Raw genomic sequence first — 225,452 nt, 5'->3', positions numbered from 1 at the left:
GAGAACTCTTAAGCAGGGGAGTAATGATGTTTATATCTCTGTTGCTTTTAAGGTTTTTCCCTTTGTATTGTATTATTTCACTACAGTGTGTCCAGATGTAGTTTTCTTTTTATTTGGCATGCTTGGGATTTTTTGTGCTCTCCACATTTCCATTTTATGTCTTTTATTCAATTTTTGGAAATGCTGTTATCATCTCTCTAACCCTGGGAGGGGCTGTTCCTCTCTGGTCAGCAAGACCCCAACATTTTAAAGCATCAACATAGAAGCTAAATAATGTGGTCCCTGCAACATAATTTTTCCCCCAAAATTGAGGTTATATTATATATCAACAGTTTGCCTTTTTTACATGACAAAAAGGTGAACATCTCTTCACCATGAGGGATATTGATCTACCTGTTGTTTTTTCTAAAGATTTCTTTATGCATACAAGAACTGAGGTACAGGCCAGAGGTGTGGGGGGTCAGAGACAGTGTGGGGAACAGAACAGGCAGATTGACTGAAATACACTGTTGAGAGGAGCAGCGGGAGAGGCAGGAGAGGTCTGCTGTGCCATGTGGGTTACCTTAAAGTGGAATTTTGAAACCCTGGCCTGGTTTCGAACTCCTGCTGCAGTGGCTACTTACAGCTTCATAGTGCTGAGACTTAACCCCTTACGCTACCAGGAAGGCCTGATCTACCTATTTTTTTTTTTCAAAAAGTGACATTCTCCTGTATGTATTAAAAAAGAAAATGGGGCCTCCCTGGTAGCCTAGGGGTTAAGTCTCAGTGCTATCACTGCTGTGGCCTGAGTTTTGATCCTGTTAGGGAGCTAATCATCTCACCCCTTTGGACCTCTGGCCTATACCCCAATTCTTCTATGCAACAAGAAAAAAAAGAGAAAATGACCAGCCTCAAATGGAAGAACTTATGCCAAAGGTCACTGAGACTTAATATCAAACCTAACTGCCGCTGCCCTGTGCTTTCAACCTTCTCCAGGAATGTAGTCCTTTCAGTCAATGTGAGGTCACTAATGAGGTAATCTGAATAATAATCCCATGTCTTTCCCTAAGGGGAAATCTTTTTTTGTTTGTCCCATCCTCTCTCTAGATATAAGTCTTCTTTTTTATAATTTCTTGTAGCACCTTTCCACTATCTATGATGCTGCCCAGTTTATGAATCATTTAAAAAAGCCAATTAGATCTTTAAAATTGTGTGGATTTTTTATATTTAATAATATATAGATAAACTTATTTAACCATTCTACAATTTATGAACCTGTAACTTGCTTCCAATTTTTCATGAATGAAATAGTAATGAAAACATTTATGTATTTCTTTTTTTGTATGAGTGTTTAGTTTTGTGATACTTAAAGTGGAATTTCTGAACCTGGGGTTTACATATTACAAATTTTTAATTTAACAAATTAAACACATTCTAATTAGTCACAATTAAACTTTAGTAAAAGGGGTGGGAAGAGCATAAGAGACTATGGTGATTGTTCACATGTGACTTGGTGGTGGGAATTTTGGGGGGACTACATTTGAGAGGAGAAATCAAACATTGTACAAAAATGAACAATGATGTAAAATATATATATATATATTTTTAACTTTTTTTTTAAAGGTTTGTTTTTTTTTAAAGATTTATTTATTTATTTATACAAGTACTGGGTACAGTCAGAAACGTGGGAGGGTGAGAGAATTCACCAGAGCTAGAGCAGGGAACAGAACAGGCAGACTGATGAAGTACACTGCTGAGGGGGGCAGCGGGCAGCAGGAGAGGTCTGTGCACCATGTGGGACCCTCGCCGGTGGCTGGGGATCGAACCTGCAGTGCAGAGGCTGCGGGCAGCTTCGCAGCCCAGCGCTCAACCGCTGCGCCACCAGGGGAGGCCCTATATATATATTTTTTTAAAAAGGTAATATTTAAAAAAAATTTAGTTATTTCCCAAAAAGTGAAACAATTTACATTCTCACCAGTAGTGTAAAGAGTTGGACCTTTTTTTCATACTTTCCATAATATGGGTTTTTATTAGTGTTTTAACTTTTAAGTCAATTTGGGGAGAAAATGTTGTCAATCACTCAGAATGTGAACAAATGCGAAAATACTGTATATAGACAAAGAGAATTCAAGGCAAAAGAATTTTAAAGACAAACTGATTTTTTATAAAGATTTACTTATTGCTGCATACAACAGCTGGGGTGTGGGCCAGAGGTGCGGGGGTAAGAGGATTCACCAGAGACAGAGTGGGGAGCAGAACAGGCAGATCTACTGAAATAAACTGCTGAGAGGAGCATCAGGTGAGACAGGAAAGGTCTGCTGCACCACGTAGGTTAGCTTTTTGGTGTGGGATCGAACTCATGCTGCAGTGGCTGTCAATAGCTTGAGTGCTACGACTTTAACTCCTGCGCCACCAGGGAAGCCCCAAAGTGACATTTTATTTTGATGTCACCCTCTACTAAGAAAATAAAACAGCCATAACCTTTCATGTCTTATAATTATATCACCAATAGCAATTCATATGGTTCAATCTCTTAAACTGTGTAGCTTCAAAACAATGCAAAGATTCAGAGATACAAAGATAAATTACTAGACAGTTACTTACTATAGAAATATTCAAAATATTTCTTTCAAAGATCAAGAAGAATAATAAGGATAAAGGGGCCTTGAATAGCACAATTAACAATATATTGACCTGCTCAATATATATAAATAAAGAGAGTATAAATTTCTCAGCAAATTCCTATGGACTACCCACCAGCATACATAAGCATTTTAGATTAATTGAAAAGGTGCATTGTCTCGGAATAACAACTGACAACAATTTGGGTTACATCTCGAGGAAAAAGTGTCCCTAGTAGGAGTAAACAAGTCATGGCTGAGTGTTTCAATCAAGTCTCACAGAGAAAAACTAGTCAAAGGATGAGAAATTTGGTCTTTGTGTGACTGTAACGGGGACCCTAGAGCCCTGATCCATCTCAGAAGCCCCTGGATCCCCCTGTCTTGTCAGCACTCTTCTGTTTCTGGGTTAAGAGGCTCAGGTTTCTCAGAACTGGCTTGAGAAACACAGCTTCTTAATCCAACAGAGTAAGAAGGCTTAGAATGTGGGACCAGATGGACTGAGCCCTGAAGAAGCTGTCTTTGGGAGCTGGGCCTGGCTGTGAGGGAGACACCCCAACAATGCAATCTCTCCCTGCCACCCTCCTGGAGGGACTAATCTGACTAAGGTCAAGGGGAGTCTGTGGTTGTGAGGTGGAGCCCTGACCCCACCAGTATTGTGGATGTCCTGGTCACCTTTCTGGGAGCAAACATACCTGACTAAGGCTGTGCTTTATTTATTGGACTTGTCAGTCTGAAAGAAGTCAGGTTAGTGGGAAATCCCTCAGCCAGCTCTGAAGATAGGCTAGGGATTGTGCCTGTGTGTTAAAGAGGTTGTGCCTCCTGTGTCTCATAGTAAAAAATACCAGAGAAGGCAAGAATGAGCTTTCTAGCCTGAAGTGCAGAAATGGGTGAGGCCATAAGGGCAACAAACTTAGTTTCCACGCAGGAAATATACACAGGTTTGGTGTGGTGACAGAGGCCAGAGAAACCCTCTTTGTTAGCTCATTGACTTGCCCGGGAGGGTCTTGGCTGTGTGTATTTCAAGTTCTTCACATATGGGTGATGAATATTCCTTCTACTTCTTTGGTTTACTTAGTGGGTAGGTAAAAATTTACCTGCATTTTTAAAAATAATATTGTAAGATGGGGATGATGCCCAGTCAAACCCTAGAAAGAGTCTCACCCTTGTGGGTAGATATCTAGGTACCTGAGGGTATCCTTAGCTGGGATCCTGACTGGAGAATCAGCTAGTCTTTACTAAAGGCGCTGACTCAACAGTCTGAAGCTACAACAAGCTAATTTTTCAGGTCTGAGCTTAGGAAGTTTTAAACTTGAGAATCAGTTTGCTTTTCCTTTTTATTCATTTTTCTTAGTGACTTTCAGAACATTCTGTTAGTCTGTAGATATGTGACATTCTTTCCTGAAGGCAGCCCTATGTGATACCTATTTAGTCAGAGTCATTTCCTACTTCCTTTTATGTACAAATTTTTGAACAGTAGTTTATGATTTTTCTTTATAAAAGTTATAAATGTTATAATATAATTATATACATATATAATATATAAATGAAAAATAAGTTTCTCGGGCCTCCCCTGGTGGTGCAGGTGGTTGAGCACAGTGCTATGAAGCTGCTGCCTCTGCAGCACCAGTTCGATCCCAGCTGGCTGGTGAGGGTCCCACATGGCGCAGTAGACCTCTCCTGTCTTGCCCGCTGCTCCCCTCAGCAGTGTATTTCAGTCAGTCTGCCTGTTCTGTTCCCCACTCGGTCTCTGGTGAATACTCTCACCCTCCCGCACCTCTGGCCTGTACCCTGGTTCTTGTATAAATAAATAAATAAATCTTTAAAAAAAAGAAAAACAAGTTTCTCATCCAACCCCATTCTTCAGAGGTAATAACTATTAATAGATCATTGTAGGGCCTCCCCGGTGGCGCAGCGGTTGAGCGCTGGGTTGCAAAGCTGCCCGCGGCCTCTGCAGTGCCGGTTCGATCCCCGGCTGCTCCCCGGCCACCGGAGGAGGGTCCCACATGGCGCGCAGACCTCTCCTGCCGCCCGCTGCTCCCCTCAGCAGTGTACTTCGGTCCTTCTGCCTGTTCTGCTCCCCGCTCTGGCTCTGGTGAGTTCTCTCACCCTCCCGCGCTTCTGACTGTACCCAGTGCATGTCTAAACAACAAATAAATAAATAAATAAATAAAGCATGCCTCTATAAAAAAAAAAATAGTGAGGGGAGAGCTACATCAAACAATGGCCAAATACATATATATTTAAAAAAAAATAGATCATTGTGTACTCTTTGATTATATACTTATTTATGTATTTTTATATCAGTGAAATATTAAACATACAAGTCTGCAATTTGCTTTTCCTCATGTAATAATATATCTTGGGAATATTCTCATATTACATATCACCTTGTCTTGTTCTTTGTTCATGACTAGATGCTGTTCCGATATTTTTTATGTACTATGAAATATTGTGTTAATTTTTTACTGATAAGTAATTATGGTGATTTTATTTGGGGGAGGAGATTTCTGGGAGAGTCTTTTAAGAATTTTCCACCTCAGTGATTTTCATGACAATAACACACATTTGCAAAGTATTCCTCATATGGAACCTCATTTGATTCTCAAAACTAGCCTGTGATGGAGTTGCCATGGCCCTTACATAACAGAGAAACAGACAAGGCGATGGAGGTCCAAGCAGGGGTCAAATGTTCCTTGGCTGTCACAGATGGGTGCCCCCTCATCTTCCACACGATACATGACAGCACATTCTACTTGTCCTCGGTGACCCAGAGTTACTAACAACTGGATGTGTCACCTGAGGTGACATTTCATTTCTTGCCCTCCTAGAGGAGGTTTCAAATCGTTTATTGGCCACTTCAAGTTATTACTTCCTCATTCTACAGCACTGTCATTTTCTACCTCCAATGACATTTTTATGGGGTAGATGATTAGCAAGGTCTTTTTCTGCAAACATATTTTGATTTATAAATTTACGAGAAACAAGGTATCTGAAGGACAAGAGAGAACTTATTTAATAATCATCTTTGACCCAGCTGTAATCAGTATTCATTCCATTGGCTTATGATTATTTTAGCTTGAGCTGCTATAAAAAGAATACCATAGACTGGGTGGCTTAAACAACATATTTATTTCTCACAGTTCCAAAGGCCTTCAAGATCAGGTGTTAACAGATTTGATGCCCCTGCACCTCTGGACTGCACCCCTGTTCTTGTATGCATAAAGAAATAAAAATGAATCTTTTATTGTTTGTGCATAGAAGAGCTGGGGCATAGGGCAGAGGTGCCAAGGTCAGGGGTGAGAGGATTCACCAGAGACAGAGTGAGGAGCAGAACAGGCAGATCTACTGAAATACACTGCTGAGGGGAACAGCGGGCAAGACAGACGAGGTCTGCTGTGCCATGTGGGTATCTCCCTAGCCGGCTGGGGATCAAACTCATGCTGCAGTGGCTGCGAATAGCTTCATAGTGCTGCAACTTAACCCCTTGCACCATCAGGGAGGCCCATAAAATTAAATCTTTTTTTTTTTTAAAAAAAGTCAATCAATTTAAGCAAAGTGAGTCTTTCATTTGATATGCAAAGGAAAAGGTAACTTTTTGACAATCTCCAATACAGGCACCTTCACAAATAGAGGGAGGGATGTGGGGTGGAGTGAAGAAAGGGATAACTATAGAAATGGGATCTACTCTTGACATTAAGTGTCTGCGCCTCCCACTGCTTCCTGAGAAGGGCTAGAGAAGGATTCATCTTTGTTGTGTGAAAATAAATATGGGGCCTCCCTGGTGGCACAAGGGGTTAAGCACAGCACTATGGAGCTATCTGTAGCCACTGCAGCACAAGTTCAATCCCCAGCCAGGGAGATACCCACATGGTGCAGCAGACCTCTCCTTTCTCAACTGCTGTTCCCCTCAGCAGTGTGTTTCAGGTCAATCTGCCTGTTCTGTTCCCCACTCTCTCTGGTGAATCCTCTCACCCTCATATCTCTGTCCTGTACCACAGTTCTTGGATGTATAAATAAATAAATATAAAAAAAATAAATATGGCATACAGTTTATTCAATCAGTACTTATTGAATCTCTTCTATAACTCAGACACTGTGCCAAGTCCGGGGGGTTAAAATGATGAATTTGTTCCTCTCCCAGTTTTCACTCTCAAGGAAATCACTGTCCAATGATAGAGAAAAACAAGATGGAAAACTCTTACATAAAGCATTTCAGTGATGGAGATGTGAGCAGAATACTTAGGAACTCAGAGAAGGAACATGTCAAGCTGACTTCCTTAGAGAGTCTTAAAGAATGAATAAAGCCAGCCATGTTCAGATGAGTGGGATGGAAGTACATTCCAGGTAAGAGCAAAAACACAAAGGTCAGGGTGCTCAAAAAGCAGAATTTGAAGGAAGGAAAGAAGATAAATGAGACGGGAGGAAGAGGAGTCCGATTTGTGACACATAAATTCTGAGGCACCCCAGTGAAAGTTTAGCAGGAAACGGGATATATGGGACTAATATTTAGAGATGGCCTGGGATGAAGGTAAAGATATGAGAGTGAAAGAGATTGCTGAAAATGTCAAGTGTTGACTAAATCATCCAGGGATGATTTGTGTAGAGTGAAGAGAGCTGACATTTATGACTAGAATACAAGTAAAATCCAACATATAAGGGATGGATAGAGAAAAAAGAGAAAGAAATAGCAGAGTGGTGGGCCAAATACAAGAGAATTGCATCATGAGAGCTGTGGAGTATAGTTTAAATCAAGACATAACTCAGAAGGAGAAAGACAAATATTGGATGGTGTCACATGTGCAATATAGAGAAATAAACAAATGGTCAAATCAAGCCAAATCAATAACAAACTCTAGAAACGACTGTCAATCATCAGCTACTGCAGGGCAGTAGCGGGCAGAGTGAGGAGGGAGCACACTGGACTGGGGTGGAGGACTCTGGGGGTCTTGGTGGTAGAGTCTTCAGTAACAACACCTAAAGGGGATGGTCCTACACCACTAATTCAGATACAATGTTGTAAACTAATGTTCCCTTGTGAAAAAAAAATTAAAAAATAAAATGTTAGGGTATGAAAATATAAAAAAATAAATCAAGATATAACATATGGTGAAGTATGACCTTACTGTCTTGGCAAAGTAAGGACTGAATGATGAGGGACTGAAGATACCAGTTTTTAACAATAATGCAGATGAAAAAGATTGATTATAAGAGAAATTAACGAGAAAATATGTAGTATACTCTTAAGAGAAATCTGGATGTGAGAAAAAGAGATTGGGTTATTGTGAGAGGGATATAGGGAATCACAGGATGATGAGGATGAGGATGATGAAGAATTTCTTTGAGAAGAGACTTCTGTAAGTTTCTAGATTGGATAGGAAAACCAACATAAAGGTTGAAAACATAACAGAGTTGGGAGGTGACCAATAGAGGGAATTTTCAGGGCCCTGGAATTTCTCAGAATTCCCACACTGAGCCTAGAGGCCAGGGAGGTGCTCTCACACCACAGTCTCACCTTGTTATGACATGGGAGACAAAGTGTATAAATAGCTGGGTCCACCTGAACTACCTACCTGCCTGAATTGCTCTATTGCAGATTACCCCAACCTTTCCCCAGGCAAGCAATTCACTCTTCCATGCACCTGCTGCCTTCATCTTGCAGAAATATTGCACTGACACTATGGGAAGTGGCATCTCAACCCAACATCAGTTTGCTTTCCAGAATGCAGAGAAAGGTATGTACTTCCAATCTCCCATACTAGCTGTGGGTATCCCAAAGCCTACATTGCACAGGGAGGGGCTTCCCTGGGTAGATGAAGAGAACTGTTCCATTTCTGCTCAGGCTGACTCTTGAAAATAGTTTTTCCTTCTTGTGAATTGACAACCAGAATGCTCAACTGATAATCTTAGGGGTGGTGAATTATATTTCAGAACTCATATATACTTAAGTAGTCCATGTTGTCCATTGGGGTTTCTCACAAACTGTGCATGCACAAGTGAATGAAATAAGGTTGGGCAAAAAGAGGGTGAGAGAGCATTTCAGGTATAGAGGTATAACCTGTACAGACCATCATGTCCAATTTATATTCAGGAGCACAGTATTTTTACTTAACAACTTATTATATGTTGTCTCTTCTTTATTAAAAATATTTTTCCCTAATGACATTAATATGGTATTTTTATTTTGTCTTACAAGGTATAAATAATATTTTCAGATTAATAATCACAACAATATTATAAATCTTATGGCAATAAGATTTACATATTATAAACAGTCTCATTACTGAAAACTCTTTAAATTTCTTTAGTACTTTTTACCCTTCAGGTATATCCACTAGAGATGTGCAAAGAAATTACTGAATTTTCAAGTCATGTGAAATAATTCCTTTTTTTCTGGTTATGCCACCAACTTACACTAGGTTAGATTTACTAGTTTGCCTTTTGCTTCTTAGATTCTATTTTTTCATTTTGATTTCAATTCATTTTGTAATTTTGTAAGTCATTTCTACAAGTCTTGTCGCAATTCTCTATTGCTGTATAACAAATTATCCCAGAATTTTATTCTCCTTGTGATTTTATCATGTTCATCATACTTTGCAAAGGACCCAGTCAGGTAGTTTGTCTGTAATGCTCTGGGGGGGTTCCCCTTCTAAATCAGCTCTTCAGTCAATCTGGTGCCTTGATGCCCTTGGCCTCTCTCTCCATGTGACTGCCTTGTTTACGTGCAGTTTTAACAGCCTGGTGTACTTGGAACTTGCACCCTAGGGTTTAGTCTGCACAACGCTGGCGCAAGAGTTGCCCAAGAAGTCTGGGTTGTGCTCTTGGGAAGGGGGATGGTGTAGAGGATTTTAAACTATCCTGAACTTCACAGTGCCCAAACTAATTAAAGGTTTGGGAGGGAGGGGCTTCCCTGGTGGCCCAAGGGATTAAGTCTCAGCACTATGAAACTAACTGCAATCACTGCAGCATGAGTTTGATCCCTGGCCAGGGAGGTGACCACATAGCATATCAGCTCTCTCCTGTCTCGCCTGCTGCTCCCCTCAGCAGTGTACTTCGGTCCTTCTGCCTGCTCTGGCTCTGGTGAATTCTCTCACCCTCCCGCGCTTCTGACTGTACCCAGTGCTTGTATAAATAAACAAATAAACAAACAAACAAACAAACAAATAAATAACTCTTAAAAAAAAAAAGATTTAAAAGTACATTTAGAAACTATCAGGTGTCAACAGCCAAAACACACCCATTTATTCCAAATGACTCATGTCAGTCTGGCCATCAGTGTTTTCCTGACGAGTAACAATTAGGTAGAATCTGGATTTTGCTAGAAAATTTACTTCATTTGTGTACAAATGCTCTAGAAAATCCTGAAATTACCTTAGTCTGTAAATTATCCAGTTGTACTTTCCAAGACCACCTCTGGGGCTCTGGGGATACATTGCATGAGAGATATTTTTGCCAGTCACAGGACATCCACCTGCTTTGGGGACAAATATCTAGGAGCCTGGATTATTGGCACTGCCTGAGCCCTGGGTAGGATCAGAGCTTCTTCCAGAACAGCTCCCTTTTGGTCTGTTTTACTTGTTGAGCTTTCACATAAGATTTATTTTTAATAAATAAAGTGGATATGTACTTGCCAACTGATATTCACATACTCACACTCATTTTGTGAGTAATAAAAAGTCTGGAACTTCAGGAGTTTAAATTATAAATCTATACTGAGTATGGATTGCATGGGAATTTATCTTAATTCAAATATTTTCATCTTCTTCATCTTCTTCCTTCTGTTTTTCCTCTTCCTGTATTCATAAGAATGAATATCTGGGGCCTCCCTGGTGGCGCAGGGATTGATGTCTCAGCGCTATCAAGCAACCGACAGCCACCCTATTACCTGAATTCCATCCCCCGCCAGGGAGATGACCCACATGTCACAGCAGACCTCTCCTGTCCCACCCACTGCTCCCCTCAGCAGTGTGCTTCATTAGCTCCACCTGTTCTGCTGCCTACTCTGGTGAATCCTCTCACCCCACCCCACACCACTGGCCTACACCCCAGTGTAGTTTTTAGAGAAAATAACATCCCTTGGTCTCTCTCCAGGTGGTAGATATACTGTGGAGTGACCCCATGGCTCAGGAGGGCTGCAAAGCCAACACCGTTCGTGGGGGAGGCTGTTATTTTGGACCTAATGTGACAGAACAGTTGCTGCAGAAATATAACCTGCAATTCATGATCCGCTCACATGAGTGCAAACCTGAAGGCTATGAATTCTGCCACAGTCGAAAGGTGGGTTCTCTGCCTTAGCACTCGGGTGGTCCTTCCGGCGCTCCCAGGCTGCAGGTGTGAAGTCTCCCGGCTTCTCACTGTCAGCTCTATCTTGTGTTGTCCACTTGCTCAGAGCAACTAGTCTGTTATCTTCCATCTTTATATTCTCTTCAACTTAGAAGTCAAAATTTGATTGAGACCACTGCTCATCAATACCCTCAGAGGAGAATAAAGGGGAGATGTGACCCCATTTATTTTTTATGTATTTTATTTTATTTTTATCTTAGATCTGTTAATTTTTAGATAGTATTTGATTTCTCCCCTCAGGTTTAGTCCCACCACCATCGCACCCGTGATCCGTCACCACAGTCCTTTGCACTCTTTCCTCTCATGTTTTGACCTGTCTCCTTCCCCCTCCTCTGCTGTATGCCTCAGATCTATTGTCAGCTTGAGGTGTGGTCCCATTTAATGAGAGGAAATATGGCCCAGTGTTTTCCCAGCCATGTCTTTATTTGTTGTAACCTTGCTCATTGTCACCTGTCCCAAACAGCACTACAGGTGACAGGATTTATACACTCTGCCCACCAGGCAGGGATTCTGGATTGTTTATCTTCTCAGGAATGGAATTAAAGCCCTCACTAATTTTGGGGGCTTCTCCAGGTCCTATAATGCCAGCTTAGCTAATGCTACCAGGATGAGTGCTTTCCCAGGAATTCTGACTGTCCAGGAGAATAACAGGTTTCTGTGTGGGAAAACAAAGGCTTGAGATTAACTAATATAAGAAATAATCGATTACATGGCTATGCAAGTTCTATATTACAGTACTTCTGAGAATCTTTTATTTCCCACATTCATTGTAAATCTCTGAGACACACATTGAGCATTTCAAAATGTAGAATGATAAAAACATTCTCCCAGAGCGTCTCAGAAGGCTCTGCCTCTGTCAGAAACTGCTGCGAGGCCCACACCAGCTTGACTACCTGGCTTGCCCATGATGACCATCCCAGTTGATCACACCCAGCTTGCCTATAAGTTGGAGCAAATGAAGTGCTTTCTATGACTCCTCCTTTTACTTGGGATAAAAATGTGATGGATACATGTTGTGAATTCCTGTCAGAATTTAGAATTTTTATTACTTGGGTCCCAAATCATGTCTATTAGCATGAATAACTTAAAGCAACAACTACAACCCCCTATAGATGAGGTCAAAGAGAAACAGCAGCCCCAGGAATTGGGTTGGTTTCTTCAGGATTGCAGGTGAGCTCTTCAGTGACCCTGAATGTCTGTTTCTCTTCTGTTTTGATTTAGGTGTTAACCATCTTTTCTGCCTCCAACTACTATGAAGTTGGCAGTAACAAAGGTGCCTATGTCACACTGGGGCCAGCCCTGACCTCGCACATCGTGCAGTATCAAGTCAATAAGGCCACCCACATGCTAATCATGTGGCAGAGGCAAGACTTTTCAGTGAATGATTTTTAGAAAAACTGAAGTCCAGTGTTTTTAGAGCTTTTGAAGTGTTAGGTGTCTACTTTTATTCAAACTCTGAGATTTTAGCATTTAGTTCTGTCAGTGGTAAGGTCTAGAATAGACATTTTAGCAGAGGTCTTGTCCTTCTCCCCACATTATGAAATCCCTATCTACCTACCCATTATTAATAAAAGTATTACATTTACTCCCTACAGAAATTATTCTCAGTGGGTGCATCTTGAGTAAAGCCCATGGATCAGACCCCTAAGTCTTTCTGTGTCACTCTTCTATTTTATCTCATCCTGAGATTTGTGTTTTAGGATTTGTGTTACTTATAACTATAACCAAATCTGGAGATTTGGTGAACGGATTTGTTTACAATGCCCCTTTCTACCTGGGAAAGAAGCATTTACTATTACTTAAGTGGCATCTGCTGAGATGATTCTGAGTTCTAACCTTAGGTGACAGCTGACTGTACACGAAATGTTATTATAAAGAATGTATATGCAGGGCCTCCCTGGTGGCACAGATGTTTGAGTGCAGCGCTGTGAAGCTGTCCACAGCCTCTGCAGCATGGGTTCCAGTCCAGTTGGCCACGGAGATACGCACATGGCGCAGCAGACCAGTCCTGTCTCACCCACTGCTCTCCTCAGCAGTGAGTTTCAGTCAGTCTGCTTGTTCTGTTCCCTGCTCTGTCTCTGGTGAATCCTCTCACCCTCCCACACATCTCATCTGTATCCCAGTTCTTGTATGCTTGAATAAATAAATCTTTTTTAAAAAAAGAATGTGTGTGTGTATATATATATATATATATATATTCATAGTCTCACAACAAATTTATGAAACACATCACATTACTAGTATCAGTTTTATAGATGAAATCTTAAAGGAACAGGGGCTAAATTATCTAGCCCATGGTTTCAAAGCAAATAAGCAGTGAAAGAAAGATTTGACCTGGGTAGTCTTACTTCAGAACTCACTCACTTGATGATGTAGTACTGCCTGTCACTAAGAAGACAGATGGTCCCAGAGGATGCTAATAAATGTTTTGTTACTATAGAAGAAACTTCTTTAATTAGTAGGTGAACTAAATTAGAAATCAAACAAAGTTAGGATAAATCCAGTGAAAATATTTAACATCTGCCTATATGAGTGCTACAAAAGTGTATTATTATTATTTTTTAAAGATTTATTTATTTATTTATTTATTTATTTATTTATTTATTTATTTATTTATTTATACAAGAGCCGGGGTACAGGCCATATGTGCGGGAGGGTGAGAGGATCCACCAGAGACAGAGCAGGGAACAGAACAGGCAGACTGACAAAATGCACTGGTGAGGGGAGCAGCGGGCGGCAGAAGAGGTCTGCTTGCCATGTGGGACCCTCGCCGGCAGGCTGGGATTGAACTGACGCTGCAGAGGCTGCGGACAGCTTCACAGAGCAACGCTTAACCACCTGCGCCACCAGGGGAGGCCCAAAAATGTATTATTTTTAATCACAGTTGAGTAATTGAATATTTAAGAGTTGATAAATACTCAACTCATTATAAAATCAAGGCTAATATCACTCAAAATAGGTATTATGTGAAAAATTTGAACCACCAATTAATAGCCATACCTACCATGCAACAGAATCAATGAAGTTTGATTAAAAAAAAAAAAAATCAGGGCCTCCCCGGTGGCGCAGCGGTTGGGTTGCGAAGCTGCCCGCAGCCTATGCGGCGCTTGTTCGATCCCCGGCTGCTCCCCGGTCACTGGAGGAGGGTCCCACATGGTGCGCAGACCTCTCCTGCTGCCCACTGCTCCCCTCAGCAGTGTACTTCAGTCCTTCTGCCTGCTCTGCTCCCCGCTCTGGCTCTGGTGAATTCTCTCACCCTCCCGCGCTTCTGACTGTACCCAGTGCTTGTATGTATAAACAAACAAACAAAACAAACAAATAAATAAATCTTAAAAAAAAAAAAACTTAAAAGAAAAAAAAAATCAACCATTGAGCCTTACCCTATCCGTACCAAATTAGAGTCTCCGGGGTGGGCTTTAGGCACTAGGAATGCCATGATTCTATAATTTTGGTGTAGTCATTACAAAAGGAATCACTGTGAAGGATCCTATAAATAACATTTTAAAAAAGATAATTAAAGAGCACCTAGTTCTGAAATATTCACTGATTGCATTAAAGTAAGTATAGTATCACCTAATTAACCCCAAAGACACTTGTCCACTAACTTCAACTATGTGCTTTCTATGTGCCGGGCTTTACATAAACTTACTTATTTAATTTTCAAAATGATCCTATAAAGCAGGTAACATTTTCATCCCTATTTTGCAGATGGGGAATTTGAGATACAACATAATTACAAAACTTTGCCACACAAGTGGTCTTTCTCCACAGCTTTTGTTCTAACCATTGTCTGACACAGGGAGGACAGCAGCACCCCAGACTATCCTATTTGCACACAGCAGGAAAGGTGGAGAAGCAGTGGGGAGAAATTAGAGAAGGATTCTTTCTCCAGAAACAGTTCTTGGGCAACTGAGATGTGAAAAAAAGAGAGAAGAAATGTAACACAAACCCGTGACTCCTTCTATACCAATTTTTTAAAAATGTTCCTTTTTTGTCCCAAGATTAGCAGGGTAGAGGAATCAGCTCTGAGAGCTCTGCGGAAAAAGTTATTTGCTCATTCTTCAGATCTTCTCAGTGAATTTGAGAGACTCGATGCAGAGAAAACTGGTAAGAACAGTCAAGGGACATATTCATAGAAGGAAGCTAGTCAAAAAATCTTTGTCTCACAATGGTTAGTGACTAAATATTGGTTGAATGAACAAATGACTTTTGTTCATGAGACATTAGACAACCCCTGTGATGACTCCTTCTGATGGGGTTTTGTAGCGTGCGGGGTCCTTGTGTAACAGGGTGGTCCCCAGGAAAGGGGGAGGTTCCCTGCCCCACCCAAGGGAGGGTGGAGCTGAGCAGGAAGAGGAGAAGCTGAAGAAGAGACTGAGGAAGGAAGCAGGATGGAGCCAGGAGACCTGGAGGAGGCGCATGGAGCCTAGAGACACGTGAAGAAACTGTGCTTGTCTTTTGGTCGTGGACTGGGTGACACAGATGTGGGTGAGACCAATGGGGAGGTGACAATGGCAGCTTTTATTTTGATGTTGATTTTGCTCTTTTCCTTCCGGCCTTGTCTGGTTATTTCTGACCTTTTTCTGTGGGTCCCCACTGGAAGATGCTTTAGACTTGTGGCAGGCTTTGGGGCCTTGCTCTGGGCCAATCCCATATGGATGGACTTTTACCCATGAGGGGACGGGTAACTTTGGTTGCTTCATTTAGAAACTAGACTCTTTGCCTTACCTGTATTGTTTCCTAGTTTTATTAAAGTTCCTTTTCATTAAAGTCTCCTATGTTTTGTGTTGATGCGGCGGATGGCAGAACCCATTTAGAATAGGCAGGTTTGCGGGGCTTGGGCTGCCCCTCTCCCTGTCCTATAACACTTGGGTTCACACTGGGAAAGGTATTGTAACAGGGTGGTCCCCAGGAAAGGGGGAGGTTCCAGGTTTCCTGCCCCACCCAAGGGAGGGTGGAGCTGGGCAGGGAGAGAAGACCCTGCAGAGGAGACTGAGGAAGGAAGAAGGATGGAGCCAGAAGGAGACCTGGAGGAGGTGCATGGAGCAGAGAGACACATGAAGAAACTATGCTTGCCTTTTGGTCGTGGACTGGGTGACACAGATGTGGGTGAGAGACCCGTGGGGAGGTGACAATGACAGTTTTTGTCTTGATGTTGATTTTGCTTTTTTCCCTCCAGACTTGTCTGCTTGTTTCTGATCCTTTTCTGTAGGTCCCCACAGGAAGATGCCTTAGACTTGTGGCAGGCTTTGGGGCCTTGCTCTGGGCCAATCCCATTTGGATGGAGTTTTACCCTCGAGGGGACGGGTAACTTTGGGTGCTTCATTTAGAAACTAGATTCTTTGTCTTTTCTGTATTGTTTCCTAAGTGCATTAAAGTTCCTTTAATGTTCCTTTTGTGTTGATGCGATGCAGCAGATGGCAAAACCCTTTTAGAGCGGGATCTGCCCTGTAACAGATTCATCAGAACTCTTGTTTCGGCCGCAAGTTTCTCCACGAGACAGAGACGTTAGTCATATTTAAAGAACAGGCTTATTAGGGAAAGGGAAAGGGACAGTTTTTGCTGAGAAAGGCCTGCATGGTCACAGGCGGGCGCCCTTGAGGAGAGCTGCCTCCGCTGAGAGAGGTCAGTGAGGAGAAGTCCCGGCATGGTACAGGTCACGGGCAGGCAGGAGGCTTCTGCTCTGCAGAAGGAGAAAGTTGGTGAAAAGAGAAACCTGAATAGTGACAGGCAGGCAGTGGGAGTGCTGCCCCGAGCCTATACAGAGACTGCAGGACATAGTCCTTTTCTCTTAGGGAGGGCTCACTCCTCCGTGGAGTGGCCTGCTTGTTGCTGATGTTGGGTAACAGGCTAAACTAGAAAGGGATCAGAGAGAGATTCCAGGGTGGGCCCAATCTCCATATCTTTACCCTCAGGCCTGTGCTCCATGCCCCCTAGCAGTCTGATCCTGCTTGGGTCTCCTGCCTTGTGATAAATGTGCTGGTGCCTAAGGGTCACGACCTCTGCAGCTGGGTTAATGGTCATGTTATTCCCCTCGACTCCCACCTCCTTGTGTGAGTCAGGGTTTAGTCTTGTGAGGCCTCCTTTCCAGTTTTTCTATTCTTGTCCTCTATCACTTCCATTTTTTAAAATTTATTTATTTTAACATTTATCATTTTTAAAAAAAATTTTAGACAGTATTTACTTCCCCCCCACCCCCTCATATTGAGTCCCATAGAATTTCCTTCCCCAAGGCACCCGTGCACCATCACTTCCCCTGTGCTTCTCCCTCCCTCCCTCTGATCCCTCTCCCTCCTTCTCCCCTACAGTAAGTCTCTGGTTTATAATTGTCTATTTTTGCTTTGTTGTGTTTTGTACTGTTATTATTATTTTTTATACTGATATCTTATTTGGTTCCCCTATATTCCTGTTATAAGTGAAACCATCCGATGTTTTTCTTTTTCCTTCTGGCTTATTTCACTGAGCATAATTCCTTCTAGCTCTATCCACGTTGCTGTGAATGGCATGAGTTTATCTTTTTTGATTGCTGAATAATATTCCATTGTGCATATATGCCACATCTTCTTGATCCAGTCATCTATTTTTGGGCATTTGGGTTGTTTCCAGGTTTTACCTATTGTAAATAGTGCTGCAATAAACATAGGGTTACAGGTGCTCTTTTGAATCACTGTTTTTGTGTCCTTTGGGTAGATCCCTAGTAGTGGAATTGCCGGATCGTATGGTAGCTCCATTTTTAGTAGACTGAGGAACCTCCAGATAACTTCTTCCATTTTATTCAACTTATTATCCCAGCTATGTTTTATAAAATTTTAAATTCCCAGCTTTTAACAGAATATGAACTGGGCTAAATATAGTTGGAGATGGTGAAAAAAAATGCAGTGAAGAGGAGGGTGATAAGATCAGAACTAAGCAGGGCCTCCCTGGTGGTGCAGCGGTTGAGCGCTGGGTTGCGAAGCTGCCCGCAGCCTCTGTGGCGCTGGTTCAATCCCCGGCTGCTCCCCGGCCACCGGAGGAGGGTCCCACATGGCGCGCACACCTCTCCTGCCGCCTGCTGCTCCCCTCAGCAGTGTACTTCGGTTCTTCTGCCTGCTCTGCTCCCCTCTCTGGCTCTGGTGAATTCTCTCACCCTCCCGCGCTTCTGATTGTACCCAGTGCTTGTATAAATAAATAAATAAATCTTTAAAGAAAAAAAAAGATCAGAACTAAGCAAAAAACAATAGATGGGGCAGTTTGTTAGTATATATCCAAGATCAGCAAAAGACCAAAGATTTGGCCTTTTGTAGTTAAGTCTGTGCTTATCTGTTATGTATTCTACTATCTGAGTTAGAGATTTTATTTTTTTCTCACCTCAGTGAAGTGTCTAATGGATCTTCATTAGATATTGCAGTATTAAAAATCACAGTAGTGGGCCTCCCCAGTGGCACAGCGGTTGAGTGCTGGGCTGCGAAGCTGCCAGAAGCCTCTGCAGCGCCACTTAAGTCACCAGCGAGGATCCCACATGGCGCGCAGACCTCTCCTGCCGTGCCCGCTGCTCCCCTCAGCAGTGTACTTCAGTCCTTCTGCCTGTTCCGCTCCCCACTCTGGCTCTGGTGAATTCTCTCACCCTCCCACGCTTCTGACTGTACCCAGTGCTTGTATAAATAAATAAATAAATAAATCTTTAAAAAACAAAAAAAATCACAGTAGTTGTCATAAATTCACGGCAATATCTTTTCATACACATACAACTAACACTATATATGTGTAATGTTTTATGCTATGATTTACAGGAATATGGCATGATTCCAGTAGTCTTACCAGAATTAACAAATAAAAATGGAATGACTAATTAAATTTAAATTACAGAGAGACAACAAATTATTTTTTGATATAAGCATTTAATAAGTATGCAGTATTTGTGACATACTTATTCTTTAGGGCTGTATGAAATTCCAGTTTAACTGGGCATCCTGCATTTTAATTGGCAACCCTGGTATCTAGACAAGTCTTTTGTGACCATTATATAAATATAGTGACCGTGCCCATTCTTACTATTACCTGTAGATAGTAAGAAGAATGTCAGGATAAAAATGTTCTCTTGGGCCGGAAACTATAAAGTGACAAGTCAATAAGCAGCTCTTGCCTGCAGGGCTGATTAGCCTGAGCGACTGGGCAGCAGCTGTGGAGTCTGTGTTGCGTCTTGGCCTGCCATGGCGGATGCTGAGGCCGCAGCTGGTGAGCAACTCAGCAGACAGCTGACTGGAGTACAGGTCCTGACTGGAGGACTTGGCCAAGGGACAACTGAGCCATGAGGTAAATGTGTGAAAACAGTGGGTTAGGCAACATTGTGCACCAAGAAGTCCCTTATGGGGAACTTTTTTTTTTTGAAGATTTATTTATTTATGCATACAAGCCAGAGGTGGGGGTGGGGGTGAGAGGATTCAACAGAGACAGAGTGGGGAACAGAACAGCAGATTGACTGCAATGCACAACTGAGGGAAGCAGTAGGCAAGACAGGAGAGGTCTGCTGCCCATGTGGGTCACCTCCCTGGCCAGGGATTGAACTCATACTGCAGTGGCTGCAGATAGCTTCATAGTGCTGTGACTTAACCCCTTGCGCCACCAGGGAGGCCCCTATAGGGAACTTTGAACGAGAAACAATCAGCTATTGAGAACCCAAAAGGGAATAGGAAAGAAAAAGAGGGAACAATTTCTTTGCACTATTACCTGTGGTAATAGTGGTAGACTATTACCACTATTACCACAAAGTCAAATAGACTTTGTGGTAAATGATTTACATATGTTGCCTGAGTTTATCCTCAAAACCACCCTGAGATATAGGTATTATCTGCAGCATTCTGCCTATGACGACATTGCTGCACAGAGCATAAGTAACCTGCCTGAAATTATAGAGCTTCAAAGGCATACAACCTAGTTATCAATATGTCTGACTTCCTTGAACCATGCTGCTTCCCTCATTAAAAAAAACTATTTTTTCAAAGAATACTTGTCGAATGTATAATGTATGTGAGGCTTTGGGCTATGAACTTTAAAAAAAACAACTTAATCGCAATATGATTCACATACCGTATAATTAATCCATTTGATGTGTAGAGTTCAGTGGTTCTTAGTGTATTGGCAGATATGTGCAACCATCACCATGGTCAATTTAAAGATCATTTTCTTCATGGGCCAGGTACTTCTTAAACCATTTGTTTATTTGGTAGGTGTAAGTGGGTTGGAGGTTTGAAGGGATGGTAAAAACATTTTCAGGTTTTTTTCAAGAGTATCTTATTGTCAGGGTGGATTGTGTATTAATTATTTATTAGGACAAGCCTAAAGGTAAGGTATGAAAAGGAAAATGAATTTTTTTCTTGCAGAATATACAGTCAAATTTGCTGGAAACACTATCAAAATTGATCCAACTTGGAGAATATTTTTAGGATCATAGGCCTGATCATTGGGTTAAGGGCACCCATTATCCTATCACTTCTGACATATAGCAAGTATTTCACTACCCTTTAGTCTCCTCTATGATTTTTTAGTTCTCTTCTCAAGCACTTTGGTAGAAATGGGATAGAAATGCTTATAAATGGCAGAAACCAGGACAGTACTTGAGCAATATGAGCAGTTGTTAGATGGATTGGGTGGAGGAAACAAATTGGGTTCTTTTTGTAGGAAGAATAATTATTAGATATAATTATTCACTGTATCCTTTACAGTTCTATCAAAGTCACAAAATAATTAGGAATACCTAGAACAGAAAGGTTTTTGCAATCTTGCTTCCAAAATAGTTTTACAAAATATTTTATGTAGATGTTCAAGAAGTTTCCAAAAATGTATAGGGAAGTGTACTCTCACACTCTACTCCCAGTGGATAAAATACTACTGAACATTAGTACATCTTTTTTTTTTTTTTAGATATAATTCACATACCCGTTGACTCATTTAAAATATTCAGTTCAGTGGTTTAGTGTAGTCACAGTATTTTTTTTCACATTTTATTTAAATTTTATTTTTTATATTCCCCATACAATTACAACCCCCTTATTTTGACCCCAAGCCCTCTTTTCCCCGCCCCCCACCCCCTATAGAGTGTCTCTGGTTCATAGTTGTTTGTTCATTTTGATATTTTCTTTCTTATAGTTATTCTTTTTCCTGGTCCCTTTTTTAAGTTTTCTAGGTTCCTGCTATGAATGAGACCATCCAATATTTTTCTTTTTCTTTCTGGCTTATTTTGCTGAGCATGATCCCTTCCAGCTCCATCCATGTTACTGCAAATTGCATGTATTTATCTTTTTTGATTGCTGAGTAATATTCCATGGTATATATGTACCACATCTTCTTGATCCAGTCATCTATTTTTGGGCATTTGGGTTGTTTCCAAAGCTTAGCTATTGTAAATAGTGCTGCTATAAACATAGGGGTGCAGGTGCCCTTTGGAATTACTGTTTCTGTGTCCTTTGGGTAAATACCCAGGAGTGGAATTGTTGGATCATATGGAAGCTCTATGTTTAGTAGGTCAAGAAATCTCCACACAGCTCTCCATAGTGGTGGGACCAGTTTACACTCCCGCCAATAGTGCAGGAGAGTTCCTTTTTCTCCACAACCTCGCCAACATTTGTTGTTGCTAGTTTTTTTTAATAAGTGCCATTTTCACTGGTGTAAGATGGTATCTCATTGTAGTTTTGATTTGCATTTCCCTGATTACAAGTGATGTTGAACATGTTTTCATATGCCTGTTGGCCATTTGCATTTCCTCTTCAGAGAAGTTTCTTTTTAGCTCTTCTGCCCATTTTTTGACTGGATTATTTTCTTTGTTGTTGTTGAGTCTCATCAGTCCTTTGTAGATTTTTGTGATCAGTCCTTTATCATTAGTGTTGTGTGCAAAAATGTTCTCCCAGTCGGTGGGGTTTCTCTTTGTTTTGGTTATTGTCTCTTTTGCTGTGCAGATCTTTGCCTTCACTATCACTGCTTTGGGTGATGTGTCTGTAAAGAAGTCACAGTATTTTTGATAACCACCATCATTATCTAATTTTGGAACATTTTCATACCCTAAGAAGAAACTCGTGTTCATAACAGTCACTGTTCATTCCCTGTCCCTTCTCCACCTGCCCCCCGCAGCCATAATCTGCTTGCTGTCTCTATGGATTTGCCTATTCTGAACATTTCATATAAATGGAATCATATGGTGTGTGGCCTTTGTTGTCTGGCTTCTTTCACTTAGCATAATGTTTTCAAGGTTCATCCATATTGTAACTTATTAGTTCTTTATTCCTTGTTATAGTGGATCCTTATCAATTCTGTGGATATACCACATTTTGTTTATCCATTCACTAGTTTACAGGCATTTTGGATTGTTTCCACATTTTGGCTATTATGAATACTGCTGCTATGAACATTCATCTCCAACTTTTGGTGTGAACATATGTTTTCAATTCTCTGTACTATATTCTTAGGTGTGCCATTGCTGGATCACATGGCAAAACACTGCCAACCTGTTTTTCACAGTGTCTATAACATTTTATATTTTTACCAACAATGTATGAGGTTTCCAGTTTCTGCAAGTTTCTCACCAGCACATTATTTTCTTTCTCTTAAAAATAGCCACCCTACTGAGTGTGAGTATCTCATTATGGTTTTGATTTATATTTCTTTAATAACTAGTGATTTTGAGCATCTTTTATGTGCTGATTGAAATTTGCATATCTTCTTAGGAGAAACGTCTATCCAAATCCTTTACCTATCTTTTAATCAGGTTATTTGTTCTTTTTTTTCCTGAAAAATTGACATTTGACATCACATTATCAGGGGTTATTTGTCCCTTAATTGTTGAGTTGTGAAATTTCTTTATATGTTCTGGGTACTATAGCTTCACCAAATAAATGATTTGTAAATATTTTCTTTGTTTTCATGGGTTGTCTTTTCAGTTTCTTGGTAGTATCTTTTGATTAACAGAAGCTCTTATTTTAAAAATTTCAATTTTTCTTTTTTGTTTTGTTGTTTGTGCTTGTGATACCATATCTAAAGAACCATCATGTAATCCAAGGTCATGAAGACTTCCTGTTTTCTTGTATGAGTTTTATAGATTTAGGTCTTAGAGTTAAGTCTGATCCATTTTGACTGAATTTTTGTTTATAGTGCCAGTAGAAATCTAGCTTCATTCTTTCACATGTGGATTCTAGTTGTCCCCTACCATCTGTTGAAAAACTATTTTTCACCATTGAGTGGTCTTGGAGTCCTTGTAGAAAATCAATTGATCATAAGTGTATGGGTTCAAAGTTGTTTTTATAAGCAGAATAAATTAGTATATTCTTGGAATGACTATTCAGGGTACCTTAACACTTTGGTTTGAATAATTGTTTTAAGGTCTAGCCTGTGCATTATAGGACATTTAGCAGCATCCTTGACCTTTATCTCCTAGATGCCTGTAACACCCTACTTCCACCCTAGTTGTAACATTCAAAAATGTCTTCAGATATTGCCAAATATTCTCAAGAGGGACAAAGCAAAAGTTGTTCCCAGTTGAGAGCCAATTGTGATCTACTAGTTTTGTGGGACTCTTGGTAGTTTAAACTAGATAGCAGGTCTTGGGTGTTTTTGTATGATTCCGAAAAGGAACCATATGTCCTAAAGAGGAAATGAACACTGGAAACTAAACTGACTCACGGAGATTACTTCCTCTCTCTGGTAAGGGCTCATATCCCTGGACGAGTTCGGGCAGACCCGGAAGCTCTTTCGCCCTCATATGAACATTGACATCACAGATGACTGCATCTGTGGCCTGGCTCGGAGCATTGACTTCAGTAAAGATGGCCACATCGCCATCACTGAGTTCCTGGAGGCTTTCCGCCTCATGGAGAAATTGGCTCAGAGAGCGGTGCCTCAGATTCCCTTCAAGTCATAAGATCTAGTGACAGTGTGTGCAGCAGGCCAGATGCCTACAAGGATAGCCTGCTCTCCATTGCATGAGGTGCCTCATAAACAATGTCATGCTCATCACTGGCATTGATCCTTTAATGTGTGCAACTTTATGCTGAGAATTTGCTTTTCAATATGTATCAGAATCACCTATTTGGGATGGCATGTATATGTGAGTGCTTTAAAACATAATAGGTGCCCTATACCCATCTTAGAATTTTCACAAAGTAGAACATGGTTATAAGTATTTTATTTATTTTTTTACTCTTTTTTAATATTTTATTTTATATAATTCTTACATCATTTTTCATTTTTGCACAATGTATGCATTTTCATTTTGGTTATATTCCCCATACAATTGCACCCCCCTTTATTATGACCCTAATCCTTCCTCTCCCCGGGTCCTCCGCCCTGCCGCCATAGTGTGTCTCTAGTTATAAGTATTTTAAATCCTAAAGTCTACTCCAGTTAAAAACCACTATTAATTCAATCCTCCTGACTTACTGTTTTTTAAAAATGTTTTATTGGTAAAGGAGTATCATAAAAAATTGTTTGTACCATAACCCAAACATGGATTTCATTCGTTGTTTATTTTTTTTGCATTATAACTATAGTGTTTATATAATTTAATGTTCTGCTTTTAAAAAATATGTTCACATCTAATTATAAACTCTTCTGTTACTACATAGTCTTCATGATTACAGTATGACTTCATGATTTCCTTTTAAACAGATACACTATAATCTATTCAGCCATTCCTCAATTGTTAAACGTGTATATTATTTCTAGTTTTTCATTATTATAAATAACTATGGTTAAAAACTTTGTATATATACCTTGCTTTACAAAATTTTTTTAAGTTCTACATTTTCTTAGAATGAAATTCCAGGAATAGTATTATTTTGTCAAGGGTATTGTATTTTTCTCTAAAAAGGTTTACTATAAGGAATTGGCTCTCTTGACTATAAAACCGAGAAATCTCAAGAACTGCATCCAGCTAGCTGGAGACTTGGAGAGTTGATGATGTGGTTCCAGTCTGAGTTGGATGGCCTGAGAACCAGGAGCGCTGATGGTTTAAGTTCCAATCTGAGTTTGATGCCAAAGGCAGGAGAATACAGTGTCCCAGTTTGAAGACTGTCAGGCAGAGAGATAAAATTCTTTCTTACTTAGTCTTTATTTTATTCAACCCTTCAACAAATTGGATGACAGTCTGTTTTACTCAATTTACTGATTCCAGGATTATCCAGAAATACCCTCACAGATGTAATCAGAAATAATGTTTAACCAAACAGCTGGGTGTCCTGTGACCAAGTTGACACATTATTTTTTTTAATTATGCCAAGCTTCATTTTTTTCCTTTATATATATAATATATATATATATATATATACACACACATCATCATTTATTTTTGTACAATGTATGCTTTCTCCTCTCAGGTATAGTTACCATAAAATTCCCACCACCAATTCACCCATGAATCATCACCATAATCCCTTGTGCTCTTCTCTACCATGTTTTGATCCCTCTACCACACACTCCCTTGCAGAATGTCTCTGATTTATAGTTGCCTTCTAACTTTATTTATTTATTATTATTGGTTTTTTTTTTTTTTAAAGTAATTTTTTTTTAAAGATTTATTTATTTATTTATACAAGCACTGGGCACAGTCAGAAGCGCGGGAGGGTGAGAGGATTCACCAGAGTCAGAGCAGGGAGCAGAACAGGCAGACTGATGAAATACACTGCTGAGGGGAGCAGCGGGCAGCAGGAGAGGTCTGTGCGCATGTGGGACCCTCCTCCGGTGGCCGGGGAGCAGCCGGGGATCGAACCAGCACTGCAGAGGCTACGGCAGCTTTGCAACCCAGCGCTCAACCGCTGCACCACCAGGGAGGCCCATTATTGGGTTTTTTTTCCTGATCCCATATTTGGTTCCCTTATGTTCCTCCTATAAGTGAAACCATCCGATATTTTTCTTTTTCCTTTTGTCTTATTTCACTGAGCATAATCCCTTCCAACTCTATCCATGTTTCTGTGAATGGCATGAGTTTATCTTTTTTAATTGCTGAATAGTATTCCATTGTGTATATATACCACATCTTCTTGATCCAGTCATCTATTTTTGGGCATTTGTGTTGTTTCCATAGCTTACATATTGCAAATACTGCTGTAATAAACATGGGGTGCAGGTATCCTTTTGAATTAATGTTTGCTCTTCTGGACTGAGAATAAACTATCATGAATTTACAAGTTTTGTGTGCAATCATTTCTAGTTTTTGCTAAATGTGAACAACTGAGCTCCATGCTATTTTATTAGTGGACGCAAGCACAGGTTAGGTTCTCTATGGATCCAGGCAGAGGGTAAAGAAGAGTACTGGTGGGTCTCCCCAGTGGCGCAGCGGTTGAGCGCTGGGTTGTGAAGCTGCTCCCCGCTCTGGCTCAGGTGAATCCTCTCACCCTCCCATGCTTCTGACTGTATCCAGTGCTTATATAAATAAATAAATATTAAAAAAAAAAAAAACCACGAGGCAGTATTTAAAAAAAAAAGAAGAAGAAGAAGAAGAGTCCTGGAGCCCTCAATGGCATTTCCAGGCTTTTAGTGATCTTTCTAAGCCACTTGTAGTGCGGCAACCGGGCACCAGCAGGCAGAGGGGCAGGCCTCCTAGCCCTCCACGAATCTTTACTCTGGGCTCTCTCTGGTGTAGACTCACAGTCTCTTCCTCTCATGGCTGTTCACCCCTGCACTGACCTCTGCCACACCCTTATAGGCACAGCCTCTCAGCTCAGGTGTGGCCTTCCACATGCCCACACCATACTCCAGGTGTCCATTGGGCATGCGTACCCCGAGCCCACGCTGCCAAGCGCTTTCTGCATTCAAGGCTGCAGATGACAGACACAAGGCCAACAGTGTAAAAGCCTGAGCAATCTTCATTTACCCTACACTACCTCTCCTATCTCATTTCATTTGTAACATAAGAAAATTGAGGTCCAAAAAGGTAATTGGCTATGATTTGGTTAATGACACAGTCAGGAACTGGATCCATGACCACTGGCTCCACCTGCTGTTCTTTCCAGCTTTTCCAGGACCCTATCATCTGTTTGGTTTGACTATAAGCAATTCCTGCATCCCCTGCTCCCTTGACTTGTGTGGCAAACACACCATACAGTGACTATCAACACCACTGACTCCCCATTTCCCCATATCCACGCCTTTGTGTGATCCCCTCCCTATGAATGCAGACAGGACCTTCAACTGGCTTCTACCCAATAGAATATGGTAAAGGGGATGAGGGTGTTACTCCTGTGATTATATCACATTGTATAAAATTCCATGTTAGTAGACTGGAGCAGGAGATTCTTGATGTCTTGGTGAAATAAGTAGCTATGTTGAGGGATACAAACCTGGTAAGAATTTTGGGCAATCTGTAGGATTTAAAGATGGTTTCCAATGATTGGCTACAAAAAGTGAGGGCATCAAGATGATGTGGTACATATACACAATGGAATATTACTCAGCAATCAAAAAAGATAAACACATGCAGTTTGCAGCAACATGGATGGAGCTAGAAGGGATCATGCTCAGCGAAATAAGTCAGAAAGAAAAAGAAAAATACCGGATGGTCTCACTCTTAGCAGGAATCTAGAAAACCTAAATAAGGGACCAGGAAAAAGACTAATTAATACAAAGTAAAAATCAAAATCAACAAGCAACTATAAACCAGAGACACACTATAGGGGTGGGGGCGGGAGAGGAAGGATTAGGGTCAAAATAAGGGGGGGTGCAATTGTATGGGGAATATAACAAAATGAAAATGCATACATTGTGCAAAAATGAAAAATGATGTTAGAATTATATAAAATAAAATACTAAAACAAAACAAAACAAAAAGTGAGGGACTCTGTCATACAGCTACAAGGAGATAAATTTTGCAACAACTGGAGTTGGGGCTCCAGCCGGGGCAGTTGGGGCTCTTGTACTGTGAGTGGCCAGTGAGAGGCTGTGAGAAGCTTGGAAGCAGATTCTTCTAGGTATAGCTGAGCCTTCAGATGAGAAGCAGCCTGGCCAGCCCAGAAAAGCTATGCCCAGAATTCTGACCCACAAAAATTGAGTTGATATGTATGTTCTAAACCCCTAAGTTTATGATCATTTGTTCCACAGCACAGAAGATGAACATATTTTGGTTCTGGAAGACTTTATTTTCTTATACCAACCGCTACTCCAGAAATGTCCATCATCGAGTGTTGTCAGGTTTCCTCCTCATCTGTGTGCCATCCCACCTTCACCGCCAGGTCTAGGGCCTAAGTTACAAGCTTACCTGATTTTAGATGGTGGCTGGTGAGAAAACAGGTCAGAAAATGTGGGGCCGAGAACAAGTATTTATCACGAGGCAGCCGGAGATACACAGGTAGCAACAGTGGCAGTGTCTGGAGCCCCAGGGGGCTAAATGTGAACAACTGAGCTTGTAGCAGTTGCCTTGTGCCCTGTGAGCAGCCAGTGAGAGGCTGTGAGAAGCCCCCTCCAGAGAAGCCCACAAAAGCCTATTAGCTCTTGGGGCCTCCCTGGTGACACAAGGGGTTAAGCCTCAGCACTACGAAGCAATCTGTAGCCACTGCAGCATGAATTCGAGCCCTAGCCTGCCAGGGAGCTACCCACATGGCGCAGCAGACCTCTCCTGACTGGCCCGCTGTTCCCCTTAGTGTATTTCAGCCAGTCTGCCCCTTCTGCTCCCCACTCTGTCTCTGGTGAATCCTCTCACCCCCACCTCTGGCCTATACCCCAGCTCTTGTATGCATAAATAAATAAATCTTAAAAAATAAAAACCTATTTAGCTCTTATGTGATTTATCAACAAAACAACACAGGCCAAGTTTAGGCCTAGTTTATAGAGATATATTATTTCCTGCTCTCTGTTCATGTAGACTACATCTCAAGGCTACATGTTATCTACTCGGCCACCTGTGCTGGAAGGTCATGGTGAAAAACACTCTAAGAAAACTATGTTTTCCAAGGATCCCTACAAGTACAACCCAGTCAAGTGTTAAGATATTTTATTAAATACAGATGACTCATGTGTTTATCTTATTCTTAGTTATTGAGAGGTGACTAGTTACACTAGTGAATTTGTGTTTGTAACCTTCTGACATATGTTGTGCTGACAGCTCAAATTCACAAATAACTTCCCCAACTTTGTTGTGATCAAAGGTAGACAAGTATTTTGAGGCTTCCAAAGAACAACTCCGAGACAATGAGTTAGAGCCCTGGATTCACTCTTATATAGGGAAATACTACGGAGAGCAGTCCATGAAGACTGTCTCTCTCCAACCAAAGGCAAACGTGGAGATTACAGAGCAGAAAGTCACAAAGTTTCACAGAGTAAAGGGATAGTCAGTATAAAAAGAACTGGGCTCGACACTTGGGATTAGCTGGTTGAGTAGAGCTTAGTGGGTAAGATTCTTTCACCCCGAGTTCCTTTCTCAAGTCTAGCTAGCACAGTCACAAATTCACATCTGGCTGCTCTGCTATCTAACCAGCTTCTGGGAGGCAGTTGCTCTGGTTCCTTCTTCTGGTGCCCTCACTGCCGGCCTATACCCTCAGGCTCCAAGTCCTGGGTACGCCCCACACACAGTCAAGGCGGAGCAAATGTCTCTCATTAGTTAGCACAGTGAATTAATAGGGGGTTGGTTTCAAGGGAGTTTTAATTGAAAAGAAGTTTAAAAATTGTGTTTAGGAAGAAGGAGCAAAATTACACCTCTAATTCAGTGATTTAACCTTAACTGCTAATTAAAATCATCTAGGGAGATTATAAAACAGTCTGCCTGCAGCCCCACTCCAGACCAATTAAATCAAAATCTTTGAGTGAGAGGCCGTGTTATCAGTAGAGGTTCATGCTCCCCAGGTGATTCTAGTGCACACCCAGTGTGAGTACTGCTGATTTAATTAGTTTACTCTGCAATAGTAAAGGCTGATTGGTAAGACTTTAAATGCCACTTGACTGATATAACTGCAGATATGAAAGGCTAATTCAGAGTCAAACATTTTTGGATTAGATGAATAATCCAAATACCCCCCCAAATATCAAAAACCTCCCAAATAGTCTAACAAGAAAGTCTGATGTGGGGTCTGGCTTGGAGCTGGGGCCTCTAGCAGCTCCTTGGGGCAATTTTACGGTTGTCCCGGCAGTCCAGGGCATGGCCAGGGATGCAGGCTTTGGGGAACTCACCCTGATGCGCCTCAGGCCTTTCTTCTGGCTTGTGGGCCATCAGGGGCTGGGTCCCCCTGCTGAGAAGACAAGGGGGCAGCTTCAGGTTCAGCATCAAGAGCAGGGAGTAGCCTGGATCACACCGTGGAAGGTCTGCAGATGTGGCACAAGGCTCTAGCATGAGCTGGTCTTCCACCCCAGTAAAGTTTTGGGTGAAATTTTGGAAACAAATCTAATTGCCAAAATTAACCTTTGAAGTTTTTCTTATGCTCATGAGATAATTTTGTAATTAAAAAACAACACCCAAAATACATATCTTAAACCAAATCATAGCTTGATGTCTCCCTTAAAAAGAGCCATTACATCTCAATAATTTCTTGAGGGCCTCCCGTGGTAGCACAGCGGTTGAGCGTTGGGCTGCGCAGCTGCCCGAGCCTCTGCAGCGCCGGTTCGATCCCCGGCTGCCGGGTGAGGGTCCCACATGGCGCACAGACCTCTCCTGCCGCCCGCTGCTCCCCTCAGCAATGTACTTCATTCCTCCTGCCTGTTCTGCTCCCCGCTCTGGCTCTGGTGAATTCTTGCACCCTCCCGCGCTTCTGACTACCCAGTGCTTGTATAAATAAATAAATAAATAAATCTTTAAAAAAATAATTTCTTGAGGCACTAGATGTCACTCTAAGCAAATGCTCTGATGCCTTATCACTGACCAGGTGGAAATGTGGAAGTTACCTGGCAAAAGGGAAGGGAAGCCATGCCCCTTAATTCTGGGCTGTGCATTTACGTGTTAACTTCCCAGCCTGGACACCTAATTTTGTTTCCAAAATTTCTAAATTCATGCAGAACTTTCCTGAAATTAGGAAAGAGCTTTGGGGGGGGGGGGGGGAATCCAAACCGTTTTAAAGCTTCTGTATCTACCTACTAAATATTAAGAGCTACAGGGGCCCAAGGAATGCGTGAATCAGACAGGAGTTTGTAGTCAGAAAAATCCAGATTGGGGACTCTGCAGGACAAATACCTGATTTCTTCAACAAATAATTTACAAAGAGAAAATAGGAAGAGTCAAAGTAGAAAACTTTAGATTAAAAGAGGTTTAGGAGAGGGCCTCCCCGGTGGCGCAGCGGTTGAGCACCGGGTTTGCGAAGCTGCTTGAGGCCTCTGTGCCGGTTTGATCCCTGGCTGCTCCCCGGGCACCGGAGGAGGGTCCCACAAGGCGCGCAGACCTCTCCTGCCGCCCGCTGCTCCCCTCAGCAGTGCACTAAGTTCCTTCTGCCTGTTCTGCCCCCCGCTCTGGCTCTGGTGAATTCTCTCACCCTCCCGCGCTTCTGACTGTACCCAGTGCTTGTATAAATAAATAAATAAATCTTTTTTTTTTTTAAAAAAAGAGGTTTAGGAGATATATCAAGCAGTTGCAATGTATGGAATTTATTTGGATTCCTAATCAAAGACTTTCTTAGGAAGAAAAGGCCCTCAGAGAGGTGTGACTACTGATTAAATAATAATAGCATTAAGGAATTACTGCTAATTTTAAGGTACAATAATGAAATGATATTGTAATCATTTTGTTTTTAAGTCCTTAGAGAAACATTGAAATATTGGGCTGTCAGAAAGTCATGACACATCTTTGCTTGAAAAGCATAGAAAAAAAATACATCGTGACTTTCCAACAACCCAATATTTACTGGGATTTGTCTCAAAATGGGGAGCAGAGGGTGAAGTCACAGATGAAATGATGGTGGATGAAATGGATGTATGGATGAAATCATGCTGATTCTTGTGGATCATTGCTAAAACTAGGTGATGACTGCCTGAGGGTTAATTATATTTTTTACTCTTTTTGGTTTGAGTTTTTCTATAATAAACATTGTTTAAACTTAGACATTGTTGAGGTGGGAGAAAATAAATGACCTACTTGCCAAAGGAACTGGTCAAATGCTCTTTCTCAGGGAAAAATTGATGCTAAATAAGAATGACTGAGAGCATTAAGCTTTTTACTGGACAAGAGTTAATTATAGTCCATTTATAAGTTTTGGACTAGGGGAAAAAAATCATCTAATCTCTAAGTCTAATTTCCTCAGCTCTAATATGGGCATCACACAAATTATTTTCCTGGGAAGTCATGAGACTTAAATAAAAACATGTAAAACTATTTTGAAATCCACAAAGTACAGCCCAAGTGTTAACAGTCATTTTTTTTTGTGATAACTCTAGTCCATTTACTCACACATATTCCAAAAAACATTTATAAAGTGTCAGATCTTCTGTTAGACCCTGGGCATACAAATGTGATAGGACACTAGCTCTGTTTTGCATAATTCAGTGTTTCTCAACCTTGCACACCTTTAAAAATACCAGTACCTGGACTTCATCCCAAACCAATTAAATCAGAGTCTCCATGTTTAGGTTTTCCTTTTTTAATTTTTTAACACTCACAAGCTATTGATTCTCTTGTGCAGCCAGGGTGGAGAAGCATTTGTCTAAATGATCTTTGTTCAGTGAGTCATTTTAAGCAATCATTTAGAAGACTGTCTTGGTTCATGCAGTTTTTAAGCAAATTTTATTGACCCCAGACACTTCTAGGTATTCACTCCCTGGAAGGACAGGCCTTGTCCAGCTGCACACCTATATTGTCTGATGGCCACATCTGCTCACACGAAAGTCAGGCAATTCCAGGTATTTCCCATGGAATTTTTTTCATTGTGTTTTTCCTTATAGGGGATTTGTCATTTCCAAAATGTTTGAGTATCGTAAACTTCTAGTTTCAGATATGAGCAGCGGAGACCAGGAAGTTTCTGAGTCACATTCCAGGTCAGACATTCTGGAGTCTACCCCTGAGTCATGCTGAGCCCCGAAACCATGGGGTTTGAGGTGGGATAGAGTGCGCCTAGCCACACTGTTTAGCTGGCACATAATTCCACACAGCAGCTTCCTGTTTTGGGCTTCCTGTTTGTTTCAGATGGGTCTGAAAAGAGAGAAATAGGATCAGTTGCTATGCCTAAAAAAGGGAAGAAAATCTTGATTAAGAGTATAAAGTTGGGCTTCCCCAGTGGCGCAGCAGTTGAGCACTGGGTTGCGAAGCTGCCCATCAGCCTCTGCAGCGCCAGTTCGATCCCCGGCTGCTCCCCGGACACCAGAGGAGGGTCCCACATGGCGCAACAGACCTCTCCTGCCGCCCGCTGCTCCCCTCAGCAGTGTGCTTCTGTCCTTCTGCCTGCTCTGCTCCCCGGTCTGGCTCTGGTGAATCCTCTCACCCTCCTGTGCTTCTGACTGTATCTCACCCTCCCATGCTTGTTTAAAATAAATAAATAAATCTTAAAAAAAAAAAAAGAGAGAGAATAAAGTTTCTCGAAAGACAAAATAATGCTGTGAAAGCTGAGTCCCTGATTCTCCAAGTCTCTGCTAAATGCATAAGTTGTGCAAAGCTGAAAAAATATTTATTTGCAGGGCCTCCCTGATGGCGCAGAGGTTAAAGACAGCACTATCAAGCTATCAGCAGCCACTGCAGTGCCAGTTCAACCCCTGGCCAGCCAGGAAGTGACCCACATGGGGCACCAGACCTCTCCTGTCTCACCTGCTGCTCCCCTCAGCAGTGTATTTCAGTGCATTTGCCTGTTCTGCTCCCCACTCTCTCTGGTGAATCCTTTTACCCCCCCGTACCTCTGACTTACACCCCAGTTCTTGTATACATAAACAAATCTTTTAAAAATATGTTTATTTGCATAGGATCTTATTTTATTCCTCACCTCTGTCTATCTGGGCATCTTTTTTCCTCAGCACATCCTGAAATATAAGCATCTAAATGGATCTTTCCAGGCATTGGGGGAGGACAACTCATATTCAGAATCTCAGATGCCAAGAGATGCCCCAGAGCTACCCCTACCAGCTGTGCATCCTTGAGTGAATTTCTTAACTGTTTCCCTATCTGTAAGGTGGGGTTCATGACAGTACCTGCATCATAAGGTTGCTGGAAGGATTAAATGAGATAATGCTTAAAAGTAATAAAGAACCTTTAGCACAGTGTCCATCATAAACTATGAATGAGTTTACCTCAGGGTCTGCCACTGGAACCCCTAGACCAGTGCTCCCTAAACCTTTATATACATGTGAATCACCTGTGATCTTGTTTAAAAGCACAGAGTATAGTGTTTTAGTTTGAGAGAATGAGGAAGTTCTAGAGATGGAGCAGTGAGTTTGCACAGCAATGTGAATATACTTAATGCTACTAAATATACTTTGAAAAAGTTTAAAAACGGTTAATTTTATATTACATACATTCTACTACAATTAATTCACCCCTTTAAAAAAAAAAAAAAAAAAGAGCTCTCGGCCTTAGCGCCATCTTCCCGGAAGCCTCCGCGCCATGAGAGCCAAGTGAAGGAAGAAGCGAATGCGCAGGCTGAAGCGCAAAAGAAGAAAGATGAGGCAGAGGTCCAAGTAAACTAGTAACACCCATGAAGCCACAGAAACAGAAATAAGGAAAGCCGGAGGCCAGGGACGCTGGTACAAATTGTTGGACTGCATGCTACTGTCTAGAACTTTGTCTCAGTGAATCTAGAACATCCATCACCATCTGGTCGCTGCGAACACCTTTGAGAGACCCACCGTGCTCGTACCAAAACAGTCCCTTTTGGTCCTTTGCCCTGGACCTGTGACATTCTGGACTAGTTCTGTTCTCAGTTGGCTGAATGTAACACATGTACAATCAACCATCCCTTCTGCTGTCTTGGCTGAAGAAAAAAAATTAACAAAAAAATAAATAAATAAATAAATAAATAAATAAATAAAAATTAAAAAAAAAAAAGAAAAAGCATATTCTATCTCATTTCTAGCCAGCTCCTGGGTGAGACCAAAGATACTGTTGAAGACTACACTTTGCATAGCAAGGTCCAACAGATAATGAATCACCACCATCAAATTTGTATCACACTTTCCAGTTGATAGATGGCATTTATTGCCCCTGTGTCTGTGATCCCACAGTAACCACAAAACAACCAGTGCAATTCTTCCTCTCTCGCAGCTCTTAATCTTGGTAGTAACCCCTTTATCAAACTGGGCTATCTTCATATCTCTATAGAGTCAGATCTAACTCAAGTGCCTCTGCACATTTTTCTGTTTTGATTCCTCGTTTTTTTTTAGGCCAAATCTCTCAAAAAAAATTCTTACCCCATCAATTAAGGCCTTAACTTCTACGTTTGTGTTCATTGTTCTGGCTAAAGATGGGCAGGATCCTCTAGCCTAAATAGGAAGCATTTGCTTCACCCATTGGATGCTTGCCTTCCTCCCAATTTGGTGGGAGCATTTCAAGCATTTCCTGTTTTTACCATCTCACTGAGGACACGTTAAAAACTGTCATGTCTGTTGAGTGTGAGACAAGTCAGCACTTGGAATTCTAGTCTTCTTTGTTTGGTTGTCACCGCTACCTACCAGCAATGAAACAGCTGGGAGCTCTCTACTAGAGTGTGAGCTGCACGATCAATGCCCCCCTCCCCCCAAATAAACAAGAGTTCTCCCAGTGTGGCCTACTTAAGCTAGAAAGCGATTATCCTTCCCAAGAGAGCTACAAATATGGCCCTAATTAGTGCATTTGCCAACAGCTGCTGCTTCCTGTCCCAGAAGTTCATGGCAAGTTTAGACTTTGGGATGTCACTGCATATCAGAGTAATTTGCAGTAATCCTGCAGCGATGTAACCTTTTCCTGAGCATTTGGGAACAAGTATAAGATCACTGAGACATCCTTATTCAAAAGAGTAAAACAGTGGTCTTGTCAGCTTTTCTATTCCTAGAAGTAACCATGGGGCAGAGGCCAATGTACCCCCACAAATAGGACACCCTAGCACCACCAGCAGGGGTCTCAGGGGGTCTCAAGTTTCAAAAGGAAGGAGGCAGAACAGGGACCCCAAGGTTCAAGTGCCTTACATCAGTGGTTTTCCGCAAGAGCATCACTTGGGAAGGTGAGGGCCTGAAGTACTGATGCTTGGGCCCATCCCAGATCAATTGAATCAGAATGTCCAGGGCTGGGACCAGGCCATCAAGAGTTGTTTTTTAAAAGTAAGTCTATTTATATGTAGATATACATTTGTTAAAATAACAATTTATTGAAATATATTTAACAATCAATAAAGTTCATCCGTTTAAAGTGCATAATTCAGAGGTTTTAGTGTATTTACAGAATAGTGTGTCATCACCACTATCTAATTCCACAACTTTTTAACCACCCCAAAAGTAAATCCCATACTCATTTAGCAGTCACTCCCATTCCTGACTCTCCCTGACCCTGGCAACTACTAATCTATTTTCTGTCTCTATGACTGTCTTTTCTGGGCATTTAATATAAATGGAATCATACAATATGTGGCTATTTGTGTCTGACTCCTTGATTCACTCTTGACTTTCTTTTTTTTTTTTTAAAGACTTATTTATTCATGCATGCAAGAACCGGGGTACAGGCCAGATGTGCAGGAAGGTGAGAGGATTCACCAGAGACAGAGCGGGGAACAGAACAGGCAGACTGACTGAAATACACTGCTGAGGGGAGCAGCGGGTGAGCCAGGAGATTTCTGCCACGCCATGTGGGTATCTCCCTAGCTGGGAATCTAACCGGCACTGCAGAGGATGTGGACAGCTTCACAGCGCTGCGTTCAACCACCTGCGCCACTAGGCGCGCACTTATTTTCAAAGTGCAAAGTGAATTGGCACTTCATTCCCCTTCTTTGCTGAGTAATATTCCACTGTGTGGTTAAACCACATTTTGTTGACCCATTCATCAGATGATGCACATTTAGAATGCTTTCCCTTCTTAGTTATTATAAATAATGCTGCTATGAACATTTGCTTACCAGTTTTTATGTAGATACATGAGTGAAATTGTGGATTATAGCTCTTTTCCCTATGTTCCAAAATGTCTGAGGACCATGTTGATTTATAAGATGAAATGAATTTTGTTCAAAAATTAAGTGCTTTTATCTTTTTACTTAGAAGAGAATCTAGATGAGCAAGGTAGAACAGATTCTTGATTTAGTCATGTGTCCTAAGCTCCAGAAAACCGATCTTTGTGTGAGCCTCATCAAGTAAGCATCCAGGGGTTTATAAAACCAATTTAAATCCACTCAGAAAACACAAGAAAATGACAACCACCCAAGTATTCTGCGCTTCTCTTGATGGATTCTCAAAGTGTTGGCAGGACAAAATTTTAATTGTCTAAGATCTCTCTGCACTGATTATGTCATGCCTGCCTTTCTGAGGACGTAGAGAAAAAGTCCTCTCATTGTTGCATTGTCCTAACCAGGTTAGTCAGCAACCCCACTCTCACCCCTAGGTTTAGTCTGCTTCCACACTGCTAAGGGATGGAGGGCACCAGACATTTTCTCTTTGCTCTAATCTGTCCTCCTACTTTAACTGAATGAGTCTTGGTGCCTCTGAATGAACTAAACAGGACATTGTTGCTCAAATGCTCCCTTATATATACTTTGCTCTACTTACACATGTTTCTTTGCATGCTTGCTTAGAAGTAATGAGACTCCATTAACAAAGTCAAAAAATGACTCACAAAAATTGCAACATAGATAAATCTTCCACTAACAGGCAAGAAAAAGATATATAACTCAGTTTTAAAAATGGGCATCAAAAACATTGATAGAAAAGATAGGATAGAGAGAGACTGGCAGGGGAAAGAGAGATGTGATAAAGCAAAAATAGTTGACTTGATAATATAATCTGGGTGGTGACTATGAATGTTTATTGTAAAATTCTTTCAGCTTTGCTGTCTTTCAAATATTTCATAATAAAATATTGAGGTGTGGAGGAATTGGATAAAGGTCTCCAAGAGGTTCAAACTTGGAGTTACAATTCCAGGGGATGTCATGTACAACACAATGACTGCAGTTAACAGGCCATGTGTATACTGAAAGTTAAGAGAGTAGATTGTATAAGATCACATCATAGGAAAACAACATTTTTTTCTTCTGGGGGTATCTTCATGAGATGATAGATGCTAACTGAACCTATTGTGCTAATTATTTCACAATACATGAAAGTCAAGTCATTATGCTGTACCCCTTAAACTGATACAGTGCTTGCTACATGTCAATTACATCTCAATAAAAATGGGAAAATACTATGTATACTTTTCCCCATTTGATTTTTTTCATTTAAAATTATAATCATCAATTCACAGTAGTGTCTACAGGTAACTCCACCTTTCTTTCTCTCTCCATAACTAAATAAGTTGTAATAGGAAGTTTAACTTAAAATTTGTACAAAACAAAAATAATTGGGAGGAGGGGGATCAACTTAAGAGACAAGAATCACACTATAATGCTTTAACTGCCTCTGAGTAAAATGCTATGAAAGGAACCTGACTTGACAAAGTGCTGCACTGGCTGAGCTGTTAGTGTCCCACAGTTGATGCTATTAAAGACTGAATACCCAGGCTCTGGTGAAAATACTGCAGACACTGGATTGATCTGTCTGGACCAGAAAAGTGATGTGCACCATCTATGCAGCATAGATCGGGAGTGTACAGTACTTCTTTTGAAGAAAATGGATATTTATCCTTTCAAATACACTGGAGCAGGAGATGAATGCATTTTTGTGCAAGAAGGGAAGAATTTCCAGCTTCCTCTGACACTGAGTTAGCTCAGACTAAGATTTTGAGTTAAGGGACACTCTGGAGGTTTTCTCTGTGGGAGATGGAGACAACATAGGCAGTGGCTGAACTTTGCTAGCACACAGGAGGGCTGTCTTCTAGACTAGTGCTCCCCCACTTACCCACGTTAAAAGCCTGTTTCCCCCACTGACTGATATGCGGGAAGGCTTTCTCTGTATATACATGATTCATGCACAGTTCAATGCATTTATTTTAAGTATTTTTAAATCGAAACTCCCAAGGTGTATTTCCCAACCAAACTACTAACACACTATGGATTTTTCTAGTTGTTGCAATTATGTGTCCTCATTGTTCATTGGCAAAACCCTAGTGTCTCCTCAAAGAATTTTTCATGTCTCATAAATAACCACAAAGATGTGTTATAATAAGAGACAAAGCTCTTAACCCAGTGAAGTATTAGGTGTTGACCTGCAAGGGAAACTCCTGTCCAATTCCTATGTAAATGAGGGTTATCAGAACTCATTTTTTAAATATGACACATCAGAATCTATCTATATATATACATATATCTTTATATCATCAAGGTCATCTAGAAGCGAGACTTCAGAGGAAACCTTGATGATATTGGGTATTTCATTTTTCCTGTTGTACAGGTAATTGCCTTTCAGTTATAAATAATATATATTTTTAAAGATACAGACATCCAGGAAGCTTGAAAATTAAAGAATTCCATTTAATTTATTGTCATTTTATTTTACAGTCATGGCATGTATTTTTATTTGATTATTTACGCATTATCTTATATACTCATGTAGATTTTTTTTTTAAAGATTTATTTATTTATTTATACAAGCACTGGGTACAGTCAGAAGCACGGGAGGGTCAGAGAATTCACCAGAGCCAGGAACAGAACAGGCAGACTGACAAAATACACTGCTGAGGGGAGCAATGGGTGCAGCAGGAGAGGTCTGTGTGCCGTGTGGGACCCTTGCCGGAGGCCGGAGATGGAACCTGCGCTGCAGAGGCTGTGAGCAGCTTCGCAGCCCAGAGCTCAACGGCTGCGCCACCAGGGGAGGCCCCTCATGTAGATTTTAAATCTTACTTCGATATTTGTTCTACATCAGGGCTTTAAAATAGTGATTGAGAAAAAATTGTGTAAGAGGAACAATAACACATTCTACATAAATCAGCCTTTTTTTGTTATTCTGCAAATGTAGAATCCTCTTTTTCTCCTCCATACTTTTAGCAATATGTGTAGGAAAAATAACGGGAATATCAATAGTAATGAGAGGAACGTGATGAGGTAAGCCTTCAGGATAGGAATAATATTTACATAAACTTGATCCTTTTGAAATTTCTCTTCCTATTTCAAATACTGTTTAACCTTGAAGAAGGGTTTTTTAATCAGTTGCTGGCAATTTTGTTCACAATTTGTTTGCTTATAGCATTTCACAGATCTAAGATAATTGGTTATGCGTTAATATTTTCTGCTTATTGGTTTTTAAATTGCACTTACAGCCCTCTTTGTAAAAGTATTTCAAGTGAAAGTTAATTTTTATAATAAAAATTTACCACAAATAACTCTTACGAAAATGAATCAATATGCTCTTGATGAAAAATTTTAGTATTCTGCTTATGGGGAAATATAGCATTTATGTTTATTTTCAAAGTGCTTCATTTTTTCTTTATGCACAAAACAACAAAAAAGGGCAGTTAAAAATGTTTTTATTTTTTTACATTGTCATTTTTGAACAGTATTTGATTTCTACCCTCAGGTGTCACCCCTATAGCTCTCCCACCACCACATCACCCGTGATCCATCACCACAGTCCCTCGAGCTCGTCTCTCCCCTCTTTTGACCCCCCTCCCACCCCCTCCGCTATTGTATGCCTCAGATCATGGTCAGCTTGCCAGTTTTGTCTTTTTCCTGACCCAAAAAGGGCATTTTGTATATCATTTTGTATATCATTTATCATTTTGTATATCATTATTAACACTTTGGAATTTTTCTTGTTTTCATGAAAAACGATAAAAATTGAAATAAAAATTGTCATGGTACAGTAGAAAATAAAACTCTTGTACCTTTGAGGATTTACCAATACATCAAATGAATTATCTACATCTTAATATATGGGTATAGACAGGACAAATAATCATATCTACCTGGCAAAGTCTTTGTAAGAATCAAATGAAATAATAAATATTTGAAGGACTGTTCCTTAGTGAGTTATTTATAGAATAGACCAATGTGTTTTTTTAATTTACTGGGAAAATATTCCTAATAAACATTAAATATTTTATACTGTACTTGAACGCATGTATGTGTGCGTGGGTAAGTGTGATATGGATCCTGAATTGGGGCACACCGTCTAAGGTATTTGAAGCGTGATCTATGTTCCAATTATTTAATATCCTCCAAAATCTTTTATTCATCCTTTGTTACCCAATGACATGAATTTTAGCCAAGCTCTTGAAGAACATGCTTGATCCAGTGTCATGCTATAGAAATAGAAAAGGGCTCTATTCTAATAGTTTCCAAGTTAAGAAATAATGCTCTCCTTTTACTTGCAGATAGAGTGGAAAGATGAAAGTGGTGTTTCTGATTGCTTTTCTCTTGGTGACAGCTCATTGCACACTGGTAAGCAACCTCTTAATGTCCATTTCTGCAGGTCAGCCTTGGTGCATATTCCAAACACTTGGTTATCTCAATCTTCAAAGGAAAAAAAATCCATTATTGGAGTCACAGCCACAGTCTCCATTCATTTTAAGTTTCTTTGAAGCTGAAAGTAGTTACTTAAACCTGTTTTTAAAAACCCTGTTAGAAAAGTAAGAGGTTTGACTCAAGTGCAGTGGGAAGCTGATTCTCAATTTTAGCTGCACTTGAAATTGCTTGGGAATCTTTGAAAAGTCCTGATGTCTGGTTCCCACTTCCACCCTACCCCCCAAATTTGACTCAATTAGCTTGTGCTGGGCGGGACCCCTTGCACCCAGAATTTTACTTTATTGTATTTTAATTATTTTTTATTAATTGTTTTACATCAGTGTTCATTTTTAAACAATATTTGCTTCCCCCCCCCACCCCCTCAGGTGTAGTCCCCATAATTTCCTTCACCAATGCACCCGTGCACCATCACCTCAGTCCCCTGTGCTCCTCCCTCCCTCCCTCTGATCCTCTCCCTCCTCCCCTGCAGTATGTCTCTGGTTTATAATTGTCCGTTTTTGCTTTGTTGTGTTTTGTACTGTTATTATTTTTTTACACTAATGTCTTATTTGTTTCCGCTATATTCCTGCTGTAAGTGAAACCATCCGATATTTTTCTTTTTCCTTCTGGCTTATTTCACTGAGCATAATTCCTTCTAGCTCCATCCACGTTGCTGTGAATGGCATGAGTTTATCTTTTTTGATTGCTGAATAACATTCCATTGTGTATATATATGCCACATCTTGACCCAGTCATCTATTTTTGGGCATTTGGGTTGTTTCCAGGTTTTACCTATTATAAATAGTGCTGCAATATACATCGGGGTACAGGTGTTCTTTTGAATCAATGTTTTTGTGTCCTTTGAGTAGATCCTTAGGAGTGGAATTGCCAGGTCATATGGAAGCTCCATTTTTAGTAGACTGAGGAACCTCCAGACAGCTTTCCATAGTGGATGGACAAGTTTGCACTCCCACCAGAGTGTAGGAGAGTTCCTTTTTCACCACATTCTCGCCAACATTTGCTGTTTTGTTGCTTGTTTTTTTGATATCACACCCAGAATTTTATAAGCTCTCAGGTTACTGTTCCTCTGCGAGCCAGGGTTGAGAAGCACTGATTGAGCAAGTGCTACTTACAGGGGAGCTGCCATTGCTCTGGAATAGCCCTGGATGAACTTTGAAACAAGTAGCCCAGAGATGGTAGGTTAAGCAAGACTACAGCTCAAGTGATTGTTGTGAACAAGAAAACAGTGAGAAGGCTGAGAGTATTATGTGAGATAATATTCCTAGCATGACGAAGGGTTAGTGCATAGGCGAGATCATTCACTCACTCTATAAACAAATTTTTCTATATTTACAAGAGACAGGTAATAGTGTTAGGTGTCAGGATTATATAAATAACAAAACACTGTCCCTGTCTTCAAGGAATTCAGTGTAAATTTCCTAATTCATTATTACCATTAGTATCATTAGTATTCATTTCCTCAGTTTGCTAATATGCCTCTTAATTTTCACAGGCACGAAAATTTCATTCTGGAGTTTACCATCATCATTTCTTTTACTGGAAGGTAATTATGTTTTCTTAAAAAACCTAAATTAGAAATGTTTGCTGCTTCTAGAAAGAAAATATTTGATATTTTCAAAAAGTAGTATTTTCTGCAACGTAAAGTATGATTATAAGATTTCCTCTAAGGTAAAAATGAAAAATAGAAGGTAGAAATAGGAAATAGTCTGGTTGGCATAGCTACAAATTAATTCTGCAGTTCCTGCCAGCTGGGAGAATCATCTCAGAGATACAGACCACTACAAGCCTCTGAAATACAGCCAGACAAGCCCCGGGCCTCCTCTTGTCTGGCTGAACAATACCCTTCTCAAGATACAGTTTAGAAAATTGTCTTTTGCAAAGAAGGGGATAACTTAAATCATGAGGTTTCTTTTACCAGTTTTGCATCATCTGGTTTTAACAGATGCCAATTTACTACATACAGCCCATGAATATTTTCTTTTTAGAATTTTATTATGTTTCTACTTTTCAGAGTCGATCAAAGAATGACCCCACTACCTCCTCACTTTGTAAAGTTGTTAAATACATTCATTTTAATACCCAAAGTTCCTCATAAAAAGTTACATGCATTAATTCCTTTTAAAGGACATTAATGACAGATTTCCAGGGTTTTTTTTGCCAAGCAAATGCAGAGATACATTTATACCAATTGCAGTAATAATCTTTAGCTTAGATTTTTATCTAAGGATTGTGACTTCTTTACGGATTGTGGCTGTGTTGTGTCTTCCAGAAGATGGCAGAAGTAGCTTTCAAAGCTCAGGTTTCTCTCCAAGAAAGCCTCCAAAGCAGTCAGCTCTCTGCTCCACCTTGGCTCTGGACTGTCTTTCTTTTGGTAGTCTAAATTAAAAGGCAGAGAGAAATCAGTTTCTAGGTCTTTGGGTTGTGTTTTCAACAGATTTAATATCTGGAAAACTTTTATAATGGTACTTATCTTGGCAATCTCCCAACTCTCTTCTATTTTATATGATTGTCCAATTTACATTTTTACTAATCACAAGCATTAAAGCAATTTTTGCAATTTTTCCTTAGAAATATCTTATTTTCTTCAGAGCATTAAAAAAAAATCTACTTGAACCAAAACAAAGTTTTCTAACAGTTAAAATGTCATGTAATTGTTTTTTTTTTTTCCTTTGCAGCAATGCCAGAAATTATTGAATATCTGTGTAAGTTTTCTTTCTTGATTTTTCTATCATTATAAAGACTTGAAAAAGGAGTGGAATTTCTAGAAAACAAAGGGAAAGATGTAGGCAATGTGGAATCACGTTGGAGAATTTTGTTGTCATATACTGGTTCCTTTTCCATTTATATCTTTTTTATTTTTAATTTGTTTTTTAATCTTAAAATCAGTTAATAGCCACCAAGTATTGAGTTATGTTGAGTATTCATTAAGATTCAAAACCAAAGCAGACATTTTGAAATCACGCTTCATTAGAGAAAACTGAAAGCCACTCATCTTGGCTGACTTTTAGATGTATGCCTCCTCCGTGAAAGAATATCCAGGAATCAACAAGTAACCTAATTGTGCTCCAACAAACAAAATTGTTTTAAATTTTCCCGTTAACATGAAGGCAACATAGTACTAATGATTAAGGCTGCCTGGGCTTGAATCTGCTAATACTTTATACCTGTAACCTAACAACTTAATGGTGCCTCAGCTTCCTTGTATGTATAATGGTCAAAATAATACTTGCTCTAAGTATTCTAAGTTTTTCATGAGTGAGTCATGTAAAGCACTTCTAATATTGCACCACATAATTATTGCTATTAAATGTTAACTCTTGGTTAAAATAAAAAAAGGTATTTTAGTTTCCAACTTATCACAAACTCTGTTGTTTTCTCAGCCCTGTTCCATGAAAGGTCAGAGCAATTCAGAACAAGCAAGTAACTCACAAAGGACAGGGTGCTTTAAACAATTTATTTTTAAGCAGTGGGCTTCGAAGGCAAGTTCCTGATACTTAAAATACAGTTATTTAATTTATGATACAATTATGAGAAATCAGCTTTCCCAAGCTTAACTGTAAGGCAACAGATAACCTTTCGTTTATTAATCTTTTTTTTTTCCAGAGTGATTTAGAGGAACAATTTTCAAATTAGGATAGATGTTTTATAAATAATACTGTTGCCGATCTGCTGGGTCTTGTGCTCTAGCGATTGAGGAATAATCACTGACAAACCGGACTGAAGATTAGCAAGTTCAGGTTTATTGCAAGGACTCCTGTCAACAGGAGGGGGTCCCAAGGAGGACCCTATTGCTAGGGGGTTGGTTTCCTTTTTACAGGGGCTTTTTGGGACTCCCCACTGCTCTCAAAATCCCCCAGGGGCTTTTTTCTACTGTGGGGTGCTTTCCCACTGCCCTGCTTTGCCTTATGGCCCCCTTTATGTTACTCAGAGGTATGAAGTGATCACAGGCGTTGTTCCTTCCCCCACCTCTCCTGTGGCTGTCAGCCTTTGCCCCTTAGGCACCCCAACCCCCGCCCCCTTCAATACCTGGCAGTTTCCTAACCAATTGAGTATATTCTTTGTTGGACAACAAACCGCCTCCCACATCTTTCAGCAAGAGAAATAAAACACTAAATTTAGTAGTAAAGTCACCTTTCCCCAATGAATTAGGATATAATTAAAAGATATTTTTAAAATATTTTCTGGAGGAGGGGACACTAGTCTACTCAATTAAAAGAAACATTTTTATTGTCCAAAGGGCTTTTTTTATAATTAAATTTATTTATTTCCTTACATCATTGTTAATTTTTGGACAGTGTTTGATTTCTCCCCTCAGGTGTAGTCCCTGTAGTTCTTCCACCAACGCAGCATCCACGATCCGTCACCACAGTCCTTGGTGTTCATCCCTCTCCTGTCTTCTTTTTTTTTTTAAAGATTTATTTATTTATTTATTCATTCATTCATTCATTTATTCATTCATTCGTTTGTTTGTTTGTTTATACAAGCACTGGGTACAATTAGAAGCGCGGGAGGGTGAGAGAATTCACCAGAGCCAGAGCGGGGAGCAGAGCAGAGCAGAGCAGGCAGAAGGACCGAAGTACACTGCTGAGGGGAGCAGCGGGCGGCAGCTGGGAATCGAGCCGGCGCTGCAGAGGCTGCGGGCAGCTTCGCAACCCAGCGCTCAACTGCTGCGCCACCGGGGAGGCCCACTCCCCTGTCTTGACCCCTCTCTCATCCCCTCTCCTGTTTGCCTCCGATCTATAGTCAGCCTGTAAGTTTTGGCTTTTTCCTGACCCTTTGGTCATTTTCCCTATAGTCTACCCATAAAAGAAACCATCTGATATTTTTCTTTTTCCTTCAGAGAGCTATTTTTTCTCCCCCGGCACCTATCACAACATTCATTCATAGGACCGCAAGTTCTTTTCCATCAATTCTTACTTTCCATCACTTCTCCAAGTGGAGTAGGCTGACATTTCACTTGAATTGAATCCCTTTCCCTCCGACTTCCTTTTTTCTGATCATTTTCTTCCACATGATTCAGGAAGGTATCTCAGCTCTTTTAGAGTGCTTAATATATTCAATCATTACGTTGCTTGGCAAAAATCCTGCTCTTGTTTGTTTACAACAATGCTAACTGATGTTGGTACACATTGTAAACTCTTCCAGTGATGCCATAGTAACACTTGTGGGGCTGTTCCTGTTTGAACAATGCCCATCCCTGTGATATCTATAATACACCTTCCTCATGGATTTGAATGTATGTGGCCAAAGGAACAACTCCATATCTTCTAAAAGGCCTACAGAACAGACCATGGGAGTCTCTCTTCCTTCCCTTTGGGTTGGTCATTTTGTTGATTTCCTGGAAGATGGTGGTTCCAGCTTAAATGTCTAGATCATTTTCAAAATAGAACTTCAAATTTTTATTTGTGTGAATTATATGTTCCACATATAATGAAATTGCTAATTAATAGAAGAACCGAAACTTATGAATCTCTCTGGAAAGCATTACCACTACTTGAAAAGTAATTGATATCACTTAAACTTTTCATTACATGTTTCCTACTAAAAATATCTGAGAAGGAAATTATTTAAGAAAGAGAACATTTACTTTCAATCTATATAATTTTTATTTTAAAAATATTTCTATAGTTAATCTTTACATTTCTGATTTTCAGAAGTCCTGCCATAACCTATAGTGTTTATTTATCTTGCTTGGAATATATGGTATTTCTTGACTCATTCATTGTTTTAAGAAAATTATTAGCCATTATTGGTTCAAAGATGACCTCTGTACTATTCCCTTTGTACTCGTCTTAAACTTTAAGGACACTTTCACCCTTTACAGGGAGTCTCATATGTCTCTTATGTGCTTTTCAGTATTTTTTTCATCATTTTGTTTTGCTCTGCTTCAGTCTGAATACTTTCTTCTGATCTTTCATTTCACTAATTCTGTGTATAGGTGTATTCAATCTGGTATTAAACCAATTTATTGAATTCTTCATTCCAGTTACATTTTTCATTTCTAAAGTATCTATTTGATGCCAAGTTTACAGTCTCACCTTTAAATTTCTTGAGCATTTTAAACATAGTGATTTTAGAGTCAGAGTCTGATCACTCCACTTCTTGACTCTCCCTGGGATCTGCTTCTGTTTTCGGCTTTTTTCCTTTTATTTTCACCTGAGTCTTATTCTGGCTTCTTCACGCACTTTGGATCCTTATTTTAAGCCTGTTTGTTTTCAGTTGAGTGGTGAACATTGTTTTTGTGAATTGCCAAGAAAATTTAGGTTCTGGATGAAGCTGTCTTCCTCCAGAGAGGATTTACTTCTGATTTTCTTGGATCTGAGACTTCAGGCACAACATTCACAGACTAGATTATTCCAACTGGAGACTGAGATGATTAGAGCAAGTCCCCATTCACTCTCACTTTCAGAATAAAGTCACTGGGTCCAAACCATAAGCCTGAAAAAATACCAGGTCCCCTTGTCTCTGGCAGTTCCTGAACTTAAATATTTCTCCCATACCTGCAGGTTTCTCTAAAACGCTGTTCTACTTTTCAGTCATACTTTTGGAATTGCCAGTTGCCTTGAGAATTAAATGCATCCCTGGGATTCTTGCCATATCTGTAATCTTGAGTCCATAAAGACTCATTTTCTTACAACTCTGTTATCTAACAGATGCTTAAAATTTTTTTGTCCAACTCTTCTAGTTGTTCTCCCTTGGAGAATTAGCTGGAACAACAGGCTGGACAGAGAACATTTGATTTCTTTTGTAAAGATCAGATAAAAATGTGAAATTTCATTGATTAACTGTCATGAGCAAAAAATGGTATTAGTTGAAAATGCTTCCCTCCTTACCAATATAAATTTTTAAAAAATGACTATGCAAGAAATAGCTCTGTGATAATTCTATATTGCATATTTATAAATGTGTTTTTGTCTTGATTTTTCTTTTACCAGAGGAAACTACCAATGAACAGAAGAATTACCACAGCCCCCACACAACCATTTCCACCAATAACAGAAACTACTCCCTTCTACCCTGAACCATCATTCCCTCTCACCCCAAACAACCGGGGAGATTATGATCCTTGATGATCTGAAGGCTCATCACAGCCAAACATAGCTTCTTCTGCCTCCATATGTTATCCAAACACCACAGCTAAAATCAGACATTATCTTGCTGTACTTTGTACCATAGTGTGTTCTATTCAGTATTCTGGATAAAATAACAATGCTTCAATAAAAATGTTTATATGCTATATTATTTCCAAGTAGATTTTTACTTTCCATCATTATTGGCATTTTAAAGAGGGAGCAGGAAAATGAACAGAGGAATTTAGGAAATAGGATCCTTTTATGTCTGGGAAGTCATATGCCAGCTAGGACTCACTCTAGAGTGAGGGAAGAGTGGAAACATAATATAGGGGAGGTGCATGCAGGATGTCGTCGCTGCTGAACTTGGGAAAGTTGTGAGTGATGGAAGGATTCTGTCCCCAATCTACATCCAAGTCCTTGGAGAGACTACTGGGATGTTTCCAGCAAGAGGAATGGGTATTTTGACCTTTTAATTGGGACAGAACTTTATGAAGCCATGGGGAAACATACTTAAAATTTCATTTTGTCTTATTTGAGAGACAAAGTTACAAGTCCCTCCATAATTTGTCTATACAGACATACAAAGCAAAAAGAACAAGAAATGTTACAGACATTACTCATTCTCCATCTCTCCAAACATGTCATTTATTTTCCAGGAAGATTATTAACCTTTGAACTTCTTAATTAAGAACAGTGATCACCATCTATAGTTCTTTGTTCCTCCGTGAAAAAGTCTCTCTGTGGCACTCAAGGGAGACTCTTACAACAGGGTCACAACTAGAAGTCAAAAAGAATGGAGCTCCCCTAGGAAATGACCTATTTTATAGAATCCAAAGTCTTAAACTTGGAAAGGACCTTAAAGGCCATTGATTCCCTGAAGTACAGCTCTGTGGCAGAGGGGTAGGCTCAGCCAGGCAGGCCCTCCTGAGCACAGCTGGGTGAAAAGTTTCTCCAGCTGTGGGGCAGGGAGCAGAAGTGGCCACGGGCAGGCCATTAGGCCCTGTTGCACCCTGGCTGTGTGCTGAACACCCCAAGCACTACTCAGATTTCCCCAACTTCCCCTGCTACCAAGTCCTCTCTACAGATGTGTACTGGATACAAGTTTGCTTTCTAGAAAGTGCTAGACTAACTGCCCTTGCAGTTTGTGTAAGTGAACACTTTCTGCTACATTTCTATGTGCCTACCAAGCAGAATATTAAAACTGTGTTTTCCTGGCATTTGTGAGAAGAAACACAGGAAACCAGAATAAAACAGACAGGCAAAATTTCGTATGTTACTAGTCTACAGGTCTTGGTTGTTTGTTTGGAGGGTTTTCCCAGTGGTTAGGAGTTTGGGTACCAGTACCCTAGATTCTGGTCTCACCCAGCTCCTCAAAGGCACCCTTCCCTCTAGCTTCTGTATAATTATGTATGAGGAGGGATGGTATGGTTGACTGCAAAGACAGGAGTAAGCAATTCTCTCAACAACAAATCCTGAAAACAGACTGTCCTTCCCTATCTGATGTCATGTTTTGGAAGGCCTCCTGTCTAGAACACTCACAAAGCTACAGAATTCTTTACCAGGGCATTTTGTGGGGTTAAGCGAATGTCTTGAGAGAGTGGCCTGCTTACTGATAGACTCTTCTGCTTGTCTCGGAATACTCCTGTGGCAGCAGGTAAGCCTTGAGGGGTCTGAGAGGAAATGCCTACCTCTGATTTGACTGATCTTGGGCTTAGTGAGCTTTCAGGTGGCAGGTGGAGCTGGAGCTATTGCTGGTGGATGTGGCAGCATGAGCCGGTGTGTGTACCCTGGGTGCTGATGTATTGTGTGGGCATTCAGGCTCAAAATTGTTTGCTAACAATATACATGGTAATAAAACAAAAACAAAAGTGAGACCAATTATTTTGTGGCGGACAGAAACTAGACTGGTGATGACCACAGTGTAGTATACATGGATGTCAAATACAAAGGCATACACCTGGAACTTATATAAAACTAACAGAGACAGCGATGGACCAGACTGTGAGGCAGGCACCCCTGTTGATAAGCCCTGAGGGTTCCCAGGTTTCCAGGTCTTTCTCCCTTGAGGTTTCCTTAAGCTGCTTCACTGAAGGGAAACAACAGTGACAGAGCAAAGTTTGTGGCTGGAAAAGATTTTTTTTATATTTCTTTGTTGTCTCAAACATCTTAAGTCATTATTTTCTTTATCTGGACCTCCAGAAGAGTGTGTAGTTGAATAGAATACCTGAAGAACAAAAACAATCACATACTTAAGTCTATCTTAAAAAAGGGCTTCAAAGAATCAAAGGAACAATTTACTCAAATTGTTTACTGTATCTGTTAAATGAAATCTCTTAAATGGACTATGAAGTCCTTTACATCCAGACCTTTGTTTTATTTATGTCTATATATTTATATCGATCTGGTGCTCAACTCAGAGCAACTGGGCAAGGTGACAACAATAAAAGTTAAAACACACAGAGGGCAGCCTGCGTCCAAGCTCTATTTTATTTATTTATTTATTTATTTTTTAATTATGAAGATTTGTTTTTTTAAGATTGATTTATTTATTTATACACGCATTGCGTACAGTCAGAAACGCGGGAGGGTGAAAGAATTCACCAGAGCCAGAGCGGGGAGCAGAGCAGGCAGAAGGACCGAAGTACACTGCTGAGGGGAGCAGCGGGCGGCAGGAGAGGTCTGCACGCCATGTGGGACCCTCCTCCGGTGGCCGGGGAGCAGCCGGGGATCGAACCGGTGCTGCAGAGGCCGCGGCCAGCTTCGCAACCCAGCGCTCAACCGCTGCGCCACCAGGGAGGCCCACCAAGCTCTATTTTAAATGTTTGCTATGCTCACATTCAACTGTCACCATCACCCTTAAAATAACTCTTAAAGTCACCCCCATTTTATAAATGAAGAGAATGAGACACAAGGATAGTCATTAACTTCTACGCAAGTGGAAAATGCCGGATTCAATCCCAGGCGGCCTGGCTCCCAGTCTGCTCCAGCAGCACCCCCCCGCCCCCACCCTCTTGCTCCCATGGTACACAGTTGGTCAGATAAAGGAAGGACTGGGAGAGGAGGTTATTGTCCAGGTATAGTCCTGTGCATGTGAATTCATATACTAAGAAGCTTCATTTGTGCTTTTAGCGCCTCAGCATGGTCCAGTGTGTGAGTTTGCTGGTGTTTCTCCCTGGAGTCCTTACATTTCAGACGGTGAGTCATGCTGATCCCTTCCCACCTCTCCCCTTCCAGGGCTTCTGGATTTCCCCATGGGAAAGTCTGCGTTCAGCACTTCATTCCAGGATGTCCGTGGGGAGGCAATGCTTTGGGGACACCACACAGTCTAAGGACACAGTGAGGCACCAGGCTTTCTGACATGCCCCTTGCACCGTCTGCACCTCCTTGGGAGTCATTGCACTCTGAGGACCCGTGACGCCCTGAGGTTCTGTCTCCACATGTTCATTTTGCACTAACAAGCAGACCCTCTAGAAATCCAGGTCCCAGGATTCTGGACTATTGCCTAGTGGGAAGGTAATTTTTTCATAAAGTAATTTATTTTCTTACATCGTTGTTAATTTGGGGATATTATTTGACTTCTCCCCTCAGGTGTCATCCCCATAGTTTCTCCCACCACTGAGCACATGTGAGCGATCACCACAGTCCCTTGTGCTCTTCCCTCCCCTATTTTGACCCCTCTCCCGTCCCCTCCCCTGCTCTGTGGTCAGCATAAGGACCAGTCAGTTATTAACCACTTTCTATGTGAGAAATACACAGAAGTCCTGCTCAGGCCAACCCCTCACTGGCTGTCTCAGCCCCTGTTGTGCCCAAGGTCAGCAGACTCGGCGAGCATAGCCTCCAAGAACCCAAAGGCAGCTGATACAAACACAAAAGGGAGTTTATTTCAGACTCAAGTCCGGGTTCACAGCACCTACCAATGCAGTGGCAGATACCGAGAGCCCGAACAAAGGAAGCAGGGGTCTTTTAATAAGGTTAAATTATGCTGGCAGTTACTCATTGGCTACAAGGATGAGTTCTCCAACTTTGCCAGGCTATCATTCTAAGCTGACTGGCCAGGCCAAGATGCAGCTCCAACCTGCAGCTCCAATTACAGCAAGTTCGCCCTCATTGGTGACCAGAGAGTAAGGGTGGAGTGAGGGTCCAAACTATCTCTGGAATGCAGTCTTTTCCCGGGACAGCAAGACCTGCAAGACCTGAAATTCTAAAATGGCAGTTACACACAAAATGACAAAGCAATGGCTAAGAATACTTATGCTTGGTTCCACACCCCCACATCAGACACTCCCTCCTGGGCTCTGGCCAGCATCTCAGCACCCTCAAAAGTCACCTTCCTCACTCTTAACATTGTCTAAAGTGGGGTATCTCTGAAGTGTGTGGCAGATGGAGTTTCTGCAAAAGATCACCTTCCTCCAGGTTTGTAAGGAAGAAGAAGGGAGAAAGACAGGGAGGGAGGAGAAAACAGGGGCAGCCATGTGGGTGGAGCATCCCCTGGTGCTGGCTTGCTAGGCTCCCGGGGCAAGGCCACACAGTAATTACTGTTACCCTCCACCCACCCACAATCCCCATAATCCAGAAAACATCACACTTCATTGTAACTTTTAATTGTGCGATCTTTCCAATGTCTTGTTCTTGATGCAAACAAAGCACCAGAGTCTGTAAGTATTTGCCATTTACAATACTGGGTATGTTGCAGTTAAGAGATAAAAAATGAATTATAGACATGCAATATATACATGTCCTGCCCCTTTTCCCCTCCTTTTTAAAAACTGTAAGTCTTTAAAATGGCATCCTGTTCTGTTTCCACCTGTGAAACAAGTTATAGTCTTTCCTCTAGGAAAAAGAGCTCTCAGGTCCTTATTTGTGGTTCTGTTTCATTTTCTTCTTTCCCACAAGCACAGACACTTTTGTTCCTGCTTTAAATTGCTTCTAGCTACCAGGGCATTCTTGGGAAAACAGTTTTTGGGGTGTTGATTGCCTGTGGTTGCAACTGGGACCCCTGAGTGAAAATGTAATCATAGCCTCGTAGAACATTAACGTAGGAAAGAAACTGAAATAATATTTTCAATCTTTCTGCTACCAAAGACTCTGTCTATTTGTTTGTTTGTTTGTTTGTTTGTTTGTTTATTGCTTTTTAGCTACAATCAACTCTTTTCCCAGAGGTTTCATATTTTAAGAATCCTATCTACCAACTGCATTTTGACTATTAATTTCATTTAGTTTTTGGCATTCTTCTTAATCAAATAATCTCTTACCTTATGTCATGCTCTCAATTTGTGAAAAATGTCATGTAGCTTTCATTGTACAAATCCTTTACTTCTGGGGAAGGGTAAATTCCTAGGTGTTGAATTACTTACGAAGTGATTGTGAATGGATTATAAAAGTTTCTTCATGTTCATGGAAGGAGAATCAGAAATAAAAGAAAGATAAAGAGCATCTATAATATCACGATGTGCTGGGGCACTACCCTCTAAGATTTCTATGCATTTTTGTTAACTCTTGGTTTGGTATTTTTTTTCTTTAGAAGGCAAAAAATAAAACTGAGATCTAAATTGAATTCTGACTTTATCTTTGAAGTCTCTCTCCCAATTGGAGTTTCTTCCACAGTGTCCTATGTCTGCCAGCAAAGCAGAAATGTTGTAGGATAATTTTATTTCATAGCCACTTTTTAATAGCTTAATACCTTATTTTTTGACATTAATTGTACTCAACTATAAGAAGCCAAAGTCATGAAAGTCAGTTATTTTAGTAGACCCTTGTCATTTAAAAACAGTATGGTGAAAACAAAGGGAGGGATGGTACCAATTTTCTTAATGTAATTAAAATAGAATGTGTTTTCCTACACATTTTTGTCTTTGTAATTTAAATAGCAAATTGAATATGCTGTTTGCTATGTGATTCTTGTAATGGTGCCTGGCTTAAACAATGCAATTTTCATCTGCAGCTGTAGCCACTGTGTACTGTTAAGAAATTAGCACTTATGAGGATATTTGTATATATATACATCTATACATATATATATATATATTTTTTTACATTGTTGTTCATTTTTGTACAATGTTTGATTTCTCCTCTCAGGTGTAATCCCCATAAAATCACCACCACCAAGATATCCATAAACCATCACCACAGCCCTTTGTACTCTCCTCCCCCCCCCCCCCCCCCGTTTTGACCCCTCTCCCTCCCTGTTGCCTGCTGAATGTCTCTGACTTATAGTTTGCTTATTAGTTTTGTCTTTTTTTTCCCCTGATCCCTCATTTGGTTCCCCTGTATTCCTTCTGTAAGTGAAACCATCCGATATTTTTTTTTTAGGATATTTGGCAAGAACAAATTCCTTTAATTCTATTTTATCCACACAGTGAATTTGTACCAGTAGGCTGTTAGAACTATTCAAGGATTGCAACCACTAATTCAGAGTTTTTACTTGAAGAACAGGGTATTAAAAGTATAAGATTGACTATAGACTGGGTAGCAGGAATTTATTTCTCAGTGTTCTGGAGGCTGAACAGCCTAAGATCAAGGTACTAGCAAAACTGTTCATGGGAGGGCCCTCCTCCTGGTTTGCAGAAGATCCTCTAGTATCTCACAGAAGAGCATGAGGGGGAGCAATCTCTCTGGTGGCTGTTCTTATAAGGCAGCAGCCCCATTCATGTAGGTTCTTCATTTCTTCCAAAATCCTGATTTCTAATACTTCCACATGGGGTTCGGGGCCTACGGCTTCACTACAGGCAGGCGCCCCACACCCTATGGAGGTGTGCATTGTTTACAAATAATGAAAATAATAATAATGCAAATAATAATGCAAATAAAAAGTTTTATTTGTTTACAAATGAAACAAATAATGCATTGTTTACAAATGGAACGTAGGTTCTATGTGGAGCAAATCTATCAGTACCATTTTTCCAAGGGCATGTGCTCACTTCATGTCTTTATGTCACATTTTATTAAGGTATGCACATTGGTTTTTGCTTAGGCATAGTGCTATTGCACACTTAATAGATGACAGTATTGTGTAATATAACTTTTATATGCACTTGAAAAGCAAACATTTTGTGTGTGACTCAAGTTATGGTGATAATCACTTTATTGTGATGGTCTAAACTGAATCCACAGCATCTCCAAGGTCTGTCTGCCTATGAATCTTAGGGGACCACACATACTCAGTTCATAACAGCTTAGTTATGACTTCAGGAACAAAGGACTCTGGGCTTCCTGTGTATTTTCTTCATAGGGTTGGTATCAGAAATGAAGCATCTACATTTCAACTGCTACTTTGATAATATTACATTCACAGTGATGCTTTTTATTTATAACTGTTTGTTTTCATGAGTTGCTTTTGGTATCAATTATTCACTGAAATTCATCCAACAGACTGAAAATCTTCTGGAACATTACAAAATGTCTCAAAGATCCTCATTGTGAAGACTTAAGTGGATATCTATGAAATTCAAAAAAAGAAATTTTAACCAATATATAGGCAAAAAAGTGTCTGTATTGGAAGGGAGAAGATAAAAAATAAAGTCAAAACTTGGCTTGCTCCCCAGGGTCTGGCTAGGGATGTGTGTTGGGAGGGGGGTTTCTGGTTATTTTGTGCATGGGCTTCTAGAGCACCTCGGGCTGTTTCTGAGGTCTGAGAAGAGGAGGGAACTGGGAAGAGAAGGCCAAGGTTGGCCCTGGTACCAGAGCTGAAGGATGGAGGAAGACAGTATGTGGGCCATAGCAGTGGTGAGCAGGAGGGATATGACTGAGACAGCCTCTGGTTCTTGACCCTTGACCTGCTCCAGTTCTGAGGGTTTCCTAGTTTATCCAAGACATTCCTTACCAAAGCCACTAACTTAGAGCAGTTATTTTTAAGTCACTGTCTCTCAAGTTTGGAGTGATATGTAGCCTTTTGAAAAGGAGAAACAGACTGAAAGAAAAAGGAAATTCTGAGACTATTTTTCCGTTTGTAGGAAGGTTTGTCAGATGAGAGCAGTGACAGCAGTCCTGGGTACAGGAAACACTACTACGTATTTCGGATGCTGGTAAGTGGCTAGCATATTATCTTTGCTGAAGAATAAAACTATTAGGTTACTTTAGATCAGAGTTTCCTCATAGCAGCACCATTGACTCTTGGGGCCTGATAATTCCATGTTATTTGGCTGCCCCGTGCATAGTAGGATGTTTAGCAGCATCCCTGACCTGCCCCCTCCAGATGCCCACTTTGTTCCTCCACATGTGACAGCCAGCAGTGTCTCCACACATTACCAAATGCCCTTGCAAGGAGGGGATGGGGGGGCCACAGTTTCTCCCAGTTTAGAATCCTTGCTTTAGACTATTTACCAGAGAGGTCCATATTTGAATTATAGAGACTAAGTACAGCTGAGGGACTGATAAAATTTAAGAGTGTTTGGATTCTTCAAATCTCTGTGAACAGAACCTGAATAGAAATTTTTTGAATTCAGTGAGAACAAAGTTTATTTTTGTTGTTTCCATTTATTCTTTTCTCATATTAGAAAATTTCAGTATTGGGATAAGTTTAGAAGATACAACGTTGAAACTAAATGTTTGAATTGTAATATCATGCTGATGGAAATCTTAAGACTAAAATATCACCTACAAGTTGGTGACTTATTAATGACTAGGATGCTTATAGACTCCAGCTTTTGCCCCAGAAGCTCAGTGGCTACCTTAGTCTGAGCCAACAGGACTTTGCCTTCATATTTGCTTGTGACAATTAATTCAAATGGGAACTGGTAATGATAAACAAGTCAATAGAGAGAAGAAATGTTATTAAAAATATTAGGCCAGGGCCTCCCTGGTGGTCCAGGGGGTTAAAACGCAACCTATGAAGCTATCCACAGCCACTTCAGTACGAGTTTGATCCCAGGCCAGGAAGCTACCCACATGGCACAGCAGACTTCTCCTAACTCACCCGCTGCTCCCCTCAGCAGTGTATTTCAGTGAATCTGCCTGTTCTGTTCCCCACTCTGTTTCTGGTGAATCCTCTCACCTTTTCACCTCTGGTCTGTACCCCAGTTCCTATACGCATAAATAAATAAATCTTTTTAAAAAATTAGGCCAAATGAAAGAACTACATAGGGGTATAATATAGCTTGGTTGTAACCAAAAGACTTCTCTGTCAAAAATGTCCTATTCTATGTCATATTGATAATAAAGAAAAAACAAAGCAAAACAAAAGAATGAAAAATATCTCGCCATCTTAACTGTTGAGCCAAAGCACCAGCATGGAAACTACTCAGATGGTGGCTGGTAGGAACCGGGATCCAGCAGGAGTCTGGGAGACTTTAGGACTTTTTTACTTGGCTATATTGAGATGGACCCATCCCAATGACTTATTTCCTCTCGCTCTAAGTTTGTATCTGAAAAGACATATAGCATTCAAAATGTAGGCAAATCAGGCAAAATCCAAAAACATTTCTTAATTTAACCCAAGTTCAATCACACCTATCTCTAGCTTGCTACCCCTGCTTCAGATTCCTCCTTTATTTAATCTTCTGCAGAAGTCATACGTATGTGTGCCCTGCCCCTAAAGGCCTCCCAGATCAAAACTCAGTCAATTAGCAAGGAACCACCTGTGCATTCCAGCAGGAAGTGCTTTCTCTAACTTGGTCTCTCTGTCCTTCTCTTTACAGCCAATTCAAAGATTGAAAGGGAAACCAGAAAATGCTTTTGAGAGGAAGGCAGCTGATTTGCTGGCAGATTTGTGGCCTTCCAGCGTTTTTGGAGCACGAGATCTTAGACCCTCAGAGAGCATGTTGGCACACATCCAGCCTCAGCGGGTGTCTGCTGTTCCTAGACAAAGCCCATCCACTCAGGCTCCTCCTGTTTTGGGGAGCACAGCTCTGCGTGGCCCTGCTTTTACCCTCTCCACCCGGTCCAAAATAACAGAGAGAAATAGTGGGGCCTCTGTCCCTGGGAACCTGGGGACCTATTATGATATGTCAGCCAAGTTTTCCCTGACACCCCAAGTTCTGACTACTGCAGGTGTTCCCACAAAGGAAGAATTCTATAGTACCAGCCCTCCCACCTTCTCTACCTCTAAAGAGCCCCGAGGAGATGTGTAAGCTAAAGTACTCAGTTTCAGGCCTTCCCTGGTGGCACAGGCAGTTGAGCGCCGTGCTATGAAGCTGTCTGCAGCCTCTGCAGCGCCGGTTCCATCCCCGGCTGGCCAGCGAGGGTTCCACATGGCCCGGCAGACCTCTCCTATCTCACCTGCTGCTCCCCTCAGCAGTGTATTTCAGTCAATCTGTCTGTTCTGTTCCCCACTCTGTCTCTGGTGGATCCTCTCACCTTCATGCACATCTAGCCTGTACCCCCATTCTTGTATAAATAAATAAATAAACCTTAAAAAATAATTTAAAGTACTCAGTTTCCCCTTCTTTTGTGAGACTTAGATCCTGTGTTGCTGTCTGGGTTTGGAGAGCAAACTTCCAGGGAATTGTTCAGAGTCAGATGGTCCCAGTGCTTTGGTTTCAGGCCTGGGGATGTATCCTGTTCTCCTATGTGTTATGAAGGAATACACTTTGAGCACCAACTCCTCTAGAAATGGATTTCCTGTATAAGAAGTTTTACAGAAAAGGAAAGTGATATTAGCACTCTGAGAAAGTTTCTCACTCTTATCTAGAAATAAAACAACTCCTAAATCATCTCTGAACTATCCAAGGTTAATAAAAATGAATTTCAGGCAAAATGCAAAGCCATAGAATTTTTCTCTGTTGCCCTGCATTATCTTCATTTTGTTTACTTATTTTTGCACATTATTCCTCTCCTTGGGATTGATTAATTCATCTCTACCAAATTTTTGGTCAATTACAATTTTAATTCCTACAGTACTCTTCAAGCTATTGAGATCTATCAAACCTGGTGTCTTTGGTTTTTAACACTGTGGTCTCCAGAGTGAGAGAGTTAGTCCAGAGTCTAACAAATCACTCTAAACTGGAAAATCCTTAGAGGAAATAGCTCAGAAAGGGACTGTATTAGCAGTAAAACTAAAAAACAAAACAAAACAAAACAAAAAACCAGTTTTCTTTCACAGTTAATCAAATAGATTCTTCAAGTGGAAACAGCTATATTGACAGTGTCTTCATAGGATGAATCAGTAAAAATGATAAGAGCAGAGTGAGCATAAATTAAAAACTAAAACTAGAGCCAACTAGGCAGATGACTGCTATTCAAATGCTTCAGCAACTACTCAGTTTAACTATAGTACAACTGATGGAGATTTACTGGAGGGTTTTAATGGTGTCTTTTGTGTGGCAGTTGAACTGAAGAACTTGGAGCTGACTCTGCCGGAGGAAGCTGACTGACTTAAAGAAACAGAAGTTGATCTACCCTTCAAGTTAAAACCATCCTGTTTAGACAAGGTTGACAGGATAAATAGCATATGACTTGGTAGGAACCTCTCTATGTCCTGGTTGAACAAATACTGAAATTAGAAGAATGATGTTAAGCACAGCAAAAGTGAGGGTTTGCTTATTAAAGGTTAACATGAGAACAAGTGATATTTTATAGGTTTACAGCAAGGGTGTGCTGGCAAATATTTAACAACTAACTGGGAGTATGAAGTCCTGATTTGTAGTTGTTGCCATGGCACCACTGCACGTGGAGTTGGAAAGAGCTGTAGAGAAGCACCCCATATTACCATTGTGTTCCCTCCATGCAGATAGACGTGATGGGCGCACATATCCTCAAGAACATAGGTAGTGGGCCTTCCCTGGTGGCGCAGGCGGTTGAGCGCAGCTCTGTGAAGCTGTCTGCAGCCTCTGCAGCATGGGTTCCATCCTGGCCGGCTGGTGAGGGTCCCACATGGCACAGCAGACCTCTCCTGTCTCGCCCGCTACTCCCCTCAGCAGTGTATTTCATCAGTCTGCCTGTTCTGTTCCCTGCTCTGTCTCTGGTGAATCCTCTCGCCCTCCGGCGCATCTGGCCTGTACCCCGGTTCTTGTATGCATAAATAAATAAATCTTTTTAAAAAAAAAAGAGCATAGGTAGTAAAAAAACTATGGTAAAATAATTAGGAAGTGAGGAGTTTTGCATATTTATAATCTTCACTTTTAACATTATTTAATTGTAAATTTTTATAATTTAACTTTTAATAATGCCTGTGTTTAAACACCAATTCACAAAATCCCTAAAAAGTTAACCCGTTTCAGCACGTCATCAGGCATGGAAATTAAATCAGAAGATACAAAAAAACAGACAGGTCACTGCTGCAGTACCAGAATGAGTATATTATATTTCTAGACATAGCACCAAAACATTCCGTTGTAAATTGAAAGAAGTTGAAATCCTGGTGATTGCAATTGCAGGGAACCACAGGGACTTTTCCATGCTGTACTGCATATGGGAAAGCATATATATTAGTAAAGATTCCAGAAGAAGGCGCCTCCCTGGGGGAACAGGGGTTAAAGTGTTAAAACTATCAGCAACCACTGCAGCACAAGTTAGGTCCCCCGCCAGGGAGCTACCCACATGGCACAGCAGACCTCTCCTGTCTCGCCTGCCGCTCCCCTCAGCAGTGCATTTCAGTGAATCTGCCTGTTCTGCTCCCCACTCTGTCTCTTGTGAATCCTCTCACCACCCACATCTCTGGCCTACACTCCAGCTCTTGTATGCATAAATAAATAAATCTTAAAAAAAAAAAAAGTGCAGCTGGGAAAAAAAAACAGAGCAAACTGAGCGGTATAATGTGGCTCTTCTGCCTTGGAATAATCCTTTGTATTTCAGAGTCTCTTAGACATCACAAAGCTCTTGTAGTAGGAAACAAAATTTAGAAATGTAAGTGAATTTGCTTGCTTTACAGATTTGCTGATTTTCAAGGGAGATTTGAAAGAAGAAAACATTTCAAAATCATAAGGAAAGGAGTGAGGGAAACAAAATTTCACTTTCTTATTCCTTGCAATTTTCTACTTGGAAAAAAATGGGTTAGCATTTGAAACAGATCAGGATACGCTACCCAGAATTATGCCGCTTTGGAATAAAGATTATTTTGAGCTGGAGGTAATTGAGAATCAACAGCTACAGGAATAGTTCTCTGCCTTTCCTTATCTGCCTAAAAGCAGGACATACATCTCCCTTTGTGAAGGTGTCCCCCAACTATAGGAGGAGGAGAAGAGCGCTCTTATCATCAGAGAGCTGACACTGAGAGGAGTTTGCAGACTTTACTGAAATAGCTCTTATCTTCCATTTGTTCTCTCATATATTTCCTAGTCACTTCCCACAATTTGTCATCCAACTTGAGCCCTAAGTTCCCTTTCCTTTCTTAGAATGGTATACAAGCCCCCAAATCTAGCCATTTTAAGCTTAAGTTCTCTGTGAACCCCTGTGTACATTTCAAAAAATTAATTAATTTGTATTCCTGCTCTATGTGTGAGATAGCTCCCTAGCCGGGGATAGGGCTCAGGCCGTGGCAGTGATAGCACTGAGACATAACCCCTAGGCCATCAGGGAGGCCATTTTTAATTTAGTTTTTGACCCTCTGTATTGCTTCTCTATAGTCCACATAAAAGTAAAATCATCTGATTTGCCCTCCTTCTGGAATTTTTTACTTAGCATAATCCCCTCCAGTTTCACCTATGTTGTCACAAATGGCAAGATTCATCTTTTCTTATAGCTGCATAGTATTCCATTGTGTATATATACCACAACTTTCAAATTTAGTCATTTCTCCCTGGGCACTTAGGTTGTTCCCATAATTTGGGTTTGTAAATAGTGCTGCGATGAATATAGAAGTGCATTTATTCCTTCACATTAATGTTTTTGCACACTTTGGATTGATACCTGGAGTGGGGTCGTTGACTCATGTAGTGGTTCTATTTTTAATATCTTGAGAAACCTCCACATTGTTTTCCAAACAGGCTGAATCAGTCTACATTTTTTACCACCTTCACCAACTTTTATTTTATTTCTCTTAAATAAAAAAAAGCTTAAAATTTTGTTTTCCCATGCATGAGGATATTGAATTATGTCAATAACCCACTAGATGACTAGAATAAAACAATTCTTCCTTTTAAGAATTAGGGAAAGTGAAATGTTTATGCTAAAAACTGAAATATTTTCAAACAGATAAAAGATCTTCTTTTGGAAATTGCAGTAAGTAGCTGTTATGCTTTTGACCAATTGACAATTACTCTGATCTATCTAGTTATCCATTTGTAGGGAAAATTAAATATGGGGTTTAACACAACATTTGCTGTTTAACTTAACCCCTCTACCAATCATACGCTCCCTTCTCCCCTGCCTCTCTACCCTTAACTCCCAGCTTATTTTGAAAACATTTGACAAATTAAGGCTATTAGGATTAAAGGAAACAAAAGTATGTAGCAGCATTTGATCTCCAGCTCCAGGTATCCGTGCCTTTGTCTAAATCCCTCCTGAATGCGAGCAGGACCTAACTTGCTTCTAACCAACATGGCAAGGTGATAGATGTCATCCTGTGATTATTTCCTGTAAGACCCAGTCTTGTTGGCTGATTGGGGCTAGAGGTTATCCTGACTTGAGGAAGTGACTGAGCATGATGACGTAGCCCATGAGCTAAAGAACTGGGGATGACCACTCCTTGCAGAGGGAGGACTTTGGCCTACTGTCAGCAAGAGATTGATGTTTTTGGTCTGGAACTCGGTTCTATAAAGAATGCAACAAAAAACCTGAATGAGATTTGGAAGCCAACTCTCCACAATACAGCCTGGTCGAAACCTTGAGTACAGCCTTGTGACAAAGAATAGCGGACCTAGTTAAGCTGTGCCCTGACCCCTGACCCACAGAAGCCGTGAAACAATGTTTTAAGTCACATTTGTGGTAATTTGTAATGCAGTATTCACACCTAAGTATTTATTTAGCTCATCCTACTTTTATTTTTTAATATTTTATTTATTTTTTTTACAGAATTGTTCATTTTTAGTGTTCATTTTTAAACAATATTTGCTTCTCCCCACCCCCTCAGGTGCAGTCCCCATAGAGTTTCCTTCACCAATGCACCCGTGCACCATCACCTCAGTCCCCTGTGCTCCTCCCTTCCTCCCTCCCATCCCTCTCCCTCCTCCTCCCCTGCAGGATGTCTCTGACTTATAATAGTCTGTTTTTGCTTCATTGTGTTTTGTACTGTTATTTTTTTTACACTGATGTCTTATTTGTTTCCCCTATATTCATCCTCTAAGTGAAACCATCCGATATTTTTGTTTTTCCTTCTGACTTATTTCACTGAGCATAATTCTTTCTAGCTCCATCCATGTTGCTGCTAATGGCATGAGTTTATCTTTTTGATTGCTGAGTAATATTCCATTGTGTATATATGCCACATCTTCTTGATCCAGTCATCTATTTTTGGGTATTTGGGTTGTTTCCAGCTTTTACCTATTATAAACAGTGCTGCAATAAACATAGTCACTCTACTCTTCACTGCTGCAAAAAAAAAGTTGCCTTTTTTTTTAATGCAAACTTACTTTAGGTAAAGAACATAAGAATGAAAGAGAATCTGAAAATTCACCCCATGCACACCACAGCAAGAGCCTTGCATTTTACCTTCTCTATGAAACAAGGCAAAAAGTTCTTTCACTACGGTATTATGGGGCATGAATTGTCACAGAGAAGTCAAAGAACTTCAAGAGGCACAAAATGTCAAGCTTTGCCACTATGGCTATCACACTAAATTCAGAGGATAGTATGTTTATTTAAACAAACCTAGAACAAAAACCCAGAGGTGGAAAGAAACTAGCAAACCAGGTATCAGAAACTTCTATCTTCACATTCTCCTAAGTGAGAAAATATAATTACAAAGTGGTTCAGTTTTGTCATGAGCAAAATCAAAAGTAATGTATAATTATAGCAATGTTAACATGTAACGCTTTCTCAAAATAAAACTAGTCACAACTGCTTAGAGTGTTTATGGGAAAAACCTATGTCTAGACAAACTGAGTTAATTTGCAGGAAGGGATATCATATTTTAAGACAGGTATGTGCCACACCTTACTCGCTTAATTTTCATTTTGAAAGATTATAGAAAAATCCTGAAGTTTCTGAGATGTAGACTGCAAGAATAACTTCTCTTTGGAGGTACTGCCAGGGAAGTTAATTCACTAATCCACAAGGAAGGGGAAACTTGATAAAATAAGTCGCATTTAAGAAAATCTTTCAAATAATATATAATTATAAGCTAATATTTTCTTCAGATACTTATCTATTTAGTTAGCAGGACAAATTTCTCAAAAAGCAAGTTTAATTGAGTTCAACAGGATAGAGCTAGTTTGCATCAATAAAAGGTGTTTCACTAAAGCAGTTTTGAAAAGTATTTTCATTTTCCAGTACAGTAGGAAAATAGTCTAAAATCATAGCTTTCTTAGTTTTTCTCTTAATTCCACCAGTCAGAGTTGCTCTGGGGTAAATTAATCTTCTTGTTCATTTAATACTATCACTCCTTCCTCATCTTTTAGATTGAATGCTCAGAGTTCTTAGTTGTCTTCTCTATAGTCACTCCCTAGAAGAATTTATCCTGCCGGATGGATTTAAATACTATCTATACACTATTTTCCAGTCTAATGAGCTCCAAATTTCTATCTCTACCTGCCTAGTGAACCTATCTACTTGTATGTCTACCTGAGTCTCAGATTTAACAAGCCTACATCAGCTCTAGATCAGCACACCAAACCTACTCCTGACTTCTCTTGCTCCCCTATTCCTGACACATGGCAACTTAAGAACAAGTGTTCTCAGTTCTGTGCTGTGAGGCTGTCCACAGCCTCTGCAGCACAGGTTCAATGCCTGGTTGGCCAGGGAGATACCCACATGGCACGGCAGACCTCTCCTGCCTTGCCTGCTGCTCCCCTCCACAGGGTCTTCGGTTGTCTGCCTGTTCTGCTCCCCACTCCATCTCTGGTAATTCTCTCACCGTCCCCTGCCTCTGGTCTGTACCCCAGCTCTTGTATAAATCTTTTTCTTTAAAAAAAGTGTTCTCAGCTCTGCCTGTAAAGTATCTCCCAAATCCTACTCTAGACACCATCATCCCTATAATGTATTCTGACCACCATCTGTTTTTTTTTTTTAATTTATTTATTTATACAAGAACCGGGGTACAGGCCAGATGCGCGGGAGGGTGAGAGGATTCACCAGAGACAGAGAGGGGAACAGAACAGGCAGACAAAATACACTAAGGAGAGCAGCGGGCGAGACAGGAGAGGTCTGCCGCACCATGTGGGACCCTCGCCGGCTAGCTGGGATCGAACCGGTGCTACAGAGGCTGCGAACAGCTTCACAATGCTGTGCTCAACCGCCTGCACTACCAGGGGAGGCCCTCCATCTGTTTTTAGATGACACCAATAGCCTCTTATCTAGCCTCCTCCCCATAGACAATTGTTGACAAAGCAGGTAATCTATGAAACAGAAATCAAATGTAATCACTACTCTGGTTTCCTAGTAAACTCAGAATAAAATGCAAGTATCTTTCCAGAAGCTATACAGCACTTATTACTTTATGCACTTTACTGTCATTTACTCCTTCTGGAACACAATATAGGGGATGTCTGTTTCATTCACTGCTATAATCCCCAATGCATATGGCAGTACTCAGCACATTATACACCCACTACATATATACTATATACCTATATTAGGAAGCACCAGAAACAATCCAGGCAAAAAACTACAGGCATGATAGGAAGATGTTCATTTGGCTCCAGCCTGGACTGTGCCACTTACCTCGTGTATTCTCAACTCCACGCCAGCCTGAGGGACTGAGTCTCTGCAAACTATACTAATTTTGTAGCTGTTCCTCTCAAGTCTTTTGGCATTCCCTATCTATGGAAATCTTATTCTGACTCATTGATTTTTCTTTATTTTTTAACCATTAGCCTGAAATTCAGTCATTAATCAGTTGCTCAATATGTGGGGTGAACTCTAGGGAAACTTCACATAATCTGAGTTGGTTGAGTAAGTCATACAGGCCTCCTTGGATAGCCAGGCCACACCTCAGGGCCTTGGCAAGAGCAAGGTTTGGGTAGGAAGGGAGCAGGCAAGGGCACGGTGTGGCATGCACCGGGGCTCAGTAACAGCTGTTTCAAGGTAAGTGAAAATCCTCCCTTCCGGTGCCCCTAAGTAGATTGCTCAAACTGTGATTGACCCCAGAAGGCAGATAATACACATTATCTCTCAGCCCTGTTGTCTTGCCTTTAAGTAAGCCTATTTCTTTAAATGGAAATCATTGCTAAGAATGCCAAAGCTCAATTTAGAACAACTAAACCTTCCTACAACCTCTTCCGCTGCTGCAGCTGCTCCAATTACCCCTCCAACCTAACAGGACCTTAACATTTGTTTTGAAAGATAAGATTGTGTCTATTTAGCTAGAGTAATGTACTCATAAGAATTCCCATTACCATTTTCACTTGTCTTATCTTTTATTTTTTTTTTTTTTTTTTTTTTTTTTTTTTAACTTTTTTTTTTTTTAATAGAGGCATGCTTATTTATTTATTTGTTTGTTTGTTTTGTTTATACATGCACTGGGTACAGTCAGAAGCGCGGGAGGGTGAGAGAATTCACCAGAGCCAGAGCGGGGAGCAGAGCAGGCAGAAGGACCGAAGGACACTGCTGAGGGGAGCAGCGGGCGGCAGGAGAGGACTGCGCGCCATGTGGGACCCTCCTCCGGTGGCTGGGGAGCAGCCGGGGATCGAACAGGCGCCGCAGAGGCTGCGGGCAGGTTCGCAACCCAGCGCTCAACCGCTGCGCCACCGGGGAGGCCCTGTCTTATCTTTTATTAAGAATAAAACACTTTCCTCAAAATCTAAAAAAGGGAATCATGACCAGGAATTAAGTGAACAGAATATCTATTTTTTATTATGAAAACATTAAATTTTGACACATTGCTTCATTTGTTTTTTAAAAATCTATTATCTGACTTAAACCTATTCAGCAAAAATGCCAATAAATTATATAAATCTTAGTTTGGGTCTTTTTAAAACTAGGAACACAGTATGTCTTATGATAATTAAACAATACTAAATCTGAGTTGTGTGAGCTGTTAACTTATAGCATGTTTTAGACGTTTAGCTTAAAATAAAACCAAAACCAATCATATGCTAATATGCGTTGCCAAAGTTTCTCAGAAACACCCTCCCGTCACTGTGTCAAGTATCCTGTTTCTTCACTGAGGTACAGAACACAGCCTTATCAGGTGCGTCAAGGCATTCATTCCATACTGTCCTGCCTGCTCAGCTTCAGTGTCACAATGGATAGAGGGCTGATTATCTTTACAACCCATGCCACGTTTCCTTGAAGTAAAACCTTTTCTTTCAAAGGAAATCATTAACTAGGAACTCTGATACTCAATTTAGAAACAATGATTCCAACAACACAAAAATCAAATATTTAAGTAAGTACTTAGAGTCACAGATTCTGAGAAGTGAAAATAATAGACAAATACAGAACTTATGTAAACAACCAATGAACTAAGGCAAATAGCATTGCCACCACATGCTTTAAAATGGTATGTTGGTGTCTCACGCTCTTTGCAAATTTTATTTGGGGGCAGTTCAGAAGAATTTAAATAAAAGAAATGTGTTCTGCATAAAGTTATAGTGTTTTCAACATGGGTGGCATCATTAAAAAAATACATCAATAGTCTTATTAGAGAATGTTTTCCACTTGGTTTCTAAATCTTTATTTTCTGTGGAGGCAAACCAAAACACTGTCTTAAGACTCCATCTTCCAAGTTATAGTATAATCTCTTTCATTCCTAGAGGTTTTAAAGTTAGATATGATCTGGGATCTTGTCATCATCGTCATCCTCATCATCGTCATCATCCTGGTCTCCAGATTCAAGTTCATCCTCTTCTTCTACCTAAGGCAAAGGAAAACATTCAACGTTATGAAGATTTGTTCACTTCACATTTAGCACATAATGATATATATTCTGTTGATAAATTCTTTGATTCCAGTTACTATTGAAAGTTACAAGACATCTGATTTAAGGCTCAAGACTCCCTGTCATTTTCAATATGACATGAGATACATAGATTAATTAACTGATGGATGGTTATATGCAAACCTGAACCAGACATGGCAAAAGAGAATGGCACACTTGGATGGTGAGAGTGCTGTTACCACAATACCACAGCTTTAATCAAATCAATTCATTTTCTATACTCAAAGCCCAAAACACAACTGCTAACAAGAGGTGGAAATGGCGCCTAATCTATTTCTTAGGTCAAATCACTGAACAATGTGAAACTAGTACAGGTGATACCACATTCATTTACCCACAGATCTGTGCTTGTAATGTAGATATAGGCACAACATTTCCATGCTACAGTACAATTTTATAAAGTATGTGAAAAAGAAACATGTCACTTTTGGAAACATTCAATCTTACTGGATGACCAAGTTCCTTGAGTTTATTCTTCAATGAAATTATTTTCTGATCCTGATCAGCCAACAGCACCAAGAGATCATCCTGTTCTTTTTTAGAGTCTGTAACATCCACCTCTAGCTTGTTTTTCTCATTTTGTAAAATGGCAATGGTACTCTTAGATGAATCCAGCTGCTCTTTAATAGCAGTTCTTTCCTCAGAGAGAGCTTTAATTTCATTCTAGGAAAAGAAAGGTGAAAATCACTCATCTGAAATTAGCATTCTCTCCTAGGGTTTTTACAAATAGGTTATGTGTATGATACAGGCTGTACTTGTCCAATCTGAGGCATTTGGGAGTGTGGTTGGGGGGAATAGGAAGTTTAACACACACCACACACCCAGTTAACAAGAGAATTTATGTTTGGAGCTAACATCAAAGACAGTTAATATGAAAAACAGTTTTAGCTAGCTATGTCTCAAAAAAATCCTAAGACAATTCCATTTCAGATAAGAGGAAAAAGTAAAGATAGAAAACATATTATGTCATTATAATAATGCCGACAATCTTGCTGGTCAGTGTCAGAATCAGAACTCAAAACTTAAGTTAAAAAATATTTTAATCCCAATTTCATAGATATAATTAAATGGGAAGAAATAACAGCTTCAAATAAAATACATACTTAACAATTTGACACAATTCAAAAAGTTAAATTACACATTTATCTTCTTTTAACTTTTCTCATCATTTATTTTTTACTGTTATTCCATTTCATTCTTCACGTTATTTATTCTGATGTCTGTCAGGATTTCTGCTGTCTGATTCTCTCAGCCTTGAGGAAAGCTTACATGTGGCTTATATATTTGCCAAATCTGTACTTCTTGTTTCTATTGTCATTAGAGATTAAAAATACACTTTTACATTTTGCAGTATATTCACATTTTACATTTCTGACACCATTTTGTGAAACGGCATTTAAAAATCTTAATTTGTAACATCTTTAGTCATCAAAACAGAATGGAAATGGTTGACATAGAATTACACTCCGTAAGCTTTCTTTATGAATCTAAGAATTTGAGAGATTCAATGAAATAAAATCAAATTTCCTAGAGTTAATTTCCTAGAATATGCAATAATTAAAGAGTTTCGCTAAAAAACAACCTTTAATTCTTGAGTCTCTTGTAATAATGCTGACAGTCTTCCTTCTACATCAGTTTTTGCAGCTGTTTCAGTTTCACTCTCTCCTTGTACAGGAACTGATTTTGCCTGAAGGAAGAAGTTGGCAAAAAATGTTTCCTTAAAGTTATAAGCAATCAATATGAAATCCCAAAGGTGATGTGCTTTAATTTTTTTGTTGTTTTGAAATTTTATTTCCAAAATCAGAAAATATAACTCTTTATGTATTAACATGCAAGAAAGTACCCTCCCAGGAAAGATGAGCTGCCCCTACAGTAAGAAGGAGACTGAGTCAGGAGTGGGGAGGCATTAGGTCTCAGTAGAGTGCGAGGAAGGCTGTTAAACTGCCCTGCGATCAGACCAGGAGGGTAATCAATGAAACAGTTCTAACTTTGCTATAATATGCCATGTAAACAGCACAGAATATTTTTCAAAGTACTTTTCCTCATAAAATTACTGTAAGTTAAGTACACATTATTATCTGAGAGGAAAGGTGGAAGGGAAATTGAGGTGAATACCATTAATTAGTGAAATATTTATATTTTCTTAAATACTGTAGGAGGTATACTAAATCACAGCTTTCTGTGTTTTCCCTGAGAAGTGGGGTGTTGATGTTACAAACCAAAACATATAGAAGTATCTTCAGAAATGGCAGAGGTTAGAGTTTTGTTAAGCAACACCTAAATTGCCTCAAAGAGATTTTTGGTGGAAATATGGATGTTAAAGGTGATTTTGCTAGGGCCTTATAAAAAAAGGAGGAGCATATTTGCAGAGAAAGTTTTTGAGAATACATATATCATTATGAACAGAATATTGGTAGAAATATATATTTTAAAAGTGGTTTGTGTGACTATGGAGAGCTGTGTGGAGATTTCTGGACCTACTAAACATAGAGCTTCCATAGGATCCAGCAATCCCACTCCTAGGTATTTACCCAAAGGACACAGAAACATCAATTCCAAAGAACACCTGCACCCCTATGTTTACAGCAGCACTGTTTACAATAGCTAAGCTTTGGAAACAACGCAAATGCCCAAAAATAGATGACTGGATCAAGAAGATGTGGTACATATACACCATGGAATATTACTCAGCATTCAAAAAAGATAAAGACATGCAATTTGCAGCAACATGAATGGCGCTGGAAGGGATCATGCTCAGCGAAATAAGCCAGAAAGAAAAAGAAAAATACCGGATGGTCTCACTCATAGCAGGAATCTAGAAAACTTAATTAAGGGACCAGGAAAATGAATAACTATAAGAAAGTGAAAATCAAAATCAACAAAAAACTATGAACCAGAGACACTTTTTGGGGGGTGGGGGGCGGAGGGGGAGGGATTGGGGTCAAAATGGGGGGATTGCAATTGTATGGGGAATATAAAAATAAAATTTATTATTAAAAAAAAAAGTGGTTTGTGTGAGTTCTGAGATGGAAATAAGCAACATATTAGTAGAAACTGGAGGAAAGGATTTTTCTTATAAACTTGCAAAGAACTTGGCTGAATTGTGTTCTAGTGTTTTGTGGAAAGGAAAACTCGTAAGTAATAACTTGACAAGTAGCTAAGGAGATCTCTAAGCAAAGTGTTAAAGAGCATCAGAAACTGAAGATTTAGAAATTTCTCAGTCTATCCCTATCATAATAATGGCAAAATAATAATAATAATGTTCTGGTTTGGCTGGACCACCAATTGAAAGGTTACTCATGTCACTTATGGGGTAATCAACCATCTCAAAGGAAGCAAGACTGGAGATCTGGTGATTAGGAAAGGATACACTTCTTGTCTGATAGCTTGGACCTCTGTGAAATGCATGGAATGCCAACAAGGTTCTTGACAATTTTATATCAGCAAAAAATCTGTCAGCTAGGATCGGAGGGGGCTGAGATGGGATGAAATACAAAATACCAGCAAAACGAACCATGAAACAAATGAATAAGCTGATTTGGTGAGACTGACTGTAAATGGCTACCATTGATGCCAAGAAACCTGTGTGACTAGAACTAGTTAAATAGAAGGTACTTTGTGGAAAGTCTTCTTCTTTTACATAGTCACTCAAAAATAAGATATTAACTTTGTGTGCACAACCCTTCGGAGGAGAAAAAATAATAAACTTACAAATGCCTCTGTTTTTTGTAACAACTCGTGCTTTTCAATCTGTAGCTTGGTGATCTCCGCAGATTGTGAGTTTAATTGAGACTTTAATATTGTCAGCTCCTAAAAGACAAAAATAGCTGAGTTGTAACAATGAATAGCATTAACTGCATCAAAGAAATGTCTATTTACAGGAAGAAATAAAAATAAACTTTTTTTTTTAACCTTACCCTTTAAAATCACAACTCCCAAGTTTAAAAATCTAACTCTAAGGAACTATTCTTAAACTTCAAAGTGAACAAGATGATGAATTAAATACATTAATTTACTGCTGCTTTCTCCTGAGATCTGCTGTAAAAATAAAATGAAGGGAGAGAAGGAGGAAGACAATCACAAGGACAAACAATAAAAGAAAAGAACAATAAAACTGGGCAATTCCAGAAAGTAAATGACAGTGGCAACCAACTCAACATACCTGAGAAAGTGGAAACCTAACTGACTTACAATGGCATCACTCCCAAAAGGCTGGGGAACTGTGCCACCAGGTATTTCTGAAAGTGTTGGAGAAGAGTGGAATGAAAATAACAGGGCTGGCTGACAGTATAATTACAGAATATACATGTCCATGTCATCATCCTGGTGGAAGACTATAGGCTCATTATTTGGAAAAAGCAATATAGCAATATAGCATCAAACATAGATGAAAACAGTAGTACTGTTTGGGGGCCTCCCTGGTGGTGCAAGGGGTTGAATCTTTGCACTATAAAGCTACTGGCAGCCACTGCAGCACAAGTTCGATCCCTGGCCAGGGAGTGGAACCACATGTCGCAGCAGACTTCTCAGACTTCTGTCTTGCCCGCTGCTCCCCTCAGCAGTGTATTTCAGTCAACCTGCCTGTTGTGCTTCCCATTCTGTCTTTGGTGATTCCTTTCATCCCCCCACCACACACTTTTGTTGTACACCCCAGTTCTTGCATGCATAAATAAATCTTAAAAAAAAAAAACAAAAAAAAAAACTGTAGTACTGTAGTGAAAACGGGGAAATTAACTTAAAGTTTACACGTTATTAAAGCTGAAACTTCCAACTACCTTGCTATCTCTTTCCAAAAAATATACAGGAAAAGAAAAACAATTATAACGGTGGTTTCAACCAGGGGTGATCCCTCCCATAGCATTTGGCAATCCTGGAGACACTCGTAAGTGGAGACATTGGGTAAGTAGTGGGATGCTGTCCTGCAGGAAGCTCTTTTCTTTTCCTGTTAAAACTTTTCATCATGTACACGAGGCTTTTTTGATTGTTTTGTCTTTCCAGTTATCAGAATGATATACATAGGGATTGAGATTATGGACCATTTCATTTTCTTCTTCATACAGTATTTAATGATATTTGTAAAAACAAAACTCACATTTAAAATATTTTTAAACAATCAAAAATTTGTAAAAGAAAATAAACTGCAAAAGTAAAAGAAAAAGCAATTTTCTTTTATAAAAAGATCAAAAGTTTTACTGGGAGACCCAAGATATAAAAATTTTACTTGAGATTTACAAACTAAGATTACGTTAACAACTTAATTCCCTTTAATTTTAATTCTAATGTAGGCTCACTTAATAAAACCCAAAAGACATATTAATCTTCCTCACAAGAACAGAACACGTGGAAAATGTATTAGAGATTTGTAAATCCTTAACAATTGAGATTAAAAAAAAAAAAAAAAAAGCTTGGTTGTATGTACTTAACCCAGAATCTATTCTGGGGCACAGAGACAATGAAGCAAGACACAGTTTCTCTGAATATAGTCTTTCCTCTCAGGTCAGCCATGTCAGTGAGCTGGGGCTAATTGGCTAGTAAGGGAGAAGGAGATCAGTCCTAGGTTCATTAGAAATGTACTGTCTTTTTTAAAGAAATATATATTCTTTTTATAAGAAAGGAATAACAGAGGAGATGGATGGAAGAAAAAAAAAGAAAAGAAAAAAGACTATTTAGGAATATACTAATATACGATCTGGTACTCTTCTAGAGGCATCTACTTGAGTGAGAAATATAGCAGTTTATCCCTTTCCCAATTCTAAAAAGCAACATTATTCCTGGAAAGAATGGTTTAAATATCTAACACATTCAGCCAAGCAATTTCACAGTCAATAGTATATAAAAATTAGGAATAAAATCTATATCTTCATAGGTTAGCTTATGATTATTTAAATTTTCCTAAATTGGTCATTCACTGATAATCTACAAATAATCTGGGTGAGATTTGTTAAAAAGAACACCACTGAACACAATAAAAAGCACAGTGTCACTTCTATGTAATAAAAAAACTCAAGATTTTCAAATGGGGCCTCCCTGGTGGCGCAAGGGGTTAAGCACCACACTATGAAGCAATCCGGAGTTCGATCTCCGGCTGGCCCGGGAGAATCCCACATGGCGAGGCAGACCTCTCCTGTCTCTCCTGCTGCTCCCCTCAGCAGTGTATTTCAGTCAATCTGCCTGTTCTGTGCCCCACTCTGTGTCTGGTGGATCCTCTCACCCCCACCCCGCATCTCTGGCCTGTACCCCAGCTCTTGTATGCATAAATAAATCTTAAAAAAAAAAAAAAATTCAAATGGCTGCCTTCACTATCAAATTTTACCCCAGACAAAGTAGTTCTAGGTTAATAGAACCAGGGCTATTACTCTTTTATAATCAAAATAAGACAAAAATAGAACTTGTTCAAGCTGGCAAATTACCTGTTCCAATTTTGCAACTTGTTCAGGATATCTAGTTGAAGCTATTACTGAAGATGGTTCACTCATGTCAGGTGACGTTTGGGAAGATTTCTACAGATAGTATAGAAACAAGCCATGAAATTCAGGCAAAAGAAATGGGAAAAGCCCAAAGTAGAACTTCTTTTATGAAAAAATTTCACATTGACATTTTAATTTTTATACCCAAGACACAATTTCAGCACAGAACATACTGTCTACAACTTTCCATAGTGAACGCATTTATACTTACACGAAGTAATTCACTGGATCTAAGCACTTACCTGAAGTCATGTGGAAAAAGCATCAAGGCAGGTATTTATTGAGTAATTTCCATGTATTTTACAGAATATCTCATTTAATTCTTACAACAATGAAAGAGAAAACTAAGTTTCTTTAACTCAATTAGCTAGGAAGAACCACTAAAGCTTTATTTATTTATTTTTAATTTTATTTTTATATTCCCCATACAATTACAACCCCCTTATTTTGACCCCAATGTCTCCTTCCCCTCCCCCACCCCCCAAAGAGTGTCTGTGGTTCATAGTTGTTTGTTCATTTTGATATTTTCTTTCTATAGTTATTCTTTTTCCTAGTCCCTTATTTAAGCTTTCTAGATTCCTGCTATGAGTGAGACCATCTGGTATTTTTTTCTTTCTGGTTTATTTCGCTGAGCATGATCCCTTCCAGCTCCATTCATGTTGCTGCAAATTGCATGTCTTTATCTTTTTTGAATGCTGAGTAATATTCCATGGTGTATATGTACCACATCTTCTTGATCCAGTCATCTATTTTTGGGCATTTGGGCTGTTTCCAAAGCTTAGCTATTGTAAATAGTGCTGCTGTAAACATAGGGGTGCAGGTGCTCTTTAGAATTGATGTTTCTGTGTCCTTTGGGTAAATACCTAGGAGTGGGATTGCTGGATCATAAGGAAGATCTATGTTTAGTAGGTCAAGAAATCCCCACACAGCTCTCCATAGTGGTTGGACTAGTTTGCACTCCCACCAACAGTGCAGGAGAGTTCCTTTTTCTCCACAACCTCGCCAACATTTGTTGTTGCTAGTTTTTTTAATATGTGCCATTCTCACTGGTGTGAGATGGTATCTCATTGTAGTTTTGATTTGCATTTCCCTGATTACAAGTGATGTTGAACATTTTTTCAAATGCCTGTTGGCCATTTGCATTTCCTCTTCGGAGAAGTTTCTTTTTAGCTCTTGTGCCCATTTTTTGACTGGATTATTTTCTTTGTTTTTGTTGAGTCTCATCAGCCCTTTGCAGATTTTTGTGATCAGTCCTTTATCATTAGTGTTGGGTGCAAAAATGTTCTCCCAGTTGGTGGGGTTTCTCTTTGTTTTTGTTATTGTCTCTTTTGCTGGGCAGAATCTCTTTAATTTGATGTAGTCCCAGCTGTTGATCTTTTTTTAAAAAAAAGATTTATTTATTTATTTATACAAGCACTGAGTACAGTCAGAAGTGCGGGAGGGTGAGAGAATTCACCAGAGCCAGAGCGGGGAGCAGAATAGGCAGACTGGCGAAGATGTACACTGCTGAGGGGAGCAGCGGGTGCAGCAGGAGAGGTCTGTCGCGCCATGTGGGACCCTCGCCGGTGGCCAGGGATCGAACCTGCGCTGCAGAGGCTTCGGGCAGCTTCACAGCCCAGCGCTCAACCGCTGGGCCACCAGGGGGACCCCCCCTTTTTAAAAATATTTATTTATTTATACAATCACTGGGTACAGTCAGAAGCACAGGAAGGTGAGAGCATTCACCAGAGCCAGAGCAGTGAGCAGAACAGGCAGAAGGACTGAAGTACACTGCTGAGGGGAGCAGTGGGAGGCAGGAGAGGTCTGCGCGCCATGAGGGACCCTCGCCTGGCAGGCGGCCGGGGATCAAACTGGCACTGGAGAGGCTGCTGGCAGCTTCACAACCCAGTGCTCAACCTCTGCACCACTGGGGAGGCCCCCAGCTATTTATCTTTGCCTTCACTATCCCTGCTTTGGGTGATGTGTCTGTAAAGATGTCTTTGATGTGCATATCATGTAGTGTTTCGCCTATATTTCCTTCTATGTATTTTATGGTCTCAGGTCTTATGTCTAGTTCTTTAATCCATTTTGATTTGGTTTTTGTGTATGGTGTGAGGTAGTAGTCAAGCTTCATTCTTTTGCATGTAGCGACCCAGTTTTCCCAGCACCATTTATTAAACAAACTTTCTTTGCTCCAATGCATAGTCTTTGCTCCTTTGTCAAAGATTAGTGGACCATAAATCTGTGGGTTTATTTCTGGATTTTCTATTCGATTCCATTGGTCTGTGTGTCTATTCTTGTTCCAATACCATGCAGTTTTGATGATTATGGCTTTGTAGTATAGTTTGAAGTCTGGGAGTGTGATGCCTCCATTCCCTTCTTTTTTTCAGGAGAGCTTTGGCTATTTGGGGTTTTTGGTGATTCCATATGAATGTCATCAATAATTGTTCTATTTCTTTGAAGAATGACATTGAAATTTTGATTGGAATAGCATTGAATCTGTAAATTGCTTTTGGTAGGATGGCCATTTTAATAATGTTTATTCTTCCAATCCATGAGCAGGGGATGTCTTTCCATTTCTTTGTGTCTTCTTCTATTTCTTTTAACAGTGTTTTATAGTTTTCTTTGTATAGGTCCTTTACCTCCTTTGTTAGATTTATGCCCAAGTATTTGATTTTTTTTGTTTCAATAATAAAAGGGATGGTTTTTTTGATTTCTTCTTCTTCAGATTTATTGTTTGTATATAGGAAGGCTACTGACTTTTGCATGTTGATTTTGTATCCTGCCACTTTACTGAACTGATTGATTAGCTGAATTAGTTTTTCTGTGGAGTTATTGGGGTTCTCTATGTATATTATCATATCACCTGCAAATAGTGATAGTTTGACTTCTTTTCCTATTTGGATTCCTTACCACTGACTTTAAACAGTCTGATACCATATCTCATATTCTAAAACCTTAATATGATTTTTAGATCAAAGGATCCAGCAAAATGAACAAGTAATAAGAATTACATTTTCCTATTTAAAAATTTTTTAATATGTACTTACCAAATTTTCAATTAAATGGTCTTTTTCAGCCAGCTGATTTTGTAAAAGCTCCTGGCTACTTTTTAATTCTTCTATCTCTTCTCGTAATCTACCAATTTCTTCTGGCTGAATGCCATTCATCTGAGCCCCATCATTGTAAGAACCTTGATGCTGATGGTCTTTTCCTATTAGACAGACAAAAAGTTTGAAAAGCCATGATGAAACTTATGTTTTGAATTTTTTGAATTAGAAGATTCAAATATAAAAAATACAGAATTTCCTTAGCTCAACTGCTTTGGCTGCAATTTTGTAAACACGTTTGCAAAACAGTGTATTGATAAAAACAGTAAATGGTAATATTTTTAGGATTTAGAACTTCTGGGGTGAAAACAGCATAATCTTATTAAGACTAAACGGATTGCTTTGGTACCTATGATCAAGAATTACAGTAATTTCACTTTAACTCTGTCAATTAATACGAGAAAATAAAATCCTTTAGAAATTGTCACAGGGCCTCCAGAATGGTGCACGGGTTAAAGACAGTGCTATCAAACTATAGCTAGCCACGGCAGCACAAGTTCGATGCCCTGCCCCTCTGCATTCCAGGGAGCTGATCCACATGGCACAGCAGACCTCTTCAGCCTCACCCGCTGCTCCCCTCAGCAGTGTATTTCAGTGGATCTGCCTGTTCTGCTCCCCACTCTCTTTGATGAACCTTCTCACTCCCCCCAACTCTGGTCTACACTCCAGTTCTTGTATGCATAAATAAATAAATCTTTAAAAAAATAAAAATAAAAATTGTCACAAAGGAATGGCCTTCTATATGAAGTAAAATAATTGATGAATTATTGTCATAAAGGAAGCAAAAGATTGTTTCCTGAAAATTTTAGTGACCTTCATATAAATAAACTAACATTCCTATCATAAGTATTTGATATATTTATGATATATTTATAAGCATCTGAGCTTTTACCAAGTGCCAGGCACCGAACTTGAATTTTACACATTAATGTTTCACTTCAATCGCAGATGACATTTTGTAGATAAGGAAATGGAAGGGTTAGACTGGTCATTCTAAACTGGCTATACATTAGAACCCCTGAGGAGTTTGTTATTACTGATGCCAGCATCCAACCCCAACTGATTAAATCAGAAACTCCAGTGGGGTCTCACTATTGTTTTTTAAAAATACATCTCAGGAGGGCCTCCCCGGTGGCGCAGCGATTGAGCGCTGGGCTGCGAAGCGCTGGTTCCATCCCCGGCTGCCAGCGAGGGTCCTACATGGTGCGCAGACCTCTTCTGCTGCACCCGCTGCTTCCCTCAGCAGTGTGTTTCATCAGTCTGCCTGTTCTGTTCCCCGCTCTGGCTCTGGTGAATTCTCTCACCCTCCTGTGCTTCTGACTATACACAGTGCTTGTATAAATAAATGAATAAATCATTAAAAAAAACACATCTCAGGAGATTCTAATGTGCTGACAAGGTTAAGAATAACTAGGCTGAATGAGATAAACAGGTAGCAAGGATCTTAGACTAGAAAATCTAATTTACATATTCAATGATTAATTTACATAACCATTAATTTAAGGTTGGAGAAAGATTCCATGGGAACAATCGGACTTTGTCCAGGTCTTGGGAATACTACAATAGTGACAGCTTGCTACACTTACCTAGTTGTACTTTAAGAAGATTATACTGATCCTTGTGTTGTTGAATCTGAGCTACTTGCTGTGTTACTGCTGTCTGGAGCTGTTCATTTTGACATTGTAATGAAGAAATCTGCTGTTTTAATTCTTCAAGTTGTAGATCCTGTGATACAAAACATAACTCAAGTGTTTTAAATTCATACTAATTAACATTAAGGACAAATTAAAAAATAAGACTGTTTTGGGTCAGATGTTAAAATACTTGACATTTCCAAAATCATTCCATAATTAAGTAGTAATACACTAATGTGCATAAAGGCCAATTAACATGCAGCAGACTTCAAATAAGGACCCGTTAATAAAGGATTATGACACAGCTTTGCAATGACACATTGCAATCACAGGCAGTGGAATTTGGGGCTTGGGGTGGACATTAGGATGGGTGGACCATAACTCCATTTTATGGTCCATTAAGTCATTTAAGAAATTTACCCGAAACTATTTTAAAAACTTAGTAAATGTACATATACATATGCATCTACATACTTTTAATATTAAAAGAAGATCATTAACAGAACATTTAAAAGACTGAAAAAAGAGCTTCCAACTCTCACTACCGTAATATAGCTAGTTATAATTTGAACTACTTTTTTTACTCCTATTTTCTTCAATCCAAGGTTTAAAAACTTGTCATAATCAACCTATGTATAATTTTATAAATTATTTCATAACTTATATGCTCACTATCTAATCAGTAAATGCAATATAATTTATATTCAAAAGCAGTACTGAGGTTGCTTTTCATTTTTCTAAATGGCAAATGCTACAATAAAATTGTGGTTCATATAATTGTTTTCCTGAATTTTGAAGAATTTCCTTAGGATGGATTCTCAAACGCCATTTTAAAGAGTGAAACTCTTTAAAATTAACATTTCTAAGAAGAGTTCACTATAGTGATGGTGTCAAACCTCTCTTTCCTTCTTCCAAATTAACCATATTCATCAGCCCCCACTATAGGCAATAATATCACATTACAAGTACTTGTGTACTATGGCTCCAACGATATTACATTTTACCATTAGGGAATAACTGCATATTTATACCAAGATACAGATGGAAAATCCTATAAACCACAGGTAGTTTAATGATTCAAATTGGATCATTCAAAGATGACTGTAATTTACTGATTTGCTTGTAAACTGAAAAATTTAGATTAAATGCTAAAAACACCACTATATTTCTTTCTTTCTTATAACCTCAATCTCAACAATAGAGATTATGGGGAAGAGAAGAACCTATGGGCAGTTCTCATTTAGAAGGCTCTATTCACACTCTTACTTGACACATTGCCTCAAATCAGTAAAGGGAGGCAAGCAGTTGAGGAAAGGAGGTATAACCTGCCCCATGTGGATACCACTAGTGTGTGTGTTTTTTTTTAATGAAACTGAAATTTTAATTACATCAATAATCTCATTTCCCAGATAATACTGCAGCATTTTCCAGGATTCTAATCAAGGTTACACAATGGGAATTAAATGAGAGGGGAGAAAATTCCAGAAACACATGTTGAAGGAATGTAATGGAAGGTTTAGGATGTTTAACACAATGCCAATATGGAGTTTCACTGTAAGTGCATCATTCTGAAAATACAATTTCAATAGAAATCATCATTGTCCACTCTAAAAAATCAATTCCTTACACCATTTATCTAACTCATTATCACCTATTCAGTTGTGCAAGACAGAAATCTAAGGATGATATGTGACCCTTTCTGTTCCTTCATACTGGAATGCACTCATCACAAGTTCTGCCAGTTTTATCTTCTTTGGTTTCCATACTTCTCAGGTTCTGACTCCTCTACACCATAGTATGAGAGTCCCAGTAGTACATATGTACTGGAATTCTGTTTCATCAGTTACTGAGTGATACTGGACAAGTTTAAGTTCCCTAAGCCTCAAATTCCTCATTTATTCTAAATTGAATATAAAAATTGCTTTGTAGGTATGTTGTGAAAATTAAATGAGATAGCATTTAAAAATGTGCTTAGTGGGCCTCCCCTGGTGGTGCAGGCGGTTGAGTGCAGTGCTGTGAAGCTGTCAGCAGCCTCTGCAGCGCGGGTTCGATCCCAGTCTGCCGGCAAGATACCCACATGGTGCAACAGATCTCTCCTGTCTCGCCCGCTGCTTCCCTCAGCAGTGTATTTCAGTCAGTCTGCCTGTTCTGTTCCCTGCTCTGTCTCTGGTGAATCCTCTCACCCTCCTGCACAGCTGGCCTGTACACTGGTTCTTGTATGCATGAATAAATAAATCTTTAAAAAAAAAAACGTGCTTAGTGAACACTTACAACTGAGTAAACAAAAACTAGCAGCTGGGCCTCCCCAGTGGCCCAGCGATTGAGCGCTGGGTTGCGAAGCTGCCCGCAGCCTCTGAGGCACCAGTTCGATCCCCGGGTGCTCCCCGGCCACTGGAGGAGGGTCCCGCATGGCGTGCAGACCTCTCCTGCTGCCCGCTGCTCCCCTCAGCAGTGTACTTCGGTCCTTCTGCCTGCTCTGCACCCTGCTCTGGCTCTTGTGAATCTCTCACCCTCCCGCGCTTCTGACTGTACCCAGTGCTTGTATAAATAAATAAATAAATCTTTAAAAAAAAAAAAAAAAACCTAGCAGCTATCAACAGCAGTCATCATCAGTTTCCCAATTTCTATCTCCAGTCCACCACAACTATGTTCTTAGGCTCCCTTCCTCTGGCCTTGTTTCTTATACTTCCCCTTTGTATAGCTACCAAGTATTTTATGAACATGCAGTGACACCTCCTGTCTCTCTTCCCTATCTCTTCTTTTGTGCAGCTGACTCCTAGGCACCCTTAGAAAACTAACTTGTATTTTTTCTAAATCCCTGTTCCTACACTAAATTAGGTACCTCTTAGTGCTGCTATATAACTTCTATTATTTATATCACTAAACTTAGTGTTATGTGTTAGAATAATCTATGTACAGTTTGTTTGAGAGTGTGATATGGGGACATGTATGATTTATATTTTTATCCACAACACCATGCATAATATGAAGCTCTGAGTTATTAAATACTCAGATGCTTTTGAGTCATTTAGGAAAACAAGTTTTGCTCTTTGTATCCTTCTGCACTTGAAGTACCAGAAAAAATTCTCTAAAGTAGGGAAGCATTTATTAGTATATCAGAGTGTATATAATTCATCAGTACATGCCTGCTCTCGAATCATATTTTTGTAGTGAGTCACAATGCTGTCATGCTGTTCTAATGTTTTCTTCACCTCCTCTTCTTCTTTATCTTCTTCACTTGACTTATAAATAGCCTTAGTGATCACACCTGTAAAAGAAAGTTTATTTAAAATTTGTTTAGGGCCTCCCCGGTGGCGCAGCAGTTGAGCGCTGGGTTGCGAAGCTGCCTGCAGCCTCTGCAGCGCCAGTTCGATCCCCGGCTGCTCCCCGGCCACTGGAGGAGGGTCCCGCATGGCGCACAGACCTCTCCTGCCGCCCGCTGCTCCCCTCAGCGGTGTGCTTCGGTTCTTCTGTCTGCTCTGCTCCCCACTCTGGCTCCGGTGAATTCTCTCACCCTCCCGCGGTTCTGACTGTACCCAGTGCTAGTATAAATATATAAATAAATAAAAACAAACAAAAAAAAAAAACAAGAGTTCTCCTTAAAAAAAATAAATAAATAAATAAAATTTGTTTAAACTTTTAAATATTTCAAATGTTTTTTTTTTTTTTTTAAAGATTTATTTATTTATTTATACAAGCACTGGGTACAGTCAGAAGCGCGGGAGGGTGAGAGAATTCACCAGAGCCAGAGCGGGGAGCAGAGCAGGCAGAAGGACGGAAGTACACTGCTGAGGGGAGCAGCGGGCGGCAGGAGAGGTCTGCACGCCATGTGGGACCCTCCTCTGGTGGCCTGGGAGCAGCTGGGAATCAAACTGGTGCTGCAGAGGCTGCGGGCACCTTCACAACCCAGCGCTCAACCGCTGAGCCACCGCCACCGGGGAGGCCCATTAGCAATATTTTTGAATGCCATATGGGCTATAAAGCAAGAGGTAGGAAAAAAAAACCCTACTTTTAGGCTTATCAAATAAGCAGTATATGTTCAGAATATACATACATAATACAATCGTGGATACTTTCTAATGATTATCAATATAAACTTTCTAATCTTACCTTCAAGTTCTTTTACTAGCTTCGTAAACTCATGATCAAATATCATACATTCTGGAGTGGGAAAATTTGGCTGGGGTTTCTGGGATGCTCTGGAATACAACTCATGTTTGCTAATAAATCCCAGTTTCTCTATGAAATTCTCTTTGCCAATCCTCTTCTCTATTAGTTGTTTAAGTTTCTCTCTACAGAAATAAGCATATTGAGATATTTAAAATAAAAAAAAAGTCATAACAGAACATAAAGGTTGGTCTACGTTGTACTTCAGTAAAATATGTTAGCATTATCTCTTGATAGCATTAGCAAGTTATTTTATGATAGCATTTTCCCGACTTACTTCATGTAGCTCTCAAGTGAGTTATCATTGAAGTAAATTGAAATGCCCAATAGAAGGGCACATAAACCTTGAACCAATTGTTCTTCTTCTCCAAGATTTTCTGCAATTTGTCCTGTAAGCTGAAATCTTTGTTAAGGAGATTAATGATTTATAATATCTAGAGTACTTTGTTTTACAATTTGAATTTGATATATCCTTTATGTAAGAGTTCCATATACAGCCCACACAAGCATAAAACAATCAATGAAGCACACACACACACACACACACACACACACACCATCTTAAGCAACCATCATTACCACTTGAACACTTTAAAAAGTTGTAACACAGATAAGCAGAATTTTAAAAAAATACTTACATGTATCTTACTAAAACATAAAGGATACAAATGGAACATTGGCTGAATTGTGAAGAAAATGTGTTACCGCAATAGGACAATTGCTCAGCCAGGTACAAAGCAACATTAATAATCCAACTCTTGTCTGTATTTTGCTTCCCTGTAAATAGATAAGTTGGCAGAAATATCTTTCCATTCATTTTATTTTTTCTCCACAGTTAAAGTTGCCCTAATACTCTTTCCATTTGTATAAAATGAATTTTAACATCTTATAAAAGAAGTGCCAAAAATCCAGATTTAAAAAAAAAATTGACCAGAGAATGCACTCTTGCATCTTCCACAGGCTATATTTCCCAAAGTGAATGGAGAGCAAGAAACCAGAATTGGCTCGGGCCTCCCCCGTGGCGCAGCAGTTGAGCGCTGGGTTGCAAAGCTGCCCGCAGCCTCTGCAGCGCTGGTTTGACCCCCCGCTGCTCCCTGGCCACTGGAGGAGGGTCCCACATGGCGCGCAGACCTCTCCTACCGCCCGCTGCTCCCCTCAGCAGTGTACTTCCGTCCTTCTGCCTGCTCTGCTCCCCGCTCTGGCTCTGGTGAATTCTCTCACCCTCCCGCGCTTCTGACTGTACCCAGTGCTTGTATAAATAAATAAATCTTAAAATATATATATATATTAAAAAAAAAAAGAAATCAGAATTGGCTCACATTCGTAAGCACCTGCTAGGGAATCTAAAATACTAGTCATAAAAAAACTGATGTGCCAAGAAATTTATGATGAGAAACTTAAAAAAAATTATCAATCCTAAGACACTTTATTCTAGTATGATAAATTTGCCTGGTTTCAGCCAGAATTTTAAAAGTAAGTTTTGATAGGAGGTTAAATACTACCTTCTTCAAAAAACATCAAAAAAAGTACAAAGAAATAATCTCCTGAATTATATGGTCAACTTTCATTAGACAATATATTATCTAACAAGAAAAAAAAAGTATTAAAAATTTATAGATAATATACCAGATAATAAGAAATCACAAGCACAATAAAGCAAAAAAGGTCTGGTTAAATTAGCTAATTGATGTAAACCACTAACTGTATTGCTGCAAAGTACAGTAAAGCAATACTGAAAACTAGCATGTCCATCAAAATTTTGTTTTCTAAATTTTAAATGCCTATATTTTGATACTATAACCTGTATCTTTGTTTCAGATAAAATTTGTTTAAAACAAAATAATGAAAACTAGCACAGTAAAGCATCACTTTAGGGCAATTTCAGAAAATATCCAAATTATAATTATTCAAAAATCAAGGCAAGACTTTCAAGTAACCATCACTAGATTTTGAAAACTTTTGATCATCCAGTCTGTACTAATTTTGTGAAGCTTGATAGTAATATTTTGGCCTTTCTATAAGCTGTTTTCAAGCATATTTAACATTGAATTAAATAATTTGAAGTCAGACCTCTTCAAATTATTTGCCAAGTAAGCATTAATTAGTATGAATTCAGTTTTCAGATGAAGCATTATTTTTTTCTTTCCTTGCCCTATATCATCACTATCCTATAATTTATCTTCCTGTTGCCACATAAATTGAAAAGTTAAAAAAGTTATTCTCAACTGACTGCTATAGAAAGTTTACAATTAATTACTCAAGCTATAAATGCAAATGATTTGCTAATTTCCCCTGTTTATATATAATAAGTCTGCTATTATTCTTTAGAATACCATTTGCAATATAACTACAGTATCTATAACAAGGACATTCTATCAAATCATTGGCTGATGACTGGATAAACAAAAATTTATATACATTCAAATTTGAACCTTCTAGAAGTATACCCTTGGAGTCTAACTGAAGGGTAAGAGCAAAGCCAAACACAGCTAGTTAGAACTAATTTTAAGGTAGACCAGCACATCTCATTGCTATAGTAAAATAGCAATAAAAGAAGATAATCTAAAACAAAAGTCTGAAAAAAATCTGAACCAAAACACCAAGTCAAAAGACAAGTAACATCAGGAAAAAGAAAATATTAGTAACTCATTACAGAAAAAAGCTAAATTTTCTAATGTACCATGAGTTCTTATAAAACAAGAAATGATTAACTATCCTAAAGGAAAATGGGCAGATGGCATGAAACTGAAGAAAGGAGAGCTGATGGAAAAATTTCAAATGGTGTGTAAGCATATAAAGCTACTCAACCTTTAAGTAAGAGAAATGTAAATTAAAACTCACTGAGGTAACATTTGTCACTTCTCAACAGATTGGCAAAAATACAAAGTCAGACAACATGCTGTTAGTGAGGCTTCGTGGAAACTCAATCAGGTACACTGCAATCCTATTTCATTTTGCTAGTGGAAGTACAAATTGGTATGAGGTAAAAAAAAAACCAAGGTGCAGAACAATGCATATGTTTAAAAGCACTCTAAGTGTCTATTCAGCATTTCTGCCCATCTTTTGATTGTTTTCTTTTGAAGACTACAGAAGAAATGAGTAAGAGGATGTGGGACACTAAGGTAGATACTGTATACCTTTTAATATAATTGATTTCTAAATCATATATTACCCATTTCAAAACAAAACATTTTTTTAAAGGACTGAAGTTTTAATTCCAAGAATGGCAGTATGGTATCAGTGAAATCAATTAGAAGAACCAAACCTTTTATTGTCCTACCTTCAATAAATTCAATATGCTAACGTGGGCCCCAATTTCATCATTTAGTAAACAGAGACAGATTAAATGATCTCAAAAACAGAGGTTAAGAAGATAGGCTCTAATGTCAGATTATGAGTATTTATTTTCTGAGTCTACACTTCAACATCCATGAAAATGGAGGCAGGGCCTCCCTGGTGGTTAAGACGCAACCTATGAAGCAATTGGCAGCCTCTGCAGCATGAGTTCGACTCCCTGGCCGGCCAGGGAGAAACCCACATGGCGCAGCAAACCTCTCCTGTCTCGCCCGCTGCTCCCCTCAGCAATGCATTTCAGTCAGTCTGCCTGTTCTGTTCCCCACTCTGTCTTTGGTGAATCCTCTCACCCCCCTACACCTCTGGTTTGTACCCCAGCTCTTTTATGCATAAATAAATCTTTAAGAAAAAAAAAAAGAAACCGGAGGCAATTTAGTTAACTTCTCCTCCTCCTTAAATTGGGATAATAGTTAATACCCATGCCACAGGGTTGTGTAGTGGGCTAAATGGGTTCATGCATCTAAAGAACTTAGATCAGAATATGGCACACAATAAGTGCTCTACAAATGTTATCAACTATTATCCCTCCTAGCTCTACAATCCTATGACTATACCTGCTAGCAGATATAATGTCCTAAATATAAAACAGATGTCAGAATAAAATTGGAACTGGGAAAGGAAAAAAAGCAATTACATAATTGTGATTTTTTTTTTTTAATTTCAATGAACTACAAGCCATCCTTGCTGTGTTGCACTAGCAGAAATCCATGTATACCAGAAACGTGCAAAGTGAGGACTGTGTAATTTTTGTGCAGACTGCATTATCCATGAAACCATAATGTACAATAGAGAAAGATGGGAGAAAATTACGTGTACAAAAATAAGAAGATAATTAACCTATGGCATAATTGTTCGGTAAAATATTATGCAATAATATAAAGTGATATTGATTTTGAGTTTAATAATGTGGAAAAAAATTAAAATAAAAAACAGACTACAAAATGTAACCTAATGTATGATCATTGCTATGTAAATAAATAGTTTAGGGAAAAAAAGGAAAAAAGACAGGTTTTACCAATGTCTTTCGGTGGTAGAACAAAGGGCATTATTCTCTTCTAATTTCTATTTTTCTAACATTTGCAAAAATGACAAGAAAAATAATCTATTAGCCAGTGTAAAATTGCTACAGTATTTTTCCATAATGTCAAGAAAAAAAATGTTAAGAATAAGACCCATCCAGCAACATCCTGATCAAGTTAGAAATTGGGCATAGAAACCACAGATTTTATGGGATAAAAGAGATCCATAAACAAAACAATTGAAGCTGACTTGCTTGTAATGAAAGTTATTATGTTGCCCTAGTTACATTTTCTAAATAAAAATTCCTCTAAGTCTTACCTTATGCATTTCAAGTGTAGTATTTTTGTATTGTTTATTAAAAAAAATAAAACCTAATATTTTAAAATTTTAGTACTAAAATGTGGTTCTACAGTATTATAATAAGATTTATTTTCTAGAGGTGGCCTCTGGGATAGGAAATTAATAGGAAAGGGGTATGATGGAACTATCTGAGAGTATTAATGTCTACATTTTGTTTTAGGTGGTGGTTACACAGATATATTTAACCATAAAAATCATCAGATTGAACACTTAAGGTCTGTGTAGCTACAGCTGCCAAGTATGTCTTTATGTCAATTATTAACATGTTAAACTATGCTCACACATGAATGATACAATTCTTAACAAGAACTCAATTACCACCCACACTGCACAACTGAGCACATGCCCAAATAAGGATATTAAGGTACCCTTTTTTTCACCAAACATTCCACGAAACAAAAACAAATCCAAACCAAACACAAATAACAATCTCACCAACACATATCAAACACTAATCCCCATGGTTACTGCAGCATATGTGTTACATCCAGCATACTCTATAACATTTAATTTAAAAATCTTTCAAATTACAAAATTGTATTTGCTACTGAACATTTTCAGTAATCTTAACAATATAAAACTCATCACATTCTTTCATGCACAGATTAATTAAAGAAACAATTATCAACCCTAAATTTTATTACCTCTGAAATGGTTTCAGGGGAAATAAAGGAGCAGATTGGGTGAAAAAAACACAAACCCCACCAAAAAACCAGAACCAAAGAATTCCAGAAAGTGCAAGCATCCCCAAAGGAAGCACAAGTATAGCTTCAGATATTCATAGTTCTTAGTAACACCACTACAATATCCCATGGGAAAAATTGGAGAGCCACTTACAATAGAGATAAACTTGCTGATACACACAGGTGTGAGTAGAATATAACTTCAAACAAGCAGTTAAAAAACCAAACAGCAAAACCCAAGACAAAGAAAAGGCCTTGCTTTGAGAGAGAAAGGCCTTGCTTTAAGAGAGAAATGCCTAAGCTTAAACAAGTAATACATACCCGTCTGTCGATCTTATCACCCTGCAAATTATACATTAGAAATTATTCAAAAATTTTACTACTACTTTACAAAGATTTAAATCTAGAAAAAATTCCCTCAAATACAGTCTTTCTATAAAGCCATGTCAATAATTTTGGACTGGACAATTGCAATTATTTAGTGTATAAAAATGCACATACATTTTAGAAAAGACATTTTTATAGCACTGTGACTACTTAGAATGGGAAGATACAACTATTTTTTAAGGATTTTCATCATGCCTAAATGGGAATTACAATGATAGAATGAAGTCTGTGGTAATAATGGTCAGACAGTTAATTACTGTTTGGCTTACAAAAAGTTGTTTTCTACATATAATAACATAAGAATATCAAGTGTTAAGTAAGGATATGATATGACTATTTGGGGTAATTTTTAAAAATCATTAAAAGATAAATGATAAAGATAAAATAAAATTTCAAAGTAAACTGATTTTAAACAACAAAAGTTTTCAACTCCTTTTTCACTATAGTTAACTTTTAAGCTTTCATTTATAACTACCTATGGATGACACAGATGTTTGTTTAAAAGCTCACAATAAAACCATTCAATGAATGTGGCAAACAAAAATTAAGGGCAAGGCATGCTATCACGGGGAGGGTATAGGATAAAATTCCAGTGGATTAAACAATGTTAGCTTTATCCACACTTTTACTCTCTTTGAGTGGTTCTGAATGTTGCTAACTTTTGTACTTTTGCTAAAGCACGAACTTGAATTCTAAATAGCAAATCTAGCATACAAGAGCAAATCATCTAACAGTATCTGACATTCCTAAAAGCTAGCAGCCACATTATAATGAAGTTTTGTTGTTTTCATTATTTTAGTCATGTTTTTCTACATCTTACTAGGTAAACTACAAGGCTAAGGGACTTGAAGATTTGTAAGCTCACAAACATCAAGGATATATGTCTAACTATATAAGGAACAGACTAGTATTCTATCTTTTTTTTTTTCTGAAGGGAGTATCAGTTGCTCTAGGAAGATAAAGAGGGATACATAGCTATGGACCACTTTATTCTATTTCCTCTCCTAAACTGTCCTGAATTTAGATACTAATCAGAAAGGAAAAAATGACATGTAAGAACATTGGGGAAGATGAAAAACAAAACAAGCAAACAAACCAAAAAACCTCAGGCCCTAGGCATGTGTTTTCATCATGACATAGAACTTGTTAGCTATTTGGCAAACCATTCTTATAAGAATATTTATTTTCTCTCCACAAAAGTGTTTCTGGTTACAATGAACCAATGATCAGATAAGTCCTTGCCTCTTTCCTTTTCCTCTGCATCTACTAAGGGCATCCTTAAGTCTTTATATCACTGATAGCGAAATGTACAGTTGTAACTTTTATCCCCCTTAGAGAAGTTTCACCCTCTACTTTACCTGTGAGAGGATGTTGGTGCACTGTTGCAATAAAGAAACAGGAGGGTTGCCAATACTTGTAGCAAGTTGAACTCTGAGCAACTGTTCTTTCTGGGTAGCATTTTCTTGCAAAGCATGAGCAAGGGCCACAGCAGCACACCAGTTTGAAAGTGAATCAGTAGAAAACAAACCTCCGCATAACAGCTGACCAGCTGAGACTGAATTACCTGTTGCTACAAAGAGGTAAGTATGTCAATACAAAAATTAATTATGCTGTTTTCCATACATGCCGAATTAGTATGAAACGCTATTAAAAACTTGTTAATCATTTTCAAAAGATCTTGGAAGATAATTAACAGAACAAAGATAAATCAGGATGCTTAGGCATCAAATTGATGATGGATGTAAATATTCTAGAAAACTATTAATTAAAAACTACATTTTTAAAACAAATTCAAGGAAGTGTCACATTTTAACTATTCCCTTACATCCAGGGACTTATCATTTATTTTACACTGTAGCATTAAAAGCTTAAAAGACAATAATTTACTTTTTAAAACAAATCAGAATTATTTACCATCAATGGTGGAAGGCAGCAGCGTTGACACAATTTCTCCTTGTCCTTTCTGGTTTTTATATAAGAAACACTGGAAACAATAGAGAACTGCACAGCGCAATACAAATGGCTGCCTTTCATTAACCATGGACATAAGAAGCACTACAATTGCTGGTCTGTCGCATTAAAAAGAAAAGAACAAAAAGGAACATTGCAACTTAAGTACACACATCAATAACTAGTCACTTTTGTTGACTGAAAAACTATCCAAAACAGGGCTTCCCTGGTGGATCAAGGGTTAAGACGCAACTTATGAAGCTATTCGCAGCCACTGCAGCACAAGTTCAATCCCTGGCTAGGGAGCTACCCACATGGTGCAGCAGACCTCTCCTGACTCACCCGCTGCTTCCCTCAGCAGTGAATTTCAGTCAGTCTGCCTGTTCTGTTCCCCACTTTATCTCTGGTGAATCCTCTCACCCCCCACACCGCTGGCCTGTACCCCAGTTCTTGTATGCATAAATAAATCTTAAAAAAAAACAAAACAAAACCAAAACACAGGATAGCTAAGGACAGGTGAGAGAAGTGCAAAGATTGGTCTACTTATGCCTCATAGCTAGGAAGCAGAAGAGGAGTAATCTGAGCCCAAATGCGTAAGTTCCAAAGACTACAAACTCTCTTAAAAATACCAATATATTTATCTTGTTAGGCAATTTCTAGCTTCAAAACACACAAACTTCTTAATAGAGTAAGATGTGTTAACGAGATTGCTAAAAAACCAAAGCAAATTATTATTTCCTCAAAGGAATCTCAATATTTCCCTTTTCCTACCTTGGTGGGCTTGAAGGTGCATTTACAGAAGCAAAATAATCTTGGTTTACTTGGCAGCCTCGAATGACTTCTGATACAGTATTAATGGTCTGTTCAGGAAGAGGAAAAAAAGGAAATTTAGAGAAAGTAAGTCAAGAAAGGAAAGACATTTTCAGAAAAAGAAAATGGCACATGATTTTTGACCGTACATGTCAAAGTTGAGAAAACAAAAATTCAGTTATAGCATTATAGTCTTGTAACACTTTCTCAGTATAACATTTTAAAACATTAAAGATCTGTAATTACAAATACCACCGAAAAATGACACTCAAAATCTCAAAAAATTAAAAGTAATAATATCTTCTAAGAATATTTTCCTACAAAACAAGAAAAGGATGCTTTAAAATAAAATCAGAGAATAGGTAAAACATAACAAATTAAAAATTCAATTTAAGGGCCTCCCCGGTGGCACAGCGGTTGAGCGCCGGGTTGCGAAGCTGCCCGCAGCCTCTGCAGCGCCAGTTCGATCCCCAGCCGCTGGCAAGGGTCCCACATGGCGCAACAGACCTCTCTTGCCGTGCCCTCTGCTCCCCTCAGCAGTGTATTTCGTCAGTCTGCCTGTTCTGCTCCCCACACTGGCTCTGGTGGATTCTCTCACCCTCCCGCGCTTCTGACTGTACCCAGTGCTTGTATAAATAAATAAATAAATCTTTTAAAAAAAAATTCAATTTAAGAATGAAGTTGAAAATACAAGATAATAGAACAAAAAGACAAAACAGGTGTAGAAAGTCCAACAATATATTAATAGAGTTGCAGAAAGAGAAAAGAGGAAATTACCAAGGAATACCAAAACTCAGAACTGAAGGACATATATCTTCAATGTCAAAGGTCACAATGAACGCCAAAACTAGTTGGATAAGTTAAAAAAAAAAAAAAAGGTCTGCAGTACAAGAAATCACCAGCAAATTTCAGAAAACTAGAAATAAAAATTTTCAAAATTTCTGGAGAAAAAGCAGGTTACACAAAAAAGATTCAGATTCAAAATGTCTTTAGACTTATCATGAGCAACAATGGACTAATGTTCGGAAACTAGAAGTTAATGATTTCCAGCTCTGATTTCTCTATCTAGCTAAACATTTAATTAACTCTTGCATAACTTTTAATGGTAAAGGAATGTTATGCAAGAACTAAAAACAATTAAATAATTCTCTTGAAATTTACCATTTCCCAGAAGTAAAGTAAACAATGATGGCTCAAAGAGTTGGAGAAAAGACTGGAACTCCAGATAACCAAGGAATACAAGTCAAGGGATGCTAAAAGGAAATCCTAGGTGGATGGTGAATGGCAGTTCCAGTACAAAAAGATGTGGGGCAGAAACAGAGAATAATGAGTCCACACTGGGGCAGGAGGATGGAGAACTACCAGAAAAAGGTCTGGCATGGGGAACAATGTGTTAAGCCTATGGTAATATTAGTATGTATATTAACAGATATAAAGAAAATGTAGAGTGAAGAAACGTAAAATGAAGAAAGAACACTGGTATGACTCAGGAAAGAGAAAGGGATGCTTTCTCTATATATTGATTATAGCTATATATTGATTCAAATATATATTACTAGTGACAGGAAGAAGTAAAGTGGTAAGGTTACATAGGGGGGAAGTGATCTTCAAGTAGGGAGGGGTGAGGCTAAAGACAACTGCTTTTGCATATAAGTTTTATTATTACCTGAGTTTTTAATTTGCCTTAATGTGAGAAAATGGGGAAAAAATTTAAAGTAAACTTTTCCTTAAAATAAGTTTTTTAAAAAATAGGTAGGAATGATATACATCAGGGAGAGTTACCTACTACTTTAAAAATAAGTGTGACTACTCAAGACTCAAGTCTTACTTAACTAAATCTCATTGTTCTCAAAATTAAAAACATATCACACTGTGCACTGCTATTTAATATAACACACTTAATGAAAAATCTTCAAAGTTTTAACATTATTGATATACTATTAAACTTGAGAAATAAGCATATATTTGAATTGGAACTGATACTGTCATTATGCTAATTATATTTTAATAAGATAGTAACAGATTTACATATAAGAATGGCTATTACTTTTTTTCCTTCAGTTAATAACTAATTCTTCCTAGGATTCCTGATTTCAACTTCCACAGAGTAGCTTCTTGGTGCATTTGGTTTACCTCAGTCAGGATATCAGCAGGAACTCCAGTAGCCATTAGGATAGTACAAAGCTGCTGCAATAAGCCACACTGGAACATAGCTTTCTGGCAGCTACTAGTAGCACCAGGAGGATTGGTGGGAGATACCAGTACGCGAACAAGCTGTGAAAGAGAGTGAAAATATAATTTGTCTTTTAAAAAGTTGAGGGCTTTAGAGTAATTTTGATTTATATGAATAAGAACATCTAAGCGAAGAATTCCTTCATCTGCTCAGTTAGATCTATATGTCTGTCTATATGTTTTCATGATCCATGGCAGTACTCCATTCTAGTACATATTACATTATATTATTTGCTTAAGTCTGTTTCCTTTAGATGACTGTGAACTCCAAAAAGTAGAAACTGCCTTAGTTATTTTTATATCAAAAATAACAAGCACAGGGCCTCCCCTGGTGGCACAGCGGTTGAGCGCTGGGTTGTGAGGCTGCCCTCAGCCTCTGCAGCACCAGTTCGATGCCTGGCCACCGGCGAAGGTCCCACAAAAAAACAATAACAACAACAACAACAACAACAAGCACAGTATTTGTAAATTAGCCCAATAAATGAGTGAATAAGTAAGTAAAAGTGCAGTAGATTTCTTATCAAAGTAAGAATGAATGACCTAATTATAGAGCAGATCTTAAAATACAATGGCCTGAGGTTTGATAAATTCTCCTTAAAATTGAAATATTTAAAGAGAAGTTAAAACTAACAACTGGAGACATGGGAGAAGATTTACACATTAAGCAAGGAGTTGTCCTCACTGATTGTTAACGGTAATGAAATTCCTAAGATTCTATGCTCTTATGATTAGTCTGAACTTGAACATAAACTTACAGAAATAGGAAAAATGTCATCTCATACATTACCTGCCATTTTATAGTAAATATACAGAAGTAATCAATGACAAAGTAAACTAAATTGTTTTAGTAAACAAACAATTTTATGACTATAGTTGTGTATATCATAGAGACTTCACTATGAAAGGAGGCTTTTTTATTGGGGAGAGCTAAAGAAAATAATTAAATGGATGTGAAAAGAGGTATTTTTGTTAGCAAATGAAAAGGTAACCAACAATCACTAGATTTTGGGAAAGATCTCAACCAGTAATTGGTGAGTAATGAACAGAATAGTTAGACATATCTAAACAGACATTCTCAAAGAAGGGTCATCACCAAAGAGAGGCCTTAGGTATGATTACACACTGGTTGCTGTCTTTGGACCTTTGTAGTTAGACATTCATAGATTTTGTTTTTAATTAATTCACCTCTTAGACTTCATTAAAAAAAATTTAAAGCAAATATTAGTAAAGCTTCTATGAAAATTCTTATTAAAAAATAAAGTGAATACCTAGCTATATGTAATTTCTCCCATATTTCTATATGCATCTCTAGTTGATGAATTTAAAAAAAAAAGATGCCATTATCACACCTAACAAAAATCAACAATAACCCCTTAATAATATCAAATAACAGCTGGGTATCATTATTGATGATGGAAATAAAGAAAAACATTTGCCAAATTCCTGGATGACAGAGAAGTAGAAAGGATGGCTGAGGAAAGAATATTTATTTTAAGGATAAGAGAATAAGGGAAAATCTAACAACATTCAAATATATAAAAGATCATATGGAATAAACTTGCATTTTTCCAGAAAGCAAAACTAGGAGAAGTTTGTAGAGCAAGTCAAGTACCTAACAATGAAATTACTTCTCTTATAAAGTAATGTGCTGAGAGGCAGTAGCATTATCTTTCCAAAAAAAAATGACACAGCAAGGATTCTTAGAGGGAGAGGAGATACAATTAGTTAGAATACTAATAATCTAGGAGAAAAATCAGAATGTCTGTGAATAAAAAACTTACAAAATACTTTCACAAATTCAATTTCCAAAATTTGAATTAATCGCCAAGAAGATCAGTTTTAACTTTCAGTAGCTTAGAATTCAATCATGATAATAGCTGTGATGATGAAGACTTTTGATTGGGATATAGCTATCCAAATATATCACGTGTGATATATTTTCATTTGATATATAATAGAGAACCTGAAATACAAGCAACCCTAACTAGGGTTATGAAGAAAGAGCACTCTGATAGGTTGAAAGCATAAGATAACCTGTGGCCAGTAAAGTCATAAATGCATCAAAGCAGAGGATATATTAAAGTGAATTAAACTCACTTTATTTTCAAGTTTCTGTTTTTTAAGATTAGAATCTAGTAAGTTCATTGACTTCTTAAAAGACTACTTAGTGAACAGAACATTATTTTTCTGTTTGCATGCAGCAATTTATTCTAAAATTTTGGGGGTAAAATAGCACTTTCTTTTTTAAACAGTGACATTTCAAATATAATTCTTTTTTTTTTTAATAGAGGCATGTTTTATTTATTTATTATTTTTTTTTGTTTTGTTTGGTTTTTGTTTATACATGCACTGGGTACAGTCAGAAGCGCGGGAGGGTGAGAGAATTCACCAGAGTCAGAGCGGGGAGCAGAGCAGGCAGAAGGACCGAAGTACACTGCTGAGGGGAGCAGCGGGTGGCAGGAGAGGTCTGCGCGCCATGTGGGACCCTCCTCCAGTGGCCGGGGAGCAGCCGGGGATCGAACCGGCACCACAGAGGCCGCGGGCAGCTTCACAACCCAGCGCTCAACCGCTGCGCCACCGGGGAGGCCCTCAAATATAATTCTTTACACATTACCTTAAGGTATAAAACATGAGCAGGCTCTTCAAGCAGTTTGAATTTTCACTATTTGATAGGAAATACATAAATTTTGCACATGATGAGGTCTTTTCACTCTTACTAATAGCATTTTGAAAATTACTTTTCTTGATAAATTTCCTTTATTAAGAAAGTAGTATTGAGCGAAGGTATCAAGCTTACCACTGAGACATTATTTACAAAACATAAAAAACAAAGTCTTAAAATGTGTAACACTGACTCATAAAAACAGAAATGATAAAGCTGGGGTATAAATACAAAGTTTTTGTTCATGTTCCCCTATAAATTATTTTCCTAACAGATTTTAGGCATTTTCTAAATATATGTAATTTACTATCCAAACTCGAACACTTCTGAGGTGAAAGAGGATGCTAGTTGTCATTACAAAATGACATTACAAAAAATATTGTCTGGCAAATGGAGGCCTATGGTCATTCTATTAGCAATCAGCTGCATGGCAGAAAGCAGGGAACAAAACTCAGACTCTAGTTACTAGACAAGGTAGCCACTTAGTTTTGCCAAACACAACCTCAGAGATGCAGGCACAATTCAGAAACATTCAGAGACCCATAAGAATCACTAGAGTAAGTTAGGAGGCTGGTGTAAAATTAGCAGCTTTGAAAAGGAGAATTCAATAAAGGAGGAACGAAACACAGTAATTCAAAGAACTTCATAATTTTCTTTGATACGAAAAACATTTGGAACCACTCTTCTCACTTTTAATATACATGACTATTACGTGTTCATAAAACTTAAGTAAAATTATAGGTGATTCATTAATTGAATCTGAATAGGACTTAGACTACGAATCTTTGGGGGCAGAGAAATTGTCACTCATTTCCAAGCGTTCTATATCTGGATCTCAGTAAATATTTTATAAATTTATTTGTTGAACTTAATATTCTGAATATTAAAATTTATATTAGAGCCTTAAATGAAGAGAGATTTCAAATCTAATTTATTATTCCCTAATGTAAAGCCATTAGAAAAACTTGTTTCAATTTGCTTTGTAATACCCCAATATGGCAAGAAGGGAATTAAGATGAAACAAAATTGCCATATGTTGGTAATTACTAAAATTGAGTGAGAGGTGTTGTGTATGATCTATCTCTGTGTATTTCTATCTTTGGTTATAGCTATAAATCTCCATATTAAAAGTTTCCATCTGAAATCAACTGAATATACTGGATTTATCAAACACAAGTAACTTTCTTTAATTTATGTCAAAATTCCTTTTTTCTAAGATTTATTTTATTTATGCATACAAGAACTGGGGTTTAGGCCAGAGATACAGGGGTGGGGGCATGAGAGGATTCATAAGAGACAGAGTGGGGAACAAAACAGGTGGATCTACAGAAATACATTGCTGAGGGGAGCAGTGGGACACACCAGGGAAGTCTGCTGCGCCATGTGGGTTAGCTCCCAGGCCAAGGATTAGGCCGCAGTGGCTGGCAATAACTTGATAGCGCTGAGATTGTAACCCCCGCGCCATTAGGGAGGGCCTATGTCAAAATTCTTAACACACTTATGTCTAAGGACAGTATACCTGTAGCATTAGGTGCAGATTGGTCACTTTCTGTGCAGACCAGCCAGAATTTTCATCTCCCACTTCAAACCAAGGTTTCATACGTTGAATATATGAGCCTTCTTTAAAAAAATTTTGATTTGAATTGTTGTTTTTTAATAAGTTTTGAAGCAAAATCAGACAATCTTCTACCACTATACCTGGGGAAAGAAAGTAAAGTAAGTGTTAAGGCTAATAAAACCTGAAGAAAAATTTAATTCCCATTTAAAAAATAATACTCTTTTGATGCTCAGCATCTCTTCAATATGGCAAGAGAGCCTATTCTGACCACACTTGCAAGCTCCGTTTCAAGTCTCCCAATCACCTCTTTGACTTCAATTGTTCAAATATCTGCTCAGTAACTCATATTATATCTTCAAATCTCAAATTAAACATCATTTCTTTAGGATTGATTAGCAAGACTCAATGATGAGGATAGGATCACCTGCTACATACGAACAGCAGTCTATTCCTTTTGTTATTATTTAGTCACTGTCTTCTCTCGATTATAATTTATAAAGACAGGAACTTGTGAATGCCCTCTTAGTTCTGTACCCTTGCAGACAAGATACAAGGTGTACACAAAGCAATTACTACCAAATATTTGTCAAATGAATCAATTTTATCTCATGTAATCTCTAAGAAGCACCTGACATTGTTATCTGTATGTCTTTTCCTTGAAACTTCCTTTTCATGTTCCTAAAATACAGCTAATCTCTCCTGGTGTTCTTTGCAGATCTCTGGCAGATCCTCAGGTTATTGTTCATTGTTCTTGTTTTCTATTATTTCACCCTATCTCCTCTTCTTTGCTTCCAATGCACTCTCTAGAATAGTCTCTTCACACTACAGCTTCAATTGTTATCATAGCTAAAGCTTCCCAACTGATCACCATTTTATCAGTGCTAGTTTAATCAATGTTTAGTTTGATCTACAGAGCATATGACTGATGGGGGATGCTCATAGAAGCAGGCTCCACTAGCATACCAATACTTTGGCTCCTACTAGCTGAGTTGTATAATAATCAGTTGCTTTATTATTATTAATGACCAGTTTTTTGAGCAGCTTTAGGTTTACAGAAAAACCTAGCCAAAAAAAGAGGGGCATTTCCATATACTCTCACAGTTTCTCCTATTATTGCCATTGAGCATTAGTGTGGTACATTTGTTATAACTAATGAATAAATGCTGATACATTATTAAACTACATAGTTTATATTAAGATTCACCCAATGTGTTGTTCAGTTCTGGGTTCTCATTTATCTAGCATTACAGTATCATGCTCTAAAAATTACCTGTGCTCTTCTTTCCTCTCAAACCTGAATCCCTGACAACCACTGATCTTTTCACTTTCTCTACACAGTTTTGTCTTTTTTTTTTCCCACAAGTCACCTAGCTGTAGTCTGTATGAAGCCTTTTCAGACCAGCTTATTTAATTTAGCAATATATATATAAGGTTCCTCTCTCTTTTTGTAGCTTGGTAACTTTTTATTGTTGAATAATATTCCACTATATGGATATACCATAATTTGTATATCTATTTACCTACCCAAAGGTTGCTTCCAGCTTTTGGAAATTATGCATAAAGCTGGTATACACTTTCATGTGCAAGTTTTTCTGTGGATATAAGTTTATCACTTATTTTGGTAAATACTAAGGAGCATAATCTTTGGATCACACAGTAAGAACATATTCAGCTTGGTAAGAAACTGTCAAACTGTCTTCCAAAATGGTTGTTGCATTTCACATTCCCACCAGTAACAAATCAGAGGCTCCTATGGTTCCACATCTTTACCAGTTTTTGGTGGTATCAGTATTCTGGATTTTCACTATTCTAATAGTATGGAGTAATTGCTTTAATTTGTATTTCCCTAATGACATTTGTTGAGTATCTTTCCATATGCTATTTGCCATCTGCATATCTTCATCAGTGAGGTTTAAGTTCACATCTTTTGCCCATATTTCAATTGGGTTGTTTGTTTACTTATTGTTAAGTTTTATTAGTTCTTTGTATATTTTGGTTACAAATTACTTTTCAGATCTGTGTTTTGCAAATATTTTCTCCCAGTATATGGTTTATCTTTCTACTCTCTGAACAGTATCTTTTACAGAGACATTTTCAACCTTAATGAAGTCTCACATCAGTTTTCTCTTCCATGTATCATACTTTTGGTATTATATATAAGAATAAGATATTTTTGCCTGCCAAAATATAAGCATGACAAACAAAGCTATTTTTATGAAAAAAAAGTTTAAGTTTTTGACAAAACTCAAAGAAAGCAAGTCATTAAGAACAGATGTTGCTATGTATGGGCAATGCATGTCTAAAAAATGAGGAAAGTAATTATAAAAACCCAGAAATATCTGTACTCCATTTTAAAGAAATCTAAATGCAAATTCTACATGATATGATGGATGCAAAAAAGATGTTGAAAAACTCTTAAGCAGTACAACCATATTAAAAGAAAAAAATTCTGGCCCTAAGTCAAAAAACTAGTACATAAATGAGTATCTTTAAAAAAAAAGGAAGAAAAAAAGAGTATATTTAAAAAAAAGTTGTTACATATAACTTGAAACAAAATGCTTAAGGTACACATTGTAAATGTGAAACATGTGTATCCTTACCTCATGAGGAGGAACCACTATAATTATCTCTTTTTTTAAATATATCTTTTTAAGATTTATTTATTTATACCAGAACTGGGCTACAGGCCAGAGGTGCAGGAGGGTGAGAGAATTCACCAGAGACAGAGTAGAGAACAGAACAGGCAGACAGACGGAAGACACTATTGAGGGGCGAGACAGGAGAGGTCTGCCGCACCATGTGGGACCCTCGCCAGCAGGTTGGGATCCAACCAGTGCTGCAGAGGTTGCGGACAGCTTCACAGCGCTGCACTCAACTGCCTGCGCCATCAGGGGAGGCCCTATACTAAAGATTTTAATTAGTGCAATAAGACAAAAAAGAAAAGTGGTTTAAAAATTGAAAAGGGGCCTCCCTGGTGGCACAAGGGGTTAAGCACCGCACTATGAAGCAATCCACAGCATCTGCAGCACAAGTTCGATCCCCGGCTGGCCAGGGAGAAACTACATGGCAAGGCAGACCTCTACTATCTCCTCACCCACTCCTCCCCTCAGCAGTGTATTTCAGTCAATGATTGTATTAAATATATAAATTTTAATAGCAACACTATAAATACACTAGAAGATAACTGAAACATGTTTAATCAACAAAATATTAGTATTAAAATTGCCCAATAATCAACTAAAAAAGGAGAAACAATCTTATACTAAAATGGGCAAGTAGGTAATTCAAGTGGGGTAAAAGACAAAAACCGGTTGTGAATAAAACCACAAAAAGACGCTCATCTCATTACTTTAACAAATGAAATAAAATCACAATGAGATACCATCTCACACTAGCCTTGGTAGATCTATAGCCCGAGTTTGCACTGCCTGAGTGATCCAGGAAATCTCAAGTTCAGAATCTGGATCATAGAATAAGTCGTAATCAGGAGTAAACTGCACTCCCAGAACATGGCAAAAGCAAAGATGCTTTCTCTGAAAGAAATCACCTTCATCCTAGATTTCAAATTCCTATAAAAAATTGTTACATACACTACAATACACAAAGATAACCATACACACAGAAAATACTAAACCATGTTTAAGAAGCAGCAGAGAAAAAGTACCAGGCTCATAAAAAATTAAAAATTTGGATTATCAGGTACTATGAAATAATTGCTTTATATATTCAAAGAAATAAGGTAAGTGAAAATATTTGTAGAGAACTGGACATTATAAAAAATTACATAGCAAAGAACCAAAAGAACTTTTAGAAGATAAATCTAAAAACTCAGTGGATACATTTAATAGCTGATGAATATAGATAGAGAACTGTTAAAAGAGAAAAACAGTTCAGAAGGGATAATCCAGAATAAAGCTTAGAAAGGCAAAAAGAGGAAAAGACAGAAGAGAAAGCAGGATGACAGGATCAAAGCAGATGAAGAATTTAATCTGAGTTTAGAAAGATAGGAGAAAAATGTAGCAAAATAGTATTTGAAAAGCTATAGCAGAGATTTTTTCCAGAACTGATGAAAGTCTATCAATCTAGATTTCAGAAATCTAGCAAATATCAAACAGGATAAAAAGAAATCCATACTCAACACACTAAAGTGAAAGAAAAGAACATATGGTATCAGTTCTAGTTTCTCCTCCCAGTTGCATTCCTCAGAAGTCAACACTTTAGAAAATACAAAAGTAATCTCTTTAAATCAATCTTTTCATACTATACCTCCATCACTGTTCCCCTCCTCTGTAATAATATCCAGTAGTCTCTCAAAAGCATTTTCAAAAGCAACAATTTTCTGGATTGCTCCATTGCTTCTTGTTAATGCCTGCAGTAGTAAGACACCCTTATGGAAAAGAAAGATAATGTTTAGTGGAGTACAACTTTTACAAGATATTATAAAGTTACTTTAAAAACCAGAATTTTAAAAACATGGCAGGAATGTCACAAGTCCATCTTTTTCACTTTACTGATAGAGAAAACAAGAGCAGAGAAATTGAACAGTTTGTGTTCCTAAGACGAAAGGGACAGGACCAATTTTCACTGTACAATATAAATATACAAAATTCTTTCATATTCATGTAATCACCACATGGCTTTCACTGTGCCTAAAGTTGAGCATGATTATCTCTGTCTCAGTAATGCTTTATACTTGCTTCATAGTAGTATTAATAGGAAATTATGAATCCAATAATATAAATCAAACACCATCACATTTGAACAGAGAAAGTTCAGATACTCTTGTAGTTATCTGGCTCCGGGATTCCCAAAAGTTGATTCTAAGTTGTTAGAGAAATGAAAGTGAGAATTCAGTCTCAAGAATGACATGTCCAATGTCAAACAATTCATAGTAGTCTTTGCTTCTGAATTTCAGTTTTTCTCAATTCCTGCTGAGCTGGGTTTTGTTTATATTCTAAACTTTTTATCACTCAAGTAAAACTCAGTTACTAATTTCTGCTTATTTCATATCAAACAAGTATTTTATAAGCCTCGAAGAGCCCAATAATACCATAATGGTCAAAGAGATAGCAAATATTTTATGAAAAAAGCAGATGTTACTTAAGAGGAGCAGGAATAGCAAATAGGTAATTCAAAAACCCCAGAGGCAAATTAGCTATTAGTACTGGGTAGATAAACACACATATTATTCTTAAGACAAAAAATGTGTGACCTTATTGAGCCCATTCTACTCTTTTTCCTGACAGTCTCACCATTAAGATGAAATAAAAGGCAAAAGTGGTATTTTTTAGATGTCAAATTCTTCTATTTCATGCTACCAACTTGAGTTTAATTGCTAACAAAAGGAGGAAGGAATACAGTGGAAAGAATACTGAGATTCTAAATTAGATAAAATGGGTTTCAAAAAGGATTGTTCTACTTATTAGGAGTGCAACTTTGAACAAATTACAAAAATTCTGAGTCTTAGTAAAATCATGTGTAAAACAAGGATCTTTTGTCCCATGGTTTATGAGGAGTAAAGGAAAAGAAAGTTCTATAAAACCCAGCACTAATAGCTAATTTACCTCTTTGGGGTTTTTGAATTAACAATTTACTATTCCTGCTCCTCTTAAGTAACATCTGCTTTTTTCATAAAACATTTGCTATCTCTTTGACCACCATGGTATTATTGGGCTCTTCAAGGCTTATAAAATACTTGTTTGATATGAAATAAGCAGAAATTAGTAACTGAGTTTTATTTGAGTGATAAAGTTTAGAATATAAACAAAACCAGAATTTAAAAGAAGGAAGCAAAGAAAAAAATACAAAAGGGAAAAGAAGTAGTATAACATTTCAGATGGCCACAGAGTGCTACGAGAATGGCAAGACGTGACAATTCTTTGCTTGAAACCAAAGGAGAAAAAAGCTGCAAAACACATAAAAACCAAAAATTTAATAGCAATCCAGGAAGATGTAATTTCCAGCAAATTATGCATAAGTATATTATGTTACCACTTAAAATACCATGTTGATACAAATACTACAAGATTTTAAATACAAATTTTAAAAAATTGTCTACTTGATCCAGAAATCAAGAGTCTTTCAATTTTGTCTTGCTTTGCCAATAACTAGTTGTGAGGCTAAGAACAACTTAGCAATATACTAAGCAATATGGTATTCATTAGTACTTAGAATGAGAAAGGCACAGATCTAGGTACCACAAATATGAACATGAATAAGATAGTAAGATATTAACAAAGAGCAAATCACTTGCTCTGTTGTTTCTGTCAGTCTTGAGCTTCACAGTATAAATACTGATTGATAATTTAGCTCTAAAATTTAATTTGAAAAAGATCTTTCCCATAGTATAATATATTAGAGTTTTGATCAAGTTGTAGATAACAATAAACATTTAGGCAATAAAACTATATTACATCAATACAAAATATTCAAAGTTATACATAAATATTAAATCAGAATGGAAAATAAATCCACATTCTCTATAGTTAAATAGTTTTTAGAAGGAAAATCCTTTGAAGTACTCAATCAAATGAGGGTGAGGATACTAAATGCTCAATTTTGTAAAATTTACTTGGTTCAATGTCTGGGGATGTTTAGTGTCATTACAACCTTTCATAAAATGATGGAAGAAATCCTGAATTTGTGAAAGGCATAAAGTTAATAGAAAAATCATTTTGTGGGTGGGCAGACTAAGGTACCCCAGAACCCCCAAACTTGCATGCTCTGGCTATCTGTGCACACAAAGACAAAGTAACTTAGTGTAAAATAACTTAAATAGGATTAGTGTGTACAGAGAAAGAAGCAAGGATACTAGTTTTCCAATAAAACACCCAAAGTTACCCACGCCCTTGTGGGTAAATGCCCTGTTAAAAAGGTTTGCCCAAATTGGGGCCCCTACGGCTCAAAACCTTGCCATAAATCTAAGGTATCTTCTGGCAGGGAATCATACAAAGGGGGAAAAAGGGCCAGGCAAGAAGGAAAATCAAAGTACATGTCAAGGTAATGACTGCCATTGTCAGCCTGCCCACATGTCTCTCATCCACCTGTCTTTTCAAGTGTGCTCTACAAGTATGTCTCCTCCAAATCCCTCAAGTCCCTGGTGCAAGTTCAAAGCCAAGAAGCAAGTAGGCACTTCTCTAAGCATCTTTTCCTGAGTGGACTTACCTTCCAAGTTATATAACTTCTCCTGTCCGTTCACTTCTGTCCCTAATTCTCAGTATCTAGTCCAAGGCCACTGCATGTAAATGGGGGCGGGAAATAAGGTGTCTTCCCCCTTTATGAAGATGTCTCTACTATTATTTGTTTAAGAAATAATGTGACCCTACATATAACTTTAAAAGGCAATTTTCCAAACTATGTTTCTAAATAAAGGTCAACAAAGATTTCATTTGCAAAGAGAGATTAAAAGTTGTATATTTTTAGACATATTTTTCATATTTAACTTACATCATTGCGTATAACTTCTCTGGAATCTGCTAATAAGTCCATTAATCTTGAAACACCTAGTGGCAAACAGTGAAAAATAGTGACAGGTCAAAAATACGTACAGTGACTCAAATTATAATGAATTTGGGCCTCCCTGGTAGCACAGGGGGTTAAGCACTGTACTATGACAGTCTGCAGCCTCTGCAGCACAAGTTTGGTCCCCGGCCCGCCAGGGAGCAGCCCACATGGCGAAGCAGACCTCTCCTGTCTTGCCCGCTGCTCCCCTCAGCGGTGTACTTCAGTAAATCTGCCTGTTCTGTTCCCCACTCTGTCTCTGGTTAATCCTCTCACCCCCCATACCTCTGGCCTGTACCCCAGCTCTTGTATGCATAAATAAATAAATCTTTAAAAAAAAAAACACCAAAATTATAAAGAATTTATTATCATATCATTTCAGTCTCCTTCTTTGGGAAAAGATCCTCACTTTTAAATGAAAATGATGTAAGAAAGATGAGTCACTTACCCATAGGACTGACTAAAATAATTTGTTGCACTTGAGGTCCTAACTGTTTCAAAAGAGAAGTAAGAAGCCTCACACCAGGCCAGCGGACATGGAAATCAAACTCCTACAATGTAAACATTTTAAATATTCAACATCTGTAATTCATATTTTCAAGAAAAACATTTTTCAACTAATACTGGTATCAAAACTATAAACAAAGAAAAAAATAGAAAGTAATCTAGTAAACTTTAAAAAAGAAATTAGAGAAATAAAAGCATAAAAGAGTAAACATGAATTGACCAAATTGATTACTGATAAACTGTTACTACTGGGTAAAATAGGATTCTCTAAAAGTGGAAATAAGAAGCTATAGTATTTTCACAGATTACATAGTTCTTAAAATATGTATGTGAATCTCTTGCAATGATACAAAATATTTCAAAATATTAAAAAGGTCTATCTAGGGCCTCCCCTGGTGGCGCAGGCGGTTGAGTGCCACGCTGTGAAGCTGTCTGCAGCCTCTGCAGCAAGGGTTTGATCCTGGCTGGCCGGCGAGGGTCCAATATGGTGCTGTAGACCTCTCCTGTCATGCCCGCTGCTCCCCTCGGCAGTGTATTTCATCAGTCTGCCTGTTCTGTTCCTCGCTCTGTCTCTGGTGAATCCTCCCACCCTGACGCGCATCTGGCCTGTACCCCAGTTCTTGTAAAAATAAATAAATCTTTAAAAAAAAAAAAAAAGGTCTATCTATGGGGCCTTCCTGATTGCGCAAGGGGTTAGGCACTGCACTATGAAGCAATCCGAAGCCTCTGCAGCACAAGTTCAATCCTCAGCTGGCCAGGGAGCTACCCACATGGAGTAGCAGACCTCTCCTGTCTTGCCCGCTGCGCCCCTTAGCAGTGTATTTCAGTCACTCTGTTCTGTTCCCCACTCTGTCTCTGGTGGATCCTCTCACCCCCCGCATCTCTGGCCTATACCCCAGCTCTTGTATGCATAAATAAATCAATCTTTAAAAAGGTCTGCCTATCTATCTATCTATCTATCTATCTATCTATCTATCTATCTATCTATCTATCTATCTATCTGGATGTGTTGCTTCCTCAGTAACACATGAAAAGTCAACAAAAGCAGCTTATTAAGTTGAAAAACATAACAGGGTTCAGTATTTACCTCCAATAAAGATAACAGGAGAGTGACATTTTCTTGTTGCTTAATGAAAATTTCTGTAAACTGGCTTCCCAGATCCTCACTCTGCCTTGTGGAATTTTCTTCTGTAATATTCAAAGATGAAGTACTTCAATATGATGCTATGTTATCTTAAAGTATCTTTTTTGTTGCAGGAGCTAAGCAGAAATGATAATTCTTGGAACAGTGTGGCTGGCAGTGATATCACAATTGTGCTGGAAAGATACATCCTTAAAATAACTTTCAATGTCATTTAAATAAATTTTTATTCTTTAAATGTTAAAAAATAACAAAGAAAACATATTTAGGTATTCACATTTTTTTCAAGGACATTCTGAGGTTAAACTTCTTACTAGAGTACAAGGTATCTTATTGGGATGATAGAAATATCTTAAATGAGACAATGATTACACTAATGTCTACATTTGCCTAAATGCACTATACAACACCAAAGAATAAATTTTACTGTATGTAAACTATACATCAAAACACCTCCCCAAAACATTATTAAAAATATAGTCCTTTGTTGACTGTTAATGTTACTATTAAATAACTTATTAAAAAATTAAACCAGTCATCTGCAGATTCTTCAGTATCTTCTAAAAAAATGTTAATATACATATCCTAAAGTTATTTGCTAATAAAATCAGAATTTGATATTTAATTTCTCATTTATCCTTTAAAAGTTTATATTTGTCCTTAAGATTTAGAAGTCATTAAAGTATTTGTTGTTATCAGTGTACCTTATCCAAAATATGTGAAGGATTACTAAAAGTTAAACAATTGTCAAAGCAATTATTTACAATCTGCCTACACTAAACACAACTTAAAGATGGCAAATACACTATTCCCTTTTCCCTTACGCATACCAGACATAGCTTATTGATCACACCTCTGCTTGAACCATGAGAATCCTTTTCCACATATTGCTCCAGACAGTGATATCATAAATTAGTGAGCCTGACAGCCAAGATCAAACCTATTTTTTTTCAAATAGTTCTTCATTAAATGTGACATTTTAATATTAATGTATTTGAGAAATGGAAAAAACCCAGCAGGTGAGAGGAAAGGTAAAGCAATTCAACAATGACAGTAGTAATCTCATCCAATTATTTTTAGAAGAAAAAAAAATTAGAGGCCATAAGTAGAAAATAAATGTTTTCCAACATTGGTTAAGCACTCAATTATGCTGGTTTTGTCCTTTGGATACTTTAAGAACTATTTCTCTTATCAGCTCTTGCATCAGTAAAAGAATTTACTGTTTCTGAATGTTAAAATGACACTACTTAAATATTTTAGTTTCTAGCTGCTGCGTTGACAATAGTGTCAGAGAACAGAGAAAATAGGGAGGTGATAATCAAGGTATCAGGTGAAGGTGGCTTAGACCTCAGTGATTATTATTATTATTTTATGAAAAGGAGGAAACAGGCTTGCTAACATATTGCATACAGGGTTAAGAAAAGAGGAAGAGGAGGAGGAATAAGAGAAAGAAAAAGAAAGAAGGGAAGAGGAGGAGGAGAAGGCAGAGTGATCAAGGCATGAAGAACTGGAAGGATGGAGTTGTCGTTTACCAAGATGGGAAACACTGTGGAGAAGCAAGTTGAACATTTAGAGAGAATCAGAAGTTCAGTTTTGGACATATACTTTAAGTGGTAAACATATACTTGATAGTCAATGTTATAAGGTTGTATAATAAAAGGCATCTATGAAAGACGGGTAGTTAACATTGAACTTAATGGTTTAAGGCTGAAAGCTTTCCACCTAAGATCAGGAAACTGAAAGAATAACCACTTTCACCACTTCTAGTTAACATTGTGCAAGAAATCTTAGTGCCATAAGACAGGGTTTGTGGGGGGAAAAGAATACAGAAGTTAAAGGAAGAAGTAAAACTGTCTTTCCTTATAGATGATGTATTTGTCTACATAGAAAATTCCATGGAATCTATGAAAAAAAAAAAAAAACTATTAGAATAAGTGAGCTTAGCAAAGTTGTGGGATAAAAGACTATATACAAAATTAACCGCATTCCTATATACTGGCAATGAACAAATAGAGATCAAAATTTAAAAAACAGTACCACTTAAAATAGCATCAAAAGTATTGAAGTCTTAGGAATAAATTTGACAAAAGAGATGTAAGACCTTTACTTTAAAACTCCAAAATGCTGCTCAGAGAAATTAAAGAAGACCTAAACAAAAATATATAGCAAAGAAGGTACAATATGGCTAGATGTCATTTGCCATATTACAGACTCAACAGAATCCCTTTCAAATCTCGATCAGTTTTTTGGATAGAAATTGACAAACCAACATTACAATTGATATGAGAATACAAAAGAAGCTTAAAAAACCCAATTTTGGGAAAAAAAAAGTTGGAAGACATACTACAAAATCTCAAGATTTATTATAAAGCTACAGTGATTTGAGGGTAGGAAGAGCACAAGGGATTATGGTGATGGTGCACGTGTGAAATGGTGGTAGAAATTCTGTGGGGACTACTCCTGAGAAGAGAAAGCAAATACTGTAAAAAAAAAAAAAAAAAGAACAATCATGTAAAACATAAATAAATTAAATATAAAAAATAAAGCTACAGTGATTAAGACAGTGTGTCATATAGACAAAAGGACAGCCATATAGACAAACAATAGAAAGTCCATTTGCTCAAAATGGATCATAGACCAAATGTAAAAACTAGAAAATACCCTAATCCATAAGTTAAAACTTTAAAACTATCAAAAGAAAGTAATGAAGAAAACTGTAGTGGTTTTAGGTTTGGCAAAGATTTCATAAATAATAAGCAAAAAGTATAAATTATAGAAGAAAAAACTACTAAATTGATTGAATCAAAATTTAAAATTTTGGCTCTTTAAAAGAATGTATTAGGAAAATGAGAAGGCAAGTCACAGACTGGGAGAAAATGTTGGCGACATATTTACAACAAAGAACTTGTAGCTAGAATACATAAAAAAACTCTTACAATTCAAGTAGACAAAACAAATAAAGCCAGCAAAAAATGGACTAAAGATTTGAATAAACACTAAAGAAAAAGATAAATGGATGGCAAATAGTCACATGAAAAATTCATATGATCAGTATTATTATTCATTATGAAAAGACATATTAATTATCATGAATACCATTTCAAACCTATCAGAATGGCTAAAATTTAAAAAAGACTAGACATACCACCAAGTATTGGAGAGGTTGTGGAAGAAGTGGAACTTTCATATACTGCCAGTGAAAATGTAAAATGTTACAATGTCTTTGGAAAAAATGGGTTGGTAGTTTCTTATAATAATAAAAATATACATATGCTATTACTTCTTAGTTATTAATATAGGACAAATGAAAACCTATATCCAAAGACTTACACATGAATGTTTATAGAAATTTCACTTACAACAGCTAAAAGGGGAACACAACACAAATGCCCATGAACAGAGGAATGGAGTAACAAATTATATTCATACTACAGAATACTATTTTGCAATAAAAATGAATAAACTACTGATATACAACATGGATGCAAACTCAAAATAATTATGCTAAGTGAAAGAGGCCAGACCCCCCCTAAATGAGTATATGCCATATAATGTAATTTATATAAAATTCTAGAAAAGTACAAAGTAATCTATAGTAATAAGAGCAGATCTTTGATTAATGAGGCTAGGAAGAGTAGAGATGTATTGCAAATAAGCAGAAGGAAACATTTGAATATGACCATTAATTTGTTGGTGGTGGGTTTATACACATAATCAAAACTCATCAAATTGGGGCCTCCCTGCTGGCTCAAGGGGTTAAGACGCAACCTATGAATCTATCAGCAGACTCTGCAGCATGAGGTCAATCCCCAGCCCGCCAAAGAGAAACCCACATGGCGAAGCAGAACTTTCCTGTCTCGCCTGTTGCTCCCCTCAGCAGTGCACTTTGTTCAATCTGTTCTGTTCCCCACTCTGTCTCTAGTGAATCCTCTCACCCCCCACATCTCTGGCCTGTACCCCAGCTCTTGTATGCATAAATAAATAAAATCTAAAAAAAAATTAAAAAAAAAAACTCATCAAATTGTACATTTATACACATGCAGTTACTATATTTCAATAAAGTCGTGTATGTGGAAGAAATCCAAATGCAGATATTAAGTATCTGAATATACAATTATGGACTTCAGTGGAGAGGTCTGGCTTGGATGTATACTTTCGAGAGTAGTAAGCATATAACCTACTTTATCACCAAGGGAAATAGAGAAGGAAAAAAATCTGTACCTGGGTCATTCCAGTGTTAAGAGGTGGAGGGGTGGGGGGAGATGAAAAAAAGAAAAACAAAATAACAAAACTGTAGAGGAAATAAAGAACTGCAGTCCACTGACACAGGAAGAAAATGAGGGTACTATGTAGACTGAGAAACAGTGAACAAAGTGTTTCTAAGAGAAAGAAGTGATTAGCAGGTCAAGCGCTATTTCTGAACTTAACATAATCAAGAAATGAAGCAGCTTTGTTAACACAAGTAGAGGTGGGCCTCCCCGGTGGCGCAGCGGTTGAGCGCTGGGTTGTGAAGCTGCCCGTGACCTCTGCGGCGCCGGTTCAATCCCCGGCTGCTCCCCGGCCACCAGAGGAGGGTCCTACATGGCGCGCAGACCTCTCCTGCCGCCCGCTGCTCCCCTCAGCAGTGTACTTCGGTCCCTCTGCCTGCTCTGCTCCCGGCTCTGGCTCTGGTGAATTCTCTCACCCTCCCACGCTTCTGACTGTACCCAGTGCATGTATAAACAAACAAACAAGTAAAATAAATAAATAAAGCATGCCTCTATTAAAAAAACAAAACAAAACAAAACACACAAGTAGAGGTAATTTCTATTTATGTACAGAACAAATGGGATGTAGTCAAATACTTTCCTAAAAATAGCCTCATGGAAGAAGTTTACCTGAGTGGTATGAATATAATGGAACATACAAACTCAACGATAAAGAGGCCAAGAGAGCAGCTTAGGAGTGAAGCAAGCTGCTGACAGACAATAGCGAGGATGGAGTAGGTGCCCTGAAAGAGTAAGCAGAAGATACTCAGCTCCAACTAACTGTTGCCACTGGGGAATGAAGGCCCATACGTTGTCAGTTTTCAGGTATTTTTAAAAAGAGAAGTCTAAAATCCAATAAAGGATGGGAAAGCTCCCAATGTATAATACTGACAACGGCATATTTTGCTTTATTGTGTTTCAGTTTACTGAGCTTCACAGATAGGTTTAAAAACAACAACAACAGGGCCTCCCTGGGGGTACAAAGGGTTAAGCACCGCCTCTGCAGCGCAAGTTCAATCCCCGGCTTCGGTCAATCTGCCTGTTCTGTTCCCCACTCTGTCTCTGGTGAATCCTCCCACCACCCCCCCGCATCTCTGGCCTGTGCCCCAGCTCTTGTATGCATAAATAAATAAATCTTTAAAAAAAAGGAAAAAAATAACAACAAACAAATTGATAGCTTGTGGCAAAAAGATTATGACTTGCTGAAGGCTCAGATGATGGTTAGCATTTTTAAGCAATAAAGTATCTTAAAATTAAGGTATATACTTTTTTTTATGACAACACTATTGCACACTTAATATACTACTGTAGTGTGTGTATATACATTTTGTATGCACTGGGAAACAAAAAATTCACTCGTTTTATTGCACCATTTGATTTATTGCAGCTGTGTGGAATCAAAATGGCAACATCTCCAAGGTGTGCCTGTTTTTAAAATACTAAGTGGGTCAAACAATCTTGCTTATGAGACAATGTCCTTGGTCCAAAAGACTATCATCTCTAGAGAAAAGCTCAAAATAAAAGTCATAGACATTTGGGACAATATTAAAATCTGTAACTTAATCTGAAAAGGGAGGGGGAAAACATATAAGACTAGGTAGATTCCTCCTATTAAATTTTTTAAGCTCAAAAAATGCTGAAACATTTTATGTGAATAAATTCAAATAACTAAGTTGTAAGTAACTTTGTCTAGTTTCCTCAAAATGTAGAATAGTATGGCAAGTTAATAGGTATATGATGAAAATAAGAACCTGTGCAGAGTACCCAGTGCTTGTATAAATAAATAAATAAATAAATCTTTTAAAAAAAAGAAAAAAAAAAAAAAAAGAGGCAACCTACAAAGCAATCCGCAGCCACTGAAGCACAAGTTCGATTCCCGGCCAGAGAATAGCAGACCTTTCCTGACTCGCCCGCTGCTCCCCTCAGCAGTGTATTTCAGTCGATCTGCCTGTTCTGTTCCCCACTGTCTCTGGCGAATCCTCTCAACCCCTTCACCTCTGGCCTGTACCCCATTCTTGGATGCATAAATAAATCTTTAAAAAAAAAAGTTGATTGAGATATATATCACTTCCCTTAGTCATAAGACAGCACTTCTGAACTTTAAAATTCCCTTGCAAAAATTAGCTAAGCCAATTAAAGTATCATACAAAGTTATTTTGGTAGGAGAGAATTCAGTAAAAAATACTATAAACTATAACCAAGACGAAAATGCATACATTGTACAAAAATGAAAAATGATGTAAAAATATATAAAATTAAAAAATAATAATTTTTAAAAATTAAAAAAAAATTAAAAATACTATAAACTACTAAAAAAATTACAAACTATGAATTGTATCTAACGGTGTAAACCAAAACTAGACCCATGAGAAGTTACACCTATTTTATATGTAAGCAATGGTATGAGACATGTAAACCATCTTTTTCTCGCCCACTACCTATTTTAAAATTCCAAGAGCCGATTCTATTTTTTACATCCTATAGGTTATATGTTGTATGTTATAATTATTAAAACCTGAAAAAGTAAATGACTCTTTACAATAAGATAAATGAAAAAATAAGAACTAAATAGTGCTTTGTTACAATAGTGTAAATAAACCTAAGTGTATAAAATTAAGGAGTGCTTTTTTAAAAAAAAAGATTTATTTTATTTATTTATGCATACAAGAACTGGGGTATAGGCCAGAGGTGTGGGGGAATGAGAAGATTCACCAGAGACAGAGTGGGGAGCAGAACAGGTGGATCCACTGAAATACACTGCTTAGGGGAGCAGTGGGCTGGGATTGAACTCAAGCTACAATGGGAGCGATAGCTTGATAGCGCTGACACTTAATCCCTGTGCCACCAGGGAGGGCCAAGAAATGCTTTGTTAAAAGTCCTTTGATTCCTCTAGAAATATTTCGGCAGAACTTGTATGATTGGCTTTCAATTAAATGTGTATATATACATTAATTCTTCAAACATATTTAAAGTTAATACTTTTTCCACAAGTACCAAGAATATTCAAGTCATTTCTGGACCTTTTCTTTGGAACTCACATCAAATTCATAATCAGTGTTATGTAGAGCAAAACTGCTTTACAGAGAGATAAACTAAGAAAAGCAGTCCGAAGTGAGTGAGGGAACATCAATTAATCTTCTCTTATACTATGGTCAGTTACTTAAATGATTACACCTATATTTTTCGATGTTTGTCTGTATCCATTTTATCCAATTATATAAGTCACAAGATTTAATAAAGAATCTAGTTAGAAAAATGGCCAGCATTTATTAAATCAGAAACCCATTGAATACTAAAAAAAAAAAAAAGTACGAACAAACAAATAAAAACAAACCCAAAAACCAACAAAGTGTTATTCTACTTAAGATGAAAAAATGATCTCTGGGTTTCCATTTTCTTATCTTCAGAAAAGAGAAAAATACCACCTACTTCAAAGGCTACTCTGAGGATCAATTAAGATAATGGACATGAAAGCACTATAAATTTTAAAGCTCTACATAAATATGATGAAACAACAATAGAAACAACTACTGATCTGATTCACTCAAGAAGGAAACAGCTCACTGTAATGAGTCAAGGTATAATGCTCTGATATTTTCTGCTTTTAAGCAAAAGGCTCAAATGTCAAAAAAAATTATGTCTGCTTTAATAAGTTAGTTTCTTTGTTAGATTTTTGTTAAATAGAGGTAAGTTTGTTATGTACCATTTTAAACTTATTTTTCGGTAAAGCTATTCCCTTCCTCTTTTAAAAAAGTTAAGGATCTCAGGAAAAAATGGTAAAATGAAATAAAATCAATTTAAGTAATGAGGAAAATTATTATTAAAAAACATCAAAGCTAAAAATAAATGGAACTTGAAACACATCACCAGAAATAGAAAGACAATATTGGTAAGTCCTATAAATTAATATAAAAAAATGTCACTAGACAGACATTACTGTGCATGCATTATTTTAAAGGGACAGTATCAACATATAAATATTCTCTGAATTGGAATATCTTCCAATTCTTAAGACTGCAGGCTACAACGTATATATGTATACATCAGTACATATTCCTACATTATTCCTATATTCCTATAAATTGCCTGTATTATTTTTATTCATATTATTATTTTTATTTTAAAATAAATTGGCTCAAAATTTTTTTCCCAGTAAAGTACATAAAAGTAATTCAAAATAGACTGTCCTACCAGAGAAAAAAGCTTTAATATTGTTAAAAGGTATACTATAAAATTTTCTATGTTCTGGACAGTAGATTTAACAGTCATAGAAATAATAAATAGCAATACAAGTTTACCAAATATTCCTCTTTAATTAAGAAACTTTTATATAGTGAAACAAACATCAAGAATTTTTTTACCAGCCAGAAGAAATACCACTTGACAATGTCCTTTTATATTATCAGAAATTAAGCCTAGAAACCTCATGCATATGTAAATGCAATCTTTTACCTTCAACATCATCTGAAAAGGTAGACAAAAATAAAAAGTAGGTGATAAAGAAAACAGTTTCTTATAGTAGTCAGTATTCACAATAAAATGAGAGCCTAAAAATATCAAATAAGCCATAAACTCTTTTGAAAGAAGAGACTCATATTCATTCTACTCAAATAACCTGAAATACACTAAAAGAGACAGAGCATATGCTATATGGACTACAAGGTAGATTTATCGTCAAATTAAAGGGTTATGAAATATCTCCAAGGTCAAGAACTCTAAAATGGAGTTAAGAACGATCTTTTAGGGCCTTCCCGGTGGCGCAGCGGTTGAGTGCTGGGTTGCGAAGCTGCCCGCAGACTCTGCAGCGCCAGTTCAATCCCCAGCTGCTCCCCGGCCACCGGAGGAGGATCCCACATGGCGCGCAGAACCCTTCTGCAGCCCGCTGCTCCCCTCAGCAGTGTACTTCGGTCCTTCTGCCTGCTCTGCTCCCCGCTCTGGCTCTGGTGAATTCTCTCACCCTCCCGCGCTTCTGACTGTACCCAGTGCTTGTAGAAATAAATAAATAAATAAATAGACGAATAAATAAATAAATCTTTAAAAAAAAAAAGAACGATTTTTTTTTAATAGCGGCATGTTTTTTATTTATTTATTTGTTTGTTTTGTTTATACATGCACTGGGTACAGTCAGAAGCGCGGGAGGGTGAGAGAATTCACCAGAGCCAGAGTGGGGAGCAGAGCAGACAGAAGGACGGAAGTACACTGCTGAGGGGAGCAGCGGGCGCCATGTGGGACCCTCCTCCGGTGGCCGGGGAGCAGCCGGGGATCGAACCGGCGCTGCAGAGGCTGCAGAGGCCGCGGACAGCTTCGCAACCCAGCGCTCAACCGCTGCACCACCGGGGAGGCCCAAGAACGATCTTTTAATGAAGCAGCAGAGGGAAAGTATCAATATATAATAGGACAAAGGACATATTTCTCAATACCCAGATTTTTAAAAACTGACTCAGGATAAGTCAATGTTCAGGAGAAGGTTTAGGTTCTTATTTTAATCTTCCTTAGAAAAAGTGATCGCCCAAAAGAATAATTTTCTCCAAAGTTTCATGTAACCTGTTTTATTCAAAGGACCATTTCTAAATACTAGGTTAAAAACAAGGAGCCCAAACACATACTGAGAAACAGAAAATTAGATGCTATATGTGATTGTTATAAATTTATAACAAAGTAAAGCCACCTACCTAAAAAATATTGCCATTATACAAGTTTTTAAACAGAAAAATTATCTGCAGCAAACCAACTAGAAAAAGAGCAAAATTTCTGGTCTGAAACATTTAAGAAAAAAAGTCTTTAATGTAGTCTAACCAGTATGTTGTACCTAATTTCTTCACCTGAGAAATAAATAGAAAAAATAAGGATATTTTTTCTTCAAAGTATGTTACTGTGTGTTCTGTATTTAAATGCTGTCATGTGAGTGACTAGTTTCATTTTCAAGGTTACCAAATTATGTTTACTAAAGATTTTCATCCCTAAAAAAAAAAAAAACTACAACAGCCAGTCTGATATGTGGAATGCACACTTCAACAGCATAATGAAAAGTTACCAATGCATAGATTTGCATAACATAAACAGACTTTTAGTCAAGCATTTCATATATTGACAATGAAATGAATTCAAGTAAATGACACTCTTATTTTATGCACAGAAGTTAATTTGGAATTACAACAGGAAAGATATACCAAAGAAATGTGTAGATTTTAAACAGATTTATATTATCACATCAAAAAGACATAAAGAACTTCCTAACTTAAATAAATGGTTGCTCTAAGTTAATATAAGCCCAATGTTGAGAGCCTTAAGTATCAGGAAAAAATCCTCTAACTTCATATTGCTTACCAGATAATCACACATAACTAAAAGTCTGAGATTTAGTTAATTCCCGAAGGTAATTATTTATTCTAGAAATTACTAATATTCATACTCTTTAACTAAAATCAAATATAGGAGAGGGAAAATATTTTTTTTAACAGGAAGAATCTAATTCTGTCTTCAAATCACATACAAAGGAATCATCTTAAAGATACTTTTCTGAAACTGTCTTTCTGTTCTTGATTGAAAAAGAAAGAAAAACACCCTTCCATATAAACTTGTAATATAAACTCAACTGTAAAATCAGCAAAACTGGCACAAACCAGCTAATTTAATGTACAGAAAGCACAGTAAAATAAACTTACCTACTTCTTCTTCTTCCTCATTAGATATTATATTATATAGAGTGTCCAAAGCATAACCTATTATTTCAGAATCCGAACTGGAAAAAAGAAATTATTACGCTTATACACTGCTAATTAGAAAATGCAAACTACTATAACCATTTTCAGATGGTTATTTAGCAAAACTGTATAAAATACTAATTCTATTTCTAAATCCTCCCCTAAGAAAATATCAGAGTACAAACTGCAAAGAATGTGTACAGGCTTATTTATAATATTGAAAAATTAAAAGTGGCCTAATGTTCAATGATAAAAAAGTCGTATGGCAAATATTTACATATAAAGCAATGAAAAATGTATGTTCAAAGACTATTTAGTGATATGGTGATGAAACCCTTTTTTTCAATAGAAAAAAATTGAATATAAAAATTAATGAACAGAATCATTCCATTTAGCAAAAAATACATATACATTTGCGAGTGTCCACATATTTTTTTAAAATTATAATTTGAAAAATAACCCAACTTTAAAACCAGCACAACTAGTTCAACATAATTTTCCTGTGTATGTATATGCATATATTTAATAGATATCAATATCATTATTTAATACATATTAATATAAATGTGTTTATATAAGATAACAATGTTATCTCTAGTTAAACTACTAGAGTTTTATTTCTGTGCTCTACACTTTCATTTTGCTTAAAAAAAATCTTATGGTAAACATGCCCTACATAAAAAATGAGTAATTATAAGATTTTGCAGTCATTGTTATAGATTTTGAAGGCATAATGGATGACAATGGCATTTAGAGTGGAAATCAAGAGTGAAAACAGGTGTAAAGGGTTAGTGAGTATGAAGAAGTAGTTAAGACTGACAGAAGAACAGTTCAAGAAATCAATGCTTTAATTGGTGTGTGTTTGTGGCACACAAGCATGCACACACCTGCCTGTATACACATGTGCATTTTAAAGTAAATTTACAATTTCAACTAATTTATACCATAATAGCTATAAGTATTAAGTTTTTGTTTATCTAGGACTCTCCAGGTTTTAAGCTTTTGTTAAAATTGATTTAATTCACTATTGCTAAAGTAATTTATTTATGTACCTGTCAAGTGAAAGGGATTTGAGGTGTGATGCTAACATTTACATGTCCATGAGACTGAAAGATGAAAGCAAAAATGAGGCACTAAGAAGTCACAAACAGAAGATGTAAATCTTAAATGAGGTGGGTATTTTAAAGTATTATTGTTTTGCTTTTGAGAAGCTTTAAAGAATATCATTTAGAGACTGCTGAGAAACTAGGAAAAAAGGAGAACTTCATAAAAATGACAAAGAGAATCTATCAAAATTCCACAACTAACATATACAATGGTGAAAGATTTGAATGCTTTCTCACTAAAGCTGGAACAAGGTAGTGATGTCCCTTCAAACCATCTCTACCTAACATGAACTAAAGGTTCTAGCTAAAGCAATTAGGAAAAAAAGGAAATAAAAGGCATATAGATTGGGAAAGAAGTAAAATGACACCAATTCACACATGGCAAGAGCTTGTATACAGAAAATCCTAAGGAATCCATCAAAAAACCATTAGAACCTTAAACAAATTCAGCAAAAGTGAAGGAAACAGGTCATTCTACAAAAATCGACTGTAATTTTATATGCTATAGCAAAGAACAAAGAGAAAATTAAAAAAAAAAATCCCATTTAAATAAAGTGAGATTAAATACTCTGGAGTAAATTTTACAAAACTTGTACAGTAAAAACTATAAAACATTATTAAAGGAAAGTATCCAAGAAGATGTAATATTTTTGGGGTGGTAATATACCTTCACTTGATTTATAGTCACATAATTCCTGTAAGAATCCTAGCTGTCAGTTTTCCAGAAACTGACAAGTTGATCATAAAATCCATATGAGGATGCATGGAATACAGAACAGCCAAAACAAATTTGAACATGAAGAACACAGTTGAAGGATTCACACTTCCCAGTAAAAACTTTTGCTTCAAAGGAAACCGACAAGAAAATGAAAAGACAAAGAATGGGAGGGAATACCTGCAAATTATTTATCTAGTATTTTACCTAGAACATATATAAAAGTCAACAATAAAAAGACAAGCAACCCAATTTAAAATGGGCAAAGGATTTTAACAGACTTTCCAAAAAGATATTCAAATGGTCAATAGGACATGAAAAGAGGCTCAGTTGCATTAATTATTAGGGAAATTCAAATCAAAACCACAAATTACCAAATTACAACCAAGAGTATGGCCATTACAAAAAAAAAAAAGAAAAGAAATGGTTACAAGTGTTGACTAGAAAAAACTGGACCATCATACACAGCTGGTAGGAATGTAAAACTGTGCAGCCTCTGTGGGAAAGAGTCTGGCAATTCCTTAAAAAGTTAAAGAAAGGTTACTACATGATCCAACAACTGCATTCTATGCTTATGTTCACACTAAAACTAGTATATGACTGTTCGTGGCAGCATCATTCTTAGTAGTCAACAAATGTCCATCAACAGACAACGGATAAACAAAATGCAATAAATTTGTAAAATGGAATTTTTTCAGGCATAAAAAGAGATGAAATACTAATACATTATACAACATGGATACAACTTGAAATACGGCAAGTGAAAGAAGTCAGATAAAAGTCACATGTTATATGATTTCACTTACATGAAATATCCAAAATACTCAAGTCTATAGAGATAGAAAGTGGGTTAATGGTTGTGAGGCATGAGGGGAGGAGGAAATAGATAATGATAGCTACTGGATACAGAATTTCTTCTGATATAATGAAAATGTTCTGGAATTATGCCATGGTAATGGTTGTACAACATTGGAAATATACTAAACCCACTGAAATGTATGCTTTAAAAGAATAAACTTCATGGTATATAAATTCTAGCTTAATTTAAAAAAAAACCCTATTGAGGTACCCTGGTTTGGAAATAAGACAGTAAGAAATAACACAATTTTGGGGCCCTGAATATGGGACTTGGGAGAATGAGTAGTCTTCCTTAAAATGGCTATAAAGGAACAGGTTCTATGGACAAATAGAACCTTGTGTTATGCCAAGAAAGGGAATACAGTTCTCTTGATGCTGCCACTGGTGAAAGGGATTTAGTGGAAGGATTCTCAGAGTTGGACAGGCCAGGACAAGAAGCATAAAACAGTAATGAAGACGAGTGGAGAAGAGATGGCACAGAAGACAGACCTTTGTATTCAATGAAGTTAAAGAAAGACAACACTTTGAAAAAAAAATAAATCAATAGATAAGTGGGATGTTAGCACAAGAAAGGGAAGGAAACAAAAAGACTCATAGAAGTATGGTCTGTTTGTTGTCTAAGAGGAAATATATCAGGTTAGATAGATGGTACCAAGATCTTTAAAAAATATACATGCTTTACTTTGAGAAACATGAACTTCATACTGCAGAGAGCTGGTGAAAAGCATGAAATAGGCGAGTGTCAGAAGATTTACAGTTCAGATAGATAATTCTTGCAATGGATAGACTAAATGGAAGAACAAAGAGATCAGAAGCAGAGAATACAGTCTGGAAGTGGTGACAGTTTTAAACTATGTGCAAAAAACTCTTTTGCTGTAGCTTTCTTCCAAAGGGGGAACCTAATTCCCTTCTTCTTAAGTGTAAGCTGTACTTACTAACTTGCTTCTGACAAACAAAATATGGTGGGACTGACTATATGTGGCTTCAGAGACTAAGTCCTAAAAGGCATTGTGGTTTTCTCTATTTCTCTTCCTAGGACTGCCTGTTCTGGGAGAAGTCAGTTGCCAAATCACGAGGATTCTCAAATAACTTAATACAGAGAGCAATCTGGTGAGGTATTGACACCTTCTGTCAATAGCAAAGTAAATGACTATCTTGAAATCACATCCTCTGGGCCCAGTCAAGCTTTCAAAGCTTTCAGTCAAGCTTTCAATTCCTGGTTGACATTGTGACTTCAACCTCATGAGGGACCCTGAGTCAAGACCACCTAGCTAACCCACTTCTGATTCCTGATTCACAGAAATCGTGAGAAATAAACTTTTATTATTCTGAAGTGGCAAGTTCTGAGATAACTATTATGTGGAAAAAGATAACTAACACAGAAGCTATGAAAATGGTTTAAATGATACTGAGAGGCAGAACTAAGATAAAAAGAAAATAAAAGAAATTCTTGGATTCCAACTGTTTTTGTTTTGGGTGGGCATGAAGCGTTAAGAAGAGGGATGAGGGCCTCCCAGGTGGCGCAGCGGTTGAGCGCTGGGTTGCGAAGCTGCCCGCAGCTTCTGCGGCGCCGGTTCGATCCCCGGCTGCTCCCCGGCCACCAGAGGAGGGTCCCACATGGCGTGCAGACCTCTCCTGCCGCCCGCTGCTCCCCTCAGCAGTGTACTTCGGTCCTTCTGCCTGCTCTGTTCCCCGCTCTGGCTCTGGTGAATTCTCTCACCCTCCCGCGCTTCTGACTGTACCCAGTGCTTGTACAAACAAACAAATAAATAAATAAAATAAAAAAACATGCCTCTATAAAAAAAAAAAAAAAAGTAATTAAAAAAAAAAAAAAAAGAGGGATGAGCTCAGCATGAATCCTCCAGATTCTTACTTGAATGGACAGAAAATGCGATGAAGTTGGGTGAAAAGATAGTTGAAAGAGAGCAAGTAAAAACAGGAGAAACAGAGCTAAATTAATGTGAACAATTTGTATATTTTGAGATACCTGTGAGAGATCTTGACATGGTACAAGTGTTCACTACACAGCTAAAGTTTGTAAGATAAAAAGAACTAAAGGCAGGATTAAATGCTAGTGATATACAATTGTTAGTTAAAACCAGAATTGCAGAAAAAAATCTCTTAAAGAGAAATCAAAAAAGTTAAAAATAAGCAGAATGATCTTTCTCTTAAGATATGCTCAAAAAGGGCCTCCTTGGTGGCGCAGGCAGTTGAGCACAGCGCTGTGAAGCTGTCCGCAGCCTCTGCAGTGCCGGTTCGATTCCTGCCAGCTGCAGAGATGCCTACATGGTGAGGCAGACCTCTCCTGTCTCGCCTGCTGCTCCCCTCAGCAGTGTATTTCAGTCAGTCTGCCTGTTCTGTTCCCCACTCTGTCTCTGGTGAATCTTCTCACCCTCACGCGCATGTGGCCTGTAGCCCAGTTCTTGTATAAATTAAATAAATCTTAAAAAAAAGAAAAAAGATATGCTCAAAAATAAACTATACTTAGTTAGCATAGTTAAACCATACTTAGTTATTTTACAAATAAAAAGGTCTGGATAACTAATAGCCATAATATGTAAGTATATTGTTATAGAATACTAGTACAGTTTATCTGAATATCAAAATATCTGCTTGTTCAGTTCAAACCCAAAATCTTAAGCCTTTATTTAGTAGCTACTTCATTCCATTTTTGTATAATGGAAAACTCTCCACCCCAGAGGGTTGCAGTATCTGTCCTATTGCTTATCACATGGTTTGCTCCTACTATCCATTAAATATTTATTGAAGTGACAACTGAAAGTAAACACTTATTAACTTTAATATCCATCATTTTTGAAACAGTGACTGAAAAATATTAATTAAAATTTCAAGGAAAATTAGGGAGAAAAATTATTAAAACTTACCGATCTGTTTGTAAAACATGAATAAGATGTTCCATAGCTTGAATACCCACTTCCAAGCGATATTTCTGTGTACACACACAGGGGAAAATGTTTACTAAAGTAACTAACATCAAACTTAATAAACATAATAACTGATAAAAGTGTCACAAACCTTCGATAATGATTTGAGAGCACGTACAGCATTTCTTCTATCATCCAATAAAGTAGATGAAGCTACTCTGTCACAAAGCTTTTGAATCTGTCATGGAAAAATGAAATCGCATTAACAGAATAAAAAGAAAAAAGAAACATGAAGTTTTCCCCCAAAACTGTATCATCTAGTTTGAAGAATTTCTTAGACCAAAATTAGTTTTCCTACCCATGATCCACTTGGGTCTTATACATATTTTGTTTATTTTTTTCTAGGTAGCTTATTTCTGATGTTATGAAAGAATCCTTTGTAAGTACTGTCTTTTTCCTCAAGTATGGTTCTAGATCTGGGAATCCTATCTCCTTTGGAGTACATAGTCCCCGTACCATGCAAGGTCTCAGCCCATCTTTGGTATATAGAGAAATGAGTATCAAATTATGAACTTGCAAGTTTCAAGTTCTTCAATCATTGTTTGTTGATTATGGAAACATCAAAGCTACCTGATACTGATAGAAAATTAGCTTTCGTAGCACTGGAATTTTGGGATTTGCTTTGTTTTCATTTTAGTCTCCTGTGTTCTAAACATGCTAACATTTGAACCATTTTTCAAAAAAAATCCTGAGATATACACAAAGATAATCTCAGTCATTACAAGGTAAATGCAAGTTAAAATACAAATTAGGTTATTTTTATCTATCAGACACACAGAAAAATAATAGTGCAACATACTATATAAATATACTGTCTGGATCAATCAGTGTTTGGAATTCAAGAGTACTACAAAATTCTGTCCCAGAGAAATACACGCCACTATAGAAGGTACCTACTCCAATGAAACCACATTGGCAGAGACAACAGAATACATCAAAAACACCGTGAAGGGAAATGTGCCAGTGAATGGGTGAGGGGACTATTGTAGATGCAGCATTGCTGGTCAAAGGGCTTCAAATTAATCATTGATTTGGATATAGATGGAAGTGTTGTTGGTTATGGGTAACAAGAATGAAGCAAGTATAAAAGTAAGGAAGCAGAGTGAATAAGTAAGCTACTACCAGAAAGAAAAAGGATAGTATTTAACAAATTAAACCAGTTTACTTTATTAAAGTTAGAGAAAGGCCTCCCCGGTGGCGCAGCAGGTTGAGTGCAGCGCTGTGAAGCTGTCCACAGCCTCTGCAGTGCGGGTTCAATTCCCGGCCGGCCAGGGAGAATCCCACATGGCGAGGCAGACCTCTCCTGCCTCACCCGCTGCTGCCCTCAGCAGTGCTTTCGGTCCGTCTGCCTGTTCTGGTCCCCGTTCCGTCTCTGGTGAATCCTCTCACCCTCCCACGACTCTGGCCTGTACCCCAGCTCTTGTATAAATAAAAATAAATCTTAATAAATAAATAAATAAATAAATAAAGTTAGAGAAGTTTGTCTCTAGGCTTTTTATCAAAGCATTCACTATCTCAGAAAACTACCAAGAGGCACATTTCAGATGACCATGCTTGCAACAAGTAGCCTTCCCAGAATTTCACTGTCTGAATAAACAAAAATGTAAATTCAACCTAGATATGTAAGAAATATAAACTTTCTGTTCTATTTCTTGACGGTAACAAAAAAATATACTTCAGCCTACTAGCTATGAAACAAATTTATAAATATTTTTTAAAACTCTCTGGACAAATAATCTATATTGATTAGTGAACAAAAATACCTTCAATGCTTCCAGGTAAATATTAAAAAAAAAAAAACAAATAGGGGCCTCCCTGGTGGCACAGCGGTTGAGCGCTGGGCTGCGAAGCTGCCTGCAGCCTCTGCAGCACCAGTTTGATCCCTGGCCAGCCAGCGAGGGCCCCACATGGCCAGCAGACCTCTCCTGCCGCGCCCACTACTCCCCTCAGCAGTGTATTTCGTCAGTCTGTCTGTTCTGCTCTCCGCTCTGGCTCTGGTGAATTCTCTCACCCTTCCGCGCTTCTGACTCTACCCAGTGCTTGCATAAATAAATAAATAAATATTTAAAAACAAAAAAACAAAAACAAATAGGTGACTATAACCTAGATCTTGTAAAGAAACTCATTTGTATAATAAATATATTGGTGAATCAGGACAAAAGAAAAATACACCAACTTTAGTAGAGAGTACCCATGGTAATGGGAAAGGAGATTATGAAGGGACAAAAAAAAGAACAGTTTTAGACTCCATGATGATTTGAATTATTCATACTAAGCATGTTTTCACCATTGCTTCAATAACTAAAGAACTTTCAGAATGAACTTTGCTTTTATTCTATTACCTGCTCTTGATTGACTCATTGTTCATCTGCTTGCTAAACACAGTTGATTTCTGTTATTCCCGGTAAAGTTTCATAGTCACCATGAACACTGAATTAGCAGATTCTGAATCACTGCTCTAAGAGAAACACAAGGCTAGATCCCTGTGAGACTCTGGTCACATTTTCATCAGGGATCTATTACATAATCTTGTTTTTTGTGTTTTTCTGTTCAAAAATTATCTTATTAAATATATATCCTTGGGGACTCCCTGGTGACACAATGGTTGAGCACTGGGCTGCGAAGCTGCCCACAGCCTCTGCAGCGCTGGTTCGATCCCCGGCCTCCGGGCGAAGGTCCCACGTGGCGCGCAGACCTCTCCTGCCACGCCCGCTGCTCCCCTTAGCAGTGTACTTCTTCAGTCTGTCTGTTCTGTTCCCTGCTCTGGCTCTGGTGAATTCTCTCACCCTCCCACGCTTCTGACTGTACCCAGTGCTTGTAGAAATAAATTTTAAAAAATATATATATCCTTGATTCATTAACACTAGATTCACAGCCTCCAGAGCTATGCCTGACTCAAGCCTGAAGGAAGCTTATCTAACATATATTTTCTCCGTAAGGTACACTCACAGTCTTCACGCTTAGGGACACATAGACAGCACTTCGGCACTAATTTTGGAACCATTTTTTAATAGCAAAATCACCAACAAAAAGAACAAAAGATGCAAAACACATGACACTATATAGGCCATGAAAAGGGCCCTTTTGTTTACCATATGAAAATAAAAACAAGAAGGCAAAGTATCTCATTTGACCTCAGTTAGGAAACAAACTTTTCATTGTTCGAAGCATGTCCACAATTAACAAAGTGCTGCAGGTAATAATTTGGGGGATAATTTTGCATGTATGTGAATTTTTTTTCATCTGCAAAATGAAAAATTAAATGGGCTAAACTCTAATGTTCAAAACTTAAAATGTTTAAAATAGTTAATCTTAGCAGTATTTTATTATTGGATAGATTTGTTATACTATCTCAGAAATCTACTGGGCCTATGCAATGCTTAAAACAATTTTTAAGTCAACATTTCAAATTAAAGATTTTATATAAAAATCCAGATTTCCATCTTTCTTTAAATTTCCATCCAACTGCCTGACAGTTGTATTTTTTTTTAAAAGATTTATTTAATTTATTTATTCATACAAGCACTGGGTACAGTCAGAAGCGCGGGAGGGTGAGAGAATTCACCAGAGCCAGAGCGGGGAGCAGAGCAGGCAGAAGGACCGAAGTACACTGCTGAGGGGAGCAGCGGGTGGCAGGAGAGGTCTGCGTGCCATGTGGGACCCTCCTCTGGTGGCCGGGGAGTAGCCGGGGATCAAACCGGCGCTGCAGAGACTGCGGGCAGCTTCGCAGCCCAGTGCTCAACCGCTGCGCCACCGGGGAGGCCCCAGTTGTATGTTTTGATGCTGCAATGATCCAGGCTCATCAAGAAAGGCAACTGAGATGGAGTGACTGAAGTCATCAATTAAAAAGTAACTACTTGGGGCCTCCCTCGTGGCGCAAGGGGTTAAATCGCAGCACTGGGAAGCTATTGCCAGCCACTGCAGCACTGAGTTTGATCCCCAGCCAGGAAGGTGACTCACATGGCCACAGCAGACCTCTACTGTCTCGCCAGCTGCTCCCCTCAGCAGTGTATTTCAGTAGATCCGCCTGTTCTGTTCCCCACTCTGTCTCTGGTGAATCCTCTCATCCCCAACACTTCTGGCCTATACCCCAGCTCTTGTATGCATAAATAAAATTAATCTTAAAAAAAAAGACTACTTGTCCCTGATAATGACATGAGCAAAAGGAACAAATGCCTAGCTGTCCCTATCGTAAACAGGTGATATCTGAAAAAAGTATATAGGCACCAAATTAAGCCAGTTTGAGACACTTTGGACTGTATGTCCATGAGGTCTCCAAAGCCTTCTCCAGACTTGTTATCTGTAGTAGGAGGCTCTGCCCAGAAAAGCAGCACTCCCCTCCCTGAGGAACTGAAGGGGTAAGGGCAGTTCTGAACCCTAAACCAGTCACTCTTGCACTGGTTACCCATCCTGTCTTAGTGGTTTGGATCCCTCTCGCTCTTTATTGCCAACTGAACTGTAATGTGGATTCCCCACAATAAAAATCATATTGTGATTATATGCAACAGGCTAGAGTTACAAGCGAAACCTTTCCATCCATCCACTTTTGAGATCTGAACTTCATATTATGCAGTTAGTAGTACTATATTATTATAATCATAATGGTAGCTAACAATGTATTCACAGTTTAAGAAGTCATTGGTTATAAGATCTGGCATTTTTAATTTTAATTTTTTAAAAAATATTTATTTATTTATGCATACAAGAACTGGGGTACAGGCCAGAGGTGTGGAGGGGGGGTGAGAGGATTCACAAGAGACAGAGTGGGAAACAGAACAGGCAGACTGACTGAAATACACTGCTGAGGGGAGCAGTGGGTGAGCCAGGGGAGGTCTGCTGCACCATGTGGGTAGCTCCCTGGCCGGGGATCGAACTTGTGCTTCAGTGGCTGAGAACAGTTTCATAGTGCTGTGTCTTAACACCTTGCGCCACCAGGGAGGCCCCAGATCTGGCATTTTTTAATGTTATCGCGCGTGCGCGCGCACACACACACACACACACACACACACACACACACACAGAACACCTATTATAATTACCCTGAGTTCAAAGATGTTCAAATACTAATATGAATTTCAGAATTGTTAAAATATGGCATACATACAACTTTAGTAAGTGTCAGCTCTGTTCTAGAGTTCTTTATATATTTTTTTAAAGATTTTATTTTATTTATTTATTTCTACAAGCACTGGGTACAGTCAGAAGCGCGGGAGGGTGAGAGAATTCACCAGCGCCAGAGCGAGAATTCATCAGAGCCAGAGCAGGGAGCAGAGCAGGCAAAAGGACCGAAGCACACTGCTGAGGGGAGCAGCAGGCGGCAGAGAGGCCTGCGCACTATGTGGGACCCTCCTCCGGTGGCCCGGGAGCAGCCGGGGATCGAACCGGCACTGCAGAGGCTGCGGGCAGCTTCGCAACCCAGCGCTCAACCACTGCGCCACTGGGGAGCCTCAGTTCTTTATATTTTTAAAATCACTTAATCCCCACAAAAACCTTTAAGATAGGCACTATTATTACCCACATTCTAGAGGTCTGGACATAGGGGCACAGTGGGTAAGTAACTTGCACAAAAGTGGAGGGATGGGATTCAAAGACAAGCAGTTTGAAAGCTTAACCATCACTGTAAAAACTGACTCTCTGGGCCACCATTTTTGAGGCTGGAATTGAGCACTAGCACCTCTTTTGAGTCAGGATATACAGGGTCCAAATTCATCGCAGATCTCCCGCTCTCTTCTCTAACCTGACCTTGCCTACTGAACAATGTTACCAGATTACCTGTTGGGATCTGAGTTTGTGATCTTGCATTAAACAACAGAATACTATCTACTAACAACAAACAGGTCTAAAGAGAAAATGCTGTTTTAATATGCAAAGACAAAATAATCAGTGAAAAAGATAAGCTGTAGAACACTATAGTGTACCATTGATGAAAAAAGATAAGTATGCTAATGTACTCATATAATTCTATGTTGTATGGATGCATTACACAAAGGTCTAGAAGGACTTATAACTAAAAATACTGGTTATTTCTGAAAAGCAAGCTAAATACTGAAATCGGAGATAGTATTCAAAGAAGACTTCAACTTCAGTATTGCTTGCATTTTGCACATTATTAGATGAAAATCCTAATTAATAAAATGCCTATAACATCATGGAGGTGATTATGTATCAGAACGCTTGCCTGTTTTCAGTAACTGCCTGTGAAATTCACACTCCTACTTACCAAGAAAAATATGAAAAGGACAAATACTACTACTAACAGTTGGTAAACTGGGCATAATCAGCAACCTACACGTAATGGTTTTTGTTTTGCTAACCAGTAGTGCCATTTATTTTTATTCAGTGATACACAAAGGACACCAAAAAGGAAGCAATGGGAACAGGAATGAGTAGGAAAGAAAAAAATGAGATGAAGAATGTGAAAATGAACAACCACTGAAAAATAAGAAGGGACAAAAAGGTGACATAAAACTAGGATGCTGAAGACATTAGAAAATTTAAAGAACATTGTCATAATGTAGTTTGCAAGATTTTCTCATAATTCCTAACAATAATCCGCTTTTTTTTTTTTTTGGTATTTAGTAACCAACTGAGACGCAAGAATGAGGGCAAAAATAACAATTTAAAAAAAATTAGTTGTGATCATTTACTCAACAAATATTTATCAAGCACTTAATACAAACTCATTTCTTGATAAAACTTTGCCTTCCTAAAGCTTAAAACTTAGTTATTACCTCCCCTAGAAAGACCTTCTCCAATCGTTATTATTTACTGTAGGACTAAAGTAATTCATGTTAACTAATAGTTAACTCATTTATATTATTTTAGTGGAATAAAAAATAATCACTCGTGGGCCTCCCCTGGTGGCGCAGCGGTTGAGCGCTGGGCTGCGAGGCTGCCCGCAGCCTCGGCAGCGCAGGTTTGTTCCCGGCCGCCGGCGAGGGTCCCACAAAAAAAAAAAAAATCACTCGTTTAGAATATAAGAGGCAGGGCCTCCCCGGTGGCGCAGCGGTTGAGCGCTGGGTTGCGAAGCTGCCCGCAGCCTCTGTGGTGCCGGTTCGATTTCCGGCTGCTCCCAGGCCACCGGAGGAGGGTCCCACATGACGCAGACCTGCCGCCCACTGCTCCCCTCAGCAGTGTACCTCGGTCCTTCTGCCTGCTCCCGCGCTTCTGACTGTACCCAGTGCTTGTATAAATAAATAAACAAAAAACAAAAGAGTTCTCCTTTAAAAAAAAAAAAAAAGAGGCAGAGATTTAATTATTTTAAATTGAACTCTATAATTGAGAAGATTTTACCAAAAAAAACAAGTGTCTTGTCTTCAGATGATCTAAATTATTGTAATCAAAAAATAGATGTAGGGATACTACAAATACCAGTTTCTTTGCAGATAAAGCCAATGAATCTAATAGAATCTATTTTATTTTATTTTTTTAATGCATACAAGAGCTGGGGTACAGGCCAGAGCTGCGGAGGGTGAGAGGATTCACCAGAGACAGAGCAGGGACAGAACAGGCAGATTGACTGAAATAGTCCTGAGGGGAGCAGCAGGTGAGACAGGAGGGGTCTGCCACACCATGTGGGTAGCTCCCTGGCCAGGGATTGAACTCGTACTGCAGTGGCTGTGGACAGCTTCAGTGTGGTGCTCAACCCACTGCGCCACCAGGGAGGCCCTAGAATCTATTTTAATTACAATTACTACAATAATAAACCAGGGAGGCCCTAGAATCTATTTTAATTACAATTACTACAATAATAAATCAGTCAAGGTAATATACTGCTTTATTTATTTATCTCCATGCTTTCTCTATCTGTGAACTATGCTTTCCAAAAAGACATCCTTTTTAAGCAAGGCATAATAATGAAACTTGTCAACCAAATAACCTATCATAAATGGTAGCAGCTCAATGTTAACATCACAGAAGTTTCATATTAAAGGTGAATAACTTTTTACAAAGAATGCTTACAGCATTTCTGCCTGAGGTAAAAAATATAAGTATGTCTTCTCTATGATATCTACAGCAAACAAAAAATTGGACAAAGCAATATAAAATAGAAGGCAAATATGTAAAAAAGACAGAGAAATGGTACTTGCTAAATCAACAAATTTATATAAGAAATCTTTAACAGTCTCCCCTATAAAAGATAACCAGATTCAAGACTGAATTCAATTACTTCTCAAACCAAAGCATCAGAATTTATTTTATCTTTCAGGTATTCAAATGGACCACATTTCATGAATTCCATAAAGCTGATGATAAATGAAGGATTTCTAACATGTAGCTAGCATTCCTTCAAAAAATATATTCTAACAAGACAATTTTTTCTCAAAGTAAGTTAAAACACTATGTTAGGGGGAAAAGGATGTCCTAAAGCTAATTCCATACAGGCTTTGTGGACTCCACCCCCACCCCAGGTCAAAGCCAAAGACACTGGGAACTCCAAATCCCATCATCACCAAAGGGAAGGTGGCTGGGACCTGAGGGTGGGGTTAAGCAGCCAGGTTGGTATAAAGCCAGACACGTGGGCTTTGGAGAGGTCCCCCATTTTGACTCTCTGCCAGCTCGCAGTGTCCGGCCAGCTCGGAGAGTGCTTTTTGGGTTTCCAGGTCGGCGGATCGGGTAGGACGCATTAAAGACTTTATTTCCCTATTTTCTCCCTGAGTTGTACATTTTCCTTATTGCCTTTTCCCTTGTAAATAAACCTTTTATTAAGCTTTTGTGTATGCCTGTAGTGGAGTATTAATAAGTCCCTTTTAAGCGTGCGGGTGAGGACCCACAGCCAGGCAACCCGTTCAATATCGGGGCTGCCCTATAACAACTAGACTCACAGGTTTCCTGGAGGAAAAATAAGAATCTGGTCAAGTAAATTGGCAAACACAACTACTTTATATCTCCATCCTGAAAAAATGTGAAAATATAACACAGCAGCTGCTTACCAAACCTTTCATGAGTTTTATTTTTGATCAGCACATGGCATACTTCTTTGGAAACAAAATCTTTCAGGAATCTACTCATTTTCTTTGAAACATACTCTGGTAATAGTAGGGTGTATAAAATTCAAAAGATCCCAGCTCTTTAAAACCATACTAAATAATCTACGTAATTAACCTTCTAAAAAACTGTTAGTTCTCAGTAGACACACTTAAAAAGAATGAGACATCAGGGCCTCCCTGGTGGCGCAGGGGTTAAAGTCTCAGCACTATCAAGCTATCACATGAGTTCTATCCCAGGCCAGGGAGCTAACCCACAAGGTGCAGCAAGACCTCTTCGGTATCGCCTGCTGGTTCCCTCAGCAGTGTATTTCGGTACATCTGCCAGTTCTGCTTCCCACTCTGGTGAATCCTCTCAGCCCCCGTACTTCTGGCCTACACCCCCATTCTTTTATGCATAAATAAATAAAAATAAGTCTTTTTAAAAAAGGAGACATCTTTGGATAAATAAGGTGATCAAAACATAAATCATTATTGTGTTTTTCTCTGGTATTAGTGCAAGAGAACCAAGAAACGAGAAAAATTGCACAGTGTACAGTTAGGACACTGATCAGGTGTTATTATGAAGTATGACACACAAACCCAAACGGGAGTTTCAGACTATACATTTATAATAATAAGGTATAGAATGTGCTTGACTAAATCGAAACAATGTCTAATTTAAATGCATACTCCTTAGTAAATTTTATTAAAAGAAAGTACATCTGTGTGTATCTTATTAGCATTTTTACTTGAGCAGTTGACCAGTTTGATCTAAAAAGAGACACTTCAACAGTATTGCAATTCTTCCCATTTTTACTGGACTTCAGCAACTCTCATGTTTTGGGATACAACTTGAGAAGAAACACCCCGTGATTTATCATCAGAAATAGCCAATGCTTCTCCTGGGATTTTCAAAGACACTAGCTTTAAAATAAGGCTTTGTGGGAAAGCGGATGGAAATTTCAGCATGTGTGAGCATTCAAAAGAATGAGTAGGATATTTACTGTAATTAGTGATAACTTGCACCAGCAAAGTATGTCAAGGCTAAGGAGGCTTTAATTATCAGAAATTAATGGACCTTTCACTATCTAAAGTAAAATAGCAAAATCAAATTAAAAGGCATTTGAGGGCCTCCCTGGTGGCGCAGGGGTTAAGTCGCAGCACCATGAAGCTATCCGCAGCCTCTGCAGCACAAGTTCAATCCCCAGCCAGGGATCTAGCCACATGGTGCAGCAGTCCTCTCCTGTCTAGCCTGCTGCTCCCCTCAGCAGTGTATTTCAGTAGATCTGCCTGTTCTGTTCCCCATTCAGTCTCTGGTGAATCCTCCCCCCACCAACACCTCTGGCCTTTACCCTAGCTATTGTATGAATAAATAAATAAATCTTAAAAAAAAAAAAAAAGCATTTGACTCTAAAATATGAGAAGTTTAATGTGGATAAAACTCTAGGCTTAATATATTCAGAACTTTACAGAATTACATCACATGAAATAAATACATACCACTGCCTTGTCTCTGAAGAATATTTTAATACCAGTCCAAAATTATTTTTAACCAAGAGTACAGGAAGCTAGGTAACATACAATTAATAATATAACTTGCACACAGAAGATATTTAAATTCAGTAAGAAAAAGTCAGAGAGCAGTCAAAGCAGTTTGCAAATCTGAAAAATCACTTAAGTTAAATGTTTGACATAATGGACTTCAATCATTCCAGAACTTTAACTTCCATAATCTTAAAAAGTATGTTTAACACTTAATTTGTAAGCTGCTATGATTTCAGACCTATGATTTCCTTCATATAACATTATAATTCACTTAACAAGTATTTATTTATTTGTTTGTTTATTTATTTATTTTTTTGTGGGACCCTCATCGCTCCCAACGGCACTGCAGAGGCTTCCCGCAGCGCTCAACCACTGCGCCACCAGGGGAGGCCCCTTAACAAGTATTTATTGGGTATTACTAAGGAAAAGCAAAGATTAAAATCCATAAACCTGCCCTAAAGCATCTAAAAGAATAAGCAAAACAGAATAACAAAAAGTCTAGTAGAGATGAGACATACACAAATGGTAGAAAATGGTAAAAATAGTAAATACAATCTAGTTAAAATGTGAAGATTGTTCAGTGGTATATTATCTGCAGTTTGGTGGGGTAAAAAGGGGGGTACCTTAATAATGGATTTAAAGGGCGGTAGACTTTAGATGAACTACACTTTCCACTGGATAAAGAAGGGAAAAACATGAATGGTGGAAAATTACAATGAAAATAATTAATTTTGCAGAAGTGGAAAAAATACAAAAATTAAATGATAATGGGGTGGTTGAGACTCCGATGTCAACTAGAATATCCAGGCCAGATCAAATTACTAATTAAAACATCTAATATTGTAGTACATACTCTACTGATGCTCTATAAATACTTTTAAATTAGTGAGCCATGACCCCATGCGTGCTATACTTCCTGATGGAATGAAATGGTGAAAGAAACTCTTCTCTATAATTCAAGGTAAACTATTAACTCTTTTCAGAAACAAATCACTTCTCCAATTTTGAGTGCACACGCTCAAAGTTAGGGGAGAGTAAGGATCCTTACTTTCCTTGCAGTTTATATATACAAATACACAAGTGATACTTAAACTTCATTTTCAAATATGAAATAAAGTTCCATTCACTATGGTAAGATCAAAGTGTTCAAGTGTCAGCTCTGTAATATTGTACAAATTGCTTTAGTGCTCTGAGTGTGTTTCCTAACTTGTAAAATGAGGGGGTTTGCTAGAATGATCTGAAATGGGTCTTCTGGCTTGAATATTCTATACTTAACAAAATTTACACCATCTTTTCTATAGAAGTTGTTGTGACAATTTGTTGTAAAAGCAAAAGTATTCACTCCTAAAAATTATCCTTTTTTGTGCACCTACTAAGTTAAATACCAGGCTCTTTCTGTAATTTCATTTCTCATTAAACACTTAAGTGATGGCGTTTTCTTTGTTTTACTCATAGGGTATTAGCAATCTCTCCTGTCCAATCCCATTTCACTAAGGAAGGCAAGGGCACAAGGCCTAACTCCCCCCAAAGCTCTGATAACATGCTTTAAAACATGGTGTGTTAAAAAAATCAGAGAGATAAAATAAATAAAAGCAGAAGATGTAGGCTTTGAGTGTAGTAAGCTAACAGGGTAGCTCAGCCCTAGGAATGGACAAGAAAAATCAAGTATCAGTTGTATGTAAGTGAAATCTTCTTTTCAAACGAAAGAAAACAGATTTCACCATCTTTCAACTTCTGCTTTAAAGAGTTCTAACCCAAATCTGCAGTATTTTTAATAATGTTATAGAAATTCCCGAAATTCCTTGATAAATATTAAAGCATGGATATGAGTAATAAACCCAGGACTCAGGAGTCAGGCAAACCTTGGTTGAACCCTGGTTTTATTACTAGTGTGACCTTGTTGAATTCATCTAAGTCTCATTTCTTCATGAGTAAAATGAGGATACCATCAGTCTTTCAGGAAAATTGGGGCTTAAAGGAGAATTTGGACTAAAAAAGACCCCCCAAAGGTAAGGGCTTGACAAATGAAAGCTTTTACCTTTGGGGATACCAGCAACATAGAAGATAGGACCTAAGTCATCCCAATTATGTCCAAGAATGCTATCCAAAGTTTACATTTAAAATGCCATACTTTGACATCTTTCTGTTGGTCTAAATTTCATCTCACATATAGTTTTATTTAAAAAAATATCATACACTCCTTTCCAACAGAGACAAACCAAGCTTCAAATTAAGTTTATCCTAAACCTAGAATTGAAGCAACTATCAAATACCGTTTTCGGTGTCTATTTCTGAAAATGACGATGCAAATCATATTACCATCAGTTCAGAAGCACTGGCTTCTCTGAATGGGAGGCACAGAAGGGAAAACCGGGGCTGGGTTCCCGAAGCGATTTGAGCGCGAAAGATTCCGACAGCGTCCAAGCGAGTATTTCACAAATGCCACATACTTGGGTGAGCCCGAAAAACCGGGTGTGAACTAAAAACACTTGCCAATATGACCCTCCCTCCAGTTGAAGAGACAGGAGCAGGTGGCTTTGTGCCCCCAAATTATTGTTTTATTCTTAGCTACAAGCTCTGGTCAACAGCTGGGTTTTAAACCTCGCAGCCTCCAGAGCCGCACTCCATACTGCGAGGGAGGAGCAGGACTGCAGGTTCCTCCCGGCCAGTGGAAGCACACGCGGAGGGGAAGGAGGGAGGGCTCCGTGGCCCCAAGGGGCGCGGCGGACAGGTCACAACCTCCACCCGGGGACTGATCCCTTCCCGAGAGATACCACCCGCGCGCGGGCCACCCACCCTCCTCGTCCGGCCTGCGGAGACTCGGGGGGCGGTTGCTGTCAGCCCGACCAAGCCGCCACGGTGGGGGCTGCGCCGGGGGCGTGAGAGGGGAACCCAAAGGTTTCAGGAGAGGAAAGGGGGAGGCGTCATGTGGACCCCCCAGCCCACGGTAGGGCGCGGGAGGTGACCTCCGGGCCCCCGAGTTCTTCGTTCCCGTTTCTGCCCGGACCCTTCCCAAGTCGCGGACCCGCCGCTCCTCTCACCGTCTCGGCTTCTGTGTGTTGGGGTCCGGCACTCTGACCCCCCATTACCCCGCGGAGAAAATTCATGTTGTCGCTCTGCCACAGGCTCTACCAGCCCTCTTCAGGAAAAAAAACAGACGATTTCCCCTGCCCTCCGCGGGGCCTGGTCCCCAATCCCGCACTATACACCCCCCGGCAGCGGCCACCACCGCCTTCCACTCGGCGGCCGCTCCAGCCCCCCAAAGCCCGGAAACAGCCGCCACCAACAGAGGAGGTGCGCATGCGCGGGGACGTGGCATTACGTGGCGGCTCTGAGGGCGAAGGCAAAGGGGGAAGGTAGGCGAGGGGAGGCTTGTAACCCGGGTCCAGCCAAGCCCCGCCCACTGCCCAGGCCCCGCCCCCACACGGCGACACGCCTCCCACTCCCGCCCTTCGCGGGTGGCGCTTGCTGGCCCCATACACCCACGTGGTCGGCGCCGGGCCTTGCCGGCTGGAGCGTGTCGGCACCGCACCGTGTTGGTGTTTTGGCTCGCAGGGTGTTTCATTGTCGCGGTGCGGGACTTACTGCGAACTATCCAATCTGGGGTCGTATTTGGTTGAGTCGAAAGTGAAATTTTCCTTCGGCCTACTTGACAGGTAGGGAGACCGGGATCCTGGGAGGGTTGGTTTGGTTTTGCCGTTTAGCAGTACGTTGTGGCCTGAACCCCGTACATTGCATTTCTTTACAGGTCTTTGTTTGGTGGTAAAAAGGGTGCTAGAGCCCCCTCGTTCTACTGCCACTGGAGGGCGCGTATCTCGTTTCTTGCTCTTCAAACCTGCTCTAAGGAATTCCTAGATCTAAACACCAGGTACGCCACTGTTTTCTAGCGGTGTGAGGGTACGAGTCCAACCCTGCATTTAACTAGAGAAAAAACATGGATCTGCCGTGTCATTTTAGCAGCTGGTGGTATGATGTTTTGTTATTAACGCTCTACCCCCGTATCTTTAGTACTTTTTTTTTTAACATGAAAAAATGTCTTTTTCCCCAAATCAGTAGGCCTTGCTCTATTCTAAATGAGACTGCCAAGAACACATGCATCTGGAGTAGTCATGAATTCTTGAGGCTACAAAGCGCAACAACTAGTTAACTAACTAATTCATATACCTCTCCACCTGGATGTGCCACACCTCCCAGAGTCAATATTTAAAATTGAACTCATCTTCCCCGACCTCCTTTAAAGAAAAAAAAAAAATCAATATACCTCTGTGTGTCCTGCCACATTCGATAGCACTACTCAAATAATTGCCTACCTTAGGAGAAGGAAAGTTGGAGGAATCTTAGACTCTAGATTTCTCCCTCAAATGTCCAGTATCCAATCCTATCATTTCTATATATGGAACATTTCTCAAATAGGTCGTCTGCTCTCCATCCTCTTTGCCTCTGACATAGTTTATGTTCTCATTATTTTTCACCAAGATTGCTACAATCACTTTCTAACTATCTTGTCTACATTCAAGCCCTGGCTTCCCTCCATTTGAGTTTTCAGTCCACCTTTGGGTGAACCTAACCATAACAAAACATCCATTCATGTTGCTCCTCTTCTTAAAGTCCTTCAGTGGTTGCCCATTCTCTCCATAATAAAATCCAAAGTCCTTAACTTGGTATACAGGCATGTTATTTTCTGGCTTTGCCTATCTTTCCAGCTCTTGCCTCTCCACATTTTCTGTCTTTATGCCCTAATGCACCCTTTTCCCTCCTCTTCATTAGGGAAACATGCCTGCTAGTTCCTTAAGATTTAACTCTGGCATCATCTGAAAGCTTTCCCAGAAATCCATATACATGTGTATGTGCTAGCACTTTATGGTAAGCCCTCAATAAATGCTTCTTAAGCCAAACCGTAGAGGGCAGGACTACATAATTTACTTTTGTATCTCTGAGGCTGAGCCCTGTCTAATAAAAGATGATATGAAGAAAACATTAAAAAAATGAATATTATGCCAAGGAAAGTCCTTTTTTCCATCTGTTAAGTGGAATTATAGATGTCAAATATCACAAATGCTATGGAGAATATTCCTTTCCTAGTGCCAAAGTTTTTTAAACCTGGTAGATTTGGAGAATGGGGAGAGTAAAAAAATAGTATGCACTAAGCATTATCTTTAAAACTAGACATTAAGGGGGCTCTCTTGTGGAGCAAGGGGTTAAGTCTCAGAACTATGAAGCTATTCATAACCTCTGCAGCACTTCCATCCCTGGCCAGGGAGGTGACCCACATGGAGCAGCAGACCTCTCCTGTCTTGCCGGCTGCTCCCCTCAGCAGTATATTTCAGTAGATCCGCCTGTTCTGTTCCCCACTCTGTCTCTGGTGAATCCTCTCACATACATATCCGCCCCTCCCCTCCCCCGGCCTATACCATAGCTCTTGTATGAATAAATAAATAAATAAATAAATCTTTAAAAAAGCTGGACATTAAATACTTTGCATCAGACATTTGCTATGGGGCATTTTGTTAAAGTGTAAAAAAAGTAACCAATAAATGTTTAGCATTTTTATTACCAAAGTATGTGTGTATGTGTGCATCATCCAGTGAACATCACCCAGTCCCTATACCTCACCCTTCCCTAACCCTTTCCTTAGTGCCGTCTAGTGCCCCACTCTATCCATCATCAGGAATGAGACTCTGAGATGAAGTACAGCTCTTACATGTCTACTATATGTATTATTTGGTAATAAAAAGAAGTAGCATCTTGACACTTAAGGCACCAGCCTTGACAAAATACTCTGCTCCTTTAAATTTTGGTAAGACTAGGTCACTAGTAGAATACTATGAGTTTTCCTTTAATTTGACCTATTTTCTTCCCTAACAGCATTCCTGGGCAAGAAGAACTATGAGCAAGATAGTTGGGTGCAGAGGAGATGAGGTTGAAACCCCCAGACCTCCCCCTGACCTCACAATATTGGCTCTGTCCTGGTGTCTCAGGTGGGGTGGAGATGCACGCTACTTCCAGTCTTAAGAAAAGGCAGAAAGGGGGCAGTGGCTCATTTGTCTCCCAGCCAGGGTCTGAAAGGGAGCAGAGGCATTATCACTACAGAACAGCCACCAATTCTGGATTCTGTGCTTTCTTTGTTTTTTTTTCTCTCTGACTCCATACAAGGACAACATGACTGTCAATACCTGTAGTCCCATTATCTCCCAAGCCCAAGTTCAAGTAAGATTCCTAACCTTATAGTCCTAACAAAAATCTCCTACTGATGCATTGGATCTGATTGGGTCATGTGTCCTTGTGTAATTCTTGCAGTCCAATGTGTGAGGTGCTCTGATTGGCCTTGATTCACATCTGCCACCCTCCTCCCCAAACCAGCAGTCGGAGTCTTCCGCTCATCTCAAATGTATGGGAGAACAGGGGAATAGGGACTTTCTTCAAAGGAAAGCTGAAATACTATACCAGAAGAGAATGTATCAGGATAGGGAAAACAATAGATGCTCACTGTATACTCTAATGTATTTGATTCCTTCCCCCCCGCCCTTTTTTTTCCCCAGTATTTTTCTAGACTTGTCACTAGCATATCACTAGCAGTTCTGTTGGTCTGCAGAAGGTTCCATAAATTTTTGTATTATTCAGTAAAAGTAACTGCATTGCTTTATATTTATATCTGTAAGCAAAGCTGTAGCTACACTTTTTTTAAACTGTAGTCCAGGTGCATTTTCACTTTTAAAGAAACAAAATAAATGGAATTGCTTACTTCCAAAACTAAATTAGGAAATCCCATTTTCAGTCCAAAGGATGTTTTATAAAACTATTTATTGAGGGGCAAATTGATCAGATCTAGATCTTGGCACTCTTGGCCCCTGTGGGGAATTTGACTGTCACCTCTCCGCACTTACTACCCTCCCTCCCAGCTCCCCTCGCTGATCAGGTAGGTCCTGAATAACTAGAACAGGGTTGAAGTTTTTACTGTCCCATTCCATAACTACTCTAAATCCTTTGAAGTTCACATTACTGACTGATGCCAAGATTCCATGGAAGCTTAAGATTTATTATGGAGTCACTGCCACCTTCACCAGCAAGCAAGCCTTGATCCCAGTGCAAGTTGCAGCCCATCTATCTCATTTGCCTGAGTCTGTGACCCAAGTGAGGACGTGTGAGAGGAGAGGGAGGCAGGGGACTTTGTAGCCTATCTCCAGAGATCAGAATACATCAAGCTGTAAACCAGCATGGTGGTAGCTGACCTGGACTAGAACTTTTCAAAGCCAACCTACACCTCCAAAGTGCTCTCTCCCCATTCCAGCACTTTAATGAAGATGACTATATGGAACTCATGGCCTGTGAGTTGGGAGTGGACATAATTCTTTGCGAGCAGCTCAGGAATCTGTGGGCAGTGGAGTAGAAGATGAAAAGATCAGGAGCACAGGGGCAAAGTAGAGAAGTCTCTTTGGCTGATTCTTCCTTGATACTGCCTTGCCTAGGATTTCACAAACACTACACTGGTTGTAGGTAGTAGAAAGGGCCAGAACTCCAACCTGCTCTCCCTACTGCCCTCTCTCGACCTCCAGTATCCCCATACTACATGGCCTTGCCAGGGCAGGACCGTAGTTTTATGAGATCCAGAGTGACCCAGACCTAACTCTAGACCTAAGACCTAAAACTTCTCCCTCTCTGAAAAGTCTGTGAATTATGACTCCTAAATAGCTCAGAACCCAAGGTCTCAATAGATCACTCCAGCAGCCAGTCTTCTTCCTGTGAGGCCACTGCATAGGTCTGGTTCTAGTATCTAGGTCAGAACAAAATATCTCTACTTGTATTTTGCTATTTATTACATGGTGTAATAAATAATAAGATTCTTGTTTTTTAAAAGTTCAAAATTCATGCCATTTAAAACAAATCAACGAAACTACATATTTAACATCATCTTAATAAAAATTTATGGTCCTGTCCTGTTGTGTCCTTCAACTTTAGAAGATCCCTAGGACACTACTGATGGGTTTACCAGGCCCACATTCAGTGTCTTCCTACAGCTTTCGTTCTTCTGCCTGGAGTTTTTTTTTTTTTTTTTTTTAGAGGCATGTTTTTCTTTATTTATTTGTTTGCTTGTTTTGTTTTTTGTTTATACATGCACTGGGTACAGTCAGAAGCGCGGGAGGGTGAGAGAATTCGCCAGAGCGAGGGGCAGAGCAGGCAGAAGGACCGAAGTACACTGCTGAGGGGAGCAGCGGGCGGCAGGAGAGGTCTGCGCGCCATGTGGGACCCTCCTCCTGTGGCCGGGGAGCAGCCGGGGATTGAACCGGCACCGCAGAGGCCGCGGGCAGCTTCGCAACCCAGCGCTCTACCGCTGCGCCACCGGGGAGGCCCTCTGCCTGGAGTTTTTAAAACCTCAGTTACTCCAGGTAACTGCTCAGCTCTGGCCAGAGGTGAGGACTCCCTGTTTTTTATTTTTCCTTGCCAAACTGGGAAAGATGGTTCTTCGTGAGGGCTAACTTCTACTTTCCCCAAAATGAACCACTTAGTTCATAGAGCTTTTTCAGTGGGGTTTGTACTCAGCGCCTCCCTCCTTTGGGGGTTAGGGGGGAACTAAGGTTGCAGGAGCTGAGTGATGAAGAGAGGGTTAGAAGGGCTTTTGGGAAGTAGAGAAGAGGCCCAGAAGGGGAAGGGGAAAGAGTGGTGAGAGAAATCCAAGAAGCTGAATGAAACTGCTGACTAATATCTGCAGCCTGAGTATTCCACCTACATAAATACAGTTTTGCTTTTTTTTTTTAACCACCTAAAAATAGCTCAGAATAGCCTAATACTGGAAACAGATGTGCTGGGATTCTTGCACTACTGAGTCAGCAAACATTTAAGTCTCTGCCCTGTGATAGGTGTTCTCATGTATCTGTCTCATTCTGTCTCATTCTGGAGTGTTTCAGAGAGAGAGAAAGCTGGGCATGATATAGATCAGAAAGGCTTGTTTTCTTTGCAGACATAGACAGATGTGGGTTATCGCTCTATTCCTGCCAAATTTGCATTGTGTAGCTTTGGACAGTTACTTAACTTTGTTGGGCAGTGTGATTCTCATGTGCTGCAGAAAACCAAAGGGTATCTTAAACAAATTAGGCAGTGTAGGACTGATTCAGAGGTGCCAAGGTGCCATCTGGGATGTAAGCTGGAGCCTTTGTGCTCTGTCACTCTTGGCTTGAGGCTTTCATCTTTGTGGTTACAAGCTGGCTGCTATATCTTCAGCATTATATTCTTTTTTTTTTTTATTTGTTTGTTTATTTATTATTTCTCCATTTATACAAGCACTGGGTACAGTCAGAAGCGCGGGGGGGTGAGAGAATTCACCAGAGCCAGAGCAGGGAGCAGAGCAGGCAGAAGGACCGAAGTACACTGCTGAGGGGAGCAGCGGGCGGCAGGAGAGGTCTGCGCGCCATGTGGGACCCCCCTCCAGTGGCCGGGGAGCAGCCGGGGATCGAACCGGCTTCGCAGAGGCTGCGGGCAGCTTCACAACCCAGTGCTCAACCGCTGCGCCACCGGGGAGGCCCTCAGCATTATATTCTTATTTGGAAAGGAAGAAGGTGGAAGATGAAGGGCAAAAGTTACTTATCAATTGTGCCCACTCCCCACTCTTTTTACCCTTTTAACTTTTATTTTGAACTAATACCAGAATTGCAGGAAGGGTGCAAAAAAAAAATGTGCAAAGAATTCCCATATACTCTTTATGTAGATATTTCAAAAGCTAACTTTTAACCCCAATTACTTTATCATTTTTTCCTTTCTAAATATGTGCATATTTTTCCCTGAACCATTTTGAAAGAATTTATAGGCATGATGTCCCTTTGTCCCCCAAGTACTTCAGGATCTAATTCCTAACAAGAACATTTTCTTAAATAACCAAGTGCAAGGCCTCCCTGGTGACCTAGTGATTAAGTCTGAGCACTATCAATGCTGAGGCCTGAGTTCAATCCCCAGCCAGGGAGCTAACCTACATATGACATGGCAGACCTCTCCTGGCTTGCCTGCTGCTTCCCTCAGCAGTATATTTCAGTAGATCTGCTTGTTCTGCTCCTCACTTTGTCTCTGATGAATCCTCTCAACCCCTGTACCTCTAGCCTACACCCCAGTTCTACCCAAAAAACACAGTGCAATGATCAAATAGTGATAACATTTATCACTAATTAACAGTGATAACATTACAACTATCTAATTCGCAGACCTTATTCAAATTTTGCCAATAGTCTAGTCCACTAGTTACCTTTTTGAGAGAATTTTTTTTTCTAGTCCAATATCCAATCCAGGATTATACTTTGCATATATATGTTATGTCTCTTCTGTCATCTCCAGTCATTCTTTCATGATTTTAATATTTTTGTACAAATCAGTTATTTTGTAGAATGCCCCTCAGTTGGCATTTGTCTGACTTTACTGTTAGGTTCAGAGTGTTCGTCTTTGGCAGGAACATCACAGAATTGCTTTCTTATAGTGCATCATCTCAGGAGATGCATAACATCAGTTTGTCCCATTACTAGTGATAGTAATTGTAATTTGTTTAAGGTTGCCTGCCACACATCTCCACTGTAAACTTAACTATTTTTCCCTTTGTACTTGTTAAGTATCATTTGGGAAACATGCTTTAATACTGATAGATACCCTGTTTCTCTCAAATTTTTACCATCCAGCTTTAGCATCGATTGATATTCTGACCTGAATCAGCGGTGGCTGTCAGTCTGCTTTTTTTGTATGAAAAGCTTTCCAGGAAGCTCCATCTTTAGAGTTCCACTTACTTTGTTAAGAACTGTGTCCACCCCTAGCTACAAGAGTACCTGGAAAAATATGATATTATGTTGTTTTGGTATGAGCATATTGCCACTCCCAATAAAACTCAAGTTTTCTTAGTAAAAAGGGGAGACAGAAACTGGGTAAACAACTTCCCAACCGAGTAGCATGTTATAAAGTTTAAATTAAATAATGTTTGTTAACACCTGCCAAGGAGCCTATATAGAATGGTTGGTAGTTAAAAATATTCCTTGTAACCTTGTAAACCTGTGGAAATGGGTTGTTATGTTTATTGATCTTTTGTGGCCATGTAGCTAGTAAATGGCAGAATAGGTCTATAAACCCTCATCTAGTCACTGCACCATCATTTTCTTTTGCTGGTTTTAGAAAATCTATATTTTCTTAGATCTTTTGCACCTCTTTTGCTACACAACTAAAGCTACCTCTATACTGTATCAGTCTCTAAAACTTTTAGTGGACTCATCCTATTTATTTGGTAAAGACAGCATTATGTATATATTCAGTAAAACTTTTCTCAATTTTCTTTATATTTGGGAATGCTCACTTCCATGTAGTTCAAGACAGTTGTCTTTTAGGGCAGTGGTTATTAATTCCCCCAGGATCATAATCTGGAAAGATCTGAGAGGCAAAAATGGTCAGGGAGTAATGGCATTTGCTCAGCCATGTAACTGTGTATTTTATTGATTCTTTTGTTGTTTGTAAAATATTTGACAGAAAGAGGGAGGGAACTGTAAAACTTTTTCATCTCTTGCCAATTGTAAGAATTGCAATTTTAAAATTCCCTGGTAGCAGAATCAGGGTGAGAATATGAAATTTTTGTACCAGTTGGCAGTAAAATCTCACTTCTTTTAATTGAGAATTTTACACTGAGCATCATGGAATGATAATATTAATACATGATAGAAATAATGAGAGTGGAAAATTCATATATACTGAATGATCACAGCTAAGTTTCAAATGTATGCATAGATAACAAGAAATTGATGACTAAATAAAAAGTGAATGAATTAAATGTTAAAAAAAGAAATGTATGCATAGGAAGAAGCCTAGCAGTAAAATGTGAATTTAGAGTGGTTATATTTTGGTGGCAGCATCCTGGATATCATTTTCTTCTTTCAACTGTTCCATAATGGCCACTGTATAATTTTTTTTTTTTTTAATAATCATGCCTTTTTAAAAAATCACAAATAACAAGCATTGAAATTGAAACTCTTTCACAAGAGAAACATCTGGATCCCTTACAAAGCTCTTAGTTTATTTGGAAGAGAAGCACAACTCATCCCGCATTGTAGCTGATTCCTGAGCCTGAGATTTCATTTCATTCACTTTGGCACCATCACTTTTTTCTCTCTCTTCACTCCTCCTTTCCTTTATTTCTATAAGAGACCATTTGATATAATTTAAAAAAATCAATACTTATGAAACACCAGACTTAGGTTTGAATCTTGTCTTTATCAAATAGTCAGTAATCATTAAATAAGCAGGTACTATGCCATGTACTGTGTTAGGCACTTGGGATTCAGCATTGATTAAAAACAGGCAAAATTGCCTACCTCTGTGATACTTACATTCTAATGGGGTGAGCTGGTGATTTAAGAGGTCCTGAAAAGACTTCAGGGTAAAAAAAATTTAGCCCACCCAGATGGTTACACATGTTTAGAAATATGCCATGAAGAACCTAGCCTTTGGGGACAACAGAGATGCAAATAGCAGTACAACATGGAAGAAGTAGATCGTCATTATACTTAACAGTTCTTTTTATATTAAGGTAAATTAATTCTGTCGTTTACTTCAAGAGCTAAATGAGAATCATGATTTGCAAGTGTAAACATTTTGTCCAGGAAGGGTAAATTTGAGTGGATTTTAGAGTGGGCAGTAGGACAGTACTGTGGCAAGAGATGACTTAGCAAAGGCTACAAAGATAGAAAAAGAGTAGTGGTAGTGTTATAGGACAGGGAGAGGGGCAGCCCAAGCCCCGCAAACCTGCCTATTCTAAATGGGTTCTGCCATCCGCCGCATCAACACAAAACATAGGAGACTTTAATGGGAAGGAACTTTAATAAAACTAGGAAACAATACAGGTAAGGCAAAGAATCTAGTTTCTAAATGAAGCACCCAAAGTCACCCATCCCCTTGTGGGTAAAAGTCCATACATATGGGATCGGCCCAGAGCAAGGCCCCAAAGCCTGCCACAAGTCTAAAGCATCTTCCAGTGGGGACCCACAGCAAAGGGTCAGAAACAACCAGACAAGCCCGGAAGGAAAAGAGCAAAATCAACATCAAGATAAAAGCTGCCATTGTCACCTCCCCATGGGTCTCACCCACATCTGTGTCACCCAGTCCACGACCACAAGACAAGCGCAGTTTCTTCACGTGTCTCTAGGCTCCATGCGCCTCCTCCAGGTCTCCTGGCTCCATCCTGCTTCCTTCCTCAGTCTCTTCTTCAGCTTCTCCTCTTCCTGCTCAGCTCCACCCTCCCTTGGGTGGGGCAGGGAACCTCCCCCTTTCCTGGGGACCACCCTGTTACAGTAGGACCCTGAGAATGAATTTCTTTTTTTGTTTTTAATTTATACAAGCACTGGGTACAGTCAGAAATGAGGGAGGGTGAGAGAATTCACCAGAGCCAGAGCAGGGAACAGAACAAGCAGGCCAACGAAATACACTGCTGAGGGGAGCAGCGGGCGACAGGAGAGGTCTGTCGCGCCATGTGTGACCCTTGCTGGTGGCCAGGGATCAAACCGGGGCTACAGAGGCTGCGGGCAGCTTTGCAGCCCAGCACTCAACCACTGCGCACCAGGGGAGGCCCATGGTTAAGAATTTCGTTCTTAACCAATGATTTTGTCATGGGGAAAGATCTAGAAGTCTTAAGAGATTTGGGTACTCCCCTTTTTTCTTCCCTTCATAGGTAATTTTTTTTCTTTTGGAAGAATATTTTAGAACCTGGCTGTTCCAAAGGGATATTTCTATGGCTTTCCAAATCCCTCATATTGTTAAATACTCCTAGAGTGTGTCTTCTCCCTCACAAAATATAAAATAAATACACACATATATATATAAATACACACAAGTACATTCAAAGAATAACTACCAACTGAGATACAGAAGCTGGTCCAGTCTGCTAATCGAGTAGCTTCCTCATGCTCACATTTTTAAATGGCATTAGTCTGTCTGTCTGGGTCTCTGGGTCTCTGACAGTAACAAAATCTAAAATATGTGGATGCCAGGGTTTTGTTATCATTTATACTTAGCTCTCTTCATCCTCCCTCTCCAGTGGTGTCTCTATTCCTGTTATTCATAAATTGTGTCACTTAAGGTTGTGAAGAAGCTCTGTAAGAATTCCTCCTATTTAAAGAAACAGAAACCTCGCAGATGAACTCAGGTCAAAGAAGTGTCTATTGTAAGGATGCAGGAGAATCTTCAGGTTGCTATTCAGGAAATGTAGGGTAGACTAGAAGAACTGGAGAGTCAACATGCAGGTACTGTGGGGGGGCGGGGTGTGAATCTCTGTATCAGGCTTCATAGTCTCTTGTCTGCTTTTTTTTTTTGGTGAATATTCCATTTTCTTGCTTCTCTGAGTCCTGATTTCTCTGCTAACTCACAGCCTTACCTATGCCATATACATCAGGTTTGCAAGTGGCTTTGGCTTGCTAGTGCCGGGATACCAGCCCAAACTGAACATAAACTCACAGCCCAGCTCCCTGTAACTGACTCAGTGCACCACTGGAAATCTGATTGGCTTAGCTTGGATCCAATGAGGAACTGTGCTTAGTGAAGAATGTTGCCTCATTATTATTACCTGTGTTCTCCTTTACTTGGCTTACAGATTGTTGGGGGTTTGGCGGGAGGGGAGGAGTAGCCTATCCTATTGTGGATCCTTGGGGATATTCCGTTTCACTGAAGTGTAGTAGTAGTTTAGTGGTAGTTAGGATTATTATTTCCTAAAAACAACTACTACCACTACAACCAAAAGTTCCTTTTGCTAAGTGCTTTACATAAATAATTGTCTGTAGGTGTTAACTGGGGGGCTCTCTGAACCCTCCTACTTTAAGACTGGGATTTGATCTGAAGTTTCTCTAACTGAAGATCCTGCGCCCTCTCCTGCTTTTCTACATCGATCATGTCATTGGCTGCTGCTGACAGTTGCCCATAGCTTAACCCTGGCACTTAACTTCCTTCAGCTAAGCTATCTCACTTAAATATGGAAAGTAGGTAATATGTGAAGGGGAACACTAATCAGTGGGCTACAGATGTCACCCTAACAGTGTTTCCCGGTTGTTTCCAGTCTGTGACAAAAGGAGAGACTGCTCCTTTGGTTTCTTGTACGGCGTCATAACACCGACTCAAGAAGCTGTCCAAATTCATAACTACCCTTGCTATTTATGTATGCTATAATTAATATTCAGTAATAGCTTAGTGCTTAGCACTTGCAGTGTACCTGGTATGTGGCGAGGTGCCCTATAAGCTTTTTTCCTATTAAACTGAATTAGCTAACTTTAGCTTATAACCTCTCAAAATTAAAGCCATGGATAGTCAGAGCTGGTTTGTTACTATCCAAGTGTCTTAACCCATTTGAACCCCTAAAATAGAGTATCATAGATTAGGTAGTTTATAAAGAACAGATTTATTTCTTGCAGTTCTAAAGATAGGAGACCCAAGATCAAGGCATGAGAGGCTTCTTTTTTTTTTTTTTTTTTTTAAGAGGCATGTATTTTTATTTATTTATTTATTTGTTTGTTTGTTTGTTGTACATGCACTGGGTACAGTCAGAAGCGCGGGAGGGTGAGAGAATTCACCAGAGCCAGGGCAGGGAGCAGAGCAGGCAGAAGGACCGAAGTACACTGCTGAGGGGAGCAGCGGGCGGCAGGAGAGGTCTGCGTGCCATGTGGGACCCTCCTCCGGTGGCCGGGGAGCAGCCGGGGATCGAACTGGCGTCGCAGAGGCTGCGGGCAGCTTCGCAACCCAGCACTCAACCGCTGCGCCACCGGGGAGGCCCGGCATGAGAGGCTTCTTGGTCGGGCGAGTTCCCACCTGGCTGGTGCATGGATGGCTGTCTTGCTATGTGCTCGCTTACATAGCAGATGGAGAAAGGGAGGTTTCTCTGGTCTCCTCCTTTACAAGGGCACCAAGTCCATTCTAAGGCCTCATCACTAAATTACCTCCCAAAGGTCCTACCTGTAGTGCCAGTACACTAGGTGCTAGGATTTAAACACATGAATTGCAGAAGAAGGGGACACAAATATTCTGTCTGTTACACCAAATTATTTAGAATAGGTGAATTGATGCAGTGAAAGGGAATCATGATTAACAGGTTAGCAACCCTTGTAATAAATGATTTTCTAAAACAAAAAAAATTTAATTGAAATGAGCCACGTACTTTCAGACTTTAAGCTTAAAATCCTTTCCAGTAGAAAGGATCACCTGAACTATGACATCATTCTCTTCTCCAAGATGTGTATCTTCTCAGAGCTCTCACAAATTACTGCTACCACCAGCAGGACCTTTAGGGGGCGCTGCTTCCCCTCCAAGGCTATGAACCAGTTGTGAATACAACAGAGTCTAACTTAAAGCTGAGTTCTATCTGCTGGGAGAGATACCTTCGGGAAATAAATGTGAAAGTGAGAATGATGTCAGTGTGTGGAACTGTTCCAGGGCAGGGAGGGGACCACCCTGTTACAGAACAATCTGATTAATAGCGTTTATTGAGCTTCGGCTGGTGACTCGAAAGTTCTGTCTTCCTAGCTCTTGGACTATCGATGCAGATTAGAATCTTCTTTGTTCCCAAGACCTAATAATCATTTTCCAGGCTTACTGCTAGAGGCAGGGGCAGTACTAACAAGCAAAGTACCTTCTCAGAGTCAAGTCTAGTTGTCCAAAGGGCACTTAATTTACTTAGATTCCTGTCTAGTTCAAGAGTCCAGGCAAGGACGAGGTCCTGATAACCTTCCCAGGCCCACCCTTATCCCCACAGTGTCTGGTTTTCTGGGTTGAAACTTAGGATGCTTTCCTTCCGACTGCATCTATCCCTGAACACAGAATAGCCATCCGTGACACAATACGGTCCTATAACTCATTCTGTTGATGCATATACTTGATAATAATGGTCTACTCTTTGCATGTACATTAGAATTTACCATGAAATAAATTTCTATTTCATGTATACATTTGTCAAAAAACAGCTAAAAGGGCCTCCCTGGTGGCACAAGGGGTTGAGTCTCAGCACTATCAAGCTATCAGCAGCCACTGCAGCATGAGTTTGATCCCTGGCCAGGGAGCTATCCACCTGTCAGAGCAGACCTCTCCTGTCTCGCCTGCTGCTCCCCTCAGCAGTGTATTTCAGTAGATCCACCTGTTCTGCTCCCCACTCTGTCTCTGGTGAATAAGTCCAATTCTGCTTTGAATAAATAAAGTTTTAAAAATACAAGTTTGTTGTAATTTTATGGAATTTATATTTGACAAAGATCTCAAGCTCACTATTTTTTAAAATTGATTTTTTAAATCACAAGATATCAATAAAACTGACCAATAATGATCTTTTATAGAAGAACTGTGAGTGGCAAATTGTTTTAAATGTTTTATCTGGAATCCATTCCTTCACCCTAACCTGGTTTTGAATGTGTGCCTTTATCTGACAACTGGAGGGTCATATGTCATGAACATACTTCTCTTTTATTATCTTCTCCCATAGAACATATTTCCATTTACCCACTTGGTTATCTGCATGTTTTCACACTTCTGTTTTGCTGTTAAGGTTTAGCTTTCAGTTTCAGTTATAGTCCTTTCCACTCTATTTGCTACTGGTGAGCTAATGTGGATCTTTAGTAGAGGCCAGTTTTTACTGAGCACTTCCTGTTTCTGTAGGATTTAGCATTTATTAACCTATGTAATCCTTCAAACCTCCTTATAGAGTAGGTACATTATTGTAGGGCCCCTTCTGTGATCATTTGGTCAGTCATTCAACTATTAGGAGGCAGCACTTGGGATCAATCTCAGTCTGGTTCCAAGTCTCCTACACTACACAAGAATATGCAATATTACTTCAGTGTCCCTCTTTATTAGAATAGTTGAAGTTTGAGGGGAAGTCGGATCTTAGTGTTTCAGAAGTACTCACCTGTGAATTATATCTGGTTATAATATAGCTCCTCTGAGACTGTTTCCTCATTGCAAAAGGAAAATAATAGAACCATTACTATTTGCCAGCTGGTATGATTATTGTGAGGATTAAATGGGATGTGTTCCTGTAATTTAAGTATGTGTGTACAGATGTACGTACATATAGTAAGTGCTCCTTATTCTAAGCACTTTTCCTGTGCCCAATAAATGACAGCTATTATTACTATTATCCATGACTTTCAAGGGCAGTAAAACTTTCTGACACCCAGTAGTCTATAAATATTGACAAGTCTTTATATAGATGCACCCATTCTTCACAGTCCTCTTCAACAGATCTTGTTCACCTCCTGTGCCCTCTTTTCCCTCTTTTAAGGACCACCGGTACTCATTTAGGAGATATTATAAGTGAGTATAGGAGAAGCTGTCCAGGAGCTTTCTATTCCTTAGCATTGGAGCCTTCTCTGCCCCCACTCTCCAACCCCTCTGCCTCCAACCCCTCTGCGGAAGACTTCGTGCTGGGTGGGTGGAATGTGCTTTCTGGCTCTTCCTACTTGGTCTTTGGTTTTTTTAAATAAGCTTTACTACTAATCTCAAGAAAACGGACTTGTAGACAATCCACAGGAAAATCAGTATAAAGGTGACTTAATTGGGCTGTGTTGTTTAATTCCTGACTTCAGTTGAAATGGTAAAATAGAATTCCAGTAAGGCTCTGCCTCTGTACTTTTACATGAAGGTGAAGGATCTACCTTAGACTTACTTCTACCTTCTTTATCTGAAGGGACCTTCACTTGTAGGCAGCCTGGATGTGCAGGGTGGCATATGGGTGATGTGTTTCCTCAAATGGGCAACTTGCATCTCTTAGGAACAGGTGAGGAGGTAGGCAGTTTAAAGCACCCAAGGCTGTCCCTTCCTTTATCCTCGTATTTTCTCCTTGAATTTGGCTTTGAGTTTAGAGACTATCAAGGAAAGACTAGAGGGTAAAAAAAAGTTTTTTAATTACAGAGGGTCATTACTTTGCCTAATATCCAACATTTATTCATCAAGAGAAGCATTTACTCTGGGTTGGACAAGAGATGGTTACATAAAATGAAATTATATTTGGGTTAAAATTATCTTTCAAACTTATAATAAGAAAATGAAATGACCTTGAAAACATCTGAATTAAATGAGTAGGAAAGGAGAGGAGGAAATTATGAGTGAAAGATAAGTAGTTATGCCAGTTGCCTAAGATATTATACCAAAAGGGGCGCCATGTCTTCTTCCTCCCTTATGGGGTATCAGGGATGCTGGTGCTGTCAGAGCTTGGTGGTCAGAGGGTCTTTGAATTGCTTGAAATGGTTCACAACTGCATTGTGCTAACCAAACCTTGCACCCCCCTCCTTTGCCCTTTTGTTAAAATGTAAGAATTGTTTTCTCTCTGGAGGAAGAGACTCTTTCTCAGCACTTTCTCTCCCCGCAGGAAGTTATGTGGAAAGCCAGATTACAATCAGAAGTTTGCCTATGGGAGCATCTTTGCTTCCTTCTTTCATTCCGTAAGCATTCACTTAATTTTATCCATTCAAGATTGACCAACCGACCTTGTAACCGAGGCCTTCTTCTGTAGTTACACTTAACATATTCAGACTAGTTGTGGTCAGAGTTTACATCATGGAAGCACTTAGAAGTCTCTTCCTAGTCACTTGACATATCTCTGCTGTGTCTGAAGCCAACCTTATTTCCAGATTGTGGAGTGGGCAGGGTAGGAAGAGGCATTCAGTCAGCAGTTACTGAAAGGATTGGCGTGGTAAAGAGGAGAGCCAGGTCACGTTTCTGACAGGCAGGAACTTTATTTGGGCCCCCCGGGGCGAGGTTCGCAGACCCCCATGGGGTTCGGCGAAGTTGCACCCATTGTGGGGGAGATGCCCTTTTATAGGATGAGGAAAGGTTAGGGGGGAAACTGGGTATGTGGAACCAAAGTTGGTTTTTTTTTTTGTGATTTCTGTTTACTTCAGGTGGAGGCCTCTGGCTCTAGGAGCTGAGGCAAAGGTGGAATTCCCTCTGCGGTTTCAAGGCCCCTCCTTGTGCCCTCGGCCTGGGGCCCTCACCAGGCCCCCCCCCCGCCCCCCCGCACCAACCTTACAGTTACATTGCTTGTAGTTGCCATATGACTACATATAATGCTCATTAGTTACAGCAGGACACACGAAAATTTAAAATTCAGCGTTTGCAAAGACATAATGGAAATTTTAGATAAGGAAACACTTTTCCTCCACCCTCTTAGCTTCACTTGTTGGGAGCCTTCAAATTAAACTAACAAAAAACACGTTAGAAGGGACAGTTAGAATTTGGGACTGATAGACTATTTTAATTGTGGAAGTGGCTGGGAGAAGGGCTCTTACAGGAAAACAAACGACTTCTTAATAGGAGAAAGGGAGGAGGAGAAAGGGCTTTTATGGGAAAACAACTGAGTTTTTGAAAAGATAAAAGGATCCTTAGGTGTGTTGATGAAAGATAGGATAGTTGTTCTGACTACTTTGCTTTTGGTTTTTTGGAGAATTCTCTGATGATAAGAGGCAATCGTATTTGATTGATTTATGACAGTTGTTGTTTTGAAAGGCTCTGCTTTTAAGCAGGTAAGAGATTTCAGGAGCTCAGATGCCTTCTGCTCAAATAATTGTGTATGATGTGTGGTGTGTTCTGAACCCCTTCGTAGTCATTTTTACTCTGGGGTTTTCCAGTGGGTATAAGATAATTGGATGAAATTACTTTCCAAAATTGTATTTGAGCCCAGAAACCTTCAAATAAGTGGCTAGAATATAAAACAAATATAAACAAACACAGCGACTAAGATATTATTTACTGGTGTTCCAAGTATAAAATAGTGCTTATTCAAACAGGATTCCCTTAGCAAATTAAGGGGGTTAAGAAAAAGAATTTATTCAAACCAAATGGTTTAAATGTAGTAGTCCAATTTTATTTAATTTCCATTTTTAATCTTCATTTTTAAAGGGTGCATTAATAAACCCTATTGGGGTATGTTTAGTACCCTTTCTCTTTTGAAAATAAAAAGAAATAATCTCACATATTAAAAAAAGTACTATGTGGGCAGTTCTCTATTTGTTCAAAGTTTTAGTTTCCAGGATGATTTTTGTGATATGCCAAAGATGGGTAAGGAAACTAAATACAAATTTTAAAATAGAGAGCTTGCTACCCCCAGGGGAAAGGCTAGAATGAATACTGATAAAGTAGTGTGAAGTAGTCATCAGAAGAGAATAGAAAAAGAACAAGATATGGGTCCAGCACCCTAACTCCTGAAGGGTAGAGTTGGTAAATTAGGGCTGAATCTGGAGAAAAGACTTAGGTCTAAGAGACATATTCTTTTTTTTTTTTTTTTAATTTTATTTTTATATTCCCCATACAATTGCAACCCCCTTATTTTGACCCCAATCCCTTCTTTCCCCACCCCCCATCTCTCATAGTGTGTCTCTGGTTCATAGTTGTTTGTTGATTTTGATTTTTCTTTCTTATAGTTATTCTTTTTCCTGGTCCCTTATTTAGGTTTTCTAGATTCCTGCTATGAGTGAGACCATCCAGTATTTTTCTTTTTCTTTCTGGCTTATTTCACTGAGCATGATCCCTTCCAGCTCCATCCATGTTGCTGCAAATTGCATGTGTTTATCTTTTTTGAATGCTGAGTAATATTCCATTGTGTATATGTACCACATCTTCTTGATCCAGTCATCTATTTTTGGGCATTTGGGTTGTTTCCAAAGCTTAGCTATTGTAAACAGTGCTGCTATAAACATAGGGGTGCAGGTGTTCTTTGGAATTGATGTTTCTGTGTCCTTTGGGTAAATACATAGGAGTGCAATTGCTGGATCATATGGGAGCTCTATCTTTAGTAGATTGAGGAATCTCTGAGACATATTCTTTATTTACAAAATAATTAAGTAGAATTTAGCTTTGTTGGAGGCATTAGTGAAAATGAGGGGCAGCCAGGGGCCCCGCCAGATTTGCACACTTTAAGGGGATCCAGCCATCTGTATATACAAAGGCAAGGCAGACTCTCAGTATGAAAGATCTGTAATAGAATTAGTGTGTATAGAGGTAAGAAAAGAAGATATTCTTAATGATAGTTCCCCAATAAAATACCCCAAATTACCCATTCCCTCATGAGCAAAGCTCAGCCAAAAGTGGCCCCCAAAATGGGGCCACTGAGACCCGAACACTTGCCACAAGTCTAAGATACCTTCTGGCATGGGATGGAAAGAGACAAAAGGGGCCAGGCAAATCTGGGACACAAGGAGCAAAATAAAACAAGAATATGGTTACTATTGTCTATCAAGGACAGCCTTCTCATGAGTTTCTTTCAAGTCTTTCTACATGTCTCTCCTCAATGTGTCTCCTTCCAGGTCTCCCCACCTCCAAAGTTCCTAGGTGTAAGTCCAGGAAACAAGAGCCCCCAGACCCCACCTGCGTTCCTTGTTAAATAGCTTCACCTGGCTGCACAGCTCCACCCCTAGTTCCCAGTAGCACGTCCAAGGCGACTGCATGTAAGTGGGAGCAAAGAAAATGGTACCTTCCCTAATAGAGCTAGGACACAGAATAAATTCATTGGTTATCTGTTGGGTTGACTGAATAACCTCATCTAATGAGAACCTGGAAATTGGAAGAGTAATGAGACTTTCTAGAATAGTGGTATTGGTTAGAAAACTGACGTAGGGGGCCTCTCTCATGGCGCAAGGGGTTAAGACATAACCTATGAAGCTGTCTGCAGCCACTGCAGCACAAGTTTGATTCCTGGCTGGCCAGGGAGCTACCTACTTGGTGCAGCAGACCTCTCCTGACTCACCACCTGCTCCCCTCAGCAATGTACTTACGTCATTCTGCCTGTTCTGTTCCCCGCTCTGTCTCTGGTGAATCCTCTCATCCCCCACACCTCTGGCCTGTACCCCAATTCTTATATGCATAAATAAATAAATAAATAAATCTAAAAAAAAGAAAAGAAAACTGACCTAAGCTGAAAAGGGACTGAATCTAGAGAATATAGGGTTGCAGAGATAAGCTGTTATAAAAATAATATGCTGTGTGCTTTTCATATGTCATCTAATTTAATTCTTACAACCATCTACTGAAGTGCCAATGTTATCTGGATTTTGCAAAAGAGGAAACAAATTATATAACAATACTTTTATTGGTGGACATTAAAGTTACTTTATCATGTTGAATTAGCATTCATGTCATAATGTCCTTACGTTTTCGTGTTTTTAATGTTTGATTTCTTTGCATATTTCTTTTTTTTTTTTTTTAAAGATTTATTTATTTATTTATTTATTTATTTATTTATTTATACAAGCACTGGGTACAGTCAGAAGCACAGGAGGGTGAGAGAATTCACCAAGCCAGAGCAGGGAGGAGAGCAGGCAGAAGGACTGAAGTACACTGCTGAGGGGAGCAGCGGGCGGCAGGAGAGGTCTGTGCGCCATGTGGGACCCTCCTCTGGTGGCCGGGGAGCAGCTGGGGATCGAACTGGCGCTGCAGAGGCTGCAGGCAGCTTCGCAACCCAGCGCTCAACCGCTGCGCTGCTGCGCCACTGGGGAGGCCCTTCTTTGCGTATTTCAATAGATTATGCAATATTATTTTTCCATATTTGCTATGATTATAACTAGAAAAAGATACATGTGAAAACTTGAAAAAATGAAAGTGCTAGCAATATTTGTATTTCGTGGGTGTAATTATGGCTGAAATATATTCTTGCTTCCTATTTTTCTACATTCTTATATTGAGCGTGTATTACTTAAAATGAAAATAATAAATAACTTATGAATAAATGATATGGTTTAGGGGAATATACATGGAATCTTTCCTAAAAGCAGTAACTACAAGACAAACCATTATTTCAGTGTGAGCCTTGACAGAGATAGATAAAATCTGCTATACGTTAATATTCTTTTCAAAATCAATATATTATATTGTAGCTCATAAACTAATTGGAATCAAATCTTACAAACACTCTAAGATGTGTAAACAAGACCAATATTATATGAGGCTGGTTGGACAATTCAATCTACAGGAGAAAATAAGAAATGAAAGTCAGAGATGCAGGCTATAGCAGTGACTAGAAATGGCACAGTCTTTAGAATGAGCTGGAACAAGTTGCCCAACTTCAAGACTCTGTTTCCTCTTCCGTACATGGAATTAATGATCCCCACCATACAGATTTGTGCTGAGGATGAATTAACAACCAGCTGGAGTTGGTGCAAAAATGTAAAAAAAGGAATGCAAGAACAGTAAGTATAGAAAACTCTGTTGAGGGGTTTCATTTTAAAGAGAAGCAGAGAAATGGTAGGTAATAGTGAGGGGGAGTGTGTTTACAAGCTTGACTATTTTCATCTGTGTTCATATGCTGATGGCAGTGACCCAGGGAGAAGGGAAAAGTTGGTGATGACCAGAGCTGCAGGATTGTGATGTTACTGAGTAGGTGAGGAGGAGGTATTAACCTTAGTTAGGAGCACTGTGTATGGAGAGCAGCAGGTGAGACAGAGAAGGGGATGGATGCAGAGGCAGATACTGTAGAGGTGGCAGAGATCGGGTGTCCTCATTGCCCTTGCTAGAGTTGTAGCCTCAGTCCAGCAACCTGCAAGACCGAAGGGAATGTATTAAGGTGAGTGGGAGTTGTCAGGCAAACTTGAGGAAAGCAAGGAAGTTGTGACATAATTGTTTTGTTAGGGGGAAAAGGATGTCCTAAAGCTAATTCCATACAAGCTTTGTGGACTCCACCCCCACCCCAGGCCAAAGCCAAAGACACTGGGAACTCCAAATCCCATCACCACCAAAGGGAAGGTGGCTGGGACCTGAGGGTGGGGTTAAGCAGCCAGGTTGATATAAAGCCAGACACGTGGGCTTGGAGGGCCCCCCATTTTGGCTCTCCGCCAGCTCGCAGCGTCCAGCCAGCTCTGAGAGTGCCTTTGGGTTTCCAGGTCGTCGGATCGGGTAGGACGCATTAAAGACTTTATTTCCCTATTTTCTCCCTGAGTTGTACATTTTCCTTATTTCCTTTTCCCTTGTAAATAAACCTTTTATTAACCTTTTGTGTATGCCTGTAGTGGAGTGTTAATAAGTCCCTTTTAAGCGTGCGGGTGAGGACCCACAGCCAGGCAACCCTTTCAATATCGGGGCTGCCCTATAACAGCTTGGGACAGTAAATTGTAGGAAACTTTGCGTAATTGTGGTAGTAGTGGAGTTAGGGCCACTGAGGGCCCACTGGAAGTCAGCAGGCAAGAATTTAAAGTAGATCAGAGAACATAGTTGTGTTTTCCTCCCAGCACAGTGACTGGGCTAAAATCGAGTTGACAGCAGTGCTGTTTTCCTTCTAGAGGTTCTAGGGGGACTGTTGGCTTCCTGGTCTTTGCCAGTTTCCAGAGGTCACTTGCATTTCTTGGCTCATGGTCCTGCCTCCATCTTCAAACCCAGCCTTGTAGAGTCTCTGACTCTCCTTCATGACTCCACTTCCTTCCTTGCCTTCTCTCTATATTGAACCTCTAGCCTTCCTCTCATGGGGTCCCATGTGAGTACTTTGGGTGCACTCAGATATCCTGGAATAATCTCCTCATTTCCCAATCCTTTATTTAATTACATCTGTAAAGTCCCTTTTTGTCTTGGAAAGTAACATATTTACAGGTTTTAGGATTAGGACAGGAACATCCTTGGTGGGCGGAGTGGGGGGCTGTCATTATTCTGTGAAGTTATATATGCTTTCATATGATTATTGACTTCTAGTGTTTCTTTTGTGGGTTGCCCATTCCTGACATTTTTTCCTTTGTGCTGTTAGTCTTTCTAATTTAGTTGTGAGAACTCTTTCTCTCAAGGATATATACTCTAACAGCACTTCATTTTGTATATTTCCCCCAGTTTTTTGCTTGCCTTTCAATTTTGTTATATTATCTATGTTACAGGAAGTACATTAGTTCTTAAAATTTTATATTTTGGAAAATGTTAAACAAAGTAGAGACAGTAGTATATTAAATCTCCACTTATTTATTACCAAACTTAAATAATTTTCATCTCGAGGCTAATTTTGTTTGATCAATACACTTACCTACTTCTCCTAAATTGTTTATTATTTTGAAGCAAATTTCAGGGATCATATAATTTGATCCATAAATATTTCAGCAAAATTCATTAATTTCATGATTTAAATTTTCTTGAATTATTTTCTCTAATGTTTCTGTCTTTGGTGCCTTGTACAAAAAAGTCAACTTCATTTTCTTTTTAAAGGGGATGAGAATTAAGTCTGAATGTTTTTCTATATTTATGGAAGTCATTTTTCCTTTAACTTGTTTTTATTAGGAATGACCATTTTCTGACTGCTTAAACAAGTGCATTTGCACACCAACCATGCTCTGAATTTAATTTTATGTTGCCCTTGTGTGCATGTAAACAGGGAACTGTATAAAAGGATTAGAATTATGAAATTAGCAAGCTGTCCATTGGTGTCCGCACTCCTGATTTAGTTCACTTTCCATGACGACACTGATGATTGGAAACAACTGCGAGGAGGCTGGCAGTTGTTTCCCATGCCTGCATCATTTACACATTTAATTTTTTTTTTTTTCCAAGGCCACTGGGCACTTGGAAGTGAAAACAAATATGAAAACGAAGGATATGCCCTTCAAACAATCTGCTACTAGGTAAGCCCAATGTGTATCCAAAGGGATGAGCCCCGCAATCCTTTGTTTGGCATAGCCCATGCTGTATTGGATTATTGGCAACAACAGGTTGAAATTAGAGAGTGGTTGGCTTTCACTTTGAAAAAGAACTACAAGTACAGTTATTACTTAGGTCCAGGTAAGAATAGGTGCTTTCTTAGTGTTCCCAGCACAATAGGGGGCAGCAGGACAGGAGTTCAGTGTGTACAGGTCATAGCCTAGCAACTCCATGGCCAAAACTAACATAGCTTAAACCTTACTACCATAAATACCAACCAATTTGACATCCTTTAACTTCCTGTTCTTAAGTCCTTGTCATCTGATTTCTATCCCTTTTTATGAAAATTCTACTTTTGAAGGTTACCAGCCTCATCCTGGACATTATTTTAGTCCATAGATGTCCTTTCTTCAGTAAGTGACTGTTAATGGACCCTTCTTTAAACTTCCTGCTATCAGCTTTTGTGATGTTAAGTGATTCTGTTCTAATGAGGATTTTCTGTGTGAACCTTTGAAGATTGTGGTAGGGGCTTTCTATCCCTCATTCCTTAAATGTGGCTCCTCTGTAGGTATTGATTGTCCACCTGCCTTCTTTTTCAGCTCAGTTCTTAGCTTTCAACTCTCTTGCTCCCAAATTTTCTTAGCCCTGCTCTTGCCTTGAACTTCAGGCCTTGGATACCAGTACTTCTAGGTTCAGACCCACCCCAGTTCTATAAATGATCATGGCAGCAACTCAAAGAAGCACAACTTGGCAAATATTAGAATTGAGTCTGACCATTATTAGGTAGACTGACCTGTGTGTGTCACCTCAGTCACACAGCTTTCCATCCTGGGGACATAGATGCTGCCTGTCTTCACCTCTCAACAACTTCATTCTCCCTCTAGTCTGAAGCCTGTTTGCTGAGGCTCTGAAACGGTTAGTGCTACCGTGTCCCTTCACAGAGAGTCAAATCCTATTTTGTTTTGTTTTCTCAACCCCACAAGTGTTTTTTCCCAAGTTACACTGGCCAATCCTTCTGAATATTGGGTCTTGGACCTCCTGGACTTTCACTAACTTGACTGTTACCTCTTGTCAAAGTCCTGCCTTGTCTGTGTCCTGCTAACCCTCAAGTTCCTTCATACCTTTATTACTTAATGTTCATGATTACTGAAAATCCCCCCAACTTTTATTTCCGGATATAGCACCCCACACTTCAGCTCATCCTGCCTTTTAGTACTTTCTTAAATGCTTCCTGGAACTTGAACTTGGTGAAGAATGAAGATATAACTTGGTCTAAAGTACTTTAAAAAAACTTTAAATTTTATTTGCATTCTTTTCTTTCTATCATTTATTCTCAATTGTGTATCATGAAAGGCTGGAGTGCCTAGCTTTGTGTCCCATCCAGTCAGGCAAGAACACTATTGGTATAGGTACTTGTTAAAGTTGTACTAAAGTCTTTTCAAACACCTTGATCATTTTGCTGCATGGGAAAATCCATCTTTGGGAATCTTTTTGTTACAGAGCAGCCCCGATATATCCTTTTCCCCCTAACATTCTCACCTCGGGCCATAGCCCACATTTATCAGTGTGTTATTTGAGGTCTTTGACAGTTATTCTCTTTCTAATTTTTTAATATTTTTCCAGTTTTATTGAGGCATGATTGACATATAACATTGTAAGTTTAAGATGTGTGATAGAAGGATTTGCTATAACTCTTTAGCATCATTAATAGGAGTCCTCCTCCTTTTCTTTTTCTCTGTCTCCCATTCTGATTCATTGACTAAAGTATTATTAGACACTTGTAAAGGTAAGCCAGTAACTAAAGAAGTGAGGCAGGTGGTGGTAGAGGCTGCAGAAAACTGGAGAGAGGGGACTCCATGGTGCAGCAGACCTCTCCTGATTCACCCGCTGCTCCCCTCAGTAATGTACTTCAGTCAGTCTGCCTGTTCTGTTCCCCACTCTGTCTCTGAGAATCCTATCACCCCCACACTCTGGCCTGTTCCCCAGTTCTTGTATGCATAAATAAATAAATATTTATTTATTTATTTTAATTTTTATTTATTTATTTGTTTGTTTGTTTATTTGTTTTGTGGGGCCCTCGCTGGTGGCCAGGGATAGAACTGATGCTGCAGAGGCTGCGGGCAGCCTCGCAACCCAGCGCTCAATCACTGCGCTACCAGGGGATGCCCTAAATAAATCTTAAAAAAAAAAAAAAAAAAAAAAAACTGGAGAGAGGATGCCCTGCCCCAAGGCATCTGAAGCTACAGTCTCCCCATTGTTTCCATATGGAACATTGGTCCAATGTTGGAAAATCCTTGTCTTTTTCAAGAGAAGTTGGACATCAGGATTTTGATGTGAAATCTGCCAATATTAAATGTTAGAAATCAATTAAAAAACCTACATTATGAGGGCTAAGTGGAACAACTGGGATCTGGATCTGGCTTGCAACTCCCAATTTTGCAGCATCTGTTCTCTTGAAACCCCTCAAGCTCCTCCATGTCCCCTCACACCTCATGCGTGCACAGCTCTTCCTTTTGTTCTTTGTGTCCCATTTTCTGAACTGTGCTGCCCCATTCTCTCCATTGATCCAAATCCTTACTCCTATCTGATCTTTAAGATCCAACTCAGTCAGCTGTGTATGCCTGGCTTTTTGCAGCAGTACAGACAGAGCAAGTAGCAGAAGCCAAAATCAGAGATGGGTTGACAGGTGGTCTAGACCCAAATCCTGTGAGGTCAGCCAAGGCAGGGATTAGATTCCCCGTCTACAGGTCCAGGAAACACAGAGCCAGAGGACAAGAGGTTCAGTAACTTGGATTATGGAATCTAAGCAAATTACTAGCAGAGGACACCAAAAGTCAGAATGGAACTTGATGATAGTCATGAGAAAACCCCCTTTTTTAAAGCATTTTTTTAAAAGATTTATTTATTTATACAAGCACTGGGTACAGTCAGAAGTGATGGAGGGTGGAATAATTCACCAGAGTCAGAGCGGGGAGCAGAACAGGCAGACAGATGGAGGACACTGCTGAGGGGAGCAGCGGGCGTGGGTGGAGAGGTCTGTGTGCTATGTGGGACCCTCGCTGGTGGCCGGGTATGGAACTGGCGCTGCAGAGGCTGCAGGCAGCTTCGCAGCTCAATGCCCAACCGCTGCGCCACCGGGGAGGCCCCAGAAAACCCCATTTTTAAAAAAAATTAATTTTGCAGTTATTGAAGGGGAAGGAAAAAAGAAGAAAGAAGGGCAATGACATTTAAAAAAAAATCTGCATGCTAGGTGTGTCTCAAAGTTACACCTAAAGTTAAGAGAGATCGAAAGAGGGGGGATTTAGATTTTCAGTTCTTTGTGGAAAGCATGAGGTTCTGTTTAGTAGAGTCATCTGGGGACTTTCTGCATGTGTTTGTGTTTGGGCAATATATATGTATGTCCAGAATTTGGTATCTGGGGAGCTTTAATAGAATTCAGACACCTAGGTGGCACCCCATACCATTATAATCTCTGTGGGTGGGACTCAGACTTCATATTTTTTCAAAGCTCCCCAGGGAATATTAGTGTGCAGCCAAGATTGAGAACCACTGCCTACTTCCCACAGTACTGAACATGCTCACTGAGAGAAGGTGATCTGTAGAGGTTAAGGAGGCTAGTGGAACTCAGGCAAGTCTGTTTAATTAAATTTGTCTTTCAGTGCACTCACTTCACCAGTTTATACCCGCCTGGGAGTCTTGGGAATAGAGAAACAGGTCCCAGACAAGGGGACTGATCCATAGAGAGTATAAAATAATACTTCTTCAAATCTTGATTTTTGTTTTCATTTCTTAAGTGTACAATTTAGTAGTCTTACTATATTCACAGTCAATTTTAGAAAACTTTCACCACCTCAGAGAAATCCTTTACCCTTTACCTGTTAGTTCCCAGCTATAAGCAGCCACTAATCTACTGTCCCTCACTCTGCATTCCCCTGTTTTGGACTCAAGTGTTGGTTTTGAATCCAGGTGCTTTATTGATGCAGGACCCATAATGATGACCTTTGCTATTTTAATTTATCAAAATAAAACATGTACAGAAAAAAAAAACAAAACCATAAAGCCCAATAAAGATTGCTGAGGGCCTCCCTGGTGGCGCAAGGGGTTAAGTCTCAGCACTATGAAGCTATCTCAGCATAAGTAAGATCCCTGGCCAGGGAGCTGACCCACATGCACAGCAGACCTCTCCTGTCTCACCTACTACTCCCCTCAGCAATGTATTTCAGTAGATCTGCCTGTTCTGCTCCCTACTGTCTCTAGTGAATCCTCTCACCTCCCTGCACCTCTGGCCTACACCTCAGTTCTTGTATGCATAAATAAATAGATCTTAAAAAAAAAAATTGCAAACTGAGTTCATTCCTGTAAGCAGCATCAGGACTAAGAAAACAATAAAGACCTTGGAAGTTTCCCTCATGTCTCACTTCTTCAAGGAGTAGGACTTCTACAAGATTGGTTTTGCCTCCTTTTGGACTTTGTACAAATGGAATGATAGGCTGTGAACTTTCTTTGTGTCTGGCTTCTTTCACTCAACATTGTGCTTGTGAGATTCACCCGTGTTGTTTCCTGTGGCCATAACAATCCTTTAATGTTAAGTTCACCCAATTTCCTGCAGGACTAATTATTTGAAAGATTCTTGGAGACTCTAAAGTTCTGTAGATGATTTCTTCAACAGGTTATCACACTTGGTCGTTATGAAAACAATCTATTCCTAAGGATTTGTTTGGGAATTTAAATTTAGAAGACTAACATTGTTGAGTGCAAATGATCTTGGGTTGCTAGTCGGACAAGTCATTAAACTTGAACTGAATTAACTTGAATGTTTATAAATATTTCTCAGGAATAAGAGATTGAATTCCTTATCTAGATCTTTCTTTCTGGGATCTTTTTATTTTGGTATGTCTTTGCTGAGTGCTGATGATTATTTCTCCTATTTAATTCTTTTTTCCCCTTCCATATCTTATATCCAATACTGTAGACCCACCCCTTTCTTCACCTGGGAATATTTAAATATAAGACCAAACATATAGTTAGGGATGAAGTATTGGTTTTACACTTACAAGTGTTACACAGTGCCTATAATTTACTACTAGTTTTCTTAACAATTTCTTTTCTCCCTGCACTTACCTTTCTTGCCAAATGTGGCAAAGTACTTTCCACAGATATTTGTTATCTGTAGAATTTACTTTTATGCACCAAGATTGCCCATTGTAATAAAATGTAAGAAACATCAATGCAAATCAGGTTTTCCCTAATGTATTTGAACCTTTGGGTACTTTGGGGATGCTCTGAGAGGGATGAGGGGGTACAGGTATTTCCCAGTAAGCCTCAGTTGCACATACAGAGCAACTGGAATGTAAGAGTGTCTTCATTTGATGCCAGCCAGATCAGAAGCATTGTTAACAGAGCCTCTGCAACATTGTTTGAAATATAGACAGCATTCATAATAATCAATAAATGTGCATCCTTCACTAGATAGTACTTTCCTGTGCCCATTAAAATTAGCAGTGATGTTTAGTCTCCAGACCAGAAATCTCCAAAAATGATTTGAAAAATGTATCCCTAAGCAAACAGTCTGGCAGAAACCAATCACTTCTGTAGGTTTCTCTAAGTATTGCTCCAATTTCAGTTTCCTGTGATTCCCTAAAGATCCTTTTTTTTTTTTTTTAAGGATTTATTTATTTATTCATACAAGAACTGGGGTACAAGCCAGAGGTGTGGGGGGTGAGAGGATTCATCGGAGACAAAGTAGGGAGCAGAACAGGCAGATTGACTGAAATACACTGCTGTGGTGAGCAGCAGGCAAGACAGGAGAGGTCTGCCTCACCATACGGGTTTCTCCCTGGCTGGCCAGGGATTGAACTCGTGCTGCCGAGGCTGCAGATAGCTTCACAATGCTGTGCTTAACCCCTTGCACCACCAGGGAGACCCTATTTCCTAAAGATCCTATATTTTAAAGAAGGTTCATTAGACCCTGCCACTTCCAAGAAAAACTAAACTGTTTTTAATGCTTGAAATCTGCATATCTTCTCAGCTTGCAATGAAAAACAAACTGCTGAGTTCGTTCATGGAAATCAAGCCCAACTTTTTCAAGACTTGTGTCTTGTCATCTTTGCTCATCACAGAAATGGATATTATGTGATGAAAGTGCTTACTTGAACAAATATTTTTTCTAGGGTCTATATTCAGTGGTAAAGCTTAAAGAAAATTTTCTTTATTATTTTTTTCAAATTTTTTTTTAAAGATTTATTTGTTTATACAAGTACTGGGTACAGTCAGAAGCGCAGGAGGGTGAGCGAATTCACCAGAGCCAGAGCGGGGAACAGAATAGGCAGAAGGACCGAAGTACACTGCTGAGGGGAGCAGCGGGCGGCAGGAGAGGTCTGTGCGCCATGTGGGACCCTCGCAGGCAGCTGGGGAATGAACCGGCGCTGCAGAGGCTGCAGGCAGCTTCGCAGACCAGCACTCAACCGCTGCGCCACCGGGGAGGCCCGAAATTTTTTTTTTAATGCTATTTATTCCCCCTACCCTCTTTTTGAGATACCATGCCAGGTCTTGAACTTGATGTTGTAGTAAAACCAAACTGATGGACTTACCAGCATGTGCTACTGTTGCTGCATTTTGCTCTTGCTGTTGCTTCTTCTGATTGGTACTCAGTGTCAACCAGTGTGCTGTTTTCACTGGCTTATTTGTCTTCACCTTCAGGACTCCACCTAGGAGTTCCCTCCTGCAGGAATTCTGAACCTCTAGTTTCACATAATTGCCCTCTCTCTGTTCTCACTGCAACCCATGCAAATCTGTCTTAAACCTTACTGAATTATAGTGACATTAAAATTCCTTGTATCTCTCTCCTGTTAGAATATACATTCTTTGAAAGCAAATTATTTAAAAAAAAATCATTAATGATGTGACCATCCTTTTTCTTTTAAAAATCACATATTAAACTTGGATGGAATGGGAAGAGATTATGTTAAATAAGTCAGAAGGAGAAAGACAAATATTGGATGATTTCACTCAAGCGGAATATAAAGAAACTCAACAAAGGAACAGAAAAAACTAAACCAGAATAAACCCTAGATATCTGACTGAAAAATTGAGACTACCAGAGAGGGAAGAGGGAGGACAGGAGTGAAGAGGGGAGGGGGGCCCCATGGACTATGGGTGCATTGATGGTGGTGTGTTGTGGCAACACACATATAAAGAGGAGTGAACTTATATACCTAAATCATAAGCAGTGTTGTAAACCAATGTTACCTTAATTTTAAAAATAAAAATCATAAAATTGGCCTGTTTCCAAACTGTAGATTAAGTTATGCTTTTGCTTGTGTGTCTGCGTTTGTTTGTGTGTGCATGTACATGCATGCACGCTTCCCCTCCTTCCTTTATTGTTTCCTGTTACAATGAATTTTCTATTTATTTCCAAAGGGTAGGTCCTTATTTATGATGTCTACTGTCACTTTGTAGATTTGGGTTTCCAAGAGTACACCATAGGTGTTAATTTATTTCCCGTTTCAGAAAGCCATATATTACCTGTCACTGGGGATGCCTGGACTATGACCATATAGCCTAAAGTAATCATGATAATTTATGATGCTTTATGGGTCAGGTCCTGTGCTAAGAACTGTATTTGCAACAGTTCTATAAGGTAGGAACTGCAACTGTGCCTTGTTACAGATGAGGAAACAGACTCAGAGAACTTAATAACTTGCCCGGCTTCATATAAATTTTAGATATAGAACTGGGATTAAGAACCAAAGTCTAGGGCCTCCCCCGGTGGCGCAGCAATTGAGCGCTGGGCTGCAACGCTGCAAGCAGCCTCTGCAGCGCAGGTTTGATCCCCGGCTGCCGGGTGAGAGTCCCACATGGCGTGCAGACCTCTCCTGCCACGCCCACTGCTCCCCTCAGCAGTGTACTTCGGTCCTTCTGCCTGTTCTGCTCCTCACTCTGGCTCTGGTGAATTCTCTCGCCTTCCCACGCTTCTGACTATACCCAGTGCTTGTATAAATAAATAAATGAATCTTAAAAAAAACTTTAAAAAAAAGCAAAAATAAATTTCTTAAAAAAAAGAAAGAACCAAAGTCTAGGGGCATCCCTGGTGGCGCAGGGGTTAGAGACACAGTGCTATCAAGCTATTGCCAGCCACTGCAGCACAAGTTCGATCCCGGGCCGGCAAGGGAGCTGCCCGCATGGCACAGCAGACCTCTCCTGTCTTGACCGCAGTTTATTTCAGTAGGCTGCCTATTCTTGCTCAGCAGTGTATTTCAGTAGGTCTGCCTGTTCTGCACCCCACTCTCTCTGGCAAATCCTCTCACCCACCCCACCCCACCCCACACCTCTGGTCTACACCCCAGTTCTTGTCTGCATAAATAAATAAAACTTTAAAAAAAAAATCTACCTGATTCCGGAACTATGTTTTAAAAAAGCCTAACAATTGTGTATTTCAAAATAAAGTAAGCAAAGATGAATAGAAAGTTGCAAAGTAATGTATAAGAAGTCTTGTCCAAATCTTCACCCTGTCTCCCTACATTTGATGTCTAAGCAGGAAATAGTTCCGCATCCCATAGGTATGGTAAATGGAAGTCATTAATAAGTTCAGAATCTCAGTTAAAGTGACTTTTGAATAAAAACATTTTTTATACTATAAATCCCTCATTTTAATAAGCAACTTATTATTATCATAACATTGAAGACAAATGTGGTTTAGATCATTATTAACCGTTATAACAGATGCATTTTATTTTATTATTTTTTTTAATTTTTTTAAGATTTATTTATTTATTTATTTATTTATTCATACAAGCACTGGGTACAGTCAGAAGCGCGGGAGGGTGAGAGAATTCACCAGAGTCAGAGCAGGATGCAGAACAGGCAGAAGGACTGAAGTACACTGCTGAGGGGAGCAGCGGGCGGCAGAAGAGGTCTGCACGCCATGTGGGACCCTCCTCTGGTGGCCGGGGAGCAGCCGGGGATTGAACCGGCACTGCAGAGGCTGCGGGCAGCTTCGCAACCCAGCGCTCAACCGCTGCGCCACCAGGGAGGCCCCATAGATGCATTTTAGAAGGCAAATGACGTATAGACCTTTTCAGCCAAAAAAAAAAAAAAAAAAGTCACATTACATATTCTAGTGCCAGTATGCGTAAGGCAGGTTCACTGTCAATTCGAGCAGATGGATAAAGAGAGTCCTGGAGCCCTCGGTAGATTTTACAGGTCTTTAATGCTATCTCAGGTAACCAGGTACATAGGCCTGCCAGGCGGGGAGGCTGGCATAGGAGGCTAGCACAAGGTAGGCAAGGATGCCAGGGTGCCAGGAGGCTGCCAGTTGAAACTTTGAGCTTTCTCTAGCCTCTCTCTGGCATTCTCATCTCATGGTCTCGCCTCAGGGTGGTCCTCTTGTAGCCCTAGTAGTCTCTGAGCGATACCAACCTTTATCCCTGGCCTCTTGGCACAGATGCCTGCACTTACACACATGCGTGCCCATGCTCCCTAGGTCCAGGTCCATAATCTTGGGCTCATCTGCCCTGTGCCTAAGCCTCTTGGCCTCGGGCATCCTGCAGAAGAAAAGCCTGGTAACTTCATTTACCCTGCATGTATATAGATAAAATGTTTATGGTTTTACAAACTTGTCTATCTCCACCCTAAAAAATGTTCATAGACTTCAGGTTAAAAATTTCTGGTTTAGAGTAACATTTAAGGAAATGTGTTTACTTAAATAAATCTGGAAACTCTAACAATTAGTGCATTTAAAAATCTTCCCCCCCCAAAAAAAATCTTTCCCTGTTCTCCTTATAGAGATTCTCCCCAAACCTTCTTACTATATTTGTACTTAAGGTGCTGAAAGTACCTTGGATTTTCTATAGTTCTTGGTTGCTTAGAGGAAAAAAAACCCTCTGCTTCCAACATTATTGGCCCAATGAAGACAGCTTATATGGGACTGCTTTCTGTTGCACAAAAGGTCTTGGGTCAGTAATTTTCAGTTCTCTTTTCTTTTTAAGGCACCAATAAAAACTTGGGCAATTTGGCATGATGGTTCTGGAGCTAGGGTTGAGCCTGACATCTCTGAAACCTAAACGATAGGCAAATGCAGCCAGGCTCTTCTTTCAGTTTTGAATATGCTACCAGATTCCAGGAAATGGGTTTCCAGAACCAGGGCTTACCCAGTGAGTGAGTCAACAAGGCATAGGTCAGAGCTGCAATCTGGAAGGAAGACGATAGAGATATTTTTACAAGTCATGCTTATGGTCTAACCAGAAGGGTAAGGACAAATCTAAATCTGAGGAAGATTCTTGCCTTATTCATAAACTTCTTCCTGCTGAAATAAAGCTCAAGAGAAGTATTCTGTTGCCAGATTCCAGAGTTTAGCTAGTCTAGCACCTATAAGGAAGTGGTTACACCTGTAAACATGTGGGTGGAAAATAAGGGCTGGCGCTGACACTTTGGCTGTGCTCAGCTCTCCATGAGCCAAGGTCGGAAGCAAGCCAAAATGCTTTCACTGTGTATCAGCTGCCTGATTTTCTGTGATGATCTTTTTCCTATCAGAAGTTTCACAACTGCTCTAACATCTCAGTGAACTTCTTGGTGCATATTCTAGCAGGGATAAATATCAAGAAATGGAATTCTTTGGGCCTCCCCAGTGGCGCAGTGGTTGAGCGCTGGGTTGCAAAGCTGCCCACAGCTTCTGCAGCGCTGGTTCAATCTCCGGCCGCTGGGTGAGGGTCCCACATGGCACACAGACTTCTCCTGCCGCCGGCTACTCCCCTCAGCAGTGTATTTCGTCAGTCTGCCTGTTCTGCTCTCCGCTTTGACTCTGGTGAATTCTCTCACCCTCCTGTGCTTCTGACTGTACCCAGTGCTTGTATAAATAAATAAATAAATCTTAAAAAAAAAACAAATGGAATTCTCTGCTCAAAAAGTACAAACATTTACTATGTCCTTTTCTCCTTAAATTGGACATTTTTTACATGTTTGTTCAGTAGGTTAATAAACCTAACTTTCTAATTAGGTTTAATTAGTCCTTTGATTCAAATTTGTTTGTTTTTTTTTTAAAGAGTCATTCATTCATTCATTCATTCATTCATTTTAAAGATTTATTTATTTATTTTATACAAGAACCGGGGCACAGACCAGATGCGCGGGAGGGTGAGAGGATTCACCAGAGACAGAGCGGGGAACAGAACAGGCAGACTAACGAAATACATTGCTGAGGGGAGAAGCGGGCGCGATAGGAGAGGTCTGCCGCGCCATGTGGGACCCTCGCAGGCCAGCTGGGATCAAACCGGCACTGCAGAGGCTGCGGACAGCTTCACAGCGCAGCACTCAACCACCTGCGCCACCAGGGGAGGCCCAAAGATTTATTTATTTATGCATACAAGAGCTGGGGTGGAGGCCAGAGGTGTGGGGGGTGAGAGGATTCACCAGAGACAGAGTGAGGAGCAGTGGGGAAGACAGGAGAAGTCTGCTATGCTATGTGGGTCACCTCCCAGGTCGCCGGAATCGAACTCGTGCTGCAGTGGCTGGCGATAGCTTCTTAGCACTGTCTTTAACCCCTGCGCCACCAAGGATGCACGGATTCAAATTTGTGGCAGAAATGTGCAAGTAGATATCTTTGTCTTTATTTTAGTGTATCTTTATAATTTTCTTCTTTTTTATTTATTTATTTATTTATTTATTTTTAAAGATTTATTTATTTATACAAGCACTGGGTACAGTCAGAAGCGCAGGAGGGTGAGAGAGTTCACCAGAGCCAGAGTGGGGAACAGAGCAGGCAAAGGACCAAAGTACACTGCTGAGGGGAGCAGCAGGCCGCAGGAGAGGTCTGCGCGCCATGTGGGACCCTCCTCTGGTGGCCGGGGAGCAGCCGGGGATCGAACCAGTGCTGCAGAGGCTGCGGGCAGCTTCGCAACCCAGCGCTCAACCGCTGCGCCACCGGGGAGGCCCCAATTTTCTTCTTTTTTAAAAGATTTATTTGTTTATGCATACAAGAACTGGGGTACAGGCTAGATGCACGGGAGGGTGAGAGGATTCACCAGAGACAGAGTGGGGAACAGAACAGGCAGACTGACAGAAATACACTGCTGAGGGGAGCAGTGAGTGAGACAGGAGAGGTCTGCCGTGCCATGTGGGATTCTCGCCGGCCAGACGTGATGCAGGGCTGTGGACAGTTCCAGAGCACTGCGCTCAACCACCTGTGCCACCAGGGGAGACCCATCTTCATAATTTTCTTTATAATTTATTAGCTTTAATCATAGAAAGTCATTTCTCATATATGTAATTACTGTGAAAAAAAATTGAGTAGACCCATGCATTAAAATAAAATGGGGTCCAAGTTATACTGCCAGAGTAAAAAAAGTAGTAACCTGCAAAACTATGTTTTTTTCTTGTTTTTTTAACTTTGCAAAACTGTTTTAATTATGATCCCATCTCTATATAAATGGATTTTATATATATATGTGTATACAAACAAATGTGTTTGCATGTATATACACTATATTCACTAATTGTTTTTTTTTTAAAAAGATTTATTTATTTATGCATACAAGAGCTAGGGCACAGGCCAGAGGTGTAGGGGTGAGAGGATTCACCAGAGATAGAGTGGGGAATTGAGCAGGCGGATTGACTGAAATACAGTCCTGAGGGGGCCTCCCCTGGTGGCACAGCGCTTGAACGCTGGGTTGTGAGGCTGCCCGCAGCCTCTGCAGCGCCAGTTCTATCCCCGGCCACCGGCGAGGGTCCCACAAAAAAAAAAATAAAGTCCTGAGGGGAGCAGTGGGCGAGACAGGAGAGGTCTGCTGCGCCATGTGGGCTGCTCCCTAGCTGGGGATCGAGCTCATGCTGAAGTGGCTGCGGCTAGCTTCATAGGTTGTGACTTAACCCCTTGCACCACCGGGAAGGCCCTCACTAATTATTTTTGAATGTCATCCTTGTGGGAACGATACAATTTTGAACAAAACAGACAAAATCTGAGGTCTTCAAATATATAATGTCAGGTAGGAAGGTAAGTGCTGTGAACACTAGTAGAGCAGGGTAAGAGATGGAGAGTGAGTGAGACACCTTTGAATTTAGTGGTCAGAAAAGGCCTTTCTTGGGGCCTCCCCTGGTGGCGCAGTGGTTGAGCGCTGGGCTCTGCAGCGCTGGTTCAATCCCCAGCCTCTGGCGAGGGTCCCACATGGCACGCAGACCTCTCCTGCCGCCCATTGCTCCCCTCAGCAGTGTATTTCGTCAGTCTGCCTGTTCTGCTCCCTGCTCTGGCTCTGGTGAATCCTCTCACCCTCCCGCGCTTCTGACTGTACCCAGTGCTTGTATAAATAAATAAATAAATAAATAAATAAATAAATAAATAAATAAATAAATAAAATTTTAAAAAATAAACCTTTTAAAAATTAAATAAATATTTATTTATTTATACAAGCACTGGGTACAGTCAGAAGCGCGGGAGGGTGAGAGAATTCACCAGAGCCAGAGCAGGGAGCAGAGCAGGCAGAAGGACCAAAGTACACTGATGAGGGGAGCAGCAGGCGGCAGGAGAGGTCTGCGCGCCATGCGGGACCCTCCTCCGGTGGCCGGGGAGTAGCCAGGGATCAACCCGGCGCTGCAGAGGTTGCGGGCAGCTTCGCAACCCAGGGCTCAACTGCTTTGCCACCGGGGAGGCCCAATAAATAAATCTTTAAAGAAAAAAAAGAAAAGGCCTTTCTTAGGTTGCATTAGATCACAGTATTAAATGAAGTAACTAGTATTTTGTTTTATATAAGCATAGATAAAGGATAGGTGGAAAAACATTTACCAAAATTCTGTATTCCCCTTCTCAGTGAATTAATATTAACTGTGACTCTGGTCACTCAGACAAAACTGCAAAACATCCTGAGACTTCACCCTTCATTTCCAGTTAAACTTCACATTTTTGCCACCTATATAATTCTCAAATTTCTTTTCTCCTTGCCACTGTCTTCCAGGCCCTTTTTTTCATTATTTGAAAAGATATATTAGTTCATTTTTATGTGCCAAATATAAAATTGAAATGTATAATGCATGAGATTTGGATTGGTGGGGTTTCTGCTGGCCAAATTGGGGACAGTATAAACATGAAAATAAATATTGATAGTAATGGATTATAAAATAGGAATTCACAAATTCATAATGGAAGTCAGCTATGCTCACCACTATACTATCACCAATGCCTCAAATTCATACCGATATAAATAGCTGAATTTTATTTTATTTTTTATTTATTTATTTATTTTATTTGTTTTATTTATTTATTTATTTTATTTATACATGCACTGGGTACAGTCAGAAGCGCGGGAGAGTGAGAGAATTCACCAGAGCCAGAGCGGGGAGCAGAGCAGGCAGAAGGACCAAAGTACACTGCTGAGGGGAGCAGCGGGCGGCAGGAGAGGTCTGCGGCCATGTGGGACCCTCCTCCGGTGGCTGGGGAGCAGCCGGGGATCGAACCAGCGCCGCAGAGGGCACGGGCAGCTTCGCAACCCAGCGCTCAACCGCTGCGCCACCGGGGAGGCCCAAATAGCTGAATTTTAAAATGAGAAAGAAGGTATACCTTATAATAGAATCACAGTGAGTAAACATGAAAAGAATGATGAAATTAGAAAAATCACAATAACAAAGATTGATGTATGTTAATATTCATCAATAGATATTAAAACTAGTATGATAAAAATAAAATGATATATGTACAAAGTTCCAAAGTACAGTTCCACACAAGATATTTATAATTACAAGTAGCAACTCTACAGTGGAGAATCCTGGTAAACACTATTAACCAAGTGATGAAAGCTAATATCACCAGTAACAGGATAAATGGACATCACATGCCTCTTGAGATGATGCACTGAGGAGGAAAGAACAGTACTTCTCTGGTGTTTTTGCCAAAAATACATAACCTAGATCTAATTATAAGGAAATATTAGAGGTTACCAAATTCAGGAGTATTCTTCAAAATAGTTGTCCCATAGTCTTTAAAAATACCATGGTCATGAGAGAAAAAGACTGAGGAATGATTTTGGACAGTAGAAGACTAAGGTGACATAATAAATAAAATTAATTTGTAATCCTGAATTATATCCTGGACCAGAAAATATTCTTTTCTTTTGCTATAAAGGATATTAGGTGGACAATAATGAAATTAGAATGTCTGTGGGTTATAATATTGTGTAAATGTTAATTCTTCATCTTAATACTTGTACTGTAGTTGTCTAAGAGAATGTCTTTGTCCTTTACGAAATACACATCGTAGCATTTAGGGGTAAAGGGATGGACATCATATGGAAAAACTTAAAGTCTCTTCTAGATGCTTTTTTATGAATGTGGTAACATGGTAATTACCAGTTATCTCAGCAAATTCCATAAAGTACAGAAATGCACAGTCCACACAGTCTATAGGCACTAAAACAACAGACAGTTTCAATTAAAAAATCCAGACTACTTACATTCTCACTCAGTTCTCTCTGAACAATTACTGAACCAAAGAAGAAACCTAACCTGTATTTCCAAACTAGTTTTTTAAATTAAAAAAAAATTATTTATGTATACAAGAACTTGTGGTATAGGCCAGAGGTGTGGGGGGTAAGAGGATTCACCAGAGACAGAGTAGGGAGCAGAACAGGCAGACTGACTGAAATACACTGCTGAGGGGAGCAGAGGGCAAACACAAGACTGCGACATGTGGGTGGCTCCCTGGTGGGGGATTGAACTCCATACTGCAATCGCTGCAGATCACTTCACAGGTTGTGTCTTAACCCCTTTTGCCACCAGGGAGGCCCCTTTCCAAACTATTTAGAATATAGTAGCAGTGAATAAAATCTATGGGATGATACCTAAATTATAGGCAAGGGGAAAAAAACAATCTTAACTTCACTCCGATTATTATTAATCAAGGGATAACACGTCTAACTATAGATCAGATATAAGAATAAAGAAATCATATACTGTTCTAGAATTAGACATCCACAACAAAGACTGCGTCCTCCTCTGTACTTTCATAGTGCTCCATTGTTGCATCGGGCACCACACTGATAAAAAAAAAACAGGAGTTGTGGAGCAGGTTACATAATACAGGATGCTGAAGACCCACAATCCATCAAGCTATTGAATTATAAATTCAAAATTCAATGTTAAGAAGTACAAAGTTCTACATTATCTGTATTATAGTATCACTTAGCCATATCCTTTATTGTCTGTCTCCCCCACTTTCTCTGATTCTTCATCTTTTTCTCTACTTTCCCTGTCTTTTTCTGAGAATCCTGTAAACTATTATTAATTGGATAGTGTGCTTGACAACTCAGATTGCATTTGACTTCTATTTTTAAAATAATCTAAAATAGAACCTAGGAGATATGATACATACAAAATAAATAACTACAGATTACTGTTTAAACAAGCTAGTAGACTAATTAAACAGTATTAGGATAATTGAAATTCTAAGAAGGGTAGTTAGTATAAGGGAAAGTCATACCTAACTAAAATTTTAGAGTGTATGAGTGCGATATTTCACTTGGAGGTATCACTAGATGTGATTTGCTTATTTGTAGACTTCTGATAAAGGTTTACATCCAAGGCCCACTTGGGGTAGGAATTGACTGGAGTGTCAAAGGAAGAACAGGGGTGGTATAAGAGAAAAAGTGGTAAGAAAAGAGGTGGAAATAGGGCCTCCCTGGTGGAGCAAGGGGTTGGGATGCAGCCTATGAAGCTGTCTGCAACCTCTGTAGAACGAATTTGATCCCCAGCCGGCCAGGGTGATACCCACCTGGCGCAGCAGACCTCTCCTGACTCGCCCACTGCTCCCCTCAGCAGTGTACTTCCATCAGTCTGCCTGTTCTGTTCCCCACTCTGTCTCTGGTGAATCCTTTTACCCCCCACACCTCTGGCCTGTGCCCCAGCTGGTGTATGCATAAATAAATAAATCTTAAAAAAAAAAAAAAAAGAGGTGGAAATAATAGCATAAAGACTTGGAATTTTATGTGTTGCTTTTGGGCGTTTTGAGATCATTTGATTTGTAGCTTCAGGACCTGGTCCCTATGAGAACAGAATATTGTAGAATAAGAATGGGAGCATCAATTCCAAGAAGAAGGCTATAACAGTAAGTGATGGTGATATGGACTATGATAATAGCAGTAATAATGGTGAAAGTGTTAGAGTGAATGTTAAAGGTAGAGGGAATAGTATTTACTGATGCCTGGCAGCTGGTGTGAGAAGAAAGTCAAAGATAACTTAAAGGTTCTTGGCTTGAGCCACTGAATGAATAACTGATCTTCTTGCCTAATAGTGTAGTGGGGTGGGGGTACTGCATGAAGGTGGTTTGGAAGGCAGGGAGATTAAACTACTGCAATTATGCTGGCAAGGTGAAGAAGACCTGAACCTGAACAGAGACTATGAGTATGGAGAGACTTTCAAAGGGCACAGATGTGAGAGGTATTTAGGAAGTAAAAATCACAGCTTAGAAAAATGGTTTAGGATTTTTTATTAAAATTGAAGACAGCTAAATCTTTTTTTGCCTCTGTAACTCCACTTATTAGGATATACTCTAGAGCAGGCTTTGTCCAAGGCCTGTTTTTGTACCCCTCTAAAATAAAACTTACAATTTTTAAATGATTAAAACGTGTGTGTTGGGGGGGGAGATATACAATAGAGGACTGTGACCCTCACAAGCTAAAATACTTATCATCCAGTCCTTAACAAATGTGAGGTTCTTAAGAGCAGTAGCCAAAGCTTCTGGGAACTTGTTAGAAATGCAAATTATCAGGTTAACTGCTTCAACCAGTCTTGCTGAAGCAGAAACTCTGGGAATGTGGCCCAGCAATCTGTGTTTTCACCAATTCTCCAGGTGATTCTGGTGCAAGTTAGAGAAACTTTTATACCAGGATACATTGTGAAGCTTAACAGCCTGAATTTGAGCCCAGAACTGGAAACAATTGAAATGTTAATCACCAGTAATTAATTGTGACCATTAATACATTGAGGGTGTTCTACAGTTTGTGGTTAAGGGCATAGAGTGTGTAGGTAGACAGTTTAAATCCCACCTCCATGCAATAGTAGGTCAGTGACCTTGGGCAAATATCTTCACCTCTTAAACACAAGTCTCCTCATCTGTAAAATGGGCATAAAAAGAGTAACTACTTTAAGGTTATTCTGAGGCTTGAACAATTATATAACTAGGAGAATACCTATTACATAAGTATTAGATTTAAAGGGCAACGGGCATTTTAGGCATGGTGATGCTTTAAGGAAGAAACAATAGCTTTTAATAAAAGCAATAGTTTGCCCATATATTTTGTGTATAACAAAACGATATAATTATCACATATTTATACTGTTATCTATTTTTTACCTAAAAATGTTTTGACACAAGTAACCAAAGGTAAAAAATGTAGATTTGGGAGGTTCCTACGTTGGACTTGCTTTCGTAAACTTCAATTTTCACTTGTGAAAAATACCTTGCTCTAGGATAGGGAAAACTGATGAAATGTGTGTACCCCTGTTATGTCGGCAACGTGAGCATTCAATAAATGTGTTCTCTTTCCTAATTGCCCCTTTCTTTCCCTATTTCCTCGCCTTTCCCTCCCAAAACTCCCCTGCTGTCTTGATAGTCTCTGAGAAACATTGGCAGAACTAAGGTGCAAAGTGGCTCTCTAAGATCTGGCTTTTTCCATGAATCAAGGTCAAGTTTGGGCCTAGATCTAGGGCAGGGCTGTAACCCTGATATCTTCTGGGATTTCAGCCTTGTAGCGGCCTTAGTATGTAAAATGCCTATTGTTAATAATGCCTAATACAAGACACAGAGAGATTATTTTTCCTTCTGTGGAGTCCACGTCATATTTTTTCCACACCCCAGGACCTAGCATCCAGGTCCCGTAACGTATATAGCTTGGAGCTGTTAGTATAAATTTGACCTCCCCGTGGAGCTAAAGACCTACACTTCCCAGGGTGGTTAAAACACTATAGGTGAATTTAGGGTACAAACGGCTGAAACCATTGGCTGCATTTTATGCTTCAACCTGCAGGCACCTAGTTCCGAGAGGAAAAGTACCAAGTTAACATACTCAGAAGGGACCGGAAATACTTGTCTCCGAAAGCGAACCGGGTCCTGCTCCGGCACGATCTCGAAGGACAGTGAGGCCGGAGCCCGGGGCAGGAGAAAAGCAGCCTCCTTGTGACGTCAAATCAGCGGCCTCTCGCCCCGGCTGCGGGCCGGTTCCGGTTCCTCGGCTTTCCGGGCGCCAGTATGCGCGCGCGGGGCGTTCTGCGCGTGCTCCGCAGAGGGACGCGAGGAGGTTGGCTCCAGCTCGCGAAGGAGATGCCTGATTGGCTGGCCCCGTGCTGGGGGGGTTCCCCAGGCCTTTCGGCAGGGGTAAAACAATAAGAGGGGGCGGCGGCAAAGGGGGCGGGACGTCCGTGTTCCCTGTCGCTCGCCGCAGCGCTTGGCGCCCGGGAAGAGGTGGTTGTAAGGGGAACGAGCTCGCGGCTTTCCGGCTCCCGAGGCTTCAGGCTTGTCGGAGGGAGGAGGCGGCCCACGAGAAGAATCCGCTGCGGCCGGCCCTCGGCGACTCCTGCTGACCTCCGCGCGACGTACCCGCCGCCGCTGTTGGTTGGAGGTGTGTACGGGGCCGGGAGGGGCGGTCGGTGTGGTGGTCGGAAGGGGACATTCCCCTGGCGAGGCAACCGTCCTGTGGCGAGCCCCGGGGCCGGGCTGTAGCGGCCGGGCGACTTTGTTCTCGCCGGCCGTGTGCGCTGCCGTGCGTGCGGGAGAGCCGCGGCGCCTTTCCGCTCAGGTGAGGGATGCGAGGCCGCGTGGGGCGGGAGGTGGCCGGCGCGTGTGGTGCGATCGGAGCGTTCCGAGGGCACAGGTGGGGCCAGGCTTCGCGGGGACGAGGTGGCGAGCTCGGAAAGGGGAAGCAGCAATTCCCGGGGAGCGCCGAGGGAGGGTGAGTGCGGGGCGCGGGGGAGCGGGCCTTCCGGCGAGCGCGTTCTGCGGCGGCCAGCCCGGGCTCCGGCCCCGCTGCGGCTCTCGTTCCCGGTCCCGCGGAGCCGGAGGCCGTCGCCGCCCCGCCCGTGGGGGAGGGGAGGGAGGCAGAGTCGGCGGAGGCAGAAGCGACGCAGATGCGAAAGTAGCGGCCTCCGGGCACCATTTCTGTGCGCGGAAACAGAGCCCGGGCTTGAGGCAGCCGCCGCTCTGCTGGCTCAGGCTCTAGGGTGCCGCGGTCTTCACCCCGTCGGGTTCCTCCCCAAACGCGTTCGCAAATCCGGGCCGTACAGAACGTGTCTTCTGGGTGCCCATTTTTATGCAGAACGGCCCCTTGTTGACCCAGAAAAAGGCTTTAGGGAAAGGGCTTCTTCCCCTGAGGAAGTAGCTCGGAGGGTCGGAGTGGGGGGCAACACTAGCTTCTCTAGAACGTGTTGATTTTTGTCCGTGGAATCTGATAGAATTTTACCTGCGTCTCTGAAAGGAGATTTCTTAAGATGGCCCTGTGCCGCGTTGGGGCGAATATAGATTTGCCGCTACAGTTTTCCGCATAGATCATTCTCCCATCCACCACACACACACACACCCCCCCCCGCCCCCACCAGGTATAACTAATTTCTTACCGGGTTATTTTGGAGGGAGGCGCCCTGCTCTCTTTCAACAACAGCAACAAGAAAAAACAAAACAAAACAAAAGCACCCAAGCTGGAATAATAGTGAAGTTCCTCCTTTCCCCGCAGTGTGATTGTTGTGATACTAACGTGTTAAAATATTGGTTTTTAGGTTCAAGGCTCCATATTTCGTGCAAGTCTTCCAAATACTAGCATTCCATGTACCTGGGTCTGTGAACCATTAACTTGAGTTAGGGAGCCCACTGAGCTTAGAGGGGAAGAAGATGGAAATTTCTTCCCCAGCTCCATATTTGGCAGTTAATGTAGCCCTAGGCAAGTGAACAAAGTTTCTCAGTAAACGTTTGGCTTTGTTAATATCTAGTGGTCCTTTTGATGTCCAAAATGGCCTGATTTCACAGAGAGAAGATGACCAGCCACCAGAGGTGGGGTGTTGGGGCTGCATCAATTTTGCCCTGCAGCTTTTGCCTCTGGGGTTCCTTTTTCCCCCTAGTTTTACTCACAGGTAGAGTAGCTTTCAAGTTAAAAAAAAAATCCTGGTCTTAAAAAAGACGGTGCGATCAGTTTGAACTTCTTAGAACTAAAGTGTGTGTGTGTTTTGATGTTGCTGTGCTGTTTAGTTAAATTTTTAGGATTAGCCCTGTGTCTCCTTATGCTGTGATTTAATCTCAGGGTTAATTCTGAAAAGATGATCAAGGAACTGTAGGGAGGATAATGACTACATTTGGATTGTTTATTGTTTCAGAGCTGTATTGGTTCAGGTTGTTTAATATTCTTGGTTGAAAATAGTAAAAGGTGAATGAGTATTAGCAGTGGAGAGAAAGGAAAACTTGTGGCGTAGATGGGTAGATAGGGATCAAAAGTAGAAGGTGAAGAAAGTTTTTGATAATTTTCTTCAATTTTTTTGATAATTTTAATGTTGAATTGTGTCTTCACTTAGCAGCTGAAGAGTTGAATTGGCAGCAGACAACTTTGCGTTGACTTTGGTAGCCGAAAATATTCATTATCCATTTTATGAGATAGAAAAAGGAAATTTATATTACAGTTACTGAAAATTTGTAAGTGCTAATAGTTTCTTTAGATTCTAAAGTTTTATTTTCTTATCCTGAAGGATTAGAACTATTGGTTTCCCCATTATCAAGATTGAAAACTATTTTCTAGGTTGCTTTTACCCACATAATGCTGCATGTGGTATGAAGATTTGGAATAACCCCAGGTGTTTCAAGGCTGATTTCATAGATACAAACTTAAGGGTGGTTTGAATTTAATTAGATACAAAGCTGACTTAAGTTACTATTTACTGGTAGACATTTGCTAAAGAACCAATAGAAAAAAATTGGTTCTTTTCCCAGCACTCTGACATGGCTTCAGAGAAGTAGAATCATATTCTTCACTTGCTGTCCCTCAGATTTTTAGTTTTTAATTTGTGTGTATTACCCTATTTTAATAAACCACTGTAGCTATGATTGGATTTCCTATTATGTTACTGTCCTTTGCTTTTTTAAGGTTCATCCCAACAGTGTCAAGTAAACTAACTGTTGGATTTAAATTTTTTTTTTTTTTTTTTTCCAAGTGGTTGGTCTTTACTAGGTGTGATGAGCATCACTAGAGGCAGGAGACCTGTATTCAAATCCTCTCTCTCACAACTACATAACTGAGGGACTTTGAAATCCTTTCCTCCAGCTTTCCAAACATCGGTTTTCTTTTTCATATAGAAGCTATAGCTTATCTCTTTCAAGGAGATGAAGGAATGTGTAGGTAGGTTACTTGTTAACTTTTCAAGCATAATATAAACAGATGTTTTTATTTTTGTGGGATGGCATTTCCTTTTCTAATGCATGATCACTTTTAGTAGCTCCTGAACTTTAAAAGTTGCCTCGTTACTTTTGGGGCATGAGGGGGAAACAAAAGACTTAATTCACAATTACCTGGTATCATTTATTTCTATCGTTAAGTCGTCTTTGTGACACTTTAATTCATGCCAGAACAAAATGAAGGTGTCTCTGCTCCAGAAAGATGTGCAATTCTATTTTGATTGATAGTCATTTTAAACAAAGATCATCTGGAATTTAGAAACTTCTGCTTTTATCATAAGGTGAGCAGCAGAGAATATGATACTACCACTAGTCAGTGAGAAAGGCCTTGAACCTGACTTGTGCCAGCCCAACTGTGAGTGAGGGGCTCAGTAGGGGAAAGGAATAGGTGTCCAATAATAGATACTCTGTCCTTCATAGATAGGACCTTGGTAAGAATTTCTTTCTGGCAAAGAGACTGCATCCTGTTACTAGAGATCTTTTTATAAGAAGCAATATACAATACAGTTCTGAAAAATTAATTTTACAGATTTTTTTTTTCTAAATGTCATTTTCTTTTGGTTTCTTTACTTTTTTTAAAGTCATGAATCATTTATTAACTAAACAGTATATGTCAGGAGATCACTAAAAGGGAACAAATACTACAAAGTACAATTTTGGGGGGGATGGGGGAAGCCTGTAAGTCAGGAGCAAAATATACATAACATGAGAGGAGTGTTTGATTTTGACCAATAATGCATTCCTTATCTTTACAATTAACCTAAATGTCAGGTAAAACAAAACTATACAATGGTCTAACTTTGATGCTTAAAAAAAAAAAAAAGCAACAACATTCTAGAACACTTAAGTTTTAAGATAAGATTCACATATTTGTGATGTATCTTCTTAGTCTCTTAATATCTTGAATAGCTGGTACTGGTGAGCGGTAGTGTCCGAAAATTCTAAAATTACTGATCTTCAAAATAAAATAATTTCATTTTTTTTTTTTTAAGATGTTTTATTTATACAAGAACCAGGGTACAGGCCAGAGGTGTGGGCTGTGAGAGGATTCACCAGAGACAGAGCAGGGAACAGAACAGGCAGACTGACCAAAATACACTGCTAAGGGGAGCAGTGGGCGAGACAGGAGATGTCTGCCACGCCATGTGGGTTGCTCCGTGGCCAGTGGGGATTGAACCGGCACTGCAGAGCCTGCGGACAGCTTCACATCATTGTGCTCAACCACCTGCACCACCAGGGAGGCCCATCATTTGTGAGTTTTTAATAAACTGAGATGAAAGTAAAATCACCCCCTGCCCCAGGAACAAAGAGCTCTTATTAAAGTATAGAACTCATGGGCTTCCCTGGTGGCGCAAGGAGCTAAGTCTTAGCACTATGAAACTATCCACAGCCACTGCAGCATGAGTTCCATCCTTGGCCAGGGAGCTAACCCGCATGGCACAGCAGACCTCTCCTGCTGCCCCACTGCTCCCCTCAGCAGTGTTTTTCAGTCATTCTACCTGTCTTCTCCCTACTGTCTCTAGTGAATCCTCTCACCTTCCTGTACCTCTGGCCTACTCCCCAGCTCTTGTATGCATAAATAAATAAATCTTTAAAAAAAAAATAAAGAACTCAAGTCTTTCTATGCTAAAGAACATTTCTTACTAACATTTCTGTTACTATAATAAATGCTCCAGAATAATCTTCAATATACTCCTGCAAAGATTACACTGTTTATCAATAACAAAGGCAAAACAAAAAAAAGAAAAGATACTTAAAAATTTCAAGCTAAAACATGCACAGAAGCATGTCATAGCAGTATTTTTGAAATAATCTTTACATACTTATAAAACAATGTCATCCTTATTAAAACCTCAGTTAATGACTTTAGACATGAACTATAAGTATGCTGCTGAGGTCCATTTTTCTAAACATTCATACCACAATGTAATTACTGCCCAGAAGATGATGATGCTACTTGGGAACATAAGTACTACCAATGTTTACACCGTAGGGCACTTTTACTCAGCATGTGATGAAAACATGGCTAGACAATCAAAATATTGGAAATATACAACCAAAGGTAATTTTCTTTAAAAAAAAAAAAAGATAAAATTGCGTGGTGGTCATCATTTTTTAAAGATTTATTTATGCATACAAGAACTGGGGTATAAGCCCAGTGAGGGAAGGGTGGGGAGAGAGGGTTTAGCAGAGAGAGTGGGGAGCAGAACAGGCAGATCCACTGAAATACGCTGCTGAGGGGCCTCCCTAGTGGCTCAAGGGGTTAGTACGCAACCTATGAGGTTCGCTGCAGCCACTGCAGCACAAGTTCAATCCCCTGCCAGGGAACAGTCCACATGGCACAGCGGACCTCTCCTGACTCACCCGCTGCTCCCCTTAGCAGTGCATTTCAGTCGATCTGCCTATTCTTTTCCCCACTTGTCTCTGGTGAACCCTTTCACCCCCCACAACTCTGGCCTGTGCCCCAGTTCTTGTTTTTTTTGTTTTTTTTTTAATAGCGGCATGTTTTTATTTATTTATTTGTTTGTTTTGTTTGTTTATACATGCACTGAGTACAATCAGAAGCGCGGGAGGGTGAGAGAATTCACCAGAACCGGAGCGGGGAGCAGAACAGGCAGAAGGACCGAAGTACACTGCTGAGGGGAGCAGCGGGCGGCAGGAAAGGTCTGCGCGCCATGCGGGACCCTCCTCCTGTGGCAGCTGGGGATCGAACTGGCGCCGCAGAGGCCACGGGCAGCTTCGCAACCCAGCGCTCAACCGCTGTGGCACCAGGGAGGCCCCCAGTTCTTGTATTTTTAAATGAATGAAATCTTTGGGGGAGAAAGAAAGAAAGAAACTGTTGAGGGGCGCAGCAGACCAGGCAGGAGAGAGATCTCTTGCCCCATTGTGGGTTAGCTCCCTGGCCACCTGGGTATCCATTCCTCCTGTAGTGGCTGGCAATAGCTTGATAGGTTTGTCTTTAACCCCTGCACTACCAAGGAAGCCCTGGTGGTATTAATTTTTTAGCAGTCTTTATTTGGCCATTTTCTCCAAGCATTGAAATAGTGTAGTGGCATGAAATTTCATATCTATAATTTCCAGTAAGTGAATTTTTAACCCCTGGAACTACTGGAGCAAATATGCTGTAATTCTCATCACCTATTACTGCTGGTGGTCAGGACACTCCAGGCTCCTCCACTAGTGAATTTTTGTGTGTTTTGATTCATCTACACATATAGTCAGTGGTAGTGGTTGCAGCCTGGTGTTTGGAGTTAACAATTAATCAGATTTTGCGATTGCATATAGACCTAGTCATTTCATCATTGTATGAATAACGAAGCCATTCCTTTAATAAGAATGGAGTTGTCATTTCAGAGATTACTGAAATATAAAAGAAAGCTGATGAGATATAAATTTGGCTTAGACTACCTTGTCTTTTCTATTGTAATATGCTCTGGTAATTATTTTGCTGTGGTAGATCTAAAAAATTAATTTGCTTGCCCAAGTGCATACTTTGCCTTTATTTACATTATTGAAATCATGTCTTAGTTGTTAATTTTATAATGTTTTTCACTGATGTTCCCTATGGTTTTATAGTCTTTATGTTAATGATTGCAGTGAACCATTTAGCTGATGTTTCACAGTTGAAGTTCAGTTTATTTTTGTTTCTAAGACCATTAATTTAATATCAGCTTATTAGAAAAAGTAGTATTATAGCAGACAAGCTTGCTGGCAAATGTTTTTTACTTTTTCTGTTTTTTTGTTTTAATCAGGTGTTTCTAAAATTACCTGATAAAATTTGGAGAGTGACCTTAGTGAGTTTCTTTATTACTCCTAGGTATAACTGTTAATTAAAAATTACAGTATATGGGCCTCCCCGGTGGCGCAGCGGTTGAGCGCTGGGTTGCGAAGCTGCCCGCAGCCTCTGCAGCGCCAGTTCAATCCCCGGCTGCTCCCTGGCCACCGGAGGAGGGTCCCACATGGCGCGCAGACCTCTCCTGCCTCCTGCTGCTCTCCTCAGCAGTGTACTTCGGTCCTTCTGCCTGTTCTGTTCCCTGCTCTGGCTCTGGTGAATTCTCTCACCCTCCCGCACTTCTGACTGTACCCAGTGCTTGTATAAATAAATAAAAATAAATCTTTGAAGAAGAAAAAAAAAATTACAGCATAGTGCGTTCACTAGTTTCCCCCATTCTCAGCATCATTAATTCTGTCTTCAGTAAGTTGGTAGTATTTAAGTACTCAAACCTAATCATAAACTGTCACTAATGTAGCACAATGTCAGAGGTTACTTTTCTGTTTTACTAGTAATGCTAAATGAATTTTCGCAGTTTGGCCTTTATCCTAGAGTCATATTTTCTAACCAGTAACACGTTATCAGAAACTAAATGAAAGCATTTAAATATTGTTTTAAAAATTGCAAAATTAATATTTTTCTCTGTAATATTCAAAACAATATATTGTCTTATTACTGGCATTAAGAGTTGGTATGTAATTTTTTTCTTCCTCTAAGTTCAAGTCATGTATATTATATATTTTTTGTTTATTGATTTTTTTCCCCCCAAGCTGGGAAGCATTCCACAACTACTTTGGTCATATCTTGTTTTTTGTGTACAGTATTTTTTGTTTGACTTATAACTTTCTCCCCCCCCCATCCCCATATTTAATGACTGCATAATTTTGTATTTTGGAGTTGGACCATAGTTTATTAAACCATTTTCCTCTTGATGACCATTTAGACTGACATTTTTCTTTTGTGTAAATGGACAACCTTGAATATAGATCTTTGTGCAAATTGTACAAGTATTTCTTTGTACTGTATCTTACAAATGGGATTACTGGTTATTGCATTCTTTTTTAATTAATTTGAGTAAAACTGAGTTTGTCTCCAGAAAGTTATACAAATTTTTCCACCAACACTGTAATTGATTTTATTGGATGTTTTTGGTCCTTTTCACTTATGTCAAGCTCATAGGTAAAAGATTGTCCCCCTTTTTTGGGGGAAACACTCGAATGCTGTTGATGTCAGGGTATCATTTTTCTCTTATGCTTAATATGTGGTAGATTCTTCATCAGTGTGAAAGATTGACATAGTGAAGCATAATTGTATTGTAAATTTGCAAAATTTACAGAGTTTCAAAACCATGCTTCATGTGTGCAGTTTTATGACTTTGGACAGCTGTATACACTCATGAAACCACTACCACAAAACCAAAATATGAGATAATGTCCATTACCCCAGAAGTTTCCTCATGCTTTTTTTAATATATAATTTTTTTACATCATTATTCATTTTTAAACAATATTTGCTTCCCCCACCCCCTCAGGTGTAGTCCCCATAGAGTTTCCTTCACCCAAGCACCATCACCTCAGTCCCCTGGTGCTCCTCCCTCCCTCCCTCTGATCCCTCTCCAGCCTCCTCCTCTGCAGTATGTCTCTGATTTATAATTGTCTGTTTTTGCTTTCTTGTGCTTTGTACTGCTGTTATTTTTTTTACACTGATGTCTTATTTGGTTCCCCTATATTCCTGCTATAAGTGAAACTATGCAGTATTTTCCTTTTTCCTTCTGGTTTATTTCACCGAGCACAATTCCTTCTAGCTCTATCCACGTTGCTGTGAATGGCATGAATTTATCTTTGATTGCTGAATAATATTCCATTGTGTATATGTACCACATCTTGATCCAGTCATCTATTTTTGGGCATTTGGGTTGTTTCCAGGTTTTACCTATTGTAAATAGTGCTGCAGTAAACATAGGCTTACAGGTATTCTTTTGAATCCTTTTTTTTGTGTCCTTTGGGTAGATCCCTAGGAGTGGAATTGCTGGGTCATATGGTAGCTCCATTTTTAGTAGACTGAGGAACCTCTAGACAGATTTCCATAGTGGTTGGACCAGTTTGCACTCCCACCAGCAATGTAGGAGAGTTCCTTTTTCACCACATCCTCACCAACATTTGTTGTTGCTTTTTTTAATATGTGCCATTCTTACTGGTGTAAGGTGGTATCTCAGTGTGGTTTTGATTTGCATTTCCCTGATGATAAGGGATTTTTTCATATGCCTGTTGGCCATTTGTATTTCCTCTTTGGAGAAATGTCTTTTAAGTTCTTCTGCCCATTTCTTGTCCTCATGTTTTTTTTTTTTTTTTTTTAAACATTTATTTATTTATTTATACAAGCACTGGGTACAGTCAGAAGCGCGGGAGGGTGAGAGAATTCACCAGAGCCAGAGCGGGGAGCAGAGCAGGCAGAAGGACCGAAGTACACTGCTGAGGGGAGCAGCGGGCGGCAGGAGAGGTCTGCGCGCCATGTGGGACCCTCCTCCGGTGGCCGGGGAGCAGCCGGGGATCGAACTGGCGCTGCAGAGGCTGCGGGCAGCCTCGTAACCCAGCGCTCAACCGCTGCGCCACCTGGGAGGCCCGTCCTCATGTTTTTATAAGCATTTCCTTTTTTCTTGCTGTCCCTGATCTCATTTAACCACTATAGTTTTGCATATGTACAATGTCTTATCAGTAAACTCATACAATATTAACTTCATTAGCTTTAAATTATTTTTTTGAAACTCATCCATGGTGTTGGATATATCTAAAATTTCTTTTATTGCCGAGTAGTATTGTATAGATTAATCAGAATTTGTTTATTCACTCACCTAATTCAGTATTTAGTAATAAAGCAGCTGTAAACAACATATAGGTCTTTATGGACATAAAGTTCATTTTGAGTAAATATGTAGACGTCAATTGCAGGGTAATATGGGATGTTTAATTCTATGAAACTACCATGCTGTTTCCATCCTTGCAAGCGTGTATTTTCAGATTTTAGCATTAGCCATAATTACAGGTATTCAGTGACATCGTGATTTTAATTTGCATTTTCCTAATGACGAATGATAAGGTGATTATTTGACATCTGTACATGTATGTCTTAGTGTAAAGTATATATTCAAATCTTTGGCCAGAGGTACAGGGGTAAGAGGATTCACCAGAGACAGTGTGGGGAGAACAACAGGCGGATCTACTGAAATACACTGCTTAGGGGAGCAGCGGAGGAGAAAGGAGGAGAAAGGAGAGGTCTACGGTGCCATATGAGGGTTAGCTCCCTGGCCGTAGTGTAACTCAGGCCACAGCGCTGAGATTTAACCCATCCGCCACCAGGAAGGCCCTCTTTTCCCATTTTAAAGTTGTGTTTCCTCCCTGTTTTCTTTTAAATACCTAGCTTATGCTTTACATTTAGGTCTGTGGTCCTTTTTCAGTTAATTTTTGTGTGATGCAATGTATAAGTCAAACTTTGTTTTTAACAGGTTGAAGGCAAGTTGTTCCCAAATCATTTTCTTGAAAAGGCAGAATTACTTTTGGTACCTTTGGAGAGATATTGACTATGTGTGTGGACCTAATGTTAATGTTAATTAACATTATAAATTACAATGTTAATTATAATTTTAAAAATTAACATAATAAATTATAATGTTAAAAAATCTCTAAAAATTCTTAAGATTATTTGTTAAAACTGTTATATTTGATTTGTTTTGGCCCACTAGTCTCAAAACTAAATTCTAATTTGATATTGCAAGAGTAGTGTATGTTCATGTAAATGCTTGTTTGTGTACACATAGATACATTTACATATAAATAATAAAGTATGGGTTCTTTTAATCATTTTGAAGTTGCATGGTTAATGATTTTAATTGATTCATCTGTTCATTAGTATTCCCCATAGCAAGTTTTGTTATTAATTATTACCTTTTTTTATTTTAGTAAGCTGTATTTCTGTAGAGGGCCTTGTACTCAAACTGAATGTAGGTGTTTGGATTTTACTGTATATGCACTGTGGAGATTAGATACAGATTTAGGTAGATTTGAGAACTGAAGGCATTAGACTATCTGAAATTGCCAGGTTAGAAGACAGAACCTTAAACATTTCTGCATTTTTTTTTTAAATGTTCCATACTTTATTTATTTATTTTAAGATTTATTTTTATTTATACAAGCACTTGGTACAGTCAGAAGCGCGGGAGGGTGAGAGAATTCACCAGAGCCAGAGCGGGGAGCAGAGCAGGCAGAAGGACCAAAGTACACTGCTGAGGGGAGCAGTGGGTGGCAGGAGAGGTCTGCGCGCCATGTGGGACCCTCCTCTGGTGGCCAGGGAGCAGCCGGGGATCGAACTGGTGCTGCAGAGGCTGCAGGCAGCTTTGCAACCCAGCGCTCAACCGCTGCACCACCGGGGAGGCCCCATTTCTGCATTTTGATGAGGGAAAAAAGTTGCCTCATAGAAATCCAGAAGAGTTAAGAGGAAGTGGTCAATAGAGATAATGTAGACAGGTAGAGGAGTCAGGAGATTTTTCTAGGATTGTGACTTTCTAAAAAAATTCATTTAAGGGACAGTTCAGGTTACAGTGTTTGAGAGGGAAATAGAAAAAAGTATTAGAAATAACAAATAGAGAAATGTACTGTTAGTTATTTAGGGTAGAATATGATTTAGAACGTGCCTTGATAAACTCCCAAAGTACTGTGAAAATTCAGAGAAAAACAATGATAGTCTATTAAGGACCAGGGACGATTTTCAGGGGGCAATTTTTTTTTTAAGATTTATTTATTTATGCATACAGAAACTGGGGTACAGGCCAGAGGTGTGGGAGGTGAGAGGATTCGCCAGAGACAGAGTGGGGAACAGAACAGTGCTGAGGGGGGCAGCAGGAAAGCCAGGAGAAGTCTGCTGTGCCATGTGGGTAGCTCCCCGACCAACCAGGGATTGAGCTCGTGCTGTTGCAGAGGCTTCGTAGTGCTGTGCTTATTAACCCAAGCGCCACCAGGGAGACCCGAGGGGACAATATTTTAACTGGACCCAAATGAACACATTGATTTCAACCCTTATAGATAGGAAGATATGGAATGGGTATTGGTGTAGGAGTCAATGTGCTGGTAGTTCATGTAGAATAGGCTTTTAGAATTCTAATGTTGGAGGGCCTCCCCGGTGGCGCAGTGGTTGAGCGCTGGGTTGCGAAGCTGCCCGCGGCCTCTGCGGCGCCGGTTCGATCCCCGGCTGTTCCCCGGCCACCGGAGGTGGGTCCCACAGGCCATCGGAGGAGGGTCCCACATGGCGCGCAGACCTCTCCTGCCGCCTGCTCTGCTCCCTGCTCTGGCTCTGGTGAATTCTCTCACTCTCCTGCGCTTCTGACTGTACCCAGTGCATGTATAAACAAAACAAACAAACAAATAAATCATAAATAAAAATACATGCCTCTTTAAAAAAAAAAGAATTCTAATGTTGGAGAATCCTAATTTAACTTTGTTGGACATTTAACAACTAAATTTCCACTAAATTGTTTATCTCTGAACTGTCTGCAGCCACTGGCTGTTCATGAAGTAGCTCTGTTCAGGTTATTCTTGCATTATCTCGAAACTAAATCTACCTTCCTCTAATTTGCTTTCACTATGTATAAGTAATTTAATTTGTGCAAGTCAAAATAGAACTGTCAGTTCATTTTAGACATTGCGTCTAGATTAAGATAGTCTGCGATTGTTTGCCATGGAGGCAACTCCACTATACTAGTGATTCCCTGATCTTTAAATGGGAGACAGAAAACCAAGTACATAACTAAAAACTGAAGTATTAATCAGGATTGAAAAGAGGGTGATAACTTTGCTTGACAACAATAACTAATTATTTTGAAATTGAGGGAATTAGAGCATATAATAGAACATGAGGTTTAGTATGACTTTCTTAGTTATGCCTTTGTTTTTCTTTTTCTTCGCTCACCTTTCAATGGGTTCTAAGAAATTTTTCAGAAAAAAAAATGGTGACATTTGATATAGAGCAATTTCCCATAAGAGGTAGAGTAGGTGTGTCTCAGGAATTAATTTAGGTAAATGAAGAGGAAGCATTGTAAGAAACAGGAATGAAGAAAAGAATGGTGATGAAGACACACTGAAATTTTAGGTGGGCAGAGTTGGAGAAATAAGATGAACTCTGAAGTAATTCAGGGCTCTGTAAATAGCAAGGGATGCTAGATATTATCACATTTATATCTGGATAAATAATTAGGAATGAGATTGTTTTTATTTGACAAGAGCAAATTTTATGTTGTGCATTCCAATATAACATTAATCTTCATATTTTCAAATGATACTGGGTGGAAATGAAACTATAATACATGGAATTTCACTCTTAAAAAAAGAGGTTAGATAATAATTACTCTTCTCCAACGGTGCTAGAAACTAACAATCTTTGAAAGGCTCTTGTTGTGTATAATTATCTTTAAATATTGGCCATCTTTGTTGAACTTACATTCTTGTAGGCTTCGCTAGAAATCACTTCTCAATTTGTAGATTAGGGAATTGAGATTCAGAAAGATCATAATTGTTTTGTGGCCTTTGATAAGACATTTTTTCTCACTCCCATGTTCAGAGGCTTGCTAGATTTTGGTGTTTTTTGAATGCTTTTCTGTAAATAATGAAAATGGCACAGTTCTTGTAATCACATTTATTCTGTGTGTGTAATTTGGCTCTTTTGTCCTTGCTCTCAACTTTCTTTTATTGACTGTGCATGAATTATAAATGCAAATATATATTACTCAATTTTCCAAGTCTTATGTTCTACAACTTTCTTGTTTATTTTATCCCTAATGCATCTTGATGCATTCCTTATTTTTTTAACTGTTAATTTCCTTTCTCTGGGGGAGAAAATGGAAAGATAGGTAAGATGGCAATTGAGTAGAACACAAATTATCGTCATTGAAAAGTAGGTAAGTGTTGAGGTTGCTCGCCCTCCCACCAATACTTTCTGGTTGATGTGGTTGATTTCCATCAATTACAGCTTAATCATCTAAATTCTGAGTCACTTTAAACCATTTATGTTGAAATAATTGATCTGTAATTTACAGTTAAGTGAAAACACTATCCTTGTTTTACCATTCCCTGTGGGACTGCCCTATTCCTTAAAAAGTAGACTGTGCATAACCTGTTCTGTATAGTTGTTTATTTAGGCTTTTATCAGATTAGCATTCCCTTATCACATTTACCATTAGAAGTTCACTATGCAAACTACTTCCTTTGAATAAATAATATATTGAATAATAAGTCAAAGTTGCCTCTACTGCCTAGCATCCTGACCTAAATTTATGGTATCCTGGCCATCATATTTAAGTGACTGCACAGGTGGTATGCAGTTTGAAGTCTCTGTCACAAAATTCTTTACTGTATTTTGAGCTTTCTTTGATGTGGCGTGTGTACTGTACTTTTCCTACTTTATATGTGATAAAATATGATAGGTAAATATGTACTTCCTAAATATAATGGAAGAGTTAGGATAAATTGCACAGTCTCACTATAAAAAAAATTGGATATAGAAAGGAGGGGGGAAAAAGATTATCCCCAAGCTCAGAAACAATACCTTGTAGTTTTTCTGTTATTGATGATTAGACTAAAGCTATTTTGTATATCATTTTATTCAGAGGACTAGTTAGTATCTTCGATATCTTAGTATTGTTACAGGGCAGGGATAGTGGTACCCCAGAGCCCCAAACGTGCCCGTTTTAAGTAGTTTCTGCCATCTACTGCCTAAAGACAAAACATACTCTAGTGTGTATGAACTTTGGTGGGAAGGAACTTTAGTACAATTATGCAATACAGAAAGGGGTGAGAATATCGTTTCCAAATGAAGCACCCTAAGTTACCCATCCCCTTGTGGGTAAATGCCCAGCCAAACAGCTTTGGCCCAAAGTAGGATTACTGAGGCCCAAACACCTGTCACAAGTCTAACACACCTTCGGGTGGGGACCTATAAGAAAAGGGTAGAAGAGGCGCTGCACTTCTGATACAGAAGGAGCAAAATCAAGATAAATGTTGTCATTGATAACCTCCCCACGGGGGTCTCACCCACATCTGTTTAAACCAGTCCAGGGCCAGGAAGCAAAGACAGTTTCTTCACATGTCTGTCTGCTCCATGGGCCTTTTTCAGGTCCTTCTTCCTTCCTCTTCAATATCTCCAGCTTCTTCTCCCTGCTCAGCTCCACCATACCTTGGGCGGGGCCAGGAACCTGGACCCTCTGCTTTTTCTGGGGACCAGCATGTTACAGTATTGGTGGGTTGTAGAAAGTCATGACACATTTTTTTCTATTTTTCAAAGAAAAAAAATGTGTCATGACTTCTGACAACCCAGTATTTTAAGATCAGTTGTTACAATATTAAAGTATTTATAAGTTTTTCATTTTAGTTACTTTATAAAATGATTCTTTTATAAATGATTCTTCACATTTCCCCATTTTTCAGAATAAAACTATGTTGTTCAGCTTTGCTAACTGTAAATGAGAGTCCTTTTAATGTAGTAGGGCTTGTTGACTTCTTTAGATTGGAGAGGGGTAACTAGTGGCACCTGAAATGATTCTGCTTTATGAATTAAATTTTTTTCATAAGTTGGTTTAATTGAGGTGGTATAGAATTTGTGGTAAAACAGACTGAAGAACAGACTGGCAGGAATCTGGGCTGGGTTTACTCTGACTTCACAGCTAAGGGGGACATGATTGAGAAACTAAATTGCAGATGAACTACGGAGTGATTTTTTTTTTTATTTACACTAAGTTTATTCTTAAATATACAACCACCTCCAAGAAACACTCATACAATAACATGTTATAGCAGAAACTCCAGGTATTTAAACAGGAATGGAATTAAGGATCACCAAGGCCTTAGACACAAGGAGCAACTTAACTCTTTGCCAGATTATTAAATCCACCTGTAGCCAGGGAAGTGTTCCATACAGCCTTCAGTTTTAACTTCTTCAATTTCTGCTCTTCTTTTTGTTTCTGTTTGAAATCCTCATCTTCCTTGTCCATTTCCTGCCTGCTTCTTGGGACTGATTCAGGCTTATCTTGCCAGTGCTCCTTCCCTGGACCTTGCCACCAGAAGCAGTGAAATAACTATTTTTGAAGCAAGTGAGATATTATATAAAAATTTTAAACAAATTTGGAGAATTTTTGCAAGATGAGATTGAGTTTCAAGACATCTGTAAAAAGAAAAATAGGAGACCAAAAAGAATATTGCATAAAAGATGAATTGTGAGTGTAGAACTACTTCTTTTATTGTAGGTTCCACAATGGTTGGTCCCTGATTTTCATAAAAATTGTCACAATTGTGATGATTTTATGGACTGTCTGTGAAATTACTTGTTTACAGGAAACCTATATTGAAATTGGTTTGCTAAACAAAAATTTAAACCACATCCTAATTTTCCCAATAGACACACACTTAGATATTACGGCTTTTTTTTCCCCCAGTAATTTTCAGTGTAGGAAAAGATGCTTGATTTTGTGTGTGTATGTGTGTGTGTGTGTGTGTGTGTGTGTGTTTATTTAATGAATGCCATGTTTTCTCTTTGCACTTATCTCCAATTCCTAATATTTTAACTTTGGTTGTTCTGGAGGTTTTTTATAGACAAATAAAGGATTTTTTTTTTTTTTTTAAAGATTCATCTATCTATGCATATAAGAACTGGAGCATAGGCCAAAGGCGTGGGGGGTGAGAGAACTCACCAGACCCAGAGTGGGGAAGAGACCAGGCAGATTGATGAAGTACACTGCTGAGGGGGGGCAGCGGGCGAGCCAGGAGAGGTCTGCTGCACCATGTGGGTTGTTTCCTGGCCAGCTGGGGGGATCGAACGTGTGCTTGCAGGGGCTGCGGACAGCTTCATAGGTTGCATCCCAACCCCCTGCACCACCAGGGAGGCCCCTGAAGGATTTATTTTAAATAAGATAAGGGTTAGGTTTTCTATTTATACTGTTGTTGTTGTTTTTTTAATTTTTTTTTTAATAGAGGCATGTTTTATTTATTTATTTATTTGTTTGTTTGTTTATACAAGCACTGGGTACAGTCAGAAGCGCGGGAGGGTGAGAGAATTCACCAGAGCCAGAGCGGGGAGCAGAGCAGGCAGAAGGACCGAAGTACACTGCTGAGGGGAGCAGCGGGCGGCAGGAGAGGTCTGCGCGCCATGTGGGACCCTCCTCTGGTGGCCGGGGAGCAGCCGGGGATCGAACCGGCGCCGCAGAGGCCGCGGGCAGCTTCGCAACCCAGTGCTCAACCGCTGCACCACCGGGGAAGCCCTATTTATACTGTGTTTTATTGAGATTTTGAATTAGAAGCACTTTATCTTAATATCTAAGCCATTTTCCCCCTTTTTGCTTGTTTGTATCTATGACAGATTATAAATACCTTGAGGACTAGAGCCTTGTCTTATTTACCAGGGTATCTTTATTATCATAAACAGTTCCTGCTATGTAGTTGGATGCTTAATTAATGGAAAGACATACAGTAAATTGAAAAAATACTTATCTCTGACTACTGGGGTTATGTTGACGTGGGGGGAGGGGCCCACACCCCTGGCACCACTACCTGTTGTTGATTTTTAAAGGTTTTCATTTTGAAAATGGTGAAATTAACCCTTGGAAGAAGGGAGAATACAGAGCAGAGACACTCTGTTCTGACTTGGATCTTTTGCCTTGTTTCCAAGACTTCAAGGGCTTTGACAAGGACAAATCCAAGGACTTAGGTACTGGTTTTCAAAGAAAAAGGGTACTGTGAATGGAAAGACTTAGTTATGACATTCATAGTCTGAGGCAGCACTGAACACTTAGGGAATAAGAAAGAAGAATAATGCTATTCCCCCTGTTTTGAGGGAAAAGGAGATCGAGAAATATTGATAAAGGAAAAATGCAAATGTTAAGGTTACCAGTCACTAGAACTTCATTATTTTGCTGCTGTTTTCATAAATGATATGAACATTTTTTATTCTTGTTTGTATGGCTAAAAGAATTTATTTATGAAAGTTTTCCAGAGATGATTTTAATAGTTACTATTCTTCTGTTTGCTCCCTTAGCATTTGACATTGTGCAGCAAAGAAATGGTTATGGAGAAGCCCAGTCCGCTGCTTGTAGGGCGGGAGTTTGTGAGGCAATATTATACTTTACTGAATAAAGCTCCAGAATATTTACACAGGTAAATTTTAAATATGTCTAGTGTTTTTATTTTGTTTCATTTTTTGAATATGACTACATGTTTTGCCTTATCTCCTCATGTTATGACATTATCTTTGTAAACATCACTAAGCCAATATTTTAACCAGTATTTATTAATAACTGAAGCCAGTGTTTTTCATGTTTTTTGATTAAAATTTGTAGTAAGAAAAATGTTTCACCTCATATGCCATGAATAGCAGCAGGTAACGCATTTGCAACTGTATACACACACACACAGGTATACTGCACAGTTATGTGCTCTGCATTTTATTTCATTAAGAATAGTAACGTTAGCCTTGATCAAATAATGGGTTCCAATCTGTGTTTGAAATCACTGGTAAATCATCTTTTCACCCTCTCTAAAGCAATATGAAAATCTTTTCTAATTGATATGCTAAATAGTATCCCTTGGTAAAACTGCATGCAGCCTTGTTTACTATTGGCAAAAGGTGGGCCTCTGTAAGCTTTTTTTTTTTTTTTTTTTTAACAAAGCTTGAAATTGATTTATATTGTGAGTAGTATTCATTAGTTTTTTTTAATGTGTGTATTTTAGTAGGTAGAAGATTAAGTCTTTGCAAGTATTTGAGCCCTCTCACTTGAGTTAAGGATGAATAAGTCATTGCCAGTTAATGTGTGAAAGGCTGTTAAAAAGACATAACATACTCTTTTATCTGTCGGTCTACATTATAAGCATGCAGTATACTATACATTGTTACATGTTTGTAGTATTCTCTTATTCCAGTAGACAATTAATATATAAATAACACCCCCTCCACACGCAAAAAAAATCCCCCAAATGAATAGCTATACATTTTTTAATTATAAAAATAAAGACACTTTTTTTGACTGTGTCTATGAGGGATTTTGAGGAGACAAGACACTAATAGGGCCTTTCATTTTCTGAAATTTAGTCTTTTCACATTGTACTTATAGCATATTTAACATTTTTTAAATAGGAAACTTTTGTAATGACACAAAGTAAAATTTTAAAAGTCTCTCCACTGTCATTTAAATAACACAAACTTCTGTTTTATACTTAGCATGTGTAACCAGTTTTTCTATTAAAGAAAATTTAGTTTGTAATTTTTCACTTGTTAAGACTGTCATTTACAACCCTACACATTCATATATGTGTACCTTTCTATAGTTATTTTCTTGGAGTAAGTTCCTAGAAATAAATTTCTAAAGCTTTTCTTACACGGGTTTCCTGCCTAGTTGGCCTCTTGAAAAATGTTAGCAGTCTAATATGCTCACTAGTAGTACATGAGAGAAAATAGTGTAAACTTAAAAATATGGGTAGTGGTTAAAAAACATGGACTTTGGAGCCAGCCTGTCTGGGTTCACGTCTTAGCCGTCAACTCAGGGTTGGGTTGTTAAATCTTTTGAACTTCACTTGCTGCCTTAAATTATAGTGCTTAAAATCATGAGGTTGTTAGAAGAGTTAAATGCATCCGTATATGTAACATACTAAGAACATTGCTTGACACAGAAAACGTCTTAATATTATGATAACAGAATATGAAAAAATCAACTTTTCGTGTTTGAGAACTTTAAATTAGAAAGATGATTGATTCTGATGCTTTCGGTAATACCAAAAAAACACAAATTTATTCTGTACTTAAAGAGCAGTGTAAACATTAATGAGAAATTAGATGCTGAGGTAATAGATGTTTGACTTGGTCTCTGAATTATTTCACTTACTTTAAATCTGTTTAAGTCTTTTGAAATGGTAATTATTTGGAAGTCTGAGTAGAATGTTAAATTGTTTCTGATTCTCAAATAAAACTAGATAACTGATTTTTTTTTTTTTTGTATCTGAAAGGGAAAAAGGGTCAGTTACTACAGCATCAGTATTTATGAAGTATTTGACATTTTTTTCATTTAATAAAAAATATGTAAAAAGAATTAGATGAGGGCCTCCCTGGTGGCGCAGCGGTTGAGCGCTGGGTTGCGAAGCTGCCCGCAGCCTCTGCAGCGCCGGTTCGATCCCCAGCTGCTCCTCGGCCACCAGAGGAGGGTCCCATATGGCGTGCAGACCTCTTCTGCCGCCCGCTGCTCCTCTCAGCAGTGTACTTTGGTCCTTCTGCCTGCTCTGCTCCCCGCTCTGGCTCTGGTGAATTCTCTCACCCTCCCGCGCCTCTGACTGTACCCACTGCTTATATAAATAAATAAATAAATAAATAAATAAATCTTTAAAATAAATAAATAAATAAAAGTTACTCTATATTTAAAAAAAAAAAAAGAATTAGATGAGAATAGTGACTGAAAACATATTAAGTGTGCTGGGCACAGTAATAATTTTATGTTGTCAGTCATCTAATCCATCTAATAATTCTGTGGAGTAGTTATTGTTCTATTTTATAACCAAGGAAACAAGTAACTTGTGCACGTTCATAGAACTAATTAGTGACAAAGCGGGACCTGGAAACTAGGTCTATTTGACACCACACCACTGTTAAATTTCTCTTGACAATTAAATGTTAATCATTACCATTGGTTTTACAGGTTTTATGGCAGGAATTCTTCTTATGTTCATGGTGGAGTAGATGCTAGTGGAAAGCCCCAGGAGGCTGTTTATGGCCAAAATGTAAGTTTCATATATTTTTAAGATTGTTGTATGTTATGATAGTGGTTTGAAAAATGGCCTTCATGTGCCTGTGGGTTTCATCTTGAATGTGATTTTTCATTATTACTAGCAATTTTGTTTCAGTAGTTGTCAAATGTACTTTGGGTTCTATAAACATTGATAGGGTATGAAACATGGTGTTACATTGGGGTGGAATAAAGAAAAAGTGGGATTTTTACATGTTTGTATTTTATTTAAGATTTATTTATGTGTATAAGAACTGGGGTGAAAGCCAGAGGTGTGGGGTAGGGGGAGGGTGAGAGGATTCACCAGAGAGAGTAGGGAGCAGAAAAGGCAGATCAACTGAAATACACTGCTAAGGGGAGCAGTGGGCGAGGCAGGAGAGGTCTGCTGCGCCCTGTGGGTTGCTCCCTGGCCCCATGTGGGTTGCTCAGTCAGGGATCGAACTCATGCTGCAGTGGCTGGCTATAAGTTAAAAGCACTGTCTTTAACCCCTACACCACCAGGAAGGCCCTGAATATTTGTATTTTTTTTTTTTAAATTCAACTTTGAGGCCCTCTTTTTTTAAGATTTATTTATTTATACAAGAACTGGGGTACAAGTCAGAGGGGCAGGAGGGTGAGAGAATTCACCAGAAAGAGTGGGAAGCAGAACAGGCAGACAGACCAAAGACAGTGCTAAGGTGAGCACCGGGCGATGCAGGAGAGGTCTGGCTGACCGGGAATCAAACCTGAGCTGCAGAGGCTGTGGACAGCTTCACAGCACAGCGCTCAACCCACTGCGCCACCGGGGAGGCCCATGTTTGTATTTTAATACCTAAAACAGTTTAGTCAGACCATTAAGTTTATACAAAGCCACTTTTTGTTTCCGGAATATACAGAAGTATATGCTCTTTAGTAATTTGTAGAGGATGTAGAACTTCAGCTACTCTCTGAATTACAGAACTTGACTTTACCAAACTAGAGAAAATTGAAAGTAAAAGAAATGGCATTAGCAAAATCTATAAAGAAAATTAGGCTTAATGCAAAATAGTGGGCAAAAGCTATATCAAATCCCAGATTACCACATAATATAAGCTATCCATTATGATTTCTTGTATAAAGGGATGACATCTTGATAATAGTGTGGTGGTTTAGGGACATTAGTTAGGCAGTAGTATGGTAGAATGGATTCAAATGAGGCAGAAAGAATTAAATAGTTCATATTCTAAAGTGGTAAGGACATCAGTGAGGGTTTATTGTATAGGTAATGCAGTATCATTAAAGTTTGTATTTCCTCCTTCTTCATCTTCTAATGAAGGATATACACCACAAAGTATTATCTCTGAACTTCAGTGAATGTCATACTAAAATTCGTCATGTGGATGCTCATGCAACCTTGAGTGATGGAGTTGTTGTCCAGGTCATGGGTTTGCTGTCTAACAGTGGGCAGCCAGAGAGGAAGTTTATGCAAACCTTTGTTCTGGCTCCTGAAGTAAGTGTTGTTTCATTTGCATGACTTTACTTGCCAGTTATTAGCTGGTGGAAGTATCCTAACGTAATAGGGTGGTCCCCAGGAAAGAGGGAGGTTCCAGGTTTCCTGACCCACCCAAGAGAGGGTGGAGCAGGGTCTGGAGTGCCCCTCTCCCTGCTCTGTAACAGTAAGAGTTCCTTACATGTTTACGCATGTAGCTATTTCTGAGAAATTTGTATTGGACCTATATTGTATTTTGATGGTATAGTTTATTTGAGCTTTGGGTGTGTATGTGCATGTTTTTATTATTTAGTACTGGTATAAGTATGTAAATAGATGATTAAGATTATAGATATACAAGAAATAAAACAATAATAATAATGCTGTACTTGATAATCTTCATATTACTCAAATGGGAAAATTCTATTTATTTTATCCTGTTTCTTTTCTATTGAATAGCCATTTCTTGAGTTCCAGTGTTCTTTGAATGACTTTTTTGTAGCTTATTTTATATTAATGTAATAGTATTTTCAGCTTTGGAAAATTATATCAAGTCTACTTCTATAATATTAAAATTGATATTTTATGTGCCATGTAATTCTCTTTTTTTTTTTTAAGTGTGTATGAATATTTATGTGATATTTGTATGTTGTTTTCCTATAGGGATCTGTTCCTAATAAGTTTTATGTTCATAATGATATGTTTCGTTATGAAGATGAAGTATTTGGTGATTCTGAACCAGAACTTGATGAAGGTGAGGTTGCTTTAAAGATAGAACAGTTCGTGTTATACATAAAAAGTATGAAACTCAACAGATATTTGTCTGTGTCTTTTATAACTGCATTAAACTCCCTTTCTCTTTTCTTCCTTTGGGTTTTTTTTTTTTTTTTTTTTTTTTTTTTTTTAAGATTTATTTATACGTGCAAGAACTGGGGTACAGGCCAGAGATGCGGGGGGTGGAGTGGTGAGAGGAATCACCAGAGACAGTGAGGAACAGAACAGGCAGACTGACTGAAACACACTGCTGAGGGGAGCAGTAGGCGAGACAAGAGAAGCCTGCTGTGCCATGTGGGTAGCTCTCAGGCTGGGAAGGGATTGAACTCATGCTGCAGAGGCTGTGGATAGCTTCACAGTGCTGTGCTTTCGCACCACCAGGGAGGCCCCTTTCTTCCTTTGTTTTAAAACTTACTCATTATGAAATCATGTAAAAATCAGACAAAGTGAAAAAGTTCTCCTCAACCCCAGTCTCTATAGCTAATCAAAACTTACCCCTTCCCCATTTTTTGCTCTTCTCACCTGTAAGCTTGTTAGCTGTCAATTTTTGGCTATACTGTAATTTTTAATTGATCTTCCATTGCACTACATCATTTTGTTCCCTATATCGTAATTGCTCTTTTTAATGGTTTTTGACGAAGGAAGCTGAGTTAATGACATTAATATCATGTATTTCCTACCATTTCTATTTCTTAGCAGATTTTTTTTTTTAATGGAGTACAGCAAATACCAAACTTCACGTTACTTTTACTCTTCAGTTTTTTGAGAGAACAGGGAATTATGCAGTTGATTGCTTTTGTAAGAAATTTGCTAATTTTTTACTGTCGTCGCTTCTTTAAACATATTAAAAATATGCATATCAGAAACTGTTAAGCCTCTTAAAAATAGATGTGATGTGCTGTATTATCTGTTGTTAGAATCAGAAGATGAAGTAGAAGAGGAACAAGAAGAAAGGCAACCATCTCCAGAACCTGTGCAAGAAAACACCAACAGTGGTTACTATGAAGCTCATCCTGTGACGTAAGAATACTGTTTGTAATGTATTTGGTCTGAACTATAATGTACTTAAAAGGTGGTTTTTGTTCTAGAATTACTGTTGGAAATGAATTTTTTTAATAAAGCCACCAATCAGACCAGTTTTGAGTACTTATTACATACATGAAGAATTACTTTATTTAACTCAAAAAATGAACATGGTTTGACCTAAAGCTGATCGTTGACTGATAATGTAGTGTTTCAGACATTACAGAAAGTGAGCATTTTATTTTTGTAAATGTGGGATTTATTTATGGTTAGCATTAAAGTATTCTTAATAATTTTGAGATCTTGTTTTTAAATAATGGATTTAAAGAAATGCTGCTTGAGAGTATTATTCCCTTCTGCCTTCCAGTTAACTTTTGCTTCAAAACAGCTTATAGATAGAGAACAGGTTATTACTAGTTGTGCCCATTAGGTTAGGAAGTAATTGAATTTTATTGAACTTGATCATTTCACTCACTGAATAATGAACAAAAAATATTTTATTATAGTAATGGCATAGAGGAACCTTTGGAAGAATCCTCTCATGAGCCTGAACCTGAGCCAGAATCTGAAGCAAAGACTGAAGAGCTGAAGCCCCAAGTGGAGGAGAAGAATTTAGAAGAATTAGAGGAGAAATCTACTTCTCCTCCTCCTGCTGAACCTGTTTCTCTGCCACAAGAACCACCAAAGGTTAGATCAAAAGAACTTTTTAGACTGTAACATCACACTTTCATATTTGGTACTGTTAATGAAGCATGACCTTTGTTCTATTACGTTAAATTATTTGCTATAGTAAACTATATTCTTATGTATATGAAAGTTGTGGGGGTTTTATAATCCTGAGGAAATTCCATTGTTCCCCATCCCCGAAGAAAATACCCTTAAATGAAATTTAAAATGCATCCTTGTCTGTATGCAGTATTAGTTATCTTACTTGAAATTATTCAAGTCCATATATAAAGCCGAGAGTTGCTCTTCCATTGTGTATTAAGTTCTTTACGCACTGATGCAACAGGATTCATATAATCTCCCAATTCAAACAAGCTGGCCTTTTATTATTTACAGATATTTCTGGTTTAAATGGGAACATTTCCTTTCTACACCAATTAAACTATCTTGGAAAGATGAGTAACACCCAGAGATCTTTTAAGCCTACCTAAGACATCTTTTATCTTTCTGTAAAGTAGGTTAAAATAAAATATATTTGGGTAGTGAGAGGAACAGATTCCTTGTTCAATTAGTGATGTCTTTTAATGGTTCCAGTTAGTGCTCTTTTCTTTCCTTTCATCCCCTTCTCCCCTTAACACTATTACACACCCTATCTTCTCCCAAAAGAAATTGGTTCTATTAGGTTCAGATTTTTCTAGTTTGTGTAGTTGTTAGTGGTTTTGTTGCCACTTCCTGTTCTATATAGAGCTTGTAGGAACTTGCTTGTGGTTTTATTTAGTTCAGACAAAATGGTGATAAATAATGTTGCATAATGAGATTTTGAAATCTGGCACATAGACTGGCATGTGTGTGTGTGCCTTTCTTTTAGGAATCCTTCAATATAGAGCAATAGCTTAGAAATGAAAACAAAATAAATATTTGGAAGTTTCCCTATAGGAATGTTGGTGGTTTTCCATGATTAGTAGTCTAGGTTTGTTGCATTTCCTGCAGGCTTTCTCCTGGGCTTCAGTGACCAGTAAAAACCTGCCTCCTAGTGGTACTGTTTCTTCCTCTGGAATTCCACCCCATGTTAAAGCACCAGTCTCACAGGTAACCAATCTGTGAACACATTGGATTGTATCCTTGTTACATTGCCAAATGCTTATCTTTTTCATACTTTTTAAAATGAGTCAATCATAAATTATGCATTAAATTTACAAAAAATTTGTATTAAATGTCAATGCACCCACATTAAATGCCAAATCACCATTCATCATCTACATCGGTGGTATTTGGGGTTTGGGTGTGTGAAATGCAGATTAAGTTGGTTTTACCAATATACATATATACATAGTCATTTTAAAAGGCTTCTGAAAACAACAAAAACGTTCCTTTTTAAAAAATTTTAAATATTTTAGGGAAGAAATTTGGAAAGACACAAAGTCGTGTGGAATTATAAGGAGTCATTGTTTTTTAAAAAAGGAAAGTTTTAAAACAACTCTAATCTCTCAGTCTGTAAGTGTTTCACACAGTTTGATCGAAGCCTGTACCAACTTACGACTGTAGTGTTCACCTTAACTGATCATTCCAGTATTCTGCTTTTTGTCTGTTTCTCATCTACCATTTCAGAGCTTTTCAAAAACATTGATAAGAAGACATTGCTACCTAACATGTTTATAGGTATTGGTTAAAATAATTAAATTCCACTTAAGCTTATAGGCATAAAGAGTGGTCAAGTCTTTTTCATAGACTTTGAGTCAGATTTCATTCCACTAGAAAATTTACATTTAAAGTGGTTAGTGCACATAAATTTGTTTATATACACCTTTTATATACTCTAAGCAGTGAAACTTCTGTTCCAAAAATAGTAATTACAATCTTTTTGGTGTTGGTATATATAATCAGCTACACAGTAATAGAATACCTGTTGTTGTTTAGGAAATGTTGAGTAATTACCTAAGATCGCAAACAGATTCTTATCTTAAAAATTAATTTGCCCGGTATTGCTTATACCTTTCAGTTCATCTAAAGACCTGATATGTGACTTCTGGCTTTTCTTTTGAAATGTTTGGTTTCTTAACATATTTGCATTCGGAGTCCCTTGGATTATTACTTTATCTCAGAGAGTTGAGTACATTTATTTTTAAATATACTGCTTTAAAAGCTAAAATAGATGATTTTTATTATGCTTTTAATATGCATCATGTAGTTGTGCAAAAAGCACTTTATATTCATTCTTTCTTAATTTACAACCACCATGTGAGAGTTGGTTTCATAATTACGTTTAAAAACAGGAAGATTGAGGCCTAGAGTACCTCATGCAAGGTCAGACAGCGATATCAATAGAAGGGCAGGTAAGCCTATAGACTAATTTAGTCCCTTGGAGGATTTGTATCTCTTCACATCAAGGAGGAGTACTATATTAAAGCATGACTAAATTACACTAGAGATCTACCCTTTTGCCGGGGTGGGGTGGGGGAGGAGTTTAAGTTTTGAAGTTACTTTTTTAGATTGTAGACCATATTGTATTTTCCAACCCACCCCTTAAACAAATTTTAAGTATAATTTAGACTTTAAAAGATGTTTTTCTCATCTTTATATTTAGAATGAATTTATGATTTTTCCACTTGATTTAATAAACCGCTCAATTTTTATTTTGTAACTTGATGCAGTATCTTCCCATAATACTTTTAGTATAGATAATTGATTTAAAATTTACATCTAATTCTTAGGTTATTGATAGGCATTCATTTAGGTGTAGGAAAGTTTAGTTCTCGGTAAAAACACTTGTCTGGAAATTGGCTAGTTCATCCAAACAGCCTATATTCAGTTGAAGAACTTGTTTATTAGATTCGTGGTTATTTGTGCTGTTATTTTATGGTTCCATTTTGTTTCATATTTATTCTACCTTCATTTGTGGGATTTTTCATGTAGCACACTTTCTGGTGGCATGGAATTAGTGTAAGGTCCTAAAGTAGTATAACGTTGCATGGAGTTAGTTTTAGGTCCTAAAATAGGATGTGGTATGTTAGCCATTTTGTTTGTTTGGAATAAATATTTTCAGTCATGAAATTGAGCCTGAAGATTTGTAAGGGTGCGGCTGGCTTTGTTGACATACATTAATTGGTTATTGAAAGGAATATTAGATTTTTGGTCTCATTTTTCTTGCATCGACTATCAAATATCTAGTAAAAGTCTGGTGTCTTAATCATATTGAATGGATTATTTAACTTGTTAGAAAATTATTTGAATTTGTTTTTAATTTTAAATCCTTAATGGATAATTAAGAACTTTTTATTCTACAACTTACAGTTACTTTTGTTTTGGTGTTTTGAAAAGAATTTAAATCAGTTAGCCAGGGTGCCTCAAGTTCTTTGATTAATAGTTGAATAGACGAAGTCTAAAATTCTCGTGCAATTTTTAAAATGAAATGTTTATCTGCTGTTTATATTAATTTTCTAAATTAGCTTTATCAGGCCTGAACACAGTATATCTTTTCTTTAACTTTTATATTCATGCTGCTTTACATTCATGCTGAAGTAAGTAGTGCTTTTTAGACCCCCTTAGTTGAAATTTATAAATAACTGACTTTTCAGACATCACATTTTGTTTCAAATTATTATATAATGTTAACTCCAAATACAAATAGCAATGGTCTCACAACTATAATAAAGTCCCCACTTGTCAGCATTGAGCATTCCCCTCCTACATGGTTTTGTTTAGAGAACTAAAAATTAAGTTATTTTAAATGAACCAAACTGAACATCTGTGTCTAATGATACTGTGCTTTGTTAGTAGGGTGGAGATATGGTCCATTATATGAAATAAATACATATAAATAATTGAAACAACTGGAGAAAATTAATTTTATATTTCAACTAGCAAAATTCTAGAACATGGGAAGCTATATTGTCTTGAGGGAAATGGGACACGTACATGCAGGAAAACAACTCGGAAAGAGATAAGCAAATCCATTAAAAACTGCTAGTATAGGAATTAATATACCTTTTGGTTTCAGTGTGTAAAATAATTTGCAATAAGTTATCATTATAAAGAAACTTAAGTCTTTATATAAAAAGTTGTTCTTGCAAATTGTATTATCCCATAAATAAATGATAAAAGATTGAGCCACTGCCTGAACAGAGAAGTCCTTAGAAGTGATCAACCATAAAGACAAACCTGAAATTACTTTCTGACTTGTTTTTTATATCCTGCTGTTGCCAACATCCTTTAAAGACAGAAATGTTTTGTTTCTTCTTTGGGCCATAAGTATTGGTCAGTAGACAGCCTGAAAAGTTGGGGATACTGAACAGGACATTTTGTGTTAAAATATTTATTTTAATTGTATTTGTTTAATTCAGCAGTTAGAAACATTTTAAGGTATTCTATGACATTTTAAGCAGCTATACACCTCTCTCAGGCACAGTTAAGGAAAATAGTTGGGGTCAGTCCTTCAATAAATGCACACCTTATGGAAGAACAATACAGAACCAGAGGACTTCCTTTACTATTTTAGATATGCATGTTCCTCTCTTTATGTGCATTTTAACTTAAAGGTAGTATTTTTAGACTCTAGAGTAAGCTAAATTGCATATTTTGAACTTTCAGAATACTGATTTTCAATATTTATGGGTTCAGGTTTAGAAGCTATTGCATTCGAAGGGTAGCAAACTGGATAATATATTCTTACCTATCTAATATTTCTTTACCTATCTAAGATAAAGATGGCTTTTTATTTTGTGTATGCATTTACATGGAGTGGCTCATCCTGCATTTTTGTGACTTTTGTAGCAGTACCTTTTATGCTGTCTTAGTGTGGATGTAAATTAGTGGGGAAAAATGTAATTTTAAAAAGCAGCTTATTGTGAGTTATATAACTGAATGGAAAGACAAAACTACCCTACAGTCCTAGATTGGTACAGAATATCTTTATAAAAATAAATTTCACATACATAGGACACTATGTTAAAAACATGCAAAGCTTTAAAAATACTGTTATGCTTGCTGGTGTCTTGTTGTAGTTGCTTTAGTTAATATTTCTCCTTTGGAATGTATTTTCTTTTTAACGTGTTTTTTTTTTCCCTTGTGTTTTAGCCGAGAGTTGAAGCTAAGCCAGAAGTTCAATCTCAGCCACCTCGTGTGCGTGAACAGCGACCTAGGGAACGACCTGGTTTTCCTCCTAGAGGACCAAGACCAGGTAAGTCAGCCCCATCTATAACTTCTATCGTTTAGCTCTTGAAAAGTTGGGAGATGGAACTTTAAAATACTGTAATGTATTTTATACGCAAATCCTTTTAGTAAAATATAGTCTTGGGGTAAGACAATTTTTAGGGGAGGACTCATTGACATGTCGTAGAGACTCGTATTTGGAAAATGTAGAAGAATTTGGAGACAAATTTTATTTTGTTTTTTGTCATTGGTTGTAAGAATTCAAACCCAAGCTGCCAATGACCTACTCTTTTACTTACCACTCTTAATCTCTTCACAGATAAGTAATAAGCACACCCTGATTCTTCTTATTTTGATTGTCTTCAGTATTAAGTTGCCATGATTTTTGACTTGTTTCCATTGTTAGCTAATATATGTACTGCCTCTGAATTCCATAGACATGTTTAAATTGCTTTTGGAGGAAATGGGAGACATACTTTGCATCAAATTTAGAAAGTGGCATTTTTTTCCACCAAAGTAAATATAAGTGATGTGGTACTAAACAAAGAAGTGGGGCCTCCCCGGTGGCACAGCGGTTGAGCGCTGGGTTGCAAAGCTGCCTGCAGCCTCTGCAGCGCTGGTTCGATCCCTGGCTGCTCCCCAGCCACCAGAGGAGGATCCCACATGGCACGCAGACCTCTCCTGCTGCCCGCTGCTCCCCTCAGCAGTGTACTTCGGTCCTTCTGCCTGTTCTGCTCCCTGCTCTGGCTCTGGTGAATCCTCTCACCTTCCCGCGCTTCTGACTGTACCCAGTGCTTGAATGTATGTATGTATGTATAAATCAATTAAATAAATAAATAAAGAAGTAATAGGAGCTAGAGATTTTGTCTTAGCTTTGCCACTGATTGAGTTTATGGTCTTGGATCATAAATTATGAGATTGTTCCTTTTTTTTTTTAATTTTTTTTTAATTAAAGATTTATTCATGCATGTAAGAACCGGGGTACAGGCCAGATGTGTGGGAGGGTGAGAGGATTTATCAGAGACAGAGCGGGGAACAGAACAGGCAGACTGAATGACATACATTGCTGAGGGGAGCAGCTGCGCCATGTGAGTATCTCCCTGGCTGGCCAGGATCAAACCCGCGCTGCCGAGGCTGTGGACAGCTTCACAGTGCTGCACTCAACCGCCTGCACCACCAGGGAGGCCCTATGAGATTGTCTTAATGTCATTCAATCGTTAAATGATTTTTTTAATGCAGTATCTTCTTGTTTTCTTCAGTGTTGTCTATTGTGTTATTAGGAATATCAAACAAGATTTGTGTGTGTGCATGTGTTTACGTACACATACATTTATCTTTGAGAGCACCCTAACATATGTAAAATGCTGTGAAGTGAGATATTCCTACTATTAAATTTACTGATGTAGCTGTAATTTCATATAATTGAAGATTAAGTCATTTGTAAATTTTAAAATGCTAAACTATTATTTGCTACAAATATACCTCAGTATCTGAACCTTTTTTTTTTTTTTTTTAATAGAGGCATGCTTTATTTATTTTACTTGTTTGTTTGTTTGTTTGTACATGCACTGGGTACAGTCAGAAGCGCGGGAGGGTGAGAGAATTCACCAGAGCCAGAGCGGGGAGCAGAGCAGGCAGAAGGACCGAAGTACACTGCTGAGGGGAGCAGTGGGCGGCAGGAGAGGTCTGCGCGCCATGTGGGACCCTCCTCCGGTGGCTGGGGAGCAGCCGGGGATCGAACCGGCGCCGCAGAGGTCACGGGCAGCTTCGCAACCCAGCGCTCAACCGCTGCGCCACCGGGGAGGCCCAGTATCTGAACCATTTTGATGTGACTGTAAAAGTTTGGTTAAGGAGGAATATCTGTGTTAATATTTGACTTTCATGTAATCAGACCAGTAGATCTAAAAGAAAGGACTTAGTCCCTCACTTTATAGTGTAATACCATGTTGTTTTCTAACCTTACTAGCCACCTCTGTTTAGATGGTCACTATCTCACTAAATTAAAACAGGAATATTGATGTTGTGTGATTTCTTAAATTTGTTGCTTTGAACTAGTTTTTAAAGTTTATATTTGTAAACTTTTAGTATCTACTCTATTCCTTTTTCTCAGGCAGAGGAGATATTGAACAGAATGAATCTGACAACCGTAGAATAATTCGCTATCCAGACAGTCATCAACTTTTTGTTGGTAACTTGCCACATGATATTGATGAAAATGAACTGAAAGAGTTTTTCATGAGTAAGTGATGTTTTTCTGTATTTTAAAGTTAAGCAGAAGACTTGAGCTTTTTCCATAATTAATTTTCAAATAATACATACTGTAGCAATCACTTTAATTGATCAGAAGGGAGAAGACTATATTGTTGTTTCGTAGTGATTGTACTTAGTGTTGATTGAACTGGTTAGTAGGTTAGGAGAAAGTGCTGGAGGATTCAGCCTTAAATTTCAATATGAAACTCACTTGGCAAATGAAAATAAAAAATAAAAAAATAGTGTTTTTTTAATAAAACTTCAGGTGACATTTCAAAAACTGATAAGATGCAGAAGGGTAACCAAACAAGCAGTCATACCTGTTGTTAGCATCTTAGGTAAACCAACTATATCAGTGAATATGCCATAGTTGTTACTCAGTATAGCAACTTGCAACTTTTACAGCAATAAAGTTGGTAATCCATTGCCTTCTATACCTACTAAAGCCAAGATGGAAAAGCCAATTTGGTTATAAGTGTCATAAAGATAAGGAGGTTAAGGTAAATTCATCCTGAACAATTAAAGTCTTCAAAGTATTCTGTTAAGATAACTTGGTGCAATGTTTACTTTCACAGGTTTTGGAAATGTTGTAGAACTTCGCATCAATACCAAGGGTGTTGGGGGAAAGCTTCCAAATTTTGGTTTTGTGGTTTTCGATGACTCTGAACCAGTTCAGAGAATCTTAATTGCAAAAGTAAGTGACTTAAAGGGCATAAAATTCAAGCTTTAATTAATTATTTCTGTTGTGTATGATATTAATTTTGTGCTTTTTATTTTTTTTTTTTTTTAATTTTGTGCTTTTTAAAACCATAGAAAATATTTTGTTAATTTTAAACTTGAAAATAGTTCATTATTAAATGGTCATTTATGCAGAGAATAAAGATATGTTAGCAATGTAAGTCTGAGACTTGAGAAAAAGACGATTGGGATAGAGATTGCATTTTAAGAATTTTGTGAAAGTTTCCTCTTAGGAGTTTCTAATGTATGCAAGGGAATACATTACTATTGCTGTCTAACCTGCCCCTAAAAATCTTTTTCTCCCCTAAAGCCAATTATGTTTCGAGGGGAAGTACGTTTAAATGTGGAAGAGAAAAAAACAAGAGCTGCAAGAGAGCGAGAAACCAGAGGTGGTGGTGATGATCGCAGGGATATCCGGCGCAATGATCGAGGTCCTGGTGGTCCACGTGGAATAGTGGGTGGTGGAATGATGCGTGACCGAGATGGGAGAGGACCTCCTCCAAGAGGTGGCATGGCACAGAAACTTGGCTCTGGGAGAGGAACCGGGCAAATGGAAGGTCGCTTCACAGGACAGCGTCGCTGAAGCTCCACTGTTGGCAAAGTCTTAGCAGTGGTACATAATTCATCGTGTTTGCATTCTTGTTATTTTTTTTTTTTTTTTGGCTTTGGAATGTGACACAGCCTTTTTGATCATTTCTTTGATGTGAAAAGCATCTTTTGGTTATCAGTTAAATTGAGGTGGACATTATTTCCCCAATTTCACAACAGGATTCACATTAATTTATAAATCTAGACTTGGAGATTTGAGGACTGAGAAATGACCATATCTAAACTATCTACAACAAAATGAACTTAAAAGGACATGCCCAACTGAATTCAGGTCCTTTGAGTCAAAAAATCCTCTGCTGCACATTTTGTTTAAGTGTTACTGTTTCTGCCTATTAATGTTGGAAACACAATTAGTGCAATTTGTGCAATTGGAGAATCTTGCCTTTTTTCTTGGCTCCCCCCCAAATACAAACCAACAGAAACTTGTTATGCACTCATCAAAAATGCACTAATGGGTACTTTGAACTCATTAACATTGACATCTGCGACAGGAGGCAACAGGGGGAAAAAAATCATCTTTTTTCCAGTAGAGAATAGTTTGTGAAATGATGAGGGCATTTTATCTGCTTGCTGTGACCAGCGTATGTACACATAAACCTTAACAAGACTACAAGTATATTCCAGAAGGAAATCATTTAGTTGTGAACTAAGTAACAAAATCAGAACTTCAGATGCTATGGTCTTGACTATTAGACCAGATTTAGTAGCTCCATATCTAAGATTTTTCTACCTGCCCCTCTTCAGTACAGGGATGGCTGGCTGCTCAACACACTCCTCCTCCCCTTTTCCTTTCTTTAAGCTGTGTACAGTGAAAATTGTCTTTACTGTATTTTTGTTCTCTGGTAATGTAATAAGCATGATGGTGCCTTCTATTAATACATCATTCCAGTCTTGCTGGTAATTTTGTACAGTATAGTGTATGAATTGCTGTGCTGCAAAGCCAAACAGCTGCAAAATGTTGAAAATCATTGAAGTGTATAAAAATTGCAGTATCTTTAAAATCAGTAAAATTGACTAGCATATTATATATCTTGTTCAGTTAACAATTTTGTGTTCTCTGTGGGAGTGAGTCTTGTGTGTTGGGGAGGGAGAGGGAAGGAGGAAGTCAGTTACTAGAGTAAGTCTCTTGTTGACTTTTCTCTTAGCATAAATGTGAACGTTGAAGCATATCACTTGAGAGGTGCTTGGAAAAGTCAGTCAACTTAATGTACATTTTTAGTGACATTTTAAAAGCAGTCAGATTCCATAAACGGCAAGTAAACCTGAAGTGAGGATACTGCAATTTTCAGAGAAAAGAACAGCAGCTCTTAAGTGTTTGCATTTTCTATGGGGTTGGGGGGGCAGGGAACTATCATTCATTTTGCACAATTCTTGAACTGATGTCAGCACCCGAGTGGCTCTGAATTTAAGTCTGGGACGACATCTTTTATTTTTACATGAATCTCTAAACAATTCTGTGAGCAAAGTTTGTAGCTGCTGGATTATTGTCTGTCTGTATAGCAAGCTCCAGTAAACCACAACTATGGCAAAAGATAATCCAATTTTATGCTTGGAGCATTTCGTATTTACTGGTTTCTGATGTTTCAAGCTAGGAGGTAGGTAAATAAGTGTGACCACTTAAAGCTGCTTGTTAGCATGGAAGACTTCTCCATTCTATTGTAGTAAAAACAAATAAAAAATGCACTTGACATAGTAGCAAGCTGGTTCTTTATGAAACTGTTTGCTATTTAGTAAAGTAACAAATGATGCACATTTTGTTTTTTAATGTACCGGGCAATATAAGTAAAATTAAAATTTAATCTGTTCTTTTTTCCCCCCATGAATGAGGTCTTCCATGTTTGAGGAAAAGTCTTGCACTATTGCATATATTTGGGGGGCACAGATTTCTCCTAGTTTCCTTTTTTTGGGGGGGGGTTGTGGATTTTTCCTATTTGAAACAGTTTTACACTTTCTGATGTATAGTACTTGAAGTTCTTATCAGAAAATTACTTTTGCATTTTGAAGCCTTTTATTCAAATCACTTTTAAACAAGTGGTTTATTGTCAGTGTTTTTGTTTTGTTTCGGATTTTTAGCATATTTTCCTTCTAGTCTTACATTTCTTTCTCCCTCCCTTTTTATATATATATATAAAATTTCCAATGCAGGATATTGCCCTGTCACCCATGAGAACTGTTCTGGCACCAAAAGTAATGACAATGTTAAGTGTAATAGAAAATTAGAGCAAAGAGCCATTCAGCTTCAGTCTTTACATACCACAAATAAAACACGAGAACATCATGGAGAAGTTTACATGGTGATTGTTCACCTGCAGTACTGTGGACTTTTAACATTTTGTCCCCTTTTCAGTGAAACAGAGTAAAAATATTCATCTACCATTACTGTTATTTGCTGATTTTTTAATTTTTTTGATGGTAATATTCTATCCTTATGACACTTGCAACCAAATCGGCTTTACCATCTTGGCTTTAGTAGGTATAGAAGACAATGGATTACCATCTTTATTGCTGTAATGTGTTAAGCATTATATGCTAGTAGAACCTAGTTTAATTGTTTCAGGTGGAAAGTATTCTTTGAGTTTCCATTTTGAATGTGTTTGGACTAAACAAACAATAAACTACTGATGTCTGTCTGCAGCATTTATCTATGTCCCTAATTTAATGTGTAGGTTTGTTTCAAGATATTTTCTCCTAATTGCATTTCACACAACCTAAGTAAAAATAAGAAATTGTTCTATATCCAACTGCTTATTTGTGAAAATTGATGTATAACAAAGTAAAACATTTAAGTAACACTGAAAACTTGTTACAGATCTACATTAGTTCATTTAGATGCCCAGTAGAGAAATTAAAGAATATTAGAACAGTAATTAGTAAAAAAAAAGAGTGATCTAAAGGAAACTAAACATTTATTTATTTTAAGAAAAAAAAAATGGTTTTTCCAAGGCACTGCTACTTTCATATCTCAAAAGGAAAGGAGAAGAATGGATGGGAAGATACCTGAAGTTATGGACATGGGCCAAGTTCAGGAATTGGAACACATTTTCAAGCTCTACAGAAATAATCATGTAGTCACATCTATGAATATATACTTCAAACCAAAAATGAGGTTTTTAAGGCATATACAATTTTGGAAACTTGAGACTTTTATTAAGAAGAATGATGTAAATGAATTTCTACTAATTATATATTCCTAACAATGAAGATTCCTTAAATCAGTCTTCACAAGTTTGTATTGGACAGAAGCCAGAATAAGCATATTTACAAATTAAAGTAAGACTCAAGATTTTTATAAATGTATAAAAACTCACTTTCAATTTTAATTGTAATAGCATTATCTAACTTTTGACTGGAAAAACATTTTTAAGAAGGGGTAAAATGTTTGTCCCACATTATATTCAATTAACCAGATTTAAAGGAGGATATTATTTGGTCTAGGAAGTTTGTATGGAACAACTTATTTGAGGAGAATTTTAGCATCACAGGGTGTTTTTATTTCAATTATGTGATAGCTTGTAGCAAGTGAATATAAAATTTTAGTGCATATTCATATTTTTACTTTAGGTTAATTTGCTTATCATAAGTTAGATTTATATGACATGAATAAATACCCTTGTTGTTCTGTGTTCGTGAAACTTTAGTAGTAATCATTTTGATCCATTTGAGGCCAGAGTGCTAAATTATTTAAAAATATTGAATAATCAAATTTCCCTTGGTAATAGAGTTCCATAAATAGAATGTCATAATTTCTAAGTAAACCTCCAGCTATTTTTGACACATAGTGACTGAAATCTTCCAATCTATGTAGTAGTATATTTCAGAGTATTTTAAACATTTCCAAATACCGAGCAGGTTTAGAATTAAACAATGATTACTAGCCTTCTACTGGTCAAATGTAATGTTCTCTTTGACCTTGATCTCTAAGAATTTTGAGAGGCTCACTGCCTCCTTAGAATGCTTTCACTTTTGTGATATTAAATACTTTTGATTTTTCTGTATTTGCTCTTACTCCTCCATTAATCATCTCCTACTGCCCCCCCCCCCTTTCTATCAGTCACTTTCCCTTAGAAACTCTCTGGGTGTTTTCCCTTAGCCCAGGTACTATCTTAACTCCCATATGTTGTCCATGAATGAATTACCTATAATCTAATGGTCAAGGGGTGGGATCTGGAGACAGTTTAGCCCTGAATTACCGCTCCATTGTTTAATAGCCATTTTCTGTGTTTCTGTTCCCTTTGTAAAATGAGGCGGATGATTGTGAGGATTTAGTTAATATATAAAGTATCTGACATTGTTGGGGCCTCTGCAAGTGTTAGCTGTTAAGTGTTTTTTACTTGATTGCATTTCTACTGTTGGTACTTACCTTGTCCTGTGTTCCAAATACTTTTTTTTATATATCCTTTTTTGTCATGTCCCCTTTCGAAGCCCTAGTTAATTCAAAATTTGGAAGTCCAAAACAATCTTTCATCTTTCTAAGTGACTTAGATCTAACAGTGAACATCTCTTTTCCTAGAAACTGGAAATGTTTGAAAGCTGCTCATTATTCCTCTTCTGTCCATTTTTCAGGTTACAAGAAGACTTGTTAATGTTATTTTGATTTAACTTTCATTTATTTCACTAATTGTTGAGCTAAGTGCCAGGACTGTTCTGTTAGTAAATGATGAATTAAATAAGGCTCCCTGCTCTCAGGTTAAGAAGGACTGAAACTATGGAGAGTGAATGGGTGCATATTTAATAAGTAGCTATGGGGCAGACATTCCTTAGCTTTAAGGAGAGTGGTTTTTATCCCAAGGGCAATGGGAATTTGAATTGGTTTGTCCAGTGGTGATAACTAATTCTAAGTTGAAAATGTCTTTGGCTACTGACTAAACAAGTTGAAGGTGTTTGATTAATGATATGGGAAGTAAATCAAGCAAAAGATTATTGGGCAGCGTTTTTATCAGTCAGGAGCTATGACAGCTTTTACTAGAATGATTTGGGAGGTTAAAATAGCCAGGTCTTGGTGAGGGAAATAGTAGTGCCAAAGAAGAATCTAAAGTTTTTCATTTGTGTTATTGGAACACAAGAGATTAAAACAGGCTTTCATGGTAAGACATGGCTGGTGTGCTAGTGAAATCCTCTTATATTTTGATGTGATCAATACAACAAAATCTATTGATTTTGATTGATTGTATTGATCAGAGTGTAAAAAGGGTGTGTAATTTTGAGATTTTGACTTGACTATTTCAAAAACAGGATGTGAAATGGTGAATTCTGTGTTACCACATATATAGAAATAGATGGTGTGCACATAAAAAATACAGATATTCCAACCATAGGTTCCTAAAAATACCTTGGCGTGTGTGTGTTTCCTTTTACACTATTAGACATTTTTTAATGGAGACAAGCCATTTATCCGTGTTTATCAAGTCAAACAACTTCTGTGCCAGGCAAGGTTCCTAATTGTTGAGGATACATCTCTCAACTGTTACTCAGTTGTTCTATAATATTATAATGCTTTTTGTAGCACTTACAACCACCTCTTCTCCCCTATCAAGTAAATAAACTTAGGGAGACCTAGAGAGTGTTTAGGAAAGGCTGAACACTAAGTCCAAATTCTGTAAAGTTCAGGGCTCTACTAGAAGCATGCAAAGAAAACTGATGGAGACAAAGTATCACAAGTACTGGCATCTTGAAAAGCTGAGCTTATCAGAAATAATAGGTGTGTCAAATGCTGCTGAGAGATCACATAGGATAGTGAATTAGTGTATGCTAGCCGCTACACGTAATACATGACTGCCAAGTCTAATGGTTCATACACAATAGTCCCTACAATCCTCCATATAAGAAACAGAGCTTGATTGACCGAAGTACACTGCTGGGGGAATCAGAAGAGGTCTGCTGAGCCATGTGGATTGCTCCCTGGTCTTAGTCATTTAGAGATACTACTGAATGAAGACTACTATCGCTTCAAAATCACACTAGTCATCTCCACTATGACCAGCTGAAAGAAATATGAAGGATCTCAAATCGGAGATTTTTATGGGCCAGGCTGAGTGGTTTTTATATTCCACTAGCTTGAAAAACCTCATGGCCACCCCTAACTGCAATGGGGATTTCAGAAAAATCAAGGCATACACAAGAAAAGGGAGCTAACTTGTGACAAGCTAGTAATCTCTGCCACAGATGTAAATCATAGTGACTTCAAGTGAGAACTATTTCAGTTAAGTAAAGATGAAAGTCCAAGAGAGAACTGGAGGTAAGAGATGAGCACAGACTTCCTGTAGTTTTGCTGAAGAGGAACAGCAATGAGGTAGAGGCTAGAGAGAGATGCAAAGTCAAGGGGAAGTTTAAGAGGCATTTTTTTTTTTTTAGATTTATTTATGCATACAAGAGCTGGGGTACAGGCCAGAGATGTAGGGGGTGAGAGGATCCACCAGAGGCAGCAGGGAACAGAATAGGCAGACTGAAATACACTGCTGAGGGGAGCAGCAGGTGAGACAGGAGAGGTCTGCCTTCCCATGTGGGTTTCTCCCTGGTGGCTGGGGATCGAACTTGTGCTGCAGAGGCTGTGGATTGTTTCATAGTACAGTGCTTAACCCTTTGTGCCACCAGGGAGGCCCTATAAGAAGCATATTACCAGTGCAGGCAGAATGCATACTATACTGTTATGAAATAGTATAGTGTTGGTGACTTACAGATCAAAGTACAGTGTACGTTGGAACTTGCCAAAATAGGGAGGTTGTACTTTAGATTTCCAAAACTAATTGTCTCAATGATTTTTAATTATTTTTTAACAATCTATATATTTTTAAAGATCTATTTATTTATTTATTTGTTTGTTTGTTTATTTATACAAGCACTGGGTACAGTCAGAAGCGCGGGAGGGTGAGAGAATTCACCAGAGCCAGAGCGGGGAGCAGAGCAGGCAGAAGGACCGAAGTACACTGCTGAGGGGAGCAGCGGGTGGCAGGAGAGGTCTGCGCGCCATGTGGGACCCTCACCCGGTGGCCGGGGAGTGGCCAGGGGAATCGAACCGGCACTGCAAAGGCTGCGGGCAGTTTCGCAACCCAGCACTCAACCACTGCGCCACCAGGGAGGCCCGATTTTTAAATATTAATGCTATCATTAAACTACTAGGCTGAGACAAGAATTATCTCCTCTTTGTCATGTGTCTTTCCATCAAAGATGCAGAACTTCAAAATGAGTCAGTCCACTTTCTTAATAGAATAGTTGCATGATCTATAATAATGAAGCAGTTTATTTTTGTAGTCTGAAGATTTTATGCTTCTTTCATTCATTTGGTGACTCAATTGAGGTGATAACAAAAACCGACGATCGGTATTTCACAGAACATAAGTGAGAAGTGATCTTGTTTTGGCAGGAAATTGACCCAGCACATTGTTTTTGAATGTCAAGACATGTGGAGAATGATTGTCGCCAGGGGTTATTTAACAGAGCTAGAGGATTGCTAATGTGAGGAAAAAACAGTTCTCTAAGTTATAATATATAAATGTATTGAAAAATTTCTGGGAAGGCAGAATCCTCTGGCCTTTTTTTTTTTTTTTTAAGATTTATTTTTATTTATTTATTTATACAAGCACTGGGTACAGTCAGAAGCGCGGGAGGGTGAGAGAATTCACCAGAGCCAGAGCGGAGAGCAGAGCAGGCAGAGGACCGAAGTACACTGTTGAGAGGAGCAGCGGGTGGCAGGAGAGGTCTGCGCGCCATGTGGGACCCTCCTCTGGTGGCCGGGGAGCAGCCAGGGATTGAACCAGTGCTGCAGAGGCTGCGGGCAGCTTTGCAGCCCAGCGCTCAACCGCTGCGCCACCGGGGAGGCCCTGGCCTGTTTTTTGAGATGCATTTTACATACATAAAATTCACCCTTGTAAGTGTGCAATTCAGTGGTTTTCAGTATAAGCCTTATGATGAGTAAACCTTACTACTGCTTAATTCAGAGCATTTTCATCACCCTAAAGAAAAACTTGTATCTATTAGTAATCACTCCTCATGCCCGCCTTCATCCCAGTCTCAGATATTATATACTCTGTTTCTGTGGATTTGTCTAAACTGGACATTTTATATAAATAGAATCACAAAATATGGGAAGTTTTGTGCCTGGCTCTTTCACTTAGCATATTTTCTAGATTATTCCATGTTGTAGCATCTATCAGTACTTCACTCCATTGTATGGATATTTCATAGTTTATCAGTTGATAGATAATTTGGGTTGTTTCACTTTTTAGCTATTATGAGTATAAATGCGGCCATGAACTCATGTGGACAAGATTTCCCATGAATATGTTCTCCTTTTTTGAAAAAAGATTTGTTTGTTTATGCATACAAGAGCTGGGGGTACAGGCCAGAGGTGTGGGGGGTGAGTGGATTCACCAGAGACCGAGTGGGGAACAGAACAGGCAGATTGACCGAAGTACACTGCTGGGCGAGTCAGAAGAGGTCTGCTGAGCCATGTGGGTTGCTCCCTGGTCAGCCGGGGGATTGAACTCGTGCTGCAGAGTCTGCAAAAGCTTCATAAATTGCATCTTAACCCCTTGCGCCACCAGGGAGGCCCACGTTTTTTGTGGTTTTTTAAAAAGATTTATTTTTATTCATGCATACAAGAACCGGGGTGCAGGCCAGATATGCGGGTGGGTGAGAGGATTCACCAGAGACAGAGCAGGGAACAGAACAGGCAGACGGACCAAAATACACTGCTGAGGGGAGCAGCAGATGAGAAAGGAGAGGTCTGCAGTGCCACCTGGGTATCTCCCTGGCAGGTGGGATCGAACCAGTGCTACAAAGGCTGCGGACAGCTTCACAGCGCTGCGCTCAACCACTTGAGCTACCAGGGAGGCCTGTTTTCGTTTTTCTTGGATATATACCTAAGAGTAAAACAATATTTTTTCCTTACCATCTCTCAAGTTCTTCTCTTTCATTGTCAGTCTCATTGTGTACTCCCATGCTGCCCATAGATACTTAAAACATTTTCACTTTCTTTAGTGATTAAAATGTCCTCTTAACCTCTTCCTCTATAGTCAGCCTAGTAGTTCATGTTAGGACTTATCATGGAAAGTTCTTGACTTTTCCATTTGATAAAGTTCAACATCCATTTATGATGAAGACCCTTGAAAAATTTGGAGTAAAAGTAACCTATTTAACATAATAAAATCCATATATGACAAACCCTCAACTGACATCACTCAATGGTAAGTAACTAAAAACCTTTCCATTGAGATCTGGAACAAGATAAGAATGACCACTCTCACCACTGCTTTTCAATATAATACTGGAAGTCCTCGTTAGAGCAATTAGGCAAGAGAAAGACATAAAAGGAATCCAAGTTAGGAAAGAAGGAAAGCTGTTATTTGCAGATGATATGAATATATGTATGTATTGAGAGAGAGAGAGATAATCCGTGGAAAAAGTAAATAAACCAAGAAAGTAGCAGGTTACAAATCAATATACATAAGTCAGTAGCCTTCCTATATGCAAATAATCAGCCTGAAAAGGAAGAAATTAGGAAAACCATCCCGTTTACAATTGTACCAAAAAAATTAAATACCAGGGAATAAATCTAACAAAGGAGGTGAAAGACCTTTACAGAGGAAATTAAAAACTATTGTAAAAAGAAATAGAAGACACAAAGAAATGAAAAGATACTCTCTGCTCATGGATTGTAACAATCAACATCAAAATGACTATTCTACCCAGAGCAATTTACAGATTCAGTGCAATTCCAATAAAAATCTCAGAGACATTCTTCAAAGAAAGGGAACAAATATTGCTGAAATCCATACAGAATCACAAATAGCTAAAACCTGCCTGACCAAAAAGGGGGAGAATGGAATTAGTATACTCCTAGACTTCAAACTATACTACAAAGCTATAATATTAAAAAAACAACATGGCACTGGAACAAAAACACAGACCAATTGGAATCAAAAGCCCAGAAATAAAACCACACATATATGGTAAATTAGTCTACGACAGAGAAGCAAAGAATATACACTGGAACAAGGAAAATCTTTTCAATAAATTGTGCTGGGAAAAATGGACTGTCACATGCGAAAGAATGAACCAGACAACTATCTCATACCACAGAAAAATCAACTCAAAATGGATAAAAGACTTAGATGTAAGGTCTGAAACCATAAAATACATAGAAGGAAACATAGGCAAAACACTCCATGACATAAACTTCAGAAAAATCTTTGAGGACTCATCTCCAGCACCAAGAAAACAAAGAATATAAACAGCTGAACTACATCAAACTAAAAAACTTTTACGGGCCTCCCTGGTGGTGCAAGGGGTTAAGCACTGCACTATGAAGTAATCCGCAGCCTCTGCAGCATGAGTTTGATCCCGGCCAGCTAGAGAGAAACCCACCTGGTGAAGCAGACCTCTCCTGTCTCCCCTCTGCTCCTCTCACCAGTGTATTTCAGTGGGTCTGCCCGTTCTGTTCCCAACTTTGCCTCTGGTGAATCCTCTCACCTCCCGCATCTCTGGCCTGTGCCCCAGCTCTTGTATGCATAAATAAAATAAATCTTTTTTTTTTAAAAAAAAAAAAAGCTTTTACAGCAAAACTGACAGCAACCAAAACAAAGAGACACGCTCCTGAATGGGAGAAAATATTTGTACTCCATACATCTGATAAGGTACTGATATCAAAGAATCTACAAAGAGCTTACACAACTCAACAAAGACAAAGCAAGCAACCAAAAAATGGGCAGAAGAACTAAAAAGACACTAAAGAAATGCAAATGGCCAACAGATACATGAGAAGATGTTCAACATCTCTTATCAGGGAAATGAAGATCAAAACCACAATGAGATACCATCTTCCATCTTCCATATTAAAAAAGCCACAAACAATAAATGCTGGTGAGGATGTGGTGAGAAAGGAACACTCTTACACTGCTGGTGAGAATGTAGACTGATCTAGTCACTAAGGAAAACTGTGTCGCAGTTTCCTTAAAAAAAAACTAAAAATGGACCTACCATCTGACCCAGCAATTCCACTGGGAATCTATCCAAAGGACACACACAAAAAAAACCCACTAATTCAAAAGAAAACCTGCACTCCTATGTTTATTGCAGCACAATTTAAAATAGCCAAGATATGGAAGAAACCTAATGCCCCAAAACAAATGAATGGATCAAGAAGATGTCATGCATATACATAATGGAATATTACTCAGCAATCAAAAAAAGATAAAACTCATGCCATTTGCAGCAACATGGATAGAGCTGAAGGGGATTATGCTAAGTGGAGTAAGAAGGAAAAAGATAAATATTGGGTCATTTCACTTATATAAGGAATACAGAGAAACCAA

At 39.0% G+C, this 225,452-nt stretch overlaps 3 protein-coding genes and 1 long non-coding RNA gene across 10 annotated transcripts; 2 read left to right on the top strand and 2 right to left on the bottom strand.

The window, feature by feature from the left end:
• Positions 1 to 8,320: 8,320 nt before the first annotated feature.
• Positions 8,321 to 58,499, top strand: PPEF2 (protein phosphatase with EF-hand domain 2). The gene is given in 10 exon segments (XM_037529313.1): positions 8,321 to 8,332; positions 10,689 to 10,874; positions 12,162 to 12,317; positions 14,942 to 15,047; positions 19,069 to 19,232; positions 20,300 to 20,325; positions 20,327 to 20,370; positions 23,615 to 23,799; positions 56,385 to 56,456; positions 58,068 to 58,499. Coding segments are annotated over 10 exon segments (1,383 nt in total).
• An 8,710-nt stretch (positions 58,500 to 67,209) lies between these two features.
• Positions 67,210 to 138,278, bottom strand: USO1 (USO1 vesicle transport factor). 2 transcript variants are annotated; one of them, XM_054688487.1, is made up of 25 exons: positions 137,993 to 138,217; positions 124,529 to 124,615; positions 124,378 to 124,442; positions 118,775 to 118,851; positions 107,809 to 107,909; positions 106,663 to 106,765; positions 106,161 to 106,216; positions 102,981 to 103,101; positions 98,676 to 98,854; positions 94,396 to 94,536; positions 92,224 to 92,312; positions 91,417 to 91,571; positions 90,861 to 91,072; positions 89,437 to 89,457; positions 84,365 to 84,475; positions 83,976 to 84,094; positions 83,642 to 83,823; positions 82,678 to 82,799; positions 79,484 to 79,622; positions 77,838 to 78,001; positions 74,752 to 74,841; positions 72,053 to 72,151; positions 69,924 to 70,028; positions 68,789 to 69,004; positions 67,210 to 68,257 (listed from the first exon to the last, which is right to left on the bottom strand). In XM_054688487.1, the coding sequence occupies exons 1-25, from the start codon at positions 138,056 to 138,058 to the stop codon at positions 68,168 to 68,170; spliced, it is 2,910 nt and encodes a 969-aa protein (XP_054544462.1). In that variant the 5' UTR covers positions 138,059 to 138,217; the 3' UTR covers positions 67,210 to 68,167. The 2 variants fall into 2 exon arrangements, with proteins under 2 accessions (XP_054544462.1, XP_037386622.1); XM_037530725.2 differs by lacking the exon at positions 89,437 to 89,457 and having other exon boundaries at positions 137,993 to 138,278.
• Positions 138,279 to 138,440: 162 nt separating this feature from the next.
• G3BP2 (G3BP stress granule assembly factor 2) lies at positions 138,441 to 215,153 on the top strand. Of its 6 annotated transcripts, XM_054688392.1 has the most exons (13): positions 138,441 to 138,607; positions 138,700 to 138,819; positions 198,758 to 198,876; positions 201,402 to 201,483; positions 202,783 to 202,956; positions 203,599 to 203,689; positions 204,627 to 204,729; positions 205,239 to 205,419; positions 206,389 to 206,487; positions 210,472 to 210,574; positions 212,657 to 212,785; positions 213,372 to 213,490; positions 213,845 to 215,153. In XM_054688392.1, exons 3-13 carry the CDS (start codon positions 198,782 to 198,784, stop codon positions 214,115 to 214,117), a joined length of 1,449 nt encoding a protein of 482 aa, XP_054544367.1. In that variant the 5' UTR covers positions 138,441 to 138,607; positions 138,700 to 138,819; positions 198,758 to 198,781; the 3' UTR covers positions 214,118 to 215,153. The 6 variants fall into 6 exon arrangements, with proteins under 6 accessions (XP_054544367.1, XP_054544369.1, XP_037386546.1 ...); XM_054688394.1 differs by lacking the exon at positions 206,389 to 206,487 and having other exon boundaries at positions 138,442 to 138,607; XM_037530649.2 differs by lacking the exons at positions 138,441 to 138,607; positions 138,700 to 138,819 and adding an exon at positions 180,891 to 181,108.
• LOC119261370 (uncharacterized) lies at positions 170,721 to 180,737 on the bottom strand. Its single transcript, XR_005128984.1, has 3 exons — positions 180,557 to 180,737; positions 171,665 to 171,704; positions 170,721 to 171,058 (listed from the first exon to the last, which is right to left on the bottom strand). It is a non-coding gene; the product is annotated as an uncharacterized LOC119261370 (long non-coding RNA).
• Positions 215,154 to 225,452: the final 10,299 nt, after the last annotated feature.

Source organism: Talpa occidentalis, unplaced genomic scaffold (assembly GCF_014898055.3).
Source record: "Talpa occidentalis isolate TD23 unplaced genomic scaffold, MPIMG_talOcc4v2.1 talOcc4.6, whole genome shotgun sequence".
Classification (NCBI taxonomy): Eukaryota; Metazoa; Chordata; class Mammalia; order Eulipotyphla; family Talpidae; genus Talpa; species Talpa occidentalis.
The sequence above is the reverse complement of the archived record's forward strand: the minus strand, read 5'-3'. Positions and strand labels throughout refer to the sequence as shown.

Coding starts and splice junctions, on each gene's coding strand:
- USO1 (XM_054688487.1), bottom strand. CDS start 138,058: ATGAATTTTCTCCGCGGGGTAATGGGGGGTCAGAGTGCCGGACCCCAA. Junction 91,572..92,223: donor GCACCTTCAAGCCCACCAAG/GTAGGAAAAGGG, acceptor TTAATGCGACAG/ACCAGCAATTGTAGTGCTTC. Junction 82,800..83,641: donor GCTAGTAAAAGAACTTGAAG/GTAAGATTAGAA, acceptor TTTCTTTTACAG/GTGTGATCACTAAGGCTATT.
- G3BP2 (XM_054688392.1), top strand. CDS start 198,782: ATGGTTATGGAGAAGCCCAGTCCGCTGCTTGTAGGGCGGGAGTTTGTG. Junction 205,420..206,388: donor TGCCACAAGAACCACCAAAG/GTTAGATCAAAA, acceptor CATTTCCTGCAG/GCTTTCTCCTGGGCTTCAGT. Junction 212,786..213,371: donor ACTGAAAGAGTTTTTCATGA/GTAAGTGATGTT, acceptor TTACTTTCACAG/GTTTTGGAAATGTTGTAGAA.